Source organism: Nelusetta ayraudi, unplaced genomic scaffold, assembly GCF_046127955.1.
Source record: "Nelusetta ayraudi isolate G7.1 ecotype Tasmania unplaced genomic scaffold, CSIRO-AGI_Nayr_v1 ptg000122l, whole genome shotgun sequence".
Classification (NCBI taxonomy): Eukaryota; Metazoa; Chordata; class Actinopteri; order Tetraodontiformes; family Monacanthidae; genus Nelusetta; species Nelusetta ayraudi.
Genome location: NW_027466172.1, coordinates 4,578 through 282,659, shown reverse-complemented (window position 1 = coordinate 282,659; position 278,082 = coordinate 4,578). Strand labels below are relative to the sequence as shown.

Genomic DNA, 278,082 nt, shown 5'->3' with positions numbered 1-278,082 from the left:
TGAGCCTGAGGATTTGAGGGGAAAGAAAAATAAGCAACGGACGGATTCTAATTGAAGGTGACCCGTGCCATTCGGGACGAATGACCTGCGTACTGCATTTTGGAGAGAGGGCGGACAGCTACTGGGGTGCGCGCGTGCGTCCTCCTCCACAGGTGGCAGAAGAATGAGAGGAGGGGAGGAGAAAGACAGGGAGGCAGGGAGCCATCTGCTTCAACCTGCCACCACGTACCCGTCCTCCCCACGCTGTCTGCCCTGTGACAGTCAGGCAGTCAGGCAGGGAGACAGAATGGGATTCGTCTGCCTTTGTCTGGCGAATGTATATACACAGCTCTCTCTCCAGTATGCCTATGACAGTCTGTATTCTGCATTCATCTCTGTTTAAAAGCGACAATACAACCACCTCAAATGGAAAGTGAAAGTGCTGAGTGATGATGAAACAACATAAAAACTATGTATGAAACTATATGATGCCACAAGTGTATGCACGTTGAGTGAAGAAGGCAACTCTCTCCAGATTTAGTTATATTCAGCATGATTTCAATGAATGTTGCCATTCATTTGCTGTTTTGAAACCATCCATGTGTCCTTCCATGAAGCAGAAGCAAGCTGGCTGTCACAACCAGGCGCTGCACTTAGCTTTTCTAATGCAGATCATTGGTCCAGTCTAATTGTGAACAGATAGCAAACTCTGAATGAATGTTCTGCAATTTTAGACCATTATCTCAACAATACAACTTCTCCAAACCATTCCCCCAAACAAGAACAGTACTTAACTTTACATTGGTATAATGATGTATCCATATGAGGTATATGACCTGGTAATTACAGTTCATGTACTTCAACATCCCTCAAGAGCTGAACAGCTGCAGTTTTTTTGCAAATGAATTTTAGCATATGGACACAAATTGCTCAAAGCTGTCAAAGAATATTATTAAAATCATTGGTGCGTTTCCATAAAATTTCAAGTGACCTCTTGAAAATTCACTAAAAAAAAGTGCTGCTTTTTCATTGAGTGATTTAATGGGAATTAATGAGGTTATGTAAAGTGCAGTTACATCATAGGACGGTGTTACATTGCTACTGGAAGCAATGGAGGTGCAAAACTAGAGAAGTTCAGGAATTACTGTCAGCTGAGCAAGTTTTCATTATTCTTGGTCAGCTGGGGACCACTGGTCTTCGACCGAAACTATTTAATATAAAGCTACTGGGCTCAAAGTTATGTTGACGTGTGCCAGTAGTTTTCGCTGCGTCAGGCTTTTGTGCAGCGAACCTGATTCGATGAAACATTTTCCACATTTGCTCTGATTTTAGTTTAACTTAATTGCGAACTCGAGGAAGTTGCATATTCAAAGGTTTAGTAGAAATGCACTAACAGGCTCTGAGCAGTGGCAAATTTAGCCTTTAATTAACTGAAGAACTGAGAATAAGCCAGTTTCCAAACTGATCAGCAGTTGTCCTTGAACAGTTCAAGGACCCTCTGCAAAGGAATTTCCACGTCCCCTCTGCGACCGCCGGATCGCCGTCTCTGCTTCTCTCCTCCTCTTGTTGTCTGGAGTCGGGTCAGCATGCTCATATTTTGAGCCATTCCTGACCTTTGCCTCTCTGGGCCAGGTGTCCGGGTCTCCCCGAGTTCCGTTACTTGCTGTCCCAGACGGAAGACTATCATATTAGTCTCATAATGAGGTAGCGCCGTTCATCCAGTGGTGCGCTGAATAGAGGGCCAACCATTTAACCTCGCCCAGTGGCCTCTAAAACCCCGTGTATTTTTAGACTACACCTCATTTCATGGTGAATAAACGCCCGTGTCTGGCCACCCTCCAGGGTCAGCGAATGCTGTCCAGACTGACTGAGATGGAGAAAGGAAAAGTGGTCACCATCAACAGCTGGTGTTAAAGTGCACGTTGACAATATGTCAGTGCAGTAATACCTTAAGCCTCTGAGGGAGAATACAGTCCCTTCAAGGGTAACGTCCGCCCAACATTTGCACGACGCTGTGAATGTTTGTTACCTTTTTTGAGGGTTACTGTTCCGCTGTTCAACACAGCTGTCGACTCCCTTTTTGCTCCTAATTTTATGTTTTTCGCAAAACAGAGCAAGAAATCTGCCAAATTACTTTGCCACGGAGAAATGGCAAGCACTTTGATTTTCCAATTGATGTGAAGCCCTATTTCATTTCCTCTCCCGCAATTGCATCATTTCTACTTTGCATGAGTCTAAAATTGCATATTGATTTTAATGAAAAGCTGCTGCAAGTTCATCTCCACTTCCTCAAGACCGAATGTCCCCACCCCCCCGAAACAAGATGCAATGAAAAGGAGGTGCTTGTCTCGTTAAAGACGTTAAAGGAAACATCTCCTTCTATTTCTTCAGGGGGTTGCGTGCAGCAGGTATAATAAAGGCGTAAGAAAGAAACAAGAAAACACATAAACCGCAACAATTGAATGGGTTAACACGGACATGCTGTCTGATAAGTGTAGAAATTAAGTTTATCACATTGGCCCTTTAGCACAAACCACACCAATGAGACTTATAGAGGGCAATAAGTGACTTTCATTATTGTCAGACATGAGATAAAATTGTTATGTGAAACTGTCGTGATGTTATTTCTTCTAGGGTGAAACGCCACTCGCCCTGCCTGTTAATTCTGAATCCTATCTTTTATTTTATTTGCAAAGCTGGACCAGCCACGGGTGGTCAGGTGCATGCTATGAATCCCCGCCCCTGCCCCCGCCCCCTCCCGCCCCCCGTCAGAACAGCTACCGCACTGTCATTAAATAGAGGTAGCGAGATGCGAACAACCCCCTACAGTGGGCAAATGTGACTTCTGAAAACACATGCAAATTGCATGAAATGCACTCTGTGTGAAGCGACATCATAGACTTACATCGTCACTGGACATTTTTCTTGCCCTTTCACTGGGTGTTCATTGCTTTGCAGACGAGGTTGGGGAGGGACTGGATGGATGGGAACGAGACGAGTGCAAGGAGGTAGCAGGGCCGATAATTCAAATACATGCAGTACTCAGCTGCGCTTCCTAGTGGTGAAAAATGATTGCCCTTTAAAGTCCTAAGTACAAAAATCAAACGCAGAGACACAATGCTAAACAACAGATACAACAATGGAGCTACAACCATCAATAGTTCAGTTCACCTTCCCATCTGGTTTTTCAGCTCAAAGCTCATTATATTTATATTGTTGTCCTCTTCCAGAGATCCCCAGTAATGAACTGACAACAATAATACCGCCTGCTACACCCGTACAGCGCCTCTGCCTTCCAGGAGACAAATAAAATAAAATTGACCCAGCTAGCCATTTAAAATCTTAGAACTCTGTGGACAATCGACATTACTAAATGATTGATCCAAGGATTACTTTTATGTTTTGCTTTTCTAGTCTTAGATGGTCGGAGCCCTCAGCGAAGGATATGGCAACATCAGACCGCTGTCCCTCCATACATATATCTAGCTTCTTCTATTTGCAAAATGACCTGCTATTTCTGCTGCTTGGCATTTTAATCAACGGTCTTCCTTCCACATTGTCATGACAAACGATGTGGAAGGAAGTTATAACAATGCATAAAAGAGACCATGGGGGACACAAAACTAAACTATATGGGCTTCTTAAAGAGTCTCAGTCAGGCAGTGCTTTCCTGGGGAACACCTTATACCATTTTTGTTTTAGTATGCAATTTTCTGAGCTGATCCATAAAAAAAAACACACCGAAAGGTCTTTTTTTGTAGCAGGACTTAAGCTTAAATCTGCTGTAATGGAGTAAGTTTAGCCGCTTACACACATAAATCCCAAATCATAATGAAGGTCCCCCAATAAGCCTGCTTTCGCTTTTACAACACACATAGCAATTATAACCAGCACATTGCCGCACCACAGTGTGACAACTCACAACAAGCAAGTATTCCAGATTCAGATCTACAGATATCTGGCGACAACAACTGTGATGTCATGTTGATGATTCATTAACTTATAACAAAGACTCTCTATGAAACATACAGCACTCAGATCATTTTGACTAGAGAGATTCAGAGAACGTCTCTGAGTAAACTAGTTAACGCTAGCTTGTTGTGCTTTGAGGTAGTGGAAAGCATTAGCTTATGCATTAGCTTAATCCTGAACAAAGTTGAATGTAACAGATCAGGCCGTCACCATGGCCCGCGTGGATTCAGTCGTAAGTGAAAATGGCGTTGTGAATCCTTGCGCATGCATCATGGATTCTGCTGTGAGATTTAAATTTTTGGACTCAATTTGAATCTAATTTCACTGGCAATCAAGTATGTGTTTTACAGGCATTTTTCATATCATAGCACAGATATGACTGTGACCCCATTCATTTAGAAACGGCCCTGGTCTCCTTGGCCTAGAAAGACTTTGGTTAAAAGAGTTCTTCTTCTTGCTTTGACTGATTATTGGCAACGTGTTTTTGCAAGAGGGTTAACCAAAGTTACATGGTTGTTTTCAACTTTTTTTTTTGTCTTACTTTCAGGTTAATTCACTGCTTGCACCTTTACCTTGCTGTGATGGTCTGACTTTGTGTTTTATCATTTTGTCTAGTTCTGTTATTTTCCCCCAAGGAAATGTTACTGTTTGGTTACAATTTCAAATACAAATGTATTCTTGCATGTTCAGTTCAATTTAATTTAAATGCATGCTATGAGGATTTGTTTGGAAATGCACCAATTGTAAAGATAAAGATAACACTCAAACTGTTTGAATGTCACACTTTAGATTAGTGCTGTTGGCCAAAAATTAAACAAACACAAAAAACCTGAAACACTTTTGAATGCCCACAGCAAACAGTAACTTTTCTTTGGTACCAAGATAATAAATTCAGTAAATTCATCACCTATATCTTGTACGAAGGTAGCTCATTGTTAGCCGCTACCTCAGACGTCTTGTAATAGAGTCATCTGGGGGTTTTCTCTTTGTTTTTTTTCCTCAAGCTCTCATTGTGTCAATCTTGATGATTACCCCTGTATAATGAATGTGAAGGAGGAGATGGATGCTATCTGTGCCTGAATCCCAAGGCATCTTTAATTTTTAGTCCAGTGCAAAATGAGAGCCTGTCCTAATTTATTTGACTTAATTTATCAACACGCGGCATTTCCGCTCACTTGGGAGCCCACTGCTGTAACACCGCTAGCTGACAGGCATATCTCTCTCTCTCTCTCTTCTCACTCCCTCTCTGCTACATCTGATCACAGAATAAACCCTGATCCCTTATCATCCATGACTTCAAAAGAGGTTCCAGGGCTCTCTGACAAGGCTACATTCATATGGAGAGATCGACAAGGGGTCAGGCACTCGCTTACAATCAATCTCCTATTAAGTCTAACTCATCCCATTATCTCCTTATTTTTCTACCTGAGTGTCTCATCTCATTGCATAGATGTGTATATATCTATATCTAGATATATATTCTATACACACACACACATATTTGGATATGTGTGTAGATGTATATACACATCATACATATACATACTGCATACATACATACATATACATACTGTGTGTGTGTGTGTGTGTATGTATGTTTATATATATATATATATTTATATATATATATATATATATATATATACATATATATGAACATAGATGTCCATACACATATATATCCTCATGTTTTTAAAATCCACCTCTCCTGTTCAGCTCTTGTCTCTTCTTCACCCACCCACGCATTATGCAATGCTGAAAATAACAACGCATCTGTCAAAGAATGGGATTAGCTGGACAACTGTGTGTATCAGAAATGACTTCATTTTTGCCTTCCACGTAGCTGTCATAATTCATCCATATGGATTTAACGGAGTCAACTCACTACAGTTGGCGTCGGGCAGGCACGCAAGGTGACAGGAATAACAAACGACCTTCCCCTTAACCCCCGACAGCGTTTGCGTACGCCGAGCACGCCAGTTGAAACAGAAAGAACTGAAAAATCAATGAGTGATGGTGTCAGTCTAGACACAGACATCATGAGAATCACCGTTAATGTTTGTCTTGCAGGATTCCCCCCCACGATTTGTTATCTGAGATCGGATTTAAAGCAAGAGTTGTTGAATTTTGTAAAGGAAAAAAATAAAACAGGATATTGAATTAAAAACCAGGACTTTGTTCTTTGAGGCAGGTCGAACTGGGAGATGTTTTGAAAATTAAAAAACACATTTGGTTTGTAAAACCGATGAAATCTACAGGAGCCCTCCTAAAAATAAAACAAACAAACAAACAAACATAAAAAATAAATATCAAGTAAAGCTGTTCTTCCAATTGCTTTTCTACATTTCATACAACCACTTATACAAAATCACTTTAAGCAAGATGCGCAAAATCTTTCTAACTAACTCACAAGGCTGCAGTGCAGTCAGTCAGGAATGCTGCTGACAGTTTCCCAGCAAACCTGATGAAAGATGAAAAGACTTTAATGTTTGCACATAAACCCTATCGATGATGAAACCTTACCAACCACAAAGCAAGAAAAGTCAAATGATGGGAATTATAGTTTAACCAAAATGGCAACCATGTTGGGCTGCTCAAATAATTGAGTTCTAATTGTGATCATCAGCATGAAGATATACGGCGGAGGGAAGACAGTGCTTTTAGTAACCCGTGGAGGGCAGCGGTTGGCTCTTACTGTGACCTCGACGCCTGGACATCTTCGAATGAGATCGCAGAGTTGCAACGTTCAGTGAGTACAAGCGAGGGCGTTAATGTGATTGTGTTGGAACATTTCGAATTTGAAGAATAGAAACACATAATCTGCAAGCTCTACCCACGACAACCAAACTACAACTGTAACTTTTAATTAGAGTCACAGAGACACCCTTCAAAAAGCTAGTGACTCCAACAAAATGCAGTTTCAGGGAAGAGAAGACAAAGTTATATAACACTGTCAAAAGCAATTTCCATATAGACCGAAAAAAAAAAAAAAAATCGTAATAATGGTTTTTCATGTAATTGAGCATCCCCACAAATTGGCATAATGTGAGCAATTGCAAAACCATGAAGGAACACTTTGAAGTCCAGATGCTTGAAGACCCTTCACTGTGTTCTTTGTGCTTTCTACATGAAAACAGCCAAGGACAGCAAGATGAATGCCGGAAGAGCAGAAAAAAAAAAAAAAAAAAAATCATGAACTCTCAGCAACACAGGAACACGGCTTCTCAACAGATGCATGTGTTTGTTTGTTTTCTTTCTCACACTTCCATCTGTCAACGCCACTTTGAGCATTGTGTCCCCTTGACTTGGGGGTGAGTTGTGGCAGAGCGGAGAAGGGGGGGGGGGGTCGGTTTCCTGCGGGCTGTACGGCAGAAGCTGCAGGAAATTCACTTTGCTTCATTTTGCTTACCGCTAAGGGCTCGGAGGACGGCGATGGCGTGGAGCACGATAGCTGCCTTAATCATATTCCTCCGCCTTGGAGAGGGATATTGCTTTTTCCTCGTCGTTTATTGTGCGGGCCAGGGGGTACGGCATGTGTTTGTTGCGCGCCCGGGGCGGGGAAGAGAGGCGCGCGTTCGTGTCGCGGCTGTCTCGGGGACATGTATCATTGATCCACCACTCAAGGCTTCCTGCACACGGGGCAGCGTTAAAAATGATTCATGGCTCGTTTTCCGAGCTAATGCCAGCGATCCTGAGATAGTAGGCCGCTGTTCCAGCCGAGCAGACACACACACGCACAAGACACAGGACAGCAGAAGACACAGGGACCAAGGTGATAATCTAATCGGGACATTTGTCTTTTCTTTTCTATTTTTCATTTTTCCTCTTCCGCTCATCCCTCACCCCAAGCTCTGAAACAAAGGGTTTACGTCCTGTGGGGCCCGCGTGGATGAGGAGGCCCGCTGCTGCTTCCGTGGCATATAAATATAACAGTCACGCGATGAGCGAAACGAGTGTAACACACGCCATCTGGCCCTCCGCTGGCGCGTCTGCCTGCCTGAGTCACGGAGATAGACGGCAGTGGTGTATAAGAAGGGGAGGAGGTGGGGATTAGATGATCAGACTGACATCTCCAGCTCACCTCCAGAGGGAGGCGTATGGCGGAAGCTGCTAAAAAAAAAAAAAAAAAGGGAAACACACACACATGCGAGCGGGCCATGTGCATAATCACTTTCAGTGATTGGGGATGTGCCCACATACAAAACTAGTGGATTTATTTTTTAGCACATCGAAGCTGCATGCAAGGGTTCCCTGTTATTTGATTTCTGATGGAACGTGGCGTTTTGAAAGAAGTGGCTTTTTTGGGGTGGGATTTTCTTGTTTCTGCCGCGTCTATACAAACTGTCTGTGTGGACCGAGCACGATGGCCCTCCGACGGCTCAGTTTAATCCAATGTATGCATGCAATCAGACTAGTTCTGAGGCCCGAGGTGAGATTTCAGCTGCCGCCTCCACTTGTGTCATGGAGCAACACCTGCCGAGCAGAATTAAATTAATCTTTCCAAATGTCCCTGCTGAATTGAAGGTATGGGGTAACATTATCTTTCATTAACTCTTGAACGCTGAAATTGGGTACTTAAGCACTTTTACTCGCTCGTTATTTATCACTTGCCCCCTTAGCACTTTTATTGTCTTCCAACTCTCGCTCTTGGTACAACACTGAGTAGACCAAGCAAGTGCACTGCTGTGATTTTCTTTTCTCTTTGTATTCCTGACCCTGTTGTTTTAATGTTTAATGCCCTGTACAGCTCCACGTAGCAATATTGTTTACCACATATTTCCTGCAAGGAACAAATACAGTTTATTCCCTATTCTTTAACTCTCTACTCGATGACAACAGTTTGCTCCGGCGAGATAGTAAACTTCCTGTTCCCCCTCTCTAGGGCACCAGAGAGCCTTCGTTGTTTGGACATGTTGATATGGTGGCTTTAACCTATTTCGGGGTCACAACTCAGTTACTGTTTAGAAAAAAAACAGCAACAACAACTATCCTGTCTGTTATTTCATAGGCTAAGCAATTGAGTTTCAATGGTTATGCTTCCTTTAATATTCCAAAATAACAGCAATAGTACCATCCATGGGCATCTCCCATGGATGACATAGTCCCAAGCTTGCTATACTGCTTACCCCCATGGGTCGGTGCTGCAGGTAATTATCTTGGAACGTTCTGTCTGCTTTCTGCTTTCTAAAGACCTGTAGTTAGACGTACCATTAAAAACTGGGTCAAGCAGTGTAACCCAAAGTTCTAGCCAGGACAGCACACAACAAAGAAGGAAACTTGGTGGATAGAGGATAAAGGTAAATACTGTATTATATTTTCTTAAGCTTTTTCCTGGATCAGCTGAATTTACTTTACCAAATCTCCATTTGGGAAAAAAAAACTAAAACTAAAAAAACTTTAAGAGTTATTGGACAAGAAAGTGATCCTGCAATATGCAGTATGGATTTTCATTTTTCCCTGGAGATGAGTCTGTGAGAATTCAGACTCGAAACCTCAGTGATTCAGCTGCCTTGCAGGATTTAGTTATCAGTACAAGAGAAAGCGGTCTGACAAAGATTGAGCAGAAACTAAACAGGAGCTCGATGGCGACAGAGGAGAATTGAATCGTTTCCTGCGGGAAGGTTCTATCGTGTATGTATGTGTGCGTGCGTGCGTGCGTGCGTGCGCGCGTGCGTGTATATGTGTGGTGAAACATCTATCCCAGCGTGAAGTACACTTGACCGGCTTGTGACTCCTGAAACTGCGCTGATTTATTTTGTTACGCTAATGCTGCATTAATGAGCCCTGATGTGTTTCCCTGTTATCAAGCGGATATCTTCTCACCATCGTTCCTGAACTCAGATCAATACTGTGAGCCTAGCATGTCCCATTACCAAGGATTACTCATCCACTGATGGCGCCGGGAAGGAATATCAGTCAGTGTAACCTTTCTGGTGAGCAGCCTTGTTATTGTGCCGAAGCCGAACCAGATGAGAATATGGCTGCGTTTGAGGCTCATTACTAACAGGGGTGGACAGCAGGCAATATGCAGCGCAGTGCTATTGATCATATGTGAAGACAGGCATACACAGTCAATACCCACAGCGGATGAAAAATGGATTTGTTGTTACAACATCATCTTGCAGAGAAATAAGGACTTTCCTTGGGATATGGGCACGGCAAGAGCTGCAGCTCTACTTTCTTTTTATTTATTTATTTATTTTAATCAGATGTACTCTCTTCTGGGAGTATTTGATCAACAAAGCACATTTATTTCAAGTCCCAACAGCATTGAAGTGGCTGCGCTTTTATACCAGCAACTTTATTCTTCTGTTCCCCATCTGATAAACACATTTGAGACTTCCCAGGAACGAACCGTAAAATGTTTTTATTAAATGTGCCTATCAAAAGTTTTTTTTTTCCCCCCTCTCTCTCCCCTGTAATGGTTGAAAGTAATTTTCATTGTGGTACAACAAGGACCCTGCTGATAAGAATAGGGTTTGATGTACACAGACTTTAGATTTCATTTGAAGCTTTTCCACCTGAGGGAGAGGGTGGGCGGGGAGACAACAACATTCTAATCTCCCGTTCCTGCGGCCGCATCACACATCTCCAGGCTCCTTGATTGCCATTTCCCTCACTCACCAGATTTCCATGTATTCTCCATATTTTAGCCCTCACATGACTGGATCACCCGTTCTCACACGGATTTCCACTTTTCTTAATCTCCTCATTTTATTCCCTCATCTGCTGCTCATTTCATGTGTCAGCCCTCTTTCTGTCCCTCATTGCACCTGCATTATTCCTCAGTTCTGTGTCCTTTTCTTCCTCCAGCCCTCTATGAACCAAAGGCTTTCCTGCTTATTCGCCTCCCCTTGACTTTCATGCCTGTGCTTACCTTTCCAGAAGCCTTAATGAAGTCAATAAATCACTAGAATTATCTTACCCCTGAATTCATCCCACCGCTTCCTAAATCTCTCTTTGGCACCCTGGTTTCTCCATTGCAAGTGGGATATAGTAATCTAATAAACAAAAAAAGGAAGGAAATTTTAAGTGTGAATTCTAATGGATTTTCTTAAATAAACGCGAGAAGTTACAGCTGCCTCCATGCCCTGGTTGGCAACAGTTCAGGAAAAGCCTGAAAACAGAGAAAATCTTTCTGAAAACGGTTGGCATTGTTATACTGCAGCACCAGGGTACTGCATGAGTGAAATACTGAGCAACACAAGCGCTTGATAGTAGCGCAAACTGCAAATATTGATATGTGGAGATCAGAAGTAGAGTAAGTCCAAATATTCATTTTATTTTAATCCACGCCTTTAAAAATAAATAAATAAATTGACTCTCTACCACTTTTTCTAAGATTGTTTTTTTTTCAAGAGGCCAAATGATCATTTTGTGGTTTTGAGAAAATCATGATGGCAAGCTGGTTTATGTGATCTCAAAGTACTGATCTGAAAGTCTGCGGCAGCTCTTAGATACTGAAAATAGCTGTCTTTAAAAAAAATAAAATAAAAGTAAGGAAAATGATCTTACAAAGTCAATAAACAATATTTAAAAAAAAAAAAAAAGTTGATCAACTCCAAAATAAATAAATAAATAATAATAATTAATGCATGTTGGCTTATGGGCTTCTGCGATGTTGTTACTAATGCCCTTCATTACCCGCCCATTATTAACGTCTTTTGACGAAACAGTTCAAAAGAAAGGCATTACCAAGCACAACGTAAACCGCATTGTAAAATCCAAAGCAGTGAAAGACCAAAGCCCACAATTCTGCAGTGTAACATTACTGATTATGAGTTATTTTATTATCCAGCTTTAAAGAAGTGGTGTTTCGCTTTTTTCACATCTATCTACGTTTCACCTTTGCTTGTAAATTTCTAAATGTACGTCTTTTTTTGGTCAAAATCTGGAATTCAGATATTCGAAATAAATCTCATTCAAGTTGAGAGTGTTGAAGTCAAAACATAAAACTAGATGTATTGAAGTTACTGTGCTCCACGACATGTTATGGTTTGTACATTGAGATCTCCAAGGATAGACCATGTGCAAAAGAGTTTGCAGTGCAACCACTTAATGACACAAAAAAGGAAAAAAGGCCCCACTTCATTCAACAAGAGTAATAAGACACTCGCAAGTGTGTTCACAAGTAGTTTAATCAGTTTACTGGCACACTGCCTACAAGCTGAGGAGATAATCCCAGTACCGACTATGTCTGCTCCATGACGCTAGGTGGTGCTGTACTCGCAATTCAACAGGTGGGTATTACAACACTTCCGGTTGACCATTTACAATAGAAGTAGTTGGGCACAAAGCGCTGTTTTATTGAAAACAGGAGATTCTGATCAAAGTAAGATCCAAAAATTTGGGTCTACAGTGCCGACTATGAGAACTCTGCTTGCCACTTCTCGATCAAACTATGGTGTTTACATGCATTTTAAAATAATTATTTGGTTATCGAGGATGTCAGCGTTCCTGAGGTTCTGATGGTGTGGTCAAGGTGTAGTCGTGATGGCTGGGCAAGAACCAACGTCACAACTCCCACAACGACAATAGTTGACAAGCTCATTTTCAGTGTCTGAGCCCTTAGCCCTCATCACTCTATGTGACTCTTTCCTATTCCATTCATCCATAGGCCTAACCATTGCTGAATGGAAACTTTGAGAGCTCTCGTGTTTTCAGCAAGAGCCGTCATGCGTCACTCAGGGAATATGTATATATGTATATGTATACATTTATATATATATATATATGTATATATATGTATATATATATATATATATATGTATATATATATATATATATATATACATATATATACATATATACATATACATATATATATCTATATCAGGTGTCTGATATAAGCTTTAATGCTGAAAATAAAAATCGCTGCCCCTTGAACTCAAATGGCCAACAGACACCACATCTCGATCCAATATAAAACCTCTAGCACGTGGTGAGAGGGGAGATCGGCATCATGAATCTAAAGCAAGCCGATACCTAGATGGAAATAGAGATCCTCCAGCAATGATATCAGTAATCCCACCAGTTGTGACAGTCATGTGAGTTATTAAATGCGGCACAGCGGGATCGCTCTTGTTGACTCGTGAGGTTAAAGATGCAGGGTTTTATTTTCCAATGGATTTTAAGCATGGGGTTACTGGGGTCCGACTCATCTGGGATCACATTCATTGAATTCCTCCGGTTGCACTTATGACTGACAAATCCTTGCTCCTCGAGTGTTAATCAAGACACACCCACGTTAATGCCGTGCGCCCTACTGACACGCATGCTTAAACATCCGGTACACTTATGAGGACAGCGGGATTGCAACGTCTCATGAATTCAGGGGCGTCGCATTAGGCAATGTTGTTTGCAAAACTGGAGATCCCACTGAGGGGAAGAGTGATGGACTGGCATTAAAACATCCTGGCGAGGTAGATAAGGAGAGGAGAGGTAGACAAGAGCGGCTCTCTCAAACCGATAATGCTCAATAAACAGTTTAAACCCAGTGAGTCAAATATTTATCCTCTACACACTTTGGCTTTTGGGTTCTCGTGTGGGTAAATATATTACCAGGGATAAGTGTGAATAAAGTCTCACAACGCGAAGGTCAAGTTGGGGGAGGATGAAATATTTATATGCTGCCTCGATAATAACAGTGCAGGATTTCCCCAAAGCATCCAAAATTAACCGAGTGCCGTTTCATGTTGTTTTTCTTGCACAGCTGGCCTGATCATCCTTTTGTCTCATTGTGTGTTCAGAGCAATTAAAGAGTTTTTTTTCTTTCTGTTAACAATCAGCTCAGTCTCACCAGTGTCTTAACCCTTGAGCTCCTTATTTGTAAACATGTAATGTTCCGCAATGTGAAAAACTGCTTCCGTAACTTCCCATTGCAGCATATTGATGTTTCCACATAAAAATATGTATATGTTTCTTCAGAGCTCTGCTCTTTTTTTTGGCTGAGGGACATTTTAAAACATTCCAAACTGTTCTCTCAAGCTCCTAGCTTGAAAAAGTAAACATTAAGAACCAAAGCCATTAAAAAGATAAGACAATTAAATAAATAAATCAAACACAAGACACATAAACTGCAGTTTCAACAATTATGTAAATTGTGTTGTACAAAGTAATACAAAAAAAGGCTCTGCCTCAAAACTGCATTAACTGATATGCACCCTACAACAATATCATAAGTCAAAATACATGCAAATTGGAGCGGAGTATTACTGTGCAACAGGCTCTTTGTTCAGCAGATGTTGTCCCGCTGACACCTACAGTGGAGTGAAAAAGTATTTGGCAGTTATTTGGCGTTTCTTGTAGGTCTTCACCAGGTTTGCACACACTGTAGCTATTATTTTTGGCCCATTCTTCCATGCAGATCTTCTCAAAAGCTGTGACGTTTTGTGTCTGTCACTGGGCAACACATACTGTCAACTCCCTCCACAGATTCTTTATTGGATTGAGGTCCAGAGACTCGCTAGGCCACTCCAGAACCTTGAAATGCTTTTTACGTAGCCACTCCTTTGTTGCTCGGCAGTGTGATTGGGATTGTTGTCATGCTGGAAGATCCAGTCACGTTTCATCCTCAATGTTCTTACTAATGAAGGAGGTGTTTGCTCAAGATCTCACGATGCATGGCCTCCAAACACAGCGAGTGGTGCTAAACCCAAAGAGTTCCATTTTGGTCTGGAGACGGCTGGTCACTGCCACCAGCCGTCTCGCCCCCTCCCTCCATGTCATTTATCCCTTGCCAGTCTATGCAAATCCAGGTGTGCCATCGCCACCCACCAAGCCAATCATGCACGCCAATCACGGGACAGAACCTTATTTAGCACTTTGCCTCCCCTTCCAAGGGTGCGACTGAACTCATTGTGACAGTACGCCTCGTAAGCTGTGCACTTGTATTAGTTTTGTAAGCAGACTATCTTTTTAAGCGGCCAAAAGCTACATTTATTTTGTCATTTGTTTTGGCTTTCGTGAGTGCTTTGTTTTGATAGAAATATTTATGTTAGGAGTTTTGGGGTGTTAGGGGTGCTGTTTGTGTATTCTTGGGTTATAGATTATACAGCATGGCTTTCTTTTCCCGTTTTTGGCATTGTTCATTCTAGACAGATAGCTCTTGTTTTTTTAAGAGTCTCTTTTGGTTATATTCCTTTATTGATTTAACAGCACCAAGTGGTCACTTTAAGTTGCAGTTCTGCCTTGGCTTTTTTGTTTATGAGATAATAAAGCATATTTAATTTCTTGTCACCCAAACTCTTTCTCTAGAGTTTTATGTTACAATTCTTCTTCCCGTTAAACAGCGAGCCGGGTTGTAATATTGGACCACATGACATTCTCCCAATCCTCCTCTGGATCATCCAGATGTTCTCAGGCAAACTTTAGACAGGCATGTGCTGGCTTAAGCAGGCTGGTCTTTTGAGCACTGCAAGATTTTAAACCATGGCGACGTTGTGTGTTACTAGTAGTAACCTTTGTTGCTGTGGCCTCAGCTCTCTTCAGATTATGGACCAGTTCCCCCAGTGTAGTTCTGGGCTGTTTCCTCACCATTCTCAAGATCATTTCTTCCCCACAAGGTGAGATCCTGCATAGAGCCCCAGGTCAAGAGAGATTGCCAGTGATCTTGTATTTATTAAATTTTCTAATAATTGCTCCAACAGTTGACCTCTTCTCACCAAGCTTCTTTCCTATTGTAGATTGGCTCATCCAAGTCTTGTGCAGGTGTACGATCTTGTCCCTGGCTTCCTTAGACAGCTCTTTGGTCTTGGCCATGGTGGAGAGGTTGCAGTCTGACTGTTTAAGGTTGTGAACAGGTGTCTTTTATACAGATAACAAGTTCAAACAGGTGCCATTAATACAGGTACCGAGTGGAGGATAGAAGAGCTTCTTAATGAAGAAGTAACAGGTCTGTGAGGGCCAGAATTCTTGCTTGTTTGTAGGTGCTAAATACTTATTTTCTGCACCATATTGCAAATAAATTCTTTACATATCATACAATGTGATTCCTTCATTTTTTGTTTACATTCTGTGTCTCACAGTTGAAGTGTCCCTTTGATGAACATTACAGACCTCTCATCTTTTTAAGTGGGACAATTGCAGAATTGGTGGCTTCCAAATACTTTTTTGCCGCACTGTACACATCTAAGATACATCGAGGTGAAGTCAGGAATTGGCTCTTGGCTCAAAAGGTGTTTCCAGTTTTTCTCCTCCTCCCCAGGGATTCGATGCTTCTCTCTCTCTTCCTACTGTCTGGAGGTGAGTTATCAGTTAGAATGATGTTTTCAACTGCCAAATACTTTCTATCTCAATAAAAGAAAAACAACTTGGATCATTGTTTCTTTTTTTTTTTTTTTTAAATCATCAATCAATTTTGTGGCCAAACATCACGTCAAGTTCATTACAGAACAAAAGTAACACATCCAACCTCAGTATGGCCAGTCACGTTAATGGCATTTGATTACCCTGAAGAAGAACCTCAGGACCCCGTGCAGAGACGATTATAAATAAACCATAAGCCGCATCGACCTCCTCAACCCTGTCCCTTGTCGCATTTATCTGATCTTGCAACTGTCCGTTATGAGTTAAATTTGTGACAGCGGCGGTGGTGCGCCAGCCGAGTGGAGTGATTACATCTCTGGATCCTCAATAGGCGTCGGGCCGCTCGCAGCACATTTGTCAGGCCTCTCCCGGGTCCGACAATAACAGCTCGAATTAAGGTGAGAAGATGGCACGTTTAAACGCGTTTCCGATAACAAGCATATGGGGTACTTTGTGCCGCGAGCGCCCGCGAGACACGCGACCTCTCAATCTGTCTTGATCAAATTCTTGTCCACAGTCGTTAGATATCCCTGAAGTCATTTCACTTCTATCGAGACCCATGTTCCGCGTAAAGTGTTAGAAGTTGGTCTACGGAAAGCTGAAAAAAAAAAAAAAGGTAATAATACAGCTTCCTAAATTCATCAACAGTTTGAGGAGCTACAGCGCTTAAATAGTAACTGGCAACCAATGCTTTTCCAATGTGGGAATTGCAGCGAATGACAAGCCGACAATAAGTCAGAGCCCAGCTGTGGTGGGGAAAGAGAGTCCGGTTCCCCTTTGTTGCAATTTGAGCAGATGGCTCACTACCGTACAGAAGGACTGATCCCCCCCCGCCCCCCCGCCCCCTCCCCGCACCCCAAAAGGAAATGACCCAGTATGTGGCAACAACATCAGAGACATCCATTTCAGCTGCTCCAGCATTTCCTCTGGTCATTTTCGCAGCACATCATAGGGGCGGACAAAGAGGACGGGGACAATAACAGGCTCAGACTCAGGACGTCCATAAATGCAACTGCCACGGTGGATTCGTATGGAAAATGCCAGGGTAATGATTACATTACTACTCTGCTGCCACTACTGAACTAATCCAGTCTGAAAAGAGCTTGTTGGAAAAGTGTAAGTCAGGGCAGTTGGCCGGCGCGGTTCCCGCAAAGTGAATACTGTTGGCAGAGGAACGGCACGGCAACAGATTTTTAGCTTGTCAATAACAGATGGAATGTCATGTGATTATTAAAATGTACTCGTCCCTATACAGACAGTAAATTGAGTTTGTTTGTTTTTATTCTAAAACCTTGGTTTCTGTTCAAAGCGAACAGCTGTTAAAATCTGTTCAATCTGTCAAATTTTTATTACATCCTGCCGAGGACACCGATTCATTCATCAAGCAGCCGTTTTGGTTCCATTAACATCCGCCTTGACTGTTGACTGTCAGCCTAATGAAAAGAACACAGCCGTGGCCAGTGCGCACATAAATCATGTCTGCATCAGCGATATGACAGGACTGTAAAAAACAAAACAACTATGGATCCTTTGTGCTTCATGTTCTGACTAATGGGACTAAAGGCCTAATAACAACCACCACCACTACAATATCAAACATTTTAACTAGCCCACCGTGTGTTGCTTGCTGTCTCAGACCTGCCTCTGAAGCACTTGGATCGGCTGCCAATCCTTATTTGTCAGACTTTAGGGGTCAAAAAAAGTTCAGAGAGTGACTTTCTTCGATATTGGCATCCATTCAAGTATCCTTGGTTCTCAGGATATCTCGAAGAAACCACAGTTGGTGCACAGACAGTGCAAAGTCTGCTATCAACAATATGCAGTTCAACAAACAGCTTCAAGCATTCTATTTAGCGATTTAAATTTCAACTTTCGGCATTAGTGAAAAAAGAAAGGAAAAGCTAAGGTCGAAGCAAGCCAGTGTAATTTTGTTCTTTGGCCAGGCAGAGCACCAGTTGGAGTGTGAGTCATTTCAGAGGGCTTTTATTAAGATCAGCTGGAAATCACAGGAAAACGTGTGTCAGTTTGTTTATTTATAAAAGTGGCGAAAAAGGGAGCTTTTCAAGTGTAACAGCTGAAATGAACTCATGGCCGCAGTGAAAGAAGAGGCTCCTCCTCCACTCTCTGCCTAATGAAGTGTGGAAAGGGCTCATGCAAATGTAATGTAAATCAAGTTCTACAGTACAGTAACGGTGGCCTTGGCTCTCTCACCCTCCGCTCCCTGGTGCCTCAACAGTGGGGCACCAAGCATTTTATCAACATTCTTCCTTTGCAAATACTGCAAATTCCCCAGTGTGCCGGGAGGAAAACAAATGAAAGAAAATGACCAAATATCTCAAACACAGTCTGCATTTCGCAGTCACTGTCCATGACCTTCCTGTGTACGGCACTGGCTGAGGTCGTCATCTGCGAACACAAGTCGTTCAACCTGCGAGAAAGTCATCTTGGTGTGGAATTATTGATAGCGCTCTGATGTAAACACCCTTTCCCGTCGGGTGTTGGGAAACTGTTTACAGGTTTTTACCGAGTGCCATTTCCTTTGTGCATTGAGCGAAATTGAGTGCAATTATTGCTGAGGCTTTCTGCATTACAAAGACTTTTGCTTTTCTTACAGCAGGAGGAATAAACAACACCGGAATTAAAGATGCATGCCGCTTGCAGTGTCTGTCTCGTGATCCCGCGCCCTGGCTCGAACACAAGTGAGCGTGGTGCGCACACACGTGCACACACGCACACAACAAAGCACTGATACCATCAGCCCGCCATCTTGTATTAGGCATTCTACTGCAGTACTGATGCAGACAAGTCTCAGGGACCTTGACTGACCAGGAATACTCCATCCACTCTGGTGCACACATCGTTAACTCTTCAAAATACATGAATTATTCACAGATGCAAACATGCATAGCAGCATGTCACTGCTATTATATGGCCCATGCATGCGCATGTGTGTATGTGTGTTTGAAAGCGCAGCTACAGATGAAAAATAGGATGTTTTTATCATAGCATGAGGAGACTGTTATAAAGAGAGATGATGGGCAGTTGCTGACTTTATATTTACTCTGCATACATTTATATTGTTTTGCTTGGAAAACAACAGAAAATACATGTTCTATAGAACAGTGGTCCTAAAGCACTGGGCCACAGAACAGTACCGCACCACCAGTTCAGTGCATCATTTGGTACCAGGTTGCACAGACAGATTGAATATAAAAAAGGTTTTATTGATTATGAGAGGCTAAAAGGTGCTTTATTTTGAATGAAATAAGACTAAATGCTATGCCATCGATCTGCATGTCAAGACACTCAGTTACGTGATATGGAACTCCAAAAATTCAGTTAAAAAAAACAAAAACTAAGTAATTCAGCATAATGGTGAGTTTTATTTTTATGTACTTTGTTTTTATGTGTTGCAATCAGGGTCTGTGAAAACATTGTTTTACATTAAATTGGTCCGTAGCACAATATATTGCTGCTATAGTATATGTTTTTACATTAAATCATGGTTAAAGCATCACAATCCAAACATCGACAAAGGGTGACCATAATACGTGTTTCTCAAACTGAGGTGATGATACCTTTCAGATGTTGGTATTGTGGTGGACAAGAAAAAGGGAAACCCGTTTTCTCAGACAGAACTACTATACTTTGTTCATAAGCCTCCTTCAAAAAAAGTAAACATGAGGGTTCCAGCGAAAACGGGAGCTTGTAAATGTGAGACATGTGCTCTTTTATTTTGTAGAACACACTTTCTAAAAAGCAGAAAAATTGTAATTTCTTTGAGGTTTACTGAGGCTTGAGAGAATTCATCTATTAGGGCATTAATCTACTGTCAATAGATAGATAGATAGGTAGATAGATAGATAGATACAGTAGATATAAACAATATCTACAATATTTATATTGGCCACAATATAAATATCGTAGCCAACATAAATGATGGGTTAAAAATCACATATCTCTTAAAACATATATTCTTATGTTTTTGATTTTGATATTTAAATATACATGTGCGTGTGCATACGATATATAAACATGAACATACATTTTCAGTTTCATATTGGATGGATCACTGCATGGATCAAATTTTTGGATGGATCAGTATTAAAACAAAGTTGTACACGTGTTGCAGAGCGAGAGAAGATATGTAACAATGAAAATCAGGCCTTCTACTGGAAACCGCATGCATCGGTGGTATTAATCCATGGTTTTATTAGATAGTGTTTCTCACTCAGGACGGTTTTCTTGGGTTTGGTTGCTCTAACAATTAATGCAAGAGTGCTCTTCACATCTCCTGCTCCCTGTTGCCAACAAGGGATAAGATAGTTGCTTAATTTTCCATGAGGTATCCATTAAAAATCAATGTACTCTACTTTAGCTGTAGTCCAGCTTTTGGCATTTGCATTGACCCGTGAAAACACTTCATGTGTCGCAGGTCTGCCAAGTGTGTGTTCGTCCAGATACGACTTATAGACCCTGCATTTTTATTTTCTTGGTGTGTTGAAGTGAGCGTCTCTACTTGCTGTGCATGAGAGGGAAATATAGCCAGTGATTGCAACAGCCCACAATGATGTCATGGTGTTGCATTATACTGTATGCAGTAAATGCCACTGCATCTTTTCATCCTCTCATATATCTTTATTAATATTTGCAGTGAACTCTATCTCCTATGATGTCCTTTGTTGTCCCCTCTTGCTGTGATAATGCTACAAATATGCACCTGATAGTATCCGAAGCCTTGATTTCTTGGAGGTTATTGCAAAATGATACCTCCATCTAATGTGCTTTGTGATATCTCTGACCTCTGTGATGGATTTTTAACCAGGGGTGGGCATTTTTTTTGACTGGTGGAGCCACAATGGGTTCAAAAATGTGACAATACCTGTATTTCATTTTTTTTTTTTTTTTTTCAGTGTCATAAAAGTCATTACAATAAAGAGCTAAATACTGTGGGGTTTCAGAGACACTGATTTTGTTGTAACTTTGCTTTATATTTATTCATATTTCATCATATATTTTTTCCTCCTATGAGGTGGGTCACGAAAACACTCCATCCATCTGTTGCTGCTCCGGCCCAATGTATATTGCTATTATAGAAAATAATATTGTAGAAAACATTTTAATGTCATTTGAAAATGAACCAAAGCAAAGTTACAACAAAATCAGTGTCTCTGTAACCCCACAGTATTTAGCTCTTTATTGAAATGACTTTTAAAACACTGAAAAAAAATGAATGAAATACAGCTATTGTATTACTTCCTTAATATTAATATCATTTCTTCAAGTTCGGTGGGCCGGAAAAGTTAAAAAGTTTAACGGGCCACATATGGCCCCCGGGCCGTAGGTTGCCCATGCCTGATTTAGACAATATGTTTCCACTGGAAGCGTAAGCTTCTCAGGTGGAAGGTGACATTCCTTCATAATTCCTTTCAAAAGAACTGAAACAAAAAAAAAAAAATCAGGTTTCACTCATTCATTCATTCATTCATTTCATTTTTTATTTCGAATAGCACATCAACTAAACAATTTATGCAAAATATCAAAAACAACAATAACAAAATAAATAGTGTCAAACACCCAAGAAATAATGATCATAATAAATAATTTTGACACACATAGCATATCCGAAAAGGAGTGAGACGAAGCATAACATTAAGTCACACACACCATTAAACACTCCTGGTTAAAATGTCTTCGGTCCCCAAAGACATCAGTGCTTTGGCTTATGGAATTTTCTTTACAGTTGGAGGTTATAACATCACAAAAGGACATTTTATTAAATTATTTATCATCCTGTCCTGTCCATCAACAGGGACAAACAAGGATGCCCTTGTAGCACCTGACAGATTTATTCAACAAAAGTGGGCATTGGTCCAGACAGGTTGGTTCAAGATCCACATGTTGCTTACATCCTATTTATGTTTGATTGATTACAAAGTCTGGAGGGAGTGGGCTGATGTGACAGGGAGTGAGACAAGAGGCAGGACAAAGTGGGAACAAAGAGAGCCAATGCGATATCAAAAAGAGTGACAGTGGCCCAAGAATATAAAACAGTATTGTTGTGGTGGTGGGACATTATTGTTAAAAATGACCCAACCCAGGAAATGGGGCACAGCCGCCAATGAACACCCACCCTGTAGTGTGCTATGTGGAGGATTTTGTATTATATAATTTTTAAACTGCCATTCTAAAAGTGTTTATGATGTAAAATGAGGCATAGATCTTATTTTCTGGAAGGGATAATTTGGCTAATTGAATGTACTGTATGTGGTGAAGACTTTAGAAGGGGTACGTACGATTTGAGGATTTCACCAACAGAGGAGTGATTTCCAACAATTGGCTGGTTATGTTTAAAATCATACCTGGCTTGGATTCTGAATTTAATATGGATGTCTTCTTTTTTTTTTTTGTCTGTTTTGTTTTGAATGTGTGGAATAAACAAGGACTTTGGGCTCTTTAGCAAAATGCCATAGTCAGGGAAGTGTTTAAATTCAGCAATTGTATACAGTGTTATCGTTTAATGGTCGTGCCAATAAATGATAGGTTTGACATTTCAATCTCCTTTTTTTCTCAATATCATTTGCTTGATGTCCAGCCTTGAGCGGTAAGGTGGCCTCTGGGGTGGATGAGGGTTCAGCAGCTCTGAAGAGCCCACCTGTTGTGTCCAGGTGAGTCTGATGATTCTGAGTTTGAGTCTGAGGTTTCTTTTCAGTCGACAATGTCCCTAGAGTGAGCTTCTGCAACCAAGGACTCCTGCCTTTTGCACCCTCTCATCACATGATTCACAACGTTAAATATCTAATCACAAGTATGGGGCAGAGAGACGGAAGACACACCAGTCTTTTTTCCCCCTTAAAAATTTTCTGTTGGAACATGAGAAAAACTGGTGATGAGTGATGCTATTTACAAAGACATGTACATTTTATTTATTTTAAGGCCACACTGAAGCAAATACATTCTCAATGAACCATCTGCTGCTTTTATTTTATAATCTATTAAACCAATACTCGGTCTTTGGTGTAGAAGAGAAACCTGCTGCTTTTCATCTGAAAATCTCTGTTGCTGCACCACGTCAATAACATCTTTTCCAGGTGGCGCATCACCAAAATGCTTCTGCTGAGGCAACGGCATTGTTCATCGTAGCTTTAGGGTTTGTGGCCTGTCAAGACCTCATAAGTCACGATGCAAACTGGGAGAGTACAGATTTGAACAAGGTTTTGCAGCTTTTATTAAAACAACCAATGTCAAACTAAACCGAACAGCAAGGACTACGCCAAGCAAACATACAAACATGACATTGAGAAGGAAGAAGAGCAGAGAGAAGGGAGGTTGTTCAACTTTGACGGACTGACCAGGTTCTTGCAGCGATAGTTTGCCCCATCCAAAGTGTACTTGCTATCAAGACAGGGTAAACCACAGACCCGGAGAAAGCACAATCACACACACACACACGCACATTCTCCTTAAGTGCCTTTAACGCTTCCCTCCGCACCACAAAACAAGGCTCCATGTCAGCCTTTTTTGTGGTGTCAGGGGGAAATAATTGTCCACAATCCATCCAAGCAAGAGCACTCAGTCTGCGATCACTTTGCATTTCACTGACAAAACACAACTCACAACAATTGAAGATTAAAATTGAACCAGCATTTATCAGACTCGGCCAATCAGCGCGAGAGGTCTGAAAACAAGCTGCTGTAGCCTTCTCTGTTATCTCAGCCAGTATTGTCTCTAAGCAACAACATTTTTTAAACCTTTAACCAGCAAGACCTCACCAAGCTGCATTTTCTGAAAACACCTGCAATAGAAAGAAAAGAGAGCGAAGGAGATGTTTAACTTGGACCCATCAAGGTTTCTCTCTGCCTGTCTCCATCTGGGAGATGATCCGAATCCAAGATTTCTTTTTTCCCCCCCTGAATAAGGACCATTAATTTTTAATGCACAACCTTCAGAAAATAATAAAAAAAAATAAAGGCGGTGGAGGGGTGGGGCGTTGGGGGGGGGGAGCAGCTTTTCCGTACCCTTTCCCCCACTGTTTTCCATGCCAGGCCACAGGAAAATAGCAGGACATGCATAAATTAGCTGTGGGATTAGGTTTTCTCAGGGCAGAGCAATAAGAAAATGCTGTTTTTTTTCCAGCTCTGAATGCACCCCATTAGTTTACAGCTTCAGGATAGGGCCAGGTGGAGGCGCTGAAGAAGAGAAAAAAAGGAGCAACTGTGTCTTTGAGAGCTCATCAAAGACACAGTTGCAGGGAGCTATACGCTAATGTAATGTTTAGGGGGAAAAAGGGGAAAAACACCTGCATATTAAAACTGAAATGAAAAAGTTGACCTTTTTGTTTTTGCTTTTAGTTCCATAGCTCCTTTTTCCGTGCGGGCTGCAGCTACAGCCAAGTGAGGACAAAATGTAAATCCAAGTTGAAAGAATTTACATAAACGGCGTGTGAGCGCAAGGGATCTAAATCAGAGCAGAGACAGTAACTCGTTGCTTCACTTTGTGCAACAAGCCGTGCTGTTTGCACTCCTCACTGATGAAATTGGTTGCAAATGTTGATGTGGATGAGCCAGAAAAGCAGCAGCGAGCCTCTCTTGAGCCTCAGACACTCACTAATTTGCTGAGTTCGCCTTGGCTTTGAGTCGGATACTGGCAAAGACTGTGCACTTGTTACGGCGCCTGTTCATGTCGCCTGGCAGTCATTGAGAACCTTTCCCCCCCCTCCTGCCCATTTCAGACCTGTACAGTATTCACCCCTGCCAGTGTCCTAAATTTTAAAAATTTAGCAACTAAGAATTCGATTCTTCAGGAGGTTTACAGCTATGGACTGTGTCTCAAAGACTTAGGTGCTGAAGGGCGGAAAGAAAATTCATCTCCGGGTTGCAAAGGGGCTGTTCAATTTTACTGCTGAAACAAGCACTGACTTTATCGCCAAACAATTCGGCTCAGTCACTTCGGGACTGCAGTACTTGAGCATATACTGCGCATTTTAAATAAAAAAAAAAAAAAAACATTTGAGACTCCAGAAATACTATAGAAAAATTTTTAATGGTAAAAATGCTGCTTTGTTACTGCAACTTATTTTGAAAAGGTAGCACAAAGGAAATCACTCAGCCTGCCTCATCTGACCCAAGCAGAAGAAGACCCATTCATTTCAATGGAAAAATTTATTTCTGCTTATAGAGCATGGCATGCACAGTTGTGTCACTTCCCATCATCAGAACGAGCCAAGATGGAGCACATAGGAAGTTTTGACGTTGCGCTCGGAATAAACTCTTTTGGGGATTTTCTCATCTTTTTTTGAAGATTGAAAGTCCATGAAAATTTGTTGTGAACCAATTTTCAGGTCGGAGATATTCCGTCAACCGCTTTACAGGCATTCTATTTTTGTATTGCGGTCTATGGGAAAAATGGTACCTTTATAATACTATGGGTAGCCACTGGCAGAGCAGCAATTCGTGTCATCATGTTTAAATGCAATTCTAATAAATTAAAAAAAATTGACAGGTCTTTACCAATTGATCTACAAACTTTTTCATCTATAGACCACTAATTCACATCCACATGTGTTTCAGAGCGTTTTCACAGTCTAAAGAGGAACCAACACGCTGTTGCAGCAGTTTGCAGGAGTGAGATGAAGAACGGCACAAAAAACACAACGCACACTTTATTGACTTTGTTGTTTTTTGGGATTATTTGGCAAAATAGTACAAGCCCTCGTACAAGATTTACTGACTGTGCAAGGTGGTGGTTCGCTGTTAATCTGCTGCAATCACTTCTTTGAATCATCATAGAGGGCAGGGGGTGTTTTTTTGAAATAGTGTGAGACTATAAAATGTGATCAAGCTGGACTGATTTTTGAAAAGTTTGGCTTGAGGATGCAGCAAAGAAAAGAATTGTTGCCCCTCACAGGATTTTCAGTTTCTCTCCACCTCAAGCATGATCATCTCACGACACATGACCACCCATAAACGCCTGAGCACAAAGTCAGAATGACACAAAGATTTATGTGCAGCCAAAAAAGTTCAAACTGAAAAGTGAAAACAGTGGACCTTGTTTATACCAACCGATGGGTCCCCTGGGAATGTTTTGAAATAGATGAGCTCATATATTGTAAGAGGGTAGTAAAAAAAAAAAAAAACAACCACTGATCAAGTTTTTGATTGAAACTGAAATGCCAAAAAAGTGTTCCCTGTGTGATTGAGGCTGTCACATTTCAGAGTCAAGCTGCTTTTGTAGAAAACGAACGCATACATGCTATAACCAAAACCCTGTCATTTACACTTCCACAGACATGAATAATGTATTTGGTTTGACATCGTTTTTAGAACGACTTCTCCTGTGTCTGGCACTGCAAAAACAATGATCTGTGTACACGTCTTAGTCGACTTAGAGAGAAAATCAGTCCCTCTAGGCAAAGCATTATTGCGAGTGTTTCCATAGACACCCAGTGTATTTGCATATATATATTTCCTGATGAAACGTATGAATTCAAAAAAAAAAAAGCTGACATCAATATGATAAGAAAAAATGTAAATGACACTGTAAATTTAGTCTAGCAAGCAGAGCATGAAGGCTGATGTTGCAGTACATATTAATAGAATGAAGCACATGCATCATGCACACATTATGACATTGCTGGAGGTCAGATTTGGTCTTTAGGGTCTCCGGTGCTAAATAATGCATATGGCATGCCTGTTTGATGATGATCAGCAATAGTTCTTTAATTTCTTGCTGCCAGCCAGGAACAGATTTTCCACCTTAAAGTGAAAAAAATAAAATGAAAATAAGAGGTGTGTGCAAGACTCAGCAATACAGATCTTGACCCACTGAGAAAAACACCCCTTTTATAGAACAAATATGAGTAATAGATATATCCACTCACCAAAAAGAATCACATTTCCGAGTCATTTTAGTAACCGAGTTAGTCACCCAGAGTGAGTGTGCAAAATTCAAAAAGTGCACACAAGATCCACGCACTCCCTGAGCAACTGAGCGATTCGTTCATTCACAACTCAGCCTCAGCTCCTGCAGAATAGTGACATCATTTAAGATCTCTTCTTTTCTGTTTGCTAGCCAGAGTTAGCAGGTAGCATGTGGGAGTGAACGAGTCAATAAAGACAACGAATCACGACACACAAGGCAATGAATTGAGACAAGTTTTGAACGGTTCATCCCATGTTTCGTACAGTTCAGCCTGCGCCTGCGCTGGTGATGGTGATGGTTAGCGCTGCCGCCTCACAGCAAGAAGGTCGTGGGTTCGATTACGGGGCCCGGACCTGAGACCTTTCTGTGTGGAGTTTGCATGTTCTCCCTGTGTCTGCGTGGGTTCTCTCCGGGTTCTCCGGCTTCCTCTCACACTCCAAAAACATGCATGTGAGGTCAATTGAACACTCTAACTTGTCTTAGGTGTGCATGTGAGTGTGAATGGTTGTTTGTCTCTATGTGGCCCTGCGATGAACTGGCGACTTGTCCAGGGTGTCACCCTGCCTTCGCCCTAAGACAGCTGGGATAGGCTCCAGCAGGCCCCCGTGACCCTGAGCTCAGGACTAAGCGGGTATGGAAAATGGATGGATGGATGGGTTCTCAGTCATCCAGGTGATTATAGTACTGCATGCCGCAGACTAATTTCCTTTTGTGACTTTACATTGACATGTCCATTCATTTTGCCATTGGGAATTGTTCAACAGCCATACGTATAGGCAGCTGTGTAAAATGGGCAGATGCGCCACAGAGACGATTAACTATGACACATTATTCTTCATGGTCAGTACAAAATGTCTTTTCTTTGCTCCAGAGGTGTTAACCTATTTATTTATTTAAGATCTGTGTTTGAATCATTGAACTAAAAGAGAATAATTGTGGTCATCAACATTGGGAATTAACATCAACTAACATCCATGTCATTGTCTGATGTAGAGGGTGTTTCAGGTATTTGCACCAGTGAGTCATAGTTAAAGTGCAATTTTTTTATTTGTGAGATAGTCTACACAAAATAATGGAAGTTTTACAATGTAATTATTATTATTATTATTATTAGTAGTAGTAGTAGTAGTAGTATTATATATTACACTGTGAGAAGTATTTTTGCATTGCAAATGTTGCCCACCGTTGGCCTCCTGCTTGATGCTGCTTGGTGCTGCTTGACCCAACAGTTGTGCCAGATGTGTCTCACTGCCGATTTGAGTAATTTACATTCCGACAGAAATGGCTGCTTTCGAATGGCACTTTGGCTGTCTGAAAGATACAGTAGCTGTCAGTAGGTGGGCGGTGGGTGTCTCCGTTCCTTCTGCTAATTATATGTGATTCGCATTGTGATAGCGCCTCCACCCACATCCACACCAAAATAGTGTCAGAAAGTATGGAAACCACTGTCTTTGAGACAAATGTCATCATTAAGCATTCATTCATTCATTTTCCATACCCGCTTATTCCCGAGCTCAGGGTCACGGGGGTCTGCTGGAGCCTATCCCAGCTGTCTTAGGGTGAAGGCAGGGTGACACCCTGGACAAGTCGCCAGTTCATCGCAGGGCCACATAGACACAAACAACCATTCACACTCACATGCACACCTACGGACAATTTAGAATGTTCAATTGACCTGACATGCATGTTTTTGGAGTGTGGGAGGAAGCCGGAGAACCCGGAGAGAACCCACGCAGACACAGGGAGAACATGTAAACTCCACACAGAAAGGTCCCAGGCCTGGAATCGAACCCACGACCTTCTTGCTGTGAGGCGGCAGCGCTAACCACTGCGCCACCGTGTCGCCCTCATCATTAAGCAATATAAAAATAAAAAAAAATAAAGAAAATCTTATTGACTGCACAACTCTTTCAGATAAATGAAAGGGTTGTTTGTGTCAGGAAGTGCGTCCGGTGTAAAAAAAAAAAGGAAAGGAAAAAAAAGAAAAGGAAAAATAAATTACCTTAACCACAGGAAACAAGGGATACATTTGCTGTGCTGACCCCCTGAAGGGAACAGTTGGATGACTTTGCTTAGAATAGTGGCGAAAACATCAAAAGGCTGTCCAGGAAGAAGCATTGTCAGCATAAGAGGTGAAATGATGAAATGAAAGAGAAGAAAAGGATAAAATGCTGCAGAACGTGAGCGAGTGACACAAATCTGCGAATGCAACACCGCAGATGTTTGTGCATTGCAAGGATAGATGGATATTCCTGATGCCGTAGAGATGTGCTAATAGCCATCATTTAGCGGGTAAACACACAAAAAAAACCTTCTGTTAACATTAGTTGATATTTAAAGCATTCCACTAAAGTGCAGCAAACACACAACAGAGTCGACTTCTTAAGGAGTGCGATTGAAAATAGCAATTTACTCCCTCTTCAGGGAGCTTTATTTAAACAAAAAACACACACACATGGAGCAAAGTGGGTAGAGCATGTACTGCTGAGCCCCACCTCAGATCGGGCTGTGGGAATTGTTTGTTCCGGAGTGATTTATGTTAATATCAAGCTAAATGGGCTGTGCGATTCCAGCATTCCCACCTAACTGTGGCTCATTGGAAGATCGATGTGTGAGACCGCTTAAGCCTGCAGATGGCCCAGGCTGATCAGGCCCCTCGTTGCTTGTCAGCGGGTAAAGCCCACCGCCTAATTGCCGTCCACATTGTTCCTACTTGGTCAAGCGTGCATTTGCAATCTCGGCGAAGAGCGTCTCTCTCAACGAACGTGTTGTAATTCAAAAAGCGTAAAGAGCGGGAGCACTTTATGTCTGGGTGATGTATCCTCAGTGGAGATGGAGCTGACTGTGATTATAGTGGGCCGCGGAGTTATATGTCAACGAGCATTTAAATCTTTGGATAATTGTTCATTTAATGCATCAGTAATGTCTTCTTTGACCCTCCCCCACCCCCCTTTTTCCCATCCCTTTGCCTAGCACCATTATCCTTGTCTTATCGCCTCTGGGGGATAATGCAAATATTTATAATAATCTATTTGTCAGAGGTTCCATTTGCTCTGCATTTGTCGTGTGGCACTCGAGCGCTATAGCTGTGTGAATATGTAAATCGTGAAATGTGGTTACAATGTGATAGCTGCATTCTAGCATCACAAATCAGACCAATACATTTTGACAATTGACAATCACAAGTGAAGTGATATTATTACACAATTTTTGTAGATGAAACAATCTTGCCTTTTTATCTAGCTATTTATATACATATATACACACACATATATGTATATAGATATATCTATATCTATATCTATATCTATCTATATATATATATATATATATATAAAAAAAATATATATAGGACAAGTTTCTTGGGTTTTCGTCTTTATATTCATACATATCGATATGAAGTGAAAGTACAATACAAAAACAGGATAGCTGGTAGTTAATTTTGTTGCCAAAAGTTGGTATATTTAAAAGAAAAAAAATGCAATACAAATTCTAGAAAAGAAAAAAACAATGCACCAACACTGCTTCAAAAATACTTTGACTTTTGAGAGACACAAAGACGAGTTGGGAACTTGTGAGAAGATTAATGATTGCTTAAGTAACTCTGCCCACAAGTCCAAATTCAAAAACTTGATGTGAGTTTAGAAAGTTTGACTGGAGGATTATTGCACGGCCGACATGGCACTGCGGGCTGGTCAGAATACAGCGCAGTTAGCCAATGGAGCGCTCAAGTTTTTGCTGACATGGAAATCCGTGGCTAATGCTGGCTATAAAGTTGCTTTGCGAGCAAACACAAAAACATTACGACGATGTACTGTGTATATACACACACACATGAAGCATGCACGACAACATTTTTGCCACGTTTCTTTCATCCACGTTCTGTTCTGATGCCAAATGGCTGCTTTGTGCATCGCTCTTGTTTATCTCCGGGACTTCAGAGCAAATGTTCTTGAATACAACACAGCAGCGTGGAAATAGACAAAGGAAAGGGTTGGGTGGAAGTTTACAGTTCACAGTCGTCATGTATCCTCCCATTCACGCAGCGTGAGCAAACTGTATGTCTCTTGGCAGGCGTGCGCGGCTCCTGAAATATTCATGGGAGCTTACGAATAAATGCGTACGCCGTGTACAATTTTTCGCGCACACTTTTGTCTCAACTCATTGGTGTAGCGGGCTTCGGTCGAGTGTAATGTAGCTCATTAACATACAGAAACATGTGAGGGGCAGATCTGTTACGCAATCCGCGCACGGTGACCAAGTTTTTTTTTCCCCCCTCACTCTTGCCCTCCAGAGACACGAGAGATGCGCACTGGGCTGAGAGCGAGTGCATCTCCGACAGGCTCGGAGACTGTTTAGCCTGGTTCGGCTGGCAGCTCACAAATTATTCAGGGATGGATGCTGAGGTGCATTCAGCGCATCGGTGTCATGGAGAGTTCAAGACCTAGCCATTCCACGCAGGTGGAATCTGAACCTCCCCCTCCGGTCCCAGAAAGCCCGAGGAGCTATTGGCACCCGGTAATTTGAAGGAGACGATACGGGCGTCTTGGCGTCTGACCCCAAAGCCCAGGCACTCTAAAATACCTCCCTTTAAAATATCATCCACTTCTATATTAAACTACACAACAACAGAGTTCAGAACCAGTCCCAGAGACCCAGAGACACATTGTTGATGATCTTCTTGCCATGAGTACAGACTCAAACATAGATGTAACCCCCAGCATGAGAAAAGATCCAAGGCTCTTAACCACAATGCACTATTAAAAGGTTTAAGTCCCTCTGATTGTCACATCCCGAAGGATGCAAAACTTGCCCTCCGTATTTGACCCATCCGTGGTGGGCAGCAGTGGTGTGCCACCCAGGAATCATTGGATGACCCCAAGTCCAACCCCAAATAGTGATTGCCAAGCAGGGAGGCAATGGGTACCATTTTTACAGTCTTTTGTATGACCCAGCTGGGGATTGAACCCCCAACCTACCAGTCTCAGGGCAGACACTCTACCACTAGACTGTCGTAGAGTGTAGAATGTAGCCCCAACTGTGTAGAAGCTTGCCCTTTCAGAGGGTTGATTGAGACTTTATAGCTATTTTCATTTCTTTCCTTTCAAGGATTGGTTACAAAGTCCCCAATTATCTCCCACTGACACGTGCCCACAGCACAGGTGAGACATGATGTCGCCATGGCGACACACTTACATCAAATTTACATAACTTTTCTATCACATCTTTCATTTACAATTACTCAGATTTATCATATGCGTAATATTTCATGAACATAGGACATGATTCGTATGTTGAGCGAATGTGCGTTGAGTTTAATGATCCATGTCATGGGGGGACATGAAGAGAGACGGGGGCAGCGGGGCAGCAGGGCAGGCAGAGAAAATATACGTCTTTTTCAATAGGTGCCTGTTATTGGCTACATTCCAAGGGCGGATAACAATAATGAGTAAAGATTCTTTTTCTTTAGAACTAGACAGTCTCTGATAATGAGAACGCACCAGCTGAATCGCCTGTATTTTGAAATCTCCTCAAGACCTTTACACCAGAAACCAAACCAAGACCAAGACCAAGGGAGCGCCAACTCCTAATAAAAGCCTAGGACGCTGGATTTGCAAGTCTTTGATGAAGCCGGTCCTTGAGAATCACCCTTGGCAGTGACGATTTCCAAAATCTAGCATAAATTGATGGAATCTGCCTTTAAATCTGGTCACGTGTGATTAAAAGAGAATTAGACCAGTTTAAAGTGGTCTTAATTGTTATTTTAACAACACGTAACTTCACCCTTTTCTTTGGTGTTTAATAAGACTTCTTTACTGATAATGAAACAAGGTCGTGGCAAGGAGTTGTTTCAAACACTTTCAAATGTTTAACGCGACCAAAATCATTCACTAAACTATATGCAGAAATAAAGTTTGCTGATCAGAAACTTCTCACATCACGGATGACTCCACTGACACAAATATTAATAAGAAAAGATTGTAGACACAAATGTGATAGAATAAACCTGTGTTGTAAATTCGGCAATCTTGTCCGAGGGGCTGCAAAGCAGCTGTGCACGTTGCTGTTGCTGTTGCAGACTCGCAGTGGCCTGAGCTGTGGACAAACAGCCGGGATTGGCTCCAGTGCCCTACACGACCCTGAGTGCAGGAGAAGGATTTCAGGCAGTTAAGACATTATCAATGTCAAACAGCGTTCACGCGCGGCTATTCATTGGTTACAGGTCAGGTTCTTGAAACAAGTGTCCGGGTAGAAAATGTAAACACCACGATGACCCAGCAGGCGAAGCAAATGACTGCCACCAAGAGGCCATGTGACCCTCTATTCTTCACGTTGCAGGCCCAGGAGAGTCTCAAGCCTTAAGATGATGCAGGGATTATTTACACTGTTTGACTCATTCATAATAGTGTAATGTTTGGAAATGTATTATAGTAAGAAAGTTTATAGAAATATCTTGCAGTTAGATAGACTTCAGTTAACATGATCCTCTAATGTGGATTTTAGCTCTTGAAAGAGGCAGAAAAGGGCAAGAGATGACTCGGTTTGGCCGGGATCCACTTTGCTAGATGTTAATTGAGCAAATTTAGTTTTGTTTTTTTGTTTTTTATTTTTATTTTTTACTAATACCAAATTGAATTACTTAGTTCCTTCTTTGCTGGATTGATGGCAGCTCACATCAACACATGCAACAGTTAGGGACAAATCAGTCAATTCTGTGCTGTGCCCATGATTTGTTTTTGTCATAGTAATGGATCATTACAAAACAAATCTGACTGCTGAATTGACCACATCAGATTTTGCTAGTTTGACCGAATGGTTAGCGCGCATGACTATTACCCGGGAGTCTGGGTCTCCTCATGTGTGGCAGCCTGTGCGGAGCACAAGGACGTACTTGTGAAAAGAGGTTGAGAGATGTGACAGTTGATGGTCCTGCCACTATGCCTTCAATTGATCATGCTATGTAACAAACATACATTTGCTGACAAAAAAAACACTGCACATTGCAAATTTAGTTTGTGTGGCAAACGTGTTTAAAAATGTTCATAGCGGCATACAGAGAAACAGAAATACGGTCTCACTGCAGAGCACGCCAGCACAAAAAACAATTAAAAACTGGTGAAGTTACATGAAAAATAACTTTACAGTGCAAATCACTGGATAAATTAACTATTTTATTTTTTTATTTTACATTTTTTTCTTTCCAAGATTGTCAGGTGAGGCACGACATCATCCACATCCTCTGATAGTAGTAGTAGTTTTTGTATCTTAAACAGTCAAAATCAATCGCAGTGTTTTATAAAAAAGCCAGTAGTGGAATTCATGAGCGCTAACGTTGGTCAAGGTATGGTCAGTGTTGGGCAAGTTACATCCAAAATGTAATACATTATATATTTTTAGTTACTGTCATTTGAAAGTAACTAGTTACATTAGAATATTACCATTGCCAAATTGTAATGAGTTTTCCTTCTCTCTGAGGAACTGAAAAAAATGGGCGGATGTCCATCGCGAAAAATCAGTTGTCATCTCAACTCTCAGCTTCTGCAGTGTATGCCAGCACCGGAAATAGCTCTTACTCGCTGCATTGTACCCCGTGTTGTCGGGACGTCTCCTGTCCTCTCGCAAGCTCGCGAGTCGCGGTGTTGGTGGGAAAAAAACAACAACACATCGTTAGCAGAGCGGAGTAGTAAAGTCTATTTATATAGCTAATTATGTTAAAATGCCCTGTAACACGCCTAACCTAGACTGTACCGGGTATAATATTAGCGAAAATTCATCAGTAATGCGTTATATTACTGCGTTACCGCAAATACTACTATATTACTGTAATTCCGTTACTATTATAATGCATTATACGCATACATTTATTTCCACCACCAATCACCGCCAACTTTAAAGTAGACACAAATGTAACTGGAACTCTTAAGCAAGTTTGAATCAAATGAAGAACACATCTTCAGTTATCAAAGGTGAAGGATTTCCACGGCTTTGTGAAGCAAGTCATACAATGTTCTTTATTCTACGATCAAAAGGTAGCCTTGAATGCCAAACATCCAATAGGTGTATCAGCTCCTAAAGGTACTATATGGTAGTGTGCAAACGTATTTAAAAGGAATGCATCGGAATGGATCTGAAGTGGCTGTATTGTCCACACATAATCAATTCAATTTCATGGGAAATAATGACAGTGTAATGCAAATACCAGGATCACCAGCGAGTTAATATGCATCAAGAACAGCATCAAGCTGTGATTCATTTTAAAGGTGCTGTTGTGTCTTGAGGGGAGAAAATATCTCTTACTGGCCTTGAGGTAAAGATCATCTCCCTCACAGCCAAAACCACCAAACTGCAAACTACAATAACTGTATTTACTTTTCAGTAATGCCACATCTTTGAATTTGTTTTTGCACATTTCATCAACTTGCAACTTGTCTCATAGCTGCTTGTTTTCTTTTGTATATTTCCAGAGATTTATTAGTGGTATTCTTGTGGAATTGTCTTGCAGTTGTGCATGTTTTACTGTTTTGTGTTTTTGCTGGCATACCCTGTACAATATGAAGGGATATGACTATAACAGGTGCTGCAGAAGCATTAAAGAGTTCTGAAGTGTAGGCTGTGTCCCCAGCATGCTGTGCGGCTGTCTTCGCTATTGGCAGAGAACGCCTTCATTAAAAGAACATTTGCACCGTGTGGGTTTGTTGTCTTTTTTTTTTTTTTTCCTTGACACAGAAAGCAAAGGTGAGAAAAAAAAAAAAAAAACCCACTGACGCACTAAATCACTGAGAGACGAGAGTTCACACCTGATGCGACGGTGCCAGTTCAAATAGGCCGCGTGACTGCAAGACTGCAGAGGACAACATGAGCCATGTTTTCATTACAAAAAGGAAAATTGCTGTAATTGCCAGAATTTTCACATTTTGCCCAACCTGCAAGTGCTTTTTTTTTGGAATTCTGCATTTGCACTTGGGTTCATTTTTTGCACGAGAGAAACTTGTGTGACGCCTGTGCAGGACGAGGCAAAACAGGAAATGATGCAAATGGCAGAATGTTATTTTGTGTTCACACTGTATTTTTGTCACCATTGAGTGATACGGAAGCTCGGCCTTCAGTTAATACTGCTTATCTCGACATTTCAAATGTGCCTTTTCTTTTCTGCAAACAAATGCATTTGTCAAATAACGCAAGTCATGCAGAAAAATCATCCGAATCGGACAGAATTCTCCAGGCATTTTCTCTCAACTGAAATTTCTTCAACCGTGCAACGAGGGGGGGGGGGGAGATTTGAAATACCTGTACTCTACCTGTTCTGTTTTGTTTAAATTTGGATTTTAGAATGGATTGTTGTCTTAACTTGGCTGGAGGACAGGATGCACCATGAGTCTGATGCGCTTTGCTTGAGTTGGAATGCTAAAAGTAAAAAAAACAAAACAAAACAGATGACGACAAGCCGCTGCCTGCTTCTCCATGCACTCATGGCCACGGGGGTGCTGGAACACCAGGTACACCCTGGACAACCAACCCAACATGGTGGCGCAGTGGTTAGCACTGCAGCACACACAGCAAGAAGGTCGTGTGTTCGATTCCGGGGCCCGGGCCTGGGACCTTTCTGTGTGGAGTTTGCACGTTCTCTCCGTGTGTCTGCGTGGGTTCTCTCCGGGTTCTCCGGCTTCCTCCCACACTCCAAAAACATGCATGTGAGGTCAATTGAACACTCTAAATTGTCCGTAGGTGTGCATGTGAGTGTAAATGGTTGTTTGTTTCTATGTGGCCCTGCGATGAACTGGCGACTTGTCCAGGGTGTCACCCTGCCTTCGCCCTGAGACAGCTGGGATAGGCTCCAGCAGACCCCCGTGACCCTGAATAGGAATAAGCGGGTATAGAAGATGAATGAATGAATGAACCTTACCAGGACTTCTGTTGTGTTATAAGTACTTAAATGCAGTTTAGGTATGTGGACACGTGCATTGAAAAGTTTAGTGAAGTTCAATTGTAAAATTTATTTCCATTTCAAAAGTCACCCTGCTGCTAATGTGAGAATAAAATAATATTTGAAAAACTTATTTGAAATTATATTCATAAAAAAACAAAAACTTCTGCTCCTGTCTTTCTTGGGTGCTCTGGATTGAATTGTGCCTTCTTACAGATGGTATTAATCGTGAGTGCATACATTGGAGTTGTGAGGAGTGTGGATGTTCCACTGTGTCTCTCCAGGATCTCTGCATCCAACAACAAAATGTCACGTCTCCTGCTGCTAACAGAAGCTGTTGTTTCTAACTTTCACTTTAAAAAAAAATAAAATAAAAAACAGCTCTCTTTCTTTTCACGGCCTCTCTCGGCGCGTTGACGCTCCCATTTTGATCTTGCGCTAGCACGAACCTCGAGACCCTAGCAAAGTGCACTCTGTACACAAACAAGCCGTAACTCCCGCAGGCTCAGCCGCCATCAGCGCGTCTAAAATATGCCACGCTGCATAAAGGAGACGGAAAGAAAAAAAACAAAGGCGAGAGAAAGTGAAGACGTGAAACAAAACAAGAGCTAAATCTTGCGGAGAAACACAAAAGCGATCACGCCCGGCGCGTGTGCCTTGCCTTAGGATCTAAATAACTTCAAAGATCTGTCAAGGAAAAAGCAAAGATATAAGGGGAGAAAGTGCAAGCCTACCTTGTTTTGCTGCCGCTTTCATTTCCAGAGATGAGGGCAGGGCAGAACACCAGCCCGAGCTATCAAATCATAGAGGTGCCACCTCCATCAGCGTCATTATATTGGGGATTATCATTAGTTCAGACAGCATTCAGCGCCAAAAGACCTGATTGCAAGACACACCACAAAGTTGGAATTCTGCTGCAGGGTCATCAACACAAAGGTGGCTTTGCATTTCCCTCGGAATAATTATTGTGCTAATGATGCATGCATATTTTAACGCAAATCCATGGCAGCCCCACATGCAGTGTCTGCAATTGCATTATGCGCCCTGCATTGTGTTATTCTTCCTGTCATTCCCATTTTTTTTTTTTTTTTTTTTCAAATTATGGACTTGAAAATGAGGTATGGTCCTGGCGAAATGAGTGACAAACGTACAAACAGTCCATTTGCAAGAAATCCCAAGCCTTCCTGATAAACACGACTGTATAGAGGCCCCCCCCCCCCAACCACCACCACCACCACCACCACCCCTTCCGGGCACCAACGCAACTGTTCCCCAAGCCTAAGAAGCATTTAAATATGCAAATGAAACCACAGAAAAGAAAGCCTTTACATTGTATTAAATATTTAGACGCTCTGCACAAAATGATTACACACAGTGTAAACAGCTCCTCATGAATATTTACCGTCACGGTAACTTCCATTTTGTCCATTATTATAACTATTCAAACGAATAAAGACAAAAAAATAAATTAATTAATTTAAAAAAATCATACTTCCCATTCAGTCTTGACAATCTTGACCACCACTGTGGTTCCAAACCAGCAGTGAAACAAAGGAGTAAGACGATGCTGTCGTCGCTATCGCACCGAGGCAGTGCCTGCTGTATGAGTTCTCCTTAATGAATGTAAGACGTCCATAGCGTGTGAATACATTACTCGTTGCTGGCTTGACCCTTTATTTATATATCTGGTTCATTTGCGCTAATTTGCATTTTCCGGTCCTCCCGATTGCAGTGCTGGTGCCTTCAGTGTCACCATGTAGCCTACGGCAGTCAGTAGTAAGTTTTTTTTTTTTTTTTTTTTGGCTCTTCCACAGAAAATGGTGGGTGGATGGGCAACAATGGTGGGAAATAATGGGGGTCCTTTTTTTGAACACTTTCTAACTGGATTCAGAAAACAAAAACAGATATTAATTTGCATAGTTAATTATCAGAAGATTTACTAATTCAAATAAGAGACAGACTAACTCATGCAGGAGAAGAATAAGATAAATACACACACACACACACCAAAAAGATAACCATAAATAAGTCACACAATGAACAATGTGAATGTGTGTGTGCACATGAGTGTACAGATGTGCGTGTATGGGTGTGCAGGTGTTGTTGTTTGTCTATGCATGTGTACCTGTGTGTATACCTATGTGTGTATAAGTCTCTGTGTGTGTGTGTGTGTGTGTGTGTGTGGGTGTGGGGTCTATGGGTGTGTGTACTTGAATGTGTGTGCGGGTGTGTATGAGTGCGCCACTGGAAGTAAGCTGCTGGTTAGTGCAGCCGCCGAGGCCGCACCGCATCAAGCTAGGCAACGGCCCGGCGGGAAGGGGGGTGGGGGGGCTAAGTGCAGCGCACCCCCCGCAAAGCCGGTCGGGAAGAGGCCCAGAGCAGTGAGCCCCCCGGCCAGAGGGCACGCGCCCCGGGAAGAGCCAGGGTAAGACGGCAGGGAGGCAGACACCCCAGGAAGCAGGGACACCACCCGGGGCAGACAGGCAGCAGAACCCAGCCCACGGATGGGGACCCCAAGGGTGAGCGAGTGCCAGAACCATGCCCAGGACCAGGACCCACTGGGCTGAAATCAGACTGATTAAAATGATTCAAAGGTTCATTGTCGTTCTTGTCGCACAATCAACCACACTTGTCTTAATATTGTAGCATTCCTGACGTGTGTTCAGCTTTGTGTGCGTTCCACTGTTTATTAATGTTCACGTTGCATGTTTGACATGTTATACCGCCCCCTTAAGAGGACAACAGAGACCCCAGAAAGGTGTGTGTGCTGTACGCAGGGTTGTGGGAATGTTTGGAGAGAAACGTGTGCGTTCTATCGCGTGAATTGTGGTCAGGTTGCTCGAGAGCAATTTGCGCTTCTGACACCGCAGGTAGCGCGATTGTGTGTGTTTTCGTGCCTGCATCATTAGTGGAAAAAAAAAAAAACGGAGATTACGACTGCATTGCTGCAAAAAGCGTGGCAATTTTAATTTTGCGCAAAAAATGCCGATACATCGATATTTTTGACAACACTACTACTAAGAAAAAATATGAAATATAAAACCTTGAATGAGTTGTTTTTGTCTTTGATGACAACAAGTGGGGTTTCAGGGGAACAAAAAGGAATTGCCGTTTCAAAAACGCAATTAAATCATGACTTTCAATTATATGTACAATATGAATCTGTTAGCAAACACAGGCTTTCAGCCACAAACCCCCTCAGATTCCCACTAATGACTAAAAAGCCATAAAATGTGTTACAACAGTTTACATACCTGTACAATAATCTTTTGTTGTAATTGCTCGGTAAATTAGCCCAAAAGAGGACCTGCGGTAAATAGACTTGTCGACATGTTATGACGAATTGCTGGATAAATAGTGTCTTAACACTTGAGGCAGGTCCTTTCTTCTACCGCCACTGTCAAAAAAACCATGCAACATCGCTCACCACCGTTTTATTCCCCTTTCCTTATTGCTCTTGTTGATACTGTTAGTGCACATCACACCTCACACTTCTCTGTTTCTTCATGTCTTTTCCACACTCTTTGACCCCAAGTCCTTGAAATCCTCTGTAACATCAACATTCCACTTGGATACCTCCCATTCTCACGCAAGCAAATAAATATATTTAAAAAAACAACTAAAAACAAATCCACCCTTTGATGCTTTAATTCCAAGTGCACACTGAGATCACATTGAAACACATGTGTATTTTAACCTTCTGTTATTTCACTTGTTCTAAGCTGGAGGCTTGAATGCATTTATTTTTTATTTCAACTTCATCCGTCCTCCTTTGATTGACCTACTTTTCCGGATGCTAATAAGTCGGCACGGTGTTGTTTGGTGTAGGCCTGCTGGAGGCTCTCGCTGTGAGCTTGCTTCAAATCCCTGCCATCCTCTTAATTGTTGATGATCGTTTTATTTATTTTTTTTAATTGTTGTTATCACTATTTAAATGCGCGAGGCGAGGCGAGGCGGCACGGTGTGGCGACGCCGTGTCAACCAGTGGCAGCTGCTACCTTTTTTTCTTTAGTCATTTAGAAAGCATGGGAAATTAGTGAAATAAATAAATTGGTTGTTGAAACATAAATAGATACAATTATTGGACGAAAACATCACTGCAAGGGCTCGAGATCAGATAATTATCACAAGGCCATTTATTCTTAAGAAGTAACGCTATTTTTCTAACTGCGTGCCTAAAAATACCCCCAAACATCACACACTTGGTAAAGATTGTGCCGTCACCTGGTTCACAGCCTTCGTGGGGGAGGTTTGAGTTCGTGTGAGTTGGGGTCCCGCAATCTGCTCCAACCTGTAAGTCAAATATTGCACGAGGCCAACAGCACAAACACAAAGCCAAGCGTCTTTATTAATCCAATAAATTTCACTCATCTCCACAGATACAGAACGCTCTGGCTCAAAACTCTCTCACGAGCTGATTTGCAAAACGAACTGCGAAGTCACACCGGTGGCAAAATGTCGAACACAAGTCGTGCGCCAGAAACCACATGGCGAGGACCAGGCAGCACATTATCCTCGCTGGGTGGCAGGTGGCGCCGTGTCACCTGTGAACGTGTGAACAAAAGCACAATTATAACTTTCCCACATCACCTGCTGGAAATTACCGGGGGCCGATCCACGGACAGCGGCACACGGGGGGGGCAGCGACAGCTTGGAAATAACCTCCTGCCACGCACAAAGTGGGCCTTTTGACGTGGGACGTTTCCTCTTTGCATACGTGTGCCAGTGTGCTTGAGTCTCGAGACCACAGAGAAAAAAAAAGCTGAAAACTTCCAAAAAAAATACTTTTTTGATTTGTTCGCACATTGGTATATCGCTGTGAACCCGCTGCATTAAGCGGAAACCCTGTTGGCTTAGTTCAGTAAAAAAAAGGAACACCCTGTACCTCAGGCGTCCCGTGAGATTCCGTCATCCCACGGCAGCACAGTGCCGCACAAACTATTTTCAGCTGCACGAGTTTTACTTTTCTGCATCATAAATATCTGTCATATTTATAGCATTTTCCCGACGTATAGCATTTTCAGTCTACCGGTGCTCCCATGTTTATATCTTTGCACATTCTCCTCTTTTACAAATATCATGCACACAATGTGACACACGGAAAAAAAAAATTACAACCCCACATATTAACAGCCCATCTGGTTTAAAAATGGTTAGAAAATGTAATTCATCATTTGTTCAAGGTCTATGGAAGATTGTGGTGGGTATGTGTTCACAAACTCATCATCTGCAACACAGACAGCGGTGAGAACAGCTCCTCTCGGCTCATGCCAACACATTCAGATGGCAATCAAACGGGCTAAAAAAAGACTCCCTCTTTAGTACACAAGTGCCTCCACTCTTCTTTGCATAAAGGAAATGTGTACTTTGGGCTTCTCTAATCTTCTCATTTAGCTTTCAGAGGGGAGAAAAAGAAGTGGATCCACGCAATTCCCATCAGGCTCGGGGAGAAGAAAAAAAAAACGTGCCAGGCACTTATGACCGAATATCCACTCGCGCTGACAGCTCTTTCATCTGTCGCCGCTTCCTTCGCTCCTCCGGAGTGGGAATACGACGCGGCCTCAGACATCTCATAGGTCAACACTCGACTCCTCCGTGATTTGGCTTTGTTCAACGGGATAATGAGAGCCCTCCGCAGCAGGAGAGCAGCGGGCCCGGGGGCTCTCAATCAAACCGTTCAGGGAAAATAAAGAATTCCATTCCCCATGCAAGGAATTGAAGGGACCATCTCTTGTGTCACGGCGTTAATTGAGTCACCCCCGTTGCCCGCTTCCTTTTTTTTTTTTTTTTTTGTACCCAGTGAAAAGCAGTGAGTTACAATTACGACTGGTGACCTGGCACGCTGGTTTTGACCTGCTACAAAAATCATTTTAGAACTCCAATCCATGATTGTACCACATAGGTTTGATTTGCTGTCTGAGAAATTGTAAGGATTTTACAAGCTTGGTGGGGGGGGTGGGGGGTCGGGGGGGATCATGAATTTTTACGGTCAAATCACTACTCTTTTGTGACTTTATGAGAAAGTATTGTGTGGGCAAATAGACAAAGTCAAGATCTTGTTCCTGGTTGCTTTATTAATACATTTATTAATTAACTTATTTATTTATTTATTATTTTTAACTCCCTAAAAGTCTACTTGAAGTTTGAATGTTTCATCTAGAGAAAATCTGTCCAACCTCATGAACCCTGCCCAATGGCAACTGGGAGTGGTGCCTTGGTGCTTGTTTATTTCTATGTATTTGTGTGAAATTCAGTATTTAGCAGAACTGATTTCAGCTTCTGTTTAACTGTTCATATCTTTGCTCTTGTTGTCTGTTTTAAGATTAACTTTTAAGATTTTTGATTTTCTCTTGATTTTCAGACTTGGCTTCTAGACTGGACATGAAAACTAATTTCATACCATAACTGTGAAAGTGAGCTGGTATGAAAATAACGTTCTTTGAAGTACTAGACTATTAATATTTGTATAGAGGCTTGAAAAAGGTGCGCTATTAAGAAAAAAACATGTAAAGCTTTGAATAAATGGTTTTTGTCCTTGATGACAGCATGCGGGATTTCAGGGGATCCAAAAGCCATTTTTGTTTCAAAACAAGCAATTAAATAATAATAATAATAATAATAAACTTTTATTTGTACAGCGCTAAATCACAGCCAAAGGCGTCTCAAAGCGCTTTATACAATCAGAGAGAACCAACCGGGCCCCCGGAGCAAGCAAGATGCGACAGTGGCTGGGAAAAACTCCCCTGTGGGAAGAAACCTAGGGCAGAACCAGACTCCAGAGGGCGATCATCTGCCTATGAGTAGTTGGGGTGAAGTAGAAAGATAGAGGAGAGACAGAGAAAGAGAGAAAGGAGCAGAGTGAGCCAGGGTGGCAGACAGGACAGAGTGAAAAACAGATACACCAACCAGGCAAAACGGATATAAACACAAAGAATAGGAACTAATTCAAGGCTGCTGTCCATGTGGAGTGTAAGTGTCCATGCTTTGGAAGGCAAGAGCCTAGCTCGATGGACAATCTGCCGATAGGACTAGTCCAGGTCTTAAGCGTGGCGGTGGGATGAAGCGATGACAGCAAGACCCCCAGGACAGCACAATCCAGCTCCTGGCGCAGTGGTCATCACCTGCCGGGGACACAGAGACTGCGGCAGTATCATGCATATCGAGCATACTGTACAAAGCATAATGAGAGCTTGGACAGAGTGGATAGAGTAAAAGATTGGATAGAGTAAAAGATTGATTGGGTGAGGAGAGTGATAAAGGTTCCGCCTGCACAGAGCAACGATCCCTGTAACGGGAGCGAAAGATCTCCCTCCACGGCGTAAGCCTACAGCAGCTTAACTGACAGTGGATGGAGTCTAACTATAAGCTTTAAGAAAAAGGAAAGTCTTAAGTCTACTCCTAAATAAACTAACTGTGTCTGCCCCCCTCACCGAGGCTGGAAGATGGTTCCAAAATAGAGGTGCCAGGAAACTGAAACACCTACCTCCTGATCTAACTCTAGAAATTTTTGGGATAACTAAAAGACCTGAATCCTCAGAGCGAAGGGCTCTTGGAGGATGATAAAGTTCAATGAGTTCCCTAATATAAGAAGGAGCCTGAGAATGAAGAGCTTTGTAAGTTAAAACTAGAATCTTAAATTCAATTCTAAATTTGACAGGCAGCCAATGCAAGGAAGCTAAAATTGGAGTAATATGCTGCCTCCTTCTAGTTCCGGTTAACAATCGTGCCGCGGAGTTTTGGATTAACTGTAATGTCCTAAGGGATGAATTTGGGCATCCTGCTAGTACCGAGTTACAGTAATCTAGCCTAGACGTAACAAAAGCATGGATTATTTTTTCCGCATCTTTGAAGGACAAAAAACTTCGAATTTTGGCAATGTTTCTTAAGTGGAAGAAAGCTGACCTCCCTACATTCTGTATATGAGAATTAAAGGTCAGGTCCTGATCAAATGTGACTCCTAGGTTCCGCACGGTAGAACTGGGTGTAGTACCAAATAGACCACTTTGTCCATCAAAAACTCTGTCCCTACTCTCTCGCGATCCAAATATAATGACCTCAGTTTTGTCGGAATTAAGCAACAGGAAATTCTGTGTCATCCAAGTTCTGACATCACGAAGACAAGATTCCAATTTGGCCAACTGATGAGCCTCGTTTGCCTTAAAAGAAAAGTACAACTGTGTGTCATCTGCGTAAGAATGGAAACTGATGCTATGCTTTCTGATGATGTCACCAAGAGGTGACATGTAGATGTTGAAGAGGAGTGGCCCAAGTACAGATCCTTGCGGGACACCATGACTAACCCTCCTACGTTCTGACGAATGATTATGAACATGAACAAACTGAAAACGGTCAGACAAGTAAGATCCAAACCAGTCCAAGGCGCGATCCTTGATGCCGATAGTATCTTCTAATCTCCTAAGAAGAATGCTGTGGTCAACTGTATCAAATGCTGCACTGAGATCTAGGAGGACCAGAACAGAGAGAAGACCTTTGTCAGATGCACACAAGAGGTCATTACTTACCTTAAGCAATGCAGTTTCAGTGCTGTGACCAACTCTGAAGCCAGACTGAAAAGCCTCAAGTAGATTGTTGTCGTTCAAGAAGTCCACAAGCTGCCTAGCAACAACTTTTTCTAAGATCTTGGAGAGAAACGGAAGGTTCGAGATTGGCCTATAATTTGAAAGCACACTCGAGTCCAAATTGGGTTTTTTGATCAGAGGCTTGATTACAGCCACCTTGAAAGCATGAGGGACAAAACCTGTTGATAGAGAGTGATTAATAATTCTAAGAATGACACAATGAAGCAATGGGGAAACCTCCTTGAGAAGCCTGGTTGGAATTGGGTCCAGAAGACTGGTGGTCGACTTAGCAGAGGAGACAAGAGAATCAAGTTCCGAGAGTCCAACTTGCTGAAAACTCCCGAAATACACACTGGGGTTGCCATGTTGAGAAAGATCTGCCATGTGACCTGTGGAAGACAAAGAAGACAAAGAAGACGAGGAATTCCCAATCTCAGTTCTGATACCTTCTACTTTTTGCTGGAAGAAGTTCAGGAAATCGTTGCTTGACAGGCCAGTAGGGACGCATGGCTCAACACACTGATGGCTCCTCGTCAGCTTAGCAACTGTACTAAATAAAAACTTTGGGTTGTTCTTGTTAGAGTCAATAAGAGCAGAAAAGTAGGAAGTTCTACTGATACGCAGGGCCTTTTTATAGGACCTAAAGCAATCCTGCCAAGTCTTGAAGGATGAAGCTGTTTTTGACGAACGCCAAGTTCTCTCAAGCCTTCGCAAATTTTGTTTTAATTTGCGAGTAGAGGAAGTAAACCAAGGGGCTGATCGATCCTGCCTTTTCATACTTACCTTATAAGGGGCAAGATCATCCAATGTTGATTTCAGAATACAAGAAAAGCGATCTGTCAAGGAGTCCAGATCAAGATCAGTCAAGTGGGTGGGGGGAGAGGCCGGAAGCATGTCAAGAGGTACAAGGGCATCAAGCAGATCAGGAAATCTGAAATCACGACATTCTATTATATGTACAATATACAAATGTATGCGTGATGGGAAACACAGGCTTTCAACCACAAACCACCTCTGCTTCCCACTAATGTCTAAATGACCATGAAACATGTGTTGCAACAGTTAATTTACATTCTTGCAAAACACTCTTGTAGTAATTGCTTGATAAATCAGTGGGGTGGGGGGGACTTGCTGTAAATACGCTCCAAATGTTATGGCGAATTGCTGGATTCATTGCTGTTGCTCTCCTTCCTGAATGACAATCTAAAGCATCCTGTTTAGAGGAGGGTGACAATGGGGTGACTTACAGACTTTTCAAATCAGTCAACCCACAAGCCTGTCATGTTACATTGTTACTAAAAATACAATGTTTTGTCCCTCAATAGCCAGCCTTTCTCCTTGTTTGAGAAGCAGAGTTCAGGCTAGTATGTGTAATGCCAACAACGTGTGCTTGCCTGGCCTTGAGACTCGTCTATGGTTTTTAAGGGTGCAGTCAGTCACATCTGTCCATGTTGAATTTAAATATGTAGAAAAGGGTTCAGTCAGAAAACCTTTTGCCTTTGTCTTTTCTTTGTAAAAACAAAGAAACAAAAAAAAATATTTTGATCTTTATATTTTCTTATATTTTCTTTTTTAAGTTCAGTATTTTTTGTGTATTTTCCAGAAAATGCCAGAACTGCTTTGGGAATTCTTCCAAAGTTGGTCCTTCATTCGCTTCAAAGTGTTGTATTGACAGTTAAGGGAGGGTGAATTGCTGTCACGCAAGCACACAAAAATGTGTCACAATGGCCCTGTTTGCACTTGGTCATTTCAAGCGTTTTTTGTATTCCGATCGGCAAAAATCACACGAAGTAACCAAGTGCAAACAGTCCAAATCCGTATTGTCATCTCATCACTCGAACCACCTCGGGGAGGTGGTTTCGACGCTTCGCATAGCATAGCATAGCATTCCTCGCGGACGTGTGAACAGAATGCGAGCTCAGTCCACATTAACAACCTCCTACTCACCTCTCCCGTGTACCCACTTGGTCGGCGCCCCACCTCCCGGCGTCGTCATTATAAAGTTACAAACAAGAAGCCAAAACAAATAATTTTTGTTGGACTCTTTTATTAGGATGCTAATAAATTCCATTCAGCATTAGCGTGTTTTGTCAGCGGAGCAGCGGTCGCAGTTTCCCCACATATGACATTAAATGTGCGACGTTGCATCTGAAAATTTGCCAGCCACTGTTGATCCGAAAATAAAGTCGTCACCACTCTGTCCCACCAGTCGTTACTCCTCGTTCCTATCCATACGCACGAGCTGCAGCAGAATTAAAACGAGTGACTTGATATAGTCCGCAAACAGGAAGTTGATTCTTATTCGTTTTCAGGTGAAACTAGCCGCAGTTTTGCGCTTTACTGCCCCCTAGTGGTTAAAAATGCGCTAACGCGATCCCAAGTGGCACGCTCGAGACGCATGTTAATGCCATGTGCGAACAGATTGTGCAACAGATTCAAGATGCGCACTCCGTGATACGATCCCCAAAAACAGTGGCAAGTGACCAAGTGCAAACAGGGCCAATGGTACAAAACAGCCTTTAAATCCAGGTGCACGCACGGCCGATCTACCGCTAACGCCTCCGGAAGTGTGATCCGGCGGTGAGGATAAGTCCCCTCCCCTATCAAGACATCACGCACCCTCTTAGTGGATCTTGATAGAAGCGATATCAGTACAAGCTGATGCAGCCCGCTGGGGGAATTACGAAACATCGGCGAGCTTCATCTGCTCGATGAAAGTTTCATCAGCGGGAGTCTTTTTCCAGGCTGTGGCGGGACGGCTGCGCCGCGGCGCCGCTGAAGCCCTGCACGCTCACACTGCGGCAAAAGCACAGTCAGATGACGGCCCTCTGGAGTCTGGATCTGCTCTGGGTTTCTTCCCACAGGGGAGTTTTTCCTTGGCCACTGTCGCACCTTGCTAGCTCTGGGGGCCCAGTTGGTTTTTCTCTGATGTGATTTAGCGCTGTACAAATAAAAGTTGATTGATTCATTGATTGAGTTGAAATACGCAGGCTTTCACAACACTGAGGTGCATATTTTAAGGGCCGGGAGCTCAAATTGCAAGCAAGGGTGAATGTTTCGAGTCAACGTGAGTGAGGAAATCCCTCTTGCAACACGTTAACATTTCGTTCTTCTGCCCTTTAACTGTTACGCCATTTTGGATACATTTTTCAAAAGAAAAACTTGCATATCCATCAATGTATCACAGAGTCAGCATGAAAAGTTCATTTTTTGCGCATGGCGCCCGGTGACTCAAGGAGTCTTGCTGACTGCGGGTTGTAGGTTATTGCTGCCACTTGGAGACCAGCCGTCTGATGAATTATCAAATACATCATCGCGGTGCAAAAGTACAGCCTGCAACTTTTCCATCCCTCACACACTGACACTCCTCAAAGCAGGGGTCAGGAACCCTCGGGGTGGCTGGATTTCCCATTCCTCAACATTTTTTCATATCTAGCACAGCAATATATTTTATTAAAAGGACACAGTTTTAGTTCCAGCTCCCCAGACTGTTAGCCCCGTCACTTGAAAGAATATTTTAAACCGAAATAAAAGGCCAAAATTAACTTCCTGCCTGCTGCTCCTCACGAGTCTCCGACTTCTTCCCTGTCCCAATTTTCAAAGCATCAGGATCTGCATACGGCAGTCTTTCCTTGGTTAAACAAACCCTATTCATTTTGAACCAATCAATAAGATTGTCGTCCCCCTCGCCCCTCGCAAAAAAAAAACAAAACAAACAAAAAAAAAAAAAACACAGGCCATGGCCGCTGAAATATAAATGTGCCCTTCCTTTCCCCCGTCTTTGGCTCTCATTTCAGGTATTCAGCTGCCAGTGCCAGGAGTCCCATCGGAGGTTGTAAGTGCAGTCAGTGGGGGATGTCAGGATTGTAGATTCAAGTCGCTCGTAGGCATGTTTGTCAGTGCGGATCTTTTTGAGCAGAGAGTCGTCTTTTTAGGCATTTTGTCCCAACCGACTCCACAGAGCTGTTCTGACACAAAGAAACTCAAACAAGTGAATGTCAGTGGAGCAGAAGCGTCTTCTCTGTGTTTTTTGTCAATCGGGACAGATTAACAGATTTAAGTGATCCAAGTTTTTTTTTTTTACAATGAAAATGTTGATGATCTCTATTTGTTGGGCTATTAGGAAACCGTAAGAAACAAACAGACAAACAAACTAGTACTTTTCTCATGTATATATATATATGTATGTATATGCATACAGTATATGCTATCTGTATAATATGGAACTCCACAGTCCAACATCTAGGTGTTATGAGAAAATATGAAAAAACTATAAAGAAAAAGAAGGCAGAAAATCAATAAAATTGCAATGTACCACACCGCTTTTAAAAACCATGAAAATGATATGCTGCTATGGTATATGCAGCCTGCCCATAGTGTAATGACTACAAGATGGTTATAGATGTAGATGTAGACAACTAGAATCATACAATTGTGGCGAAGGGGAATTTGCTGAGACACACAGCCGTGTTTCTTTGTCTCACACCTCGATGCTGGAATTGCAGTTACGAAACTGGCAGAAATAAAAGGTGATCAGAGTATTAATAGAAAATGCAAAAATCATTTTGTTCCTGCCTTCATATGTGTTGCACAAACAATGAGTCCAGCAAAGGGTGGTGGTGTTTTTTATTTATTTATTTTTTTTGGGGGGGGGCAAACTTTTAGATTGCAGTTTTCCTCGTGACTTTTCACATGAACGGCCAAACGAAATGCGATTGCAGAGGCACGTTACCAAATGTGCATCACCACCTCCGTATTGAAACGATACCGCAGCCCTCCTCCCAGCGCAGGTGCTTTACTTCTCCCCCAGGATGCATCCGCAGCCCCCGACATGACATCCGTTTTATCTCTTACGTTTCAGCGGGACCACTGGGAGCAGCGGTGGGACTACTTGTCATAAAGCAAGGAACCGTGGCCATCTGAATTTATTAAGTGCCACTGTAAGTGGCTTAAAGTTGCATTTTCACTGTAAAAATAAATTGCTTTCCGACCTCATGCATATTCCAAAGGCCTGCCTTGCCGTTGTTTTCCTCCTCAGCTTCATACATGGTGGAAGATAAGGGCTCCTCATCTGACACCTGACTGCTTGCGACAGCCTCGTAAACCAGTTACCACTGGGGAAAAAAAAATCTGTTTCCCTGTTGGTTTTCCTGTTTTTAATCTGTGTTTTTATTGCCTGTTGCCTTCATTTCTGCTGTTATCGTTGCTAGTTCCCTCTTTGCGTTTTAATGTGTTTGCTTTTATTGTTTTTTTCCTTTTCCCCTGTGCATTTTGCTTTAATTGTTTCCTCATGCTTTCACCTGTGCAATTTGTAAGGTACTTTATGTGGCTTTCAGAGATTTAATGTGCTGCATAAATACATTTGCATTGTTTTTTTCCCCCACTTCTGCCACTTCATTACATTCTCTTAAGAGCTTTCATCCATCTGTTGTGACTTCATGTTAAAAATGCCAAGAAGGTTGCCCTAAAGATGCTAAACTGCAGAGGGCTGATTTTAATGGTTTGAATAAACTGTAAATGGTTATTCATAATTTCCAGTAGTTGGTCATTTCTTCTTTCAAATCTGTGACTAAGGTCTTTTTATTTATTTTTTTTTTATTTTTTATTTTCTTCATGATGCCTTGAACAACAAACGCAGAGGCTTAGAATCTAGAATTCTGTTTTATGGCACCCTAGATGTGAATCAAAATAAGGTCAAAAATGAAGAAAAATTCCCTGCACAGGAATATAATGACTCTGTTGTACCCACGGTAGTTTATGGTCTTCCCCTAGCTCAGAAACTTGACAGAATGGTTTAATAATTTACTACTGAAAAAAATCCTGCTACATATATGATAAACATAAAATCCACTAATCGCTGCATGTTAGACTGCTGACATTATGTACAATACAATGTGGATGTTTCACTATTTACTTTAAAAAAGTTTTGGACTTGATCAAATTCAGCCAGGCTCACACCACTGGAGAATCCGGCCGATCTGAAGGCCGATTCCTCACTCTCAGAAATTGTGGGGGCGCTCCCGAATCAAGGCTGCTCAAACCCGATTCTCCGCTCATGTTATCTTGTAGTGTGACTTGCGGTCTGTTAGACATCCAGGATTGCAAATCCCAACTATAACGTCACCAAAGCAGGGGAAGGCAGAAGTCGGGCATGAGAGAGGAAACCATTGATCAACGGCAAAGCGTTAACACCGAGTATGAATAAAACTTTGACTGAAACTTGCTAAACAGATCACAAAGTGAGACTGTGAGAATGTCTCCAAGATCATACAGTACTTTGCCAAACAATGCAGAGTTTTCCTGCAGACTGCAGAGATTTATGCTTCGTGCTAGACAAAGGTAGGTTTTAACACCGAGGGTTAATGCTGCTGGATCAATCAATCTATCCAGTTTCTATCAATGCTTCTCCTGCGCTCAGGGTAGCAGGGGTGCTGGAGCATATGCCAGCTGGCTTGGGAAGAAGGACGAGTTACACCGTGGACAAACTTCCAGTTCATTGCAGGGCCACTTTGCAACTAAGTACCAGACGTCACTTTTTTGAATAGTTTGGACACTTTTTGCCAATGCGAAAGCGAAATATAGGACCAACCAAGCGACTATGGCCACAAGTGTGCACCCTGGTGTGGTTCGCGTCAATGCGAATGCAAATAAACTATCGAGCGGACTGAACGAGTAAGTGAACCCAAGAGCGCAGTGCATTTTGGGTAAAAACAACAACAATGTAATCCAAAAAAAATAAAAAATCAAACAGTGTCCTTCAGTAGAAAAACAACAACACAAAGACAAATGTTTGGTGGGCAGACTAGAGTACTGAGTAGGTGCGAGTTCAGCATCCAAACTATTGACTATTTAGAGTCGCCAATTAGTTTACCGCGCTTGACTGCTGGCGGAAGCTGCATTGTGTTGAAGAGATGCCTACAGGCAAAGACAGAACACGCACAAGAAAGTGTTAATGTTGGGTGTACAGCACTGCACTAATTGAAATATCCACTGAAATCCAACAACCATTAAAAAAAATATGAGTAGAATGACAAAGGTACGACTAAATAATGAATCCCCTGGTCGCAGCTCCAAACTGTGGAGGAAAACGCAGCCACAGGAGGGAAGACTAAAAGTGACAGTGTTAAGGAGGCTTTTCGGCTAAAGGCAGGCGATAAAATGGGGATTATTGCGTTTAAGTGTGTGTGTGTGTGTGTGTGTGTGTTTGGGGGGGTAAAGGGGGGGGGGGGGGGGGGGGGGCAGAGCTGCGTGAGGCAGCCGAGCAAGCAGCCAGCCAGCCAGCCAGCCAGCCGGGCGATTGCAGAGCATCAGTTGAGGAGAGAGCACCTTGCCCTCATCATCTGACGGCAGACGGCTCCTGCCCGCTCCCCCGACACCCCTCCCTCCTCCAACCCTCCAACCCTGGCGCTGCTGCACGCGCAGCAGCCCCGTCCAGACACAACTCTCTCCGCGTTCCCCCACCGCACGGACTCCCCCGCGCGACACGGAGAGCACTCTCTTGGAAGGAGCGAGGACTCCGGTCGCACTCATCCCGAATCCCGAGCCGAGCCGAGCCGAGCCGACTGCCCTGCGGCTTCTCCTCCACCAGCACGATGAGCCCGTGATGAGAGTGGCCGAGGAGGCACGCGGACGCATCCCGTGGAGCGACAGCGCGCCAACGCGCGCCCCGTGCTCCGCCGCCAGCACCGTCATCCGCCTCCTCCACCTCCGCTCCTGAGATCGACCCGAGAGGCGCCTCCGAGACCCTCCTGCGAGGTAAATAAATAAATAAATAAATAAATAAATAAATAAAAAATAAAATCCACTCGGGTGTCTCGCCGGCATCGCGCTATTTCCGCGATCCGTGCGAGAATTCCCGTGTGCGACTTATCAAAACAAAGATAAACACATCGTCGCCCGCGTGCGCAAAGAACGGGATCCGGTGACATTTTTTTATAAACGCGGCCGTTCATCCGTGCGGTGCGAGCGTTTCCCATGCAGTCCACGTTTTATTTAAATCCCCCCCCAGTAATAGACTATTGATCAAACTAATTACAACGCTACACCCTGTAAATTAGCTTCATGAGCTCTCAGAAGAAATGGCCCTTTGTGTCCTGTAAGCCTGCTGTGCCAATTAACTCCGCATCGCCGCTTTCGACCAGTTGAAAGTTCCGGTGTTGGCGGCTCGCCTGATATAAGTTATAAGGGGCAAAGGCGAGGGAGAAGAAGAAGAATTAGAAGAAGAAGAAAAAGAAAAAGAAAAAGAAAAAAAACGTGTGTGTGTGTGTGTGTGTGTGTGTGTTGGGGGGGGGGGGGGGGGGGGGGGGGGGGGCTGCACAGCTGAGAACACGCGCGTTGGATTATTCAAAAGGATGGTCAACCCCTGTACCCTGACCTGCAAGTGAGGGCTTGGAGTCAAGGCTGATGGTCACTGACGCCCCCCCGAGGACGAGGCAAACGCAGCCCCTCTACTGTAAAGCTCCGCGTGCCATGTGTTCGCGTCGCGGGATGCAAATTGCCGCACAGACTGTTAGTCTTTAATTGCGTGCGAGCGCGCGAGCGCGCGCGGGCACCGACGCTTCATAACTGCGGGGTGTCTCTCGGGGAGGCACGCGGCAGCCTCGTTTGACCGGAAGACGGTCTGTGATGAAATTCAAATGTGATTTATTTATTTTTTTTAATCCCCCCCCCCCCCAGCGGGCAAGCGGCACTTGCGACAGCCGGCTGATGTTGCCACAATTAGGCTACTGTATGGGCGAGGAGAGGCAGCTTAATAATCAGCAATCAGGAAGCTGCAGGCCACGTTGTTTGATTTTCCCCTGGTGCAGGTGTAGGTAATTAATCTTGGCCAAATAATTTGTTAAACAAAAAAAAAACAAAAACAAAAAAAAACAAGCCTTGTAATGAACAACTAAAAAAAAGTGTGTGATAAAAAAAAAAGGTGTTTAAAGGTCAGCCCGTGTTATTTTCATATCCGGGTATAGCTGACACGAACACCCCCCCCCCCCAACCCCCCACCCCCCCTGCTGTTTATCCGCAGAGAAACTGGGACATACACTCTCTCTGTTCGCTTTTTGCTCCTCCTGGAAACAAAATGTGTGAGTAATGGGGAAGGTAAGATGAAAGCAGCGGGCCGCGTAGTCTGAGGGATTTCCCTGACAGGAGGGCTTTACGATTCTCATTGGAAAGTGAATGGCGGTCCAGGGGAGGTGTTACAATTTCTAAACCCCCCCCCCACCACCACCACCACCAACACCACCAACACCACCAACACCACCAACACCACCCCTCCACCCCAAGGAGAAGCCGAGGTGTCTCTGTGATGTACGGCGGCACTAATGAACAGGCTCAGTGGAAATCCTGCTTGGCGTCGTCAGGAGTTTTCGTGTGGGAAGGAGGTGAAGGGGGAAGAGGTGGGGCTGGTGCTGGTGCTGGTGGTGGGGGTGTAAAGCGGGACCGCGTCTTGTGTACAATTTCCTGTGATTATATTTTGTTTGATGGAGTTTACCCAGTTGGCTCTGCTCGAGCTGAAAACTCCATGCGGGGGCAAGACGAGACAAGCACGCAGTTTTTCTCCTCTCTCCTCCGCGGCGGTTTTTCTTAATCAGAAGTGAGAGACGCAAGCAAAGAGAGTGCAATCAATATTTGATGAAGTTGTGTTTTTTTTGTTTTTTTTTTCTTTAGGGGCTGACGGGTAAAGGGGGTCGATTTAAAGGGCGGAAGCGAGCGGCCCGAGACAAGCAAGGACGCCTGTTAAAACTGCAAATGAATCTCGGGGTTTTCTTCTTGCGCTCGCTTTCCTTGGCCGTCTTATTCTTTATCAGGAGATCAGAGAGCTTTTTTTTGTGAAAACGCCAGAGATTAATCTTGTAAAATGTGCCCGATGTTATCATGAGCTTTAATTTTCCCTGAATATCTCAGTCCGAGTCGAGCTGACTTTTGTTTGAGTCCCTCCGGTGTGACTCTTCGCTCCCTACTTTCACTGGAACAGTCACCGGCGTAACGCGATTATTGTGAATGTGTGTGTGTGTGTGTGTGTGTGTGTGCGCGCGTGTGTGTTTGTGTGCGTGTGTGAGTGTTACCATCATTGCTATTCGGGCACATCATAACAAGTACAGGACTTCCTGTTACTGTGAATTTGCAAAGTCTGTGCACTTGGGCGCCAGCGCAACTGAACAACACGCAGCTAAAAGGCTAATACGGCTGAGAAAGACCATGCTCTCATGTTATTGGCTTTGCTTTGTAAATTTTCTAATGAACCCGGGCCATTACAAGTAATTGGTCCGATTAACCCCACGGTGTGTATGGAACTCACAGATGAAGTCATCAAATTGAGCTGAAAGCACTGTCACTGTCTTTTTTTTCTTCTCTTCCCCCCGGACTCACTTACTGGGTTTTATTAGTTCAAAACCTGTAAAGCTCTCAGGAGTTTCAGCCTTATGATGCAGTAAATCGGAAAGTTCTCACGTGAGTGGATTTTGTGCAATTAAATGAATGACATCATCGCAACCTGTTTTCATCAATACTAAGGCCAGATATCTGAGCCATATGTAATAAGTTCCTCTCTAACCAACACGTTTTCATGCACAAGCTGTTGATCAGCGACTTCAACCCGAATCGACAGGGCCGTTCTCAAAGAGCACGTATCATCACCATGTTTGTTTCCTCCTCTAAATAAACCCTGTTAGAGCTTCTTGTTGTTGAGCGCGTTGCTGAGCCCTCCGTGATTGACTCGGGATCCCAGTTGATGTCTGCCATGTTCGTTCCATCGTCCGAGCCACCGATATGTTGAGCGCTGGGTCCAAAAAACGAGACCCCACTTGACTTGGACTGACTCTCAGGTTCCGCTTTGCCTTTTTTTTTTTTTTTTGTGATTTCAGTCAGTCACGGCTCCGCGATTAGCGCCGCGGGTCCAATCCGTCATCCGGCCATTGTGATGTTAATGTTACACCGAGCCTCATTTTTCCTCTTTTGGCGCGTCTACCCCGACTCACCTAGATCTTCTCTGCCTCCCCTGTGGACTGATTACTGATCAGACTAGAATTTCACGTCAGTCTCGCGAGGGGAAATTAGAGGATTAGCAACAACTTCATGCTCACCCCCCCCCCCACTCGTGTGTATCTCCCAGGCATCCAAATCCTGCGGATGCCATTGTTATTTTAAGTAGCTCGGGCAAAATCGAGTGCGGAAGGCACGGGTGGGGGTGCCGCTCTCCAAAGTCTGCACAGATTTGGGACCAAGAGAGTATGAGTGTTTTGGGAGCTCCCTCCCCTGTTACTCCTGCCCTTTTATGATGTGGTGGTGGTGGTGGTGTTGCGGAACAGAGCAAGAGCATCCTCGCCACAAAGCTTGGGCTGCCAGGAGCGGCTCGCTCCTGTCCTGGCTTCATACATAATAGATAAGTCGTCACTGTAACCTACAGTACGGGGTGGAACTAGGCTAACGCCCAGATTTACATATTGGAGGCGAAACTCCATAATACATGATCGCGCAGGAAGCACAAGCTTCTTTGGTCCACACTAGAGGGTGACAAGGGAGTGGACTCTTCACTCCTGTCCTGTCCTGATCCCACAGAAAAAAAAAAAAAAAAAAATCTTGTCCCATCTCAATCCTAGTCCAAGGTTGATAAAAAAAAAAAAAAAACCTCCTGGCTACTCCGGGTAAAATGACCCCCAGTCCGATCCCGCTGCCAGAATGGCTCCCACCACTGTACCACCCCCATTTTTATTTTGTTCTAGTCCAGACATGGCCAAACTACGGCCCGCGGGCCAGATGTCTCTGTCCGGGCCGCGTGAAGGCAGTCAAAAATGCAGACACGATAGCCTGCTTCCGCCCCCCGGTCAACGAATAAAATGCCAGGACGTTAGTGCTATTCCCAACCAGCGTTATACACTGTCCCCTGAGAGGGATGCGATGCAGGTGAACGGATTTGGCAGGGTCACCTTTTTAATAATAAAAAAAAAAAAAAGAATCAAGAGGTTCAAGAGGACCGCCACCATTACGGAGCTCTCAGAATTGAATGTGACGGCAGTGGATTGAGAGCATCCTTGTCTTATTTCACGCCCCGCCCATGTCTTGCGATGCCTGTCAGATTAATGCTCTCTGCCTTCAGAGATCACGATCCCGTCACTCAGTCGGAGATTTGTTTAGATCTGGACGCCTCAGCCAAACCATTTGTATCTGTTTGTTTTTTTTTTTGTTTTTTTTTCACGTGGGCGGGAAGAGTTTTTAGAGGCAGAGGGGAAATAGAGGGTTAGTGCCGGGAGATTTGCACTTGCTTCAGTGACTGAAATATGTTCCTCACTCCTGCCTGGGAGCGCCGTCTAATGAAAAGACTTCACTGGAACAAGGCCCTTTCCCATTAGCGGGGAGATTTTAAGATTATCAAGGATGAGGAGGGACGTCATTAAGCGGAATGATGAGTGTTTCACATATTGAAAGGAGCCTGATCAACTGCTGGGGCCTCATTAAAAAGAAAGAAAGACAGAAAAAACATCAAGTGTTTTGTCAGGTACTTGGGTCCTGCCAGCTTGAAGGTTGAGCTTTTGCTCTTCTATTGTCTGCTCCGCTTCTAATTCCGTAGGAGCAGATGAATACTCATGAGAACAAAATGTCAAGCTCTGGCCCCTGCCTCCACCCCCCAGAATATAAGTAAATATAGCTACCAAGTCCTCGGTGACAACAAAACAAAGTGCAAAAAAGTTTTTGAAACACTAAAAGTTACATCCTATTCAAAATTCCATTTCCCGACCTTATCTATCAACAATGTAGCCTGTCAACAAACTCTTCAGAAGTTAAAAAGAATCCATTGTTTCACCTTTCAAGCATGAATATACACCAAAGCGCCTGTTTTAGCAGGAAGCACTGAACCCCTGTGTCTTTTTTTAACAGCATCACCACAAGTGCCAAATCAATGCCCAGACAATTACACATGATGTCATGCGAGGTGACACAGGTGCCTCATGACTTGAAGTTGATAGAAAGGGAACATTGCGGCCGACATTGCGTATAAAAGATCCTAAAAACTGGTTCATTCATATTGTAAAGTATTTTGCAACCTACGTGGCACACATGGTCACGCGCATAAGAGGTTTGGTCTGTGCGTCAGTATCAGTAAAAGTATCATGAGCACAAAATAATTTCCCAGCAAAACTGCTCATCTCTGCACGCCACAGCTAAAGATGAAATAGTGTGGGTAGAGGTTTACAACGTTTCATTTCCCCAGAACCGCAGCACCTTGGGTGAGGTAATGACCGAGCTGTAATTTGACAGGTAAAAATCTAATAAATGAGGACAATTTCAGACCGGCCTTTGTTCTTCAGGCTTAGTATGCGAGCCGCCTCTCCTACACAGACTTGTAAAAATTGTCAATCAGTGTGCTTTGCTCTGTTCTCTCAGCTTGTATGACAGCGCTCAGCGCAAGCCCAGTGCTGCTTTTTATTGATTTTTATGAAGGGAGGTTTGCTCTTTTTTATTTTCTGCAGGGAATTAGCAGCCTCGGGGCTACACGCTGCTCACGTACGATTTGTCATGTGTGTTGCGACAGTTGATATTTCCAGACACAATCCAGTGGACCTCTGCCAGTCAGCGCGCTGGAACTGACGAGTGTATTCAAACATGTGAAATGGCTCCAGTTTCTTTAATTTTGGAGGGGGTTGTGTTTGTGTTGTCTTTTTTTATTTCTAATCATATTTTACATTTCGCAAAACCACTTTGTATTATTTAGACAGGTTCACGAAATTAATTTAGAAAATGTGGAACAATTGAGATGATCCTCTGATTCACTGGTGCCGCATCCTGTCACGTAATTTGCTTGATTCACTGCATTTGAAAGAAACGATAAAACATTGTCACACTTGTGTCATCACGTGCGTTGCCCCCTTGAAGCTCCGCTGTGTGCGTGGCCATGCCTGAGTGTGAACATTGCCGTGGCTGTAGTGCAGGTTGGTGGTGAGATTTTTACTAAACAACTAAAAATCACCAAATCCTGTCAGCGTCATGACGACCACAGTGATTTTTCTTTTCTATCTCTTGGCTGAGAGCGCTGTCCAGGAACGTAATCTAAGGCGCTGTTGATCTGACCTTGATTTTTCAGTCACACTGACGCGTCTGCCGAAGTGTACCAAGGGAGCTGTCCGTGGTGCTGGTGTTCCTCCTGATTTCCTGAAAGGAGAATAGCCAGTGTTACGAACCACTTAGTCTAGGGGGAAATGGTTAGTAACGAAATTGGGACCACCAAACAAGTTCCACGAGCGGGTTTCAAAATTAAGATGTTTTTAGTGATTTAACAAAAAATAATCACAACAAACAACAACAACAGACGAAGGGCAGCGGGTGGCGCCAAATCAATAACTTAATATAAACAAATTATACCTATTGAGACTGACACAACCGTCCCGAAAAAGGGACGCCACCCATAAACCTAAACAGAAAAAGCTACAGAAAACTGTAAAATGTCCTTCCTTTTATTTATATAAAAAAGGCATGGTTTCATCTTTTTAGACTCACAAACACTCTGTGTTTTATGTCCTATTACACTTAATCGTATTTGTTAATCTGAAAACACACCGAGAAAACAGAGATTACACAACATTCCTCTGCATCAACAATACAAACTAAGACATGCAGTCTTGTGCACAAGCATCATCTTGCTGGCAAGAACATAAACCTACACAAGGTCACAAAGTTTGCCCTTGAGGAAACAAAAAGTAAAAGAAAACAATGCTTAAAAACAGTATAATTATTGTTGCAGCTATGTACTGGACTACAACATGCTGCGTGCAGCCTGGAGACAATTTAGCAAGCCTGGCATAAAAAAAAGGAACATTAAAAATATGAACAATATGCAACATGTAATAATATGTAACAATATCTTCTTTTGCTAAGGTTGGGTTGTGTTGCAAAAAAAATAAAAAATAATGATGTGTCTGTGATTTCGTAATATGAGATTTCCGTAACTGTCTCAGAGGGATTTGATTCACTCAGCAACCTTGAAATGTGTGCAGTCCTGAGCAAAGACGAGCTTGCACCTTCACAAGCATAACATATTTGTTGCCGAAAGACAAAAAAAGTATTAATTTTTATCTAAATCACACGTACGTGTTGGTATGTGTGACAGCAGGATGCTGCACATTGACATTTATGAATAAGATAAGGAAGGGGAGCGTCTTCTGGGCAAATGATGTAGGACTGAAGACGGAACCCTGAGGCACAACCAAGAACAGAGCTTTTCAGATGAGCAGCTGCAGTGTTTGACACCTGAGAGTCCCAGCAACTGCCTCCGCATCTCTGTCCAGATGCTCTAGCTACTATATTAATGCTCTGAATCACAGTATATAACGATGCAGTGCAAAAACAGAACATTCATCCACAAGTAAGAAAAAAAAAAAAAAAAAAAAAAAGAGAGGCGCTGAAAAAACTGGCTGCTTTCTTTTATTGCAGCGTTCACTCCTGAGGTGTAGTTTCCTGTGAGTTTATGAGCAATGAGCAAAAAAACGCTGTAGCCTTTTTAAGCTCCAAGCAACAAACAAAGGTAACATAATTGATGCAACGGGACTGTGAATATTTTTTTGACCTCAACGCAATACTGGTTAACATTCTAAACCCTCGACGTCCATTCAACCAAAAATAGGAACTAAAATTATAAAATTGCTATAGTGATAACACGAAGATCAAGTGAAAGACTGTACATGTAGCTGAAGGCAACTAGGAAACCTTGCATTAAGAGGTCAAGCAACACCACATTTAAACATACATTACTGTGTTAAACAATAAGTCACATTCTTAGAATAAGCATTCAAAGTGGCATAAATATTTGCCAGGTCTTGGTCCAGGACTTCATGGTGTGTTCACACCAAATAAACAAATGTGATATAATTGCTGGAAAACGCAGGTGTTGTGTCGCTTGGTCATGAGTGGATCATGTTTTGGGTGCGATGTGATGTCATTGATCACCAAGGTGGCACGACGGATGAAAAAAAAAAAATCGCCTGTAGGAAGCGGTATTCCATGAAACGCATGCCATAAAACACCAGCACAGAAGGAGGGAAAAAGTTATACAAAAGCGCTGTGCATTATGCTAGCAGTTCCACACGGTTCGCAGTATTAGTAGTATGCTACAGAACACAATGTCCCTACTGGCAAGGACTGCAAGGACGGGTCAGGGCGCCCCACAACTCTTCTTCAGTGAGTGAAGCCGAGCTGCAGATTTTCACGACGTCCATAGAGCTTGCCGCAAGCATCCTGCCATATAGAATATCGCTTCATAGTTTCACCAGGTTGTGAACGGGTTGTGATCACTCGTAGCTGTTTTTTTCTTCAGTTTTATTTCACTAACAGGCTGTGATTTGAACAAATCTATGTACGTAATTTACATTTTCTGACTTACTTTTTTCTCTCTGAATATTGCTTCAATGCCAAACTTGAAGGGTCATTACAGCTCACTTATCACTGTTAATAAGTTCCAACACAGTTAAGCGACGCCAATGTCATTTTTTTCTATCCTTTAGTATTAAACCTATGTTACAGCTATGTGTAAGCATATTTCATTTTACCTTGCTTAAAGATAATTCTTCTTCTGAAAATATTTTAAGATGCATCCTAAAAAAAAAAGAAAAGAAAATAATGAGTGATTTTGCCTGAGCAAAAATGTTCACACTTTTTTTTTTTTCTGTTCTCACCTTCAGATTGAGTTTTCATCACACACCTGCCTCTTTACAACATGTACCCTTTATAGGGAAAAGAAAACTGCAATAGGATTACAAGGCTGCAGGCTGCCTCAGAGGTTGGTAGCTCGCTACAGATTAGATGTAGAATTTGATGTCAGCTTCCAGAGGAAGACTAAATAAATTTCATTTTGTTGGTGCATGTGGTTGTGGAATTTATCTGCAACAGCAGAGAAGTTCAAACAGTTCTTGTAACTTCGAGCTTTTGTGAGACTTGTGAATAGAAGTGTCCCTTATTCAAGCAATAGCGCAATATTCACATGTGGAGCTGTTGGAGAAGCTGTAAAATCCAGTTATGCTACTTTTTCATTCGTTCACTCAATGTTTAATGAGGGAGAAACATGCAGAGTGCAGATGTGCTTTACCGTACAAGTAAACTGCTCCCCTCGGCACGCTCTCGATTGTGCACGCAGGTTCACTGTAAGGTTATATTTGCACATTTGTGTTGCGTTGATTTTCCAGAGCAACAGATGCAGCAGCGCTTGGGCCCGTCCTTACATGTGAGGCGCGCAACACATTGCCTGGCAAATTAAACCATTACATCCCCACTTGGAGATAGATTTGGAGAAATGACTCATTTAATGTCTGATTACTCACTAACACAGCCCTCCAAACAATGGCAAGCACTCGTCCCCGCAAGCAGGGAGCCCAGGCTGCCTGCGTTGATATGGGGGCCTGGCGATAGCTCATCGGAGTCACAATGAAGTTTTTTATTAAAAGATCCCCTCAAAGAAAGCAAAAGAAGTCATCCGTTCGGATTCATTATGGGATGGCGCTCTGGTCTCAAGATTTGTCTTCATTATCCTGCCGAGCAGCGGGCAGATAACGCCGCCTCATTTGCTCCCCGCACCTCAATTTCACCCCCCCCCCAAACGATAATACAGCTTCCTCCTTTGTGTCGCTGTGGTAAAGACAAGCAGCCTTTTTCAATGTGCGCGCAGCATTACAAAGGTTAATCATGAATTTAAAGCTAATCTTTGTTAAATACCAAAAGACGTGCGCATGCTCGAGACGGAGATAATCAGGCGCAGACCCAAAACAATCTGCCGTCTAAATGAAGCGAGAAGATACTCAAGTGGAGGATTTGCGCTAGTGTCTTGATTGCTTCTATTTCGCTGTTGTTTGCCCGTCAAACAATTTAGACATGACGCTTCACCAATTTGGTGGAGAATCCCTTCGCTTTATGGCAGGAGTGTCAAACTCAAATACACAGAGGGCCAAATTAAAATAAAATGGTACGAGCGGAGGGTCGGACTGGTTCAACGTTTATTGAAAAAACGTATTGAAATTATTGCTCATATTGAATCTGGACCTCCCCAGCCTATATAACGTTGCTATATGGCGTTGCTTGAATATGAATCATTAAACTAACTAAATGAATAAACAAATAAAATATTTTCTTATGGCTCTAACAATAATTTCAAGAAAAAACGTTTTTCAGCTGGCAAACAACAGCAAAGAAAATGATTTCTTCAAAGAAAAATCAAATCCGTCTTTTCTATAGCAAGAGAAAATAGTGCAACATTGAAACCGCATCGAACTCAGTTTGTTGCTTTGTGATCCTCACCGATCACTGCTTTTAAAGATGTTGAAAATTGCATGCATTTCTTATGGCTCTATCTCTGCAACCTCTCCAGTGTCCATTCAACTCAGAAGATATCCTTAAAAGAAAAATCAAATGGTCTGCAGTAGCAAGAAATGCAAAAAAAAAAAACTAAAAATGGGTCAGTCTGCTGCTGCATGGTGCCCACTTGTCTGAGCCAGCCACTTTGTATCTCGTCTCGTGTACGAGTTCATCAATGTTTGGGGTCAGGCTCTGAGTTGAGGAAATCCTCAGGAGTGAAGGTGCTGATCAGTAAGACAAGATCTGTGTGATGTTTTGTTTATTTTCATCAAAGTCAGTCATCAGTCGTTGACATAGGGGCCATTCACACAAAGACGGCATTTTTTTGAAACCCTTATTTAAAAAAACAAAAAACAACCCCCCCCCCCCCCCCCAAAAAAAAAGCCATCTTCAAAATGTTTCCTCTTTACACGGAGACGCTCGAAACTACTGAAAATGATGTAGTATTTATGCCAAGCCTGGCGTGGCTCTGCAAGTTTACTAACTGAAAGCGGGAGAAGGAGAAAAACACCTGGAGCATGCCGTGTTTGAAGAAGTAGCAGCTCGCTAACATTAGCACCACTGAGAACAGAAAGAAAGATCGCTCGTGGATAAAGGACAGAGTTGAACTTCTGCTTCGAGTTCAATAAATGAAATACTAATAAAGTAAAACAGGAGGTTTGCAAATCGTTTTCGTTTTGTTTATTTTCACTTTGCACACAATCCACGATGGCTCTACGAGCACCGTGTGTTCTTGTCCACTATTGTTTGCGGTTTGTTGCAGTGGAGGTTAATGGGAAGACTGCAGGCTGATCATTAGCAAGGGGGAGGGGGAGGGAGGGGGGTTTAGAACTGTGACAAATGATCGGTTTCGGCATTTACACAAAGCCGGGCAAGGCAGCGTTTTCAAACGTATCCACCCTGGAGAGTGTTTTTGGAAATGTGCAGTTTCAGTGAAAGCGCCGGCCTTGTGTAAATACAAGGCAGAATAGACAAAATATTTTAGCGTTTTCAGAAAAACATTTTTTCACCCAAGTGTGTGAGCAGCTTAGGTGCGCGCCCTGACCCCAGTTTGAAAACTCCTGCTTTCAGAGCCCACCTTTCGTTTGACTTCAGCCATTTTGAGGGAGAGGGCTAGGCTAGCTGAAAATTCTCGCTGTTGATGAGTGCATGTGCAGTCTCACGCCCGCGGACCCGCAGGATTATGTTCCAAGACTCGCAGTGCATTGTGGTACCTGTAGTATTATGGTGGTGTACGCAATATACCGGCGGGCCAACTGTAATACTAATTAAATATCAGCACGTGGGCCAAAGATAATTGATTCACAGGCCAGATCTGGCCCGCAGGCCTTGAGTTTGACACATGGGCTTTATGGATTTAAATTCGAGGGGGGCTTCGCAAATCTCGCTATTTTCCTCGCCCGTTCTTTTGGCTCTGCACGTTAAGGAGTCGGGATAATTACGCAGCATTACAATATCCAAACATGGACAAAATCCGTCCCTCCTCTGCAAGGAAAATAAGTAGAAAATTTCCCCTCCTTTATTTCTTGGTTGATGTGCAGGTTGCGGCTGGGGATGCTGTGTCCCAGTCATTATTGGATCTGCTCTGGCGACGCACGTCTGCCGAGTCGAATAATTAAAATACGAGACGCCCAATCCCGCTAATGTCGGTCGACCGAAGCGGCATCGCGCGTTGGCAAAGCTGTACTATCTACAAGTTCATAATTTGCAACTGGAGACGAGTGTGGTCGCCTTTTCTCCACGGTACGGTACGTTCAGTGAAAAAAAATCCATTACTTCCATTGCTAAAAAAAACTTTTTTGGTAGGGAGAAATAGAAGCGGCTCACCTTCAATGGCTGAGCTGGTAATTCCGTTGACAACATAGACTCCTTTAAAGGTCACCTATTATACAAATGTTTGGGCTTTTGTATTTGATGTCTGGCTCCACTTACCATCGTGAAGGCTTCACCCTTTAGCAGCTGTTTACCTGCTAATCCAGCTTCGTACAGACCCAGCGCGGGCTGAGTTACGGCCGCAAGGCGGACCGAAGGTCCCTGGACATTTTTGTGCCTTCCGTGTCCCCGGAAATATATTTTACTTTGTGTACTGACCGTGCTTTTGTTTTGTATTTTTGCCAGACATTTTAATAGGGCTTAGAATGATTTGGTTTCATACTGTTGACTTGTATCAAAACACTGTCCTAGCAGAGACAATATGTACGCTGAAACGATCACTTCAGTCACAGAGTCGTTTATTATGAGACAAGAATATCTGCACAACTTAAGTCCACACCAAGCACAAAGCAGGAGGAGCTCTACACAACCCATGTTACCATGCTGGCAGCGTGAACATCGCTATAAGGAGTGAAACTCGCCAGTCAAAATCGCTGCCTCTTCAGTTTCGCTGCCAGCGAACACAACACACATAACAAGCAGAGCACGGAGTTAGCGGTGGTGGCTAACAGTTCATCAACACCATTCAGCGGTTGTAGGTTGCAAGTAGTCTTAACTAGTCTTCACTCCCGTTGCCCACCGGAGCGGTGTTCCATCGCATCTGCATTAGGCTGAACAAAGCTCCAACATTTTCTCTGTTCGTTCCACTCCGACGGTTGTGGTCCTTGGTGCTTCGGTAGTCGGTATTTTTTATTTTATATTTTTTAATTTCCCTGACACAGAAAAAAAACATTTTCTTGGAGCAGCGCATTGCGACATCACTTCTGGGGCAGAGCGGGGGAGGGCGGAACCAGTCCGAGAGTGTGCCGGAGCAATGACGTCATTGCGTGCCCAGTGTTGAAAAAATCTCCGTGAACAGAGCGGTTAGAACCATGCCCAACAATTTGCAGGGCTCACGTCCAAACGAATGAACCTCATTATTTAACGATTTCCAGATCGTTTGACGATAGGGTTCAACATTGTAACAGTTTTTAATGCTCAGAAAAGCGGAAAAGCATCATAGGTGCCCTTTAATAATGATAAGCCCCCCCCCACCGTGCACCAAGAAAATCAATAGCTTGCTAACTAATTTCAAAAAAGGAACCCTGGTCTTGTCTAGACAAACACGCCGTCCGCGTCTTTTTCAGAACGGCATTTCTGACATTTCTTGCGAGAGCTGAGCGAAGAATGTTCTCGTCTCCGCTCGGCCAGATGCGGCAACAAAGAGCGACCAAATGGCGGCCCCGCGGATGCCCTTTTCCGAGATTCCTTTTTATCACTCCCTCAACCCTCACCCTCCGGTCCCACAAATCAGGGGCTCTGACACTGTTGGTCGGCAAACTTCTCTAATTAAGAATTCACATTTTAACAAATTCCACCGTAAAAAAATAAATAAATAAACGGCCGTGGCCGCAGAATGGGAGGTGATAAAAGGAGTTATTGGGCCCGGCGACCTCCTTTGGCTCTTACCACCCATAAACACTTGGGTTGATTTTACAGTGCAGCAGAGTAAGCGATAAGCCAAAGGGGAATAGTCTGGGTGGGAAGGGTTGGGGGGGGGGTTGTTAATGACTTATTCACGATGAGCTGTACAAAACGCCACATACGAAAATGACAGCGAGGAATCTTCCGTCCTCAGCCTGAGCTTCGTTTTGTTTCTTTAATTTTTGTTTATTCTCCCGAAACGCAACACACAGCGCTCAAGAGATAAATTTCATTCTCACCGGCGCCGCGACATTAACTCTCGAGTTAAACGTCAAACCCCGGCTTGGCTCGGCTCGGCTGTGAAAGTCACCCCCCACCATGGAAATGACACGATGTTCTATTCCCTCTATCCTCTTAACCTGATTCTGTCACGGGCGCCGAGCGGTAACACGCGCAGGTTCTTCCCCCACCCTGTTACATCGCGGATAAAGTCTCCCGGAACAGGCCTGAATTCCCTCCGTGGGCCTTTCGACTTGCCGTAGGTGACGAAACAAAAAAAAAAAAAAAAAAACCCAATCTGGCAGCTCCCGCCTCCCGAGCGCAGGAACTGTCATGTCGACCCCTCGCAGTTGGGCTTTGAAAACATCGAGATGTTCCAGACAGGGCAATCACAAAAAAATCGAATAGTTGTCGGAGTTCTTAGTCTCTTCGTCTGTTCCATTTTTAAGACTTACAAAAAAAAAACCTAGCGGGGACGAAGGGGGGGAGGTTTTTTCGTTGGTCGGAGGTCAGCGCGACCCTGTGGAATTCATTTCTGAGCTTTAAAAAAAAAAAAAAAAAATCATGCGGCAACGTGAGGAATCCATAGTCAAATGACAGTGAAAATGTAAAAATGCAAAACTGCTGACCTTCGTACAGTAACTATTATTCAGCTCACACCATCACTTGCTGCAAAATCTCTGAGTTGATCAGATCTGCTGTTCAAGCGTGGATGACACAATCTTAGCGACTTTTGAAACCAAGCCAGTGAACAAAAATAGCTTCTATCAGTTTTCACGTGCACTCAGTCCCTGTCCACACGAACGCGGGCATTTTGGAAACCATACTTTTTTACAACAAAAAAAAAAATCCCCCATCCACACCAACGGTGCGATTAAAAAAAAACTATATCCGTCCTCATGAAACCACAAAATCTGCCTCAAGCAATGTAAAGGCACGTGCCAAAGCAGTAGGTGGCGGTATCACTCCTAGCAGGAAGACCACTTCTGCCAATCAATGTCCAAAGATTCACAGCCGGAAATGAGTATGACAATAAAGCTGCTTCACCTTTTACCTTCATCAGCCTTCAATACTCTGAAGAGTCTGACTGGAAATTATGCTCCGACCTCATATTAATGTCGGTATTATTCCCGTCTTCAATCAGCTCAATCAATCACTTTTATTTGTAAACGCTAAACCGCATTCTAAGGTGTCTCGCTTTGGACAATCAGAATGAAAACCAGCCAACCCCTGATGTTATCGTTGAAGAGTTTACTTCTCTGATGACGTGAGACAAGAGGGAGCGTGGTTCGTCCACCGAAACCAGGTCACTAAAAGAATTATAAGCCACACAAAAGTAAATTCTGCAAAACAAGAGAGTGGAAGAGCTGAAGCTGTGACGGTTGGTCGACCCCTAACCCCACCTCTCCGTCTCAACGCTCTCCCTGTGGCAGCAACAGCCACGAGGCAACAGAGCTGGAGATTTTTATTATAGATGAACACTTCCCACACCATCTAGTTGGCCCCGCGAGTGGGAAATAACAAGTATGCTGCTCATAGCATGAGCATGCGAGCGACTGATATTGTTCCCCCTTTCGAGGTGCAAAAGTATTGTTTGGACAGCTGGTTTGTTAAGCTGTGTAATAAGAATGAAATATATGATTTAAAAGAATACAGTTTTCAATATGAAATCAATAATAAATCAGTGACAGAGTTTTAATTAGGTAAGAAATGTGAGCACAGTTTGCAGAGATTATTCCACTTTATAGGCACACCTTGCTTGTTGTGAGTAGGTAAAGTGGTCGTGCATGCATAGAGTTGGTTGAATTTGGAGATGCCATCCTGCGGACAATTAAAGCAGCCAGTGATTGTTTGACTCGCTGTTGCTTTTGGTCTTTAGTCTTGAACCAGTCTACGCATTCTGACCTCCGACTGCTTTTATCAACAGAGTTTTCCTCTGGACAGCTACCACTCACTAGTTATTTTCTCTCTCTGGGACAGGAAGTAAACAATACAAATGGTTTCTTTTGGTTTCTTTATTTCCCGTTCTGATGCACAATTTGAATTTCACTCACCATGACTTAATGCTTTGAGTTGCTGCCAAGTGATTGGCTGAACTGCTTTTTGTGTTACACAGCAATTTAAATTTTACCTGATGAAGTGTGTGTTAGCACTCCCTTCTCTGATGAAACTGCAACATTTTCTCTTCATTTTTTCATTCATCACTGGCCCAAGCCTGTGAGTGTTTCTGATACAAGTGATGAGATTAAAGTCTCCATCCTCTTTGAGTTGTATTCTAAACCCGAACTACTGTGAATTTACTGTAATGTAAATGTAATGTAAATTTTTTCCTCTTTCTTTCACCTTGATTCTGGACCATGGTACCGAAATGAAAATTTAATTTTGGATATATATAAATATATATATAATATATGATAAATTACCTATACGTTTTGATCTTTTTTTTTTTATAAATCTTTTTTGAAAATTGTTTGTCCTCTTTAGTCATTTGCTTTTTTGCTTCCGTCATCACCTCCTCTCTACCCCTCAGTGTTATCCATCTGCTGCCAATTTGAGTTGCTGGGTTACGCTGCATGCCATCATTCTTGCCTTCTTGTCTCTTTTTGTTCCTCTGTTTGTTTTTTGCTTCTTTTGCCCATTTCAGACCTTGTTTATCCAGGGAGAACATTTCCTGCCTTTTCCTGCCCCATAGACACTGAGCTTTTGTGTATTAATATTTTTTTATACGCTGAACCTGATCTGCCTGCAGCATATGCACATGGGTCCAAAATCCCCTTCTCAACTGATTCAGGTAAACAATCTTGACACCCTATCACTTATAATAAACCAGAAAGGCAGTCAGCAGAACGTATACTGCTGCCAAAGGCCCGCGGCTCTCTGTTTTATAGCACTGTTTGTTACAGTACCACAGCACAATGGACTAACTCCAATTTGGTAAATCCTATTTATTCTGATTAATTATCCTACTAAATATGATCTTATTTTTTTCCTGATTTCCAATTGACTGAAGACCAAAGAATTAATAGTGGGGGAAATATAATTATCCTTTTATTTATTGAAAAGAGAATCAAATCTATCTATCTATCTATCTATGTCCCTATTTTGAGAACAGCAACCAAATACAGATGATTGCACAAGTGCATAAGATGTCATGAAGCGCCATCAATCACATTTTATGCAAATGAAATGTTTCCGACAAGCAAAACCTGGCAAAACTTAGTCTGTGTCATGCTCCCCATTGACAGACTCGGAAACAACACATTGGGGATTTCTCACAAACCCAGCTTACCAAGAGGGCAACAGATTCCTGGGATTGTGTTGTAATCAATAACCAGCATGTCAGGCGACAACTTGAATTACATATGCAGATGAGGCGCTGGCTCAGTGCTGCTGGACTTCCCTGCCAAGGTCACTGGCTGTGGTTTAAAGTGACACCCGAGCTATGTGTTGCCCTCCGCGTTGGCCTTGTGCGCCGCCTGACTGCAACCAGCACGTGTCATTCACTTGCACAGCGCAAACAACGGAAGCCAACACTGCCACTGCTCCTAACATCATGGTAAAGTTAGGACTAATGGCAGCTTTTTGATACCTCTGAAAATGATTCAACCAAACCAAATCAGCTCCGATCTCTATCAGGACACGTTTCCTTGAGACAGAAGGTTCACGAATTACACCAAAGTCATGCTCACTCTGTAATGTTTTAAATCACGTCTGACCATCATCTGTGTCGAATTTGACCGTATTGTCGACAGTTGATGGAGAAGGCAAAGTGCCCTTATTGGCATATTTAGCAGGAAAAAGCCGGTAGAAAGGCAGAATGTGGAGCAATTAAAGCGTCCATTAGACTGTCATTCAAGCGATCATTACTATCGGTTTTATTGGTGTTTAAAAACCTCTCATTGGTCCACTCGACTGAATAGCATCTTTATTTCAGCTTCCCTCCACTGCAGGCTCCTCATATTCAGTGTGTGGCCACGTAGAGGGCCGATCTCTGTTTGTTCGCCACGCGCGCGCCACTAATATCCCGCTGCTGCCGCGTGCGGCGCACAATAACCACTACTGACACATCCAGCTGTGTAATGCCTCGACCTCAGACGCAGGCAAACGCAGACTCCCTCAGCGGGGGAGCGGCTTTAGGTTGAATGCATTATCTTCAGCTCACTAACTACACGCCTCGTCGCCGAATTGCCTTGGCACTTGGCAGCGAGCGACAAATCACAGAAGGTCCAATCCGCGCATTTGCGCGTCACAAAAAAAAACAAAAATACACATTTGAGATGGCAGGGAAAACGCTGGCAGAGCGGCGCCGCGTGACTAGCGATCAGACTCTTCTGTGCCAGAACGAGGGAGGCTTTCCAGACAGAGCTGCACGCGCCAGCTGTGGTCGTGAGGTGTAAACAAGAGGGATAGCAGCTGACCTCTGAAGAGGAAATACCAAGCCCCAAGTGAACAATGAATGGGTTCCTACGCTCCCTGATGATGTCATTTCTTGTGGTTTTGTGCTTTAAAACATAAGGACTGAAACAAAGGGTGGTCAGGGATACACTCCACTTGTATCCAGTCCACATTTGATAACTCAGGGGGCAGGATTAGTAAGCAAGGAAGTAAAGAAAGCTGGACACGTGAAGGGATAGCCGTCAAGGAGGGAGAAGCAAGAAATATTCACCACCACAACCGCATAGCAAGAAAAACAACTAGAATGATAGGCAAGTGTGTACTTGCATAGACAGTTCCCCTTAAATCTGTTTGTTCTCATGAATACATCCAGGTGAAATACTTGACATGGATAATCACCGACCTGATAGCTGTGACACACCGGAAGCGGAAAAATCATGTTACTGATGTAACACAATTTTATGGTAATCAATCCGACAAACACATTTTAATGCCAGGTGCAAAGTGAGGAGTCTGTGTTGCGCTACTTTTTTTTTTTTTACCCTGTAGCGCTCAATGCACAGATCTGGCTAATGTGGGGGAACGCTTCACATATCATACACGCTCTATGTGAAATTTGACACAGCATCACAAACAACACAATGAGAATTCCTCGTTTAAAATGCAGCGTCTCTGTCAGTGCCCAGAAGGCCTTCTCCAATATTTCTTTTTTTTTTTTTTTTACTCATTAAACTTTTTATCAGACAGGCCACATCAAAGATTGAGAGTATCCCCGCAGTTCATTACAAGATGCCCTACTCTTTTTTTGATGAAGTCACTCATCCATAATGTATGCATGCATATTGCCGTATTTGCAGGATGCCAGCGAGACTTGGGAGCATCGTCGGCTTACCGCAGGGGTCGGAAGCAAAGTTGCCGCATTTGTTTTGATTAAGTCTGTATTTCGGAGCGCGCCCCTGCACGATGATCTTGCCGAGCAATTATATAACGCGGGGAAGATTAGGCTCATTGCGAGAAGTTGCGCAGGGCTTGATTGGAAAAGCGCGATAAGGAATACAGTAGCAGTAAAGCAGGGAAGCACAATTAGCCCCGGTCTTTGAGTAGGCGCTGAGGAGGTTATTGCATTGGGGAGCGCCCAGGCGCAGTGCAGAGCACAGGTGCTTTATCAGAAGTGGCAGCCTGAATTAGGATCATCAGGCGACTCTCTGATTGAATTCCATCTCGCAGTCTATCGCTGTTGCAGAGTGACCACAGGAACACTTCCCAGGGTGAGTCACTGTCCCGGGGATTGGTCGCCTCCACTCGTCCAAGGGGTGACGAGCGAGTCGGCCCACTTAATCTGAGAAAAAGAAAATGTCTCCTGGGAATCCGGACAACGTCATCCGATGCTCCGAATTGAATCTCGGGAGCGTCCGTAAATGCCAAAGCTAAAACTGGGAGAAGCGAGTGCACGGGGCGACACTCATGGCAGCGGTCTTGCGTCGAGGCGGCCAGACGATCAAAGTCTGGTCTCAGCTTCGTTTCCAACCAGTCGTTTCTACCAATATTGGTGAAAAAAATGGACAATTTGTGATTCGGCGTTGTGTGTTGTTGACGTGTCTCTCTCTAAAAAGAGATTGCCAATGTGGCATGATCATATATTTGTTTAGGAGGCGATTCGGGAGGCTCATGTTTAACTCGTGTGCAGATGGCAGTGGGCAGAGGGATTGGTAATTGGAAGGGAATGCATCGCGCACTGAGCGGCGCTGCCAGAAAAAATAAAGCCAGAAGGCTCGGCGCTCTGTAAAGCCTTACCTCATTGTTCAGAGGATGGCGGTTAAAACATTGTAATTAGTGCCAGGGGCCACGTGTGTCTGGCAGTGTTCTCAGATGACAGAGTCCTCCTCTCTGAGCCGTGTAATGAATGCCTCTGCTGAGATGTGGGTGTAGATTAGGTCATTGTCCTACTCAATCCCCAAAATAGAAAATTATTGCCTGCCGCCAAAACATCAGTAAAAATGGTCTCTCAAACAAGGAGTCTCTCAAACATGAATTGCTACCAAGGCATTAAAGAGATCTTGGTCTGTTCAAATTAGAGTGCAGATCTTCAATTGAGCTGGGAACCAAGGTTGAAGGTTGTATGTCTGTCATTTACTTGATAATTGATTTGAATGTTATGTGCGAGACAACAAAACTTCTTTTGCTGCAATTGACGAAACGCCTATTAATAAATATTTGAAACTACGCATTTAATAAGGATTAGACATTCTTCACAGACAGGAAACACTCACCAAACATTAATCAAAGACTTTTTTTTCAGTGTTGCGAACTTGGCGATTTTCTCGCTAAGTCTGGCAACTTTTCAACTCCCCATGGCAACTTAATTTTTTTTTTTTTTTTTTTGTCAAAAGCGACAAATCTACTTTTCCTGGTATTTTGGAGACCGACATAAAAGCACCTATCGTTCTACGGCTGTTCCTGTTGTCAGTGAACAGTGGGTGCTGCTGCAGTCAGGAGAGGAGCAGAGACCCTCACCACTCTGCGTTCAGGCAGCAAATGAACCCACCCTTCCTTACAGAGCGGGATGAAAATGTAAAGGTTTATTCATTGTCACACTATAATTAATCACGACATTTGACTCACACAGCCTCAGTCACTTACTCACCCTTAATTCCAAGAACTTGTAGTCCAACAATAATCATCTTAAATAAGGTGGTTAAAACTAAAAGCTAAAGATATGTGACACTCATAAAAGCAGCTGTGAGGCTCCGACGAGCTAAACCTCTTCACTAATTAAAGAGCCAATGATACTGCGCATTGAAACACAACTGAACCTCTTTTAGACACAATTCCAGAAAATGCAATCGTATGTTTATAAAAAAATATTGAGTAGATTGTCATAAATATATTAAAATAAATATAATATAAATATAATACATTTATATAATATAAAAAACAACCTAAAACATATTTAGGCCGTTTCTTACACTCTTTTTTGTCTCTCCCAAGACGTTATTCTTCTCCTACAGCATCTATTGCGATCAAGTGCAAATTGTCAATAATGCAAATTAGATGATGACATCATTTGGCGACTTCTAGCCACTTTTAGGACAGCCAAAAGCAACTTTCTGTACTGAGGAAAAGCTTATATTTTCTTCTTTTTTCCCATTTATATAGTATACTGTATACACACACACACACATATATATATATATATATATGGGTATATATAAAAGGTATATATATATATATATATATACATATATATATATACATGCTCTATATGTAACTTTTACAAGATATCTATAGTGTTTCTTATACTCTAGGAAAAATTAAAGATGACCATAATAATTCCATTGTGGAAATTCTTTTTTTATTTTCTTTGGAACATTCCAAAACGATTACATACTTATACTGTCGAGATACTATCCAAAAAAAAAAAAACTCCTTAAAACTTGAGGTATTATGAAGCCAAGATCGCATTTGTCAATCGCGGTATTCTATTTTGAAAATGAACCGGATTCTCTCGTGTTTCTTTGAGTGACTTCCTATGCGCACAAAATAGACCAGGCGCCGAAATGATCACTGTATGCGCAAGCCGGCCGTGGAGTTGCGCGCCGCTTCGAGTTCGGCGTGAACGATGCCATTGATTACAAAGGGCGCTGAAAGGAAGAAGGCGCCGTTCCACGGCTATTTGCAGTGCTTCGCGGCGTGTGCACCCGGCCTGAACCGGAGGGCTCGAGCACAATCTTTGCGGTGCTTTATTATATATAGCACCCTCATCTCCTTCTCTAAGTGTAGCTTAACTACTGTGGAATAGCTTGACTATTGTGGAGGCTTGTAAACAGGAGGTCATGTCAGCAGTGTGGGAGTCCATTACTTTGTCCAAGGATGAAGCACAAATTGCAAAGTGTCGCACTTGCAAAAGCAAAGTTATGAGGGGAGGATGCCCATCATAACTTAGGGCGGGGCCCCACAGCACCGCCTCGCCTCGCCTCGCCATGGTACGGTTGTAGAGCGGCCCCACTGGCCGCTACACGGTTGTAGGGGGCGCCGTTTTGGTACCTCAAGTGCTCAGGGTCCAAGCGAGACGAGGCGAGTTGAGTGCTGACGAGCAGGGCACTGGATTGGCTCAGTGTTTTAGTCGATTTTCCCTTTCGGAGCGGACAACGACGCCAACTCTTTCGACACGGAACATCCGTGTTCGCGAGTGTGTTCAACCATATTCGCGAAAACGACGAGCAGCAAACGGCGAAGCGCTCGGAAAAAATCGAGTTGCTCCTGCGTGAGGCGCGTTAAGTTAGGGAATCCCAGGAGTCTTTAGACGAGAGGAAATACGGATTTGTCGAGAGGACGTGGCTCTTCCCCGCGAGGAAGCCTCGAACACCGCGGCATAAAGTCGTCCTTGGCTCGCTACGGCAGCTATTTCAAATAAGGAGTCGTTTTTACTGTCTGTTTGTTTTTAAATAAATGCTATTTCCCGTTGTATCTGTCTCGTGTTTACTTTTGGTGAAGATATAAAGGTTGAACTACACCAAATGTTGCCTGCATAAATGATCAACTGTGATTTCAGTGAGGGAAACTGTTCTTTCTTTAACAGAAAAGCAACCACAGACCGAGCAGCAGCTATGAAACAACTTCTACTTTGTCCATCGCTGCGCTGTCGTGTATCGCACAGAAATAATGCCTTCGAAAACATTGTCCCGCTTTACCGCGTCGACTCCGCCCATGGTCTCGTGGACCCGGGGCTGTGGGGACACAATCGAATCGCGGCGAGGCGAGGCGAGGCGAGGCGCGGCGCGGCGCGGCGGTGCTATGGGGACGCGCCCTTAGTACCTTTGTGTGTAAATTCATAACCAAAAACAGCCACCCATGCTCGCAAGTACAGTGCCAAGGGTGAGCGTTAGCAACTGGCTCTCAAGCTGCCAATAAAAAAGCTCAAGCTACCAACAGTTGGGCCGGATAATTCAATATAACAAGAGCTTAACGAATCACAGAAATTTGGATTGGGGACAGGTCTCTCACTGCGATTTCAGTCTATGGCCTGAATAGCAGTGCAGAGTACCCGGCCTTCTTGTAGTCCTTGAAAGGGATACTGGATGGTGCTCTGACTGGGGAATCTGTTGTCCTGCTGGGGCACTTCAACGCACATGTGGGTAACGACAGTGAGACCTGGAAAGGCGTGATTGAGAGGAACAGCGTCCCTGATCTGAACCCTGCTAGTCACAGTTTGTTCATAACGAAGACCATGTTTGAGCACAGGGGTATCCACCAGTGCACATGATGATCGACTTTGTTGTCGTATCATCTGACTTCCGTCCATGTGTCTTGGACACTCGGGTGAAGAGAGTGGCTGAGTAGTCAACTGATCACTACCTGGTGGTGAGTTCGATCTGCTGGTAGGGGAGGAGACTGCAGAGACTCGGCACGCCCAAGCGCATTGTGAGGTTCTGTTGGGAACATCTCGCTGAGCCCTCTGTCATGTTGGCTTCAATGTTTGCAGCCACTGGGAGGAGAATCAGCACCTCCAAATCTGCGGCCGTGGTTCTCGACCGGGTTCTCCTGTGTGGAGAAGTTCAAGTATCTTGCGGTCTTGTTCACGAGTGAGGCAAAGATGGAAGGCGAGACCGACAGGCGGATCGGTGCGACGTCGGCAGTGATGCAGTCGCTGTACCAATCTGTCGTGGTGAAGAGGAAGCCAAAAGGCGAAGCTCTCGATTTACCGGTCGATCTAAGTTCCTACCTTCACCTAGGGTCGTGAGCTATAGGTAATGAGCAAAAGAACAACATTGCGGATAAAAGCGGCCAAAAGGAGTTTGCTCTGTAGGGTGGCTGAGTGCACCCTTACGGACAGGGTGTGGAGCTCAGTTGCCCAGGAGAAGCTCGGAGTAGAGCCGCTGCTCCTCCGCATCGAGAGGAGCCAGTTGAGGTGGCTGGGGCATCTGTTTCGGATGCCTCCTGGACGGCTCCCTGGAGAGGTGTTCCGGGCATGTCCCACCGGGAGGAGACCCTGAGGAAGACCCAGGGCACACTGGAGGGACTACGTCTCTTGGCTGGTCTGGGAACGCCTCGGTGTCCCGCCAGATGAGCTGGAGGAGGTGGCTGGGGCCAGGGAAGTCTGGACATCTCTTCTGAGACTGTTGCCCCTGTGACCCGACTCAGATAAGCAGCAGAAGATGTATTGATGGATGGCATAATGTTCGCAGAACATTTAAGATCATTATTTCATAAAACTGGTTAAAATGGAGTTTCATAATGAAATGAGCAGGTGACCCCAAACCAATGAGTTGCAGTGTATGCATCAGTATTGGCCAGGAATTTCAAAACTTTATTTTGACTGGTAGTGCATGGCTGTTTACTTATATCACTGAAACTGCACAGTAAACCTGAGGGTGGAAAGCACCTCTCTGAAAGCAAAGTTTAACAGAAAGCAGAAGGAAATCTTTCACTGTACATATCCTTTAATTTTTACCTGAGTGTCTTCTATACTTTAATTGCTGTTTTGAGACCAGGCACAGTTGTTTAAAGTGCTGTCAGTTATTAAGAAGAAGAAGGAGAAGACAGAACAGAAGCATAAGTTCTTCTAACTGTGAATGCTGATACATCTGTAGCCAAGATTTGCTGACAAATGGTCCAATAACCCCCCTCTCCCCCACCCCTGTCTTGAATGAGCCACCAACTGACTCCGCAGAGACTTTGAGAGTGAAAACATTGCAGGAAGGGTTTTCAGTCAAGGATGCATCAGTAGTTCTTTTGCTTTGACTGTTTTCTGGTTTTCTGAGCAGCCTGGACGTGGCAACTACAAATACCAAAAAGACTGTATGTTTAAATCCCAGTGCTGGAGAAAGCAGCGCTCCAGCTGTTGATGACAGTGGGCATTGGAGTCCATGTGTCAGACTCTAATGGTATGGTTAGAAATATATATTCTAAAAACAATTAAACCATTTTGAAAATAATGTTTATATCCCTTTTTGTGTTGAAAAAGATGTAAGCGTTAAGAACACAGTACCTCCTTCCTCCGTGACTGGAGCTGTTGTATTGTTGCAAAAGAAATTAATGAATTGAGCCTGGGAGTCCTGCTGCGAACCAAAAGGCATCCATAATTTAAAAAGGCATCTTCCATGTGGGAGTGGAGCTCCAGAGCAACAATTGGACGTGTGTGGGCAGAAAATATATTGTACTGATTTTTGATGCCTCTTTACGAAAGAGTGGCTAAAAAAAAAAGGTGCAAAAGGGGGGATGTGAGTGCATTTCTGTGTCCTCGGTGAGCACTTTTTTATGTTGCGGTGCAGTGGTCAAGCCACTTGTGAAGACAGTCAAGGGTAGAGTCAAAAGAGGCAATAAAAGATCAACAATGATTGATGATATTTTTAACTTCCTCACCTTAAATCCATCACATTAACTGCACAAAAGCAGCGCTTTTGCAATCAAGCTTTGTTGCAGCGATAATTGTTTACACTAATGTCTCTAATGCTCGGCAGTTAAAGGGGGAGGGAGGGTTTAAAGGCAAAGCCTGTTGAATGTTAATGAAGGGGTTTTTTTCTGTAGATGTGTTGAGGTTGTTGGTGTTACTTAGCGACAGTTTTTTCTTTCCTGTGGCACAAAGAAATAGTGCTGCCTTTCTGCTGGCATGGGGCTTAACGCCCATTAGTGGCAACGCATGGGCCTGCCCAGTACTGGAGATATTCAAGGGCCTGTGTAATACCTGGTGAGAGCAGCGTTCAGTTGTCCCGTCTCAACATGGATTGAAGTGGCAAAGCTGCGCAATTTGATTTTCTGAGCACGTGTGCCGATGGTTTCAGTCTGCGACATTGGGGTCAAGACGGGGGGGCTGCAACGTGCTGCCATATGCAAAAACCCCAATAAACATTCTGCTCATCATCTTCCTGCCTGGCGCTAGTCTGACCGCGTGCATACCCTCACCTGTGATGGAGTTTAATTCAAGTACGATAACTTTCCAACTGAGAGCTAACCTCAGCTCACCCCCACTTTTTCCACTCTTGAAGGTTAAGTTAAGGCAACTGGACTGAATATGGTCACTCGAAAACATTTCACCCCTCATCTGAAAGGCTTTGTCAATTCAGACTCCCACACCAGTTGGAGGGTGGTCCAGAGTGAGAACTGAAGAGGCCTTTCAGATGAGAGGCCTCAGATGAGAGCCCTGACTAGCTGGAGCAACAAGATCAAAAGATCTCAGATGAACTCTGTCCCTATCATGCAACAACATCCCTGGATGAAGTGGTATTGTGAAGTAATAAGTTTGGCCCTCTTTGCAACATTTGAAGTGTTTTTTGTGTTCCGATCGGCAAAAATCACAACAAGTAACCAAGTGAAAACAGTCCAAATCCGTATTTTCATCCGATCACTCAAACCACCTCAGGGAGGTGGTTTCGACACTTCGGATCGCATTCCTGACGGACGTGCGAACAGAATGCGATCTTTGTCCACATTAAGGACCGCCTACTCCGCTCACCTCTCCCGTGTAAGAGGAAGTACGTACTTGGTCGGCGCCCCACCTCCCGGCGTCGTCATGATAAAGTTACAAACAAGAAGCGAAAAAAAATCATTTTTGTTGGACTCTTTAATTAGGATGCTCATAAATTTTATTACGCATTGGCGTATTTTGTCAGTGGAGCAGCGGTCGCAGTTTCCCACATACGAGATTAAATCTGCGACGTTGCGTCCGAAAATTTGCCAGCCACTGTTGATCCGAAAATGAAGTCGTCACCACTCTGTCCCACCAGTCGTTACTCCTCGTTCGGATCCATATGCATCTTTCTGGTTTCGCGGCTATCAGAGCAGAGACAAATGCTGCAGCCCTCTTTCTTCTCCATGCTGCTCTTCTCTTTAGTCGGCGCTCTAAGAGCAATAACCGGCTTTGTCCACGACTTCCGATAATACAGACGAGCTGCAGTAGAATTAAAACGAGTGACTTATACATGTTGATCCACTTTTGGGTTGCCCGAAACAGTGAGAATCGTCTTGATATAGTCCGCAGGGAAAACCATGGTGTTGCGCTTTACCGCCCCCAGTGGTTAAAAAAAAAAACAAGTAATGTGATCACAGGTGGCACAAGTGGCACGCTCAAGACGCATGTTAATGCTAAGTGCGAACAGATGCTTCGAGATGCGTTCTTCGTGATCCGATCCCCAAAAACAATTGCAAGTGACCAAGTGGAAACAGGGCCTTTGATTTTAGGTAGCTATGGTGTTTACAGGTGAACGGGTTTGTACACTGTGCAAAGTTGTTTGGGTCAATTGGGTCGGCTTTTCAGTGGAATTTGTAGATTGGAACTTGACTATGGGCATTTAATTGCATTTAATCTTGTACAATCTGATATACATGGATTGACCGAGTGCAGATGAGGTGATGAAAGGGGAGCTTCTGGGAAATGCGACAACTGACCAAGACTGAAATTTGCTGGTTCATTGCAGATGCACATAAGTGCAGACTTTTGGACTCCGAGTCCAAAAGTCCAACGATTCTTCTTGGCCAACCAAGTATTCTATGACACCCCATTGGCCTCACGGCGTTCTGTGAAAATGCTCTTTTCTCAGAGTGCAGGTGCAAAGTGAAAATACGTGAGAGCAGAATGAAGACAACAGGCCCCGTTTGAAATGTGAAATAGTGCCTCCGACCAGGTGGCTGTGTGCAGTGAAACCGGTGAGGCAATAGGATGAGACAGAAGGCTCGTCTGGCTCCCTCGCCGTTAGCATCGGACTTGGCAGCTCTCTGCCGGGGAAAAGCTGACAGGCAGGCGTGCCTGTCACTGCACATAAGCGCTTCCTCACTCGACCACGGGCCCTGTCGGGCAGGTCGACTCGCCCGAGTTCAGCTCTCAGGGCCGGTGGCACACTCTGGCCACGGATAGCGGCGAGAGGCCGGAGCTTGTGTCACAACCTTTTTATGGTTGGACAACCGTGTAAGGTGAGAGAAAGGCCACCGGTGACGATGTGCAAAGGTGTCGTTCAGATAGCTCGGCATGCCGTTACGACCTGCATTTTCTTGTTTTGATACATCAAGCTGTCGCGCAAATTAATGAATGCTTTGAAAAATATTTTGTTTGTGTTGCTGTCCATCTGTTGTCGTCTCCAATTAATTTATTCTGTGCACAAACACTGATTTTATTTTAAACAAACTGTTTAAAAACCCCATAAGTAAAATACCTGAGTTGTGAAGTTTCCCAGTCATATAGGAAAAATAGTCAAATAGGAAAAAAAAAATCACCCCATGTTCTCTATTCTTACAAAAATGTTGAATAAATACCGTATAGAAACATGGACAAAACATATGTACTCAACTCCTTGTGTATGTTGTGTGTGCGTGTGTGCGTGCGTGCGTGCGTGCGTGCATGTGAGTGAGTGAGTGAGTGAGTGTGGGTTTGACAAGCAGGGATTATCTTTGTTTTGTTTGAATTACCTGACCGTAGCCGACACTGCTGAAGCTGAATGTTTGCATAGCCTGGCTCTGTTGTTTTGACTAGCACACTGTGCACGGGCACTCTGTGTGGTTGTTTTCCTCGAGAACAAATGTGCAGACGTTCTTATTCTTAATTGAATACCCTGAAACTTTGAAGGGGACATTGTGGGCGGACTGCTGTCACAACTCTCTTTTTGCCACAGAGGGCTGGAAAACAGTTTGAGTTTACTCTGTCAAGCCGAAGCTAAATTGTTATGTAATACAATATTCCCTTTGATTAAAAAAGGGTACTTAAAACAAGTAAAACGACATATTCCACATCTTCATGAAGCTAAATCCATTCCCTGAACAATTATAGTTTTGTTTGTCAAATTTCATTTTCTTGCACTTGCGACACAAGCAAGCCAAGTTGTGCAATTTGAACAATTCCCTGAAACAAATAGTGGCTGACTGACTGAATGAATGAGCGAGCGCAGTGCTGAATTTGGCCTGGTAAAGGCAGACAAAGAACTCTGGCCTTGTCAGCTGGCTTTCAGTCACACTTGTCTGTCTCAGACACATTTTCTGAAAAGCTGTCTGGCTGAATGTTTTTCAGCCGGAGGAATTACAGTACCATCGAAAGTGATTACAGAGTGAGAGGAAGAAAAGCAGATGGGATGAGGGTAGATGAAAAGATATTCAGAGGAGGACGAATTGAGACGATCTTTTTGAGATGATAGACTGACGGGGGACGTGTATTGTATTTATGACTCAATAGCTTTTTGAGAGCAAAGTGCCATTTCAGGAGAATATGGACGTCTCTTTCTGCTTTATATGCCTGAGATCTATAAAGGCTCTTTTGTTTCCTTCTTGTCTTTGTTTCTCCCTGCAGATGTGCTGTGGGCTGCCGATGATATTGCTTCCTCCTCCTCCAGGTCATACTCAATGGCAGGGAACGGCTGCACTTCTCACTGAGCCCACAAAGACTGATCTTCTCTATTGCTGAGCCACTCGAGCCTCTCATCGTCTCCTCCGTCCATCCCTCCCTCAGGCTCGTTTTGACCCCCCTGGGCCAATCACAGCATGGCCTGCTTCTTGGCATCCGCCTTCCTCCTGGTCCTTCAGACGTATGCGGCCCCTCCCGAGCTCATCCAGGCAGAATTCGACATCGTATTGGACCCGACGGAGCTCGATGCCGGGCTGACGGCCAACGTCTCCGGGGAGGAGCCATCGTCGCCGCCCCCGGGGACGAGCAAAAGAGCCCCACACAGCATTATCATCGGGGTGCGGAAGGGCGGCACAAGGGCGCTGCTGGAGATGCTGGACATCCACCCCGAGGTCGCTGCCGCCGCCACCGAGGTGCACTTCTTCGACTGGGACGAGAACTACGCCAAAGGCTTCGAGTGGTATCGGGATCTCATGCCCTACTCGTACCCCCACCAGATCACGTTGGAGAAGACGCCAGGCTACTTCACGTCGGCCCTGGCACCGGAGCGTATACATGCCATGAACTCATCCATAAAGCTACTCCTGATCCTGCGCGACCCGGCCGAACGGGTCGTTTCCGATTACACTCAGGTGTACTTCAACCGACTGGAGAACCACAAGCCAGTGCAGGCCATCGAGAACCTGTTAGTGCGCAACGGCGCCCTAAACATGCGCTACAAGGCCATCCAGAGGAGCCTGTACGACGTGCACATGCGCAACTGGTTGCGCCACTTCCCCCTGGAGCAGATCCACATCGTGGACGGCGACGCCTTGATCCGCGACCCCCTGCCAGAGCTCCAGAGGGTGGAGCGCTTTCTGAACCTGCCACCGAGGATAGTCTCCTCCAACTTCTACTTCAACCAAACCAAGGGGTTCTACTGCATCCGGAGCGACGGCAGAGAGCGTTGCCTACACGAATCCAAGGGTCGCCCCCACCCGGCCGTCAATGGCACCATCCTGCAGCAGCTGCGCTCCTACCTGCAGGAGCACAACCGCACGTTCTTCAGGCTGGTGAAGCGCACCTTCAACTGGCAATAAGGAAAGCCCCCGGATCTTCACTGAGACTCTATTTTCGCTATTTTGAGGACAAGAAAGGGTTAGGCACTTCAAAGAATAAAACTTTTTTGAAAAAAAAAAAAAAAAAATCCCTCCTTCTATTGCCTCCGACTCGCTCACGTTGTGATCGCAGGACTCAAACTCAGAGTGTTCAATTTTCGCGCAATAGGCACAAAAATAAACATATGGACAAGTGTAACTAGAGGCACAAGATTAAATGGAAGAATCTCCAAGCTTAATAATAAGTCATTCCCTCTGTGCGACAAAAGACAAGTTTGTGAAACCAATGAACTGTTTTTCCCCTCCCCTGTTTGATATTTTTTGTTCTTGATAATAAACTGTTCAGCCATTAAATGGAAAAGAATAGTGGCATGTGTTGGTCTCTCTCACTCTGGGCACGAGAGCCCCCCTGAGGGCAAAATGTTTTTGTTTTGTTTTTCTATAAAAGAAAAAGATAAAGACAAAGGCAGTCTGAGACATCACAAAGAATAATAATAATTAAAAAAAAAAAAAACGTTGATTTACTATTGTAAAATGTATAATGCAAAGAAATGTGTACCACGAAGCAGCACTTTAGTAGTACAAGAATCATTTATAGATTTGGACATTGAAGTTAGCCAGCGCCTGCAGCTAAATCAGTCAAGTTTCCACAGTAAGCAAGCTCCTACCCATGCTGCTGCTGCTGCTGCTGCTGCTGCTGCTGCTGCATTCCATTGGTGCCACGGCTCTACGGCTTGCGCGTGTTGAATGGGATCTTAAAAGCCACGTGGCAAAACACTCCCATACGTTTCTGTAAAATGTCATTTTTCAAACGCCGTCCCTTCCGCGAATCATCATCTTTGGCCCGCGCTCTTTTCCCAGAAACATTTTGTCGCTCGGCGGGCGCAGACGCGGCTCATGTTTCTTTCATTGATTGGGCTTTCGACAGCGGCCAACGCTACAGCTCCGCTGGGATCTAACAGACATGTGATACGATCCGCTCCGTCTGCCAGAATACGAGCGATTACTCTCCGGAGGCGAGCGGCCGCTGGCGCAACATTGGGTCCACACCCCGAGAACACAGAAGGGCGGAGGAATGGCTTTGAGCAGTAAGAAAAAAAAAAAAAGCGCTGAATATTTATAGGAAAACCGTTTTGGCTGATTGGCGATTTGAAATTCTAATTAGGATGTTGGGGAACTGGGTCATCCGTGTGTAAACAAGTTCTGTTTGATGACAAAAGCGCCGTTAAATCCCCGCGTGGCTCGTCCCGCACAGGTACGTTTCTCTGCTTTCCTCACAAGAGGGCACCTGGACCTCAGGGTATCTCGTGGAGGAGTGGCGCGAGGAAGGGGGGGGAGGGGGGGGGGGGGGGGGGGCGCACACGTCCAGCTTTCATTTGAGGAAATGACATCTTGATCCAAGCCGGCGCTCATCTGCACCGACGTTTAGCGCGCTTGTAAGGAGGAAGAGGGGGGAGGGGGGGGATTGCATCATCGGTGGCTCTTGTCAGCAAATCCGTGCCCATACAATCACGTGGACGCCTTGCGGCTCACTCAATAAAAAAGCTTGCACGGACGTAATGCGATGTTTCCATGAGGCACGTACGCAGGAAGGCCAAGGGGGCATGTTTTTGCCAGTAAAAAGGCAGACAACAATTTTCCTTTCATAGCTGTGGTTCTTTTGTTCTATCTACAGCAGAGCTTCTCAATTATTTTCTGTTATGCCCCCCCCCCCTTAGGAGGAAGAAAATACCCCCCCACACACACACACACACACACTCTCTCTCTCTCTCTCTCTCTCTCTCTCTGCTGCGACTATAAATAGTACAATTACAGAAAAGATTTTAAGTGCATAATTTTGCCTGAAATTAAAAAAAAAAAAAGAAATCTTTATTTAAACTACAAACATTTTTTTAATACCGACTAATTGAACTATTTAAATCTGAAAAAATATAATCAACCAATAATACATTCAAATTGATCAGCAGCATTAACTCAGGAGCACAATATATAAAACGCGCCACCTTATATGATACCAACAGTACTCTGCGTCAGGGGTCTCTGGTTTACTGAAGTAGCATTCACAAAGCCGGGTGATTGTTGACAATATTCGCCACGTTTCTGCTGAAAACAAAACTCAAGCAGCTCCTCAGCGTGATTGGGGTGTACTCTCTGTAAGTGGCACCTTAATTTATTTAGCGTCACGCTGTCCGCTGCCGATATTTTTAGACAGGGTAAACACGGTCCACATTTACTCGGTAAGGAGACGTCTTTCCTCGTCTCTTACCGTGGTCAGTGAAGCCAGGCGCTTCATGCGCTTCGTCATGTTTCCTGGTCTGGCTTTCGGGAGACTTTCGTTTGTCTCATTATGTCCGTCTATATCTGCCTTTCTTTTCATCACCGTGAGATATTTCTCCATGTTGTCTCGAGGGTTTGTTCACTGCACTCGATATCTCCTGCTCTACGCTGTGTGCGCGCATGCTCGGTGCACAAAGACCCTACACGTGGAGCGAATAGCTACTCCCTGCGCATACTCTGACAATAAGAGCGCCACTGCCATCTATTGTCGTGGATGTCCAATTACACGTTATTCTAGTAAGGCAAGAAAAAAAAAAAATGAACAATATGAATCTACAACAGTCAGTTAACCTTTTTACTTTGTTGATACTAATATATGTATGTATATATATATACACACATTATTGTGTGTATATATAGCAATGTTGCAAATATAAAAATCTGAGAAATACAAATAAAACTAATGTTGGAGTTACGAGCTGTTATCAAATGTTACCCATTGGCATTTAATAAATTCTATATACAGTATATGCACCATGCAATGTGACAGTTGTAGTTTTCAAGTTGGATAACTTGAAAAACAGATAATAACAGTAATCTAATAATGTGGCAAGGTTACAGTGGTAGCACACCTCTGAAAGCTTGGAAAGTAGGTTCAAGACAAATGTGCCACATAAACACAAATAAAAAAGCATTATTTACATTTACAAATGCCTCTTAAAGGTTTTGTTTGTTTGTTTGTTTGTTTGTTTTTGGATTAGATAAATAACAAAGACAAAGATTAGGTGAGTAAAGGGTAGAACTTTGCCATTCTAGATCAATCCACAGCATGGCAGAAACACAGGTGCAACAGAGTCTGGCTAGGACTGAAAGCAAAGACAAAAAGGCATCTGTTGTGTTTTGTACAAAGAAGCTGAATTGGAAAAACTGTATCGTGTAAGTTTTTAAAGCCTACCAAAAAAAAAAAAAAAAAAAAAAAATCAACAAAAGACTTTAATGGATGCCAGCAGAAAACTGAATGAAGCCGCAAAATTCCCCCCAGGGAGAGAAATCCTCAATCTGCTGTGGCTGCATTAGAGGGCCATATGGACAGCGACAGATGAGGGGAGAAGTGCTCAGAGCACACGTCTTGCAGAATTCCGGTGTAATTCCAGTCATACATACGATTATTAGGTCTGATAAAAAAACAAAACAAAAAAAAACAGCGTTCAACGAAATAAAATGGCAGGCGTCTCGATGGTGCATCCAGGAACGTCAATAAACACTTAATGGCTCTGCATCGAGTCCTCTGGCCCATTAACCACTTTGTTCACTCAAAAAGCTCACTTCAAAATGTTCTGGATTTAGTGCTCGGCAGCTGGTGGAGACAATTTCCTTTCCAAATGGTGCGAGCAATCTCATCCTTGCAGAAGAGAAGCAGAAAATATCTCAGTTTAGTACAAAGTGTTTCGTGGCTGCCCCAAAAGACATTGTGACAGCATTCTTTTTTTTTTTTTCCTTTTCTCGGGCCTATAATTAAAATTGATTGGATTTGACTATTGAGTCATTTAAAGCCCTTGACGCTAGCAAGTTGCTCAGAATAATGGCTACGGCTGAGCGTGCCACTTATCGCCGCATGCCATTGATAACTGCCAACCCTGGGCATCATGAAAGGTTTTTTTTTAGGTGGGGTGGGAGGGTGGAGGAAGTGTGTGTGTGTGTGTGTGTGTGTGGGGCGGGGGGGGTCTGCGGTAGATGTTTTTGGCTGGTCCCGTCACCCTGTAAGCCTCTAATGATCTACGTGGGATTGTGATTGATGAAGCACTTAGCCAGTGATCAAAGCGCAAGGAAGGTTTTGCTGCTTGCGAAGCCTTTTGCACGCCGGCGGCCGTAACCTCCCTGCCTGTGCGTCTATTATTGAGGGTGTATAGTTGAATTTGATGTGAATAAATGATTAGGAGACAACTGGCAGAGTTCAGCAGGAATATTTCAGCTGAAAACCAAAAAAAAAAAAAAGAAAAAGGAACAGGTCGGGCCGCTAACTCCGACTTGGGCTCGATGGAACGCTGGACCGGCTTGGTTCACGTCGTCTCCGCGAGCTGTTAATTACACGCTAAATGGCTCCCTCTTTAAATGGTGACGCAGTCCTTTTTATAGGATTTGAAAGACACCCTTATTGCTGACTGAATGAATGTCTTTGTGTTTATTTCTCCCTTCCATCCGGCAGCTGTGCGCACAGGTGCGACCATCTGGACGCCGTGGCGGAGGCGTGATGGCGACAGAGCTATTTCTAAAGCTGCGAGCTACGAAGCGCCACGCGATTCTCAGGGTGGTTTGAAGAGACTCAGAGAACACAATGACCTACAGCAGATTTTTTTTTTTTTCCCCCAGAACTGTGAATCAGACATTTTTCCAACTGCGCCAGATGATGGATCACAGACAGCGACTGCTATTTGTCAAACCAACTGAACGCACCCAACTCTTGTGAGTGCAACAGTTTAAGGAGCACATGAACAATCCGCTGTTGCTATTCCAGTTTCTCCTGGGCCGCCAGGGAGTGGGCGAGCGTATCCTAGCTATCTGCTGGCAAAGGCAGGGATACAGCCTGGACGAGGGCCACACAGGAAGACAAATATCCTTTGCACTCGCACCTACAGACGGTCTAGAGTTTCCAATATGCTCTCACGTGCATGTTTTCTGGATTGTGGGGTTAAGCTGGAGAACCTGGAGAGAAGCCACATAGACACAGGTAGAACATGCAAAACTGCCTGTGAGAAATCCATTTAAAAGGGAAAAAAAGAGGTATCAAGATGTCTACGTGCACACACGTGTTTTCATATTGCCACTTTTTACCATCACCTTTGTCCTCCGCCTACCTCCTCTTCTTCATTAGCTGTTGGAGACGTGTTTACAGTCAGGTGTATAAAAGTCAGACATGTTTTGATTGCACAGTTGCACACATTCATCACACAGGCAACAGGTTTGCGAGTCAACTTGCCATGCCAGCAATCTCAAGCTGTGTGAGTGTGTGTGTGTGTGTGTGTGTGTGTGTGTGTGTGCGTGTGTGCGTGTGCGCGTGTGTGTGTGTGTGTTTTTGTGGTGTTTGTAATGTGTCTTCAGCACCGGCTAAATAAAAAAAGTTCCAACTCAAATCTCGCAACCGAATCACGCACTTTAAATTCCACATCCGTGGCCCTGCAGGGAGCGATGCAAACGATAGCAAACCCTAACAAAGCTGTACACAATAAAAAACACCTCTGCCATGCCTGCCTGTTCATGCTGATCAGAAAACAAACGCTGAATATACATTGCATGAGATCAGGGACCTGGAACCTGGCGTTTCTCTCAAAATGCTTGCCGGATTATCACGAAAAAGTTCAAAGACACTTGACGTGTGCAGATAAGAACCACACCACACTCCTACCACCACCACCCGCCCCCAAATTTAAAGACTCTTTGTTTTTCTTCCCTTTAGCGCTGACTTATTCATTTGTCTGTTGATTTATTTTTCATTGCATGGGGTGCAGAGGGCATGCGTTTGATGTGCTCTCCTGGCGCTCCACTAAAGGGAAGGGGGGAGGCTGCCTCCGCATTCAGGTCAAAGGGAGGAGAAGGAGACGCGGCTGCTGATTTGCGACTCTATCATAAATGTCTCTGATTAATCCTGTGAGGCGATGAAAGAGAAGCGCGGGGGCCACCGAGGTGAGATGGGAGAGGGCTGCGGGGGGACGAGGGGGGCAGAGGGGGCGGTTGTCTGTGCCCAGAGGTCGCCGTAAAAGCTGTCGGCGAACCGGAGCTCTGCTTTCACCTGCCAGTGACGGACCTTCAGTCGGAACTTCCGTTTTTCTTTTTTTCTTTTTTTTTTATAGTCATCAAATGTGAGCAGATGTGTCAGGACTTCTAAGAAGGCAGCAAGAAATATTATCTCAGTAATTGAGAGAAGTTGAAAAAAGGAGAGATGATAGCTACGCAGTTACATTTACCCATGTCCTCTTCTTCTTTTAATTAAAATGAAAAAAGCTGATTTGACTGTTTTGGGGTTGACTTTCCAGATAAGGAGTTCAGTCAGCAGCCAGGTCTGCATGCGTGGAGGAGGTATTGGCTAAAGAAGCTAAGTATATTTTATTGTAGTTTTATAGGCACAGTGTCTAAGATATGATGGCACCTACAGGTTTAAAAGTCAACTGCGAACAAAAGATTGAATCTTTACTGTGTAAGACCTTCTGTGCATTCTCCACTTAATTCACTAAAGTTGTGTTGCCGTGGTAAAGTCACGAAACACTGAGCACACCCACATTCAGGGTTGCTTTGGAAACACAGTTCGACAGACCTTCATTGTGACGCATTAGCAAATGATGTTGTTTTTTGTGACTTTTCAGGCAAAGTGCTGATTATGATGAAATTTAGAATTTCGGTTTGTTCTGTTCTGTTATTTTTGTCGATGTAGCTGTTGTCGTTTCTCCCGTTTGATGCACTTCCTGGTACTTACACATGCTGACCTGAAGAACTCTCGGGGGAAAAAAGAGCGACCGAGCTCGACGCTTTACTCTCCACCAGAAACAATGCGGTGTTTTGACTTTGACTGTGGCCTGGCTGCACTTCCCCATCAGGGATTTATGTCAATGCTAAGAAGATCTACAAAAAGTGAATGGCGCATAGGAAGAAAACATGTAGGAGCCACTGTGCTTTGCAGCCTTATCTATATAAAGTGTAGCAAGTGTAAGAGAAACTAGGCCCTCCGAGAGCCACTCTCTGGTGCTTTTCAACTGAGACTGAGCTCCAACTTGTTTCCTCTTTTTGTGGCATTACCTCACTCTTTCCATACATCTGGGTTTGCCGAAGCAGAATGCAGAGTTTGCATCTGTTTCTAGCGGAGGCTCCAGTCGCTTCTCTCCTGCAGACTGTTTTTTTTTCTTCTTTTTTTATCCCTCAATCCTCCACAGCAGCTCGTGTCTATTCAAATCAAGGCGCTGGCAGAAGACTGCCAGAAGGCGTTTTCACTATCAAATATGAAATCCGCTGTCCTCTGGGTGTGGTAGAGTCCCAGCTCTGATTCCTGTGCAACAAAAAAAACAAAAACAACAACAACAACAACAACAACAACAGCAGAGTGTACAGCCGCAGATGCAAAAAAAAAAAAAAAATCAAAAAAATTGAATTACATGTCATTGCTCGTCTGTAGCAGCCGGTGCCCACTGGAGCCAAACGTCATGTCACACGAGTCCTATTTGCTCCGTTGAGAGCAAAAGGGCGGCGGGATGAAAGTGAGAATGTCTCTCTCAGCTCCCTTGAAGTCTGTCAGTCTCTTTGCTTTGCTTCCTCCATCAGCTGGGACACGGCACAATGCTGGCTGCCTGCCTGGCTGCCTGCCTGACTGCCTGCCTTCCTGATTCTCTCTGTTTCTCAGCTTTCATTAATGGTTGCTGGGCTTTTCCTATGTCTTCTTCAGCCCTTTGTCCCTCTGTTAATTCAAGGCATGCTGCGTGAGGCTCTAATTGTTTTTTTTATTATCTTTATCTTTATTTTCTTATTTGATTTGTTTTGTTTTTTTATTTTATTCTGTTTACCTTCTTATTTTATTTCATTGATGATTTTATTTTTGGTCTTTTTATTCATTCATTGATTTAGTCATGTCAACATATTTTATTTTCCTACTTTCTTCTTTTTTATTTTCAGCCTGTATTTGTGGCAACCGAATCGGGCACCTTCCTTTTCGCCAGTTGATTTCAAAGATGCAAAGATGGGAAGATAAAGTGTGTTCAAAGAGATAGCACGGACTTTAGAGGAGAAGGATAACATCAACAGGGTCAACCACCTCCCCTCCAGTCCTTAATAAAAGTAGACTGGCCAAACCCCTGGGGGTGGCTGCAGAAATCCAAGTTATTTATTTTATTTATTTATTTATTTTTTTAGGGGGGGGGGGGGGGTCTCGAGCAGATAAATGAGCCAACAAGAGGACAGAAGGAGGGGAAAAGAGGAAGCAGAGGAGCACCTCTGTGAAAATGTCTTCAACGGTCCAACATAATGCATTTTATTTGATGACTGAACAATTACAACACCTCTAAGTCTGTGTCCATGTCAGTGAAGAAAAAAAAAAATATATGATTCTCCACAGAGAGGGGCACCCAGGTACTTTGGAAGTTTTATAGCAACGCTTCGAATCACATGAATTGTTCAGCAGTAAGTGAACAGATTTTCCCGCCACACACCTGGAGCGCTCAGCAGCAGGAGAAGATATAAATTTATCCTTTCAATGAAATAAGTTTAGCGTCAGCCTGCAGTTCTCAGGATTCAGTATGCCGGCTGCTGCACCATGGAACCTGCTTGAGGCAAAAGGAAAAAAATAAAGTCAGTCCTGTCTTAGTAGACTACATCACATTGTGGAGGGCTGCCAGAAAACCTCCCATCACCTTTTATCATCTGAGATATTAGCAAGCATGAAATAAAAAGAAAAAGAAGAAAATTAGAATTTCTGTTTTCAAGCATGGTGACTGGAGTGGAATTTAACCTCTACCTGCAGAAACCGGTGCATGAAAATACGAAACATCAAGCAGCAAAAGCGCTGTCCATGAAGGGGTGGGCTAGACCAGGGCTTCCCAAACTTTTCCACACCATGGCCCCCATATAGCATTGGCATCTCGTTGGGGACCCCCTTAGAAAAATAACACAAAAAGCTCCTAGTACAAAACCTAGAGTTAGGCAATCCCAAAGAAACCCCCCATGCCAAAAAAGAAAAAGAAAAAAGGATTAAGTAACTCTGTCTCTCTGATTTTAGGGTTAGGGTTGGTATTAGGTTTGGGGTTGGGGATTGAGGTTAGAGTTGGGGTTAGGGTAAGGGTTAGCGTTAGGTTTGGGGTAGGATTAGGGTAAATGTTGGACTTGTGGGTTAGGCCTTGACTTCAGAATTAGGATTGACGTTAGGATTAAATTTGGGGTTAGGGTTGGTGTGCGTAGGGATTAGGATTAGATTGGGTCAGCGCCACTTCCGACCTGCAAGAACACGCACTTTCACCTTCACCTTTGTATCTACTCCCTGTAACCTCACCAGCACTGCAGCACAGTGGCAGGTGCCGCTGTGTAATGAGTGATGAGAAACTCATGAAGGCTCTGCTGTCGGTTGCTGCTTTATGAGCAGATAAGCCGACCAGTCAATGTCACACATCAAAAAAACCTTGAAGTTGTGTCTGCCTGATTCGTCAGCAGCGTGCTGTGAGTTGTCATTGCTGCTGTCAATCCAAACTTTAAACTTGAGAGTGATCATTTTTGAGCAAATTAAAAGTTAAAGTTTTTTCTTTCTTTTTTTTTTTTTTAAAAAAAAGGGTGTCAAAGGTGTCAGGTATTCCATTTTCTTTAGTCACAACAATATTTAAAATGCATGTTAAATGTCCACGTCACTGGAACAAAAACCAAGGTGCTTTGAAGTGAAATTACGATCTCGGTCCGTTTTCCGTTGTTATTTTCATGAAATAAATGTGTAGAAAACACTTTACAAAGTTAATTCTGTCACACGGCTTAAAATGCTTGACTTGAAATCCACTCAAGGCTCTTTTTTCTTTCTTTCTTTTTTATTTTTTTATAAATCTCTGACCTCCTCTGACTGAGAGCCAGTGTTGGGCATCATCATGCATACAAACCAAACATATTGTTCATTTATGCTGCTCACCTCATAGCTCATTGATTCAGAAATTGGGAGTTGTTTGCACGCCCGTCCCCCATTCTCTCTCTCTCTCTCTCTCACACACACACTCACACACACACACACGCGCACACACACACACACACACACACACACACACACACACACACACACACACACACTTTTAATGAGTTTTCTCAACTCGGCCAAACACAGAGGTTGCGCGTGTGTTGCTGTGCATGATTAGCGCGTGTGAATGGTGTTGGAAGCGAAGGGGTATTGCTGGTCAAACAGGGCCTTGTTAAAAAGTCAATTAAGAAGAAACACGGAGAGAAAGTCAGAAAAAGAATTGTATCTCCTCGCAGCTGTTTTTCGCCTGAAAAGTTGCAAGGGAAACCTTTGCAAATGATTATTTGTGGGCTGGAGACGAGGCTCTTGGAACATGAGGGAATCCAAGATATGACATCCCATTCTGCGTCACTCCGCATCAGACTCAGTCGACACAGTTTACAATTTCACACTTGATCCCTGTCTCCTCCAACCCTCGTCATAACAGAAGAGTTTCAGAGAGTCAGTTCTGAGACGCAGCGGAGATTAAGATAACTGTGTCTGTGCAACCAACCAGTGATGTTACGTGACAAAGGCTTCAATCGTGAAATCCTACTCGTTTACCTTCTCAAAGTTTAATAGAGAGCACATTCAGTGAGTCTTGGGATTTCCATGAAATCCACTTGGCATTCCAACACCAAAAGGCCGTTTCAGCAGAGTTTGTAACTTCAGAAAGAATTTAGAAAGAACATCAGTGAAGGTTTTTTTTTTTAATTGTTCTTTTCTTTTCAAAGATTTTCACTTTATTTTTTTTTTAGTAGGCTCCAAGAAAATCAGGTTTTGCTCTTCACTGAAGCGTTGGCAAGACAATTGTAGCCAAAGGTGATGTCAGACAGTCACACGTGCCATGTCACGCTGTTTTCCTCTTTGCTTTACAGTTTACAATTACAATTACAATTACAATTTTGATTTCTTTTAGTACAGTCAGCCACAACGCACACGACCCCTTCTGCACGTGCACCGTTCTGTCCAGGATGCTCTGGCAAGAAAATGCACCTCACCACACATCCAGTGTTTTTTTTTTTCCTGCTAACAATAAACAAGAGGAAGACGAATATTTCTTGATAGTATTTCTGATTGTTAAAACAGTCAGAAGACTCTTTCCCACTACTGCATTACCCCTTTGTGGAGACAGGGTTTGATTCTCTCGTACAAGTGGAATAAATTTCAGGAATTTTAAGACGCCCCATCAAGCCGGGTCAAAATGAAAAAATGATGAACAACTCAAATAAGGCTAAATGCTTTATCAATACAGCTTGCAGCAGATGGAGCGGCATCCACTAAATAAGTGTTTTAAGGAAAAGCCCAGGGGTGTGACGTTTGGAAAATCTGTATTGGGATTTTTAAAAAAACTGCAAGTCACCAAAATCAATTGCGGTGCAGGAAAAGGTCTCTGCCGTGGTGCACTTTCAAATATCCCCGCCGCATCATGCACATAACTCATGCGGCCACTTGTTAAGAAGACAGACGGGCCCAATATGTTGGAAAAGGGCAACTTGGATAGAGCAAACAAACAGGCCATAAATCTTTCACAGGACAAAGAAAGAGAGTGTTTTTTATCACTTACTTTATCACTTTGCGTAATCTTGTAAACACACATCTCCGCTGCGGTTGTAATTTCCCAAATTGTTTCTCTATCAGCTGGATTGCACAACAGTCATTTCTGGACCGGAAGAAATCAATATTTGAACAGTGCGGAAAAAAATCTTATTCAGCCCAGACCTCCGCCTCTGTCAGCACGCCGCAACGTTTGTTTTTCTTATCGTCAGCGTTGTTGCACTACAGCGGCAGCACGTTGATGGAGCACATCGCTTGCTGAAAAACTACAGTGATTTTAAACGCACTTAATTTCACAGAGTTTACTCTGCATTTCTCAAAGATCCTTCATCTTTCTCGGGTTTCTTGGGTTGGGACTGTGTTGTGGAACTCATTTCTAGATTTAGTGCCCACTCTGCCCTCCACGCCCCCACCCTCCACTCCCACTGAGGACATCATCTGTCTTGCTCTCTGTTTCCAGCACAGACACTTAGAAAATCAACTAAACCCACTAAGCTGCCAAAAATAATAAGTGACATTATGTCCCTCGCCTCACTCACGCAGCCCATTATGTCGGCCACTCCTCACTACTGGAGCCAGTGAATTCCATCCGACAGAGCACACTGTCAACTCGGCGATATATGGGCACAGCGGTGATGACTGGGCTGAGTTGGAACGATTTCCAAGGAAAGCACCAAGTTTAAACCTTCTCTTTTTTTGGCTCCTGCCAAAAGCAGCAGACAGCTCAGGGCTGACTAAAAACAATTTCTTCCCACGATCTACTTAATTGAGACGAAATAAGTTCCCCTCCATTAAAACAAAGATGTTACATAATAAAATAGTTGCATAGAAGGGAAAAAAAAGAATCCTGCATATAACTGATTGTGTTGCTACAACAAAGAATTGTTGTAATGAGGAATATACAATTGACGATGAAGGGTTGAAATTGGAGTGCAGTCTTTAAATTCTTTCAGTTTGATTTTTTTTTTTTTTTTTTTTTTTTTTCCCCCCCACACCTCTGCAGTAAATCACTGTTGATATTTGGAGATTGACTCGCAGGTCACATTGAATGTGGACCTGCAGCCACTCAGCAGGTTGCCAGCTGATCACATTGAACCTCCCGTCCATTCCTTCACCAAATGAATGAGTAAACAAATGCAGGACACCTCATTTAGGTGTTCATGCGCCAGAACCATAAATAATTGTCCAATAACTATGCATTCCTCCTTGACACGTGATCACGGGACTGCCATCATCTGCTTTAGTGAATGTTGTTGCTGTTGTTGTTGTTTGTTTTTGTTTTTGTTTGTTTTGTTTTTTTATCTCTCATGAGATTCAAGGCAATTCAACTCAGGGAGGTTGTGCATCCCATCATCAGCTTGTGTCCCCACAATATCAGCATGGGTTGATCATTTCTTGTTTATCGTACAAAGTACCAACAGGCTTGTGTGAAATCTCTTCAGGCACCTGCCGAACAGCAAGGAGAACAAGCTTCCTCCTTCCTGCTTTTCCTGCGTCACATGGAACGATAATCCAGATCTGATTGGCAGAAAACGGTGACAGCTGCACAACTGTGCTGGCAGAGGCCAGTTGCAGTTCGGCACCTGTCCACCAGTTGGCGGCAAAGAGCCCAACCTGAACTTTGCCCACGTCACCACACTTTTGCTGTGTCTCAATTCAAGGTCTGCATCCTTGAAGTACGCATTTTGAAAGGAGGTTGCGTCATAGCACTGCGCGAAGGCTCGTCCCAATTCCCAAGGGTGCTTAGGACGCTCAAAATGCGCACTCGGAAATACGCACTCGTTTTAGCCGATTGCAAGGATGCACCGCTACTATCCTTCGCGTACTTGTGTATCCCATGATGCTTTGCGTGCTGCTGCAAATCATCGTAGGATCCTGGAAAGTCAGCTGAAATTAGCGGCATGTACTGGCTAAGACACAACATAGAAATTTAAATATTGAAGTCTCACATAAAGTATCCAGTTTTTAACGTAGGATTTAACTTATTTGATCATCCAGTGGCATCGTTAGATGGCGAACCAATGGTTAGCTTGATACTATAAAAACGTCACTTCCGGGGTTGGCCAGCCGGAGGGAACGGCGGTGACGAAACGAGGAAATACGCCGAAGGCTAGACCGTACCAAGTGGTTACCAGGGAGGCGGGGTTTGGTCCGTCCTTCTAGTTCCGGGTACTCGAAGAACGCTTCCTTCAGACGGAGGACACTCGGTCTGAAGGGTGCAGACCCTGAATTGAGACACAGCATTTGTACACAGCACTACACCTGTACCAGATCACAATCAACCACCAGTACAAAAGTGACTCACTCCACACAGAACACAGGACTTCAGAGACACTGCTGGTAACCTGGCTTTCAGTTATTGTAATTATGTTGGTTGTATGTGGAGATGTTTGATGTTCTAATGTGTTTAGACCCTTGTTTAGGTTTTCAACCCGGTGATACCTGCTGCAAAAACTCCTGCCATAAGAGCTAAAAATAAATAAATAAATAATATATGTATATATATATTCAACATAAAAACAGTAAGAATTGATCCTGAGTTTTTCCGAAGTCTCTTTCTGAAGTTCTGAGGCCTTTCAAGTTGGATCAAGATTATTACAAACGTCAAACCAAAAATAATTTGTTAACAACAAATGTCTCTGCTACAGCCAGGACATCAGACTCGGTCAAAATAATTATGATAAAATATTTTTGTTCAGTCTTCAAGTTTCCACTATGCATGTGTTTATGCCAACAAAACCAACTCAGCTACTATGGCAAAGCCTTATCTGGAGCTTTGCAATAGTGTCATCACAAAATTGTATGGTAAATGTGTCAGACATTGATGAGAAATACATGAATGAACAAAGCTGTGAACATAGTTTCTTGAAAACAATAAGTGCTAGTCAGGGATGAAGACAACTGTTCAAATACACTTGGCTTTAAGATGTCAATGTAATAAAGACCACCTTTTGCAAATTGACTTATTCCAAATTCAGCTTCATTCCAATTGTGGATTTGTTTCTTTAAACATTTAAATTGGTTTTGGGCCCTGCGATGAACTGGCGACTTGTCCAGGGTGTCCCCTTGCCTTCGCCCTATGACAGCTGGGAGAGGCTCCAGCAGACCCCCGTGACCCTGAGCTCGGGACTAAGCGGGTATGGAAAATGAATGAATGAATGAATGAATTAGTTTTGTGCTGATTTGAAAGATATTTTGTGATTTGCCAAATTTAAACATTGATTTGAAGGCGAGACGAAGCCAAAACTCTTTTTAAGGACCTAAAAGATATTTAAATATTAAATGATGAAAAGGCTTTGTACCTTGAGGAAGCTGTGCCTTTCAAGTCTGTTAATGAATGAGAGAGATCAAGATCAAGAGATAATTACAGCCAAATAATAATAATTTGAAATTCTGAATTCTTGGCCAACACTTTCAATTAATGTAATAGATTAGGAATATAACATTACCCTTGGGGGGAATTGCGTCAAAGAAAATAATAATACAAAGAATCAGGAAGAAAAACCGAGAAGTGTTTTTAATGGAGTGAAGCAGGTGAAATATGCACATTTTTAATTCACATCCTGATAAAGACACCAGGAGCCTCTTCGCTGGGAAGATGTCAGGCCTCCTCTGCCTTTGCTGGTGTAAGCTGTTTACTCTCCGCTGGGACAACTGGCGCTTTTTGAACTCATCCCTGTTGTAAAGGGTTTGGAATAAATTGTGTGAGATCTTCTACTTTTTGCACATTGTTTATTAGGAACATTTTTTTTTTTTAATTCTCTTGTGCTGCTGCTATTTAGATAACGATGTAAAGCATCAAATTCATCCACGATGAAATCAAAGTAAACACTGTCCCACAGCATTTTGGTTATGTAACAATTTGCTTGCTCCTGGGATCTTTTGAAACAAATTTACGAGGCCCATGAAATATCTGTTTAAGCTCTGTCGTCGAAAATATAGATACAAGGACATTTAGAAGTGACAATGATCCTTCTAAATTTGCTCTTTTATTTCCTCCAGGGAATAGCTTGACAGTAACATGTATCACCTCACTAAAACGGTTTGGCCGTTATCTGCAGAACTATTCTGGTTCACAGCACGACTGCAAATTATTGTGCAGCAAACACTACCCAATCACTAGATGCTCAATTGTGTTTGAGAGGCTTGTTGAAGTTTGTTTGATATTTTTGTGTAATGTATCATCTAACCTTGCAATGTAGCTTGATTGCTGATATTATAAGATTGGAATGTGACCATTTCAGCCTCAGCATCAAGGAATGAGTCACTGTCCTTCGAGGATAAAGAGGCAGGAGACAGAAGAGCGGCCAGTCACAGCCTGAGCATGAAGCAACAGGAAGGGTTAAGAGAGAAGCAAAAGTGAGTTTTAAACAGCGTTGCCAGTGTTGGCCTATTGTCTTTTTCCAGAACCCTGTGGGGTTATTGTCAAAAAGCGACAAGGAACAAATTGAACAACTTTTTTTCCCCATTTTTGTTTTGAAACTGGGGAATTCCAGCAACAAAGCAATAAAACTACTTCCCCAGTCCCGAGGCAATGTGGTGGCCAGTCTCTCTGCAGTAGCGCAGCGGTAGCAGCTCAAAGGCTGTGAAATCTGATGATCAAGAATTATTTTGGCATTTAAAAAATCTTCAATTTTTACCGCCCTTTTTATTAAATGATCAACAAGTTTTGCGCTAAAATCTTATTTAAATAATTGTGGCTTAAACAATCAGATTAGTCACAATAAGTCAGACTGGAGTAGTTATTTGCACTCAGGCTTAAATCTGAGTGAGTTTTCTCCCCCGCGTTTGCCGAACCTCACTCTTAAAGGAGCAGCAGCCCGCTGAGCAAGTACACAAGTATTTACTTGAAAAAAACTGGATGAAGAGAGGATGAGTTAGTGGGACAATGGCCCTGTTTGCACTTGGTCATTTCAAGCATTTTTCGTATTCCGGTCGGCAAAAATCACACTAAGTAACCAAGTGCAAACAGTCCAAATCCGTATTGTCATCCGATCACTCGAACCACCTCGGGGAGGTGGTTTCGATGCTTCGCATAGCATCGAATAGCATTCGTCACGGACGTGTGAACAGAATGCGATCTCAGTCCACATTAACGACCGCCTACTCCACTCACCTCTCCCGTGTACCTACTCGGTCGGCGCCCCACCTCCCGGCGTCGTCATTATAAAGTTACAAACAAGAGGTAGGTGGGGCAGGAGGGGAGCGCAGTGGGTACGGGGGGCGGTGCCATTGCCCCACCCTGCCTATGCCGAGAACCGGCCCTGTTGCTGAGAATGAATGGTTTCTGCCGTTCTGAGATTGGCACAGTGGCTGCATTGCCAGTTGTGTTGCCAGACCTAGACAGGATTTGTGATTTAAAAGAACAAAGGCAGTGGAGGATATTCTGTGTGAAGAGACTTTTTTTTTCCCTACCACCGCCTGGATTTGCCAAGACTTTAGTCATGCACCAAAGAACAGCGGGGCTTGACTCGGAGCCATGACACATCTCTTGCACCAGGATGAGAATTTCTTTCAAGCAGGAAAAAAAAGAAGAAATATATAAATATATATATATATTAAAATATATATGTGTGTGTGTGTGTGTGTGTGTGTGTGTGTGTGTGTGTGTGTATACACATATATATATATGTGTGTGTGTGTGTGTGTGTGTGTGTGTGTGTGTGTGTACACATATATATAAACATATATATGTTTGTGTGTGTGTGTATACACATATATAAATATATATATATATATATATATATATTTATATATATATATATATATATATAAATATATATATATATATATATATATAAATATGTGTGTGTGTGTGTGTGAGTATATATATATATATATATATATACACATATATATAAACATGTGTTTGACCACTTTGGAATTGAAATGATGTGCCAAGCCATCTCTCACGAAAAGGTATTTTTTTTCCCTCATCCATACATTCATGATGAGTTTCTTTTTCAAGACCTGTAAAATAAATTCAGTGTAATGGGGAAGTGTGAACTATCATGTCATGCTTGGACTTTATCTTTGTTTCCATGTGATTTTTTTTTTTTTTTTCAGTCTGAATATGTTCACACAAGAAAAAAAGCAACAACTTTCCGACCTTGTCCGGCCTACCACCTCATCACCTCCCCTTTGTTCCTGCAGACTGATAAAAACGCTTCAACTGAGTGCCTCGGCTGTTGTTTTCAGAGGTATTGCAAAGTAAAAGTTAGGACTACCTGTTCTTGCATCATTATCTGCTTCCTTGGGGAAAAAAATAAACGTATAGAAATTCCAACGTTGACAAAGACAGTGACTGCTGGTAGATAGTGCGAAATACAATGTATTCAGTGTACCAGTGTCATGATCACCATGGCCACATGGTCCAAGACCTTTAAAAATGTGTTCAGAATAGGCACAGCAGTGATGTTTGTGTGTTATCTGCAGTTGTCAATGAGACTGAATGAAAGACTGAATAAAACAACACCATTTCCTGAAAAAATAATGAAAAAATTAAAACCTTTTGGGTCCTGCAGGAGAAAGTCGTAGATTCAAGCATGACGCACTCTGCCATCACTCATAACAAGCACACACGACTCAAGGGCGCAATCACAGGTGTCTGTGCAAACAATGTGCAGCCAGCCGAGTGATTGCCGGAACCCTCCACGGCAGCAGAGTGAGAGCACAGCTCGACTGGGGCGGGGGGGGGCCCGCCATGGAAGAGGAGGTCGGCAGAGATGTTGAGTCACACACCAGCAGCACACAAGGTCCCGAAGTCAAGCGCGGAGAGGTCGATTCCAGTCCTTGACGACGGCGCCACACCATGGCGCATTGAGAGGAGAACGCGTCGGGCTGCCTGTCGGCACTCGTTGATCCTTCCGTTATCGATCCCACACCATCTGGGAAAGACAATCCCAGTGATGCATTCATGTGTCGGCCGGCTAGGGAGGTTGTCCCCCCACCCCCCCCCCACCCCCCATCGTCATTAGTCAATCAAAGGGTAAGTCTGCAGCTCAGCAACTGCCTTCATGAATAGCCTCCCAGGAAAGACATGAGGTGACCACAAATCGATGGGCCTACAAAAGGTGGAGGAAGAAAACAGGAGGTGACTGTGCGGCCTAAACGCCCCGCTAATGAAAGCAGCTGTGGTAAAATCAACGAATAAGACTAAAATGCCAAAGTTGGCAGGTGATGATGGCCAATAAACGAGTTGTCTCGACCAGTTTCCATGAACGAGAGATGTTCTTGTGATAAAGTACAAGAGAATTAGATATGCTGGAAAGCACTGAACACGTAATTCTCTCACATTGACCAAAAGGAAATCAAAGCATCTTGTGATCACTCCTGTGTCCCAAAAGGAAATTGCCTTTGTTGACAAACTATTTAATGATTTGGAGAACCTGACAATGAATTAAGCATGATAATATACAAGATGTTTCCATTATGGCAGCAGCTAACCCATCTTTTTCTACATGTGTGGTTATCTGTCAGTAGATCAGACTGATTTCAAAGACTTTGCAAAATTTTTTAAGTGATTGTAGTCATTGCAATGGTATTAGTGGGTTTTAATAGTGGTGTTTTGAATCTAAAATAGACACTAGGCAGACAGCTTCCTCCGGCATTGCGTCTAATCTATCTTCCCAATTACTGGTGATGCTGCCGATGAGCTTGACACTGGGTTAAAAAGAAAGTTTGGACGGGTCGGGTGAAAAGAGTGAAGACAGGCGTGTGTGTGTGTGTGTGTCTAGGCATGTGTCAAAAGTTGGAGGTAAAGTAGTTTCTGGAATGCATCACAATTAAACATATCACAGCTCTAATGAAAGGGCCCCCTTTTGTGGACATTTTCACATTTAATTGATTCATCTTGGTGGTCCAATTCCAACAAGGTTTGTTTGGTGAAAACATTCCTGCAGTCCTTACCGAACAGGAGTCTCTCTCACTCAGCCTGAGGAGGCTGTTTTGGGTCGATCCCTCCCTCCCCTACTTGCTTCACCCATAGCGCTGCATTGGAATAGCCCACTCTATTGTGATTGGTCAGGCGCTCGCCTCTAGCGCAAGCTAGCAGCGAACTGCTAGCTCTCATTCAGTTGTGTGTCGCCCACATTAGAAAAAGTCTGCAGTGAAGTTGCTCTGATCATCAGCTGCACTTATGATGGAGAGAGTGGAGCAAAACAATTCAAACAGCTTGTTTTAGCCCAGTAACAGCAATCCATCTAGAAATGCTCAATTTGTCTGCGTTCCTATTTGGTGTGCTTGTTGGCACACCAGTAATGCAAAACCACATGTTGTTAACCCTCCTGTTATGTTCGTTTGTCAGGAACAGCAATGATGTTCCCGGGTCAGTTTGACCCAATGCGATTTTAAGTCTCCTGAAGATTTCAGAAACAAAAAAAATCCTAACAAGCATTGTTGATATTTTATTACTAACTCCATTACTAACTATTGTGTCAATATTTAGTGCAATGGTGTTCCTTACCCCTAACAGGTAATGGTTCAATTAGGAAAACTTAATCGTTTTTCATTTAAAAGAAATGCATTTTTGCACTTTTTCTCATGTTTCACCACTTTATTACTTTTGAAAGACCAACATATAAAACACAATAGTTCTACAGAACAATAAAACATAACACTTACATTTTGTTTTACATACATGCAGTGTTTGTGAACCAAAAATGAACAAAATAACAAGCAAAATGCAATCGCAATATGAACAAGGTGTGTGTGTGTCTGTCTGTCTGTCTGTCTGTCTGTGTGTCTGTCTGTGTGTCTGTGTGTCTGTCCATCTACACAGCACATGAGTGACATGTTATCACAAATGAATTGTTTGTATTTGGCACAGGTCATGTTTGTCTTGCCCTCGTCAGATGGCCTGCAGACCTGGCACCTCTTTCTCTTTCTTTTCACCTCAGAAGCAACCTAGAAACAAGAGGACCATGATTACTTCACTATGGTGTATCCCAAGACACACATAACACACTCCCAAACACTTATACACACACAAACTAACTTACTTACTTACCTCACACACTGGTGTGCTTGGTGTAGTCCTCTTCTGGATCTCCCTCACTGCGTCCTTGGCAGGTGCATTTTGTAAAGGTCTGCCTGGCAGACTAATATTGGTAGCACTCCCATGCAGATAATCTTTTGTTTTTCCCCTCCCCTAATGAATGGGGAGCATGGCATTGGTCCAATCTCCCATTAGTCCGACAAATTGCCCATTGGTCCAACCTCTCCTAACCCTAACCAAAAGTGTAACCCTAACCCTGATGGGAGGTTAGACCAAAGGGCAATTCGTCGAACTAATGGGAGGTCGGACTAATGGGCAGGTCCCATTGAGTCTCTACTGAATGCAGGTGAAGTTTTATCACGAGAACATAAATGATTCACGTCAAAAGTCATAACACCTGTGTGTGTGTGTGTGTGTGTGTGTGTGTGTGTGTGTGTGAGGGGGAGAGATTAAGGTGAAATTTGTCTTACAGTTGAAAAGAAAGAACAAATAGTCTGACATTTCTGACACCCTTTTACCTCCATTTTGACTGCCGGGACCCGAACAGTATCTATGTAATATAAACATTGGGGCATTGGGGGGCATTGGGGGTAAACAACGCAGGGGCAGAAGGGACGCAATTATATTTCCCGTCATGCTGAATAGGTGGCAGCAGCAGCTCATGCCGGGGAGACGAGGGAAGCAGTGCAAATGCGCCTGATAGTTTATCTTTTTTGGTGGTTGCAAATATGTGAGAAAAAACATTTTCATTTTATATATCGTTTACACTAATTAAGGCAAGCAGAAGAAGTTTCATACTGAAAAAATATTTTCAACTGTATTTCCTAGATCCTCAAACTTTAAAACGGGTCAAGTTGACCCGCAACATAACAGGAGGGTTAAAGAGCTGGAAAGTCTATCTTTCATAATACAGCCCCTTTGTTAGAAAAAGAAATGCAGATGGAACCACCAAGGTACAGGCAGAAGCATCTGGGCTTGAGAAAAAAGAAAAATATGTCGGACTAATCTCCAGAGAGCCCGCGCGTGACTGTGAGACTGCGGCTGCCAGAAAAACCTGGCGAGCGTTACCATTAGAGAGGCACAGGGGAGCAGGGGATTTGTGCCAAAAACACTGAGACCTGGGAGACACGAGGGCATTAGGTGCTAAAGGCGAAAGATGCTAAAGGCCGTGTGTGTTTACAGAGAGCAGAGCAGCGAAGGCAGGCAGTCATGGAGTGCTATATAGTTGTAGTTTTCATGCTGAGTAAGTTGTGCTCGTCTTCATAGTGTGCACAGGATTTTAGTTCCCTTGTTCCACCTTTTCAGAGCGTGTCCTAAAACCCACACTTGTACCGATCTGCTCGTGATGTCACAAAGGGCACTGGCACCTATCAAACACCAATGAGAAGACCCTGAGCCATGTGACTGTGATCACATCCAAGTGAATGTCAGTGAAGATATGGTCAAGTATTATCTTTATGCTCCCTGTTGTCAATTTACCATTGGCTTTCCGTAGTGAGGTATCAGTGAGAGGCTCATTCATTTGCTTTCCAAAACGCTTGGTGTAGTCATTCATTTAGCAGCAAGGAAAAAGCCTGAGCGAGAAGACGTTACTGGCCGTGTGCCTGGTGCTCCAGTGGCGCCAGTCAAATTCTTCCAACTTGCGACTGAGGTTCACGCGATTGAATACTAAGCGCTCCGAAACTTTTTTTGTTGGACAGCAGATGGCGCTCCTGCGCGTTTTAGTGTCCTGCATTCAGGACCGGAGGACCATGGAGAGGGCGACCTTCACGTTCCCCCCTCGCCCTGCTCAGCTTGTTAGCACCCTTTACGATCTCCCGCCTTTTACACCTTCTCTCATCATCTCTGACATTTCACACACACACACACACACACACACGCGCACACGCACACACTCACACACACCGGACGACCAATTTTCCCTGCTGAAAGTTTAGCTTCTGAACACCTCCCACGCGGAGGTACTTATGAGCCGATAAGTAAAATTATCTCCCTCCCCTGGGCCCCCTAGCGATTGCGTTCGTGTTACCCATACGTGCACGTAGGACAGCACATGAGGAAGGAACACCTGGCCCACTCAGTGGGCCGCCGCATGCCCACTAATGAGAGGAATCGTCGGGGACTCTTTAAGCACTCGCAGGCTCAGCATCCCTCCCATCAAACAACTGACACACACGCGGTCCACCGCTGTAAACAACGCAGGGGCAGAAGGGACGCAATTATATTTCCCGTCATGCTGAATAGGTGGCAGCAGCAGCTCGTGCCGGGGAGACGAGGGAAGCAGTGCAAATGCGCCTGACAGTTTATCTTTTTTTTTTTCCGTCTCTCCTCTTCCTCCTCTCGTGGCTGCGGGCTCAGCTTCCCGTGGGAGACGCCGACTCGGAGGCCCGTCCTGTCAGGAAAGCCACAAAATCAAACTCAGAGTACATGGTCAGAGCTAATGGACATGGGTTTGCTTTGAGGCGGGTCAGCCGAGCCCAGCGGCAAAGCAGATCTCTATGTGTTGGCGCGGTAGCTTAGATTTTTTTTATTTTTTTTTTTAATAACGGCAAAAGCGATAAGATCAACAAGCCTCCGAGCTATTTTTAGCATCAGGTCTGTAAAAAGCGATCGCCATCAACTTTTTTCCGCTGCTGCCATCAGCAGCCGCTTAATTAGGAATTATCTCTCGTCCCAATGTCAGTAATTAACTCGACTGCTCCTGGACTAGGGAGGGGTGGCGGGGAAAAGAAAAATGCGTCAGGAGACAGAAGTCAAGGCCGGGGGTTGCGGCTTAATCTTCAAGAAGGGGGCGCCTTGACCCCCGTTTTTCCGGTTCACCTCCACCAATTTGAGCTGTTGACGAGACGCACAGATTAAAGATAAATAAAAATTAAATCTAAAAAAAAGAAAATTCTCAAGGGCCCTCCGAACAATTTCGGGGACGTATTTTGGGAGCCGCGCATTTGTTGAAAGAAAATAACGGCGCGTATGAAAATAAGGTTTACACTCCAGGGCGCGAGCAGGCTCTAAATCAAGAACACGAGTGCGTGCACGCACACACACACACACACACACGCACGCGTGCGCTGGTACGCAGACAGCAACCTTCATCGCACCATCTGCAAAGAGTATCAGAGGAGTCTGGGAACTCCCTGTTCCCTTCGGAGATCGCCCTCCCCAGGGCCACATCTTATCTCTGAATTCCCAGCGCCGGCGCGCCAACAACGAGGCCTCTCACACGGCTTTTATCGCTGGAAGGAGGTGGGGGGGGGGTGTTTTGGGGGGTTGCTGCGAGGTGAGAGCCCCCGCCGTGTAAGGCTGCGGCCGATGCTTTTTCCGCCGCGCCGGCGTCTGTTCATCTGTCGCGCCAGGTGCACAAAAGCACAGAACGGGGGGGGGGGGGGGGGGGGAGAGAGGACGTGGAGTGAGACATCCGCAGGGAGGGAGCGAGAGGTGAAAACAGGAGAAATGTCAAGACCTGGAAGCTGCTCGCTGACCCATTGCAAGAGAGAGAGAGAGAGAGAGAGTAAAAAGGCCACTGGCAGCGCCACCAGCACTGCACAAAGTCCTAGATGAGGTTGCGCACATGCACACGTACACGCACGCACATGCTGAGGCCGAGATCAGTCTTCAAGCTTTCCTTTTTCATGAGGCTTAATATAGTCAGGGCTGGCACAGGCCACTCCATTAGACTGCATGACGACTTCCCATGATGCACCGGGCCCCTAAATATTTCACCATCTCGTCTAATTACCGCCACTCCCACCTTCCTCCCCCCCGCCCCCTCCCCCCCCCCGGCTGCAGCAAGGCACTGCCAGGCATTCTGTAGAATTCTGCAGAATCATCTCATCATCAAAATCATCTTCCGAATGCAATTGTCGCCTGTCGTCCAGCACAGACGCAGCCTCATCATTAAGCATCTGGTTCCTACACCTGCCTCTGGATAGGCTGAAGACCGCTGGCTCTTGCTGTGATCCGGCCCCTCACCTCGTTACCCTCACACCTCCAAACTCGGACACGGTTTGCGACATACAGACTACGTTCCCCACGAGCAATATTCTTCGCTCAGTACGTTTACATGCAAAGCTTAATTGGACTAAGCTCATACTGGAAGTCGTTTTTTTCCCTCTCCTTGTCCCTGAACGGTTGCACGTTCATTGAAGGATATTATTATTATTATTCATTAGACTTGGTAGATTTAGAAGATTAGAAGATTTTGGCTGCATTGTGTGTTTGAGTTTGACACCTGTGCACTAATGAGTAAATATCACAAAAAGAAAAACGTAAAATTACTTAAAATGAGTTTTTAGGAACGGCATAAAAACATATCGTAATCAGAAATAAATTATTTCGAGAATATCGGCACATTGGTGATCGCAAAAAGTCAACATGGAACTTCCCTATTTTTTTTTGCATGAAAACCCTCTCGTCCATCGGTTGCTGTCTGCCTTCAGGCTGACAGCACGGCACACGTTAAATGCGCGATGCTAAGCTGGCACTGAGCAGACAGATTGATTGAGGAGTCAATATTTTTGTCCCAGTTGTATTTTGAGCTTACAGCCACATAATGTTTATACCAATAACCGGACACAGCATTATACACCCTGCGGGGCAATCAGTGTCCGCACAATCCAATTAATTGCAACCGCTACGTGCCATCTCATCGCCTGAGACTGAGCTTTAATTACAGCGTAATGGCTCCTGCCATGAAACCGAATAGAGAGTCAGTGGCGATGAGACGATTTTGTTTCTGCGTCCAGACGTAATGTCTCGATTTATGCTTCCGCCGACGATAGGTTTTTGCTGGAGTCAGGAGGAAGGACAGTTTGTGTGTTTTTGTTTGTTTGTTTGTGAAGATCCAAATTAGCTTCTGTGAGGCAGCAGCTATGCATCCCGGGCTCTTCATGTTTTCATCGTCGACAGGAACACGAGTGCGGGAGGTGCAGAAACGACACCCGAGGTGCACCTCCTCCAAAAAGAGACGCTTTCACACCCTTGGGACTCGTTGAATCTCATCAGCCCAAAATGTTTGTCTGAGTGTTGCTTATTGGCTTCAGCGACGATGGAGGGCAACTTGGAACCTGAGATTGTGCTGAATCAGTGTTTTTGCGGATCAATTTGCAGACCAACAGTTAGAGTGCTGTGCATTCAAAGAAGCCATTTCACACACCACATGGTAGTTATTTAAATCACTGTGGCCTTATTATGGTCTGTAACATTTATGCTCATTGTGACCTTTGACCCCTGACTTTGACAAGGCATTTTACTCCACGTGGCCAATCACTGAATATTTTTGCTTCTAAGAACTATGTTATGAAAGCAGATCAAAAGATACAGAAATATTCAATGCCAATGTTCAGTCTCGAAAGCTACTTTGTAGTATCTAACTAATAGCCTAATTGAGTGGGCTTTGAAAGGCCTTTCAGGTCACAGCCAGGCTTTCAGGTAAAGCAATTTTTTTCCAGATTTTCTTTTTTTTCAGATGTAAACAGATATCACAGCAAACACAAAAAGCTTGGGTTAAAAACTGCAACAAAAAAAAAATAGCATCCAACTAGCAGCAACTAGCAGCTAAAGGGCCTCCTGAGCGCAATGCTTTACCAATATGGTTCAACTTCACTGTAAAAATGAGCAGTGATAGATAATCCTCCCCCTTGATGAACTCTGTTGTCCCAGAGACATTACCCCCAGTGCTATGTCATCACTGCTCCTCACACCAGTACAGCTACTTCCCCGTCCTTTCTTATCACATGGCTAGAATAGCACAAACAGCACTGCTTATAGCACTGAGTACCGCAACAGACCCAGGCTTTTATGTAATCACCATATAATTGCAATGCCAATACTACCTTCCTTAAAACATGACATCTACTGGAGAATGACTAAAACATTGTTTGAGAACATACTACTGAAAACAGCGAAAACAAATTACAGATGAGTCCTTTTTTTGAACTGCATTCAATGGCAATAAACATATTAAACTGTCAAATTTATTCATAAACATCAATTGGCGAAACAAACAACAACAAAAAAGCAAAACAAGCAAACTTACTTGGGTGGCCGCTTGGTTCCAGAAAGTTAAATAAAAAAAAATAAGCCACCCCCCCCCCCCCCTTTAAATGACCCACTTCCTCTTCCTGATGGCTGATATGTCCACCTGATGTCTTCCACTGAGAAAAATTGGTGGATCTAACAACACAATAAAATAGAAGGAAAGAGAAGAAGGGGAAAGAGGGAAGAAGGGAAGAAGAATCGGTGGTGGTGGTGGGGCACAAATATTATGTTCCTATTTTTTATTTGGGTCCCAACCATCATCATAAACTCATTCATCTTCTATACCCGCTTATTCCTATTCAGGGTCACGGGGGTCTGCTGGAGCCTATCCCAGCTGTCTTAGGGCGAAGGCAGGGTGACACCCTGGACAAGTCGCCAGTTCATCGCAGGGCCACATAGAAACAGACAATCATTCACACTCACATGCACACCTACGGACCATTTAGAGTGTTCAATTGACCTCACATGCACGTTTTTGGAGTGTGGGAGGAAGCCGGAGAACCCGGAGAGAACCCACGCAGACACACGGAGAACATGCAAACTCCACACAGAAAGGTCCCTGGGCCGGAATCGAAGCCACGACCTTCTTGCTGTGAGGCGCCAGCGCTAACCACTGCGCCACCGTGTCGCCCTCATCATAAACTACTCACCCAAATCCACCGACCGTCCCTAACTGTCTCGTCTGTCACTTTGTTCAGTCTCTTCCTCAAACTCTGTCTTCTCTGCTCCACCAGGAGAAAATGTGTCTGAGCTACAGTTTAATTCTCTCAAACTTTGGATTTAGGGATTTTCTGCAGAACTGTGATGTTTTTAAGAAGAGTCTAAAGAAGTCAAAAGCAAATGCTGTTAATTTGTAATTAGTTTTTTTGTGAAAAATTATGGATTTTTGCTAGCTGTGAGTCTCTGTATATTTGCTGTGACAGATGATGTGGGCTTCGACAGTAAAATTGCCAGTAATATTTTGTGTACGTTCGTAAATTTCTGACCAATCCGCTGACCGTGGCGCAGCACATCTGTCGCTGTTCAGTGAGGAAACTCGTTAAGTTGAAGACCAGTACAAACATCGGTGTTGTACCACACTCCATTTGTTTCGTTGTTGTGCAACAAAAGCGGTTAACCGGAAGTTAACACACATCGGAAAAGACTCATAACGCCCCCTAGCGTGGGAGAGGTGGACGCGTCCCCGCCAATAATTTGATTTTCTCAGCTGCATGTATACTGGCACAAGAAGAGAAGTCTGATTAGACGAGAAAACCGAATTATAAGCTTAGCCCGATTAAGCTCTGCATGTAGCTTCACACTTGCCCTGGAACGATCTGTTGGTTTTCTCTTTCGATTGTGCAAAGCGCTTTGAGACGACTGGTTGTGATTTGGCGCTCAGTCAAAGGTTGATTTAGTCGACTCGATTGAGAAAAAAAGACACGCAAGCGTCCTGAAACTTCAAAGTCGCATTTCTCTCATAAACCTCCCCCAAACAACGATTGAAACGTCTCCTCAATGGCATTTCCATCTGACTGTGCCGTTTTCACACAAATCAAGACGTAACCCTGCTAATGCGGAATAACGAGAGACGGCGCCCTCTTCTCTCCCGCAAAGAGTTTTGTTCAGTATGGAGGTACACGGCTGTTCAATGAGGAGCCCGGTGGTCTGATCAGCATTGCTAAGCAGTTTGGTGAGGCAGCAGACGACGGCGGAGAGAGCGCGCCACCGGGACCGACCTGAGGAGTCCCATCCTTTTGAAGTGGTAATTTGCCCCAACCTGAGGGAGGGTCACCAAATTGAAATGTCTTCCAACGGTGACAGGCTGCCGAGCCATCGAGGAGGGGCTGGGGCCTGGGGGGCAGAGACCAGAGAACAAAGATGGATGCTTGATTTCATTGGAGTCACTGTTAGTGGAAAAAACGGAGGTTGGGGGCATTATTTCTGCTCCCAAATCCAGTGTTAATGTGAGTTTTATAAGCTCTCTTTTACGTACTTCATTGATTTAACACCCCCCCCCTCCCACACCCCAATCATTATAATTCAGTTTTCATCTAGAATGTATTTGAATATGTCTCAGAGAAATGGTTAGCATTTATCTATTGCTGCTGTGGAATGGGGAAAAATAGTAATAAAAATAACGCATAGTGGTGGAAAACATGTTTTTTTTTTTGTTTTTTTGTTTTTTTTGAAAGGGGATATGTGGTTACAGGCAGCCTTGAATTATGTGAGCAAATGAATGGCGATAAAGCTTCAGGTCAAACACTGACCTGGCCTCCAATACAGCAGGCTCTCCACTAATAGATTCCTGCACACGGCGGAGAGACGAGAAAGACAATCCAGAGACAGGCCCCTCATCTTCTTGCAGGCAGAAAGATAAAGAAGCAGAAGAACAAGACGTCCTTCTATGTGAGGAAGAAAAAAAAAGTGAAGGGTTCAGGCGATACGTTTTAGAAAAGCCGGCGCCTCTGCACCTTTGTTCTCCGGCGAACACTCAGCTTTTTATTTCGCAGAGCTTGAAGCAGAGGCCTTTGCGTCCGACCTCTCAGATCTGCGTTTTATTCAAGTGGTTTTTTATCCGGCTCCTCCATTGAAATAGCCATCATAACACACAAGGGTGAGCACACACACACACGGGCGTGTACAGATGAAAGGAGTTATAATCGTGGCAGCATGGAGACCTGGCTCTCCAGAGGGACCCTGTCGAGGTGCTTGTCCCACCTCTACCCCCCCCCCCCCCCCCCCCAGGTGAGGTGGGATGGTGAGGACCCTCCCCACCCCTCCCCGGTCCCCGCCCAACCCTACAAGAGGGATCCAGGGAGTCTCCCTGCAACGCTGCAATGTCTCCATCTGTTCTTCAACTGCAAGCCAAAGGAAGAGGAAAATTCAGCAGTGCTAAAAGGATGTGATGACGTTTAAGTGTGTCATGTTTGGAGATTTTCAAGAAGAAACAGTGACGTCAAGTAGTTACGTTTTAGATAGCCGTGGTCTCTCACTTAAGTCCCCTTAGGGACTCCCCTGCCTTACCTCTCCTGAGCTTGCCAGTGAACTACGGACGGCCTGCGAGCACTGTGCTGGATTGTCCATCCACAGAATCCTTAGAAATAGGGCGGTGCAAGATGGCAGCTAACTGGGTGCAAGACCCATGGCTCTATGTATATTCCTATATGTATATAACAATTGTACCAAAGGTAGGAAAACCTAAATTACTTTTATTGTACTGTGAGTATATTCTTATACGTACGTACGTACGTATTTGTGGACTTAATAGTGAAGCTTATTTGTGAAGCTTTTACCACTATAAAAATCAAAGATTAAGGCAAATTGTATACACTGGACCATTAAGTGACACATTCTGACCAACACTGTTGAATTTCTACATCAGAATTCATGATAAAAGTGACAACATTTCTGATGAAGGTCTCATTGAGGAATCATTGCTTGCCGTGGTGCTTTGGTTTTTTTGCTGCAAAAGGTCATCTTTTACTTTTGCCTCCTCCACTTTCTCAGAAAGTGCATGACACAGAGCTTTTGACCACAAGTTGGGTTTTTTTTTGTCTTTGTATGGCTTCTTTAAATGATATTAATAAGAAGACATTGAGCCATGGTAGCCACATACGGTAGCAACTATTTCATTTTCTGAGGCATTTCGGCTTTTCATACATTTTTAATCCGTTGTGGTTCACCTGTTGAAATTTTTATTTTGCACTGTGTTCAACATGCAGGGCAACCTGATCAAAAAACAAGGTCAAGCGTCCACAACCCCCACAGCAACTTTAATGCAGGCACATTAGAGGTACAAATATATAAATTTCCAATATGGCATCGTTTTTTCATTTTTCAGGAGTCAATTTTTCACTTTCCTACCATTTCAGAGCATTGATTTACTCAGAATTGTCAGACAGATCAAACAAGTGAACATTTTCTCTTAGTCCAAAAATAAATAAATAAAAAATACAGAAAGCTTTTGCTGCAAGTTAGGAGTGTCCTTTGGGAGCAGAAGTGTCACTCTTAAAACTTTCCATAGCGACTGCATTGGGTGCTGACAGGTGAATACAGAATGAGTGGAGCACACTTCACACACATACACATTCCACAACATGTCGCTAGCTGTTAGCGCTTGCACTTGGAAATTTGTTATGCTAGTGGCCGTGTTCATACCTACGCATTTATTTCAGGCAGAAAACTTTGACAGGGAGAAATAATGCTGTCTTATTGAATTGCCCTGAGCTGATCCGTAGTTTATGTTGCATAACATGGTAGTTTTTGCAATAAACACATACGCCATTGGGAAATGCAAAATAGTTTTACTGTCTTCAAAGTCGATCTTTCTACCTCCACTGTCTACATTCTGATGGGATACAAAAGTCTCTCTCCCAGGGTTTGATTGGTGTGCTGTCAAAAAATGTTGTTTCAACTTTTTTCATGGTTAAAAGCATCGCTTGACCAACATTTCAGCCATTCCTATGGAGCAGACCGTCTCTATTCCATAGGAATGTGATGTTGGCCACATGTTCTCTCAAAGTTATCTAATTATTTCCTAATTCACTCTCTGATTTTTTTTTTTTAAAAAAGCCCTAATATTTTTGCTGTCCTTCAAAAGAGAAGGCAGTTCCAAAATAATTCCCTGTGTCTGTCCTCTGTATATCATGACAAAACATTAGACTCTCACAATCAAATTGCCGGCGCGTCAGACTGTATTTACACAGTCTACCAGAACTTAATAGCGGTCGGTAATTGCAGACTATGCCGGCTGAAAGGAAAGGGAATGAAAATGGAGGATAATTTTCAATCTAAAAACATGGTAAAATGTTTTTAGATTGCGGGGAAATATATTGCACGCCCCTCCTCCTCCAAAATAAAATATAAATAAATGTTGCTGACACCCTTGAAATGTACCCCTCAAGACATTTTAATTGGTTCATAGCAGCAATTTATCAATCCATCCACTTTACACTTATCAAGGTATGAGATATGTTATTCGAGCTATCGTAGGGTGAAGGCAGTCCATACCCTGGACAAGTCTCCAGTTCATCAAAAGCACTTTGAGCAACAAACAACCAACCACAAACAATTTAGAGTTGCCAGTTACTGTTATGTTCACTTTGGTCTGTGGGAGAAAACAAAATGCCCAAGAAGAAGAGAGAGTTGCTGTGAAGAGACTGTGTCAACCATGGCACGACTGTTGTCGACAAATGTCTCTTAATCTTGTGATTGGATCTGGTTAAAGGGTTATTTAATGGAAAGGAGTTCAAAGGTCATTCCAAATATGAAAACTAATCTACGTTGGCTGATTCAGCTGCAAGTTTGGACTCCAGGTAGCGTCAAGTGGGATAATAACATTAATAATAATCACTTCATTTGCAATGCATCTTTCAAAAGCAATGTAACCTGTGTAACATTGATTTTAACATAGAATGATAAAAGGTGACCCATCTAAAAGATCCAAACATCAATGAACATAACAAAATACACAAGAACAAAAAGAAAAAAACTGTGTGTCCCCTCAACTGAACAAAGTTTTTGGACAAGCCTCTGATTTCAGCTGCTGCAGATCAAGCATCGACCGGATGCACAATGACCATCATCTACATAACAGTGAAAATTAACACCAATCTAGATCTAGGATTTGTTCTTGGGAAAGCATGTGAACAGTGCACAACAGTGGACCCAGGATAGACTTCAAACTGCAAAAAACAGCTGCACTGAAGGAGTAAGCATCTGCAAGCCTTACAGAAAATGACAAATAGGATGTGAACCAGTCCAGTAACACATAAGAGGTTTACGTTTTATTTCTCAGAGGAAAAAGAAGAAGACGTTGTGGTCTACTGTGCCACAGACAGAATTAAGGTCATGGTGGATTTGGAAAAAAAAAAAAAAAAAGAAGAAGCCCAGAGTCCTCTGAAAGTAGCAAATTACCTGAGACCTGGACCATGGCAATCTCAGTGCTTTGGAGAGCTCTTAAACAAGATTGAAATATCTCAAAGAAACAGACATTTGAAAAATAAAATCTTATACATTAATGGCTAAGCAATAGTTTGGCTTATTGCTTGGAGATGGAGGTAGGAAGACTGGGATGAAATTGCTGGAAACACTGGGATCAAGATGTGTCTTCCTTAAAAGGGGTTGAACAAATTGGAAAGACCTAGAACACAGGAACAACTAATAATCTGCTAAAAAATATTGATACACTGGACACACAGCTTTTAAAAACTGTGGGGATTGATGTCAATCTAAAGGCAGGTGGACCGTTTGCAAAGTGTGCGAGTGCATTTCACAGTTAATAGAAAGAACTAATTAAAATGATTAATGATATTATCACCCTCTGGGTTCTGCGTTAAAATGTTAATGGATCTCACTGGCTTCATTGGTGAAGTCATTTAGAAATAAATGTTGACTCTAATTCAAATGATTCAGTTTTCCTGCCAAATTTGGATCATCTTATCACAGAGATTCATTCTGAATGGTGACAGATGACCTTGCTTTTGGACTCCTGCTGGATTACTGCCCCACGAATGATCAATACTGTCGTCGTTAGCTCTCCAATGTGAACTTTTACAATCACTTAAATAACTACAGTTATCAGTAAAAAAAACAAACAAAAAAAAAAACCAACCTTAAATCCAGCTAAGGCTACGCACTAGAAACACAGCTAGCAACATTCTCCAACACTGGCACTCTCTGACATTTAACAGCCACTTGTTCATGCAGTAAAACTGCACATTCTGTTTTTTGGGGTTTTTTTTTTTTTCTTTAGTCAAATGTGGTGTTAAAAGAGCCTCACTGAATCTCGGGTTGGTGTCAATGAGCGTAACACATCACTATAGCTTCGTGTGCTGCAAATCTTTGGAGATATTGCATCCTCGATCCTCGGTCAAATTTCATAAAGCACGGTGTGTCTCCACGGCTCCATGCTGAGTGAATTTGCTTGCACGTATCAGACGAACACGCGTGTATTCTGGCCCTTTTTTTTTTTTTATTATTCTTTTGAATGCGATGTTTCTGCTTAACCCTGCATATTTAAACAGCCCAAAGAACAACAACAACAGAAAATACTCTGCCCAAAGAGGAAAAGGATTGTATTATAAAAGCTGCGCGTTAAAGTGTAAGCAATTAAATCCAGTCCCTTGTGGTGTGGGGCGAACTGCTCTGACAGATTACGCTTGCTGAGTGTGTTGAATTTATTCTGTTATTGTGCAGCGATTAAAACACAGACACACACACACACACCAGATGGAAGTGTGCTCACTGAGGCTCAGACATAACTATCGCGCTGTCAGCGGTGCGCGAGTGTGTGACTGCTCGGCGGACCTTGATCAAAGAGCTCTGTTTATCTGACCCAAAGGCCTCGGCTCACAGCTTTGCCTCGCGCTTCCGCCGAGCAGGTCGGACTCAGGCGCAGCGGGCAGCCTGCACTTCACGTGTTGCCGACACGGAGAGCCAACCCTTCACCCCCCGGTCTTTTCCCACGGCATTAAAACAATTACGGTGCTGCAATACAAAAAGCTTGCATGCGGTTTGCTGCCTAATCCCAAAGCTGCTGGTGGCGGAAATGGAGATGGATTTGTATTTGTGCGTTCAGAAGTCAGACTGAGAGACACTTGATGTATGATATATAGTATGATATATTCAGTATAGACTTTCCTACTGTCTAAATAGGTATCCATGCATGCACAATAAAATAAATAATTACAGAATGTGTGTATTTAAATAGAGGGTTCTATTTGATAAAGTTTTCATTCCAGAGATTTGTGTTGTGAGCAGTGTGCAGATGACCTCATCTGGACCAGCACTTGTCATGTAAACACGTCTTTCCTTAGCAGTCCCAGCTCAGAGAGGCTCAAACACACTCAAAAACAAAACAAAACAAACAAACAAAAACAAAAAAAAAAGCAGCAAAATAAAGAGAGTGCGGTTTCGTCTTCGGCTGGTTGCGCTGGCCTTGACATGCCATTGCACTCACTCCCTCCAACAAGCATCTCACCGCTGTCTCACATCCGCACGCACGCACACACAGACACATGCACGCGGGCCTGATGACTCCTCGTCGGAGGACCTTGAGTGCTAAAAAGCATGTGGGCCCCTCTTGTGGGAGAGAGAGAGAGAGAGCGAAATGGGAGTAAATAAAAGAAACCCTGAACAGATAAGGAACGTCTCGGCAGGCCGGAACGAGGCGTCCTGGACATTTTGCTTCTTCCGCGGACTGACGTGCGCAGCAGCGTGTGCCAGATTGTAGATTATCACTGTAACAAATTTCACTGCTCAACCGGAGGGACCCAGTTGGCAGCCACAGGTGCTGAACTCGTCGGATCACTCGGGGCTTATCAGCAACTGTGGGGTTGTTTGTTTTGGTTTTTTTTTTCCTTTTCTCTTTCTTTTCCCCCCCCCTCCCTCCTCTTCCCAGCAATGGCGTCCGCAGGTGCGTCCGCCTACGCCAAGAGGGAATGCTGACAATGAGCTACTTTGTCTATCCCAAACATCTCCAAGGTCCCCGCCGAGGGGATAAAAACGGTGGGGAGGAGGTGTCAGCCCGTGGTACACTCGTCGGTAGGCGCTGGAGGTAAGTCCTCTTCCACACTTGCCTTTGCCTTTGTGTAAGAAAAAGCTGTTGGTAAAGAGACTGAAGCCTCTTTTAAATGTTTCCAGGTCACGTTTTATTTGTTGCTGAAGATTATCCTGACAAATTTTGCAGTTTTGTGCTTCATTTTTTTTTTTTTTTTTTTTTTTTATAGCTTCCACGTCGAGCCTCTTGCTGTAGGTGTCAAGAGGTTTCCCAAAATGAGGCAGTGTAATATCACGTTCCTTGTGCTGATGATTCCATGTAACGCTGATTTTTTTTCTCTTTTTTATCTTTTCCTTCCTATGGCTGTACTTGCAGGTCCCGAAGCAACAGGAACCCAGAGCTCTTTACACTCGCTGTTCCTTTTTCCTATGCATATACCTTTTTCAGATATAACTTTAAAGAGGCATAGGGCATGGGAAAATGGGGCTGCAGAGGTATTCCATCAGACTGTCTGCGGTTTCATCATCCTCTCCACACTGGCAGACGAACTCAGAGCACACACGCACTCTCTCTCTCTCTCTCTCTCTCTCTCTCTCTCTCTCGCACACGCACGCACCACACACACGCACACACACACACACACAAACACACTGTACTACAACATGCTGTGTTCAGAGGAAGTTCGAGAAAAGGGGGAATTTCTGACACACTGACCGGGGGGTGACTTTTTGTGCAATTCTGTTCTGTGCAATTGTGAGGTTGTATGTCTTCACTTGAATTTCATCATTCTGAGTTTGTGACGACTGGATTTTTGTTTTTTTCTTCTTTACAGTTCACATTTTAATGCTGAACCATTTTACGCTTGTTTGAAATAAAGGAGATTGTTTTGACAAGCATCTGTCTGGGTTTGTGTCACAGTGTCTTTCATCTGAAAAGCGTTCATCAATAGATATTGTATACACATTAATGTTAGTACACTAGCCGATTCAGATTATCTCATATGAGCAATGCTGTCAAAAAAAGAACATTGAAGTTGCTGCTTGAACCTATAATAACTTGTCTGCTGCTTTAACTTAAAACTAAAAACATATTTCCCTGAGAGAGATAAGTGTGAGACTGTCACAATATTCAGAATTGATGACAATGGCACAAATAAATGCAGTGGTGGATTAGGAGGTAAAGAAAAATACTTTTTAGCTGTCACTATTTCCATGTTCAATGAAACTGCTGTTCAATATGATGACATCCAACTTAAAGTTGATATAAACAATGTGTGGAAAGCTCTATATTACAGCTACTGCCTCGTTAACGAAAAATAACAATCATTAGCAGCTTAATGTGACTCCTGATGGTCTGAAAAAACATTGTTTCTGTTTTTAAGTACACGTTGGCCATAATAATCAAGTTAATGCGTGTCTTTGAGAAGGTTTTTTTTTTTTGTTTTTGTTTTTTTAGCATTGTGTGTGGATGTGCATGTCCAGAGGACATATGGATTTTCTTCGGGAGCAAGAGAGAATTACATTTAGATTAAGGAAACAAAAAAGATCACTAAACTTGCTGCATGAATGTGTGCGTGTGTGACAGTAAGTTCGTGCAAGCTAACCATGAATAGAAGATTTTACACACTGAGCGTAAATGTGTTCACATCCCCACGCTCTTCTCATTCCTGGATGTGAAACAGAAAACACATTTGATTTCATTATGTGCTTCATCAATCAATAAATCAATCAGTGCTGCTTTACTCTTTGTATTGCGCCGCTCTGGGTTATTTAAAAACATTCTCCAATATTTATGAGTTGAAAATAACCAGCTAATAAAATGTCTCACACTGTTCAAAATTCACGACCAACAGTGACTCTGACCTGACACTAAAGTCCCCAGTAACTGACACAAGGCCGTCAGCCTCATTCTGGAAATCAGCCTCATTCTGGAAATCATCCTTTGTGATGTCATCAAGTGCTGTGACTTCATTTATACCTGTCATGTCTGTGACGACCCCCCCGCCCCCCGCCTTGCCCCCCCACCTGAGTGGTCGTCTCCTAATCCCTCTGATGGCTACTTGCTTTTGTCCCAGTTAAACAGTTTGAGCAGGCGGTAACAACCAAGCATCAGTCTGACCATTAGCACCTCTTCCCTCCAACTTAATGAAAGGGGGATCAACTCTGACTAACACTTTCTCCTCACACAATAGATCCTTTATAAACGTCTATGTAGCCATTAAGTGATGGAAACAACCTTGGATTGCTGCTGCTGCTGCTGCTGCTGCAGTAGCTTGTATGAAACACTTCCTTGAATAATTTCTTCCCAAGGTGGTTGATGTTGATGGATTCCAAACACTTCCTTTCATAGCTGTGCCCCCTTGTGGGAGGTACCAGTACTTTTCTTTGACTTGAGCACGGACCTGAGCTGATTAATCAAACAATCATGCTGCTAAACCTGCTCAAGTTCTTCCAGGGCAGTTACTTATATGGCTGTCTATCAAGCAACAGAATGGAATAGCCGAGAAGAGACAGGGCGTTTGTTTATGACATGATTACCTATTTAGCTGGGGCCACCTAATGACTTTAACGTGAGGCAATATACACCTCTGGCAGACTTTTGGGCGCCGCTCTTGTGAGTATCTCGAGAAAGTGCCAAGTGTTGCGTCAGCAGACAAAGGCGCTCAATGGATCTCAATGATCTCGCAGATACCGCTTAGTCACCGCTTTGATGTTCCTTTTGAAGATTCGGATCTACAGTGCAAGCCCGGAGTGAATCACAGCTTGGAGCCACGCCACCGGACGCCAAATGAAAATATTTGCCCGTCATCCGTCTGGTTCGTTCACTTAAGGATTGGGGCGCACAGGCGTGAGAAACGGGAGGGAAAAGTCCTACGGGGACGCTCGGCTCTTCCCTTGAAGTGGATGAGAAACAGCAAAACAAGACAGCACCATTTGCTCGCAGCAGATGATTTAAATAATAATAGTTAAATCATTTTTTTTTTTTTAAATCACCATGGGCTTATTTTATTTTATGTTTTTGTTTCATTCCAAACAACAAGTAAACCATTGTAGTTATTATCAAATGAATACACCACGTTAATATTTTATGTTCAAACTCAAGTGTTGGATTTAAAAAAAACAAAAACAAAACATCAATATAAAACACTTTCTAACGTATTTTGGCTAATTTTGACTGTGTAGGAGTTGTGTTTTTTGTTGTTTTTTTTTATAGATAACACATTTATAAACAGCGAAGGCCAACTTATTGAAAAACAGACACATTTATTGGTGAACATCAACAATATGCAACAAACACAGCGTACTTATTATAATTCAACAATAATTAAATATATTTCCACAGTGCTTCATGCATCATATTCAAACAACTCTCTCTTAGAGAGACGGGAGGGCATCTAGATTCTAGACAGGACATAGCATCGTTGTGTGTGAGCGGCGGAGCTCAGTGGAGGTACGCGGGCAGGATGACAGGGTGCCGAGGACCCGGCGGGGCCGCGCAGTGGAGCGGCGGGATTGGCTGGCAGAAGCCGCCGCTGACTGCGGGGAGCTGTCCGCCCGGGTAGTGGTGCTGAAACAGGGCGGGCTGCAGCAGGGCTGTGGCGGGGAGCCATTTGAACTCGGAGCGCAGATCCTGGACCTCTCGTTTCAGCTTCATTCTCCGGTTCTGGAACCAAGTTTTCACCTGTGCGACACAGTTACACGTGAGACAAACCGGAAGCTGCAACGCCACTATTATTCGGTTTTTATTAAAAGCCAACCGGGCGTCTCGGTTCTCGGTCGTTTGCCTCTCAGCCGAAAGTCCTTTGTAGCGCTTCCACTTTTGCACCAACCTGAGTTTCTGAAAGGCTCAGCCTCTCGGCTATCTTCCGTCTTTGCAGAGCACCCAGGTATCTGTGCTTGCTGAACGTGCTCTCCAGTTTTCTGATCTGCTCAGAGGTGAACTTGGTCCTCATCCTGCGCTGATGCTGGCTCACCCCGTCACCTTCTTCCCCCATCTCGGCGTCAGAAAGCGAACCGTCACTACCTGTAAATTAAAGAACCGACCGTCCGCTTAACACAAAGGACGTCCACATGCACAGTGCACAGGCCACGTGATCTGAGGACAAAGAGACTCACTGTTTGGCGAGTTCGGTCCCTTGGTAAATCCTACGAATTCTTTGCGCGCTTCTAGATTTAGAGTGGCACCTTCGTAGCAGCTTCTGGAGAGCCATTCCACAGAGAAGTTCGCCATGATGTGTCCACACAATTTTGGTCGGCATCTGCAAATCTTGCCCCTTGAAAGCCCAAGTCTCATATAAAAGGAACACACCTCCTTTATTTTTGCATATGCAAAGGGATCTCAACGGAACGATAGAAACTTGATGGCCTTTGTAATCGAGGCTGGCCTGAGCGTTTTCTCACCTCCGTGGCAGTCTGCGACGCCGCGGCGCCACTGAGTCTGGTCTTCAGATACCTGGTATCGCAGGACTAACTGATCGCCACATGGAATAAGGGCAATATGCGCTGGTGAATACAGAGCAGTCACGGTGTATCCATGAGAACTCTAATGTAACTAAAAACGAATGAATGAATTAAAGTAACGCAGTTGCAGAAATTTAAATTGCGCGTGTCTGTTGTGTTCGGCTTTTGCTCTGAACAGATGCGTCCAGATGTCTGAGCAGCAGCCCTTGTTTCTGTTGCCCTGGGACTCGGTTCATTGTAAGACCGTCGTGTTTGATCTCTCTCGACTTTCTCGAATGAGATCATTTACTCGCCCACGACAGGTTACGATCTTGGTTCACTCGGATTTCCAGTCACTTTTATCCACTGAAACAATACTGTACAAACCTCTGCCATAAACACATGAATTGTCCAGGGCTGGACAGATGTGAATTTCGCTCAACAGAAAATGGATTGATGAAAACCGCAGCTTCTGCCTACAGAGGAATCGGTTTAGCGATCTACAAATCTCATCACATGACAGATGTGCCTCTTGTTTTTAACCACAGGGCTGCAAGACTTCAAACCAAGCCCAATTTGATGACCATACAAAACCCCAGACTCACTGGAGCCAGGCAGGTAGACTCCTGCTGTAAGTGTAAACTCATCAATGGGCGACGTAATTAGAACTAATTGTCGACCATGATCGCCCAGTTAGCTGTCGTTTGAAGTGCGCTGGGTTGGGTGGGGGATTTGGGGAGGAGGGGCTCATGGGTCGGTGGCGCTCTGCATATGAAAGCGTGGCATTTGAGCTGTTCTGATGACAGGTTAAGGAACATTTTGGCCCAGGAATGCGGCCGCGCTGTCAATGCAGTTAAACCTAACCTATTGAGTTAGGCGTTATTACGTTAGCTTGCTATTATTAGAGGAAAACGACATTTCACGATTGACACCCCCCGCCCCTTAGTTATCTTGAACTATTTTTGTTGTGAGATTGTGTGTGTGTGTGTGTGTGTGTGTGTGTGTGTGTGTGTGTGTGTGTGTGTGTGTGTGTGTGTGTGTGTGTGTGTGTGTGTGTGTGTGTGTGTTGTGTGTTGTGTGTGTTTGCTTGTTCCTCCCAGCTCTGCCTGAGATCCTGTGTGTTTAATACAATGCTTGCTAAAGTGAATTTCTGTGATGTAATGTCATGAAGCTTATTCTTTTTTTTCCAAATGAAAGACTGAACGATCCTTCATGAGGCACTGAAGTTAATGTGATCAATTTTATCTCGATCTTATCGGATAAGCCAAGACACAACAGACTCCAGTTTTACACAACTGTCGAAGATAAAGATTTTATTTATTTATTTATTTATCATATATAATTCTATTTAAATTATATTAATATCTCTTTACAAAATTTAACAACGGCACAGAGGAATACAAGTAAGTGTTTCAGTCATAAAGTCACACGTTAACATTAGGCTCAGTGGAAATGCTGGTTGCGCATTATGTGTTGAGAGGGCTGCTGGAAGACCATCTGCTGGACGGGAAGCGCATAAAAGGCCGAGGCTGGAGCAGGGTAGTGCGGCCGAAGTGGGCCAATGTCCCGATGGTAGTGAACCGCCGGGGGCTGGAACATGAGCGGCGTCGCTTGAGGGGCAAAGTAGTCCTGCAGATCCCGCTTCAGTTTCATCCTTCTGTTCTGGAACCAAGTCCTCACCTGAGAGAAAATGATACATCAGAACACGCTCAGCACCACGGCAGCTCGTCATGCAGACGTGGACTCCTCGGGGTGGTGGGTGCGCGTGGAATCTGCGTTTACCTGAGTTTCTGTGAGGTTGAGCTTCTGCGCCGTCTTCACTCGTTCTCCCGCCTCCAAGTACTTGTGCTTGCTGAAGATCTTCTCCAGCCTGTTGATCTGCTCAGGGGTGAACTTCGTGCGCACGCGGCGCTGCAGCCCGTCCGTCTCTGCCTCGCATCCACTCTCATCCACGGAGAGGCAATCAGACGATGCCGCCTCACTCTCATATCCGGAGGAGTATCCGCTTGTGTCAGAAACTGCAAACAAAATGGGGAGAAATAAGTTCGTTGTGGGTGGAGGAGGGGGGTGGGGGGGCTCGTGTCTTAAAAACAGAGTGAAAGAGAGAGAGAGAGAGAAATAGATGGATATCGGTTGTCGGCTTTTCACTATTTACCGGGTGATGCGCAGGTCGTTGGTCGTTCGCTCTCTGTGTGGTGGACGGGCCTGGACGCTTTGGGTTTTGGCTGCAGATAACACTCTCCGTAAGCCGGCGGCCGCGGCTGAACCATGCATGGAACATGGGGCCGACAAGACAGTGGAGAAGCAGCCTCCTGCTCCGCCGCCTTGGAAGTGCTGTGATGGCTCTGAGCCAGCCAGTCCACAGAAAAGTATCTCACCATGTTCGCAGTGCGGCGAAGAGATCTGTATCCAGTGAGTGAGTGGGAGTGAGTGAGACTGCGCGACGGCTGGCCAGGGCCCCCCCAACTTTTATAGTGGATTGGCCCCGGCTCGGATTTGCATATGTTAAGGCTTTTTTAACGCCTGATCGATCCTGGTGATTAGGGGTTAATGGCTCGTTATTGAAGTCTTTACATATCCTGTGAATGTGTGAAGTCCTGGCGCCGCCGAGTCTGTGAGAAATGTCCTGAGCTCATACATTTGTCCGGCGCGACTGAAACCGGGGGTCCCCGCAGAAATAACTTTACGTCTCATGCGGAGGTCGAGACTTTCATGTGGCAACCGCTGCATACAGTGGGGGCAGAGCATTCATTGTAATCACGCGATTTCCTCATGTTGGGTCGACTGACTTCAGATCAAGATCAATTGCATTTAAAAACTCTTTTGCTAATTTGCTTTTTTCCATTCCTAAATATATTGTAAGTGACTTACATGTTTATATATCTATTAGTTTATTTTTGTTTTTCTGTATTGTTATCTTTTTACCCTTTCTTGTACTTTATATATAGCTGTAGCCAAACCTTCCCCAGTGTGAGATTCATTCAGTATTATTCTTAATATATATATAAATAAATAAATAAATAATAATAATAAGAATAATTTATTTTATAAGCCTGTCACACCGGACCGCAAGACAAATGACCCAGATAATAATTATAACTGCCATAATGTAAAGATACATTTTTAAACTGCAACATTTTTATTTTTATTTTTTTTAAATTAAATAACTGGTCACTGGTACCACATGCAATCGCAGATTTCAAATTATTCGGTTTATCTTAGCCGTTTAGAAACACTAACAATAAAAAGAAAAAAATCTCTAACATTACAAACTGCCCATCAAAGAGCTCCTCCAGTAGTTTCTGTCGCCCGTCTGCAAGTCCCGTTGCAGTTGCGTGTCTAGACTCTCGTGTGTGTGTGTGTGTGCGTGTGTGTGTGTGTGTGTGTGTGTGTGTGTGTGTGTGTGTGTGTGTGTGTGTGTTGGGGAGGTGGGAGGGGGGGCTAAGAGCGGTGGTTCTCCCGGTGTTGACATGTCATTGATACCCCGGTGAGCGCTGGCGCCAGCGTTTGGCGCAGAGGCTTCAAACAATGCGGATCAAAGGTATTACAGTAGCGACACGATTACCGCCGATCGCTGCTCCGTTCAAATGGAAATGTGCTAAAACAAGCTGTGAGAAAGCTGGAAGGGAGCGGGAGGTGAGGGGGGGGGGAGGCGGGGGGGGGGGGGGGGGGGGGGGGGCTTCGCGGCCAAACGCGCAAGTGGCTCAAACACTGGCTGGTGATACGCAGTCAACAAGTAAATAAATAAATAAATAAATAAATAAATAAAAGCCGCAAAGTCCAACTTTAGATGTCCGGCCCTTTTACTGTCGCTCTGTGGCGTTCCAGCAGGCCGGGCCGTGTGTGTCGCCCCTCCCACTGAAAGATCTCCTCGCGCAACAGTTCGGGAACAATGGCACTAAACTGATCGTTTAGTTACATGACAAGGGAGATAAGAGGACGAGTCTGCTCGTCTCTTTTATCGGTGATCTGTCGCTGCGGAGGCAGGAGTCCATCAGCCTTTCTGGAGCTCCTTCTTTGTTTCATCTGGCTTCTTCTTTGAAGCTACGGCCTGATCCCCGCCGGATAACAATCAGAAGAGAGGTCGGGACTTCGCCTTCACACTGTGACTGTTTCCTCCGCGAGAGGAAGGGGTCCGCGAAAACTCAGTGGGCTGTCACAGAATCGCCGGACAGGATTACAGGAAAAAACACAAAAACAAAAACAAAAACAAAAAAACATTATTTATGTTGTGACAAATCACGTTGAAAATATGGTGCAAGCCCTTTTGGACTTTGTTGTAAAATGCCATCAAGATTTGGAGACTATAGTGGTGCACGCATGTCCCATCATCAACCAAACTGAGTCGAGTAAAAACCCCTGTTTGAATACTAAAGCTCATTGCAGGAGTCATTCAGTTGTAGGTGTTGCTTTTACTGATGCCGGAGTTGCATCATGTGTGTATGCAGTTTCTCAGAACCAAGTTAAATGTTTTTTTTTTTTTTTCCTCTGTCAGTTTGCTCATGTTTTTGCCTGAAGAAATGACCACAAATGCATAGATTGTAATGCAATTCCTGGCCATACGACTGCCAGCATATTCATAAAAACATGTCCCCACTTTTCAAAAGGACCAAAAGGTTCTGAAAATTTTAATCAATTTTATGAGGCAATTTCAATTTTAATACCACTTTTTATGGCTGTGCAAGCCCAGTTTGAAGAAGAGGTCAAAAGCACGGTGGCGAATTGTTCACATTATTGGTTAAAACATGCAAAAATCTGTAAATTCTGTGACAATTGCAGCTAAATACGAGTTACATTTGCCTGGATGACATCCATACTTGGATATCCTAGGTCCTTGTGGTCAAATTGAGTGGCCAATTATTTGAACTATTGTAGTCTCTGTCTTATGCAATTTGAAAATCTCCTGGAGAAATGTAAAGCCACGCATGGATAGACGCGCGCACGCACACACACACTTCCAGACAGATGTCACCGTGCTGCAACCTGTCTCGCAGCCAATCTATCACAGATATTGTCTGACAATAACAGGCTCTGGCAAGAACTGTGCTTGGAAAACCTCATTTATTTGGAAAACCTCATTTATTTGGAAAACCTCATTTATTTGGCAAAAATTAAGCAAATCGTGTACGGTGCGTCACATTCCATCTCCGCGGTCACGGCGGAAGACCGCGGATGAGAGGGAGCAGGCAGGAAAATAGAAAAACAGTCAGCGGCTGAATACCATCTCCCTACAACCCCACAAATTACGCACTGACATCTCATTATGATTTACCATTTTCTATAAAATGGGAAGATGTCACGCGGACAGTCAGCCCGTCGAGCTTTTTCGCCCTTCACGGCGCCTTGTTTAACAATGAATGAAATTGTTTCGCATTCGTGCCGCTCAAAATCGGATTATTAGAAGTTAATTTAGCCAAGGCTCGTCTAATGAAGCTGATTCAATGCTCTTCGGATTTGTAAACAAACAAAATTAACAGGTCACAATGTATGACAAACAAGCGATCGGCCAATACACCACAGCGCAGATTTGACTTTTCACAAAGACACGTCAAATAGGCATTGTCTGAGATGTTTGACACGTGTTATGTCTCTTCTTTCAGCCAGGATGATTCTTCTTTGCTTTTCTTCGGGAATGTTTCTCATCACTGTCTCCTTTTTTCATGAGTGCGGTATCAGATAAAAAGCTCCTATGAAGAATGAACAAACAACCTCTGTGGATGTGATCTTTTTTTATATGATCTAAATGGCAAAATGCAACATTCTGAAAGAGTGAAAATAAGCTTTTCAAAATGTTTTTTTAGCGTTTGGCAGCATTCTTAAATATCCAGAGGTGAAAAGTCATGCTAAGATATCTCAAAAATATAAATTCAATCATTCTTTATGGCATGTTTAATAGGATTAATAGTGTCCTCTCAAGTGATGTCAGACCAAAATAACGTTATGTAAAATTGCACTGGGTTTCTGCAGTTGCTAGAAATATCCAACATTTGCAACTTCAATTCTGTATGTGTTACACATATTGCGGGATTTGACGATAAAGCTACCGAGAACGTTGAACGTTTTGTCAGTCGGAACCAAACGTTTTTAAAGTTAAAGTTAAAGTCCCAGTGATTGTCACATCCCGAAGGATGCGAAATTTGTCCTCCGCATTTGACCCATCATCCCCTGAGGGGAGCGGTGGGCAGCTGCAGTGCTGCGCCCGGGAATCATTGGGTGATCTGACCCCCCAATTCCAACCCCGGATACTGAGTGCCAAGAAGGGAGGCAATGGGTACCATTTTTACAGTCTTTGGTATGACTCCACAATTTTTTTGTTGCCCTAAACAAACCCTAAACCCTAAACTGAACAGAGCACTGGGCAGCCCCTAGTAAACTGCACAATGACCTGTGCTTTGTGCTGGGAACCACCTGGACTTTTGGTCCCTTTGGCAGTAGTTCCCCAAGTTGCCACTGGGAGCTAATCTCAGCTTTCACTCTGTAACATGCATTCTGGCAGGTACATTAAATGGGTAAAAAGTCAAAAAAGATGTACCGCACAAAAATTTGTTCCGTTGGTTTAAGGCGAAGCAGCTCGAGTACAAAGTGTGTGTGGGGGGGGGGAAATGATAAACGCTTTGCTTCAAAAAGAAAAAGTCAACGGTGATGTCTTTTTGACTTAAGCTGAGGGGCCTCAATAGAACAAACGTGCGGCGGCTGAAAGCTTTTCATAGATAAGCACGGGGGGGGGGGGTCCTGTACATCGACTTGGAGGTGATGACCTACTGGGGGGGGGGTCACGGTGACCAGGGCGGGGGCTCACTGGAAAGAGGCCTTGACCCTCTTCAGTTTTTCCTGGATCTTCCGACTTTGCCTCTCGCTGGACTGCTGGACGCCGGCATCGGCGGCCAGAAGATGCGCGTCAGAGGTGGCGAGCCAGGCGATGCGGTGCCGAAGGTAGTCCTGCAGCTCTCGGTCGGGGCTGTGCGGGCACACTGCCCCCTGGAAGGCATGGACCTGGCTCACGACCTTCGCGATACTCCTGAATCAAGGACAGACGAGACAAGAGTGAAATGTCAGACAGATATGAGGTGAACCAGTTTAGTTAGTTGCCTGCGAGTCCTATGGTGTGTTGCAGGCGATGAAGGAGTATGGTATGGTCAACTGTATCGAAGGCAGCCGGATGAGGAGAGATGGGGAACCAGAATCTGCTGCCATCAAGAGGTCATTTGTGACCCTGACCAAAGCTGTCTCTGTGCTATGCGAAAACCAGATTGGACCCTGTCAAAGAGGTTATTGTTTTTGAGCGGATCATGGAGTTCTGCTGCAACTATTTTTTCCAGTGCGTTTGACAGAAATGGGAGATTGGAAATGGGCCTGTAGTTGGCGAGAGACTTTCTGGGTATGGGATTTTTTTTTTCAGTCGTGGTCTGATGACAGCAGATTTCAGTACAGATGGAATATGGCCGGACAGGAAGGATTGGCTTATGATTTTGGTAATGAGAGGGGAGACGGCAGAAATGTTCGCCTTCAGCAGCATTGAGGGAAAAGATTCCAGGGCACAAGTGGTGGGTTTTATTTTTTTGAGGACGTCCTCCACCTCTCTTTGTGTGGTGTCAGTGAAGGAGCAGAGGGGATGGACATTTTCTAATGATGATGATCCAGTGGCTTGGTGCTTGGCTTTTGTTTATATATTATTCAGCACATTTTAACAGCATTGTCTGAGTTACTTCATCACTTTCAAAACGTGAAAGGCTGTCATAGTTTGCAGTGTTGTGTAGACTGTAATGTGACGCTGGACATGTTTGTTGACTCGAGGAAAACAAGAAACATCGACACATAAGTTTTGGTTATTTTCAAGGCAAACTGATGGTGGCCAGTTGTCTCAGGCAGCCCAAATCAAAATGTTACCTGGTGCCAACGTCACTTACTAATGCCTGAGGAAAGGCGAGGAAATACTTAGGTAGACAGGTGATATATGTTGTGTGATCATATATATGTGAGATTTTTGTTTGAGTGAGGTCGAGTCCAACTCGAACTCAAATTGTTTATTTCAAATTCTCTTTATTTGCATTTTTTAACGTCCCTGGTACGTAGCGCTCACTTACAGAAGCATAATCGCTGGTAATACGTTGTGCATGTTTGTGAACTTGTGTCGATTCTGCTGACAGCGGTGCAGCACATCTGCAGCTATTCGCCAAGGAGACCAGTTCAATCGGAAACCAGTAGGGCCACAAAACCCAACGTGGCTGTTGTTGTGGTGAGTGGTCGTCTGCACCTCACGGCCACTCAGGTTGCAGTGCGGAGGGAGGGATTTAGGGCTGTGACATCAGCGTTTCCAAAAAAGATCGTTTTCGGACTTATCCACCCTGAGGAGCGTTTTTGAAAAAGTGCGGTTTCAGTGAAACCGCCGGCTTCCTGTAAATGCAAGGTGGAACCACATAAATATGTGTGCGTTTTCAGAGAAACCCCTATTTGTGTAAACAGGGCCTGAGACAGTTTTGTTGTCTGGAGGACCGCTTCAGGAAATCCTTTGTGCCTTGAGGCATTACCCCTGTAACTGTTTCCCGCTGTGTAACAGATATTATTCTGGACTTTTTCTGTACTCAAAGGCTCAATGCTTATCCATGCCTCTACACAATTGACTGCCTTTTTCACACCTACTCTTGTTTAGTTGTTGTATATATAGATTCACTTGACTGTTTCTTGTAATTACTGTATAGATTTTATTTGTATTGTTTTTAGTGCTGCAACAGCGTAGTTTCCCAATTTGGCATCAATAAAGTACATCTATTCTGTTATTATATTTTTCCGTCTGTGACCTAATTACGACAGAGTGGGGTTAGCCCCCCTCGGCCCACGGCGTCCAGCTGTGCCTGCTGGAACCCCTAACCTCAGCATCTGGATACAGCCGGTGGCCTCTCAGCATCTGGCCGGGAATCTCCTCGCTTCCAATCAAACGGCAACCCACGGGCGCCATCTGGCGCAACAGTGGCACACCTACCGACAACCCCGAATCCAACAGCTGTCCCATTACCATCCGAGCATCGCTCGTTGTGACCCCCAGCATCTGCTCGGCCGTGTTGGAGTGAAGAAGAAGGACGCCAGGAAAAAAAAAAAGAAAAGTGTCTTCACAACGATTTGGATGACTCTATCACAGACGGGGTAATTTGGGATAATTATCGCCCGTCACTTAATTGTGTCACCGTACGGACGTGGCCCGGCTTCCGAAACAGGCTAATTCCAACAAACAGAATTAAGGCAGATGATGGTTTTCCAACAAAGGCGGGAAATACATCCATTATTTAGCTCTCATTCTTTTTAAGGCGTCTCTCGCTTCCACCCCTCTCACCAATTTCCCCAACCGAAATGTAGCATCTTCAAGCTGCTCCTCTCGACCGCCTCGTAATAAATAATTCAGAGAAAGCAGAAAGTCTTGAATCCTAAAGAGCATAACAAAGCAGTTTTTTTTTAAATCTACCTCTGCTAATTAATTATTCGAGACAATCAAGAAAAGGGCCGTATTTTAGGCTATGGTATGAATTGATGGTCTGCAATCACAAAGTACAAAAGCAACAGAACAAAGCAACCAAATCAATCATTGTTCAATCTGAATAAGCACAAAGCTTTGTTTATGGTTCACCACTCGAGGAGACAAATTATTTTTTTTTTTGGAATATTCTGTCTTTAAAGCTCACATGATTTCAAAAATACATTAAAACTGAGGGTAAATGCTGAGGGAAATATTTTTGCACTACAACGTAACATTTTTTCAATTGCATGGAAATATTATGGCAAAAATGTGATTATGTTTTAAAGAACAGTATAACATTTTTCATACACTTTTTCAAAGGTGGAACAAAAATTGTTTATAAGAATAGTAGATAAATAAAAAAAAGACAAAACAATACGATTTGTGTGTTGACGGTTGTTTGCAAGAGCTCACTAATTTTCCAACTCAGATATGTGAAATTGTTAGAAACAACGTAGAAATGAGGAACGTAATTGCAACAAATTAATAATTAATTCATTAAAAGTTAGAAGTTAAGTAATTAAAAGTTAAGTTAAAAGTTGTTGCTCTAAAATCTAAAGTTTAGCATTCATATATATATATATATATATATATATATATATATACATATGTATATATATATATATATATGTATATATAAATATATATATATATATATATATATATATATACATATATATATATATATATATATATATATATATAAATATATATATATATATATACATATGTATATATATATACATATGTATATATATATATATATACATATGTATATATATATATATATATATATATACATATATATATATATATATATATATATATATATATATATATATATATATACATATATACATATATATATATATGTATATATATATATATATATATATATATGTATGTATAGCCAACATGGTCACCTGAGTTTGGTCCACTTGTAAGCTCCACTGGTGAGTGTGAAGGCTCCGATTTCCAGTTGCTGGACGTGCATGGCCAGGATGTGCGCCGACGGCAGCGTCATCCTTGGGCTTGTGTGTTCGCCCTTCATCAGGCACAAGTCGTCGCTCTTCAGAAACACCTGAGAAGACAGCGATTCAATCAATTGGGGGCTCAGAAACTGTCACCGCCCTGTTGGTTTGTCTGTATGTTGCACCTTTAGGTCAGGGCAAGATTCATTTTTATCTTTAGAATAGAAAATAATACTCAGAACTAGAGGTGGCTTGACTGGAGTAGTGCCCTGACTTGTGACTGCTGTGCGCAGGCTTCTTATAATATAATATTATAATATTAACGCTTGCTAATGTTCTCTTTCTTCTGTTTTAAGCCTTAAACCCCCTATAACTCCGGGACATACAGTATATCAATAAACAGCAAATATTAATAGTAAACAAACATTACTCTATGCTAATAATGGCACATAATGCTAGCAGAGCTACACCAGAGGCCTCGAGGAAGGGCAGGGAGACGGTTTGTTTTGTTTTGTGCACATGCGGTGTGAAAACATGACACCTCGTGGCGAAAATGACAACACATGACAACTCTCGGCAGCCAAGTTGGCTCTTTGAGATTCCTGTGTCTGTCACCGTAAGTCGGGCCAGCTGAACGGCATCAACAAACAGGCTCCTCGCTCCGAGCTGTTTTTCTATTGATTTGTTTGCCCCGAAGCCCAGTTTCACAGTATGTGCCTGGGTTCATATTCAGCTGCAAACAACATACGCGCGCTTGCTCAAATATGCCTGAGCAGACGCACAGACACACATGCACGCATGCACGCACGCACACCTGCACAGCTCGCAGCTCCTCCAGGATCTCACACACCTTGGAGGACAGATGTTTCCAAGCCTGTTGGAAAACAAGGATGAGGAGAACTTTTATTCTGTAACTTACAAAATGCACTGCCTTCAATGCACCACTAAAGTCACTGAAAGTTTCTTTTAACTGTGACTTTTTGAAGACTCACCAGTCTGCATTCCTGGTTACAGTGCTCCCATTTTTTACATTTCCGATGAATGTATGAATGATAATGTTTCATTGCGAAACTAATTAAACACTCAAAAATCTACGGCACCCGGGGAAACATCGGGCTGGGGGGCTTGGGGCTCCACTTATTGCCAAAGTTGAAAATTTGCATGAGACGCAGCCTTACTGGTAATTGCCTGACAATCACGCTCTCCAGAGCACTGAGGACCTGCATGGCCGTGGCGAAGTTCCTCAACTCGTAGCAGTGCTTCCCAACCCAAAGATACTTGGTCAGCAAAGCGACCTGCGTCTGCATGGGAAGAGAGGGGTTTTCATGGGAAGAAGAAGAAAAAAATGCTGAACGAGGCAGAATGGAAATGCTGGGGCGGTGCAATTTTTGTCCAAGGGGCTAAAAAAAAAAAAAAAAAAGAGGCTGCATAATAAAGCATGTCCAGCGGAAAAATAAGAAAAAGAGACAAATTCAACTTAAAACTTCATTGTAGACTCACTTAAAAAAAAAAATATATATATATATATATATCATAAATTGCTTTGAATGATGAAGTCATTTTTCCAGATGTCATTTCATTGTCCTCTGGTTTGGCAACAATGCTAATCTTTGTTAGCTCACATGTTTCGCTAACTAGAGCGGAAGATGTGCAGTCTTCTGAGTCACATGTAACTACACAGGACTACTTCCTAGACGCAAATATTGTAATCTATTAGACAAAAAAACAAAAAAACATAAAAAAAAACCCAAACCCACAGGCATTAGAGGGCCATGTTTTAAATGTGAGTGAGTCCAAGGTGGAATTTGAAAGATTCACAATATCTAAACAATAAATCAGGCAATCACATAAGCCCGAGTAGACACGAAAAATAGTGAAAAAAATAAGCTTTTTTTTTTTTTTAGTGAAAGATTCCTTTAAATTGTCACGTTAAAGTGTGGGATCTCATGTTGCGTTCACACAATCGCGCTAGAAGCCCATAGGGGTTGTGCTGCACCAGTATCACTGAAAGAACACACCGCCATGGTCATATCTACAGAGGGGGGAATAAACGGTGCTGCAGAAGTTTGCATTTTGTTCTGACACCCTTTGAAGGAAAACTGCCATGGAAAAAAAGTGCAGTCCACAAAGCGCTACAAAAGGACTGCTGCTGCATATGGTGGCTGTTCTGTCGAGGTCTGCTGACCTTGAAATCGCATGGTCTTGAATGACCGTCTTCTTTCCCTCCCTTCCTCTCATCTTTGCACGTGGCAGCGCTCGTCTTCCTCTTCTTGAAGTCTCACGTGCTTGCTGCATTGCACTGTATTCTATCTCACTTTACAGCAATGTAGTGTGCTGCCTTTTTTTTTTCTTCTATCTGTTTCCATCAACCTGCCTCGTGACAACGAATGGAAGTCAGCCACGTAAATAAATCATAATAAAATAATAAAAAATAATAAATTCAAAAAAATAATGTTCAAACTCTCAGTGCTACTTTATCCGATTTGAAACAAAACAACTGAATTCTGACAGTGCGATAATAAAAGACATACTGCCACTTAGACTAATAATAATAATACCCATCAAGAATACTTCCTAATTGGATACCCGGAGAAGAAAAAGAGTTTTCATTGATCTGAACATTTATGGTATACATGTGCGATGCAAAGTCATTGATTACTTTGATATGCCAGAGTATATAAAACACTCCAAAAACGAAAAAAGTAATATTTCTGCACAAATCATCTGTTACATTCAAAATTGGAACAAATCACATTTCTTCGGTTGAGCCAGCCAGTGAGCAATGAAATGCCTTTTATGAAGCACCTGTAGCTCCTGCCCATGTCTCCTCAGTTGGTAACCGGACTGCCGAAATCAGATTGTAACTCACCGAAGACAGAGTTGACATCTCAACAATCTAAATGCCTCGCGATATACAGGGTTGAGCACGCGCATATCGGGAACACATATTGATTCGCTAAGTAAAGAGAACCGTCACGCACGACCTGTTGGTCGAATGACAGACCACCGACACTTGACGGGTTTAATACCGGGCCGTGCGCATCTGCTGTGTCATGTTTTGATTTTCTCAGGCTCTTAAATACCGTTCAATGAAGAAGGGGCTCACGGCGAAAACCAAATACATTCCCAACTGTCTCGCAAAGCACCCGGCCGTGAGATGGAGAAGGAGCAGAGGACGCATGGAGGGAGTGTGCGTGCGCGTGCGTGCGTGCGTGTGTGTGTGTGTGCGCGTGCGCCTGACACGAGGGTCGCTACCCACTGACAAATCAAAGCTCCGGCTGTGACACTAATGACTTTTCTTTCAGGTGACCCCGCTGCTTCCGTGACTTATGTGTCCCCCTCACCTTGACAGAGTCACACATGACTATTTCGGCGGAGATCCAGTTAGAAACGCTGTCGGCGTAAGTGAGCAGCTTTTGGAGGCAGCCTTCGGTCTGGGCGGCATCGCACACAAGGAGGCTGCTGCCCTCTGCTGGCTGGATGTGCTGGGAAGCGTTCCTGGCGGCAGGAAATAGAGGAAATGCTTTTTGAGGAACGGAGGGGGGGAAACGATTACAGAATGCGAGCGTGGACAGTGTGGACACCTCACGGATTTGTGGTGGACTGTATTGCGCTAAGAACCAGTGTCAAGGCTCCAAGTACGGTTTCAGTGCAGTGTCACCAACATTGAATTTGACCCACACACACGTGCGCTGTTCCAACCAGAATTGGATGTTTCGGTAAGATGGCGTCCCGTGCTACACGTCTAGAGCACGAGAACTACAAGAATTTAGAGAGTTTTCTTATTTTGTCTTATTAACAATAAACCACAAAATAATTGCAATTTGTTTGTGTGTTTCTCTGGTGCAGCCAAACATTTTGAAAATACATTCTCTGTCCAATGTACGATGCTCAATGATTGGGATTGTGTAAAGTTTCAAGTGTGTCAAACACCTTTCCCCACTACTTTCCATTTAAGTTCAAAACGTGTGTGAGGAGTCCAAACAATTGCATGAGAACTCAGTTCTTCCCATATATAGCAGCATTACAAACACATTTCGGTGACATTTTCATTTTTCATTTCAACTAGTCATAGGCAGATGATGCCCCTCTGGAGTCTGGTTCTGCCCTAGGTTTCTTCCCACAGGGGAGTTTTTCCCAGCCACTGTCGCATCTTGCTTGCTCCGGGGGCCGGGTTGGTTCTCTCTGATTGTATAAAGCGCTTTGAGACGCCATTGGTTGTGATTTAGCGCTGTACAAATAAAGTTTTATTATTATTATTATTTTTAGAAAAACTAAAACTAAACTGTTTAAGCTGTATGTTAAAAACCGTTAATATTTTAAGGTTTCATTGACCCTTTCAAAGTACAGAACATTTTTTTGTTATATATTTCTAGTCATTTTCCATATATCATCAACTGTTATTAATACCCACTGTGATTCAGAACATGTATTAAAATATACACCCTTTTTCATCCTTTATTTCAGGGCACTATAGACTGTGTGTGTGCTTCTGTCAATGTAATTCATACTGACGGCCATTACTCCTTTGACTTTGTCAAGCGCTACATCATGAACACTGTCCACATAACATTCATAATTTTACCCAGAAAACAACTTTAAAAATTGGTTATTCTGTATTCTGTTGTCAATTTCCCTTTACAATAGCAAAATAAATAATTCATAATAAAGCATATCTGGAAAGTGACACTCACTTGCTTTGGGGAGACGCTTTGTCCCCAATTCCTTTTATCCTGGACTTGAGAAAATGAACAGGATGACATCCTTGAAATACTTCCTGTATCAAAAAAAAAAAAATGCACGCACAAATTTTAATGTCGGGCTGGGGGGTCACACAGATGCCCAGTCATGCACGTCTCCCTCTAGAGGTTCCCGGGAGAAAGGCAACAAGCGACTGTGGCAGTGCGCGCGAGCACCTGCTCGAGAAGGGTGAGCTGCTGGGCGATGTGTTGCGCGCTGTGCTCATTTTTGCTGAAGGGGATCCACTCTTCGCCCTGCAGGCCAGCGTTGGGGAGGTTGTAGCAAGGCACGGGCAGCACGGCGGCAATGGAGAAGGCCTTCTCCTTAGGCAGGGAGGCAGACGACTCCACGGCCCTTGGGAATCTCCACTGAAGCCACCAGCAGGTGAAGATGATGATGATGATGATGATGATGCCACGAGAAATATAGGAAGACATGAGCAAAACAAATAAGTCGTTTGGACATATCAATCAAATCGTTTCAAATGTATTATACTGCAAGTTATTAATAATGATAATAATAATAATAATAATAATAATAATAATAATAATAATAATAATAATAATAATAATAATAATAAATACTATTATAATAATATATAATATAATAATATTATTATTATTATTATTATACTGCAAGTTAAGCCTGCTGTCGTTAAAGGTTCTATATTGCACCAATACCGCCCTTTTTAAATCTCAAACCACGTGACATTTCCCACAGTCCAAAAACATGCATGTGAGGTCAATTGAACACTCTAAATTGTCCGTTGGTGTGCATGTGAGTCTGAATGTTTGTTTGTTTCTTTGTGGCCCTGCGATGAACTGGCGACCCCCGTGACCCTGAATGGGAATAAGTGGGTATGGAAGATGAATGAATATTAAGGAATACGTGATTATATTTTATTATATGGCTAACGTTAAGCTACATTTCTTAAATAGGGTTAATTATGAATTAACAGGAAGTTTAAATTTAACAGCTGACTCGAGAAATGCTCTCTTGATTCACAAGGGTTGATTGAAAAGGCATTCCCATGTAAAAAAAAAAAAAAAAGCCTTTTTATTTTTACTATTATTTATCTCTTGAAGGAAAGCATGCTAACAGGGACAGAAAAAAATGAACCCCGAAACTGTGTTCCAACATAGCTGAGCTACCATGCAGGATCTTTGCCACATGGCAGCTCAGCAGCCAAAGTTTGCTAATTACTGTTGTACTAATTCAGAAAAACAGATTGGAGCTTTTTGTGTGTGCATTGCTGCCAGAAAACAAATATCACTTTGGAAAACGCTCCAAAAAAGCCTGATGGGGCACTTTGCAAATCTTTTGGCGACTGACTGAAAAACACGGGCTGACCCTCCTGACACCGCGCTGCATCCGAGAGGAAAACTATTCTCGTTTTTTGCAAACCGTAGTTTAGTATAACAACCTTTCTGCCAAGATCATCGGTAGACGAGTACATGAGTGAAGAGTCATCTTCTTCCTCAGAGACGAGCAGGCTTTCTCTGCTGTGGCTCCAGCTTGCGGACGGTGGGTGGCGGAGAGCTTCAAGTAGGGCCTCACCACGGCCGTCCAGAGGAATCACCTGCAGGAGAGTTTAGGAGACAACGGCTCAATGACGGCCGCAATTCGAATTCTTGGAGAGAATTCCAGGAGCTCTTGAGCCCTTCAACACACATTGTAAGTGCAATGCTATGACCGATAAAGATTTATTTCTGCTATTTTAAATACTCATCTGGCCTCTTTCGCAAATCGTGCAAGCTTGATGTTCCAAAGAATAATCAAGAGATTATCAATAAGATTATCAACAATTCATTTTAGGAAGGAAAATGACCTAAATGCAGAACAGTCTGATGTTTCCAGCTATGGGACGGGCCAGTGCAATAAATATGAATAAAAATGACTAAGTGCTCACAAAGTGCCACAAAAAAAATTGTCAGTGTTAAATCGTGAAACATTCCATTAAAATACCGCAAATACAATATAAGCGATTGTGAGCTGTTACCTCAGCACTAAGAAACTTTTCCAGCTTTTCCACAAGGCTGGACTCGGGTGTGAAGTCCACCTGCTTACAGTCTCGTATCCAGAAGTGAAGGATGTCCAAACTGCGATGGAGGACCTTCTCACTCTCTCCGGTCATGTTGGGACCTTGCCTGATAAAAGAAAAAAAGAAAGTAGTTACTGTATTTGGATGTCAAGTTTCTCATGCTTGTATGCTTTTGGGACTTAAATAATTGTTAAAGAAAAAAAAAAAAGTGGCTTCTGCGTGACTGCTGCCAATTAGCTGTGTTGCTCTGTTTTTTTCCCCAGGTATTCATACTCACTGTGATCGTTCAATACCTTGCAGCACTGATGAACTTCTCCGTTATAAACTGCAGCAACTGCTCGGGAGTGCAGAGGAAGCGGTAGGTGTACAGGAACTGGTGGATGTAGCCTTCCACAGCGGCATTTCTGCGATGAAAAGTGTAGAACTGAGGCTCGTGTGAAATTGTGGAAGAAAGTTGAAAGAGCACACAACACTAGGAAAAGCAAACATGATGCGTATACGTTTTATAGTGTTATAGTGATCTCATGCTCTGTTAGACAGTCTTATAGCAATTCCTTGTTTCAGTTTAACATAACTATCTCTCGTCTTCCCGCTGTTTGGGTTAAATAACGCCTTGTCATTTTGTTCTTTCGTTCATGGTGTCACCGTTTGCAACGTCAGAGGAGGGGAAAAAATGGACACGTTTCACGATGTTGGCAGACCGGTCGCCAGCCCTGATAGACTGATGCGCAAATCGTTTTCGAATCCAACTGTAGAGGCATTTCTAAGTTCCCTGAAGGCACGTTTACACATGTTGTCATGGGTTCATACTAACAAAGGTTCAGCTGGAGGCAGAGGCAACTAAGTGTGGAAAACAGGCTGTTTGGCCTCACTGTTGATTCAGTTCACATGGTAACGTACAAAGGTCAAGCGCGTTGTGCTTGTCATCAGAGTGGGATTAAAGAGGGATTTTTTTTTTACTTCTTTTTATGTAGAAGAACTTGAAAGGGCCCCAACCAATCTTAAGATAATTAGGTCACAAGGAGGAAGGCTGCAGAAGAGACATGAGCAATAACACTGAATGATTTTAGTGATTTAGTGAGAGGAAACACAAGTTTTTGAGTCTTTTGATTTACTGAGTGTCACACAGTGAGGGGAAAACCCCACTTTGCGTGCACGAGCTAAACACACACCTAGGCTACTAGATTTTATGAGTGGGGCACAGTGATTTGTTGGTTCACAGCTCAAAAAGGAAACCAGAAGTGTTTTCCCCCACAGGGCTAAATACAGCAAATAACGCCATGTAATGAAGTTAGAAAAGCTAGAAAAAGAAATGACTACACATTATCTGGTCTCTTCTTACCCTGTCAGTAATTAGCACTGAATTGCAGGCATTGAGTTACTAACTGAATTACAACACGCGGCACCTTTGTTACTTGTTTGTGCCACAAATCCTACATACTGTGTCTTCTCCCTTGTGACGTTTCAAAGAGAAGCGTTCAAAGGAGTAAAAGACAGATGTGTGTTTCTAATTAGAGAAGCTTGTTAAAAAATAATGGCTATTAGCATTTACATTTGCGCAGAGAGCAGTTCCTTTTATGCCACAATATGGGACTGAAACTGTTTACATACAAATGTAAATGCACATATGTAAAAATACAAAAGTTCAAATGGTGAAAAAAAAAAGTCAGGTTTTTTTTTTTAAGCTATGCTCTTCAGCTCCTGAACTAGAAACATCTGGCAAGCAGACAGAAGCCACCGGCAAGGAAAAAAATAAGAGAGACTGACTTGTTGTTTCCCTTCACATGGCCTCCTCCATGACCATGCTGACGTACATGGCGTGCCTGAATGTCAGCCATGTCCACCAGCTTCATTTGCTTATCAGCAGTGAACATATAACAGGGAATGACAGACTTGTGTTTGGGTAACATATGGCCAATTTTGATCAGAAAAGCGTGTAGTGCCTGGAGTCTGGAAAGGTGACGTGTGTTTCTTGTTTGCCTGTTAATTTGTGTTCTTGCTTGTAATTTGTCCCCCCAAGCATTATCGTGGAAGGGTGGAGACAAGCATAGCAGAGAGTGAGAGAGAAGAGAGGGGAGAGTGAAAAAGCAGGGAAGCCAAAGAGTTAAGGCGAGGACAAGACAAGGGAACTTCAGGAGAAGCGGGGGAGCTGAGGACAAGAGGAGAAGCACAACTGACTGAAGAGTCACTACCAGACAATCAGATAACAACACAGACACTACGCAGTCAAGACGCTGAGAGGTTGGCTTGAAATGTCAATTTGACCCTTTTAACATGCACGGAAACGCGTTTATTTTCGCACGCAGATCAGAACTGGCAAAGATTTTAATCTATTGAAAAACTGTGTCAATCCGATCAATAGCGCCCCCTACATAGACACAAAAAATAAAATCGTCATAGCACCATCTAGGAAGCTTGTAGAGACATTGGACAAAGACCCACGTGTTCGTTCGATCAAGACTTCATTTTCATTAATGCTGACCTTTGACCCCTGACAAACCGGAAGAGAGCTATTTTCACTTGTTTGAAAAAAAATCTCAAAACGTAACGCTCAAAAACCATAAGTCAGCGGTCCCCAAACCCCTGGGCCGCGGACTGCTACCGGTCCGTGGGTCATTTGGTGCTGGGCCACACAGAAAGAATAATTCACTTCTGTTAAATTAATTCCGTTTTATTTATTATCCGAGTCTGAATATTTTTATTTTGAAAAATTACCAGATTCTCTACTCTTGCTACAAAATAAATCTACCAAAGAGGACCTACAAGCGCGTAACAAGCGCCTACAGAGATAAAAAAAAAAAAATAAAAAAAATAGCTGTCCTGCGCAAACCTGTTCCCATTGTGTTTTTAAACCCTCCCACTCCGAAGCTGTACATAAGATTCTTCAAACTACAGTATATGGCAGGAAACACTTATAGTAAAAAAAAAAGTCTCCCTTGGCTCATTTCACGAAAACACAACATTTTCGTTTTTACAGCTCTTCAAAGAGCAGACAGCAAGACTCCAGCCCCCTAACATGAACAACCTGTAATAGACTCTGCATGACTGATAGACTCCGTTCATTCACTTGCAACGCCTATACTGTTATTCTGACTCCATCATATGTTACAGCGTCACATTCCTCAAGGCCTAAGCTAAAAGATGATACCTATACCCTTTTTTTTTTAACGCAGAAATGGCCCCGTTAGTTTGTTTCCCAGGTTTTAAAATGGAGCTAACTGCTAGCCTCTTAGCCTCTGAGGCTAAGTTTGGGAGGCGTCAGAAGGGGTCGGCAGGTGACTACTACTACGACTACTATTACTACTCCTACTACTACTCTTTTACCAATGTTATTCTTATTACTACTGTATGACTGTTATTCTTATAATATATTATTACGGTACTGTTTCATATTTTGCATTCCATTGTTTATTCCTCATGAAGCAAAATCACGCCAGCTTCTGTCACACCAACATTTCACTGCCATGTAACGTGACAACCTCTTAAACTGTATCCCTTCACTGTGTGGCTCATAGAGTTCTAATATTAAGTCAATTGTTGTCACACAGGGCTTCTCACACACCTGGCGTAGAGGTAAGCCATGAGGCCCTGGACAGAGCCGGCTTGCAGGACGCTTTTCCCTTTGCTGCTGCCAAAGCACAGGACCGATGGGTCCTGGGAGGACTGCAGATCCAGACAGCCGGTGCCACAGACGACCAGTGATGGCAGGACAGAAGTCTCTAAACCCCACTGGTCCACGCTCAGGATCTGAGGGGAAGATGGGGGAGTTGTTCAAACAGGCAGTGGATTGAAAGGAGAAGATGTGAGTTGAGAGAATTTGGGGGTTTTACCTCAAGATATTTCTTGACCCAGTCCAAGAACACCACTTTGGACTTTAGTTCCTCAAACTGGGACTTGAGTTTGATCAACATTGGTTTGCACTCTGTTCCTTTTTTCGGAAGACATGCACTGTTTCAGGAACAGCGGCTGTATACATCTACAATTTGTGTTTTTAGTCCCAGAAAGGCCGGCCTACCTTTGTTTTTTCTCTCCTGTTGCATCAGCTTCTGATAGAAATTCCTTGTTTTCTTCAGATTTCTCGTTTCAATTATCAGCTGCTGCTGCAGCTCCTGATCAAAGGAAGTGGCACCAAAAATCAGAAGGTCTTTAAAAATAACAGCTCACACCTTTCACAGGGAGAAGCCTTTAGGTGCTTCCAGCATGCACGTTATTTTTTTCCACCCTCGCTCCTTCCCCCTCCACCTCCACAGCAGAGCGCGGCAGCCCCTTTGAAGTTAAATGAGAGCGAAGTGGCGGTGGCGGCGCGACTCACCGTGTGTTATTTTCTGCCGAACGAACCCTCTGAAGGAGCGGTGGCGCATCAAAGTGTGCCAAAAACACAAAGGCGATTCATTAATATTCTTTTGCAAATTATAATTACTTACTCTGCCGAGAGGCAAGTTCAACGTATTAATATTCACGCGCAGTTTGGAGAGAATAATGCGGGCAATTATCCTTAAGTCTTCACTCATGTTCTCATTCTGAACCCCGGCTGTGCCCCAATTTTTGAACGGAAAAGAAAAAAAAAAAAGGAACAATTCCTGCACTTGCGCGTAGAATCAAACTAGGAGAACGGACATGGAGGTGGATGGCTTGGCAGCACTTAGAGAAGGTATCAACACTGGGAAGGAGGAGAGGGAAACTCATGTTATAATTAATATAATAATTGTAATTTTTAAATGTCTATCCTTTACTTCCGTTGCATGCACAGCAGAACAAAAGTAGGCCATGAAGTGGGGAATGAGCCCTTTGTGATGTTACGGAGAACTTAGGGACCTCTCCTGGGGTTTAGTGACAAACACTTCAATGTTTTTTTTTTTTACAGGAGGCTGTAAACAGAGGGCTAAAAATGCTGGAACGCTGAATGTAAATCTAATAGAGCTTCTGAGTGACGTAATGTCTGGAGGCCGTCACTCTGAAATGAAAAGTGACGATCTGAACTCACACTCAACTCTTTCTACTTAAAATCTTTTCTGGTGGATATCTTCAAAAGTGTCAGCGCCACTGGAGAGTGAAGCGTAAAGTGTGGAAAAAAAAAAAAATTAAGCACTTCTTCGTGTGTTCTTTTCAGTCAAGTGACCTTGACATCGAAATTGGCATGAGGTCACTAACCTGCGTTTTCACCTCCAGGCCAGCCGAGCCCGTGTGCTGCCCCAGACTCATGGCGTACTCGACCACCTCTGAGCTGAAACAATCCTCGCCGAAGAAGGACAGGGCCCAGCCGGGGCTGCAACCCGGGCCCTGCCCTGGTGTTCGAGTCCCGGGCAGGAGGGTTCGCTCTGTCACCGCCGCGTCGCTTTCCTCCACGTCCTCGGAGCAGTCGGGGCCTCCGGGCCCAAAGTGAGCTGGCGGGAACAACACATCGGGAGGGCTCTCGTCGCTGACCCCTCCCGGACGCTCTCCGACCTCCATGACACCTGTGTCCCCACGATCGCCGCTCGCGCCTCCGCCAGCGAACAGCACGCAGCAGTCAGGAGGGATGGTGGCGGGAGCGGACGTGGGAAGGGAGAGAGCGCATCACATGGATGGGGAAAGAAAAAAAAAAAATCAAGGAAACTAAGTAAGTTGATTTGGAAAAAAGAAAAAAAAGAGACCAATGGTGGCATTGTGGGTACTAGTTCGGGTTGGACCAGCTGCACAATGCATCGACTGTTTGACAGAGTTGCTTAAAGGCAAGAGAGAAAAAAAAACCTAAGCGTCATGTCCTTTTTTTTTTCTGTGCTTTTCATCTCTGGGTACCTTGCATGAGCATGAGCATGTGTGTGTGCATAAATGAACGAGCATGAAACGTGTCATGAAGTCTCTTCCCGCAACTCAACTTAAACATTCATCCACTTCGGTCCCCTCAAGCCATTTTGGCCAAGCAATGAGACAAGCATGATTGAAATACGTACAGGACACGACGGGAACGAATGGAAATGCAGACATTACTCCAGTATTCAGGTAGATAAAGCTGCACAAAACAGTGTGCATAGAGCCTGTGAATGTGTGCCAGGGTTTATAGACTTTTATATTAATAATTTAGAGACAAGCTACATATTTTTTCCAGGAACCTTTCTCATAGGGGCTCGATGTATTTTATGCTTATTTGTGATGAATGGCTCCTGGGATGCCGTCTTTCTTTTATAAAGCCATTTGGAGTCAATCTACCAATCAAATGACGTATAAACTTTGATAAACTTTATTTTTCCTTCCTTTGCATTGTTAAGGAAAAAAAGGTCTACGTTTAGAAAATTAGCCAAAAATGCCACAAATTGTTAGAGAGAAAAAAAAAAAAACAGTGGAAGAAGTTCTTCAGATCATTCTAGAACACAAGGATGGAAACTGGTTTGTTTAGATTTTTACCTTAGCATCAATCAGAAATGTATTTGACTGCATAGTTTACTCTGTACATATGACAACATTTCTCAGCAGTATCAAAACAGACAACCAAAGTTGGTCTTGGTGTGAAGACAAAACACAAAATCAGTCTGTGTTAATAATCAGTGTGTGGAAATCTGCCTACCTTGACTGATCAGCTGTTGATTCTCCTGCAAACTCAATTCAAAATCTTCCGGCCCAGACTCATTTTGGAAGACAGGAGCAGACGGGGCCTCGTTGCCCTCCTGAGAATCCCCGGCAGCATCAGCCGGCATGGGGACGTTCCCGTTGAGGTCGAGGCAACGGCCCAGGGGTCCTGCCTCCTCCTCCTCGTCCTCTCGATCTTCTTCCTCTTTTCTCAAAAGAGTTTTGGCTGAGGGCTGGACCGAGGCTGCACTTCTTGCTGCCTTTGATGAGGGCTGCAGGCTGGTGACGCTGCAGGAGGCACGTTAGGAAGGAGAAAACACAGTGGGCGGAGAGTCAGCAAGCAAGCAAGTCCAAATACTTGAAATCAAACACATCTTTTTTTCCTTAAAAACGGAAGACAAAAAACAAAAACAAAAAATGAGCCAGGACCAAGACAAGACGGATCAGTCTCAGTTATCTTCCTCTGACATCCTCTGGCTGGATATACCAATCTGTGAGAGCCAAAGGGCTCACGGCCGAAATTGAAAGAAGGAAGGGGAGCGTGCAGCGCCTTATCCGTCGCCTTCATTCATTCATGAACTTCAGACACCTCGGATCCACTTCACCATGCTGGTAACAATGGCGGAGATGCTTCACGTGCACGTATAGATCCACTGAACATTATGCAAGCCCATTACCATGGGGACGATTCTGACAAGCCTGAGGGGCGCGTAGTGGTGATGCTAATGACAGTTTGAGTCTTTTGTCCGTGGATGTAGATGCAATTTTCAGTCACTAAAGACACCACTCCGCTGCACTACCACTTCGGCGTCAGCCTCATCAGGATGTACCACAGAACCCTCAAAAATCAATGAATAAGTGTAATTTCGACCGCAAGCATAGGACACAATGCTTATCTGTTGTATTCAGATTCTTCTTGGCTCGAAAAAACACTAAATGAGCCTATCAGATCAGACAGTTGAGCCAATCACAACCCTTGACGAGAAAGAGGCACTGGCTCAAGGCAAGGTTTACTGACTTACTTAATTACCAACTTGATTTATGAATCATTAAAATCCGATTTGATTTGTTACCGTTTCAACAATTTGATAAAAACAGCTCCATTTCAGGTAATGTCTCTGTTCAAAGTAATTCACACTCAGGCACTTTCGACTCGAGTAACATAATAAATAATAATGATGATGGCTTGGACAATGGAACCATTACTCAATCACACTGGTGGAGGTGCAGCCACTCCCACCACCACCAAACATTCACTGACACTCATACAAAAGATCACATTGCACAAATTCACAGCGACTGACTTCATATTCTAAAATGTCCTCTTGAAAAGGATGTGGAAGTTTCTCACACAACTTGTTGAAAGAAGGGCTGACAGCAGTGGTGGGTAAACCATAACAAAAAATGTCAACGTTTGAATGAACTGTTATGTGACCTTTTCCTTAGGCGTCTCGTTGTAAACCAGCTTGTTAGCAAACAGAACCAGAGCGTTTCACATAGTTTAAGTTGGATTGCAAAGTTTACAGATGGTCAAATTAAATTTGCCTGGAAATGTTTTATCACACTTCAGTTGCATGCTAAGTGGCTCCAGCCCTTGATAGAGAAATGTACAACACATCTGAGGTCGCCGGTGTCACTGATGACACTGAAAAGACGCATTATGAGCCAACTTGTTTGCTTTATAGCTTTGAGTCATACAGATTTTATGTGACTCAAGAGGGAACTAGCGTGAGCACCTGGATAGCCCAGCATATCTCAGCATTACATGCTAAAAGGAGAGCATTTACAGAAGCAGAATGCTCTGAGAGGATCCGAAGAGCCCTTCGTAAACAACTGCGACCCACTGATGACTGATATGAAACAGGGGATAAGGTATACTACAAGCCGGTGGATTCCAAAGGGTGGGAAGGTCCAGGTGTGGTCATTGGCCAGGATGGTGTGGTGATATTTGTTCGCCGCGTGGGCACTTATGTCCGGGTTCATCAATCCAGGCTTCAAAGGGTTGATAACTCACAAGCTATGCTGAAGGAAAGCGATGATCCGCTGGTGGGAACTGAAAGTGCCACACCAGAAATTCAATGAAAATAACTACAACACTGAGAGTGAAAGTGAGGAAGAGGCTCCCCCAAATGATGAAGATGCAGAGGCTAACAATGACCCCCCTCACAGACCAACACAGCCTGGAGGGAGTAATCATTGTCAACCGGACAGACCACAGACACAATCCACCGCTGCTTGTGAAGGACTCAAGCTGAAAACTAGACAAGTAGTCACATACATGAACAGTGAGAGTGGCCAAGCACACAATGGAAAAATCATCGGCTGAGCAGGGAAAAGCCAGCGGAACCTACAAAAACTGGTACCATTTACAGTACACAGAGCCTGAAGAAATTGCTGGCACAACAGGATCAGTGCACTTAGGACAAGTAAACAATCTTCAAGTGGTTCCGTCTGAGGATGCTGATATATGTGTGGATGGCCAGGAAGATGACATACTGATTTTGGATGATGATGCCTTCATACCTGTTAAACACACTGAACTCAGAAACTGGAAAAGGAACAATGTGTTTGAAGAGGTGAAAGATGAAGGTCAGAAATGCATCTCTACAAGGTGGGTGTGCACACTCAAGAAGACACCAGAGGGTGTTGCACCTAAACCTAGACTCGTTGCTAGAGGCTTTGAGGAAATGAGCACTCAGCAACTCCCTAAAGACTCGCCTACATGTGCCTCGGAATCTCTAAAAATGATCATGGCTGTTATATGTCAGAAGAAATGGCAGCTGAACTCTATGGTCATTAAAGCAGCCTTTTTACAAGGAAAAGGGTTAACCCGAAATGTCTATTTCTGGCCTCCACAAGATGCTCAGAGCAAAGAAAATCGGTGGAAGTTGAAGAAATATGTTTATAGACTAGCACATAGGTTGGCAACCTGCGGCTCCGGAGCTGCATGTGGCTCTTTCCTCCCTCTACTGTGGCTCCCGTGGTTTTGAGAGAGGGAGAGGGAGAGGGAGAGAGAGAGAGAGAGAGAGAGAGAGAGAGAGAGAGAGAGAGAGAGAGAGAGAGAGAGGGAGAGAGAGAGAGAGAGAGGGAGAGAGAGATCATTTTGGGAAGAAAAAAATAAAGATAATTAAAGGCCATTCAGTTTTTTTCATTGCCATAGTTATTTCTTTGGAGATTGGGGTGCTCATGTGACATTTAAATAAAACTGATCAGAAAACATAAATCAGAGGAGGTGACTTTGAGGCTTCAGTGCTTGAGAAAAGATAGCTCCCTAAAACTGGTGGTGTTCAGTGATTCCTCCACGGAAAATCTCCCAGACGGAGGCACCCAAGGTGGAAGTTCATCATGCTTATGGGAGAGAATGACAGATTCTCATCTATATGCTTGCGCTCAAAGAGGATCAGGAGAGCTGTTCCAAGCACCTTAACAGGAGAGACTTTGGCACTTGGAGATGGCATCGACAGTGCAGTTTTCTTAGGCTGTGTTCAGACTGCAGGCAAATCTGATTCCAATCACATTTCTTCTCAAATCTTCAGGGCTGGCTGTCCAAATGGGATCCGACTCTGTTCAGACCGGGCCACACCTGACAGGTTGCTGTAGCAACAATGTCGGAGCGGAGGCGTCGTCCAGCGTGTGAAGTGTGTGACGCCATATAATTGCGACAGCAGCAGTTGTTGCGTTCGTGTTACGTGCCCTGGAGCCTGGCTTGAATGGAGCTATCTCCCCACAGACTGATGAGGCAATGAGTTTCCTCCTCTGTCAAGGGACTGCTGTTTTCTTCTGTCTGCTCCATTACGTCAGAGCTCCGCACCTCCAATGGCGCTCTCTGGTCTGGCGCATTGGGTCTTGCGCCGCGTAGAGTGACGTCACGGACAGTCAAAACCGGTGTGTTTGGAGCTGTTCAGACTGAGACGCATCTGTCCAAATGCAATTTGAAAACTACCTCCCGAATGTGCTTTCAATCCGTCTTGCAAAAATCCGATTTCATGTGGTTTGTGACTGTTCAGACTACAAAAGAGCCATCCATTCAATCTGGATGGGCTAAAAATTGGATTTTGGGCTGGCAGTCTGAAGAAAGCCTAAGCTATGCTCTTGTCAGAGCTCTCCACAGTTGACTGCAAACTCAACCATTTACCCATTGTGTGTGTAACAGACAACCGTTCTCTTTTTGATGTTGTGAAGTCCACTAAATCAGTCATAGAGAAGAGACTCCACCTCGAAATCAGCAGCGTCAAGGAAACCATCCACCATGGGACTATTCAATAGATCATGTGATCTGCTACCAAGGAGCAGCTTGCTGACTGCTTACAAGGGGGCATCTGCACTAACTGCTGAGGGTTCTCAGCGAAGGTGTATGGCAGCTTAAAGGCTAAATCGACTAAATAACAAAGGCTTTTCTACTGTTCAGCTCTAGTCGTTAAAGCTATAGGATTAAACCTGTTTATCTGTTGAAGCCTCGAAAAAGAAAGAGGAAAAAAATGAAATGTTTTTCTACATTGCTAAAAATGTTTTGCACTGTTTTTTCTTTTTTAAAGAAAGAAGGGGTGTTTGTTATGTGCTATGTTCCTGACTGCGCAATCGCAAAGATGTTACATATTTTCCTGTGTAAGAGTCGCTGTTTGGTAGTCGTTGCTATGTGATGAAGAAGCTTCGGTAAAGCTCTAAAAAGTACGGTTGTCGTTGCCATTGTTCAAGTTAACATTAAAAACTGTATTTTCTTTTGTACATGGTGCAAGTAATTGTAATTGTTAGTTTTTTTTTTCCGAATATTTATTTGTTACCCCTTGGTAAAATAAGACTCAAAACAGTTCCAGTTCCAGTTCAGTTAAGAGTCGAAACAAAAATTCAAATACATTCGGCGAGGGTCTGAGTAAAGTTCTTCGCGTTCATGCAACATTAGTCGACTGATAGGCCCAGGAAAAAACAGATTGTTGTGACTCGACTGTGCATAACAGCATTTTTCACAGAAGAAGACCAGGTGAGGCGAGAATTCATAAAAAGGATGCATTTAAGGCACATCTCTTAAAACTCCAAAGAAACTCCAAACATTTTTTAGACAATGCTATACTTTGTCCATACTTTGTCTAGTTGTGCTCTTAGGACTGAGCCCACGAGCTGTGCCGCTGGCGATGGCAACAGTGTTTCCACTGTGTGCTACAAATTTAGACAATATTCCTGCCAACTTTCAGCAAAATGCCACAATCAACAACAGCACTTTGGAATCCTACTCACAGTGTGGTCGGGCTGTAGTTGACCAGACAGTGCAACACGGCCAGCAGGTCGTCTTCCCAGTACAGATTAGCAAACCTCTCCTTCACAACACTGGCAAACGTCTGGTACTGGAGCTCCTTCAGTGAGAAGATGAACTCACCTTGGAGAGAAGAAAAGTTGAAAAGTTGTGTTTGAAAAAAAGAAAAACTAAACGAAACTGTGAATTATTTAAGAAAAAAAAATATATATATATATATTTTTTTTTTTACTTTGGAGGTTAATGGAGCCAACTATTTCTCAATCTTACCACAGGATTAAAAACCATTTGATTACAACCTTTCTTATTTTCTTTCATTTTTTTTTTTCAAAGTTACAAGGCATCTTTAAGCATCTTTGATACAGCGAAGGCATTCTGAAGTTTTTTTCTTTCATTACACAAAGGCCTGTTTGTTCTGTAACACTGAAACTGTGGATAGCATCTGAGATTCTGACATCAATGGAAACTAGGGAATTTTGCATGAGGAAAAGCGTGATATTGCTTTTTTCCCGTCGGGCATCGAGTTCGGCTGTTGGAAAGAAGTAAGAGTCTCGATGTAGAAAACAAAAATACACAGCGAACCAGAGCGCATGGGTTTAACGCGTCAAGCAAAACCGGCAACACATCACTTTCTTGGAAATTTCAAAGAACCTTGGATGATCTTAAAATAAAATGCTGTATAATATCAGTAATGCTGATAACCAGACAATAATCAGACAAGCTCTCTTTTGGGGTTGGATAAACCTAATTATAGATATAATTTAATTATTTCTAAAAGGAAAACAAAGACTGTGTCCATCCAAGCCACATATAGCCACATCTTTTACAACTCACAAAAAGTTAATTAATTCATCTTCTATTCCACGGCCGTGTAATCCAAAAACTTTGTTTTTACCCCTGTTTTAATACTGTACAAAATACCTATTTTGGTAGTTGGCAAGATACATTTCAATATTAAGATGCTGCCGCTGAGGTTGTGACATACATAGTTAAGAAAGTGCAGCTTTCCCAAGATGTGTGTCTTCCTCATGGTACCTTCTTATGAATTTACATACCCATGGCAATGTCTTCACATCCTTTCTCCCAGGTGGTCTGAAGCAAAAACTCGCCCTTGAGAAGGTCGATAACTTCTTTCAGGGCAGGATGGACTTCAGGGGAGGCCGCCTCGGGAGGAGGCTGGTTTCCAGTCTGAACAGCGCAACGTGTAGGTGCGTCGAGCTCCATGCGACTGTCCGAAACAATAGAGGTGCCACTAATGAACGACAATGGCGTCAGATAATCCTGGGCTCTGGGTCTCACTGGGACATTCAGACCATTTGTATGAGGAGCATAAGGATTGTCTGGTGCTGTGACTAGTCTCTGAAAATGCTGCTGCACCGTGGAGAGATTTATGTCCAACCCAAGGAGAGACTGTGGCGCCCTGAGCTGAACAGGCAATAGGGAGATATGTCCCGTCCTGGGATCCTGGTGGAAGAGGTAATTGTTGAAAACAGCGCAGCTGTTGAAGCTAGTTGGTAACTGCTGAAGAACTCGGACATCAGAGGGGGCAGAAGGGGAATCGTCAATCATCAAGTTGCAGGATGTTGGGCTGTCGCTCCTTTGGTTGACCTGCTTTAGACTGTTGTCAGTGTGTAAAGTGTCAATGTGTGTGTGAAAATCAGGGTTTGAAGCAAAATGGAGGCCAATATCTGCAACGTCTTCACAGCTTGTTGTCAAATCATCCAGAATCCTGTTACAAAACAAAAAAAAACATAAAGGATGTTTTTTACAAGGATGTGCAGTGTTTTGTGCTTTCTTGCTTTTCTTGTTATTTTCTTGTTTGCACAAAACTTTACAATCAAAGCTTTACTTGCATTGCTATCGACCAAAACAGTTGGCTTTTGTTGGTGGGTAAATAGATTTTTGAATCAATGTTTTTATACGTATAATTTTGGTGTAGCTCCAGATGAAGGGATCTAGCACACTAGCAATTTGGCAAAATAAAAAAATATCTACAAATATACAATTAAAATTCTGAGTTGGTCAATCATTCGGTAGAACATGATCATGACAAGAATCTAAATCACAAAATTTGACAATTCCATCCTATCATGGTAGCTCTGTTGATACCAAGATCCCCGTTTCTGAAATCTGATGCATTCTGTTTTTAGGCTTGGAGAATGGTGTTTGCAAAACCTTGATACCTATACAAATAAAAAAAAAATTAAAAAATTAAAAAAATGTATGCCTCACCGAACATATCTGCAAATCTCTCCTTGCTGTGTGAATGTAGCTCAGGTCAACTGAGGATCAAATTTGAGGATCAACTTTTTGTTGAACCACAATTTGATCTCTCGGCCACTGATTCACGGTTATTCCTCTAATAAAGTGCTAATGAAAAATACGTGACTGCCAGACGATACGGCATCTCCAGTAGACAACTAAGTCGATCACCAACAGAGTATTGTATGTAAGTATTTGTAACTATTTTGCAACAGTGAAAGCAAGTATGTGTGTATCTGCTCAATTGCTCAACCCTTCAACAGCTGTTCCGAGGTGCTGGCTTGACTCCTCAGAGTCCACTTCACTGGTCAGGATGATGGGGGTGAAGTGTGTGGCAGTGGAAGTGAAGGCTTCTGGGAGCTGAACTTCCCCGCTGCCTGTATAGCTGTGGGGAACAGGGCCAGGCACAGGGGCCAGACGGCTCTCAGTGGCCATGGGAACAAAGCCTACACACAGTTACAACAACGCCAGATACAATATCAGTGATACTGTCTCATCCAAAATACGCTAACTCACATTGGGGAGGTTTTTTATTATTATTATTTTATTTGTTTTAATTTTTTTTTACATGTACAATGTTTTAAAAGGGCAATACGTGATTTTTCACCACTGGAGAGCGCAGTTGAGCACAGCATGTAAACCAAAACAAAAAGGCTTTGTGCTCCTCTAATCTCCAGCCTTGTACACGTAGCAACAAACACAAACTGAGCAAGGAAAATGTCCAGTGATGATGTAAGAATATAATGCTGAAAGTGTGTGAATGTCAAGTGGACGAGCTATACATGCTGACGTTCGCTAAAACAATGCTGGATATGACCCTAAATCCAGAGGGTTGTCTTTCCAATGGGACCACTATCAGTGACAGACCTGCATTGTAGTGCCACATCTGGACCTAATGTTTTTCACCAGGACAATTGGAATTTATTGCAGCATGGCCTTCCGGTGAACCACGTTTGGAGGAACTAAAGGTGATACGTGATTGGCTGTGGTGCTACTTTCTCTGTGACTATCTCTACTTAAAATCTTAAAGCCGTAAAACACCCGCTAACACTTTCACCCACAAATCACAGTTGGGTGTCCACTCCGAAGCTCTCAGACGACCCGGTTCCAGGCAGGGACTGGTACCACTGGCGGCCAGCGCTAGTTTTACGACCGTTATCTCTCTGCAGAAGATTCCATGGGCCATCCTCAACACAGATGTTCCTGAACATCTCAATATCAGACAATGTTAAAAAAAAAAACCTCTATTTTCCCTTTTTTAGAGACATCTGGAAGTCACATTTCTGTGACCACCATCAAAAATAAAGCATTAATGGACTTTGAATCGCTCTTCTAACCTCAAAATTAACGGATTTAGGATTTCCTCCTAAAGGAAGCCTGGAGGCTTTCAAGCTTCAGATGGAGCAAGAGTGTCCCCTAGGGGGGGGGGTTACGAAAGTGATTCCTAAGTGATCGATTAAAAGTTGAGTAAACTTTGCACCTCGGTTTCCCTCATATCAATGTTACATGCTTTGCCATAATCTCTATCATTACCATCACCAGTTTTCCACGTTACACTTAGGCGACTGTTACCTTACCCCACTACAGCATCTAACACGGAACTCTTCAAAATTGCATATGTGGTTTAGTTCTCCTCTCAACGGCTTGTGCAGCTTTGCAAACAATAGGATAGATAGGAGCCAAAATCAACAGGCAGAGAGACCGTGTGGTGTAACGCTCTGCCCACAAAGAGAAATCACCTCCAGAGCTCCACATACAGTGCCAATTTGTTATTACCTTTTATCTGATAATAAGGAAAAATTGCATATTGCCCCTTTAAATTGTTCTTTAAACATATCTGTGTGTGTCTCAGTGGATTCACTGATTGAAGAACCTCTGGGTAGGGATCTTTTAAATGATTAAAATGCAGCTGAAGTTACAGGGAAGTAATTTGCTAAACTCCAAACTACCTTCTTTCAGTATTCTGTATAGCTTTCATGGAAATCAGGTTCAACCACATGTTTTTCCCCTCTTGAATGATCATGTAGGGGAGAAACACTTTTACTAAGAATCTGATATTACAGGTGGATATTACAGGGACAGTATTGCATGAGGGTCGGCAACTTTCAAGTGAAGTCTTAGTTACCACTGTTGTTTTCCTCCAATTCTGTACATGCATTCTGATGGGTTTCACCTGAAGTCAGATGATCTGCATTGCTGTCCGGTGGCTGAAGGAAAACTAAATTAGTTCATGACAAGCAACACATCCAGCGAGACAAAACAGGACAAACAATGAGAGGATAAGCACAAATCAACAAACTGACTCGACTGCAGTCAATTATACTTCATGCAAAACAATAATATTAATAATAATAATAATAATAATCCATACAGGACTGTGGTACAAAACATGAGATGTTTACCGGGTGAACCCTGCTGATGAGGTTGCTCCACACTGTTTCGGCATTTGTCCCTTGGCATGATAAATAGTCATGACAGCTCTAAAAAACACCAACCGGGGGGGGGAGATTAATTAATTTCGCTAGGAAATCATTGACAGAAAGTACAATATGAACAATATAGAAAATAGCATACACCAAAAATGATTGACAGCTTCATAATGAAGTCAAATTATGGAATTTCATTCCTTAACAAAATGACAAATTCATTTCCAGCCCAAAACCATCCTTTGCAAATTGACTGACAAAGAGGATTGTTTTTCTCTGAAAGGATTTGTCAGCTCGGGAGAGTGCAACACTGTCATATTTTTACATTAATATAAAAAAGTCGAAGTAATGGAAAACCTTTTCCTTTCAAACCATAAAGTGTTTTTTCATCAAATACAACACATCTGCATTTACAAGAAGCAGATAAGCACCAGGAAAACAAACACACAATTAAAAGCAGCCTCTTTTCACGTTTTAATCCGCACAAAAATAATCCATCCTAGAGCAATCAAGTCTCTGTTGGTGCAGGAAAGTTGTGCTGTAGTTTTACGTTTAAGCCAACAAAGGCCAAAGGAGATGTTTAGAAAATTTACTACAGGGATGAAGCGAAGTTTCTTGACGCCATACATGCATTTTTTTTAAGTTTTTTTTTAATACACTGCATTGAGAATATCTCTCACCCAGTCCCACAGAGACACACAGAATTTACCACCACCGGATCCTTTTTCCGACCTGTTTTTGTTTGAACTGTCAGAGTCAAGGATTTCTGCAAAAACCAACATTGGCGGCAAAAATGACGGCAATACCTTTTTGGCCATGGCCATTGTGGGTCTCTCAATGGGCGTCCTCCTCGCCATCTCGAGCAGCAGTCTCTTTAGCTTGCGAGGCATTGCCAGCTTTTGGTGCGGCGACAAACTGAACTTTGCTGCGGCCCAGAGAATGGCGGCAACGCCGTAGACGCAAACCTGAGGTGGTGTGCAGTAGAAAAGAGATGAGAACTAAAAAAAAAGCATTATCTCACGATAATGACAGTGACATTCTTTTTTTTTTTTTTAAACTGGTAAGATGCAATTATCACAGATTCACACGGGACTCTACTCAGACGCGTAAGTAGTTTAGTGAAGCGTGCCAGCGGAATTCTGTGTTGGATGATTAAACATTGAAATATATTTAAAAGGTTCGTACACACGCACCTTCTCAGTAACAATTCCATGTTCTTGATATTCAGGAGCGAGGTAAAATTCATTTCGGGATCCTGCAAAATAAATAAAATAGATAACTCCAGCCATAATAAAACAGTCCTGGCCTTTACTCTTTAAAGCAGTAGCAAGGTAGCACAAAGCATTTGCATAGCGTACCTCTGGTTTTGGGTTTCAAGAAAAGTACCTCTCTGTCACAGCCGACATGCACTGTGTCCAGACAGAAATGAGCTAGAGGACAAGAAAAAGTTAGATGTGTGCATCAAACAATAAATTCATTCATTCATCTTCTTTTCCCGCTTATTCCTATTCAGGGTCACGGGGGTCTGCTGGAGCCTATCCCAGCTGTCTTAGGGCGAAGGCAGGGTGACACCCTGGACAAGTCGCCAGTTCATCGCAGGGCCAAACAATAAATTGATAAGTTAAAAAAAAGAAAAAAAAGAAAGAAAATTCAAAGGACACTTCAAACATGTGGACAGTTGGAGCTGGGATTTGAACTGCCAACCCTTCAATCATCAATTTACAGGCTGCTCTACCAACTGAGCCACAGCTGCCCCAGTTGTAAGAAAGAAGAAAGGAAAAAGAATCTTTGGCCACCTTAAAGCGGTCGTTTAATTTCCCAGATAATAATAATATAGCTATATGTACACACACACATGTGTTTTCTGGAGTTTTCCTTTGTCCTTGAACTTTCACTTTTCATAGTGTCCAAAAATAAAAGTCTCTCATGGAAAAGGTTCCTCTGTATTTTTTGTGGAAATTTCCTGATTCACACCCTTAACGGCATTTCAGTGGACTGCCATGTTTGACTGATTTGGTTCTTCCATAGCACAAAAAATAATTCATTTTAAGTGCACCGACTAAATCAACAATACTCTGTGTCTTTCAATGTTATCCAAACTGAAATACTTTCAAGCTTAACCGCCCGAATACTTTGATCAGCAGTGATTTGGTTACTATTACCTGGATAGTCAATGTAGGTTTGTAGCGACGACAAGCAGGTGTAGCACAGAGCCCACAGCTCATTCACTGTCAGCCTCCGTCCACACCTAGAGAGCAGCTCTCTCAGAGAGATCCACTGGTTGGAGGAGTAAAGAACAAATCAGTTGAAAAGAGGAAATGAACCTGGATTTGGAGTTAAAGCCTCAGGTGGCCCAATTAAGTCTTTCAGCCTTCACTCATAGTTTTCCTTCAGGAGGAGCTCCGTCTTCCAGCTCGCTTTTAGCTTACGAAATGTTCTCCGTGACCACATACTTCATGAGATAACACAGAGGATTCAAGCGAGAACACAAAACGGGGCTCCAAGCTGCACAGATGAGTTAAAAACAAGTACAGCACCCCAAAAGGAATAAAGGAACAGTGTGTAAAATTGCCATCTAATATTTGAAAACATGTATGAGGACTGTGAGTGTATTGTGACCTCACGCAACTTTAGTTTTAAGACTACTTGCAACGTACAACCGCTGAATCGTGTTGATGAACTGTTAGCCACCACCGCTAACTCCGTGCTCTGAAGAGGCAGCGATTTTGACTGGCAAGTTTCACTCCTTATAGCGATGTTCACGCTGCCAGCATGGTAACATCGGTTGTATAGAGCTCTTCCTGCTTTGTGCTTGGTGTGGACTTAAGTTGTGCAGATATTCTTGTCTAATAATAAACGACTCTATGACTGAAGTGATCGTTTCAGCGTCCATATTTTCTCTGCTAGGACAGTGTTTTGATACAAGTCAACAGTATGAAACCAAATCATTCTAAGCCCTATTAAAATGTCTCGCAAAAATACAAAACAAAAACACGGTCAGTACACAAAGTAAAATATACTTCCGGGGACACGGAAGGCACAAAAAACGTCCAGGGACCTTCGGACCGCCTTGCGGCCGTAACTCAGCCCGCGCTGGGTCCGTATGAAGCTGGATTAGCAGGTAAACAGCTGCTAAAGAGTGAAGCCTTCACGACGGTAAGTGTTTAAATTGTGCCTGTGCCTGAGTGTGACCAATCACAGCGGAGTGGGCGGGGCGAGGGCGTACACCGGCAAGGCCGGGAGTGGAGTGAAGTGAAACTGAGCGTTTTCGAGGGACACAAACACGGGACACAAACATGGGACGTAAATACGAGGAAACAAGCCGCGAGATACACAGATCTAAAAAGCTTTCAGCGCGGAAAATTGTGCGTTGCTGCTCTGGAGGAGCCAGACATTAAATTGTATAATAGGTGACCTTTAAATAAGCTTTTACCAATAAACCATGGCACATTTTACACTCTGAACCTTTAAGTATAAGTGAGCAACATGTCTTTAATGGGGCTGACAAACATTGTTTTTACTTGCAACAGTTTGAATCAACTTGCAGCCCAATTGTCTACAGTGGTGGAAAAACACCTCAGGCATTTATGATGCACTGTATTCCCCTAAGAATCAGTCTCAGGTTCCCAAGTGCAGTTTATTTTAGCGCAATCGCCAACATTTGTCCACATACTGCACGTGCACTGTTCCGTCCGGCACAAGTCACCCGCATCCTTTCACACATCCAGCGTACCCCAGGATAAGAATACAAGAATTTACTTTTCTTATTTTGTCTTCTTCACAATAAAGAACAAAAATCATTTCCATTTGTTTGTGTGCCTCTGATGCAGCCAAACCTTTTGAAAAAAAAAAAAAAAAATCTCTGGCAAATATTTATTGACAATAATTGGGCTTGAGTAAAATTTTAAAGGTGTCCAGATCAGGGTTATAATCGTTAACGAAAACGAACGAAATAACGAAAATTGAAAAAACTGTTTCGTTAACTGAAATAGATAAAAACTGTTATGTGTGTTTAGAAAACTTACTAAAACGAACTTAAATTGAAGTCATATTTCCCTTGTTGGAATCAGACATTTAACATCATGCATCATAGCATATTGTGTTATTATATCGGTAACATTACATTTATATGTTGGAATTATTATATTGAGTTGAATGTATAAATGGATTGAATGTATGTAGTGCTTTGGTGTATATTTGCTGATCATGACCAGTGCCCTGGGGGTGTTGAAAACCTTGTGACCAAAGACTGTGTAACTCATTAAGTCTCATTAACAGTGACCCTGGGTGACCAGAGAGTGGTCAGCTAAAGGAACTGCCTTTGCCACCCACATAAAGTTTGTGACCCATCCAGTCACAGGGATGGGAACTTGTGACCTGAGCTTGTCTTGCTGCAAAATGGTTTCAACAGGTCACACCGGAAGGAAGGACGGACCATTTGGCTCACGGCCAAATAAGGACCTGCTTCCTGATTCACAAACAACGACAGTAACACCCAGGAACTGAAGGGAGAAGAATGGACAGCCAATCAAAGGACGACGCTTGAGAAGACATTCAAATCAGGAGTCAGCTTGTTTGTCTTTGTACTATTCTTTCTTTCTTGGGAGAAAGGAGTCAGTCAGTCTGACTCCGGCGACGGCCAGGACTCCACTCCAGAGATCTCTCCATCAGATCTCTGTACCAAATGTCTTGTTCTCCTTTTCACTAAAACTTATTAAGATTTTACTTGTCTCCTCTTCTTCATTAAACCAACACGCGCTTTGGTAGCAGGATATTAGCTAAAGGAACCAAACCAACACCCTGCGTTTTCGTCTCTGTCAAATGAATATTTGCCAAGGGAAATTTTAGTTTTAGTTTTGCGCAGAAGCAGCTAAATGCAACTCGTGTTCTGTGGCGTCAACCCTCTTTCATAGCAGTAGGTTAATGAACCACGCAGTTTCCGATATAAGTCCGATATGGGACTTGTTCGAATAGGACGAGGAGAGTGATAAAAGCAAATGTGTTGTTGTGGAAAAAGACAAAATATGTGACTTGCTTCTAGAGGGGAAAAACCTAACAAACTTCCATCTAAGAAGCTAACACAAGGCGGTTAATCTTGAGTACCTAAAGAAGCTCGCCTCTGTCGGTCCCCTCCCCTGCCGCCGCCCTCCAAAAGAGAAGCAACATGTCGGCCTAGGTAGCACGGGGAAGGAGACACCTGCAATGGACAGCTTTCACCGACGACCAAGCTGACGGTCAGTTAATACACGGGAACACCACAAGCGGGAAGATGCAGTGGTGAACATGTTTATTGAGACTGGGATGTCGACACGACTGTGTGACTCAATTGCCTTTAAAAGGTTCTGCGCTTTAATCGAACCAAAATTCAAATGCCCCGGTGCTGCAAGAGTGACTCACCTTTTTGGAGCTAAGATGGAAAAGGCTTTGCTGGCTATTTTTGATTTTTTTTTTTTTGGGTTTGACCAGATGTGTCTCACAGTGCCACACAAAGTGTTCATCAGTAATGCACTTTGTATGTATCCCTTGATGTCGTAGTTCACCCAAAAATATAAAGTCAGTTATAATTAACTGACTTTAATTATCGTTTTTTTTTTAAACCTCTGTCTCTTGTTGAGTTTTATCGTACAATAGTCACTCTGACCTTTTTGAATCTTGCGCCAGACAAATAACCCAAAGTATGAAACAACTAAAACTGTAACTAAAACTAATAAAAACTACACTAAGCTTCTCTGAAATATAAAAACTAATGACAACTAGCAAACCCACGCTAAAGATTAATTAAAACTAACTCAATTGTAGGGAAATAAGTCAAAACGAAATAAAACTAAACCAAATGGAAATATCCAAAACTATTATAACTCTGGTCCAGATAGTTTTCCAGTACTGTACCAAAAAAAAAAAAAAAAAAGGTGTAAAAAAGAAAAAATGTATGCTCGTAATTTTCATGCAAGTACCAAAAGTAATGAAATGCGTAAAGACCGACAAATGAACATGAATTAGGAATAATATGATCTCCCTTTATAATGTTTGATCAAATATACCAAACCGATGCAAATAAACTTATTGCACCAGCACCATGAAGGGATTTCTTCAGATCAACTGGCAACAGTTGCTTTTCTAAACTCACATTCCTTCCCATCAACCGAAAGACCTTTCAGTGGAAACTCTCCCTACATACCAGCACCAGACGCCACTGCCAGGAACAATCTGCGAAAAGGAACAACCAAAAAAAAAAACATATCCCTGGAATCACGTTACAAAGACTCACCTCATCCTGAGATTCTTCATTTAGGCACAACATGCTTTTGGTCATGTGGTTATTAGGAACGTCGAGGCCGCGGTGTGTGGGTGAGCCCTGCTCCGCCTCCTGGCAGGAAACGGAAGTGGAATCCTGGAGCGTCCGGTTCCCCTGAACCTCACGCTCCTCAAGGCAGAAAAACATCGTCGACCTTTCCATCTGGTTGTCCGGTGACCCCGCGGCCTCCTCGGAGCGGCGGTGTGGGTAGGACTCGCAAGATTTTCCCCGGTTGAGCCTCTGAGGTCTGTCGCCCCACGGGGGTCCCTCAGCTCCAATCTCAGTGAGGTCGGACACGGGCACGCTGATGTCCCCGTGGGTCGGAAGCAGAAAGCAAGGCGGGTTGTTTGAGTCTGGAACGGAGCACGAGCGGTTCAGGGGCCCCCTCCCCCTGTTGAGCCTCTGCTGGGGTCTTCTCTTCACTGGGGAGTTGTTGTAGGACCTGCAGTCCAAGTCGTCTGCTAGGATCATGATGTCTCCGTCACTACTCTCCAGGTCCTCGGCCCACAGGGACAAATCCCAACCCCGGCACACCTGCATGATGTTATTGGACAAAAATTACGCCCGGTCTTTTTTGTCTCAACCAAAGCGAATTTGATGGGATTCTTGATGGATACCTGCTGCCTGGACAGACCGTTGCCAGTGAAAGAACTGTCCAAATGCAGGTCTTTGCAATTGTCTTCTGAGCTCAGTCTGCTGAGCGGACATCGAGGTTTGGGATGCTGCCACCTCGCTTCCCACGAGCCTTCCGGTCCGTCTGTGGAGGGAAAAAAACGTCTGACATCAAACAGAAACACACGTAAACTAAAAAGGCGAAAGAAAAAAAAATGCACCTTGGAAGGTGCAGACCGACTCAATGGAGAGCACCCGTCGGCCCACCGAGGACAGTCTCCGGCACACGGCTGCAGAGGAGGTGGCAGACAGCCTGGACTGGGCCACAGACAGGATGTGCTGTTTGGGATTTCACACATTTCATATTTGTATATAAAAACATAGGTGTGTGAGACAGTGCACATCTGAATTGTGATACTTCCACGATGATTAGTTTGGTAAAGGCGAAGTCATTTTCGCAGCACATTTGAAAAACAACATTGTCAGAGGCAAAACAGAATGGACAAATTAAATATTCTATATATTAAGAACGTTCCCTGCATATTTGTTTTGAATAGAGAGAAGAAAAACTGTTTCCCCGTTGGTTGCGTACCGATGGCCGCCAATTTATCACTCGTGCATTTTCATTTTAAGTACTGTTGGATGCGTTCCACTGACAAAAGTATATCATCATGTTATCTGTCAAACTGACCTTCGACTGCTGATTATGGTGCACTGTTAACTGTAGGCTTGTTTTGACTTCACATTTAGCTCGAACAGCTGGGATGTTTGCTATTCGAAACAATTTCAAATGCTGAAATTAACATAAGAACTTAAAGGATGTAAAGGATCAGGTCTACACGGTGGCGCAGTGGTTCGCGCTGCCGCCTCACAGCAAGAAGGTCGTGGGTTCGATTACGGGGCCCAGACCTGGGACCTTTCTGTGTGGAGTTTGCATGTTCTCCCTGTGTCTGCGTGGGTTCTCTCCGGGTTCTCCGGCTTCCTCCCGCACTCCAAAAACATGCATGTGAGGTCAATTGAACACTCTAAATTGTCCGTAGGTGTGCATGTGAGTATGAATGGTTGGTTGTCTCTATGTGGCCCTGCGATGAACTGGCGACTTGTCCAGGGTGTCTCCCTGCCTTCGCCCTAAGACAGCTGGGATAGGCTCCAGCAGACCCCTGTGACCCTGAATAGGAATAAGCGGGTATAGAAGATGAATGAATAATGGCTTTATATTGTTACAGCTTAATATTGATATTAAAAAGACTTCTGTTTCAGTCATAGTGCGTCACAGTTTTTTTTTTTTAAAGGGTCACAGGTTCAATTCCCAGGAAAGGATGAAAATGCTGGAAAAGGGATTGATAGTTGTGTAAAGGAGTGTGGCACTCGTTCTTGCAAATACACCAGTAATGGCACATAATTTACACTTGATGGTGCTGAAGAGCACTTGTTCAGCAGAGAGGAGATGAGAGAGTAAATACTTGGTGAACGCTACGTTCACAATTGCTCTCAGCACAACGACCTCTTGTGAAGTCTCTTCATAGCTCCGCTGGTGAAGTCATCTTCAAGCCGCTCTGTGCAGGCAATGATTGATGGCCAGTATTTATTAACCCAACGTGTCCTGCTGCACATTATTCCTCACAACCATGTTCGATCGTGCCGGTCCCGGTTATCACAAGTTAAACCCTGGACAAGTTGCGAGTTCATCACAGGGCTGAGAGAGGAGCCCTGTGATACGCACACATTATCACCGAGGGCCGATTTAGGAGTTGCCACTTCACCTGACCCGCATGCGGTTGGACTTGAAGAGAACCCCGTGCAGGCATTTCATAACTGTGTCATCTGTAAATATATATATATATTTTTTTTTAACGTAAAAATGTTTTGTCATCGTTTTTCATCTCCCTTTTGATTGTGAGTAAAGTGTAAATTCATTTGCACCTCTTTCAATGGCTGTGCAGTGCCCAAGGCACTTCCATCCCTTTATCTAAACAGTTCCAGGGGGATGTTTCATTTTTCCGCAGCTGCTTTGTAGCGCTTGAGACCAGAAGCGCTCTTTATGATTTTTTTTTTTTCTGCAGTGGTCAAAGTGTATGTAAAAAAAAAAAAAAAAAAGAGACAATAACAGGGGTTGCTCAGCCACCTGCAGAAGCGGCCTGTCCTCCGGCTTCTCCTCTTGCATCTGTTCCAGCAGCTTCTGCAGTTCCTCTCCCAGCTCGACCCCCAGCTCCGGCTCAGTGACGAAGCTCAGCGCGGCGGAGAGCGTGGAGCCCAGAGAGAACACGTGGCCCTGCGCGGCACGGGGAGGGGGAGGGGTAAGGGGTGAGGGGTTGGGGGGAGACAAGAGCACAACACACAGCCGTCTGGAGGCGCTTGATGCAGCGAGGGAGAGTGCAGAGTGCAGTGTTGTTAAAATGACCAGAGAGAATTCCCTCTCATGTCGAATCTGCGTTTGAGCTTTTTTTTTTTGTTGCTTTGCTTTGCTTTGCTTTGCTTTGTCCCTGTGGAATAACGGTCAGCAGTGGTTTTTCGAACCGCACACTTCTGGGACTCGCGCATTGCGCCAAACCACCACTTATGAAACAACTGACTCTGCCTGTACTTATGCGGCGAGCGCGTGCGAGGCGGATCCCAGAGCGGGTCAACCAAAATAGAAGAAAGAAAAACACTGAAGGCCTCTCATCCTGGTTTGTTTTACTCTTTCTTTAGAGGGCGTGCGTTAACTATCCGCCTTTAGCAAAACAAGCCTGAGAAAAAGACTGAGAGACAAAGACAAATGTTTGCATCAGAAATGTTTTCTCCTTACTTCCAATTAGCTTTAAAGTAGAAAGCTCAAATTTAGGTAGTCAGACCTAGATCAGACTGGATTAACCCAGAACAATGCACTATTGGCTGCTTTATAGCACAGGCTCTCCAAAATAATGCTAAAGAATGCTTGAAGCAGTTCAATAATTGATCTTCATGTTTATTAATGAATGTGAACCAACAACACGGGAAGGGGATAGCTTATGTTTAGGTCTATGTGATGGTACATGTATGTATTGTTGTACCTACCTGTGCACATATACATTGTCATTTATTTTTAATATAATATATATTATTTACGGTACAATATTAGATTACAGAAAAAGGGGGCGGCTTGCATCGTGTACTTAAAATGTTGAATTTTGTTTGTTTTGTTTCTTGAAGGCATCTTAAGTTAGCTAAACTAAAATAAAGCACAACAACCACAAGTGTGAAACACAGGATAAAGTCCCGCTGACAGTGGATATATTCAGATTGGTCATTGTTCAGCAGCTGAATGCTAGAAATGTAAATTTCAAGTAAGTAGATTTGCAGCTTTGTGAACTTTTAGAAACTTAAATTAATTTGTCCAAATTTACTTAGCGATGGCTGAGACAACAATTTAAGAGAGAGAAAAAAAACACCCAGAGAAGTTTTAGGAAAGCACAGAATTAATGACTGAATTAAATTCTCTCTCTCTGTTCTTGCGATTACTTCTCATTGGTCCCCCCGCCTTCATCAGAGTGTTACATGATGTTGGTGTGTGACTCGTCTTATTGGCTGACGTTTCTTGAAGGCGTGAACCCGTCTGTCCGTTCGCGCCCTCCAGTATGCTGCTCATGGTGGGCGAGAGCATGAATGCTCCCTCGTCCCTGTCGATGGTCCGCAGGCCCCGCGTCCTGACCTCTATGGCCTCCCTGACCCAGCGCTGATGTTTGTTTTCTTGGGTGCGGAGGACTCCGGCCTTCTCCCAGTCCATAGTGCCGTTTTCTCTATTGCAGCGATCGGTCATGTGGTGGGCATGACTCACCTGTCAAATCTGACAAGTGGGTCACGCCATCAAGAACCATCAGCTGATGAGACGAGTCACACGGCAACATCACTGATAAAGGCGGAATAATACGCCAAAACATGTCAGGTAAATAAAAACCTTAAAAATCGACTATATGTCTGAGATAAAAAGAACCAACGAGAAGCAAGCACAGAGTAACTTTTTCTGAAAACCCCCCCAAAAAAACTAATTATTAGGTCCTAAATGTTAATAAAGCTTAAATGTAAACTTTTTGGCTGCTAAACTTAAAGGGTGTTTTAAGCCGACAGCTTAACCACGTTTCTCTATCATGACCAACTAACTTCAGAAGTTGCTTGGTTTCGGCTTAACTGGAGAACTGGCTGAGAAGTGTGCAGGTTCAATTCACTACCGTCTCAAATACTGCAGCAACACAGGAGCCTGACTTGGCTCAATATGTGTTCAGCATTTCCGACGTCTGTCTAAGCTGAGGGAAAGGGAGACGGCTAAATAGCGGCACACCAATTTTCTGCTCGACTTGCAATCCAATGTAGAATGACATCATATTTATTGTCACTGACATGGCACGATTCAGCCCGTCGAAACAAACTGCACAACAGTTCACGGCTGCCGTGACAGCAAGTGGTCACCAAAATAATAGTTTTAGGTAACTGCGTTCACTCCCGGGTAAGCTACGCTAGCTAGCTATTACTTGTGACAGTCAATCTCGCAACGTCCCACTGATTGACACATCCCAAAGGATGAGAAATCGGTCCTCCGCATTTGACCCATCCCAGCAGAGCAGTGGGCAGCAGAGTGAGCATGACACGTTTTAACTGGGAGGTTAAAAAAAAATAAATGTTGTCTTTATCTCATCGAAGCAAATCCAAGGCACAAAAATGAAATACTTAAAGGGGCAAAAAACTTTTTTTTTTTTTTTTTTTTTTTAAGTTTGGATTTCTCCAAATGAATGCTAACGTTGCCTACAGTACATTATGCTGAATATAACCCTAAATCCAGAGTCACTTTGCCTTGCATTTTTTTTTCTTTTTTTTTTCATTAAGAAGAACTAATGAAAGCTGGGAAAAAAAATGTCAGCTTTGGCTAATCTTTGATGCATAATTATGAAGCGTCTCAGCGGTAAACATTACCGAGTTCTTTGTGTGGTGCACTGAGGAACTGTGACCTGATTCGTGTCTTCGAAGTGGATCGCCAGTTCTCACCTCAAATGTGCTGCCTGTGCTGTCAAACTCGGGCGGAACAAAGGAGCCTTCTGGGTCATCTAAAGCAGAGAAAACAACAGTTATCCGCGTCATTTATGATCTCTGAAAGGCACAAAGTAAAATCAAAAGGAAAGCAAGCACTGCGTGTCACTTGACTCGGCTGGCGGCGGCTCCGCTTCCATACTGGCATAACAGGATGTGAAGCAGAACACCTGGTCCTGCTGGCTGAATCAAGCTGCCACCATCCTTTATCTCTCTGTGCCCTGTTGCACGTGAGGAAGGTATCGCAGCACGAAAGCAGGTGCTTCTATCTGCAGATCTTGAAGTTGAAGTGGTGCTAAAATAGGCCACCGCTGATGATGGGCCAGAATGAGGATGGCACGTCGACTTCGCTGAGACATCCGGGACGAGCAAGAGCTCCCCCCGCTGGACGAGGAACAAACAAAAACAAAACAAACAAAAAAAAACAACAACAACAAAAAACAGGTTGTGGCAGAAGTCGGAGGGCAAAAAAGAAGGATGAGGAGGACGCAGGGCCATGAACCCCAATGACCCATCGTCCCCTCGCTTTGTGTTAGTTTGGATAGAACCTCATCTTTTCCTTCCTTGATGGATCCCATTTCTTATTTTTCATCCCCAACCTCGTATTGCCACGTTCATTTTTCTCCCTCATGGGACGGGACAGGGGGGGAGGGGATATGCAACAAATTGACTGACGACCAGAAAGTGAAACCGTGTGGAGAGAGCCAAGGGTGAACCCCTGCAAAGGCTTTCCCTCCTTGCACCATTCTTTGAGGTAAAACAAATTTCCCTTGAATCCATATTCCTTTATTTTGTTGAGGTTCTTCTCGCCAGATGTGTCTTCTTTTCACCCCTTTCATGTCCTTTTCTCTCCACTTTTAAATGCCTCCCCTTTCAGCCTCCCTCACGCCTCGAGGAGGTCAGTAGTTCAAATCAACAAGCACAAGAGGTTAGCTGGAGAAGGAGGCCGAGGCATTGAAACCCCCCGAAATAGCCACGGAGGAGAAGTAAGAAATGAAATGAAAGGCTGAGTGAGTCACGGACGTTATCTGGCATCCAACAGGTCGCACGAGCTGAGTCAACACTCTTCCCCAGCAAACTAATCAGATTTACAGCAGCCTTTCAAGAGAAATTAGCCTCGCCGCACCGCCATCCTCATGTGAACATTCCGCTGCCGTGCAGTGAACAACACTGTGTGCGGCGGCCGGCGCATTTAATTAGCTGAAAAGAACCGCATTGATGAATTGATGTTGCAACAGCAATCCTGACTGAGATTTATCAGGCCGGCCCTCAAGGTCACTCTGTTGCAGGGCCACTCACAGAGAGGAGGGGGCGGTGCGCTGACATATGACCGACTGCAGATAGTTTGCGTAAGGTTCCTTGAAACCATTATCAAGCACATTTGTCCATCTTTAGTTTTCATTCCTAAAAGCAGTGTAGTAGCTTTGCACCATGAATCACATGCAAAAGATGTATAAATCTCCAGAAGCAGTCATCACTAATCTACTAGCTTCCTCCTATTTTCACTTCTCGCTGAAAATGATGGTCCGTCAGCGAGCTCACAACACACGTTGTGACATCACAGAGGGCTCATTTCCAGAGATGACACTTTTCTCATTTCCGTGGAGTTCACTGGCAGGCAGGTTACAGACTCGTCATCACAAAATAAAAAGGTATTGTCAAAAGGGATACTTTAACATTTTGGCTATTTTGCCAATTGTCATAGTCCCTATAGTCACATGAGTGGGTGCATTCCATTTAAATATCAGTGTGTGTTGTTTTGAGACCTGGGGCGGGGAGAGATGTCAGCTGCTGGAGGTGAATGGCACAGGTGTTCCTCCCTACAAACTCAAATACGCAACCAAAAATCTCCTCTGCACATTTGCCCCACTGTGAAATAATGAGATATGAGATAGAGCGACTGTGACCTGTTGAGTGGAGTGATTTCAAAGTTTCATACAGCGGCCCAAAACAAGAAGTTGTCTTGGGTGCAATGTTTGAAACATTACTGAGAAAAAAAGCGTATTAAATGACATTCAACTAATTCAGTTATTCTAAGAATAACTTTATGTTTGCGTGAATTGTGACTTGCAAACATTCATGAAGTAACCTGGAAATGTAAATATACATTCCACAATATTATCATTGCGAACATAAAAATCCTTCATTTCAAGGATGAAGACTTTCGGTTATTGTCAATGATAATGTTCTAAATATTGATCAAATATTCTTGTAATATTCCTCTGAGCAAAAGCATGTAAAGATTAAACTCTGTGTGTGTGTGTGAGAGAGAGAGAGAGAGAGAGAGGGAGAGAGAGAGAGAGAGAGAGAGAGAGAGAGAGAGAGAGAGAGAGAGAGAGAGCCTGAATGCCGGCAGGCGAACAAAGACGTTGCAAACAACGCTTCCACCAGCAACTCTATCGCTGCTGATCTAATTAATGCTTATCAATTCCTGATGTCTGCTGCCAGGCCAGTGAATGTGCAAGAGCCGGTGTGCAAGTTTGTGCAAAAAAAAAAAAAAAAAGGACCACGCAAGCGATAAGACGGCCAACGGTAAATAACAGGAAGGCAGGCAGAAGTGAAAGAGTTATGGGGAAGGATGAATGCTGTTAAGGAGGTTCCTGATAAACACGTCGTATTGAAGACCTGTAGACCTCGGTGCCGTCTGGGAGACCCACTGACACGCCAGTAGCGATGAGAAAGGAATAGAACAGATACAGATCAGAGCAACGGAATACGAAAGTGAAAAATGTGTCTTTTCTCTGCCGCCATCTGATTTGAACTGCTGCCGATGTGACGTTCAAACCCTCCTGCAAAGCTTTTTCTGGGTGGGCTCGGGAATACTATACGGGTTATAGTCCAGTGCGGCTTGTTGATGTACACATTTGTTTTCCCCTCTAAATTTAGCTGCTGCGGCTTATATTCAGGTGCGCTTTATAGTCCAGAAATGACGGTAATACAGGGCATTTTTAAAGGGGTGGTTGAAAATTGTGGACATGTTCCCTCATTTCCAAGTGTTCTAGTCGACACCATTTCAACACACCAGTCCTAATTTAGCAGAGTTAGCTGGTGCTAGGCTAGCGTAAGTGCCTAGCCAGCCAATGAAATCAATCTTACCTACTCCAGTGTGCACCTGAGGTGAATAAATTATGACGCAAGACTATGGATGTAAACGTCTGTGTCGATGGAATTATGTTAGAAATAAAACTACCCTTGTATCGCAATGACCGCGTTACATTGAGTATTTTCATGGGCAAACAACAGCCTGGGGCCAAATGTGGCTCATTAAGCTTTTTTAATCCGGCCCGCTGAACTTGAGGAAATGATGTTATTAGTAAGCAAGTAATAAAACAGCTGTATTTCATCCATTTTTTTAAGAGCCATTTCAATAAGGAGCTAAAGACTGTGGGGCTTCAAAGAAAAATATTGTGCTGTAATGCTTTTGTTCATTTTCAGTCGACATTCATGTCCCATGAAATATTTTTGTCTCCTATGAGATGGGTCACTAAACACTCCATCCATCTGCGCCCACCGGTCAAAAAGATTGCCCTGTCCTGGGCTAGTTTCTCTGGAGCGGCAGAATGTAACCGTGCTCCAGTTCTAGTCTGCTTCAAAAGCAGCGACAAAAACATGCAGGTAAACGAAAGAGTCAGTAGTCTGGGCAATATCAGTCCGCTGCTACCACAGCCTGATACCAACAAAAAGAAGTATAACTACGTCGCTGCTGAGACACTTTTTTTTCCTCGAAATGCAATGAGATGCAAAGGCGGTTTTATTTGTGTTTTTACATTATTCTATCAACACCTCCTCTAATCCAGAACGACTGGATTGAAACGGCCCCCGCTGATACACAGCACTCTGGACAAGCTAAGAAATGAGGACCTAGGTCCAAAATTCTAAACAACCCCATTAAATATTAAAACGTCTGTACGCTTATCATTTATGTGAAAGAAAGTCTGTCTGCGTTGTGGACTCACCACTCAGCTGCTCCATGAAGCACACATTCCCATGCGCGTTGAAGGCCAGAGTGTCCGGCGTAATGCACAGTGTGTGGAACAAGTGGGAGGGTCTGATGCTCTGTAGTGCCTGGACGCACTCTGCGCACACCGCCCACACCTCCTCCTCCGACAGGCAGCTGTCCCGTAGCGAGAGGATGTCGGCCAGCGAGACGTTCTCCTGTGGACAGGCAGGCAGTTCAGATCAGACCGATTGGCCCTCATCGGTGGTAAAAGTGCGACAGGGCAGTGCCAAGCTGCGTTTTGGCATCGTTTCCGGGGGGGCGTTCAATACAGAGTGACGTAGCCCCCGCAGGTTTGCGTGCCGCCATCATAATGGCGTCACTAAAGAGGCCAATGAATTATTCTGCAAACCTTGCTTGCTGGGACCAGGTAACTAATAAAAGTGGCCAGTGACTGTGTGTGTAAGTGCACACACGCTGTGCGTTCAAAGAAGCTATTACGCAAGTGTTGGTCGCAAATCTCCGCTCTCCAATCAGTCCGACCTGTGACATCGACAAGGCATTTTCCTCATCACAACGCTGGCTATTTTCTCTTTTTTTTTGACCATTCCCCGTGAAACAGGGATGCATGCGGCAGTGGGAGATCCCAGTAGTAGACTGGCAGCTTGAAAAACACTAAGAACAGCCTGAATCCCACATGCAAACAGGAAATGTAACATTTTAAATACTTAAGTGGTCAGCTAGAGTGGAACTCTATTTGCTCTTGCTTAGAAATGTCACCTTCTACCAACTTCAAAGTAGTGTTCTATCTCCACTCGGTGCTGATACAATGAAATGACTGGGAGTTGATTAAAAATGTTTAAAACATTTGCTGAACGAGACTTTGCCATCAACAACTTCCATTCAATTACATTTTGGAATCATAACAGGAAGGAGCAGAGGAACATTAATGTAAAAAGATGGCACTTGAGTGTTTTTTTTTGTTTGTTTTTTTAATGATCACTTATTCATTTTGGTGGATAATTAGAATGCCTCATGCAAAGCCGGAAAGGTGGTGTATGCTCAGCTCAGGGCATTACAGAAGTCCCAACTCGTGCTGGTGTATCCTCCCGCTCAGTCGTCAATTCTGGCTTCCTCCCAAAAACATGCAGACCCAGAAGTGTGAATGTGTGAGTGTGCGTCTGACTGTGTCCGGTCTGTAAGTGTGTAAGCCCGGTGCTGGGCTGGTGACTTGTCCAGGGTGCAGCCCACTTCTCGCCTGCAACAAATGAAATGCGGCGTAGGGAAAGAAATCTATAACTTGCTTTTAATTGAAGGCTTTGTGTGTGGACACAGCGATGCGGACCTCAAGGGTTGTGAACAAAACAGACAGAGGAATGTTGGCGTCAAAGGACAAACACACACACACACACAAACCTGCTCCAGACCTGCTTTTAAAGACACTTAGCACTTCAAAACACCTATACAATGCATGTAGTAACTGACCTAATTAAAAATCTCATGATGCTGTTTCAAAACCAAATGCATGCATTTGTCTACAGTGCTGCTGTAATGGGTGCTACCGGGATGGATGGAGCCAAGGGATGGATTTTTCCCTTGACTTTAAATGTGAATTTTGCCTTTGAACTCTGTTTTAAATTGGTTTAAGCCTCTCAAATGTTTACATTGATATCCACTGGATAATCACGAGGTCGCACTTGTCTCACTCCCATGGGTCCTGCAAACACATCCGGACACGTGTACGGCTTTTTATACACAAAAAACTCTGGAAAACCCAGAGTTCAACTTTATTTCCAACGGTTCAGAGAGCTTTTTGACACGACGTGCATTTACACAGAGTCTGTGTTTTCGATACCGTAAAGTGACACCACACATTAAATCATCTGCGATCCACTATCATTACCAACTGGCTCCATTTATTTTGGTGAACCCGGTGATCTCAGAGATTCCAATCCGCTGCATGACGCACACGTCTGACAATTACACAGGCTTCTGTTCTGGCTGCAAGTGAGCATAAAAGCTGCCCTTTCAGTCAGATAGGAGGCTGAAAAAGCAGGAGTGTAGGGCATCACAAAGACACAACTGTCACTTATCCACTAGTGCAGACACCCCCTTAATAGAGACCTATTTTAATTGCCTCTACAAGTGTTGATGGTGACAGCTGAGCTGTGGCCCGAAGCAAAATTTCGTCAGGAAGCCTTGTAAACTGTCAGAACTATCACTCTGAATCAGTTGTACCATTAATTCAAAAATCTAATTTAATCACGAAAAAGGGTCAATTTGGGTGGCTCAAACACACTTTGCTGTTCTGAAAGCGAGTTGTAGTGAAACATCTTCTGATGCATAGCTGGGGCACAACAATCTGAATGCGAGACCTTCATTCGCATTGAAGAAGTCTTTTTCTCAGAGTTGCCAGTAGTCATACTCAGCCAATTTAGCTGAATACACTTCCACACTAGAAGAATCAATTATTCTAAAATGTCATATGCCTCGGTTAGTCCACAGAAGCTCAAGAGTGCTTTACTACATTTACTACATTGTTAACTCACAGGCGAAAACTCGAAAAGAGTTGCAAGAAAGTGTGATTGACTCACTCTGCAAGACAAGACGGCATTTAAACAGCTTTGTTAAAGTTAACATTGCTGTTAAAAGGCAGTTTTAAAAGACCACTGTGGCATCATCGCTGCTCCGAGTACGAACAACTAGCAATAAGACAACGTGTTGTTCAGTGTCAAGAGGTAACTTAAGAAGCTGGTTTTACGTTATTTAAACTGCTCATTGCACACTTAGATGAACAGCACAGGTTGTTTTCTTTTGTTAAGCAAATTCACTGCAGTTCACTACTCACACTGCTGTTGTTGTTGTTTATTTTCTTTTTCTCTCTTTTTAATAGCCAGGTGGATACAAAGCCCCACACCAGCCAACTGCATAGTGCAGTTTGCATAGAGAAGACCTGTGTTCTTCTCCTCTACTTGTTGTCCCTATTGGGTGCAGGGTGTTGCAGCAAACTGTTAACAAAGCATATATTGGGAAGAGCATTGCAGCATCCGGCACGATTCCAGAGCAGAAAAATGCCACCTCAAGCAGCCGCACTGGCCCCATAAATAGAAAGCTTCCCGGGAGAACAGTGCAGAGGGAGGCTTGAAGTCCCCACCATCCCCTTCGAGTTACAGTTAACACGCTGTCCTACATAAGTTTAGTCTGCTGAAGGTGGCAGGGTGCTTCCTGTCTGGGTCGCAGAGAAGGAGCGGCACAGTACATAGAAGATCCAGGATGGTTAATCAACAATCCTAACACTTTCCACCATGCTCCATCACTTTTCTCAGACATGTATGAAGAGGGGAGGGGTTGCTGAAACTCATAACAGCAGATTTCTTTTTAGAAAGAGGTGGTATACACACAATACTGGGTTTTTATTCATATTTGGATTCAAGCTTCAAGTTCAAAGAAATAAAATAAAGAAAGAAACAAACTGAACAACTCTCCCAACAGTGGTTCAATATAATATTTGGACTGATTAGCATTCAGACACACCCAAAACTTGTACGCAGGACCAAATATAGCATTTTTAAAGCAAAATGGGTGTCAGAAATGTCTGTCGTCTGTCCACACAGAGACAGGCAAACATATTTTAATAGATAATATGTTAATAATAATAATCTGTTCACACACACACACACACACACACACACACACACACACACACACACACACACACACACACACACACATATATAGTTTTAGGATACTTCTCCTACTCCTACTCTTTCAAACCAAGACGTGGCGACCAAGAACGTAAGACGACATCCCCAGTGGCTTATTATGTAATAATGTGATCCAATCGGTGACACCCTTCCCTTCCCTTCCCATCCCGTCTCTACGAACCCGCCGCCACTCACCTCATCTTCCAGAAGCGGAGGCAGATGCCCCAGATCGTAGTCCTTCTCCTCCGCCCCGCAAGAGTAGGGCACTTGCTCGTCGCTCTCCGACCTCTCCATTGCGCAGACTTTGACTCACTCAACTGCGGACCGGGGTGCGCGCCACGAAAACGGCGCTGGCCGTGTGCGATCACATGCCCGCCCGGCGGACGCGGCTACTTGCTGCAGCCCGGCAGCGGGTCGATGCTCGCAGCGGGACGCCGGCGTCCGAAAGCGGCGCTACAGGAAAGTGGGGCGGCGCAGGGGCGTTGAGTCGACTGTCTCCAGCGTACCGGTGGGAGATGCGGACGTGTCGGTGGTGGAGGGTGATGCCGGCCAGCGTGTGAGGCTGTCATGGCTACTACACCTCCGCTGATCGTGAGCTGTAGTCTGTGTGCAGTCTGTCCCCTCCCAGTGTTTGGCAGAGAGGAGCCGAGCTGCTGCCTTGCATGCCACAGTTGGCTGCACGCCTCCGTACACAGTGACTCATGCATTCATCACTTGGTCGTCTCCATCTCTTTTCGTGTCATCTGGAGGTGTTATGCAACTCGGAGATGGCGAGGAAGATGGGGCTGTTGCATATCAATTCCGTGCAAGAGTCTCGCGTCGCATCGACACGAGTTTAAAGGCCATCTAAAGGGGTGGTTCCGAATTTTGGACGTGGGACCGAGTTTCCGAGTTCGCTGGTGCAAGGGCGTAACTTTGAGTTGAACATGCAACGTTTAGGTTTGCACCTGTGAAGCAGGTTTGAGGATACTGAGACCCCTGTCAGATACGCTGCTCTTTTAATACTGTTTGTGTTGTGATCAACTGTATCAATACTGGTACTCTTACCATTAGTCCCTATGGATGCAGTTCTCAACAGTAATCTTTTTAATATATATATATATATATATATATATATATATATATATATATATATATATATATATATATATATATATATATATATATATATATGTACAGCAACACACTTTTACAAAATAAAAGCACGTATTGCGGCTAACTGGCGATCAATAAAATAAATAAGCTGCAGTGTGTTAAACAATAAAAAATAATTCCAGTCTTGCTTCGAGGTTCTTTTTTTATTTACTTTATTCTTTATCACAATGACCTCCGACGCTCACCCCACCACGCCAAGCCATCCGAGGCGCACAGGTGAATGTCATTAAATAGTGTTGTGGCTACAACCCACAGTGACACACACACACACACACACACACACACACACACACACACACACACACACACACACACACACACACACACACCCCACCCAGGTGTCAAAGAAGTGCACTCACAAATATGAACAGTAGAAAGTCACGGCTAGGGATGGGCGATATGGGCTAAAAGTTTTATCACAATAATTTCTGGCATTTATTGCGATAAACCGCACGAGAAAAAACGCGTTTACACGAAGTTGTATTTAAAATAAATAAATAAATAAATATATACGCAGGAAACGACTGAAAACGATGTAGTACCTATGCCAGGCCTGGTGTGGCGCTGCAGGTTTATTCCTCGAAGGCGTAAGAAGACGAAGGAGAACGCCTGAAGCGCTGTGATCGCTCTTGAAAACACGGTGTGGATAAACGACAGAGTTCAACGTCTACTCCGAGTAACTTTAGAACACAAAGCCTGAAAAGGTCCATGCTAAAATTGACTCGGAGTTGTGTCAGTAAAAGTTCGCTAACATTTTTGCGTTTCCTGCGTCAACATCCCGGCCCGCCGACCCAAAGTAAAACAGGATGTTTGCAAATCGTTTCCGTGGTGTTTATTTTCACTTTGCACACAATCCACCATCGATTCTCGAGCTGAACTGAGTAGTTTGTGACAACGGATATGTTGTTAGCACACCTCCGCTGGAACCAACGTCATTACCAAACAGCTCTGAGACTGCTAATAAAGTACATACAGTGTTTTTTTTTTTTTCAATTACTTCCTAATGTGATCATAGAGTGGTATTTTAATCTTACAACAACAACAACAACACAATTTTAATTTCTTTCTAAATCCACATCTTCACGTTTTATATAGGAAAAGAATAAAAATTACAAAACAACAGAAAAATAGAAAATGTTAAACAAAATGAATTGCCTTTCAGCACCCTCTAGTGGTTAATAGAAAATACAATCAGCGAAGCACGTTGCCTCGCACATAATGGCGGCCAGTACGACACATGGGTGTGACTTCATACATAGAACGCTTGGTTCAACACATTTACCTGAAATGAGTATGTAGCCCAGGCTTTATAAATCGAAAAAAAAGAAGAAAATAAATACAACAAACAAACAAACAAAAGGAGTTTGTTATTTTTAGCTTTGTTTATGAGAGAAAGTAAGCAGGCATCTCTCCCATTAATGGAGCCACCGGAACTAGCGTAGGACTGTGTCATGACGTCATGGCCAATCGCGTTACGGTATGCACGAAAACACACTCAATTCATAGGCTAACTGTTTTTATATGACTGTGCATCTTGTAATCATTCCTGTGTTAGCTTAATAGTGCAGAATTTATATGTTTGCAGAGAAGCACCGGACCGTGACTTACCCTTACCAGACAGCTCTGAGACTGCTAATAAAGTCCAGTTCCGGTTTCCAGTTGTATTTAGATATCTGTCAGTTATCAGTAGATGGCGCCAGCTAACTACTCATGACAAAATAACAAAATAACTAAAAACTCATAACAAAAGGACAAACTACATATTTCAGCAGGAATTTCAACAATAGAACACATAGTTTTCGTCAACCTGTTACACATAAACATCAGCTAGATTGGGTGCAAATCTTGCCAGGTAGTTGACCATGCCTAGCACGGTTTTGAGCTCTGCCTCACTTTTTGGTGGTGACATGTCTCTGATGGCTTTCACCTGAAGTGGGTCTGGTTTCAAACCGTGGGCTGTGAGTCAGCTTATGATCAAAATAGTTCACCTCAGGAACACAAATCTGGATTCTCTGGTGCGGTTGAGCTTGGCTCGGAGGTTGCTGTTGTGCTCCTGCGGTTTATTTTTCCGAACACGACACTGTCGTCCCTGATGCCAGCTACTCCTCTCAGGCCTTGATATGTCTCATCCACCCTCCTATGGAATTCATCCTGGGCGGACACAATGCCAAAGGGCAGCCTGAGGAAAAGGTATCTTTCGAATAATGTGTTAAATGTAGTGAGCAGTAAGGACTCCTCACTCAGCCTGATTGCCCAATACCCTGATCTTGCATCCAGGGTGCAGAAATACTTTGTCCCTGCTAACTTGGATGTCCCATCCTCCAGTGTGGGTAGGGGGTAATATGGCCTCATTATTGCCTTGTTTTGGGGGCTTTGGTCAAGGGACACTACTAAGGCATTAACCCACTATGTAGGCTCTGCCACTTTGCATATTATTCTGTCCCTCTCAGACAAGACATTCTTTGCAGTTCACTATGTAGATTTTTTCTGTGGTTGACTTGGCTATTTATGTGCCTGCTATTTTGCAGTAGCCATTCACTTCCAGCACATGTCCGCCGTAGCCTGTTAACTTACGGTCAGCGGCCATCAATTGTGTGCTGGGCATGAGCATATTAAAATCCTTGGCTGGTATTACACTTGCTTGTACCCCAGTGTCTAGGAAGTCAATTTTCTGTTCTGTGGCTCCAATCCAATGGCTGCATATGCACTTTCCTCATTTTCATTGCACTTTCCTCATTTTCCCTCTCCGTAGTAACCACACAGTGTCCACAAATACCTATACAATACCAATACAGGCATTTTCATGTTTCTTTAGGCTGTCATTGTGCCTGCTAACACAAGGTTTGCGGTGGAATGCATATACTTTGTGGCTGCCATTAGCCGTAGCCTTTAACTGCTCTTATGGGAGCGGGCTATATTGATCGCTTTTTCGAGCGGGAGCTCTTGCCCCTGGCTGAGTAACTTTCCGCTCACTCCTGGTTAGATAGTAGCAAAAATTATACAGCCCCTGACCATCATTTGCTTTCAGAGTGAGGTACAGTATTCTGAGAATTTATCGTAGTATGTTTTTAGCAACTTAGCCTCAGCTCCAGTCAGTGTCCATGTTTTGCTGATGCCCTGTCCTTTGCAGCCGATCCACAGCAGAAGGAAACTGCATTTTTCCTCTTCTACCTTTATTTTTGAGTGGTCCTGTGAGAAAAAAAACATATTTATCATAAAGGGAGCAGAAGAGCAGGGAGCAGAGGAGCAGGGAGGTGGCTCAGCTGTTCAGGAGACAGAATCCCCAGAAGGCGGCCGGACCAGACTCCATTTCCCCTCCCGTCCTGAGGTAATGTGCTTACCAGTTAGCTCCCACATTTATCAAGATCTGTAACATCTCGCTAACCCTGCATCGTTATTCCTGTCCCAAAGAAGGTCAATGTTACGGGCCTAAATGACTACAGACCCATCGCTTTGACTTCTGTGGTCAGGAAGGTCCTGGAGCACTGTGTTCTAGCTCACCTGAAGACCATCACAGATCCCACTTCCCTTATATATACGCAGGTGCAATCCCTGGTCTCCTCCCGTTTTCTGGGAGTAACCATCACCACGGATTTGAAGTGGGAGCTGAACACCACAACCCTCCTGGGAAAAGCCCAAAAGAGGCTTGTTTTCCTCCGGGAGTTAAAGAAATTCAAGCTGCCGAGGGCCATGATGGCTCAGTTTCACACAGCCATCATTGAGTCCACACTTGCCCACTCTATCATCACCTGGTTCTCCGCCACTGCGGCTAGAGATCTCCGCATGCTGCAGTGGGTGATTCGCTCCACGGAAAGGGTGATTGGCTGCCTATTGCCTTCCCTGGAGTCCCTGTACATCTCCAGGGCGCTGAGGAGGGTTAGGCGGATCATGGCCGATCCTTCACACCCTGGCTATGGCCTCTTCTTACACCTTTGTTCTGGCAGGAGGCTTTAGGCCCTTTCCAACTAAAATTAGGGGGTTGACACTGAATGCAGGACGACTCTCAATCAATCGGCATTTAGTTCTTTTCCCACGGACCAAAACCAGCGGGGTCTTACCCCTGCGGGCAAGCTGCACCCCCTCCGCTTTCACCGCTGCATGTCTGCTGATGTCATCACGCTGATATCGTGCAGATGAAGTGCGACAGAATTCAGGGAAGTAAACAATGGAAAGCAACATGGAAGCGAGTCCGGCGGTGGCCAGTGTTCTTTGTTGTTGGGCACTTTTGACTGTAGAATCGTTCCGCCAATAGCCACGGAACAAAGGTGTCATTCATGCCAGACTTGATGCGGCGCGCACCTCCGCTGTGCAGCTATCATTTTGGCATCTGGTGTATATATTGTGCGTGAGCCGTGAGCAAAAAAGTCAGTGGACAATGAACAATTTTTGAGCGCTGATCGAACATAAGCGAACAGCTTTGCATCAGTATGTAATATATATATATGCTGCCACTGGCGTGATATTATGATTTAGCGCACATAACCCTCAATGTCATCCCATGCGACAGGTAAAAGATGTGATGTCGTCGCGGGTCTCCCTTTCCCACTGCAAGCCGATCAGAGCCGAGCCGATCAGAGCCGATTTCAACCCGGTTCCCTTGCCGAGTTGTTTGACGCCTTTCGGCACAGTTCGATGAGCCGTTCCCACTGCCACCAAATGCCGATTAATAGCGGGACTACATTACATTTTTTGGCACTGAATAAATCTATGAAAAGAATTCTCACAGCACTGCTTTCCCTGTCGAGGTGTGTGAGGGCACGATGCAGGAGATACAGCACAGCGTCCTCAACTCCCACATTATGCCAGCTGCACCTGAGGTGTTATGATGTGCAGAATCAACCCCTCCAGTGTCTTCATAAGATGGGAGGTGAGGACCACCGGTCTGTAGTCATTGAGGTCGCTGGGTCGACCTTTTTTCGATACTAGGATGATGCAGGATGTTTTCCAGAGAGTTGTGACCCTCCCCAGGTGAATTTTCAACCTTAAAATGTGCCGTAGGGACCCAGCCAACTCTGCAGCACAGGCCTTTAGCAGCCTTGGGCACGGTCTATCTGGGCCAGCTGCCTTCCTGGGGCGGAGTCTTCCCAGCTCCTGTCGGACCTGGTCTGTGGTGATGGAAATGGGGGGTAAAGGAGGATCAGAGGAGGGCAAAGAAGATGGAGCAGACAGGGCAGGATGGGAGAGCTGGTGCAGTGAGGTGAGTGGGAGAGGAGGCAGTTGTACAGTCAAACCGCTTGAAGAAGGTGTTAAGTTCGCTCTCACCCTGCTCCCCTTGACAGCAGCGCTGCCTGACATGCAGCCATGCAGCCGGTGATGGTCCTCATCCCCTTCCAGACCTCCCGCATATCACTGGCCTGCAGCTTCCTCTCCAGCTTCCTCCTGTGGGAGTCCTTGACCTTCTTTTCAGCTCCCTCTGTGCTCTCCTCATCCCCTCAGGATCTTTCATTTTGAACGCCATTTTATTTCTGTTGAGTACAGCTTTCACTTCACTGGTTACCCAGGGTTTGTTATTCTCAAAGCATCTCACTGTTTTAACAGGAACCACTGCATCCAGACAAAAGTTCAGGTAGTCTCTGATGTAGTGCGTAGAGCCCTCTATGTCCTCCCCAAAAGAGTCCAACATGACGCTCCAGTCTGTGAAATCAAAATGGTCCCTGAGAATCTCCTCATCCCCATTTTACCACTTCTTGAAGGAGCACGTTGTTATGGGCTGTTTTTTTTTCCACCATAGGTGTGTGCAGGGGTGACAGCCGGATCAGGTTGTGGTCGGACTTTCCCAAAGGTGGTAGATGGGATGCTGTGTATGCACCTTTAATGTTGGTATACAGCAGGGATGTTCCGATCACATTTTTTTGGTCCCGATCCGATCCAAATTTTTTTTTTAATGATGAGTAATTGCTGATGATTGTTTTTCTTTTTTCTTACCTTGAAGGATTCAGTTTATTCAATCAATCCATGCTTTGCTTTTCCTCACCGTTTGGTTTATTTTACAAATTGAAGAACACAGTGAGCATACTATATAAAACATATAAATGAAATGAAAATAGTTATGTGAAATTGTGTTTAATAAGTAAGGACATTCATTTTCAAAGTGAATTCGGAGCTTGGAAACCACTGAGATAAAATACATTTGGAAACAATGTAGCAGCTCAAGTTTAACACTCTAGTCTTTTTTTTTTTTTTAATGAGCAGAGACATATATAAATAAAATTAAAAAAAATATATGTAAATGTAACTTATGATGTACAGTAAGTACCTTAATTGTGAATAAGTGCCTTCACAGCTTGGTGATGACTGCACTCTTTGCTCAGGAAATAAAATGAATCTGTAACTTCAGTTACAGTAAACCGTCAAAGCAAAAATAAGCTTAAATCAGTGTAGCAGCTCAATGTAGCAGCTCATGGCTAATACAGCTAACATGTCTTTTCTTAAACTAGCGAGCAGCGGCTTCGAACCAGCTTTTGATTTGGTAGCAGCGCTGTATTCCTTGTAGTCTGCTTTGTGATTCTTTAAGATACTGAATTAAATTAGTTGTGTTATAGGCAGCTCTGTTGCTGCCACCATTAGCTTGCAGCCTTTGCATTTTGCTGCGGGTCTGCATTCGTCTTCTATCTTTTAGAATCGCCACATGGCCAACATAGTTGTTTTGTTTACAAATGTGGAAAACCTACATATCTCAATACCATCACTGCCGCGCTCCGAACAGCAGTGATGGTATTGGGGGCAGAAATGCGCCTCTTATTTATACATTGCGAACTATAAATGTATCACGTTATTGATAAATAACGGATTTGGGATTTTGAACGTAGATCAGCCAATCTAAGAAAATACGCTAAATCGGCATGCCGATCCGATCCAAATGATCGGATCAGGACATCCCTACTATTCACTTTCTTGAGCGTTTTGCCTAATCCTTGCTTCCATTTCACTAATACAGCCTGGAACTTGAACACTTGATCTCTATCAATACCATTAGTAAACACATTGATCTCTTAAAATTGTTCGCTCTGTGTGAATGTCATCCTGTGCTTCATGCCTGTGATAATGGAAAGCCCGGCTGTTTGCCAGCTGAGCCCCAGTGGCAGGTGACAGGGTTGTTATTCTGCCCTGTGGCTGCTGAGCCAAGATACAAAAGGCCTCTCTGGTAACACAGAGGGGAACCACCCCTGGATTTGTTGACTGCTCCACACGCTGGCATGTGGACATAGGGAGTGGTGGACTTTGATTTTGGCAGCCAGGCAATTAGCATGATCATACGTACCCTGACATATCCCCTCAACGAGTTATTACTGGAGAACAAGCAAGTCTGTTTGATCCTCATTGGCATTGTGTAGTCGGCCAACGAGAACTGCACTGTGAGGCGTTTTATCTTCAGAGAGATTGTGCAAATACTTCGCAATCTCACTGCTGCACAGCAGAATCATTTGTAGCGCGGCAACAGGGATGAATGAGCCTGATGAAAGAAGTGGATGTCAGTTCTGTCTATTCTTATCTTTCAGACACAAACGTACTCCCTTTCTTCACCCATAACTCCAATATATGCATTGTCATTCTGCTACATTCTTTAATTCCCCGTCCTAAATGTGACAAGTGGAGACAGAACCATCAAGTGAAAACCGACTGAAAGAATGGCTGTTTAGCACACTGGGTTTAAGACACAGAGACTCTTCACCTCTAAATGTGTCTGCATGTTGTTCACTATGAAACTGTCAAAGTTTGATAAGTCAGTCCCAATCAGGCATTTTAATTGGAGCTGTGCATTGTTTTTGTTGGTTTCTGATCCCCATTGTATGGGTTTGTACAGTAGTAGCAGACAAGACCCATAAAAGGCATCGGCGGTCTTAACTTGAGCAAAGTTACGCGATTTCCATCATTGTCCAATGTCATGAAAAAAGTGGTATATGAAAATAATGCATGAATAATGCATGGTATATGAAAACATTGGTATGCCGCAATGTGTGTGAACTGAAAGAAACATTTTTTATTTTTATTTTTTTCTAAACAATTTAAAATTGTGTAGGCGTTATATTTAGCCAGCTGAGTGACTAAAAATTTAGGCACATGTGAGATGGACCTGTGCCCTGCGCTATCTCATCAGGCAAACTAATCAGCTGCCACCTCCTTCATGTCTGACAGTTTGTGTGTCAAATGATCATCTTTTTATGTGATGCGAGCCTGAAGCCACAGTCCCATCGACTAATTTAATGTGAGCACTGCATGCCAAAATTGATGAGATAGCTACGGCTGTGCAAATAGAAATGATGTATTTTGCCTTCTTGCTATATGAAATGAAGAAAAAAAAAAAAAAAAACCTCTTGTAAATCTTGATCTTGAAGGCACGCACTTCCTGACTATGCAAAAATGTGTTATCCTCTGAGCCTTTTGATCGTTGGCCAGTCTTTCTGAAAGCCTACAGCATCATTTGGATGCCAGTTGCTTGGAATGCACTTTAAAAAAAAAAACAAAAAAAACAAAAAAAAACATCCAACAGCATTTTTTTTTTTTTTATTCCCCCAAACATCTGTGACTCATGCTCAAGGCTCCAAATGCTGGTCAACCATAACAACAGATAATGTGTTTGAAATGAGCCAGTGATTGGAAAATTGGTGGTTCGATCCCCAGCCCCAGGTCTTTATTTATGGAGAGGTTTCCTTTTTGCAAGATACAAAGCTGTAGATGCTCTCAAATGCATGTGGGTGCAAGAAGGAGTTTGATTTTTATTCCCCCTAGCGAGCAGATGGTACTCTGCGGTGTAATCACTGCTGCCACTGACTACTGAGTGGTGCGAGAGACTTTGTTGCCAATCTTTGAAAAAATGCCACTAAATTATTAATTATGAGATAAAGACAATGCTTTGTGACAAGATCTAAGATTTGTGAGAATTAAGCTCATCTTTAAGTCAATGGACAGTGTAAAAAATGCAGAAAATGAGTGAGGGCTTCCTTTATGTTATGAAGTTGCCATATGAAAACAAACTAATAATTAGCCTATGTCAGTGATGGAATACAGAAGCATTATCATCTTCAAAATGTCTGCAAAGGTTGTGACGATCGAATGATGAAACCTCACTAAATCTCCGATTAGAGAAATTAAAGTGTATGTCTTTTTTGAAACACAACTTGAAAATGGAAAATGTTTAGAAGAGGATTTTATGAAGACAAAATATTTAAAAGAAATTAACGCCAAAACAGATGCACCAAGAAATGCAGCAAAACAATATTTTTAATTTGCTTATGGACACCGAGGTACACGGAGGGTCCACTCTCCTTCTCCTTCTCTGGAGAGGGGATAATTACTCACCCACACAGACATGAAAAACACACAGGAAGGAAAGGGCTAGTAGTCACAAGGGAGGGGAAATTGAGGGTAAAGAAGTAAAAATATGAAAATGTGTCCATGCTCAATAATTCAGTTGTTTAACTTTGTTGTTATTATTCTCAAATTCCTCCCTGTATTCAAGACAGTGGCAAGAGTGTGGTATTGTGTAGAGACAGCGGTACTGTGGATAAGACAGGAAGCAGAGCTGAAGGTGTCAGAATTGTAATTGTTGAACTTCTCTTTTGGAGTGACAGGGATGGACGGCATCTGGAATGGGTACGTCAGAGGGACAGTGAGAGCGTGTTTGACAGTTTGAAGAAAAAGCCAGAGAGATCAGACTGAGATGGTTTGGACATGTATAGAGGAAGGACAGTGCATATAGAATAACGTGGAAGGATGCTGAGGTTGGAAGTGTCAGGCAGGAGGCCTGGAGGAAGAGAAGAGTGGAGATGTGGATGTTGTGAAAAAGGACAGGAAGTTGGAGAGGGGTTGGGGGCGGGGGGGAGGGTTAGATGGAGGCAGACCGAGGCAGATGATGTGGTGTCGCAAACCCTGAAGGGAAACGCTGACAGGAAAAGAATAAACTTTTATTACTATGGAGCTGAAAATCACCATTGCATACTTAACATTTGCTCAGATTGAAAGTAAAAAAAAAAGAAAAAAAAAAAGGCTAACTGTGGCAGATCATAATGCTCAACTGACTGCTGGGTTTGAGCATGTTTCCGTCATTGAACCCAAACACCTTCCCAACCTAAGTTTTTACTTTACTTCTCACAGTATTCATTCACACCAGCTGTTTTTAACTGTTATTTTCCCCTCAATCATTTTTACCGCTATGAGGTAATGTTTTTTTTTTTTTATCACTATTATTTTTAAGCACATCAACGACTAATGGTTCTCTATATCAACTTTTATTCATAATATGACAAATGTTTTTATGGGTTTTGTTATCTGGCCTTTCCAGTTCACTTTTCACATTTGTTTTATTTATTTATTTTTTATTTAACTGATGCAGAATGAGACTAAAGTGTGAAGCAGAGTATCAGCTTCTATCCCTTTATGGGCAACACTCATAGAGGTATGCATGTGGTTATGAAGGCTTGGTAACATGATGACCATTGCTAAAGCACGGTGTCAGTAAAACCCAATTATCCTGCATGTGGACTGAGCAACTACCTGCCGTTTCCAAAAGCTCTAGCTGTTCTGGCTTCAAAGAAGAAAAAAAAAAGAAATATGACCTTGTTTCCAGGGCCAGCCTCCCGCCTTAAATGCAGGCTACATTCCATTGTGGTCAACTGGATTTAGGTGCATTCTGAGAAGGAAGGAGTGTATTTATTTGCCAACCACCACATCGACCACTGTCTACTGGAAGTATTTTTGGCAGGGCTCAGCTGCAACTGATCATTTTGTGCGCTAAAGGACCCATATTATACCCACTTCCAATTTTCATTTTCTTATTCCAGACTCCCCAAACTCTGCCTCCCCAGAAAGCAGCATATTTTGCCCTTTGTTTAGCTTCCTGCTATAACTAATGCCTTGTTGTACCTTCCATATGTGTGGGAGGGGACAAGCTAAAGAGGCAAAGGTGTCGTTTGTGATGTCACAAAAGACCTGAGCAAGCACAATGGGTAAAGCATTTCCCATCGCTATGAAGTTTTGCACAATATGGGAAATTCAAATAGTAACCAAAACTCTTTTTCCAACAGTTGAACACACATATATGATTTTTAATGTCACTGGAGCAATCAGAATGTCCATGCATTCGTTCACATTCTTAAAGAAGAGCAACAGTGCAGCAGGATTCCAGAATACATCACAAAGCTGACACAAAGCACGCTGATAATAACACTGGCGTTTACACACTCGCATGTGTAAATTGCTGTTGTGAAATATGTTGCGGTGCATGTGCTCGTTAGTACGAGTGCTAAGGTGCTACCGTCAGGGAGGGCAGAAATACATATTCATCATGCCTCGCAGACAAAGCAGTGAAGCAGCAGAATTTCCTCAGCGAGCTGAAGCAGGGCAAACATTTATGAACCCCTGGATTCGCAGTATGATAATTTCAGAAGGGGAAAAGTCTGAGGGCACCCCTGCATGAATATTACCAGCAGCTATAATTAAGCAGGACACCCTCCCCAACAGGATGACTTAATTACTTTAGCTTGCTGAGCTGCCACTTAATAAAAACCAATCAAATAGTCTGGGAATATGAATGCTCGTGTTGAGACGATGACTGCTTCAGCCTTCCATTTCTGGAACTCTGTTAATTTTGCTTGTTTGTTGGTTGGTTTGTTGATGTTTGAGTGCAAAACCAGGAACCCACAAATAAACAAGCAATATTTGCTGCAAGAAAGTGTGTGGTTGACATCCAGTTGTCCTTCATCACCCCGAAATACAGATTTCAACCACTAGATGGCAGTCCTGTACAGAGCACAAAGCACAAGATCAAACCGTGTAATCAGAATGCAGGACCGGTCCAAAGATGTTTCAGTTTTAGAAAGATGTTGATACTAAACGTCACTGCGGGCAACATTACATCATTCATTACAATCACTGCCAGTGTTTTTGGCTCCAACTCGCAGCTTTTCAGTGCAAGGACCCAAAGGTATGGCATCACAGGAGTGCCAGAATTTAAAATAAATAAAACAAATGAATGAATGAATGAAAATATAAAGTTAGATTATGTCTGTGTTTTCCATTTTGTCATTGTAAAAGCCATTGGCTTTTCCTTTTGCCTTATATTTTTGCCTTTGCCTTTTCCTTTTGCCTTTGCTTCTACCGTGTGATAAAAGCAAAGGCAATCAGATGGCTGTGGGTGGGGCTTTCCGACCAGGATTAGTAAACGATACCTGATCGCTCAATGACTAGCACAGTTAGCTCCTTGGGCTCAGGTGTAGGTACAGAATGTGTCCGGGGCTACAGAATGTGTCTGCGGTCCTACGGCAACTCCATTAGACCAAACTGCATTGCGTTCGCCCAAATAGAAAAGTGGATATTGTGTTGGATAAAATCATATTCACGGTGCGGCTCCACTGCAACTGTGGTTCACCGTAGCAAGGCTGACCGAAGCTCCCTTGGCGTTTGCTTTGCCTTCCGCGTCTCCGGATTAATACTTTTTACTTTTTCGTATTGACCATGTCCCCCCCCGCAGAAAATAAATATAAACATATTAGTCGGAGTTTAACTTCTTTAATACTGTTGACTTGTTTCAAATAACATTCAAATATGTCATAGATGAAAAAATGAAGTCAATGAAATGAAATGAAATGCAGCCAAGTGCTCTGTAATTTTGCAGCCAGTGAACACAAACAGAACATGGAGTTAGCGGTGGTGGCGACAATTTATCGACATGACACATTTCATTTCATTTGTCCTCTTGCACTTCGGGGCACGTAGAGCCAACCATCGCAACCAGGTCTCTCCATCCGGGTCTGTTGCGGGCTAGGTGTGGAGCTTGCGGCAAGGTCCCATTGCATGCACTGAGGTCCTGGGCTATAACATCCAGCCAGCGGGTGTGGGGGGCGCCTCTTGGACGTTTCCCGCCGGCTTACTGGGGATTGAAGTCCAGGATGGTGTGTGTAGGATGTTCCTCAGGCAGGCGCAGAACGTGGCCATACCAGCGCACTCGTCACATTGCCGCAAGGCATGATGCTGGGAGCTGTTGGGTTTGATCTCTTAAGCAGAGGTTTGTGATGTGCTTGCTCCACGTGATGCCTTCAATCCTCCTGAGGAGAATTCTGGAGTCGAAGCCATCAAACCTGGCGGCCACTGTGGGGTTAAGTAGCCAACCTTCTGAGCCATACAGGAGGACAGAGTTGACAGAGGCATTGTAGACCCTCATTTGTAGACCCTGGATGTCTTGGGATATCCAGGGCTTCTTGGGGGCATGTCTTGTTTGCCCGAAGGTTTCCATGGCAGTCTTGATGACCTCATTTTTAAAGTGGGGCCAATCTTGGGATGTCCCACTAGCGAGAGCATTAAACCGGTTTGCAATGGAGCACCTCTACAACTCCATGATGGTTGCGTCTTGCAGGCAAGAGGAGTCAAGCCTGGGGGGGACATTGGTTGATGTCCCTGCCTTAAGCGTCAGCCATAGATCGGCTATCAGCAGGCAGTGGTCTGTGTTGCCAAGCTGTGCCCCTGTGAAGACTCGGCAGTTGATGTTGGATTTCTTCCATTGACGAGAAATGAGTATGTGGTATATGGCCTTTTTTGTTATCCCATCAGGGCTATACCAGGTCCAGTGATGGATCCGCTTCCGGGGAACCCATGTGTCGGCAATGCAGAGGTTGGTGGCTGGTCGTGGTGTCTTGTAACTGGTCATAGAAAGTGTCCTTTGCTTGGTCTGGAGTGACATCCGTTGGGCTACAGGCGACAATAACTGTCATCTTCCCATGTTGGTGTAGAAGGTGGGCGGAGAGCAGTCTATCACTGACTGGTTTCGAGCTGATGATTGACTTCCTTCAGTGCAACGGGATGGCAAGGGCTACACCGCAAAGGTCTCTTAGGTCATCCGGACCACTCCAGAGAAAAAGGTGGTCACCGGCAATGGTCTGTCCAGTTCCACGGCAACGTGACTCACAAAGGCCAGCAAGGGCGACGTTGTAGTTGCATAGTTTACAGGAGAGAAGTGTTGCGTAGCCAATCCGCAGGAGTGTTTGGATATTCCAGCAGGCAAAGCGGCTTTTATGGCAGAGATCAAAAGGGCGTAAATTGGTCCATTTGCCCCCGGGTTTACAGGCTCGCCATGCACCAAGCCCAGGCAGGCACCAGGTAGGGTTAAGCCTTTCACACCTCTGCAAGGTTACAGTTCCGGTTGTCCTGGTGGGGTGAGGCCCCCAGGACAATGACAGATCGACATGACACAGCAGTTTGCAAATATCCTTAAAACAAAAGTTTCCTGATGTCACAATACAGTCACAGCTAGACGGAGCGATACGCAATGAAAGAGACTTCCCGGTGTCGGAGCTGATGACAGCAAAACAGTGTCGTCGGGGGAAATTTAAGAAAAAAAACAAAAAAAACACTGAGGGGTTACAGAAGTATAAAGGACCACAACAGCAACAACAACAAAAAAAATGTTGGAGGTTTGTTCAGCCACAAGCATGTGAAGTACCACCGGCCCTGTGGGTAACAGGAGGGAGACAGTCTCGACTTTGCCAGGTGGGCAACGGGAGAATAGTCGGTCACGGCTGTATACACTGTAGTGTCCCCTCCCGACACAGGCGCAGAGACGTTAGACCAGGGGTGTCAGATTCAATTGTCGAGCGGGCCAAAATTCAAAACACACTTTGGGTCGCCGGCCGAACAAGATAAACATTTATTTGACACACTAAAACTAAATGTTTTTTTTGTTTTTTTTATAACATAAATATGGATAAAAACATTCATTCATTCATCTTCTATACCCGCTTATTCCTATTCAGGGTCACGGGGGTCTGCTGGAGCCTATCCCAGCTGTCTTAGGGCGAAGGCAGGGTGACACCCTGGACAAGTTGCCAGTTCATCGCAGAGCCACATAGAGACAGACAACCATTCACACTCACATGCACACCTACGGACAATTTAGAATGTTCAATTGACCTCACATGCATGTTTTTGGAGTGTGGGAGGAAGCCGGAGTACCCGGAGAGAACCCACGCAGACACAGGGAGAACACGCAAACTCCACACAGAAAGGTCCCAGGCCCGGGCCCTGTGGATAAAAACAGACGGGGATATTATTCCAGAACAACAAATTTTAACTTTAAATAGCTTAAAATATTTTGCTCTCCATAAAAATATCTCCAGTAAAAATTATGCAAGTTAGAAATAGGAACATGCTGCAAAAAACACCTGAAAAAATAAATAGAAATTGTGACGGTGCTTGTGTTTTTAAATAAACGTTAAACCAACAAGAAATCAAAACATTCAAGTTTCTTTGCTCTTATGTCATTTTATAAAAAATGAACTTAAACTTAAAATATCTCAATAGATTTTGCTCTCCATAAAAAGATCTCCTGTCAAAATTATGCAAATTCAAAATATGAACAAAAAACGGAAATATAAATAAAATGTGTGCCGATCAGCAAACGTATTTCTACTTTGGCTTACATTTTCCAGCATCTGCTTTTTGTCTGGACATAAGACGTCACACACCTTGATCATGCAGCTCTTCAGAAATTCTCCCTCGGTAAATGGCCGGGCTGATTTGGCGATCTCCTCTGCGACGATAAAACCTGCTTTCACAGCAGCTTCACTTTGTGATTTTGCTCTGGCGAAAAAACGTCTGCTGAAATGTCAGATTCTTCTTTAACTCTTCGACTTTCTGTATCTTCTGCTCCGCATTCAAGTCTTTCAGGTTATCCTGGTGTTTTGTCTCATAGTGGTGTCTTAGATTAAATTATTTCATTACAGCCACATAAGCTCCACAAATGAGACACACGGGTTTACCGACAATTTCAGCAAACATGGACTCAGCCTCCCATCGGTTTTGAAAGGCTCTGTTTTCAGAATCAACTTTCCTCTTCGGCATTGTGAGGGGCCAGCTTCGCAATAACTTTACAATTGGGTTGAGCAACAGAAGCTTGACTTGATTCAGCGGGAAGCGCTCAGCACGGCTGCTGAAGCGCTGCATTATGGGATCTGTAGTTTATTGTGTTATCAGCGCTTCATATCGCCGGGCCATTAATAACAATATAATAACAATAACAACATAAAATTATCTCGCGGGCCGGATATAATTGCATGCCGGGCCGGACGTGGCCCGCGGGCCTTGAGTTTGACACAATTGCGTTGCGAACTGATACACAGGCCAGAACACACCAAAAAACTTGCCCGTTCCCTTCTTTCTATCACACGTGTGTCTCACTCACACTTCAGCACCGTCTCTCATCCACACCTGGCCCTAGCCAATTACCGCGCGTTTCCTTCACGGGGCAACGTTCACCACAACGACAAATGGACAGGTAACAGAACATAACGACATCATCAATTCACCCGACCGTTACAGTACTGTGAGTGTATTGTGACCTCAATCAACTTTCGTTTTAGGGCTATTTGCACATTACAACCGCTGTGTCATGTTGATAAATGGTTAGCTACCACCGCTAACTCCATGTTCTGTTTGTGTTTTGTGTTCACTGGCAGCGAAACCTAAGAGGCAGCGATTCCGCCTCTTAAGTTTCGCCTCGAGAGCGACTTTAACGCACGTGTGTCAACATCTGTTGAATGAAGCCGTTACTGTTTAGTGCTTTGTGTGGACTTGAGTTGTGTGGATATTCCTGTCTAAAATTAAAAGATTTTATGACTCGAGTGATCGTTTCATTGTCTTCATTTTCACAGCTAGGACAGTGATTTGAATCAAATCAACAGTATTTTTTTTTTTTTTTTTAAGAATTTTAAGCCCAGAAGTGCCAGTGGAAATGAGCCCAAGGAGCTAGCCATGGAGCGATCAGGTGTCGATTACTCATCCTGGTCGGAAAGCCCCACCCACAGCCATGTGATTGCCTTTGCTTTTACCACACGATTAAAAGAAAAATTAAAAGAGGGCGTCCGCACACTCCACTCTGTACAAAATCTGTTCCTTTATTTATGACCGAGTTAGCAGGCTTTCGGTCATGAACCTTCTTCAGGCAGTGACAATGACAGAATACAAAGGGTGTCATCACTTGATTACTTGATGTGGCACACCTGTGTCAAACATTTCAGTCAATACTCATGGGGGTTGTAGTCCCAAAAAACAAAAAAAACAATATACCGAAAGCACTACAATGCAAACGGCAGAAGACATCACAGAGCACGAGGCAAGACGGTAAAAGCAAAGGCAAAAGGAAAAAAGACAAAAGAAAAAGGCAAAAAAAAAAAATGTCATTGTTTTTTCCATTTGTCTTTTACAATGACAAAATGGAAAAGACAAAGACAAAATGTACCTTTATATTTGTATTTATTCATTTATTTATTTATTTTTAATTTTGGCACTCCTGTGATTCCGTAAAAAGGAACTCTGACAACTTTCACAATTGGCCTTCAGCAATGAAATCCTCTGTAAGCAGATGCAGATTTCCAGAACTCATCTGCCGGAAAACAATTGAAACTTATGACAGTTTGACTTTCTGGAACAGTTGGCATGAATCTTTAGTGAGGGAATATAGTCTGAAATTAATAATGTACCCAGGGCTATTAGCCTGGAATTCAGAAATGCTGAGGAGATGCTCCCGCTGCAATGCATAAATGCATAAAGCCCTTTTTTTTTTTCTTCCTATTGGTCTTCCTCTTTTTTTAGCATTTTCATTTCTCCTCAAGACCGTTCAAAGATTTCAGAAAATAAGAGAAGGCAAGAGATGACGGATAGAAAAGCAAATGATGTAACAGTGCACAATTTGTGCCTCCAGGTGCCGGATTCTCAGTCATTTTCCTACAATGTTATTCATTTTCACTGGATTGCACTTGCCAGGGTGATTTTATGAGTTTGAAATGGTCCTATAGTTGTAGAGCTAGAGCGGCTAGAACACCTCTCTTATCTGCGGTGAGATCTAAAACACACAAAAAAAATGGAAAATGATGTGATGAAATAAACATTTCTGCATATATTTTATGGCCTTAGATTGCCAAGAATACCTATTAACTTCATCTGTGTTCTAGAACTGTCACATGATGATCTCAGGGGGGTTAAAAATAACTTTAGTCATCCTCCCTACCTGCCTGTTCTGTTTTACTCCATGCCATTCTACAAATAGACTTTTGAATCAAAGCTCGTTAACTGTCACCTGTTGTTGGCTATTCTACTCTATTCCTTCCCCTCTACCATCTCCATGTTTTTTGTCTTCAGCAGAATGGAAGTACCTGATGTGATGTGACTGATTTCCTGGATGTGGAGGAGGTGCGGGTGACTTCCCCTGTCCGCTGTGCACAAATTCAAAGCAGTGGTAATCCAGCACGGCAGGGCCACCTTCTCTCGATGACCCTCTCCTGCTGCCTTACTTGCCCCCCTCATGGTTTCCATGCCTTCCCCATTTGTCCTTTTTGCTGCTGAAGGATAGGAGGAGGAAGAGGAGGAGAGGAGGAGGGGGGAGGCTGCAAAGGGGATATTGGGGGGGCCGGGGCGGGTGTATAGCAGAAGCTGGGCCAGGCTGTCATGTTCGAGCCTTGATGTCGCAGCAGCCTCTTAGGCCCCCATAATCCAAATGGATTGTTGCATTAAAACCATCACATGATTCTTTTGCTCCCTTCCAGTTGTGCCGTGTTGCATCACCATTGGACGAGGCTATAAATAACGAAGAAGGTTGCTGTGTGTGTGTGTGTGTGTGTTGTGTGTGTGTGTGTGTGTGTGTGTGTGTGTGTGTGTGGGAGAAGGAGAAGAAGAATCCCACATTGGGTAAATTTGCATACTTACAGCAACAATACAATAGAAAATAATTATTGATTAAAAGAAAATAAGGGAAAAATAAAATGAATTGAAATAAAATAGAATTGTTTATAGGCTAAAATATTTTTAGCCTAACGGAACACGGCGATCAAAAAAACAAGATATTCACAAGACATTCACATTAAGTTGGCAGTTGGATTATTTACAAATTGTGTACATAATCACATAAATGTTTGATTGCACCTTGATAAAGTGTAAGAGTGTGAGGGGATGAGAAGATTATTTTACTGAGTGCAGTTGTACAGACTGATGGCTGCAGGCAGGAATGACCTACGGTCGCGCTCCTTCTTGCACTGAGGGTGCAGCAGTCTTGAGCTGACGGAGGATGCTGAGTTTGGTGCAGGGGGTGCGAGGTGTTGTCCATATTGGATGTGAGCTCGGCCAACATCCTTCTGTCCACCACCCATCTGCTGCATTTAAGGTCCAGTTTGTAAAACACGTTGAACACGTTGAACGTCCCGGGTTCGTTGAACGTCCCGTGTTCGTTGAACGTCGCACTCTAGATCTGCCGCGTCAATATTCACCCCAGTTTCGGTTTGTTTCATTTTGAAAATTTACACGCACGCCAACAGCTGTCGTCAGCAAGTCGGGGTGGAGGAGCTTTTAGCGAATTAAAAAAAAAGAAAAAAAAAGTGCACGGTTACAAAATTAGGTGTTAATTACTGTACTGGCAACTCTGTTCTGTTCAAGTGTCCCCATGAGTGATTTCACACAGGGAACAAAGTGCAGAACATTAAAGCAAAAAAAAAAAAAAAAAAATCTGAGAATTCTCTAGCTCTATGGATTTCCCTCCACACCAACAGGGGGCAGTGATCAAATGTTGAGTGTCACTTCCTTTTACAATTTATACTCACAACCCCATTGAACCTTTGGTGCAAGCCTGTGAGTGTGTGTGTGTGTGTGTGTGTGTATGTGTTTGTGCCCTTGACATAGGGTAGTTGAGGTGTAGGGTCTTGTGCAGATAATGTAGACGGATGAACTGCAAGGGCAAAATAGATTTTACATAATGTCAACGCAATGCATTATGGTGCATCTCTTCATAAAACACACACAAGAAGTTGCTACTCTGGCTAATAACGTAAATGTAAACTAATGTCGATGTTGTTTTTTTTATATGTAAGTGCTTCGTGCAGTGTATTTCGTGCTCCATGTGACTCAAGACAAAACAACACCTGTAGCACAACACAAGCGATATGTCAGCAGCTGAGGATGGCATGCAAAAGCAATGCATGATGTTAATTGTTTGCCATATTCCCTCTGATTGAGCGTCAAGGGACATGTTCTGGGAGTAAAAATGGAGAATAGACACAATGGGCCAGATCCGCAAAGCGAACGACTGGCCTTTACGCCAGAAAGTCCATGCAAATAGCACCAAAGACAGTGCGTCCTATCCACACAGTGGATGTAAAGGTGAAAAGCAGTGGCAGGGCTGCGGCAGACTCATTTGAATATATTTAAATTTGTCATGGTAACACTTTCTATGAAGGTCTAGTCTATAATGCATTATGAGCACGTTCATAAGACATTAATAAGACATAATGTATTTATAAGGCTTTATAAAAGTTGTCATAGTTTTTTTAATCATGTATGGCAACTTATAACAAGGTTCATCAAGTATTTTTTAAGTGGTGTACATAATGCATTATAAATTCAGCATTCATAATGCTTTATACTTCAACACCCACGTGTTGAAAGAAGAATCTGAAGTCCTGAGTTACATAGCACATTATAACTTCAGCCAGTTATAAAGACTCAAAGAACTGCTCAGTTTCTGACATGGAATAATGCCTTATAAACATCAATAATATGCTATATGATGACTTTAAGAGCTTTAAGTCAACTGCCAACACTGTATAAGTGTCTGTCACACTGCGGTGAGGTTGCGTCTTGTCTTGGTGTTGTCTCGTCATTTCCTGTTTTATTTTGACATCTTTACTGACCTTCCTCTCGTTTCAGATCACTTCCCCTTCCTCATGTGCCACCTGTGCGTCTGACCCAATTACCCATTGTCTCCACCTGTGTCTCATCACCTCATGTGTTTAAATAGTCTGTGTCTCCCTTGTCTTGTGCCAGAGTGTCTTGTCACGTCACGTCTAGCTCCCTGCCACAGCCCAAGAAAAACTCACAGTAAGCCGGTTCAGCCTTGAAGACGAGTGATTTTTTTGCTCTTGATAATTTTTTGTTCTTAGTCAAAGTTTAGTTAATTGTTTCTGAGATGCTGTTATTTAGCCCCTCTTAGAGAGTGATTTTTCGTTTCTACTTTATTAGCCCTTTTGCATTCCTCCCAGTGAGCGCTTTTGGTTTCGATCGGTTTTAGTCTAGGTTTTTCCTTAGTTATGTGTAGCTTGCCCCGTTTTCCTCCTTTGGAGTGATTTTTAGTTTATCCCTTGTTTTCCCCCATCCTCGGCCCTTTATCCCTCGAGCAACTTATATCTTGCCCTTTTGTTTCATGGATTAGGTACTCTAGGATTTTCACAGCCTGGTTATTTTTGATCACTTGGTTTAGAGGTGTATCGCGTGCTGGGTTCAATAAATATCTTTGCCTCTCACTACCCTCTGCGTCTGAGTCCTGCCTTGAGTCCCAGCCTGACAGTGTCCCACTGTGGTGAGGTTTGTCCTGTTTTGGTCTCGTCATTTCCTCTTTTATTTTGAAGACCCCATTAACCGTCCTCTCGTTAAATCCTTTATTGATATTGCACAGTGATAATCAATGTTGCAGGGCTTTGTACTTTATTTTGTTGTTTACATTTTTTGTTAATGTTAATTTTACAAATCTAAAAAGCACTTTAATTTTTGATTAGTATAAACGTATGTTAACTCATTTGTGGTAATGATGTTGCTGCAGAGACCATATTGAGACCAGATTTACTTCAAGCATCAAAAGCTCCTTGCACTGATTGTAAACCTCAAAACATATCTGAATTTTTTTGTTTACATACTTTTCCTCTATGTTAAGCTATTGACTGTTGATATTGATATTACTGAACAAGTAGTGTCACGTTTGATTGTGCAGGGACTATGCATATATTTACATAAGTGTTAAAAGTGTTTCAGACTTCCGTTTGTTGTCATGTACCTGTACCTATCCCATAACCCTGGAGGGTCGTTGGGGCACCACAGACGATGTTCTGACAAGCTCTCTCTGTCCTGTGCAGCTCTCATTGCCTCACTGAGTTTCAAGTGGGTCCATTCTCCGATGTTATCTTCCCATCTTTTCTTTTGCCTCCCTCGTCTCCTGCCACCTTGTACGGTGCCTTGAAGGATGGTCTTTGCAAGGCCTGAGGATCTGGTGATGTGTCCGTACCACCTCAGTTTGGCTCAGTTTGCGCTTCATGACAGTGGAGAGCAGGTCATCATGTGGGCCGATGGCTTGGCTGATCTTTTGCCGAACTTCCTCGTTTGTGACGTGTTGAGTGTAGGAGATACCCATGAGTCTTCTGTAGCATCTCATCTCCATGCTCTGTGTTCTCTTCTGTAGCTCTGCTGTAAGGGTCCAGGTTTCACAAGCATATAGGAAGATTGATATGACCATTGAGCGCAGTTGTCTCACCTTTGATGCAAGACTGATGTTTTTGTCCTTCCATATGGGCTTGAGTTTTGCCAGTGCAGCAGTTGTTTGAGCAATCCTGGCAAGGACTTCCCGTTTGGATCCTTCGTCGGACACAATTGCTCCGAGATATTTGAAGCTGGACACCGTGTCCAGAGTCTGTCCATTGACTTTGATGTCTGAGCGGATGCCATTGTTGTTGTTGGTCATCATTTTTGTTTTCTCAGAATGTATTTCCATTCCATAGGCTCGGGAGGTGGTGTCAAGCACCTCAACTAAGCTGGAAAGTTCTTTTTCATCTCCAGCAAGCCCATCAATGTCATCCGCAAAACGGAGGTTGGTGATTGGTCTGCCTCCGATGCTGACAGTTCCTTCGTGGTCTGCCAGGGCATCCGCCATGATATGCTCCAGAAAGATGTTGAAGAGGATGGGAGAGAGAAGGCATCCTTGGCGCACTCCACTTGTTGTTCTGAACCAGTCTCCAATAGCTCCATTGCATAGAACTGCGCTGGTAGCTTTATTGTACAGGTGTTGAATGACTCTGACAAGGTTAGACACATAAATTCGTAAAAAAAAACAAAAACTCAATGTATCGTTATGCTCTCAGTATCGCAATATATCGTATTGCTGGCCCTGTATCGTGATGTGTATCGTATCGCCAGATTCTTGCCAATACACACCCCTACTTGTTACCTTGTGTGTTTAAATAGTCTGCGTCTCCCTTGTCGTGCTCACAGACACAATCCTTTAAGGATTCCGCAGCAAGAGCATGCAGTATGCAGTGCAGCCCTGTATGGAAAGACCAACACACTCCAGCTCCCATTCAGCAGCCTTGATGAGGAGTTCAGGGTCTCTCGCACAAGAGAGGCTTTGCTCTATCGGGACTCCAAGGACTCCAAGGTTGCATCAGCGGGCATCATGGTGAGAACTGGTAGGAAGTGGAGGGCCCACGATGGTTTGGAGCTAGCTGAGTCTCGGCTGAGACACAAGGCGCTGGTGGGCACGGTGGCAACGGGTCGAGCTGGGCTGGGAGCGTTCCCTCAACCTTGCTACGAGGAGGCACATGGAAAGGACAAACGACAGCTAGTCGTGCGGGCAGGGGTCGAGGAGGAACGGACCAGCAGGATGGTGGCCATGCAGCAGCAGGGAGCTTGGACAAGGTGGGAGGGTGCGCTGGAGAGGAAGGTGACCTGGTCTGAGATCTGGCAGGCAGACCCCCAAGCGCATCGGGTTCTTGGTTCGTGCTGTCCATGATGTCCTGCCCAGCCCAGCCAATCTCCATCTCTGGGGTTTGGGTGACTCTCCAGCTTGCGCCCTGTGCTCCAGGAAAGGCTCCCTGGAGCACATCCTAAGCAGCTGTTCGAAAGCCCTTGGGGAGGGCCGTTACCGCTGGCACCATGACCAGGTGCTGAAGACAGAAACAACAGCCGCAAGCTACAACTTGACAAGAGAAACATCGCCTTTGTCAGGGCTGGGGAGCAGCCACAGTCGCAGGCCAAATCAGCAACTGGCCTCCTCACCTCAGCGGTGGACTGGGATCTCCGGGTTGACCTTGGCAAGCAGCTCAAGTTTCCGGATCAGATCACAACAACTTCCCTGAGGCCAGACATCGCGCTATCGTCCGTCTCTTCAAGGCAGGTGCTCATGTTAGAACTGACAGTTCCCTGGGAGGATCGCATAGAGGAGGCAAACGAGCGGAAGTGGTCAAAGTACCAGGAGCTGGTCGAGCAATGCCAATGAGGAGGGTGGAAGGCATGGTGCAAGCCAATTGAGGTGGGGTGTAGGGGCTTTGCTGGCCGCTCATTGTGCAAGGTGTCCACACAACTTGGCATCACCGGGGCAGAGAAACGGAAAGCCATCAAGTCCTCCATGGAGGCGGCAGAGAGAGCCTCTAGGTGGCTGTGGATCAAGAGGAGCAATCTGCGGGCCATCGCTACTGGGACACAAGCCAGGGAATGATCAACCCTAGGCTGGGTCACCTGAGGGAGGACGTATGATGTTGAAAGACCCGAAACGCCCGATGAACTCAGGAACATCACTGATGATGTGTCCCTGTAAGCATCTCATGATGTATCTTTCATTCCTCGAAATCGAGTGATTCCTGATAATTTTTTGTTACTAGAAATAGTTACCTGTCGTGAATTTACGTTCTTGTTTCTTTGCCCATCTTTACGAGTGAGTTTCTGTTTGTTGCCACTTTGTTTTCCTCTGTGTGAGTGCTTTTGATTTTGTTAATTCTTGTTCGATTAAATCTAACTTTTGGTTTTATGTGCTTTAGTTCTTTTTCCTCCTAGTGAGCGATTTTCTGTTCAGTTTATTTTTCTGTGCGACTTCTTTGCTCATCTTTTCCTCTGGAGTTATTTTCAGTTTGCCTTCTTGTTCCCCCACCAATAGCTTAGATTCCCTAGGAATTTCAGAGCCGTGTTGATTTGTAACTCGGTTCTGAGGTCTTTTGCTTGTGGGATACAATAAAAGACAATTTCTTTTTAATTTTTTTTTATCCTCTGCATCTGAGTCCTGACTCAAGTCCCAGCCTGACAACAAGGTTATTAGCAATGACCTTGGGATCTTCCTAACTTTCCCCCCCCATTTACGGCATGCCAGGTAAAAACGTCATCACCAGCTGTCCCTCTGTTCTGACGGACAATATTAACAACAACTTCAACAGAACAGAGAACGGCATAAAAATGAGCGGGAGCAGTTATAAACACAAAAGTTGAGCGACAAAACGCGAAGAAAAAAAAAAGGAAGGAAAACCCAATGTTGTTCGCTCTAATCCTCTTCCTGTAAAAGATGAACCTGAAAAATGGTGCGTCCCATTTTGAATCAATACAGGACGGGGTTTGTCCCATATTTCCGAGTTGTCTTGAACATAACTTTATTTTCGACGGTACCTCACGTTCAGGATCTCTTGTTTTTTTCCACAGCAAACGAAAATGGCCGAGGCTCCTCTCGCTTACTCAGAGTTTCACTGCAATGTTTTTAATGAGAGACACCTACTCAGTGCTACAAGAAGTGAGAAGAAATACCCCTTTAAAAAGGAAGTACCGTATTTTTTTTGTTGTTTTTTACAGGGGGCGCTTTAGCAGGAGGTGCAAAAACGAGACAAGCGGCGACTCGGAGAGCAACTCTGACATAGACACAGAAAAGGTATGAGACGAAGCTCTTCTGAGGCTGTTCCACTCTGACACTGAAGAAAGTGACTTCAGCGGTTTCAGTGCGCAGGAGGAAGATGAACAGTGACAGGTGGTTTCTGGGTTCAGTGTTCATGAAGCGACTTCAATGCTTCCAGTGCGCATGAAGAAAAAGTGACAGCGGTTCGATGTGTGTTCAGTGGGTTCAGTGCGCAACTTCTCTGTTTTGGTTGATCAGCACTTTTACCGCTGTGTTACCGGCACCATTCGGAAACTAATCAGTTTCAGTTATATAAATAAACAAGTAAGAAATCTTGTGTACCGGTAAATCTATCCATCTAATCTTTATCCATCTATCTATCCAATATATATATATATATATATATATATATATATATATATATATATATATATATATATATATATTTATATATATATCTCATTTCACAACCTAGATATAGGCGGCTTATAGCCCAGAGCAGTTTATTTATTATACATTTCCGATTTTTTTTTTTTTTAAACTTAAGGGGGTGAGGCTTATATTGAGGTGCGCTCTATCGTCCGGAAAATACGGTAACACAGTGGGGGAAAAAGGACTTCAAAAAATTGACATGAAGTCATGTGGTGGCACAAGCAGCATCACTGTCCTGAGTTGTATCTATTTTTTTTTATTTTTTTTGTATTTGCTTTATTTATCTATTTCTTTTGTTAAAGCCATCCATCATGCGACTTATTTCTAATGTCTATTGGTAACAAAGCAGTTCAAACTATGTGAACCATATACTTTTTCGATCGCTATAAGTTATGATTTACCACTACTGGCGAGCCACTGGCCTGCTGTCATGGTCATGGCCCCGAGCACTGCAGGAGGCAACACTAATCATGGTCAGGGAGCCTTTGCAGCAGCGGTGATAATAGGGACACAGCAGCTGCTAGCTGCTCAGGAGGAGAGACAGACCTCATGCTTGACCAGCTGCCCCCCTCCTTACCTGCTGCACCGCAAGGTGAGGAGGATACTCCGAAGTTCGCAGAGCACAAGGCTCGCCAAGTACATCATTAGGTATTAAGCATTGAAGCTTATAATATGTTCTGCTGTGTTTTTCCCTTCTATTGTCTCAAAATGTAGTTGGGTGGTGGTGGGGGGCCCGGTCGTGCAGCTCCGCCCTCAGGCCAACAGTAATAAAAGATTATGCGTTATATAAATTACTAATGTAAAAAAAGAAACTTGGATTATATCCAATGTTTATAATATAAACACACCTTTATTTATACACTCTACAGAGTGATAAAAACTAAGATAGAAAGTGCAAAAAACAAATGTTAAACTATTTACAAATGAACTTAAATAACTATTACCAATTTTAAACTTTTAGTTTTTTACTACTAAACAAATTTAAAGTCAAACAACATAAGCTTACAGAAACTCACACAACAAAATATAAATTAAAATGTGTAAAACAAAAAGAAAAACAAAAATCAGCATTCAGATAACAGTTTTGTCCTTTAGTGAAGATTGACGTTGAGAAAAACCGAGAGCCTCATCTTTGAGCGGCTGATCCTGTTTCTTCTCTCTGTAAATATCTGCCCTGCTTTAGAGAATATCCTCTCTGAGGGGACTGATGTTGCTACAATGCACAGTCTCCATGCCATCACATGTGTAAGGCGTCGGTAAATTGAAGCCTGCAGTTTCGTGGCGGTGGAATCTGCTCACCGGGCCGCGCTGTTGCGCGACAAAACGGGTCAAACAACCCGGCAAGCGACCGGGTGATAATCGGCTCCGATCGGCTCCGCACCGATCGGCTTGCGATGGAATTGGGACACCCGGGACAACACCACCTTTTTTTACCTGCCGCACGGAATGACGTTGAGCTTAACGTGCGCTAAATCATAATATTGCGCCTGTAACAATAGGATTGTTATGTTTAACATGTTGTTCCACACGGACCGTTTTACGAGTTACTCGTGTGTGCAGTACAGCCGAGCTGACGGTGATTTGGGTACAAAGCTCCAAGAGCAAAGTTATAATAAAACTATATGCAGCTAAAGACTGCGTCCATAGTCTATTCTTTGAGAGGTAAAGACAAAGAAAGAAACATGGTGGCAGCGGAACCCACTTCGGAGTAAGACAAACGAAGGAGAGAGAGCGAACTTCTGCTGTGCAACTAACCGGCTAGCCTGTGGCTAACGAGAACAAGCGGTGCAGTGAAGAAGTCGCGCGTCACGTCAGTCGGTAATGGAAGGTCTGAAACCACCGTCAACGTTGTGTTTAGGCTCCGGCAATCTTGCGAAGTCTTGGAAATCATGGAAGGAGGAGTTCACACTTTATTTGGAACTTTCGATGCCAGAAGCAGAGGAAACCACGAAAGTGAAACTGTTTTACTATCTCATTGGCGAGACTGGCAGAGAACTGTGTGAAACTCTAATGAACGATGTGACTGCCGCCAGGAGGACGGTGAAAAACATGATTGACAAATTTGACGGACACTGCAATCCCAAGGTAAACGAAACAGTCGAGAGATATCGTTTTTTCATGAGGAACCAGGCACAAGAGGAAAACATTGAAACATATGTCACTGATCTGAGGATGTTGTCTAGCACATGCAACTTTGGTCAAATAAGAGACTCACTTATACGTGATAGAATTGTATGCGGTATTAATGATTCTGGACTAAGGGAGAGACTGCTCAGGGTGGACGACCTGACATTAGACAAGTGCCTACAAGTGTGCAGAGCTACAGAACTGTCACGAGAAAGTAGTAGAGCCTTGGCAGGAGGTCATACAGTGGAAGAAGTGCACATGATAAAACGGACAGCAAAACAGGATAGAGACAACACAGTTTCATGCAAATTCTGTGGAAATATACATGAAAGAGACAAGAACAAGTGTCCAGCCTTTGGAAAACGCTGCAAGAAGTGCGGTAAAGAAAATCACTTTGCTGTCAAATGTAAAGCAAAGCAAGATAAAGACAAAGGGAAACGAGTGCACCATGTGACTGAACAGGACGGTGAGGAGTATGAGGACATCATGAGCGTCACCACTGCAGAGATACTGACAATGACTAGTAAGGAGGTCAGTGATGACAAAACAAAGAACAGCAAGCTTTTCGCAGGGATGCTCATCGGCAAGGAGCTGGTGAAGTTTCAGATAGACTGTGGAGCCAGCTGCAATGTCATTCCAGTGAATCTATTGAGTCCTGAAACGCAGCTGGAAAGTACAAAGACAGTGCTGGTAATGTACAACCAAACCAGACTGCATCCACTTGGAAAATTGCAAGATAAAGGTGAGAAACCCAAGAAACCAAAAGTTGTACCGCCTGGAATTTGAGGTGGTGAATGAGAACTGCAGACTGCCACTGTTAGGGAAAAAAGCAAGTGAAGCCATGAAACTCATTCAAGTACAATATGAAAATATACTGGCGATTGACAGTATCGTAACCAAAGAGAATCCAGAATCCAGAGTGGTCTAAGCATGCAACAAATAAAGAAAGAGTACAGTGATGTGTTCACAGGTGACGGCTGCTTGGAGGGAGAGTACAGAATCGAGATCGACGAGAGGGTAGAGCCAGTGAAACTTCCCAAAACGACGAGTCCCGGTTGCCATGATGAATTCTCTCAAGGTAGAACTACAGGATCTTCAAAGGAGAGAGATCATCGCACCTGTAGAGAGAGCAACTGACTGGATAAGTAGTCTTGTCACAGTGCAAAAACCGAACGGCAAGCCAAGAATATGCATTGATCCAAGACCATTGAACAAGGCTTTAAAGCGAAGTCATTTCCCTCTTCCTACAATTGATGACATACTCCCAGACTTGTATAGAGCGAAAGTCTTTACAGTCTGTGATGTCAAACACGGATTTTGGCATGTGAAACTGGAGGAAGAGTCGAGCTATCTGACAACATTTGCTACACCATTTGGCAGGTTTCGGTGGCTCAGGATGCCTATGGGAATCAGCCCGGCACCAGAGGTTTTCCAGCGGATGCTGACTCAAGCGCTAGAGGGTCTGCCAGGCATCTACCTAATCGCCGATGATGTATTGATCACAGGAGATGGTGATACACAAGAGACAGCCCTCAACGACCATGATGTGAAATTGAGACAATTTCTAAGCAGATGCAGAGAGAACAATATCAAACTGAACTCAGAAAAGTTTAGGTTGAGACAACAGGAAGTGCCATACATTGGACACCTGTTGACAGCAGATGGACTAAAAATTGACCCTGAGAAGATCAGAGCAGTGAGAGACATGCCGAGACCCACTGATGTGAAGGGATTGCAAAGACTGATGGGCATGGTGAATTATCTCTCTAAATTCTACAAACACCTGTCAGATGACTGCGAGATACTGAGACAGCTCACTCACAAAGACAATATGTGGGAATGGGCAGAAATGCATGACAACGCATTCAGCAGGCTTAAAGACAATATAGCCAAAGCACCAGTACTGAAGTACTATAACCCACAAGAAGAACTGACACTACAGTGTGATGCTTCTAAACAGGTCTAGGAGCAGCGCTGACTCAGGAAGGAAAACCTGTAGCATTTGGAAGCAGAGCACTGACACCAACTGAAAGGGGTTATGCCCAAATCGAAAAAGAGTGTTTAGCTATTGTCTATGGTATGGAAAAATTCCATCAATATAAGTATGGCCCGAAAAGTGAGGGTGCAGAGTGACCATGAGCCGTTGGAGGTCATTGTCAGGAAGCCACTATTAAGCGCACCAAAGAGACTCTAACGAATGCTGCTCAGGCTTCAGAGATATAATTTTGATGTTATTTATGTCCCAGGTCGTGACATGTTACTTGCAGATACACTGAGTAGAGCGTACCTATCAGAGCGCTCATCTACTGGTACAGTTGAAGCGGAGATTGAGACAGTCAACATGGTCGCTTACTTGCCTATCTCTGAAGAGAGACTGAACACAATTCGCTCTGCGACTCAAACAGACAAAACGCTACAGACACTGAAAGACACCATTCAAAGGGGATGGCCTAAAAATAAGAAAGACACTTTGAGGGATATCATGCACTACTACTCATTCCAGGAAGAACTGAGTGTACAGGATGGCATCATCTTCAGAGGGGAGAGAGCTGTCATCCCATACTCATTACAGAAGGACATCATCCGCCGTATTCACTCTTCTCACCTGGGGGTAGAGTCCTGCCTCAGGCGTGCAACAGAATGTATCTACTGGCCCGGAATGAATGAACAGATAAAGACGTTCATACAGAAATGTGACATATGCAGAGCAGTTGACACGAAACAACCAAGAGAGACCCTACATCCACATGAAGTAGAAGGTAGACCATGGGCCAAGGTTGGTACAGATTTGTTCACCTTTGACAATAAGAACTATCTCATCACAGTTGACTACTACTCTAACTTTTGGGAAGTAGACTATTGACCCGATACGAAGTCAAGCACTGTAATAAGAAAACTGAAAGCTCACTTTGCTAGGCAAGGTGTGCCATATCGTCTTTTTTCAGACAATGGCCCACAGTACACGTCCCAAGAGTTTCGTCGTTTCAGCCAGCTGTGGGAGTTCGAGCACAAAACCTCGTCTCCGGGATACCCGCAGAGCAACGGGAAGGCCAAGTCTGCGGTGAAAGTGGCGAAAATGCTGATGCGGAAGGCTAAGGCAGCGAGACAAGACCCTTACCTGGCTATGTTAGATCACCGCAACACACCTACTCAAGGCCTGAATACAAGCCCAGCGCAGAGACTGCTAAGCAGGAGAACCAGAACTCTACTTCCAACACGGGACAGTCTTCTTAAACCTGAGGTGAGAGACACAACACAACAGCTGATCGACAGACAAGAGAAGCAAGCCAAGTACTACAACAGGACAGCTACAGACATGGTAATACTCAAACAGGGAGACCGTGTTAGAGTTCAGCCGTTTGAACCGCACACAACCTGGAGGAAAGCTACTGTGGTGCAGCCTGTTGACGACAGGTCCTACATGGTACAGCTGGACAATGGAGGTGTGCTCCGGAGGAATCGACGACCCCTCAGACGGGATCAGGGCACAGTGCCCAGTGTGACAGCCCGTGCAGAGACTATGGACACACAACACCTGACATTGCTGCGACCCCTGACATACAACAGCCTGTGACTACCAGGAGTGGCCGACCAGTGGTTAGGCCAAAGTACTTACAGGACTATACACACTGATCTTGGTCACTTAGGTGACACATGGCCTTTGGGGGGGACAGGACTGATTGAAACAGAGGACTTTGGTTGACAGAACCATATATATATATATATATATAAATATATATATTAAAAAAAAAAGTTAGAATATGACTTTTGGAGTGATTTGATTAAAAAACGTGCTCAGTTGTTTTTTTTATTTTTGAAGAAGAAGAAAAAAGAATTTGTTTTATTAGGTAATATTTGCCTAAGTATATCTCAGTTATATTTGTGTGATTTTTCATTTGAGCTATAGTGTGGTAGGATAATTTTCTATTTATTATTTTTACATTATTGTTCAGAGGTATTTACTCTCAGTATGAGGGTCCTGTGTTCTTGGGGTACAAATTCTCATTTCAAATGTTTATGTGATATTAATGCACTTTTTTCTTATGAGTAAGAGTTTACACTTGAAAACAAAAGAAAAGGGATGTAACAATAGGATTGTTATGTTTAACATGTTGTTCCACACGGACCGTTTTACGAGTTACTCGTGTGTGCAGTACAGCCGAGCTGACGGTGATTTGGGTACAAAGCTCCAAGAGCAAAGTTATAATAAAACTATATGCAGCTAAAGACTGCGTCCATAGTCTATTCTTTGAGAGGTAAAGACAAAGAAAGAAACAGCGCCAGTCGCGGTAATCAAATGCGGCATGGAGAGAGAGAGAGAGAAACAATTTTTTTTTTTTTTTTAAAGTCAGACGGGAGCCGGCTCCTTATAGCCGGCTCTTAGAGCCGTTTCGTTCGCGACCGACACATCACTACTGGAGAGGAGTAGGATGAAGTGGAGTTTTCCACCCACCCCTGCACTATGAGATCTTTCAAGTAATCTTTCACCTCTTCATAGAAGGGCTTTGGGACAGACTGATAGGTCTGCAACACTGGTGAATTATCTTTCAGTGAAATGTTCATTTGCAGGTTTTCCACACAGCCTATATCATCACCTGACCTCAAGAATGACTGTGATTCTTCTCTTAACATCTGACCAACAACTTGCTTTTGACATTCATTCAGGTGAGTCAGATTAACAGGAGGATCCCATTGCTCGTGAGTCAGTATGTCCTCGCTGGAGTTCTTAAGGTCTATACACACTGGGAGTGAATTCGCTAGGCGATTATTTGCATCTTTTTTAAAACCTATTGAAGTCAATGGATACGTAACACAACGGCAGCGAATGTTCGCGGAGCGATTACGTCACATCAACACGTCAACAATGTTCTCTCCCTCTGCAAACGCGGAGCCAGTTGACGGAGCACTCCTCCAAATGTCCAACTGACATTCTGAAGTGCTGGCCAATTTTCACTGGGTCAAATTTAAGCTCCTGCTCTTATGTCTTTTTTTTTTTTTTTTTTTTTTCTTTTTAAGCCGTGGTGTAGAAAGCGGTGTTTCGTTTTACGCATGTAAAACAAAACTTCTAGGTCACCAAAAAAAAATTCATATCTTTTATTCTTTGGTTTAAATCTGTTCCGAAAAGCTTTCTAAATGATAAAAACATCCAAAGGAAAACATTTTTTTTTTTTTATGGCAACAGGAACAGTCAAAAAACGGTTTATTACCGCCGCTTCTTCTTCATCTTCCACCTGCGCCGCTGCGCATTTACCTGACCTATATATCCACCTGACGCACACAACACACCCTCTCAAGACACAAAAAACAATTAATAATTAAACCTGCAAGCAGGGTTTGTGGGACTGAGCCTACGTGGCCGCCGCTGAACCCTGATGAATCCCGACCTCTGCCCCCGACCCCCGACCTCTGCCGACTCTGGAAGAAGTCTAAATAATCATAAGCCTGTGTATGCAAATGATGCTGATTTTTCACCTCCAGTTATTTATTTATCTATTTATTTATTTTTGGATGAGGCTGTCAAATGTAAATTTTAGGCCTTGATGAGACAAACACGTGGGTGTTCGAATGAGCTCTGCTTTTGCAAACTTGGAAACAAACGCTACCAACTCTGTCATTTCTGCGTCGACATGAAATGGGCAAATGTCCAAATTGTGACACATAAATACCCTGTCTACAGGCAGAACATGATCAAAGCAGCATTTTTATGGTAGGAAAGCCCGATTCAACATGTACACAAAGATTCACATGCCTATACAAATTAATTTAGTTCCTTAGTTGCAGTAAGGAGAATTGTGAATGCCTTACCTCACAGCAGTGGGAAAAGGGAGTGCGCTGAGCTGCAGTTATACGGTCTGTCGTTGTGGGGCGTTGTCCAATCACGAGCCAGCATTTATGATTGTCGTGTTTAAATAGCCAATAGTATGTCCTACATTGCTGCTGTGATCATGTTCTGCCTGTAGGTACCCGATGAAAAAAATAAATAAATAAACGTTATGCAGTCAGTGTTCTGCCTTGAGGATCTTTCATGCTCAAACCCGATCCAATGTTCTAATTTTATCCATAAATATGAACAATTAACACAATGATTTAGATACTGGTAAACATTGTTCATTGTCTTATACTTTTTTTCAGTGCATAAAATTGTAAAATTGGAGACATCAGAAAACAAAGTGCCTGTGATATATTCATATTCAGTTCAAAAAAACGGACAGTACATTTTTGGATGATTTTAAACAACTTGAAATATCTCACTACCCGTTTGTCGTATCAAATAAATTAGAGTATACGCGACATAGAGCTTGATGAGACGAACGCGTGGGTTTTTGTTGCATGAATTGTTGAAGTTCCTAGGGGGCGCTACGGCCATTAAAGTTTTTTTCTCATGTCTCTGTTTTTGAAACCTGGAAAACAAATGCTTCCAACTTGGCCATTTCTGCATCTACAGGAAATATATTGGCATCATCGTTTACTTGTTAACTATGTAACTTTTATCCAAGTGTGAATAATGCTCTGGAGGAGCTCTTGCCCTGATTTTGTCATCACAGGAAGGTTTTCGCAGCCTCGACAAGTGTGTGATGTGATTTTTTTTTCTCAAGAAATCAAAATTTGGGGCAGGTCCGACCTGCATGCAAAATTTGGTGAGTTTTGAAATATGGCAAAGGGGTGAAAATGGGGTTCAAATTTTTTTGGGAAAAAGACCTTTACTTTGAAGGGCCATAAAATAAAAACTAAAGCCTAAATTACAAAGTTTTTGATGATTGTAGGTCATGAAGGCCTGGTCTGCATCATACTCCGATTTCAAGTCTGTCTGTCTATACATTTCCAGTGACTAGAAAGAATGTCACTGAAAAATATCTTACAACTCAATCATCTGGATGAAACAAAGCTGCAGGTACAAACCCCCTGCCTTTCATTCAAATGGCCCAAGAGCTGTGAAATGAAAGCTACATGAATAATGTAGAGCTCAGAGCAAACTGGAATTGGAGGATATGAGTCGATACAGATGACAAGCCCCCCTGCGGAGTGACAAGAAGAGACCAAACAGCAGATAGAGGGAGCTGATGTCGGGAGGGGAGAGATGAAAGGCAAAAGCAAGAAAAGGAGCTTTGAGAAACAATAACTCAACCCAACAATTACAGCTTTGTCAGAATCCCCATTATCTTTCACCAAAAGGAGACTTTTCTCATTGTTACGTCCACCTGGTGAACAAACACGAGACAATCAGGAAATCAAACCAGTCTCAATGAAAGTGAACAAAGGATTTATTGTTATAAATGAACACAAGGTGGGGGAGGATAGGGCAGGGTGACTGTGCCTAAATAAATGAAATCAATATAACAAAAGTAGGCCTGCCTGGCTGAACTCTAAAGAAAAACAAATAAACAAGATGCCTCACTGGCTTATCTAAAAAAAGGTCTCTAAAAACGTACATTGTGTGGCACAACCAATAAACCTAGTGGGATAACAACAAATCAACTACGTGCGTGCAAAGTGTATAGGGTACCCCAATTTACCTACTCCCTCAAACCTCCCACCACGAATCAGACAAAGAAAAAGCATGTGTCTGAGCAAACAAATCAAACAGCAGGAGCAAGAGAACTGGAAGGCCGCAGACCTCCATTTTATCAGGTAGCCTCCGTCCTGATAGGCCAGCTCGAAAGACAGGAGGCCAACAGGAGGCGTGGCCTGCTGCCGCAGGCAAGCACCTGAAAGGAAAAACACAAAGGGGCGGGGGGAGGGAAGACAAAAACGCACGCTGTCTGCTTGACACATAACACTCATCTTATTAGAACTCATGATCGCAAATACATCTGGCTGCATGTTTTTAACAAAGCTGTTTACCTGAATTTCACCTAGAATCGCACAGTTGGGATTTTTTTCCATTATTGGGAGCAGAAATGATTAATTAATTAATTGCTAATTAATTGCCCCGATCCAGTCAAATGGCCATTGCGTCAAACATAATGTCTTTGAGCTGGTGCTAAGATAATTGTAGATGTTGAAAGGATTTGAGGGCGACACGGTGGCGCAGTGGTTAGCGCTGCCGTCTCACAGCAAGAAGGTCGTGGGTTCGATTCTGGGGCCCGGACCTGGGACCTTTCTGTGTGGAGTTTGCATGTTCTCCCTGTGTCTGCGTGGGTTCTCTCCGGGTTCTCCGGCTTCCTCCCACACTCCAAAAACATGCATCTGAGGTCAATTGAACATTCTAAATTGTCCGTAGGTTTGCATGTGAGTGTGAATGGTTGTCTGTGTCTATGTGGCCCTGTGATGAACTGGCGACATGTCCAGGGTGTCACCCTGCCTTCGCCCTAAGACAGCTGGGATAGGCTCTGGCAGACCCCCGTGACCCTGAGCTCAGGACTAAGCGGGTATGGAAAATGAATGAATGAATGAATGAATGAATGAACAAAAGGATTTGACCTTTAGCTTTCCTGCCGAAGAAAAAGCCAAAGAGGCCAGGCTGAGTCAGCTCAAACAAAAAGAAAAACATGTCCACAATATTTGAACAATATTATCACTTTAGTAACTAATACGGTTGAAGGAACAATTCGCATGGGGTGATGAAATGCTGCCATGCTGCTTGTGTAAGAGGTTGGTGGTTGAATTCTCCAATGACAATTGTGATTTTTAAAGTCAATTAAAGAGAAATGCTCAACAATATTAAAAGAAACCCATCAGGACATGCAGCAGCAGTGTGTGTGTGGTGTTTTTGTCCTAGAGACATGGGGCCACTTGCTGCTACACCAAAACCACCCACGCAAAATTTGGAGCTTCTTGCCCACGAGGAACCCTGAAACCCTAACTCTAATTCCAGCCTTATCGCTAACCCTAATGCGATACAAGTCTATGAGGGTCAAAGGTCAACTTGGTCCTTGGTCCATTATAACACTTGTATTCAGTCAGCACGGACTCAGTCTTCTGTTTTGCATGCAAACCTTTTGGAAAACAGGACAATTCACTTGCCAAAGGAGGATTTAGGAATTGGAAAAACCTCATTCAGTCATTTGAAGGAACATGAGCATTCAAAGACACACCATACCAATATGACGAGTTGGCAGGAACTCAAGACAAGGCTCAAAACTAAAACAGCCATTGATCAGATGAACCAGGATTTGATGCATCTGAAGGCAGAGCACTGGAGAGGTGTAATACACAGAGTGATTGCCATTATATGCCACTTAGCTGAAAGAAACAACGCTTTAAGAGGGCACACAGAGGCTCTATATGACCCACATAATGGCAATTTCCTATAACAGGTGGAATTAATGGCACAATTTGATCCGATCATGAATGAACATTTGAGGAGGATTCAAACCAAACAGACCAAGGTGCGCTACCTCAGCAAGGAAATTCAAAACAAAATCCTATCATTGGTGGGAGACAAAATAATTGAGGAGATAGTCCAGCAGGTGAAAAAAGCAAATTACTTTTCTGCCATAATAGATTGTTCTCCCGACATTAACCACACCGAACAACTTTCTATTGTCTTGAGAGTGGTGAAATGCGAGCCATCTCAGTTGGTACATCTGTCTCTGAACATTTCATTGGATTTGTTGATGTTCAAGACACCACTGGAAGAGGTTTATGTGAGACACTTTTGGAGACGTTGGATAAGCTCAACTTGGACATCAGAGACTGCCGTGGACAGTCTTACGATGATGGGAGCAACATGATGGGACATAAACAAGGTGCTCAAGCAAAATTATTGCAACTGAATAAGAAGGCATTGTATGTCCCATGCAGCAGTCACACTCTTAATCTGGTTGTAGCAGATGCTGCCAAATCTTCAATAGTGTCCGTCTCCTTCTTTGGCGTTCTTCAAAGATTGTACAATCTTTTCAGCTCCTCTGTGCAACGCTGGGCAGTTTTACAGGAACGTGTTAAGCACGAGACAGTAAAATCGTTGTCAGTGACCAGATGGGAAGCCAGGATCGACAGTGTGAAAGTTGTCCGTTACCACTTGCCAGAGCTCATACAAGCACTGTCTGGCCTCCGAAACCTCTCAGTGAAGAAGAAGGACTCTGAGACAATGTCCACAGCAACCACCATAAAGGCTGAACTCATGACCTGGAGGTTTGTACTGGGCACTGTGATCTAGTATAATATTTTGTATCAGATCAACCGAGTGAGCAAGATTCTACAGAGTCCAAGTGTTTCTCTTGAAACACTTAAAGCAGAAACAAGCGCAGTGAGAGCCTATCTGGAGAATTTAAGGGAAAATGGACTTGCTTCCACTCAAACTGATGCTAGAGATAGCAGAGATCCTTGAGGTCGACAGGACTTTTCCCGAAAAAAGACAGCAAAAAACAACCCACTGTTACTGTATGAGGGCAGAGAAGAAACCCAATCCACTCCAGATGAGCAGTTTAGGAGAGAGTTTTAACTGCCCCTTGTGGACACAGCCTTGAATGATAGATTTTTTTAAAATGGAAGAGGTTTACGGATTGTTTGGTTTTCTGTTCTCAAAAGAAAACATGAAAGAAAGTAATCAGACTGGCAAACTCACAGAAAACTGCAAGAACCTGGAAAAAAGACTCCATGATGATGAGAGTGAGGATTTGGTTCTGGAGATAAGAGCTGCAATCCATACATTTCCTGATGCTGTAGCTTCCTGTCCAGGAATGATGCTGGATTACATCTACAAGGAGCAGCTTTTGGATCTTTATGGAAATCTTAGCGTTGCTCTTAGACTTCTTCTTACTCTACCTGTCACTGTTGCCTCTGGAGAGAGAAGTTTCTCAGCTTTGAAACTAATGAAAACTGATTTTCAGTTTACTATTATTGCACTAGCATTCCATTGAGAATTTTGCCAAGACTAACTTATTTATTTCCACTATTTAATTGTTTTATATATTGTGGCAATTTTATTTTTCTTTTGATTTGGCCTTAATTGTTGTTCAATTTACTCAGGTTCGTATTTCTTTTTATTTAAAGTTCAGATGACTTGTATTGCACTTTTAATAAAGAAAAGTTAATATTTTATATATCTTTGTTGGTTTACTCAGGTTATCTATTTACTCAGGTTCGTATTTTTTTATTTAAAGTTCAGATGACTTGTATTGCACTTTTAATAAAGAAAAGTTAATATGTTATATATCTTTGTTGGTTTACTCAGGTTATCTATTTACTCAGGTTCGTATTTTTTTATTTAAAGTTCAGATGACTTGTATTGCACTTTTAATAAAGAAAAGTTAATATGTTATATATCTTTGTTGATTTACTCAGGTTATCTATTTACTCAGGTCCATATTTTTTTTATTTAAAGTTCAGATAATTTGTACTGCACTTCAAATAAAGAAAAGTAAATATTTTATATCTCTCTGTTGGTTTACTCAGGTTTGTATTTTTTTTATTTAAAGTTCAGATGACTTGTATTGCACACTAATAAAGAAAAGTTAATATGTTATATATCTTTGTGGTGTCAGATTATTTACATCAACAATTGTTAATAGGCATAGGCTTTTGAGCTTTCAGTGACCTCTGGGTGGTCCTTGGACCTCACTTGAAGAACTACTTTTTTTTAGTATTTATTTCAAATTTCCCAGAAATTGTGCGTTTGTGTGCAAAAATCTTTTTTTTTTCGGCGTGCACTGGTAAGGTGGGGGCCCCAAGTAACTTCTTGCTTGGAGCCCCAAGAGACCCTAGCATCGCCACTGCTCACAAAGACAGAGCGCATAAAGGCAAGAGAACATACAGACGAGCTCAGAAACATTATTTGATTGACTTGTTCTGTGTTCACCCTTTTCTTGTGATATAGAAATGATCAGTATTTCTCTATTTCCTTCTTTAAAAGCTGCATCATATGCAATTCTTCATTTCTTTTCCACAATGAGGGTTTGTGCATGAAAACTTCCTTTGCGCAAACTGTCTTGCTCTCGTTCTGTCTCTCGTACTGCATTTGGTTCCACTCTTGCTCTCGTTGTTCGCGCGAACTGCCTGTCTCACTCTTTCCCGAGCCCACCCAAAAATCCATAGTTGAGAAGGTCCCCTAGTGGCCGTTAGCTGTAAAAAAAAAAAAAAAACATAGATTAGCCGCACCGTTGTATAAACCGCAGGGTTCAAAACATGGGAAAAGTAGTGGTAGCAGTGGCTTATAGTCCGGAAATTACGGTACACAACATGGAAAATCTGACAATCATCAGTATTGCCTGGTGAAAGGTTCTTTTTAAAAATCAAAGTAATTTGCAAGCCGCTAAAAATACTTTTACACTCAAGTAAAACATCATCCAAACACCTTGGTTAGTTACTGTCCCTGGTGAGACAGGCTCCTTCTCAGCTGTCAGATATGCAGCGAAGACCGCTGAACGCCCTCCTGAGTAGATAGTAATTAGCTTCAGTGGATTAAGGGGTTGAAGATGTGAGGTCATTAAAAGAAAATCAAACTTGCACTTTTCTTTTCTTCCTTTGGCCTCAAACCAGTGCTGAAGACTCAGATGCCCATTAGATCATGGACGTGCCCGCACACAAGGAGACAATTTTTTTTCAGAAATAATCATGGGCGTTACCACCTCCCCCCTTCAGAAGTGCAGCTTCCAAGAAACCGAGGGATATCTAATCAGAAGTTTTGCCCACCTCTGTCTTTCTCTCGTCTCTTCCTCTTTGATCTTCCCTCCAACCTCACTGCTTCTGTTCCCCTTACGAGTCTTAAACTGTCCTCCAACCTTCCTTCCCTCCCTTCATCCCCATGCCTCCCTCCAGCCAGCCAGTCAGTCTGGAGCCTCATATTTAAGTCAAGGGCGGCATTAGCATGGCGATCGCGCTGCTCCATCGCAAGCCGCCTCCCCTTGCGATGGAGGGGGGGGTGGAAGAGGAGGGAGTGGGGGGGCACTAAACACGGGGGGAGAAAGGGAGGGGCTGGGGGGATTACATGGTCTGCAGGAAATTGAGTATGACTCCTGATTACATGAGATGAAACGTACATGTGTCCGCATTAAGGCGAAACGTCTGCTTTTCCCTCCTCCGCCGTGCAATTGATGTATCGGGGGGAAGAGACGCTGTGCCTCACTGACACAGGGGAGTTGGGGAGAGAAAAAACAAGACATTTTTCAAAACTGCAGAGGGAGAGAGAGTGAGAGAGAGAGAGCTACAAAGGAACTGAACAAAACGTGTAGCCCCCCCTCCCCCCCCCCCTCCCATTGTCATATGAAATCCTCACTGGAAGCACATCAGACGGCCTGCTCTTTATTCCAGATCTGATTACTCAACAAACATTCATGACATGCAGTGTGTCCTCTGCACTATCTGCTGCTCTATAGTCTCTATTTGCAAACCCATTTATGACTACAGCAAGACATTTAAAACACAAGCCTAATTGTATCCTAAACACACATCTGTGTTTCTTGGAATTAATCTTTAATGGAACAGATGCCGGCCCAGACCAATTTCTCACTTCGCCGAGCACTGCCGTCCAACCTTGGAAACCTGCTTGTCGTAGCCTCCCTTTTGTGTTTATGGACACCATGAGCTGAGCTCAAAGCAACGGCACATCTTTGGGAAAGAGAGGCGTGATTGAGGCTGTCTTTAGCTGATGCTCTAGTTGTCTGTGTAATCACCACTGCATCCATTCATGATCGACTTTTGTAAACATTGATTAAGAGTATTCATTTTGAAATGTATGGTTTGAAACAAGTGTTGATCTTGGTCAAGCTGACTCTCTTGATGTTTAGCGTTTGGTGTTCTTGCTCTGTTTTGGAGCATTTGGAGGGGAGATGATTTGTTGTGTTGTTTATTGGCATTTGATGGTTTAATCCTTTAATTAATTATGCAAATGTGTGATTTAAACACATAAATAACAATGCTTGTGCACTTGAATGTTTGCCCTTTATATGATTTATTGTAGAGATTGTATTGCGTTTTGTCATTGCAGTTTCATGCTCACATATTCATGCAACTAGTCTGCATAAAAGGAGCTTCAACGCTATATCCTGACTCTCGTCTTTGTGGATGGAGTTTGACTAGCTGTCAAATTGTGGTTGCTCCACCTCAAGGAGGACAGTATACATGGCACTAGCTCGCGAAAAGGGGTGTTTCTGTCTGCTGCCAGAGGTGAGCCACGCGTTCACCTCTCATGAATTGTTCCTTTGTTTTCACTGCGGGTGAAGATGGAGCAATAGGGTCTGGCATTTCAAATGGCATTTGGTCTCAGGACTCCCTGATGGCCGTGTGGCTTTGGAGAAAAATTAACAAACAAATAAACTGACTGTGTCCAAAATTGCCCACTCTTCGCCTTCTCCTAATATAGGGAGTAGTTAAATTGGCTGGCTCTATGTAACCAAATGGGGAAAAAAAAAAAAAAAAAACCTTCAGCACAGATACCAACGTCGCATTATTAAAAGGTTCCATAGACAGGTGGTAATAAATAAATGAATATATTCATTCATCTTTTATACCCACTTATTCCTATTCAGGGTCACGGGGCTCTGCTGGAGCCTATCGCAGCTGTCTTAGGGCGAAGGCAGGGTGACACCCTGGACAAGTCGCCAGTTCATCGCAGGGCCACATAGAGACAAACAACCATTCACACTCACATGCAAACTTACGGACAATTTAGAATGTTCAATTGACCTCACGTGCATGTTTTTGGGGTGTGGGAGGAAGCCGGAGAACCCGGAGAGAACCCACGCAGACACAGGGAGAACATGCAAACTCCACACAGAAAGGTCCCAGCTCCGGGCCCCGGAATTGAACCCACAACCTTCTTGCTGTGAGGCGGCAGCGCTTAAAGATTCATTATGAACTTTTTTCAGGTCAGAGCAGAGGTGTCCCATCGGCTGTTTTACAGGCAGCTGCAGTACCTCAAGTGGCCACTTGAAAAATCGCCACGTCACCTTATTGCCAGCCTGGTATCAAGTTATTAAAATACATCCATGTTGGCTCCTCTCACCTCTTGAACCTTTTTGGGTCGGCGTGAGCACAATGCATGATGGGATATATTGCTGTGTTAATGACCATCGGTTGTAAACTAATTTCATTTAATGCATCGTGGGATCGCATTGAGTGGACAGTATAGTGAGTACCGATGTTCACTCTGAACTCGGATACCACGACAAAATGGTGTAGTGCCTATGAAGACAGTGAGTAGGGGGCAATTTCGGACGCAGCCACTGTCTCATTTTTGTGGTTTGAGTCCCGTATGTTTTAATGTCTGCGCAGGCATATGTCCAAGATCTGGGCATGCCTTACTCTCTCTCTCTCTCTCTCCCTCTCTCTCTCTCTCTCTCTCTCTCTCTCTCTCTCTCTCACACACACACACACACACACATACGCACACCTATCACTTTTGGACTCCTCTCGGCGAAGCTGCGAGGCGCCTTAGCTTCCATCACTACTGTCAGACGGGGCGAACACATTAAGGGCAAAGTGAGAAATCAAAGCAGATTTTTCCTGTCATTGGCACAAATTAACACCCTCTTCTTCCTCCCATGGAAAGCAACACAACTAACAAACAAACAAACAAACAGCAAGCCAATGATGCTCTCGTTCAATGCATGGTGAAAAAATACATTTATTGGAATCTGTGTCAATGTAGAAAAAATTGGAAAACTGGCTTCAGGTTTTGTCACAGTACCACAGGTGAAGCGCTCCAGCGGCCGACAGCGAGCTGAGGCCCGAGTCAGTGAGCTTATCAGGGGCAGTACATCTGCTACTGAGGGCGAAACTAGACATGTCAGGTGCCTGATGATACCAAAAAAAACACATTGTCTCACAGGTACTGACAAAAGAAAACCCTTGGGCTGCACCTGGGAAACTAGCAGATACACACTGTACAGAATATTAACATGTTTTAATGCAGTTTTGGCTGGATGTGTTGCTTTTAGAATGCTTTGCGATACTGTAACAAACCCTTTTTTTCAAACAAGCAAACAAACAAACAAACAAAAAAAAACTACAAAACCAGAGTTTCTGGCCAACACAGTATTGAAGGGATGGATCAGAATTTTGGTAAGAATTTGTCATAATTAATACTTCCAAATGAGGACATACATTCCCTTTAATTATCAGTGCCAACAACTCCTAGGGACAAGTTATGACCTGCACAATCACCACACTATGAAATAATGATGTGGGAGAGGCATTATAAGGCAAATCTATTGCCAAAACTACATTTGAGACATTCCAGCAGGGCGGAGTGATTTCAAAAGTGCATGCTTAAATTATGTAAACATGAGCACCCTTGTTGAAAAGAAGCCAACATTTGATCATGCTGGCACTATGGTGGACAGCCGCGGCGATTTCTCTAGTAACCAACACCCCCGGACCTTATTCACAAGCTGAAACAAGTAACTACAGCATTGTCTGAGGTGTATAATTGCATCCAGTGGTTTTGCTCGGAAAGTAGTTTGCAGTATTTGCTTCACGTGTCCTAATGTTACAATTATACATCACTATTTCATAGCGTAGTGAATGTTCAGATCAAATCTTAAGAGTTGTTGGATTGTGTATTTGATGAGTTTTGAGAAAGAGAGACCTGTACTGTTCACCTCTGGCCTCTCATATCACAAAACAACAACCAATGGTCATTTGAGGGGATGTACCTACGCATATGACTAAAGGGACCATGGCAATAGGCAAATTTGCCAACATGTTGAACTATCCCTGTCTGTAAGTCTGTAAGGTGTCATCCGTTGTGGGTCTCTGTTAAATAATTCACAAGCAGACTCCATGACACTCAATTTTGACCAAAGACTCTGAAGTATCCTGGTTGGCCCTGCGCAAAACGATGAGGTTCATGCATCATCTTTGATGTGTACCAGGGCCTCCTCGCGCCATTTAGAAGCTGCCATCCAAATAAAGGGAGGATCGCGGCAACGTTTTCTCTCTTCTCCGCTCACAGGAGTCAACGGCTCTGTAGCAAAACACACTCTGAGTGACAAATTCTTTCTGGCAGGCTGAACTGTTTTTTTTTTTTTTCCCCCCGTTGTTGTTATGTGTTAGTTTTTTTTTTCATGGGTGGTGCATTTCTATTTCTGACTCTGACAAGATAAGTCTCACGACACACAGGCAGATTGCAGTCAACTTTATAACGTCAACTAAAAAAGAAATGCAGCCAGAAAAAAAGACATTGAAAATAAAAGACATTTTCTTAAACTCAGATACTGAGCATTAAAATTAAGTTAATTTTCTTTTAAGTTTTTTCTTTTACCATACAACTTTCTTTACAGATAGACTCATTTTTATTCTTAAATATTTCAAATCTCATATAAAATAATTTAGCAGAAATTGACTATATACACAGACAAAAGAGCACACGATGGATAGAGACATGATGTGCTGCCTTGGTTCATTTTTTAGGTAGGTTATTTGGGGTCCTACTGAACAAATGACTAGTGCGTTGTAGTAAATACCATCAATAATCAATAAAAATAAAAACCAAAGAAGTGCTTCTGAGTCAATATCCCTCTATCCCTTCCCTAAAGAGACGGCAACCTTCATAATCACAAATAAAAAAAAAAATAAAAAACACACTTCAAGCTTTCCTTTTTATGACACAAGTTACCTACCAAAGCAGAACCAAGAGCATTACGATTTTCAGGATTCAGGGATAAATCAGAGCCTTAAGTCTTGTCAAAAGTAAGATTACAAGTTGGAAATAATGCAGTGTTTGTTGGGAATGAGGCTTAATCCAAGTATGTGACAGAAATGACACGTGGCATGCTGCAGCAGTCGCATCAAGTCGGGGGAAATATTAAGTTGATGGGTGACTTTGCATAAAGAAAACAACAAAAAAACAAAACATAAACCTCTATAAAGACTGGCGCACACACACACGAGGTGTGGGGATGAGGAGGAGGAGGGGGAGGGGGGAGAGGCAGGAAAAGGAGGAGGAATTCTAAACTTCATGTTGACGTTTTGCTCGCTAACTTCTGCCATGTGTAATTCGTTTCGGTGTTCTTCTCCCTGTGGATGGTGTCTGCAAGAAAGGTTTCATCGGTTCCATGGGAAGGGAAAAATAATTGGACGAGTCACAGGCATAGTTTGTCAAAGCAGCTCATTGTTTCTTTAATTACCACATTTACCCTCGCACTCCTTTGTCCTAAAAACGCTTGTTTTGACTTGACAAGAGAAGAGAAAGAGTGATATTTGATGCCTGACAGCATGTGTGACGGGAATAATAATTAAAAAAAAAAAAAAAAAAACCCTGCAAGTTAGTTTGGCGATGAAGACCTGGCTCTCCATGACACTGTTTGTGTGAGTGCATACATATTTATAAATAAAAAAAAAACATTGAAAACTTGACATCAAAACTCTCCGTTCACAAGCTGCCAATGCTGCTGTTATTAACTTCTTTGAGGTGGAAAAAACAAACAAAAAAAAAAACACAGAAGAGAAAAAAACAAACAAACAGAACGAAAGAAAACACAACAGTGAGGACATCATACGGCAGAACAGCACGATCAATACCATCCCAGAAGGAGGCTTAGTTTGACTTTTTTTTTTTCAGCTGCTTTCACAATCAACCGGCATCGACACTCACCCTCACCCACATCCACGAACTCACACGCACCCAAACATCCACGCGCACACACACACACACGCCCACGTCTGGCAAGCGACAGTTTTGTTGCAGGTTGTTTAGAAAAAATTCTTGTAGATATTCACAGTTGCTTGACCGAGAGGCAAAAAATACCAATGGAGTCTAAAATTGCTGGTTTAGTCGTCTAAAATGCAGGTGTCAAGAGTTCCTTAAAGTACTGTGACGGCGGAGGATCTGATGAACTATCGATTGAAAGAAACAAAAACATGGGGCGTGTTGCCATCTTAAGACACACACAAACGTACTCTCTCTCTCTCACACACACACACACACACACTTGCATGTGCAGGTACGTAAGTAGGTGCAGCCATACGAACAGTGGAATACCTCCAGTTGCATCCGACGGCAGGAAGTGACGCATGTTCCTCTTGATTCATAAAGACGCGTTAGTGACGCTGGCGGCTTAGCGTCTACATGGGTATCTGATGTCTGTACAGTAAAACAGGACACATGAAAACAGGACAAGGACATTGAAATAAAAAATATTCCCACACTGATTGTGATCCATATATATAAATATATATATGTGTGTGTGTGTATATATATATATATATATATATATGTATATATATATATATGTATATATACCTACATATATATTTAATTTTTTTTAGAAAGGGAAGTGAAGGTTCATTGTTTGACAGGATGTTGTATGATATGATGTCGTGTCGTGTGTGTGTGTGTGTGTGTGTGTGTGCGTTTGTGTGTGTTTATTTATTTATGATTTTCTTTTCCACATTCCCGCACTACACAGTAGTTTCATTCTTCCAGGGCCCAGTGCGTATATTCCCCGTGCTGTCCGAGGCAAACAGGAGTCCTTCGTGCAGCCCCCCTTTCAGGATCCCATTCTGATTGGGTAGGTTCTGAGGGTAGGATTGTCTGCGCGAAGCGTGCATCTCCATGTGGTGGTGATGCTGCGCTGCTGCCACCGCTGCTGCCGCTGCTGCGGCTGCGGCAGCCGGCTCCTGCTCGGCCACCTTGCCGCAGCCGCACAGAAACAGGCCGGCGTCGGCGCCCTCAGCCGGGCACAGCGAGGGGAAGATGTCCACCTTGGCGCAACAGACGTGCCTGTGGCAGGGGTTGTGGCACGCCGGGGTCTCGTGGCACGCGTGGTGTGCCTCGCAGCGGTGCGCCAGGTGCGGACACATGTGCACATGACGCTCGTGGGTGCTGTGGGGGCTCTCCGTGTGCGAGCTGTGCACGCTGCCCCCGTCGCCGCTGCCGCCGCCAGCCGGGATGTGGTAGGCGAACTCCCTCTCGCCTCCCCCGGCCCTGGACTGCCGGCCTTTAGTCCTGGTGCTGCTCTTGAGGCAGGGGTGGAGCTGGATTCCCGGGCGGTAACCCTCGGGGTCGGCGTGCAGCAGCACATGTGTCGCTCCCGGCTCCTCCTCCTCCATCAGCTGCTGACTGTGCAGGGAGGCGCAGCACGGCGTCACCGCCGGCGCCAGGCAGGTCACATGGTTCTGTGCCGACGGCAGAGCGCCGTGCTTGCAGTGGGCCATTGAGTCGTGGTGGCAGTGGCAGTGGCCGTGGGTGAGGGCGTGGGCGTGGGCGTGCCCCGGGGTGTCCCCATTCACGTTGACCTTGGGACCTGGCGGTCGAGCCGGGCAGCCATCGGCAGCCCGCTGCCCACCTCCCGGGCAGCAGGAGCACCAGCAGTGCCAGACGTCATCCCGCTTGGCGCAGTGGTGGATGAGGACGAAGAGGCCGAGGGTCACCGAGAAGGCACCGTACAGGCAGCTGAAGATCATGTCCAGGAAGTCGTCCTGTGACACCGCCAGCGCCCCGAAAGTCCAGGTGGCCAGGAAGAGGAAGAGGGTGAAAGCCGCCGTCCGGAGCTGGGCCCTGAAGGAGTGCTCGTTGGCCAGCAGTGCCGGGTTGATGGGGACACCGGGGCAGCCGGCGGGGCAGTGGCTCCCGGGGGGCAGAGCTGTCGGGGCGCCGGGCTCTGCCCCCTGGTGGCAGTGGGTGGGGACATCGACGGTGGCGGCGGCGACCCTCTGCTGCTCCTCCGTCAGCCGCTTGAGCTCGTATTTCCTCTCGGGGTGCCGCCGCAATTGGACGAACGTGCACAGGAAGTAGACGCACGTGACCAGGACGATGAAGGTCACAGGGCCGAAGAAGGCGCCCAGGCTGGGCTCCCAGGCCATCCAGCAGCTGCAAGACATGAGTGGTATTCAATGCTCGGATTTATCAATTAAAATCAAATCAAACGTTATTTATAATTGAGTACTCTAGTTGTACTCATAAAATACGTGCCAATACCTCAACACCGATACCAGCTGTATGTGTATGCATGTGACATTTTATTTTTTAGCTAAATTTGTGTTTGTCCTGCAATGAAACTTGTGACAGTTGCCGATGTTCTAGAAAGACATGTTAAGGAACGTTCTTCAAATAACAGAACGTCTGTGGAAAAATAATGATAAAAAAAAAACCCTAAGTAATTCTATAATGTGTAATTGCCCAATCAAGTACTCAGCATCAGTATTGGTGAGTACTCAAATGCAAGTACTCATACTCTACTCTTTCTGTAAAAAAGTGGTATTGCTGCATCCCTAATAAAAACCCACCCACTCCTCCCAAAGACCAGAGATCCTAGCCACCCATTCACCCACCCACACCACAGAAACAGCTAATGTCATGACATGACAGGGCATTGAGGAACCATAAGAGGAAACAACCACCTACGGTGGGGTCATCCACAATGAGAGTGAAACTGGAGTGGTTTGGACCCAAAGGCAACACACACAAGACAAAGCTCAATTGATAAAATTAAAACTTTATTTCAGGAGGAAGGAAAAAGGTGCAGTCCAAATTAGAAGTAAATCTTCTCCAAAAAATGGTGAGATCCTCTTCTCACACAAAAAATAATTCCTTTTTTTAGGCAGGGAAAAAAGAGCAAAAATCCAAAGGAAAGAGACTCACTCAGGCTTGCTTTTACAAGGAAGGGGCTGGAGGCAGAAACAGGAACAGGCAGGGTCAGCAACAGGTAAATCAGTCTGGAGTAGTGTGCTGTAGTGTGTGGGGGGGAGCAGGGCAGCTAAATAGCCTGGCAAGGTGACCAGATGTGAGGAGTTGGTGTTGATTGTCTTAAAGAGTGTGAGTAGAGTGGTGGTGCCTTCAAGGAAAAACGGACAATCCCCCACCCTCACTAAAGGATGGCTCCTGACGTCTCAGAACAGGTACATGTGGAAGCAGGTAGGGAACTAATAATCAAGTGAGCCGGCCCATTCCATATCACATATGCGCATAGACCTAGGGAGCTTGAGTCTCACTGCAACTGGGTTGATTATCCTCTCAATGGGGAATGGACCAATAACCCTGGGTGCCAAATTGTTGCTTTCAACACGGAGAGGAAGGTCCTGAGTGGGCAGCCAAACCTTCCGTCCCACCTGATACCCTCAGCTTTGAGAGCGATGAAGGTTAGCAGACCTGGCATAACGATCAGTGGGAGCGTTGGAGAGAATTGCAGGCTTTTTTCCAGGTGCGCTGGCGTTGCATGAAGGCCTGCACCGATGGGCAGGAGGCTTCCTTTTAGAGGGCAGAGAACAGTGGAGGCTGATACCCGTAGGTACACTGGAAGGGGGAAAGGCCTGTGGCTGAGCTGATAAAAATGTTATGGGCATATTCCACCCAAACCAGCTGTTGGGACGGGGACAGGGGGTTGGATGACACCAAACAACAGAGGGAGGTCTCCATTTGTTGATTCTTCCTTTTACTCTGACCATTTGACTAGGGGTGGAAACCTAAGGACAGGCTAACAGGGGCTCCCAACAGAATGCAGAACTCCTGCCAGAAAATGTACGTGAAGTGGGGACCTCGATCTGAGACAATGTCAACTGGGATGCTGTGGTGCTGGACAACATGTAAGAGGACCAGTTCAGCAGTCTCCTTCGCAGATAGGGAGTTTCTGGAGTGGAACAAAGTGTGTCATCTTGCTAAGCCTGTCAACTATGGTCAGGATAGCAGAGTTTCCTGCAGAGGGGGGAAGATCAGTGACAAAATCCAGGGATATGTGGGACCAGAGGCGACGGTATGGGAAGCGGATGAAGATGACCAATAGGAGCTTGATGAAACGGTTTGTGTTGGTTGCAGGTTGGGCAGGATTTGACAAATCTTCCTCTAAGATGGACCACCAAAACTGTAGTTGCAAAAACTCCCTGGTTCTGCGTGCGCCTGGATGACCGGTGAGTTTGGAGGAATGTGACCATTGCAACACTTCTGACCTAAGTGGGGCGGGTACAAACAATCGGTTGGCCGGGCATGCACTGGGTCCTGGCTGATCAGCAGAAGCAGCTTTAACCCTCTCCTCAATGCCCCAAAAGAGGGGAGCCACAAGACAAAAGGGAGACCGAATGGGAGCAGGCACCAAAGGGGAACTGTCTTTGACAAACTGGCGCAATAGGGCATCAGGTTTGACATTTTGGGATCCTGGGTGATAGGAAAGCAAAAAATTTAATCTAGTAAAAAAACAGAGACCAGCGAGCTTGACAGAAGCTAGAGAAATGGAATTTTCGTACCTTCCTCCAAGGCCAGTTTGACTGCCAGTAATTCACGATTACTGATGTCGTAATTTTGTGCTGCTCAGGGACAGGCCAAGTGGACACAGCTGAGACCTTGGCAGGATGCATATGAAGGCTCCCCTGAGCGACCCAGGATGGAAACCGTGTTCCTCGACGCATCTTGTAGGGGGTGCTCCAGGAATATGGGGTCTGGGGCCCTCTGTTAAGGGCCATTCAGTCCCTGTATGATCGGAGTAGGAGTCTGGTTCGCATTGCCGGCAGTATGTCAGATTTGTTCCGAGGGGAAGTTGGACTCCGGCAAGGCTGCCCTATGTCACAGGTTTGGCTCGTTACTTTCATGGATAGAATTTCTAGGCGCAGCCAGGGGCCAGAGGGGGTCCGGTTCTGGAACCAGATGTTTACGTCTCTGCTTTTCGCAGACGACCGGAAAAAGGTGTCTTGCCCTCTCTGGGTCGGTGGAGAGACCCTGCCTCAGGTGGAGGAATTCAAGTATCTCAGGTCTTGTTCACGAGTGAGCGAAAGATGGAGCGTGAGATCGACAGGCGGATTGGTGCAGCGTCTGCAGTGATCGCTGTAACGATCTGTCGTGGTGAAGAAGGAGCTGGTCTGGGTGTCTTTGCTGAGACTGCTGCCCCAGCAACCCGACTCCGGATAATGCGGCAGAAGAAGAAGAAGGAAACCAATGAGACATGGAACTCAGATCTCTCAGTCTTGACAAAAAGTGAGTTTTCCAGAAGTCATTGCAGGACAGCCTTGACATGGTGAATGTGCTCCTCCATAGGCCTGGAGAATATCAGTATGTCGTCCAGACAGATAAAAACAGAATGGTTCAACATGTCTCGAAGGACGTCGTTAACCAAAGTCTGAAAAACTGCAGGGTCATTGGTCAAGCCAACCTACATTACCAGGTACTTGTAATGGCCTGTTGGTTGGTTGGTTGGTTGGTTGGTTGGTGTTGCACACTGTTGCAAACCAAGTAATAAGTGTTTCAGAGATCAGGCTTGGTAAAAACACTGGCCCCTTGGAGTAGCTCAAAGGCGGTAACCATGAGGGGCAATGGGTACCGGTTCTTTACCGTTATGTCGTTGAGGCCTCAGTTTATGCAAGGTCTGAGGGTCTTGTCCTTCTTTTCCACAAAAAAGAAGCCGGCACCAGCAGGGGAAGATGAAGGTCATACGATGCCTTCTGCCAAGGAGTCATTGATGTAAGTCTCTCGAGGTCTGAAATGGAAAAGAGGCGCCCCTTGGGGGGAGAGGTGCCAGGAAGGAGGTCTACTGCACAATCATATGACCGGGGAAGAGGCAGGGATGTAGCCTTGGTCTTACAAAAAACTTCACCCCGGTCATGGTACCTGGCTGGGAACCTGGAAAGGTCAGGCAGGTCGCGGGAAGGTGCTAAGTGCTTTGGTGCGCCTGCCTGCTTGAGTCAGACTTTATGACAAAAAGTTCAGGATCAGAGGGATGCGGGGTGAAGGAAGGACATGAAACTAAATGGTTTCATGATGATTTCCAGACATCAGTAAGTTCAACGGCTCTGTCTGGTGAGTGACCACTCCCAACAGATGACCGTCTAGAGCATGGGCAGGCACAGGTTTAGGCAGAAGCAACCTATCAGTACCCAATTGACAAGCTAACCCTTCATGAGGTTTTCAACAGCACCAGAATCAATTAATGAAGACAGAACTTGGGAATTTTCAGGCAGAAGGAGCTTGGCTAGAAACAGTGGGCAGTCAAAAACAGAGGAGGCCTTGAAAGAAGATGGGCTCACCAGTGGCTTCTCTCCTACTGATGAGCTCCGACTTTTACTGAACAATTTGAGATGAAACAGTCAGACCGACCAGAGTACAGGCAGAAATTTGTCTTGCGTCGCCGATCCCATTCCTCAGGGGACAGACTTGTGCGGCCCACCTGCATGGGTTCCACGATGTTGGACAAGGGTTCTGCACAGGCTGCGGCTTGGGTCAACCCCGGGGCATGGCTTCATTGGAAGAGGAGCTGAGAACCGAGTGGTGAGCGTTGGCGGTCTCTCTCTCTCTGGCGAGTCTGGATGTGACGGTCAATGTGTGTTGCGAGGGTGATGACATCGTCAAGAGCGGATGGGAGCGCATGAGACACACCAGTTCAACCTTAATATAATCAGATAGCCCACAAAGAAAAGCGTCGCAAAGAGCACCCTCGTTCCAGCTGCTTAAGCGGGCCTTGGTAAGGAAATCAATAGAGAAGTCACAGACAGACCAATTTCCGTGATGCGACCTAAAAAGGCCACCAGCGTCAGTAGAGTGGGCACCATGTACAAAGAAAATACCTCGAAAGATGCACAAGCAGGGGTCTTCTTATCCCACTCAGCTGTCCTTTACAGTCTAGCTCTACCTGCTAGCTGATTTACAGTGAAGGACCCCTTCGCTTCCTCTGTGGCAAAGGTGATGGGTTGTAAGCGAAAAAAAAAAAAATGGAACAGTTGGTCAGAAATGAGTTACACCCCTCAGGCTCACCCACATATCGTTCAGGGGCTCCGATGCGTGATTCTGAAACCGATCTTGGGAGAAGAAGGGAAATTGTGACCTGGGCAGGCTCTGGGGAAGTGCTAACAGGAGCTAACTGGGCTATGGCGACCGCTAATTGCTGCACCTGGCTGATTAAACAAGAGAGATTCTTTTCTTGAGTGGCTACTGCTTGTTTTGCCTCAGCTGCGACGGAAGACATTACAGCCTTGTGCAGCTGGAGGACCTCTTCAATGCGCTCAAAGCTGCTCTTGGGTGTGTGTGCTGGGTCCATGTTTGGCCAGATTGTACTGAAACCAGAGTGGTTTGGAACCCAAAAGATGAAGCTCGCTTAAAAAAATAACAACAAAAGGGGCAGTCCAAATCTTTTCCGAAAAATGGCAAAATCCTCTTCTTACACAAAAAAAGAGTTCCTCTTTTTAGGCATGGGAAAAGGGGCAAAAATCAAAAGGGGAAATCCCATTCTGGCAAAAAAATCCCAATGAAAGAGAATCACTCAGGCTTGCTTTTCCAATGGAGAGGCTGGAGGCAGAAACAGGAACAGGCAGGGTCGGCAACAAGTAAGTCAGTCCAGAGTGGCGTGCTGGAGCGGAACAATCTGGGAAGGAGGAGGGGGAGCAGGGCAGCTAAATAGCCTGGCAAGGTGAGCAAGTGTGAGGAGTTGGTGCTGATTGTGCTGAGAATGGGAGTGGAGTGGTGATGCCTTCAAGGAAAAATGGACAGTGTGGAGGTCCCCCATTAAGGAAACACTCGAGCTAAAAACTAAAAAAAAACTAAAAAAAAAAAACTCAGCTAAAAGGCAATAGAATAAAAATTATGTTAAATTTATAGGAGAATGGAATAAAAATACTTCAAAAACAAAAATAAGACAACAGGATTTTAAAGCTAAGAGACAATATTTATTGGTAAGGGTTAAAAGAAACTAGTTCAAGGCCAAACTAAAAAGGTGTGTCTTGAGTCTCCTCTTAAAGCTTCCTCGTTGTTTTGGTCTGAACCCCTGGAATGATTAGAAGGCCGGTGCCAGAGGACCTCAAGAGTTGAATGTTAAAAGCAGATCAATAAAAATAAGATGGCCCAAGACCGTTAAGACACTTAAAAACTATTAAAAGTACTTCAAAATCCATTTTTTGATTTGAGCCTGTACCAGTGTCAGACTTCCAGTGAGAGGGAAAACATTCTGTTGAGGTGCGTAGAACTGATGTGAAATAGGAAAACAAAAACTTCAGACTTACTACTGTGCTTGCTCTCCGCTGCCGTAGTTTTCTATGTTGACTGCTGCCGTGACCCCGCAGATGATAAGGGGCACCCCGCCGCTGATCAAATAAAACCTGTTGGGGGTTCAGACAAAGGCACAGTTGATTTGACAGCATTTGAAGAACGCGTAAAGACGCGCTCGCGAATCTCGATCTGGATTACAATGTTGACGGCCCTGCCAAAACACGTTTTTTTTAAAAGACGGAAGATAGAAGCCAGACAAGTGAGACAAAAGTGACAAATGCGATTGTTGAACTGATTGTTGGCTTCCCTGCTGATCACGGCGACGGCCCAAAAAGCGACAGCTATTGGACCTTTGGCTCATTTGCTTTGCTGCGCGACAAAATTGTAAATTTGATCGAGCACTACGAACTCCTTTAGCTCTCTCTCCCACAAACAATGCTGTTCCTCCAAAAAATACATAATAATAATAATAAATAAATAATTGACTAGAGCAGGGCCCCATCTGGACTAAGTTCTGTTTTCAGAAGCTACAAAAATGATATATATGGATAGCGATCAACTAACATGGGTGAAAATGAACAACCCTTTTTTTATGCAATCATTAGTGCACAGCCAAAACAGCCTTTTCAGGGCGAGTGAGAGAAATGTTTTGTAAGGCTTCAAACCTGGAGCCTTTCAACTAATCAAACCTTGTTCATTTTTTTTTTTTAGAAATAAAGCACAAAAATGAACTGTTGCTGAAGAAGAGCTTTATTGATCCCACGGTGGGGAAATTTGCCAATTTGCAAATTTGCTGCTGTTGCTGTCAATGGCCTGACTTTGGAAATGGCCATGATATGGCACCAGAAAGAGTTACTACAGGAAGGACAACAGGAAGGCTCCCTTTCGGTAGGGGAAATGGGACGCTATCTATTGGATAGTATTTTCAGTTGAATGTTTCCGTGTGTGGGAGCTCCTCCATCACGTAAAAGTCACCAAATTGCATTAAAATGAATCATCTTGAGGGGCTTCAAACGGAAGGCATAGTGGACCGCTGCGGCGCTTGATTTAGAATGCAGATTTCTGTGTGTACTACCACTGCTCGGTGTGTTATACATTCCCTCACAGCAGGGGTCCCCAAACTACGGCCCGCGGGCCACGTCCGGCCCGCTGCGATATAGCGCGCTCCCGCTCCCGTTCCCCCGTTCAACAAAGACGTTAGCGCTGCATTTCCAACGCGAGCAAAAAGTTTGGAGACCACTGCCCCACAGGGTCAGTTAAAAAAGGTCAGAGTGCCTCATACAGAAACCAGTTCGCCGCTGTTTTTTCTCCTCTGCCATTTTATGAACAGCAACGCAGGCCTTGTGGGTTCAACCATTTTAAGTTATGCTAATGCAAGTCTAAAATTGGACATTCTCAAGGAGAGGCGTTCTGATGTGAGACTGGGGATATTTTTTGCCCTCGTCTGCGGCTGAGTGGAATTCACTTTTCAATTGCTCAGGTGAGGGCTGCGAGCGCTCAGACGAGAAGAGAGACGAGAATCTCCTGCAGACACGGAGCTGCTCCCACGGCTGCTCCCTCTCCGTGCCCTGTCCTTGTCCCCTCTCATCACACCCTCATCCACTTTCCCCTCATAACGCTGCGCCGTTTCCTCTTCCTTCCCTTTCCACCTCGACCCCCCCGTCGGAGGTCTGACCTTTCCGCCACTCCGTCTTCCTCCGTCCCCTTCCTCGCGCCCCTCCCCTCTCCTCCGCTCCCCTCCATTCCCTTCCCTTCCAATCTATTTTGAGTCCCACGCAGGGCCCGTCCCCCAAAACCTAAAACCACGTGCGAGCGGTTTAGTAGTCGAAGCAGGCGGAGAGGGTGGAGGGGAGGGAGGACAGAGGGGACATTACCAGGATGTCACTGTCTGAGTGGAAACGGTTCCCCTGGGGGACGTACCTCCAACAGAAAGCCATTTACGCACCTGTCAGCCAGATAAACATAAATGAGTGGAACTAGTGGATGCTAAAGCACCACAAGGCATCAAAGCCCTTGTTCCATTTTAGCCTCTCTTGAAAAAAAAACGCTGCGCGTGTTTCTTGAAAATCCAATTTCTGAGAAGAAGGTCTGCAACTTGAACGCAGATTTTGCCGACAAATGACAAAAGTTTGGCAGGCGCATTGAAATAAGTTGCTATAGGCAGGATGTACCATATCCCCGGATGTAGGATCCAGGTTAAACAAAGCATGATCAGGGACGACTGATGGTGAGACTAAACAGTATGTACATACATTATCCAATATATTATGTGTATATTATCTAATATATCCAATATAAAATGATATTTCAAAATTTGAGGACACATGACATTTATGCCGTATCCATACTCCATAAATGAATATGCCGTATGAATGGGGCCGCTGTGCCTCTGTCTGGGGACTGTGTTTTTATCTTATTTATCATTATTTAAATTAGTTCATTATTGGATAATTAACTATGCAAATTAATATCTGCTTCTTTTTTTTTTGCACAATACTTGTACATGGATGCCAATTACTCTCTCTATCCCTCTCTTCCACTCATCTGGTAGTTCCTGAACCGAGCCCTGTGATTCACACCCTCAAGTCACAAGCTTTACCTTTGAGGATAAAGTCTGTCAGCCACCATAAGACATTCACACACACTTCCTGCCAGTCAGGACAGGGAAAACAACAACAACAACAACAAAAAAAAAACATTAAGATGTTACATAGTGGAAACTGTTGGGCAAAAGTCAACCCACTGTTTCGGCCCTCCAACCAGCCTCTCAGCTCCTGCTGACTAACCAGCTGTAGCTGAAGCCATATATTAGATGGACAGGTATCTATGAGGTGTCAGTCCCCCTATCTGATTTAACGGGGGAAGTGTATCTAAATGCCCAGCCACTGCCTCGAAGCTACATCATGCCGCAGCAGACAGCTCTATAAGTCACTGTCAGCCCTTGAAGCAGTGATGAGTGACTTTATGATTTTCACAAGCTTTTCTCCTTCGCCGGAACATTTTGTTTTGATCAGACAACTCTTCCCGTCCATACATCACCGCATGCTAAGACGTTCACTCCCATCAAAGGCTTAGAAATATATGTATATGTATGTATGTATATATATATATATATATATATATATATATATATATATATATATATATATATATATATATATATATATATATATATATATATATATAAATATATATATATACATATACATATATATCTTTTTTCATTTTATATATATATATATATATATATATATATACATATTATTGTTCAAGTTTGAGGTCACTGACTTATTTCTGCATTGAACTCCATTATAACCAGCTTTATGAATGAATCGACTGGAACATTACTAGTGCAGTAAGGATGTGCTGAACACATATGGGATGGCTTTGACAGTTGTTGCCTTGAATGTCCATTCGAATGTGATTTTATACAATGAATATCAAGAGTGCAATATGCTGCCATCACTCTTTAACATTGCTAAAAAATGTAAACATTTCTAAGCTTTGTATTATGAGCTTTGTGTACGATCACATTTGGTTGTGCTAAACCACAGGAGAGTAACCACCGCGTCAAGGTTTGTACTTTTTACACACTCGGAATTCTCTCAATCACTCGCAAGTAGATGTTGAAAATGGTTTTCCTGAAAACTAAAATGTTCACATACTTGTTAAGCACATCTTGACTGATTTCCATGCAGTCATAATGGTCACTGGTCACAGAGCATTCAAGATCATAATCAGTCCCCTCAATTTTCCTTTTCTATCACACTCCAGGTCAGGACTAGCACTGCAGATTCCGAGGTGACGTGCTCTCAAAGCGAAAACGCTGCTTTCGGTGAGGAAAACAACTGGCCTGGTTAATGGCGCCATCTAGGGTGTTTAAGGTGCGTGGAACAGGCGTTGCCGTGACTGATTTTCTCACAAAAGGTCAGCGAGACGGCCCGCCGGATGTGCCATCAGGCGCTGTCAAGGGGTAGCGGCGGCAGTGGCGGTGGCAAAGAGTTAGATGAGGACAAATGGGGTGGTGGTGGAGGGTTGGTGGTGGTGCTGGTGGTGGTGGTGGTAGGGGGGAGGGGGGTTGGTGTGGGCAGGGCGCTGCTCAGAGAAGAAATTGATTTGTCTCCAGCTGCTGACTCTCATTGCGCGCGCCTGTCTGACAGGCAGCATTACAGTCAATCACCGCGGATCAACTCGACCGCTGTGCCACACCATACCCATCCCACCACTACTCCCCCCCCCCACCCCCCCCGGACAAATGATCTCGTTCACACAAAGTGCCGCATGATGGGGATGGAAAAAAAAGAGCCTTCAGCGGCGGCCTCTGCGGATTTGTCTTTTATTTTATTTATTTTTTTGGCCAAGGAAGCAGCGCTCAGGCATTGGAGATCCCAATCTGGGCTCCTCCTCATTGTCAGTGGAAAATCTGTTGGAATGCGTTGTCGAGCCTGCAGGTTTGCATATTAAGGAAAAGCAGATACGTGATCCAACTGACTTTTTTTTTTTTTTTTTTTAAAACATTATTATCATTATTATGAAACACCAGGTGATAAATACTCAGGCATGCTGCATATGCGTGAGATAATCCTCTAAAGTCGAAGAAGCAAAAAAAAAAAAAAAAGATTCTGCAAGGCATTCTGGGAGGGGTTCAAATCGAGTGCAGCTCCCTGTTAGAACGTCGAAATGTTTGACGACGGTCTCCTGGAGGTGTATTTTTCCAGCCGCTTTTCATAAAACATGCTATAGCCGAATGTAACATGAAACAAAAATTTGCGGACGCCCCTTACAAATGACTTCCCAGGGACCGCGGGCCGGGGAAGCGCCCCCCCGCGTCCAACGGTCGGTGATTTCTCAAAACGCACAAAATGTTGCAAGTTAGGGCGGGAGGGGGAGAGAAATGGAGAACGCATGGAAGGAAAAGTAGCAAAAAACACAGGCAGCGGACCCATCTGGCTGAGTGACTGAGTGACTGAGGTCTTTTCAAAAAAGGTGGCAGGGCAACGCCGCAGTAACAGGTTAAATCAAGTGTCTCCCCATTCCGACCCCCCCCCCCCCCCCCCCCACTCCCACACTCCTACCCCCAGTCCCTCTTCCTGACATTCAACTGTCCTCCACTCTGTTTTCATCTTGCAGGGACGCGCGACTGAAACAGGGCAACCGAGGCCAAGTGTTCATTCAGTTCAGCTCATACAGAATGCAGCTGCCGCAACAACCTGAGGTATTAAAATAACTCTATCCACACATTAATCATTCCCTACAATGAATAGAAGCAGCAACAAGAAAAGAAAAATGTAATTAACGCTAAGCGCTAAATCCTTCTAATCTTTGATCTTGGCGCATTGTCTGATGTACATGTGGACCTGGCATGGACATCGTCGCGAGGCCTGTCATAGATCCAGAATTTTTCAGTAGAGGAAAAAAAAAAGAAAAAACTGTTGGGCTCTCAACTTTTTTAATGAGGGAACTCTTGTTAAATAAAATATCAGATATTCAAGAAAGTGCTTTGAAACAGCAGTGGTGGAGAGTTTTTCTTCCCTCTATTTTTTTTTAAACTACCTTCTATTTTTGTTATGCATGCGAGTGGTGATTTCCATGATGCAGGGAGGTGAGCACTTTTTTTTTTTTTAGCCTTACCTTAACTGTCTAAAAATAGAATTTTGCCCACACTCTGATGCACAAACAAATTAAAAAAGAAGGATAATATAGTTCTTGCCACAGGGGACTATTTCTTTGTAATTCTTAATTTAAAAACCTCACAATTGAGCACAGTTACATAAGATAGTTTTTTTTTTCAGCACAGTCTTCGCACTTGAAGGTTCTGGCCTCTGTGGCTTCCCATAATTTTCTCATAATGGGCACCTTGAAGAAACATTAATCCTTTTTTAGTATTATTACTCAGGAGTAATCTCGAGAGACAGGCCAAAACTCATCTATGGTAACACATTAGGACTAGAAATAGCCCTGGAATTATCATGACTGTCTGAAAATGATATTTTAATATGTGCTCACCCTGACCTCCAACCCCAACGCCCACTGGGTGGATTAGTGTTTGCTGTTTCTTCAATTAAACAAGTCAGAAAGGTTAGCACTGAAATTGAATTTGTATCCAGTCATCTTTTGCTCATGTGTGACCATTTTATTAAAATGGGTTACCTGAAAAGCTAAGGAACCTCACATTATCTATCACCAATAGACAGACAGGCAGACAGTTTGCCTGTAGCCAATTCAGGCGTGTCACATGACATATAAATGGCCCTTTTTGAATGTCAAAAACAAAATAAAATACAAAAAAAATGTTTTTTTAAAAAATGTTTTGAATGATTATTGTGTAATGTTTACAATTATGACTTGTCCATTATAACAAAATAGTGGATATCCCCCATCCAATCAATTCAATGCCCAATATAATCCATATGAATGTGGGATTTGCTTTTTAAATATGTATATTCTAAATGAAGACAAACAAAGATGACATGATTGGACAATTGACACAAAATTTTCTTCACAGATGTCCAACAGAGTCATTAGGCCTAAACCAAAAATCTTGCCAAAGCCTTAATAACTAGTTGAAAAAAGGCCTCTTATTCCCTCTTGCATTTAGCATTAACTGCACGTCCGTGACTTCTCTCTTTATTTACAACCAACCCCAGCCTTTTCCCTCCAAAAGTAAAGCTGATTGGTGCGTCACACTGACGGGTACACACTTCACACTGAAAACAATTTGGATAGAAGTTTCATTTGAAGTGCATCTGCAAGACTCCCTCAGCCTGGGATTTGTGGCCTTGTGACAAAAATAGCAAATACTTGTTCAGAGGAGCGAACATAGCAGCGCAGTGAAGGGAGGGGGGGGGGGGGGGATCTGTTACACACACACACACACACACACACACACACACACTCATAGCAATGTTATGTGCAAAGAACTTTCTGGTGAAGTTTGTGCTTACTTCAACAGCGGCTGTTTAGGCGGCAGAGGCGGGTCTCCATCTTGGCTCTGCGGAGGTTTCTTGGTCACCTGCTTGTAAATGTTCCTGGCAGTCACGCCTAGCCACAGCATGGTCGACAGAGACGAGTAGTGCAGCACGACCCCAACCTGCCGAGAAACGGGGAGAAGAAAAAAAAAGCGGAGGAAGGAGTTGTGAGTCGTGACTTCGCTGGATTCCGCCTCACAGTGCAGCTCTCTGGGAACACCAGTCGGTCCCGATTATACTTCTTCAGTTTGAGGGAGCTCGCTGATGTCGGTCCAAGGACGCCTGCGACGGACCTCCTTCCCTCAACGACTGGCTGACTTTGTCTCGTCCCGCTCCGAGAGACCGCGCGGGCGTTGAGAGACGCGACTTAAAGTGCGACTGACTCATCAAGGTTGCCCGGGATGAGAGCATCACGACGAGGTCGTACCTGTGGATGCTGCATGCCTCTTCATCAGTTAACTTGGAGGACGGCAGGTGTACACCGCGAATAACAACTCCAGATATGAAATGACAGTCACGCTGACGTCTGCGATGGCGTGAGCGTTTTTTCAAAGCGGCCCAAACGCCTGTGTCTTAATATTCATGAATAATATCTACACTGAGGGTGGATTGATCTGACGTTTGTTTTTTCAAAGCTTCGCCAATCCCAGCGGAACGCAGCGTTGCAGAAAGAGGGGTGGAGGGAGAACGTGAAATGAGGTGAGCCATTCCTGTTCCTGAGTCATGATGTGAGTTCATGAAATAGCTTTGTTGTGCTTGACAGGGCAACTGACTGAGGTTGGTGAACTGGAGTCCAGACGCTGACTGGAAGCTGACCTTGAGCTGGTCGGCAACTGGCTTTGAGCAACTCTGACAAATAATCTCAAGGATTCAGGACCCAAACCAGTTGATGCAGGTCGGAGGCCATTTCATAAAAGTAGCAGTTTTACGTGTGTTATATGATACATGTCTCCGCTAGTTGAAAGATTTGAATTTTACTTCATGGAGTCACATGGGTCTCTTGACTCGCCAAATAAAAAGTATTGAGTAACAAACATTGGTAACTTCAATTGAATATAGTCTAATAAAATAAAATGTGATTTTCCGAAAGTAAGGGAGGATTATTAATGACCAAAAAAAGGTAAATCCAGGACAGAAGCAAAAGGTCCAAAAATAAAAGAGGCAATTTCATGGGGGTAATGTAATGACAATGCTGGAACACCAATAGAGCCACTTTGACGGCGCAGGGGGGGGGGGAATTAACACAACGGCTAAACATACAGAGGGAGTTGAAATAACGAGGTAGAGGCGCAACACGCTAAGGCAGAGCAGATGAGGACCAAGGCAAATTATTGCTTCCTAAACAAAAGCAACAGTGATCAGCGAGGCAAGTTGGATTAGTCAGTGGCATAAACACAAACAAGGAACAAAGTCATGCTGACCATCTGGCAGACTGTGTTTTATAAATGATTCATGTAATTACACAAAGCGGTTTGCACATTTATCTCCGGGCTGTATTTGTGAGTAATTAACCCAGGTAGTCATGGTTTTGCTTCCATTGAAACGCGTCTTTTATTCGGCTTTTCAAATGTTGAATATCTTCCGTTCAGATGCAGTAGTGAGAGAAATCTGCATATAGGAAATAAACCTAAATAATAAGTCTCAAGAGAAAATCGGATTTCTTTTCAGGGCCATGGATCACGTTCACTCATCACCGCATCCCTCACTTTAGGAGGAGCGTTTTAGATGTACCAACAATACTGGAGATTATATGATAACAGAAAAATACAATAACAACAAAATCAAGTCAAATCAATTTGAGCAGACTAAGCAGGTCTGGCCGCTGTGCTTGCGATGGACTTCCACAGCATTTGCTGTATTTTGACGTTGTTCTTTTATACATCCATTAAATGCCAAAGTCAATAAAAGGTAAATAACAATATTTCCAATGCAGCTCAACTCACGGTGCATGCAAACAACTGGATCATGTAATTCCGCAGCCAGTCGCGCTGTCCCCAGCGACGCGTCGTCAGGCAGACGTCAGGAGCTCGCAGACATGTAACTTCCAAACCAGTATTGCGTCTTCTCGCATCCTCTATTGGCAGCGATTACTGCTCAGGAAATGCTGAGAGAAATCAATGATCAACCTGGTTTCCCTATTAGTCACATCCCATTTCACACACATTCCATTTATTTTGCCAAGTAATTATATAAAGTTAGATGATAAACTGCCGAGGGAGAGGGATCAAAGAGGAAAGAAAACGATACGGCTCCCAATTAGTAAAATACGTTTTTTTTTCTTTTTGTTTTTACAAAAAAACCCACGACAAAACAAAAGCCAACAATTATTTCATATAAAAACGTTGAGAAAATGTGCCAAGCACAACTCTGGTGTGAAATTTTACCCTTCAAAGTCACCGTGTGCCTTTATCTGCTTTTGTCGAAAACTGTGGGTAAATACATCATTTCAGCCAGTGATCGGATCAGTGAGCAGCACAATGATTTGCACACAGAACAAAGCAGGAGCTGGAAATGGCCCCAGAAAACCTAATCAATGTGTCCCCATTAAAAAGCCCGATCGAGCAACCCCCCAACCCCCACCGTCACTTTCTGGGGGAGTCGGCCTCGCACCGGTTTATGAATGCGGCCGTAATTGAGGGACTGTTTGTACAGAGATAATAAAGAATTGTCGAGCGTATTGAGTCTCGGATTGAAGCCACGCAGGCGAAATGAAGCTCAGATTACCACGCCGAGACATAATTGTCCACACTCCGCGCACACGTACAGCCTTTAATCCAGTAACAATGTGCATTTAAAAAAAAAAAAAAAAAAAAACGTTGGAAGCATTTTAACGCTCATTTTGTACTGTTGCGAGCAATACAATGGGAGAGCCGACGCACAACAATCTTATTTGACTGAAAGTCCGCAGAGGCGAATGAGATGAGTGAACATATTAAGGACGAGCAACAAGCTTCATCCGCTCGCTTTTAATCCTCCGCGCATTATGAGGCGCACTGTCCTGCTGTGCTAGTGTGTGAGAAGCCACTCTTACTCATGCGAAGCCGGCGCTAAAATGCACTTTGGCCATGTGACATCCTCCATCACAGAGCCATAGTCCACGCGGATTAATTGGGGGTGGGTGGGGGCGGGGTGGGGGTAGTTTCCCAAGACTGTCGACGAGTCACTCAACAAAACAAATGAAAACACAACACCCACTTAAATATTTAACAAAAACGAAATAGAGCCCTTGTAACAACCGAAAGCAGGAACTTCAACTATCACATCAATAAGTCATATGCGAGGCTAGCGCCGAGGAGGGCAACACACTGGGTGCGAGAGGGAGGGCAGCCGGCAGCTGCAACCGAAGGTGCGAGCGAGGCTACGAAGAGGCAGCTGCAAGCAAAGGCGCGAGCGAGGCTACGAAGAGGATGCGGGCATCCCGGTTTCAGCATTAATCATCTGTGACAGTTTGCTAGTGCACCGGAGGATACGCATTATTTTGCCCTTCAGTCTCGAGCAAAGTCTGTGGACTTGTGATCTGAGTCCCACGCGAGGCCAAATTCAAAGTCAGCTCAAGAACTCACATAACCTTTTGATTTTTATTAAAGGACTTTTTTTTTCAGCCCGGATCTTTTTAGTTTCATCATTTTTTCATCTTTATTGAAAAAAGGAAGGCCCCTGAGGTTGAAGATACCCTTTCCTGTTCAAGACCGTAACCTGCTCAATATAGTATATCAGTCACAATGAGGAAGAAGAGGTACAAAGAACAACAAACATGACATTTATTCTTTTCTCAGTTAAATGGTCTGCTAACCGAGCTTTTAAAAGACCTGCCAGGATTGGACTTGGTGATGAGGGGTTGGCCGTAATTTGTTCCAAGACTATAGAGCAAACCCTGCTGGAACTCCTGAAACATGGTAACAAATCCTCCTTGGGGGGGGGGGGGGGGGGGGTGTTAGAAACAATCATTATGAAATGCAATAAACTGGCTCCCTGACTCCCTCTGCCTGTCTCACCTCTATGTTATGATAAGGTGGCATCCCTGACCTACGTGATCAACTGGACCTCCTCCTCACCTAAACTGATGCATCTCAGCTCTATGGACATATGCTGCCTGTGTCACATTAGGTGTGCTGGACTCAGCTCAAAACGAGACACACAAGTTATTCTCATGAAGGAGCGTGAAGGGGAGCTAAAGGGTAACATGCAGTCTCACTGCCGCAGCGAAATATTTCTCTCTCAGCCTGGGAATCACATTGGATTGTCTCCATCACATTGTGACTCAGTAATGATTACAGTTAAACAGCGGCCTCTCCGAATAGTTTCTTTGGTTGAAAACCCCCTTTGTTACATCAGCTAAAACCTTGGGCCTCGCCTCTCGCACTTGCAATCTCTGTGGATTTGTTAAAGGCCAGCCATCCTTTCCCACAATCACTAACATCCAGGATCAACTCGCTTTCATGCCTTGTACACCATGTTTCTTTTTCTTTTTTTCTGTTTTTTTTTTTTTTGAAAAAAAAAAAAGTTTTCCCAAGCACAAAACCAGTGTATCTGTTGTAGTACATATGAAAGGCCTGTAAGTGGTGCTGTAACACTCCTACAGAAGCAAAAGAAGAAGACTCTAAAAACGCAACATCGGTATGGGCCGACAACACAGAAGGAAAGAGAAAAGACAGAAAAGAAATGTGAAGGATTAGTAGCACAGAAACGCAGAGGTGACGTTCAGCGATTTGATCACTCTGGGACCAAAGTTTAGGAATAATTTGCATATTCAGTCTCCCAAAACACTGTCTCTGTGTGAAATGATACTATTTAAAAAAAAAACAAAACAAAACAAAACAAAAAACTCTCCTAGCCTTGGTAGGATTCACATTGAAAGCTCATTCAAATGTTCAGGCTTTCCAGGTCTTCACACGACCAGACAGTTAGACAGACGTCAAGCCGATGGAAGGTGTGGAAGTATAAACGCAGGGGAGGAAAGATGTCCCTCATCTGTACGGAAACATTGTTTTCTCGGCCCTCCATTATTTTCCCCAAGACGAAGAGATAAAAAAAAAAACCAAGATCTCGAGAAAACTGTTTTGGTTATTTGTTACTTATATCATTACCTGGGTGGACACATACACATACGCGCGCACACAACCGAATTCTTTATTATTTTCGCTGTGCGTGTACTTTGCTTTTATTTTTTGGGAGCGTATATACAAAGGCATTTTTTTTTTTTTTGCTTCAGGTTTTATGTTTGTTTTTCTTTTTTTGGAAAAAAAAAAAAAAAAGCGAAAAATTTCCCAACGTTTTTTTTTTGTGTGCATATGCTAACAGTGGCAAATTAAAAAGTCCCTCTGAGCTGTCTTCCACTGACATATTCATTATAAAGACTGCCTACTGTTTGTGATGCATAAATAACCAGTCTCGCCCTCACATGTTGGGGAAATGAGCTCAGGAACAGTCAAATTGGACCCACTGCAAAACACAAAGTGAATCACTGCAGCTACGGCATGCTGCCTTGAGTTCTCTCTCTCTCTCCCTCCCTCTCTCTCTCTCTCTCTCCACCCCCCTCTCTTTTTCTTAAAACAACATTTGCCATCGCAAACTAATTTCTCAGCGGCGAGCTAATGAGAAAATCCTCTGTATAGCATCTTCAAGCTGACAGCTGGACGTAACATCAGATCAAGGTCGCGTCCTTAGATGAGTTTCTTTGTGAAATTAATAGGTTATTTAACTGCTGGTCACTCGTGGAAAAGAAAACACATTTTTTTTGTTGTTTTTTTTACCCCTCTTTTCCGACGGTCTGAGGCGAGGCGAGGCAGAGGGGAGGATAAACCGCTCGCCTGCGGGCGGGCGGCGAGCGAGCGCAACGTGCACAGCGTCGGAGGTGTCGCTCAGACCAATGACAAAACGAGGCCGCCTTGAGGAAAGAGATAGAAATAGGGATCGGAGATGACTTTGAGGCCTGCAAAGGCATCGCAATGCCGCATAGCGGCAGTGCCATGGCGGGCTGCGCGAGGCACAGCTGATGCGCGTGGATAGAGAGAGGGTGGTGCAGGTGTGGACAGGAAGGGGGGGGGGGGGGGGTTGATATTAGACATCCACCAAGCTCGTTTAGGGCAGCGGTTCTCAACTGGTGGAGCCTCAGGACCCCCTTTTTTTTTTTTTTTTTTCCTTATAATGAAGTCGAGACCCAAATTTATTCCGATGCAACTCAAATTTATTCCACCGAAATAAAAATGCTAGCCCACTTTCTATCATGTCTAGTAAATAAATTATTGAAGTCACTGAACTGAATTATGTGTCCTGCAAAATAGATGCCAAGCGCTTTCTCTATGAATTTTATTTTAAAATCCCTTCTTTTACAGAAAAGGGACACCGACCACGAGGCCGCGACCCAATCAACACAGCTCCGCGACCCGCCTTTGGACCGCGATTAACCAGTTGAGAAACGCCGAGTTAGGGGTTTCCGTTCCGTCAGGGTGAAGGCATTACATGCACACCCTCCTCTCCCCGCCCCTCCTTCCCAGGAGGAGGGGGTTGGGCCATCCAGACGAGAGGCGGGGTGATTAAAGCGAGGGACGGCGGCACTCCTTTAATTATCCCAAACTCTGTCCGCTGGGGCCTCTTTCGGATGTCGGCAGAACAGAACTCAATCTGGGCTCCGGCCCAAACCAACAAACAGACGCCCTGTTCGCGGTGATTGGCTGAAGGAGGAGCAGCTGGAAGCTTCGGCCCCAGGGTGAGCTGGATGAATAAAACGGGGGGGATTCTGAATGAGATGAACAGCCGCAGGAGGAGCAAATAACACGACTTTGCAGAGACCTGCGGTACGGGCAAAGTTGGGACTGACGTGTTCACTGGCCTAATCATTTGATTGCATTTCTAATAAGGCGCTCGGCAAAGACTGTAAGTTGTCGTTCGTAAATGTGTGCTCGGTTAATGACCCGAGTTTTAATGCAATCCAAATGAGTGTAATAATTAAAAGCAAATAACTTCTGCATGTGAGACGGAGAAACATTAGCGCCTGTGATTAATGGCAATTCCACTTACTGATCAGTATCAGTAAAAGTTAGGCAGTTAATGAAATGGAGCTACTCAACAAAGGCTAAATCAGAAACGGGCCCTTACAAATGTGTATTCCTGTCAAGCATCTACGCAGCAACAGTGCTATAATTTGTGGCTCGCGGTTCCAAAACGTCATTGACAGGAAGGCTCAGGAACCGGGTGGGTTTTCTGAAAAGTCAGGAGGAGCTCCATATAAACCTTTGAACTGTCTTTGCATTCAAATATTTTAAACCCAATGGAGGAAACTCCATATTCTAACCTGGGTCTGGAGTATGTGTACAATAAGCCCCAGTTAGACATAGAGTAGAGATTATTTTAAAACGAGCATTGTCTGCTTTGAGAGAATGCATATTTATTTAGTAATTAATTCAATACATCACAGACAGTTAAAATGCAGCTAAACAAGGTGGCTTTTTCCTGAATGCTCATCTCACATTTCATAATGTCATCTCCATCATGCCTACTAGAATACAGACGGATCAATAAACTTCTGACTTCCTAAATATAATCATTATCATTTTTTCCTTCAATTTTAATGAGGTTTTGTTCAAGGAAAACTTTGCCATGGGAGCCTGCTTCTCAAAACAGGACCCGGTCAGTATTACATGGGGATGTGTGTTGGATGTGTTCAAATTCAAGCCACTTGGTCCAGGTGCAATTAAAACCTTACCAAAGAATCGCTGATTAGGATGATGGGGATGATTCAAATCAATAGTCAATTGGGTGCAAATTGGATCTCGTTCCCATACATTGCTGAGCCGGGTTTTGGCACAGAGGAGGGGTTAATTGCGGCGCGCGATAAAGCTATTAGCGCGGTGATGCTAAGCTGCAGCCAGCAGGTGAGTAAGGGGAATTGCATTTTCTGACAACGCCAGCTGCTTTGTGTCAGTTACACAAGTGATGGCTTCCCACAAACGTGCTGCACTGTTTTTTTTTTTTTTTTTTTTTCCCCCCTCCACCCAGCGCTGATAAAGCCAGTCTTTACAGTCTCTACACTTTCCAATAAGGGCCCTCTCGTAGTGCTTGGGACAGCTGAAGAGGCGCTTTAGTCCCTAGTGCACAAAAGTAAAGAAATCTGTGTTTGGTCGATTATTTCTTTGTTGTAACAATGCTTTATTCATTTTGTTTATTCCATTTTTAAATGGTGCCACACTTGTAAGGAACATTTGTGGGGTGAACAGCAGAGCTCAGTATCTGGGTTGCGGCCATGAAAAATGTGACAAACCTTTGCCAAACGGTCCAACAGCTTATTCTGCCATTGACTCTTGTTTGGTGGATTGGATGATTGAAATTTGAGGAAACAGAGCATATTGGCAATCGAACAATTTATTCATTTAACAAACAGGAGCCTCAGTAGCGTGTGGAAGAACCATACGCGGTCATAACAGCCTGGCATCTCCTCCTCGTGCTGGTCGCCAGCCTGGTCACACACCGCTGTGAAATGGCATCCCATTCATCAACCAGCATTTGTCGCTACATGGTTGTGTCGGTCACTCTGGCATGAACAGCACGCCAAAGCTGATCCCACAAGCGTTCGATGGGGTTGAGGTCAGGACTGCTGCCAGGCCACTCCATCCTCCCCACTCCCACATTTTGGAGGTAGACTCTGACAAACCTCGCTCTGTGGGGGCGAGCATTGCCATCTTGGGGGAGGGAGTTTGGTCCCCAGACTGTGGAGATATGGGACGGCCACTGGTTGCAGAATCTCAGCTCGATATCTCTCTGCTTTGAGATGACCTCCAATGATGACAAGCCTTGTTTTTCTCGTGAGGGAGATGCCATCCCACACCATCCCGCTGCCTCCACCGAAAGATGTTACTCCGTCAGTGCAGCAATCAGCATAGCGTTCTCCACGTCTTCTCCCCACTTTGACCCTATGATCCAACTGCCAAAAGGCAAAACCTGGACTCATCACCGAACATGACGTTCCTCTACATGTTCAGGCAACTGATTGGCAGCACCTGCGGGTACCAGAAGCTCAAAAGGAAGAGTCAAGAGCAACAGCAGACTAAACTGTTTGACTCGGCAGAGAAGATTTGTCACATTTTTCGGGGTTGCAACCCAGATACTGAGCTCTGCTGCTCACCCCCCCACAAATGCATGTTCCTTGCAAGTGTGGCACCATTTAAAAGGGGAATAAGCAGGTTTTCCAACAATATAAGATGTATTTCCAAGAAGCATTGTTACAACAAAAGAAATAATCGACCAAACACAAATTTCTTTACTTTTTTTCCCTCTACTTTACTTTATGTTTAGATAAAACATGAGTAACTGAAGGCACTAAGAGCTGTGGTAGCCCCTGGAATGTCCCTGATTTGATATAGAATCACATGAGCCAGCAGGTTTTATTCTACCAGAAGTATTCTACCACTCAGTGTGCTGTTCCAGAGTGGATGGAGCCACGGGAGCATCATTCATAGACCTTCACAGGTTGATGTGCCACCTGATCTCGATATCAGCTTTCGATTGGATGTAGTAGCAGGAGCTGACAAATACAGAAGTGCAAGAAGTGCAAGAATGACTGAACACGTTTTCTCTTGGCAGCTTGGCATGACGGATAATTATTGATTAGAACAACAGCTATCAAGCACAGGCCCAGATTTGAAAAGGCATAAACTGTTATTTTATAAAAAAAAAAAAATCTATTTTTAGCAGTGTCCAGGAAAAAGCTCCACTAAACCACCATCAAAACTCTGCTTTAGCAGCGAATACTGACAAGCAAACAAAACAAAAACAAACAGAAAACCTACACAGACAGTGGATTCGGTCATGATGAACTGCCAGGTATCATGGTGTCAGCGTGGCAGTAAACAAGGGACCAGATTATGTACATCCGGCCCTCACACACTGCAGTCGCGACCGACACCTGAGCAGACACTCGTAATCAATTTTCAGTGAGGCTTTGCGAGCTGGATGAATGAAAAGGGAATGCACTTACTGCTTGACAGATGATGGGGTATTTGATTCGATTGATGCCCCCGGCAAACACAGCAAAGGTCAGAGCCGTGTGGAAACAGAAGTTGAGAAGCATGTGCCATCCCTTCCGACTGATGCGGATTGCGCTGCCAAAAAAGATCAAGAATCAAATTAGAAGGCGCCCAAGCTAACATTGCACGATGATGTTAAATCCCATTGAAATCGAGGTTTCCGAGTTAGCTGCCCGTCATTTCAAGCACAATTGGCGCCACATTTGCACAAGGACCATAGTGGTTGCCCTCTTGGTTTGCTCTTCTGCTGCAAAATGAGATTGAAAAAAACAGACAAGGCCCACAGAAAAATGCACATTGAATTCAAAAAGGTTTGAACAAGCCAGCGTGTTTTTGTAAATGCAGTGGTGAAAAAAAAAAAAATTTTTTTTGGACACCTCATGCATTTGTGATGTACTGAATTGTGGTAAGAACCAGCCCTGAGTCTCCAAGTGGAGTTTATTTAAAGCTGCACGTGCACTGTTCCATCCAGCTCAGAACCGGGTGTTCCAACACGTCCCTGGCAACACAGAGAGCAAGAGTGCAATAACTTTAAGAATTTTGTTTTCATATTTTATCCTATTAACAATAAACAACAAAATAATTTCCATTTGTTAGTGTACTGCTGTCAAACCTTTAAAATTACCCCCACCCCAAAAAAAAAAAAAGTTTTTCCACCTCCTGTATAGCAGTTAGATCAGCATCATTCTTTAGAGAAGTGAAAGGTCTTTTTCGAGTTGCAAGGACACATTTAATTTCATCAAGCTGCGAATGGACTTTCCCCTTTTGCTCATACCAGCCCGGTCAATACAAAAAAAACGTAATCTTGCGAGAGGTAAGCAGAAAATGTGTGCACAGGAATTCACCAACAGCGACACGCAACCCTTCAACACCGACCTCACAACCCGGTTGTGCACATACGCTCGCATGATGCTCATGTATGCACACAAACGTAACCCGCTCGGCCGATGTGATCAGATAGCTTCCAGCTGGCTAAGCCAATTCAAGCTGTCACAATGTAAAACTATGCGCTTATACCCATTCTGTGAAATATTGCATTAGCGTTTTCGCACAGCCCCGGGGCAGAGCACTTAACCCACATCGCCACATCTCCGTCCAGCTGTTGGAAAACAAGCTAAGTAGGTCAGATCATATAAGGGACATTTTTTTTTATCCATTGTGAGGTATCAGAGCGTTGGACATCTCCCTCCTTTCATATGTACATATGTACAGACATATATATGTAAATGACATTTTACTGTAAGTATTTGATCAATTATTTGTGATATCTATACATTTTTTTCCCCGTTTGAAATTACATAACCCATAGCTGGAAATATCCGTCCCCCAAAATGGAGGAGTGGCGCCCCGGCTGCACGTGAGACAACTGTAGATTAAGCAGAGGGCAGGCAGTGAGCTATGAGGCGTGTCTTGGGTGGGCTGTGGAGGGAAGTGGGTGGGCTTTACTGCTCTGGCTAGAGGGGGGTTAAACCTGCTGCTGTCGATGCCTCGGCCGTGGCCCCCGGCAACTGAACTCCATCCAGAAAAGAGACCATAAATCAGGCCAACTCCTGGACTAGCTGGAAGCAGGTTAATGCACTTGATTGGGTCAAGTGTATTAACCTGGCAACTCCTCCTCCCGTGACATGGAAGGACAGTGGCGGGGTTAAAACTGCCCCCACGATCCTCCTCTGCTCCCTCGCCTGCATCCCCTATGAGGTCAAACGCATGGGGACAATAACGCTAGAGCGCAATACGAGAAAAAAAATAGAAATAATAAAAGAAAAGGTGGCCTATCATCCAGTGATCAGTTTCAGCAAAGCCAATTCACTGCCACGTATCTATATGTTGGTTAATCTCGTAAGCCACCGGCAGGATGGCCATTAAACTTGAAAATGGGGGGGTTGCAGTGGCAATATGATTGATTGATTGATTGATTGATTTTATTCAATTCATGCTTGCAGTGGAGCCTAAGCTCCACTGAAAAACTGCAAGAATTTTACAAAGCAATAATAATAATAATAATAATAATAATAATAATAATAATAATAATAATGATAATAATAATAATAATAAGAAACAGACATTCTGTATCAATCGCAAATATGAAACAATAACACTGTGGCGATATTGATTGGGTTTTTTTTCCAGCAAACCAGCACTCTGAAAAAGTAAGATGCCCTCCTTGGAACAATTTGAGGAAGGCACTGAGCTCAAAAAAGTGAGCTTAGCTTTTGGTTTTATAGCTGCGCTCACTGATACAGCATCACAGCATTCAACTGATGTCCCTGTGCTAAACACTAAAGGAGAGGGTCAGTGCCAGTTGAGCGTTGTGGTTGTGTTTGGAGCTAGCATTTAGTGTAATTTAGTGAGAAATTTAGAAAAAAAAAGACGAACAAGGCAAATTGAATGATCTGGCAAAGGTCAATAGGAAAAGGAAAATTCGCTAAGCTTTAACTGACAACGATTACGTAGACTTTAAATTGCAAGGAAAAAAAATCCAAGGAGGGACAATTTCTTGCTATTTTAGTTTGCATTTAAAGGAAAAGTTGCATGTAACAGCTATACGGGAATGAGGCTTTTATCAGGCACTTAGAGAAGAGAATGCATTTAAGTCTGAATTCTTAGTGTAAACTTTACATATGACGACATGTTTGCAGCTGACTTTGTGTAGGTGATTTGTGGATGCAATGTGACGTGATGGAGAAGGCACTGGTCCATAAAACCTATCCTATCCTAGCACACTGAGCCACATTGATTCACACTGTATGGATGGAATCCATACAGTGTGAATCAGACGCTCTCCAAGGGCCTGAATCTAGAATCATCTGTGCGTATGAAGCAACGTGATCAATGGTCTCGACAGAGTTTTTCCAAGCAGCACCTACACTCTGATCACACGCAGATGTATGACCATCAATATCGTCGTGTTTGTCCATTGCCTTGTGCTTCAGCTCGTGCTTATTCCAAACTGGTGTGGTTTCATTCACAGACTGTTTCGCAATCTGTTCAGTCATAACACTGATAGTTACTGGTTTTATATGAATGGAGGCAGTTTTGATATCCAATTTAATCATTTAATCTGCGCAAAGCATTTTGCATTCTAAAGCCATTTATTGATGCGTCTCGAACCTCCTTTTTGTGAATTCATTCTGAAAATTCTGAATATTCCTGAGTTTTCCTTCCTGCGCGTTGTCTAAGAGTGGCCGATTGTTTATATCAATATCATTGATTGGTGCTTTTCCAAACACAGTTTGTTTCTTGTTAATCACTACATTCAAATGACACACCGTGTTTCCACCACAGCTAATAACTAAAGAACTGTATGAACGGCGCCTTCCGGGGTTTGCAACCCTAATTTTCAGCATGTGCACGTACACACACATCAGTAAAAAAAAAAACTTAAATTATTCACATTCGAAGCTCATTATTTAGATTCCCGAGAAGGTGGTATAGTTTTGATGTGAAACAGTTTTGCTGAAATTGTCTGTCACCATGACAAATGCCCAGTAGTCGTTACTCCATTATTTCTTCTAAATGATTCTAGAATAGAGACAAGTTTACGCGTAATAGTTTTGTAGTTATTATGATGTTGAGTTAAATATTTTTACAATGGCAATGTACCATTTCCGTTATTGTCAGATGGAAGGTAATGCAATTGATGTTGCCCTACCAACCAGAAATAGCCGAAAGCAAAAACTACCTTTTTCTGTTGGCAAACGCACCTCGTTTTCAGAAAAAAAAAACAACAACTTTCAAGTAGCATGAAACACGCTGCGCCAAATGAATGCTAATGTTAGCTAAAACGATGCTGGATGTAATCCTTATCCGGAGGGTCGCCTTTTGTTAACCTTAATAGTTGCAATATCCCTGTTTATAATTGGGCAGCTATAAGTGACAGATCCCACATCTGACACAGAGCATTGCTAAAATATGCAGTTTGTGTATTTTTTTTTTCAACTGGCTTTGGATGAATAAATGAAGTCAAACAAAAGGAGGACGAGCCTGGGGGGGGGGGGGGGCCCTGGGGCTGTTTACATGGTGTGCTGTGCTCTCAACTCTGCTCTCTGGCAGTGCAGAAAAAAAACAGAAAATAACGGCGTTTTGCTAATTCAAACAGGTATTCGGACGTGCGTTGATGGAAAGACGCGTGCTCCCGGGAAGACGATCCTCGTCCGTCCTCGCGAGCGGGAGCATGCTGTTCCATTTGGACTGAGTAATAGATGCGACATTGCTCTTGATGCCAGTCGCGCCAAGTGGGCTCAAATGACTTCACACTTCAAACACCGCTACACCAAAAATCACAGATGCACTCTTGGCTTATCTTGCCAGCAGAGTGAGAGGAAGAGGAGGGAGAACCGACGGCACACACACACACACACACACACACTTCACTTCACTTCACATAATATTTGTTAATCGCAATTCGCGCTGGTGGGTTGACAAAATTCCAATGCACGCAATCCACTGTAAGCAGCCTTAAAGAGCCGCCCCCTTCACATTTTTTTCCCCCCTGCCCCATTCAACGCGGCGCCCCTGCGCCTTGCAGCTTGCAACGCCGTCAGTCAGCTGGAGTGATACTACATGAGTGGAGTGTTACTAAACAGAGACGTGCTTTAGTCGCGAGTAGTGCCTGCAGGGAGGTGCGGAGGATGATGAGAAGTTTGTTAATGTGAGCTCAGTTGAAAGCCCTCGTGTGACAGACAAAAGCTTTGGCTATTTTAAACATAGGCCCGTTTCTCGCTCCACTTTCTACCGACATTAATTTTTTTGCTTTTCACTCCGAGAAGCGGTTCTTTGATGAATGAATGCATTAGCAGGAGTATTCCAGTCATGCTTGATCCACAAAAGGCAATTTTACTCAACTTGCTTTGAGAATGCCGTCTAAGCACTTTTGCCAGACTCTATGAAAACAAATCAGCCAGACGAGGTGGTGGAAAACCTTCACGTGCAAAAAACCACCTTCAGGTGTTTGGAGCGCTTTTTGCCGAGTGAATGGGCAGGTCATCAACTGAGGTGTCTCAAAAGAGAGGAGATGTGATGATTTTTTTTGACACACTAAATGAGAGGCAAGCAAGCCGGAGTTATCTTCACATATATCAGGAGACGTGAACAACGGAATGAAATCAGGCTCCGAAATGTTCCAAACAAAGGCAAGACACCAGTAATTCAGAACAGGCATCTCTGAAGGTGCCAGCTAATGACTCAGCTCATTCCATTCTGTGCGCACATCTGATAAATCTAGGCAGGACTCTGCCGGAGCGACCAGAAACAACACAAAGTAGTTGGAACACTTTCCGCTGTTTGTCTTTTTTTTCTCCCCCCCCCCCCCCCCACCCCCCAACGATTCTCCTCAAAAGAGCTGCGAAAAGTCCTGCGGTGGGGGCCGACATTTCCTTTGACTGACTGATCCCTCTCGGTCTGCAATTACAGAAATACCCATTTCTGTTCTGTTCCATCTGTCTCTCCCTCTCAATCTTTTTTTTTTTCTCTCCCGCCATCGATACCGCAGTGCGAGACGGCCGTCTGCCATGCTGCTGTTGGGATGCTGTCATCATCGTCTGACTGCAGAGGGACGCACCCTGTCTCCGTCCCCGGGTGACACAGACGGATGCAAACTGCAGATCTGCTGCAGTGCGCTCGCACGGTTTCACGCTTTCGCCGGCGATTCTAAAAATGAAAGTGATCATTCACGAAAGCAAGACATGTGATGTATGGCCTCAAGCCACGGCGCAGGGTCACGGTGGCGTGACGTCACTGTCCGAGCGGGTGAACGCGTGCACTGCAATGGCTGCGGATTTCAACAAAGTTGAGTGAGCACACAGCCGTTATCAGCGTGTCACTGGACATAACAAGACACCCCCCATTCATATTGAAATGGATGGAGCGCTATTAAAATTCTAACTCAATGAGGTGACTAACGCTCCAATGGAGCAACATATGATTAATGGGTTTTTTTCCCCCTGAGTTAATAATGGCCTCTCTGCTAAAGGTAAACCTTAACCTTAACAAATTGCCTTCCGTCTCTATCTCTGAATGGTCTGAGGAACATTTGGAAAAAAATCCATCAGAGTTCTTTGTTTATTTTAACGCCTTGTTAAAGGCACGCATTTACACACAGACACTGCTTCTCGTGGGCCCCGAAGCCTGAAGCTGCTCATTTTCAGCATAGCATCTCAGACGGACGAAACCCCAGTGTAACCGGAGAAAGCGCCAAAGAGTCAGAGACAAAGACGTTACATAATCGTCCAGATTAGGGCTGCACAACGCAAGCGGCCCAGTCGCTGTACCCGTCTGCTGCTGCTCGTGTTTGCAATGCCACGTATGGCCGATTGACTTGGCCATGGCGAAAACTCTCGCAGCTCGGTACACGATGCGAGGGTCCCCCGCTGTTGGTGTTTCCAGTGCTAATCCAGATGCGGGAATGAAGCTAACGCCTGCGGCCTCGAAATCATTTCTGACTCGCCGGCAAGGCTTCAAAGAGATAGTTCGCCCAGAATTTAAATTTCACCCATTCGTTGCTCAGATGTAGGCTTTTGGTGACGTTTGCTAATCCGCCAGACTGTTGTGGATTTGAACAGATTGAAAGAGGTTCATGCAATGGCTGCATGAAATGACATTGGAGGAAAAACACAAGAGGGCACCGGGCTGCTGGGGTGATGTTGAGTCAGGTTGCCAGAAGACGCGGTCGTCCAGTTTGACTAAAAAAAGCAACAAACAAATTTTGGCAAAAAATACCCCCCCCCCCCCCCAGCCAGGAGTGCGCTCACGACACTGACTATATTTAAACATGTACGGAGAATCCCGTTTTGATAAAAACAAAGCAAATGCGGAAGTGCCAAACACCTGCATTCCATAATTTGGCCAGCATGGACCACTAGCCAAAAATATACACACAGCACAAAATTCATAATGTTACAAACTGGTTAAAACTTTAAATTTTGTTGGTCTAAATTGCTATTTAAAAAAAATAAATAAACAGGCCCTAATGTCCATTTTATTCAATTTGGTCTTAGATTTAAAAAATGGCCTTCTAGTTGTGGCCGTGTCTGCAGTTAAGACACCAAATATAGTTGGCTTCCCAGCAGGTGGGCAAGTGCTGAAGCACGTCACGCTCCAATAACTGCTGACCTCCAGTTCCACTCGCACGTTCAAATACGGAATCTTACGCTTCACAAACAAAACTCCAGACTTGCGCTGATCCAAACGAGGTTTCCCGCACACCAGCGGGTGACGTCACAATGACTACGCCCCCATCGTTATGTACAGCCAATAACAGAGACAAGGCATTAACTCACTGATCTAATTCTTCTGGGCACTTGGATGACATCCCAGCAGCACGGTTGGGACACATTTTGATTTTCCTTTTGTTGTTGTTGTTGGTAAATCCAATTGCACTTGTTAAGCGTCCACTGGGTCTTTTTTTTTTTCATGTACGTGAAACACTACAACAACAGCGTGGGTCATAATGTGTCACCGGAAGCTCCAGCGACACAATGGCAACTGAACTCTGGCTTCCGTAGTTCGAAAGCTGCAGTTGAGTGTGAAGTCTCCTCTTACCTGTGGTGCACAATGTAGGTAATGATGGAGGCGAAGAGGCAGAGCAACATGACCGCGGTGCAGGCATACACGACAGGGTGCAGGAACTCCCCGGGGTAAGGGGGGAAAGACAGCACCTTCTTCAGATCCTAAGGCATAAAAACAGAGAGGAGAAAAAGTCTTTATAAATACAGCATCATAAAATCAGTGTGCGGCAGCAGCAGTGCATGCAGGGAAGGAGGATGAGCAACCCATTAAAAGATAACGCACTGTGTAGGCATTTCTTCACGTTACATTTCTTTACATTTAAAATTCAAGATTTGTCCTCAGTAACCTCAAGATTGCATCAATTACCCCTCACATTTACCTGTGTATGTACCACTTGGTCTTACCTACCATGAACCCACTGTTCAACACATATTATTCATTTACTTATTTTGGAATCGAATGCATAGAGAGGGCCTGTCCTGCAGCAGCAGCTTTAGAGAGTAAAAAAAAAAAATGTCTGTGTTTCTGGCACAATATGTCACCGATATGGAAAAGTAAAAAAAATAAATAATTGTTGGTAAAAAAAAAAAAAAGGTCTGCGAGTCAGAGCCATAAAATAGCAACAACCAAATATGAAATGCGTTCAGATTTTATTGTTCAGCAATTTGTCTGATGTCCCTGAATGAGTTTCCATTAGTCTGCCAAAATGCAAGGCAAAATAAAACATTAAAAGCACAAAAGAAAAAAATGACAACAAAGTTTAGCCTGGGCGACAACAGTTGCTCATTAAGCCTGTGCCGACATCACAGTCTATTTGCAAAGTAATTCATCCTGACAGATGAACTTCTTGAAAGCTGCCTTAGGAATTAATTTGTCACTGTGTTTGCGAGCCTGTTTCGTGAAGAGACGGGACAAGCTGTTGCAGGATCTGCGCACAAACGACGGCTGTGCCCGCGCAGAGTCGGGAATGACGTTGCAGTTTTAGTCTCTGACAATGCTAAAAAAAAAAAAAAAAAAAGGAGCCCATCTCCATAACCCCGTCAGCCCCATGCGAGTTTGTGTCGGGGAGAGCGATCCGCATCCACGCTGTCTGACTCCATCATCGTCTCGGTGGGGAGCCGAGTGGGGAAGTCTCGCTCTCGCTGTGTTTACCCAGAGGCAGTCGTGCCCACAGGGGCCGGCGAGGGGTCGCGACCTTTAGCTGAGCATCTACAAATCCAGCTGCGGTAGCACACTGTGATGGGACCAAAGGTTTTGTTGGACGCAACGCTGGGGGTTTGGGGTGTAAAATAGGAAGCCGCGCTCAGACAGTCTAACACTCATCATTCAGTGTAATTTATTTATTTATGTGTTTTTAAAGGATGTTGAGAAGTAAAGCTGCCCCTGCGAGGCACTTTGGCTTGGATTGATCCGAAGAATTCCGTCTTGTTGACACATATCGGGTCATTTAAAAAACATTTACTTGCATGTTCACGCATCAATAAATCAATCAATTAATCAATTAACATTTGTTTTGAACGCGCTAAATCACATCCAAGGCGTCTGAAAGCATTTCGCACAATCGAATCGAAAGACCAACAGATCCCTCTACAACAAACATGAAGCAACAATGTCAGTGAAAAACTCCCCAGTGGGAAGAAACCTTGGGCAGACCCCGACTCTGGAGGGCGGTCGTCTGCTTTGACCGGTTGGGGTGAAAATGAAAAAAATGCAAGGCAAACAAAGGCACAGACAGAGTGGCAGACAGGGCTTGGATGAAAATGACACTCTGGGGCCACTTCTGTCGGTCGACTATCGGTGCCACCAGTACCCAATAGGTCAACTGCGTGACAGCGACTAGATGCATTTGGCTTGTGGATGTGGTAAAACATACATTGAGGAAATTGAGGGGGAGGTGGGGGGGGTGGGGGGTGGGGGGTGCTTTAAGCGACTTTGAATGTCAGTAGTTGTTCGGTGTTTCAGAAATTGCACTGATTCTAGGTCTGATTTTGCATTCTTTTTTGAAACCACCGTCTCTGGGCTTCTCTAGTAATGAATGACACAGTGGTGAATGTGACTTAAACCTGCATTTGAAACCTTGAGGCAGTTGAGCTCCAACCTTCACTGGGTGCAGCTCTAGTCAGCTAAGAGCAGGACACTGGGCAGACACTTCACACAGGCTCACTCAAGCGGACAATGGAAGATTAGGAAAACTGCTGCCTGGTATGACTTCGCCAACACGTGCAGTGGTGTGAGCGGCCGTATTTGATTTTCTCTTCACACCGTTAAACTGATATCTTGAACATAACAGCGTGTTTGCCGTACGTACTCCAACAAGAATCCGTGGAACGGGAGCTTTGCATCAGAGATCATTTGATATAATCTATGTGCAAAAAATATTACCAAAAATACAAAAGAAATCAACCCCACAGTTGTTAGGCAGTTGGAAATCTTAGCGCTGTCCTTTGCCACTATGTGTTCATTTGGCTTAAAGTGGGAAAGTGGAGCAGCAGCTTGGGATATACGGAGGCAGCTGCAGATAAATGGCTACTGAGACTGACACACAATGGCCCCAGCCAGGTGATAAAACCCACAGCGACTCATCGGGTCAAATCATTTATCACATTTGGACACGGAGCTGGACTTGCGCCTGTGTCCATCTATATTATGGAGCAATGTTAACTGTCTATTAAAAAAAACATCAAATAAAACAAAAATCTACTGATTTCCATCTCCGTTGCATCTCCTTGGCTAAAGATATGAAGGTTTTCTGTTGTGCAATAAGAAGAAATTGGTTGCGGTTTGACGCAAGCCATCAACTATTTCCTCACACTGTGTGCAGAAGTGCACACAGTGACGCAAAGGCATAAGGAAAACAGTGTGGACCTTCTGGGGAAAAGAGCAAATCCAAAAACAACTTCACAGGGATGTTTGGTTACAGGTTTACAGAGAATTATGCTCAGATTTGTTCCGTGAAGCAATGCCACGCTGGGGCAGTAAAAGCGGGTGTTAATTACAACTCAGTGAACTGATGTTGGTGAGGAAATAAAACAAATATGTACAAAAATCCTGTTCAGATGTAAATTCAAAGTCAGTAAGCCAATTTGTGTAATTTTGCAAATAAAAGCACCACTTAAAAACAAGATAGTGCATCAACCTTAACGAAAAGGTCAAAGGCCGAACGTCCACACGTAATCAGTTATGGAATCTATTAAAAAAAAAAAAAAAAAAAAAAAAAACGCACTCAGACATGCTACGCAGCTCAATGGGATGCTAATATGGTGAGTAACAGGAGCGATTAGCTTGAGGGGCGAGGAAACCAGTCAAACATTCTCACGGGACATATTCTAATCATGTTAAAGACAGCTCCGGAGTGTTTAACACAGCTTAGCGCTGAGCTGTATTTCTCAAAATCCATAAACCTTCATGCATCTTTTACTTCCCAATCCATATGTATGCCCAAGTGGCTAGTTGCTGTAAGTCCTACACCGACTTCTCCTTTTTCCTTCATATTTTGAAATCATCAATCTTCTATCAGTTTTTCACCGTGTCAAAATGGTGTCTTTTTTTTGGAAGAACACTGTTTTTGCACCACTCCGATTTTGTCAAACCCTGCACTGTGGGTGAGGTGAATCCATTAACAGTATTGTCAGATTTCAACACAGACATTTTTTTTTTTCCCTAAGTGTGTATGCACTGCACACTTGAAACCCATTAAAAGCCTAAAAGCTTTGCCAACAGCGTAATGCGCTGATCCCAGAATTCACTCACCTCACCGTCCAAGTGCAGCTTTTGATAGTGAGGCTAAAAAAAAATTGGTTGAGATCAGGGCAGACCGTGCTGTGATCTGGATAGCAGGAAACCCTATGTGAGGACTACCCCTCAATTTACATTCTTTGGAAGAACCTAATCCAAACCCTTCACCTAAAATGAACAGCAAAATGCCTAATCCTTCACTTAACCTGACCTCGATTCGACCCAAAGTGAACCTTTTACCCTATAATTTACGGAGAAAGTTTGTGCATCACACAGTGATAGAAAGATGAATAAACAGCTGGAGATCTGGATCCATGGCTATTTATTGGAGATAATCTTCTGCCACTCCAATACTTTGTCAGCATAAGCGTTATCAGCTTTCTCTAACCCCCTCTCTCCAAGTTTTTTCATTCTATTGAGTGTTTGAACAAACCAACCTCAAAATATGAGGCGGCATCTTGAGTAGGCCAGAGTGGCTGATCATTTCTGACACTGACGCCACAAAGCGACTCGGACAAACGTCTTCAGAAACCGAAGAGCAGTGCAACCCCAAGGGCAGGACAGTGGAGGGAAAGTTTTAGAGAGTCGAGAGTGAATGGCAGCAGACCCTCCCAAATGGACACCACAATGGTACCGTTGTGCACAGTGCTGAACAGCTGTACAGGGTCGCAGAGCGAAGGGTCTGGAGGTTTTACGCGGCGGGATGTAGAGAATGAAATGGGAGAGGGTTAAAACTGAAGGTGTGCATGCTCAGCATTGCATGCACCCCCCCCCCCCCCCCCCCCCAAAGAAAAAGACCTTCTTACAGCAGGATGAGCTGGGAAAAAGAAGAGGGAGGGGAAAAAAAGGTCCCCTTCAGTAGATGCATAAGAGGTTTTTGGAAGCCTGTCCAGCCCATGGATGCTTAGAGCAGTGTTTATTAAGTGAGGTGCTCAAAATGGGATGAACACCCGATATTTTCGCTCTACATGGGATTATGGTACACAGAGCCCCAAATCCAGACAGACAACCTGGATTCCTCCAGATCCGTCTTGAAGTGCAGAGTCGTTTTCAGCCCAAACTGAGCGTTACTTGACAAAAATCAACCTTCTTTCACCTAAAAAAAGAGGGGCAGGAAGCTACTGCAATGGCTGTAGACTGTTCAACATTTAGAGAGATGGATAGATCGATAGATAAGCTGTCTGTCCAAAATGGTGACAAAAAGTCTTTGAGTTCTTTGACAGCGCTTACAAAACACATTCGTACAGATCCCATCGAGGCACAAGACACAACACACACTGCCTTGGTGAAAGAAAAGCAGGAATGGCTCCTGGCCTTGGTGAGGGTGAAGTGCGAGGTGGCCTACTTTGAAAATGACAAACACAATTTTGCCTTCAATCATTCACCAGGCATACGTGGGTAAAAAATTCATCAAAAAAAAACAGAATTTACTGTCAAATCTGTGGAAATTTCTGACATCGCACACACAGCTTCATGCAAGTGTGCCGATTCCACCGTCCCGCACGGCAGACAGACGGTAAAGTTCCAATTTTGCTGCTGACCTGGCTGCCAGCGCTGACTGATGTCCCGCTGTTGTGGCTTGCGGCGTACATTAAACGAGTCCCCCACCTCTCCCTCCCCCGTTCTTCCCCTCTGCCTAAGCCTAGTATACGGCAGCAGTCAGACTGTCAGATGGAGATGAGAGCGGCCAACTTCCAGCGCGATCGCTGCTGTTGGATTACCTCGCGGCGCACTGGCCACTTCAGAACAGCGCTGGCTGGGGCCTCTGACAGAGAAAATTCATTACGGAGAGGCAACTATATTACCATGCAGGGCAGCTTAGCCATAGCCTATTCTGGATTACCAGCGCCATGTTAGGTCTAAACACGTCTCCATTGTCCTCCAGCCTCTGCAGCCGCCACCCCCCGGCAACTCCCCCACCCCCGCCCCTCCCACTGATCCCCTGTTTGTGTTGTCGCTACAACTTTAATCCAGGATCCTCTCTCCCCGTGCCAAAATCAGATTACGAGAGTCAATTAAACTTGTTCCATAATCTGAGACACGGGTTCAGGGTTATCAGGGTCTCCCCGTGAAGCAAAATGAGAATAACGTAGAGCGGATCTGAGAGGACTTAGAGGTGGGGGCTTAGAGGAGGGGACTCAGATCGGCTACAGCGATAGGCACAATCTGCGTGCGCGTTCTGATTCTGGTTCTTAGGGCCCATAAATTATATGCATCGCTTCCGATCAGCAATCGTAGAAAATGTGCCCCTTTCATGTTGGCAATCACACTGCCGCACGCAAGGACGCGCAAACACTGCAGGAACGATAGAAGAGAGAAGGAGGGAGATGAAGGATAGAAGGGTAAAGTTGAGGCAACTGGGCTGCTTTTGCCCTGTTGAAGGCTGCTTCGCCTCTCACCTGAAAGGCTTCTTCCGTTCTTGCCTTTTGGATGGGAAAACTGGTCTTCAAGAGAGCAAAACCAGCAGACTTGCCACTTTACCCTTCCACACTAGCATGGCCTGGACGACCAAGAACCTTCACAGACACAAGGGAGAGAAAGGAAAGAAAAAAAAAAATCCTAATAGCCTTCAGGCTCACCATGCGCCCCCCCCCCCACCCCCCAACTCTCAGCTGGCACTGAGTTTTATCATCCTAATTCAGTGCGGCCATTAACACAAGTCATTGGCACGAGTGCGCCTTCGAAAACACGGTTACGGGTCACAATTGCCCTCGCCCTGCCCCGCCCAGTGCCGATGTTTGACGCCTGGAGCGAAGAAGAAGGTCCCAGCACGATTCATCAAATCGTGCGAGAATCAAGCATACATGCGTGCAAATCAGCTCCATTATGAGCCAGAGAGGGCCAATCGTTCGGCACAAGAGTTGGAGCTCTTCCAAGGTAGGCCGCCGCTGTTTGCTTTGCAGCTCAGGCGAATCAGCCACAGCGTATCTCCATGAGCATCGGGGTGTTGGGGGGTGAAAGGGGAGGGGCTTAATTAACATTAATTTCTCTGGAGCTTTGGTTATCTTGCTTTGGGCCATTTGAGTTTCTATACAGATATTTTAATCGCTGTACTTTTGAGATATGTAAAGCGTGTCTATCCCAAAAAAACAAAAAGGAAAAAAGGAGCCCCGTGCAAGACTCAATCTTGCAAACAGAGCACAGGCTCATAATTCACTGCAGGCAAACCTCCCGCCCCAACAACTGGGACAGAGAGACAAGAATGCTCAAGTCTGCGAAGAGCAGAATAAATCAATAGGAGAAAAACGTGAAAGCGGGGAGAAGATTGTTTTTTTAATATGGGTTTGAAAGTGGCAATTTGATTGTTGCAAACACACATATTAAATGATTTTCACTGCAGAAAGGGTTGAGTTCATACTTGTTTTTATGCTGTTTTTTTTTTTGTTTAAATCCATCTATCCATCTTCTACACCCTCTTTCTCCAGCCCTGAGGGTCACAAGGTTTGCTGGAGCCTATCCCTGCTTTCCGTTGGCAAAATCACTTTGGACAAAACTTCAAAAATTTCAAGATACAAGCAAACAGGTCACAGTGTAAAACCTCTGTGCAACCTTGTGAAAAGAATCAAAAAACCCAGGGCACCGGGCTTCATGCTTGTCAGTGAGAACACAGCCAATGCGGGTGACATGGGAGTGGCTTCACAGGGTAGTGAGCCAGTTCAATCTGGCGCATGTATGATTTCTACCATGCAGTAGTGGGGAAAAAAAAAAATAAATAAAAAGGACACTTTTAAAATTTGACTCAATCACAATTATTGTCATTAAATATTTGAAAGACAATTTGTTGTATGCTTGTTTCAAAAGGTTTGGCTGTATCAGAGGCAAACAAACAAATAGAAACAATGTTCTGTTAATTGTTAATATGACAAAATAAGAAATCTAAATTGTTGCAGTTCTTGTACTCTGAACGTGATGCAAATCCAGTCATCATGCAGAAACATCCAGTTCTGAACTGGACAGAGCAGAGCATGTGCAACATGTGGGTCACTGTTGGTGACTGCACTAAAATAAACTGCACTTGGAGACTCAAGAATGATTCTTAGTACAATACACAACAGCACAAGTCCTTGAGTTGTCCGAATACTTTTTTCCACCACTGCATATTGGGAAAGATTCAAAGAGAGTCCAGATCCAAATAGATTCATGGGTTAAGTGATGGGGATATGAAACAAGACCAGGGTAAAACTTCAGCAGTTGGGAAATCAACCAGTTTCAACCAGTCTGCCCATCCTCCTCCGCCATCTACAGAGCGTTGTCCTCCGCACAACTGCCGCAAAATGATCTTTCTCACATGCCTTACAGGCCTAAATCATTGAGTCACTGCCATGTGATTGGCCGATTACCTATTTGTGTTCACAGACAGACATTTTACAAGTGCATGTACATGTATAGTTTCAAGTGTAAAAAACTGCGAGATAATTGGCATTGGTTGGTGTAATGTAATTTCTTGCCTACACTGCCCAGAGACTCACAGTGCAAACAGTGTAATGGCTGTAATAAGTAGGGCTGCAGGATATTAGGAAAACATGTGATGTGATAATGCTGTTGTGTGTTGCGATAACGATATGACCTGCGATAAATAAAAAGCAAATATTTAAGGGCACAGTGTCCAAAGTTTTTCCGCTTTGGATTTGCTGGTAACATAGACTGCAGACAATGAGGTGACTATGTAGACACTGGAAAAAAAAAACTATATCCAATGTTTACTTTGCAACAAGATGTTTTTATTGAAAGAACTGCACCTGGCGGCAGATGCTATATTGACACTCAACCAACGTAGTGCACAGCAACACAATTTATTGATAACTTAAACAGAGCATTTTAATATAAAACATTTACTCAAAAACATGGATGGCAGAGACATCCCCACTACCTGTGTTGTCGAAAGGAAAATTAAGCAAGTCAAATAAGTCAAATAACTTCAATCCTAAACCTTAAACTGTGAAAGCTGTTGAGTTCAGCTTTTACAGTTTGTGCCAGTTGCACAGAAGATGAAGAAGGGCCTGCGGCAGGGACATTCTTAAAGAACTGCCCAGGGTACTCCCCACGCTGCAGTGTGCCTCGGAACCAAAAACATTCAAAACACGACAAGCTCCTTCAACCAGAGGACACCACTTTTACTGAAGCTCCATGCACTACAATTAACGAACTTTCTCCCACCAGTCTGTTCTCTCCGAACCCGTATGCACCAAGAACGAAGGGTCCTGGTCAGTCGCGGCGGCGACGGCACAAAGTGGACAATCAAAGACATTATTTTGTTGGTTTCCAAATAATGATAGCCAAGGGAAACCAGTTGTCTCGGGCAGCTCAAATCAAAATGTTACCTGGACTTCATTTCCTAGTACACAAAGGAAGCCGTGCTAGCTGTGAATCTCGGTAGCTCACAGAGGTAGACAGCTGATAGATATTTTACTGAGTTTTTTTTTTTTTTATTTGGGTGAAATGAAGTGTCAGTGAATGGAGGTGATAAATAAGTGTGGGAACCCATCGGCTTTAAGTGTGCTCTGGCACGCCACATACCGGCTTAGGTAAGAAAAAAGCAAACAAACAAACAACCCCTGTTTTAATTCCAATATTTGTCACCTCATACATTCTATTTAAAGACACAAATCCTGCCCCTCCAACTATAACGGAAACTTCAATCTCCTGAGCCCGACACTGGAACTCATTAAAAATAAATCTGTAAGAAGATTACCGTAAAATGTCACACAAATCGGTTTGCCCCCCCCCCAACAAACAACACGCCCGTCACCACACATCCTTGAGGAAAGGATATTGAGAAAGAAAGAGACGGTAAGACGTCGGAGTCGGTCGGAGAGGAGGTGACTCATCTCTCCTGATCACCACAAAATGCTCAGTGGCTGAGCACCTGCGCGAGTGTGTGTGTGTTTGTGTGCATGAGCTCCCAACCAGGCACGGCGTGCAAGGGGGCAAAAACCGGCACCGCGGGCAAATGTGTCAGAAACACGTTGGCCCTCCGCGCCATTGTGAGATCACTCATTACTTGGGCCTGCAGCCTGTCTCCCCCCCCTCACAGGTCAGCGTCCCGTCACCTCACTCGCTGTCCTTTCCAGTGAACAATGGACGAGGGAGCACTTGAAATTTAACACTGCCAAGCTTCACTCTGAGAAAGGTCTCGGCGGGTAAACGTGCTTATGTTTGCCCAGCGCCGGGCAGAGCACTCTCGCACACCCAGCTGACATTTTCACATGATCTGTTTGTTTTAAATCTCAGCTGAAGAAAACAAGAGCGTTACAACATGGCACTCTTCGCACTTTTCACCTTTATTCAGTTTGAACTTGGGACAGTCTCGCGACCTTCTGCTGCGAGATTGAAATTAAAACCAAACGCCTTCGAGCAGCATGTAAAGATCCAATGCGCAGAGAAAGTGTTGGGCAGCGATCGAAATATATAATGCTGCGAGTGAACAAGCTGAACATGCTAAAGTTAGCTAAAATGATGCTGGATACAACCCCGAAACCTTCTGTTACCATAAGACTGACCCAGTTCAAGTGGTTTAGTCCGGTGGTGTCAAACTAAACCACTTGGGTATTTCAGCAGAGTTCTGTGTCGGATGCAGGTCCGTCACTGATTGCTTTCCCCCTGGAAACATCACATTTCAACAGTTCTAAAACGTTTATTTCAACTAATATTAGCATTCATTCTGCGCACGTTTCACACTATTGGCATGCATTTTTGGTCATTGTACTGGTGGCTGCTCCTCGCTGTTTGCAACAGCTGTGAGGGGCGGCCGCTCTGATGTATCTTGAGGAGCCAGAGATTCGCATGCGCTAACAAACACAAGCAGCCGGTTAGGATGGAGGATAGACAGGGCTGGATATCAGCTGGCAGAGAGGGCGCGTGATGTGACGCTCTGCACCGAGAGGAAATAACACCACTGGAGCTTCACATATCGACTTTTTCATCACCTTCTATCCGACAATGACGAGTAACGAGAAAATGGTGTAAACAAAAATTTAAAGATAACGGCTTGTAGGAGAGACAATATGAAGAGCGTCGGTGGAGGGGGAGGGGGAAGGTTGTATGGGGTTTGAGGGGGGCGGGTGGGGGGGGGGGGGGGCTTTTATAGACACAAATCTCTTCGCACCACGAGGACTGCGGACAGCGGCCAAGCGGGGGAGAGCAGAGATAAATCATTTCACCTCCAGCCCGGGTGCACCATACGTCAACCGCGGCGGCGGCCCTCCTTCCCCCCTGCCGCACTGCAATTTTCCCTCCATTTTTGATTACACATTGCTTGCCGCTGCCATTGCGGCCCAGTTCCATTTCGCCATGTGACAGCCAAGCCGTCGCTACCATTTAGGCCTCGACGCCACTGCGGCTCCGCCGGCAATTTACATGTCAGCATCTTATTAAGTGCCACTTACCAGCAAAAGGGGGTGAATATCGCTGCGGCCTGATTAGGAAGCCAGTGTACTCACTGTTTACCAGTGGAATTCATGTTATCTTTCGTTTGTTTTTGCTTTTAGCGCAGATTTAAAAGAGGGACGTTCTGGAGTTTCATTCACTGATTCAGCAACACCAATTTCTCTTTCTTTCTTGTCTACTGTCATATTGGGGCCACTGTGGCTCAGGGGGTAGAGCGGGTTGTCCTTGGGCGAGACACTTAACCTTAAATTGCTCCCAATAGGGCTCGGCAGAGCCTTGCATGGCAGCAGCCACCCATTGGTGTGTGAATGGGTGAATGAGAGGTCGTGAAGGTGGTAGTAAAGCGCGATATAAGTGCAGTCCACTTTGCCATGTTATCAAAAATACATGACAACAGCAACATTAGCCTTCAAAGGGGAAGATGCAGAAAAACATTGCCTGCAGCTCGAAACAGAAAATGACGTTCATTTGTAAAAGATTGATTTAAATTTTGATAACAATGATTTGCTCTATGTATATATATATATATATAAAAATGTGGAACTTACTAACTAGTGCAACTCTAAGTGGCTATGATCACTCTGAGGCAGCATCAAAGCCTAAGCCAAAGGCTTATCCTATATGTATATATATACATATATATATATATATATATATATATATATATATATATATATATATATATATATATATATATATATATATATATATACATATATATATATACATACATATATATATACATATATATATATATATACATATATATATATAAAAAATAAAAAAAAAATAAAAAAAATATATATATATATACATATATATATATATACATATATATATATATATATATATATATATATATATATATATATATATTTTTTTTTTTTTTTTTTTTTTTTTTTTCTATTCATTCTCAGAAGAATGTGTTTTACCCACAGTGAAGAGACTCGACTGAAGTTTGAACACTTTTCTTTTGTTGCTGACCTGGACTACATTTACATGCAGAGCTTAATCAGACTAAGGTCATAATTCAGTTTTCCCGTCATCATCAGACTTCTCTCCTTGTCCCCGTACACATGCAGTTGAGAACATCGAATTACTGACAGGGACGCTGTCCTCCTCTCCCACACACTAGGGGGCGATGTGAGCGATCTCTTTCATCACACAATAACAAAACAACTGCAGTGCGATACAACACCGGTGTAATGTCCGTACTGGTCTTCAATTCAAGGAGTTTCCTCACCAAACAGCTGCAGGTGTTCTGTGCCATGGCGTCGGCGGATTGGTCAGACGTTCACAAACATACACAACACACTACTGGTGATTTTACAGCGGAGGCCCACATCATCTACCACTTACTCTTGTAAATTAGTGCTATCTATCAGCTGTCTACCTCTGTGAGCTACCGAGAGTCACAGCAAACATCATGTTTTCTTTACTTTCATTAAAATGCATGCTATGTACATGCAATAACATGTTGTGTGTGTGTGTGCGGGGGGGGGGGGGGGGTTGACGATCCGCTGGCCGCGGTGCAGCAGCCGTTCGGTGAGGAAAGTGACTTGGAGATGCAGACAATAACACCGTGCGCTGTTGGAGGACTACAACAAAACCATGTCTTCGATTCTACACTTTGTGCCGTCACCGTGGCGAGAGATCCGGACCCTATGTTCTTGGTGCATACAGGTTCGGAATACGGATTGCGGGAGAGGGTTTGGAATTGCAGTCTGCGGTTCTTTAGTAAAGGCAATGAAACGTATGTACCGACTCCTGTTATTGTGTTGATAAATGAAGTAGAAAGCATGACGGTAATGAAAGAGTTTTGAATTGCAATCACATTATCTCGGCCTCAATCGGAGTTCTCCGATTCCAATCGGAGTTCTCAAACTCCAATCATAGCTGGACTAAGGCAATAATTTGGTTTGTTTTGGGTTCTGGAAGGACTGAAGGAAGTTCGACAGGTTTCCCCGAACTTGTCCACTCGCTCCAGTGAAGGGCACATTCCTGCTCGCATTTCTGTTTTTTGCTGAGCTGCATAGACTCCTGTGCTCGCGGTGGCCAGTTGTTCTCAGGTTTTGTTATGTAAGTTATTGTGTGCTGTTATGAGAAACCCAGACAAAACAACTCTTACTGATTTTATGAATACTAATCACTCCTGGATAGTCCGCACAGAACATTTTTTGGAATAACTTTAATATTTCACATGAGATTTCTATCTTGGTTAAAACACTTGAATGTCCCGACAATCAATCTCATGTTCTGAAAATGGGGAGCGTCTGCAAGCTTTGAGCGCTTGGGAAAAACATTAGAAAAGACCAACTGCTTCCCCCCCCCCCCCCCCCTATCAGTCTTTTTCTCTCCCTCCCGCTGTGTTTGTGTGAAAGCGCAAGACATTTTCTTTGAGATCCCTCGGCCCTGCTGTATCACCACAGGCCACCTTTATAGTTTAGAACCTAAAGTGAAAAGTGTGACTGTGAAAACTGTGAAACGGGAAAAAGAAAAAAAGAACGATTTGGCATTGAGAGTATTTTGACTCCTTAAGATTTGACCGCCACTGTGGAAACAATATTGCATCACACGGTTCACCCCTTGGTGTGGTGTGATGGCTCAGTGACCTGGAGAGCTACTGTATGCCAGCGGGAAACATATGCTCCTGGTAGGAACACCCATGCTGGTCAGGTCATAGGACGGAGGTCAGACAGATGTGGATCACCTCACCCCCGGGTTGAATGGGTTGGCGTAGGGTTAACACCACTGCCTGTAAAGAGACCAAGCTACGAGAGCATCGATGACAACCAACCAAAACATTCCATTGCTCTGGCAAAGGGTTGTCAATGGCCTGTGCTCCTCATGGAGCGATGAGCTTAAGTAGTAGTAGTAGCAGCAGTAGTACGTTTGACTCCTGTAAAATAAGGAAGTAATGTGAGAACGATTTGGCCTTGAGAGTATTTTGACTCCTTAGATTCGGCTCCCGTAAAATAAGGAAGTAACGGGGTTAGGGTTTCTGAAAACGGGAAAGGCTCCAACTAAAATCTAAATATCTATTAATAGACCAGCAAACCCCACCCCACCCCACCCCCAAACCCCCACCACCCCCACCACCACCCGGCCATCTCACTGCTACCCTTCGAATGACTGAAGTCTCATTTTCTGCTCTTCTTATCTTCCTCCCAGGAGTGTGTGGCGGTGGTGGGGAGGGTGTGTGTGTGTGTGTGTGTGTGTTGGGGGGGGGGGGGGGGGGGGGCACCTTGCATCAATAGCTCCTCCGTAATTACAAGCGCGGCATCCTGCAGCACACCAGCTCCACACCCCTTCACAGCAGATTAAACAAAGAATTGAAGCGGCGCCTGGACTGTGGACGTTGCGATTGTGATCGGCCGCGGCCATAAAAAAAGATAAACTCCAAAAGATAAAGATAAAGATAAACGATAAACTCCTGGCCAAAGATTGTCCTTCTTTTCTTTTTCTTTTCTTAATTTCCACTATTAAAACGACTGGAGCAATTTTTTTTAACCATCTCCCTTTTCCTCAGCCATGTGCTCCTTGCTAATCAGGCAAATTATGAAAAGTCAGATGCGGACAGCTGGAGGTGTGTGTGAGAGTGAGTGTTTGCCGGGGGGTGGGGGGGTGGGGGGGGGGAGTAGTGGCAGTTTAAACAGCATGCCCTCGTTTCAACCAGACCGTCTCTGGGGTTGAGAGGCGGCCACACCGTCGACCAGGGAACAGCTGTGTTGTTGTTGTTTTTTTGTTTTTTTGTTTTTTTTTTAGAAGAGCATTTGGCTGGGCTGCAGTTCGGTCTAGACGCAGCAGATCACCCTGCGCACCTGCAAGCTGGTCCTCGTTTGATTTTAGTCATGTGCAGGGGCGGAGCTACGTGGTAGCCAGTGGTGGCCCGGGGGCGGGATAATTAGACAAAAGGCCTTACGCCTCCACATGACAGCATCGCAAGCCATGTCTTTGTTGATTGATGAACAGTATATTTTTTGTATGCATGCATTCAATATGTAGAATGTGTTTCTGACTGTTCTTGGTGGAAAAAAAAAGAAGTAAATAGAGAAAATAATAGATTTAATGTAGCACTAACCTTGAGCCTAGCACAGTAGGAACAAACTGATATCAATATTAACATTGGTGAAGATTTAAATGAGGTGGATACCTTATCACCACCTCCCATGTGATGCATGATCACATGGGAGGGGTGGGGTGGCCACCCCAAAGAAAGATTGCTGTCTCCGCCTCTGCGGACAGTCGCTTCTTTGAAAACAAAGTTATAAAAAAGAAAAAACAAAGGGCTGACTAGCTAGCGAGGGCTACGGGCTAATTGCTGGAGGAAACGCACGCTGGCTGCGGTGCTCGACTTGGGGATAAAAACCAAAACTCTGCGTCTCTGACAGAGGCTGCCTGCATGAGAGCGACATTAGATTGCAAGAAGGTCCTCCTTCCTCTCTGAAAGAAAACACACACACACACACGCACACACACACACACACACACACACACACACACACACACACACAATAATAATAATAATGCAGCGCAGCTTCGGCTGTCGGTGAATCAGACCCTGCATGCAAACAACATCAGGAACCGTGAGATCGTCGGATTGCCTATTAGCTTTCTTTACACACACACACACACACACACACACACCCACACACACACACACACAGACAGACATACACACACACGGGCGTATTAAGTGCGGCGATCCCTTCTGCTGCGAGCAGCACTATTATAATATTTTTATACAGTCTCCTGACGTGCGTGCATAATCTGAATAACAATGGGCACAAGCGATGCAATTTGTATTCGGGCTGAGGAGTAACAGACGGAGGCCAAAACAGAGTCACCGCCGCCGCCAGCCAGGTAGATGGTGAATATCAAGCAGCGGCTTAGCAGAACTGCTGCCGTCTGACTTCAGCGTGTAGAAGTCAGGGGGGTGAGGCTGGGGTGTGGGTGTGGGACACGCACACACACACGCACACACACACACACACACACACACACACACACACACACCCTCCCTCATGTACAGAGAGAGAGAGAGAGAGAGAGAGAGAGAGAGAGAGAGAGAGAGAGAGAGAGTGAGGGGGAGAGCATTTCCCACGAGTTAAAGTAACCATGCGTGGCATCCAATTCAAGTTGTTAACGCTTACAAGTGGAAAATGAGCGCTGCTCATTAAATATTCAATCCTCAATTTTTTGGCCAATAAAGTTTTGCCGCAGCGGAGCAACAAAGAGTTGAAGCACCCCATTGGCCGAGGCGAGGAGGAGGGGAAAGAAGAGGAAGAGGGGGACGAGGATGAGGAGCTGGAGGAGGAGGAGGAGGAATAAGGAAGAGGAGGAGGAGGAGGTGGAAGAGGAGAAAGATGAGGGAGAGGAGTGGGGGAGGAGGAGGAAGATGGAGGAGGGAGAGGGGGAAGAGGGGAGGTGATGGAGGAGGAGGAGGAATTAGAAAGAGGAGGAGGGGGAGGAGGAAGAGTTGGTGGAGAGGGAAGAGGAATTAGGAAGAGGAGGAAGGGGAGGAGGAGGAATCAGGAAGAGGGAGGGGGAGTAGGATCAAGAGGAGGAGGAAGAAGAGGAGGGTGGTCAGGAAGGAGGAGGGAGAGGAGGGCAGGGGGAGGAAGAGGACGAGGAGGGGTAGAAAGAGGAGGAGGAAGAGGAGTCCACCCCCGCCGCTTAGCCGCAGACGGCGATAGATGAAGTGCTCTTCTCTTCTCTTTTTTTTGCGCTCTTCTCTTCTGTCAGCTGCCGCACTCAGAGGCAGGCGGAGCAGAGAGCCGGGGGCGGGGGGTGAAAAGGTAGCCGGTACTAACTGAGCGGGCTGCGAGCAATTAGCTTTAACCTGAGTTTAAGCAGCATAATCCCCGACAACGCTCAACACAGACAGGCATGCACACACAAAGACAGGCATCATGGATCGATGAGACTCTAAATACGCACAGAAGCACAACTCCTCAAGATTTGTGTGTGAACGCTCGCCGTGTGGGAATTATTTATTTATCTATTTTTTATTTATTTATCTATTTATTTATTTGAACCCCCCCCCCAAGAGACTCATAAAGACTTTCAGGAAGTAAGCAAAGCGCTCGCAAATACGCCCATTTGTTAAGGCAATTTGGAGCACTTTGGAACAGAAACTTGTTGTCTGGGCACATTTTGCCTTCCCACTCCCGCTTAACATGACAAATGCTGAAAAATGGCTGAAAAAAAGGGCAAGCGCTTTGTTGAATAAAAAAATCAAAAAAGCAAATAAAATGTTCGTCCCATGGGTTTCAGTGAGGCCCAGCGCCAGGTGTTTTTTTTTTTTTCCCGCCTTATTCTGTTATTGCTTGCTTTATTTCTTTCCCTCAATGCGCACGCTTGGCTGAGAAACTGCCGCTTGAGGAACAGGCTCTTCAAAAAAAAAAAAAAAAAAAAGAACAAGAAGAACGGCAACAGTTTCGGCATATCAAACAGCTGAAGCCCCTCCGTCCGACCGAAATGGTCCCCATTGGAGTCCATTTGAATCGCAGCACGCATTCGTTGCAGTCAATCATTTGAGATTCATTAACATAATGTTGCTTTCCATTGATTTTTTTTTCTCCTCTCCTCCCACCCGGGATTGTTTTATCTCTCCACGGGGACGTTGCCCGATGCATCGAGAACGGCCAGTTCGCGCTCGAAGGCTGCTCCCTGCGCACGAGCACGCCACGTCCACGGAAAATCCAACTTCTAAACGCTTCTTTTAATTCTTCTCCTGTTCTAATTCTTCTCTTCTTTTAATGCTTCTATTTACACTACAGCACTGCTGTTGTACCCAAACATGGGATAAATAAAGTCCTTCTTCTTCTACTACCGAACCCATCAACCTGACCAGACCAAGTCCTCGTGTCCCCCCCCCCGCCCCCGGAGGTCCGTCGCGTCAACGCACTCGGTTTCTGAAGAAGCTCAGCGCAATAGCAAAGTGTCACTTTGGTGTAGCAGCTGGATACAATATTGCACAAAAATGTCTTTCTTTTCTTGCGATGAAAAATCAAATCCCGCTTTCATGTCTGTTTCGGTAAATGGAGAGCTTTATATAGATTACTGTCTCTCCGTTTCATCTGCAGCGAGCGAGCGAGGAGGAGGAGGAGGAGGAGGAGGAGGAGGAGGAGAAAAGTGAGGCGTGAAAAAAGGAAAAGGTGAAGTGCTGTGGATTTTTTTAATTTTCTTTGCAGGGGCCTTATATTGTGTGTGGCAGTGTTTACATGCTGTCGAGACCAGCTGGCCTTGAGAACCCCCCCCCCCCCGCCCCCCCCAAGTCCCCGCTAAATCAAAGATGCTCTCCATGTATGTGCAGTGCGATGCTCTCCTCTTACCAGCGCATAACATCTTTACTTCATCCGCTATCAGACAACACGCAAGAGTGAGGCAGCCGCCCCCCCAGCCCTGTTGATATCGCACCCTTTCATCACCCTTTCCTCGCACCCCCCCCCCCCCCCCCCCCGCACCCCCCAACATATCAACACAGTGCCGCGAGACACGATAAGCGCTAAGCGATAATGATGTAGCCGTCATCAGGGTCTTGGAGATGCGAAGGTCCAGCGCAGTCTGTAGGCGGTGGCAGCGGAAGCGAACCCCGCGCTTGTCGGCTCGTTACGTGAAATCTACTGAGTTAGACGCGGCTTTTCAAAGCGATTTGTGCTGGCAAATGGACGGAGGGAAAAAAAAAAAGAGAGGCGTAAACAAGGGGAAGAGTTTCCCAAGCTACAAAAGTTTGCCCTGCAGAGTTGCTTTATGCCCACCACCACCGTGGGCAACACGCGCTGCCGAGCTCACGGCGTCCGCTGTAATTGCCGAACAAGAATACACAGGCTGGGCGTGCGTGTGTGTGCGTGAGCGTGTGAGTATGTGTGTTTTTTCTTGTGATGTGCGGGTAAACAATTTCTTCTTTTAAGGATGTTTTCACAATGTAATCACTCCCACCCGCATCCATTATCCCTCATTTCCCTGCAGCTCTGTACCGCAGCGTCGACGGCAAAGGTTCTTTCAGAAGGATAAACAGTGCGGAGGATGAAAAGACAAGCTAAAGCGGATATATTATTTGCAAAGTGTGGCCAAGATTATTTTCTTGCTCTTTGAAGTCTTAATCAGTTCAGAGGGAACGGACCGGCGGACTCCTTCCACAGTCAGTCAGTCTGCTGTGTTTTGTCACTTAGCGGAGGAGACGGCGGGGGCCCAGAGGCGACCTGGCCAATGGGAGATCACGTGTCAAGCGGGCCTGCTGTCCTGCTTGGTTTGGTTCATGATGGAGGTGCAGCAGCAGCAGCAGCAGCAGCAGCAGCAGAAGCAGCACCGGAGACAAGTGGTCAATAGGGTGGAGATCAGGGACCACCAACCTTAGATGTATAACCTTTAGTTATACATCACTATTAATGATACTCATCTATGTGAAGACACTGATCAAAGCAATGAGTTATCATAATAATTATCAACACAATCACAAAGTGCAAGAAAGTTTTACTCAGATGACACGTTTGAGGAATTTTCCTTGATACTGTCGTAACAACGTAACAACACATTCTGCTGATCGGACAGAAAAACATGATAACGCGTCCAATGGATGGACAAAACAAGTAAGTAACAAGAAACGGAGCTGCACAGTCCAAACCGGAGGACACATCCTGTAAATTACGTCAAAGCACACACAGACTCACAATTTCCGTGAGCTGACTGCAACACCAGCAGCGAGAACTCATGCTGGGGGAGTGGAAATACAAGTGGATGAGAGCGACTCTGACAAAAACAAAGCAGAACACAAACAATGTTCAGCAAAACAGTCTAAAAGGGAGGGGCCAAATCTGCCACTCACAGCACAAGCGACTTGATGAAACATTTGAAATCCCGGCACAATGCAGAATGTTAGGGGCCAGATCCACAAAGCAATCGCTCAGCTTTTACGGCAGAAATCCATGCAAATGGCACCAAAAGCAGTGAGTCCTACCCAGAGAGTGGACGTGAAGGTAAAAAGGGCGGAAAACGAGGCGCAGGTGGCGGTAGGACTATTGGGATATATTTAAATTAGTCATTTCACGAAAATGACACCCCCTTTTGTGCCTCACTCGAAACAGCGCTGGATCCACAAAGGGTTTGCGCTCATGTCCACACGCAATTTGACAGACGTAAACGCCACCATCCAAGACCAGGGGCAGTGTCGTCCATGAAAGAGTTCCTGGCGTCAGAGCAACTCTGTCCTCCCTGAAGAGCCGATGATGATGATGTGTGTATATATAGAAAATTATCATACACACACACACACACACACTTTTAACAGCACTATTTATTTTTTTTTA

The 278,082-nt window shown here is 43.9% G+C and overlaps 5 protein-coding genes and 2 long non-coding RNA genes across 7 annotated transcripts; 2 read left to right on the top strand and 5 right to left on the bottom strand.

Moving 5' to 3' along the window:
• Window positions 1–52,988: 52,988 nt before the first annotated feature.
• Window positions 52,989–84,693, top strand: hs3st1l1 (heparan sulfate (glucosamine) 3-O-sulfotransferase 1-like1). Its single transcript, XM_076050052.1, has 2 exons — window positions 52,989–53,436; window positions 83,288–84,693. The coding sequence occupies exon 2, from the start codon at window positions 83,479–83,481 to the stop codon at window positions 84,418–84,420; it is 942 nt and encodes a 313-aa protein (XP_075906167.1). The 5' UTR covers window positions 52,989–53,436; window positions 83,288–83,478; the 3' UTR covers window positions 84,421–84,693.
• A 19,694-nt stretch (window positions 84,694–104,387) lies between these two features.
• LOC142904135 (uncharacterized) lies at window positions 104,388–105,056 on the bottom strand. The gene is made up of 2 exons (XR_012929345.1): window positions 105,003–105,056; window positions 104,388–104,899 (listed from the first exon to the last, which is right to left on the bottom strand). It is a non-coding gene; the product is annotated as an uncharacterized LOC142904135 (long non-coding RNA).
• Window positions 105,057–119,188: 14,132 nt separating this feature from the next.
• Window positions 119,189–120,400, top strand: LOC142904149 (uncharacterized). Its single transcript, XR_012929349.1, has 2 exons — window positions 119,189–119,565; window positions 119,884–120,400. It is a non-coding gene; the product is annotated as an uncharacterized LOC142904149 (long non-coding RNA).
• A 2,351-nt stretch (window positions 120,401–122,751) lies between these two features.
• On the bottom strand, window positions 122,752–123,801 carry vent (ventral expressed homeobox). Its single transcript, XM_076050050.1, has 3 exons — window positions 123,624–123,801; window positions 123,338–123,531; window positions 122,752–123,189 (listed from the first exon to the last, which is right to left on the bottom strand). The coding sequence occupies exons 1-3, from the start codon at window positions 123,799–123,801 to the stop codon at window positions 122,950–122,952; spliced, it is 612 nt and encodes a 203-aa protein (XP_075906165.1). The 3' UTR covers window positions 122,752–122,949.
• A 1,446-nt stretch (window positions 123,802–125,247) lies between these two features.
• vox (ventral homeobox) lies at window positions 125,248–126,398 on the bottom strand. Its single transcript, XM_076050049.1, has 3 exons — window positions 126,103–126,398; window positions 125,730–125,965; window positions 125,248–125,627 (listed from the first exon to the last, which is right to left on the bottom strand). The coding sequence occupies exons 1-3, from the start codon at window positions 126,326–126,328 to the stop codon at window positions 125,391–125,393; spliced, it is 699 nt and encodes a 232-aa protein (XP_075906164.1). The 5' UTR covers window positions 126,329–126,398; the 3' UTR covers window positions 125,248–125,390.
• Window positions 126,399–129,036: 2,638 nt separating this feature from the next.
• kndc1 (kinase non-catalytic C-lobe domain containing 1) lies at window positions 129,037–177,925 on the bottom strand. Its single transcript, XM_076050078.1, has 31 exons — window positions 177,473–177,925; window positions 173,593–173,791; window positions 169,595–169,653; window positions 166,722–166,868; window positions 164,818–164,935; window positions 164,602–164,741; window positions 163,958–164,518; window positions 159,852–159,966; window positions 159,048–159,119; window positions 158,883–158,944; window positions 158,496–158,654; window positions 157,666–157,743; window positions 157,389–157,470; window positions 155,517–155,709; window positions 154,057–154,730; window positions 152,986–153,124; window positions 147,752–148,041; window positions 146,359–146,690; window positions 145,223–145,316; window positions 145,038–145,135; window positions 144,770–144,954; window positions 141,501–141,611; window positions 141,166–141,313; window positions 140,590–140,745; window positions 139,343–139,534; window positions 139,121–139,203; window positions 137,771–137,924; window positions 135,605–135,727; window positions 135,241–135,300; window positions 134,379–134,536; window positions 129,037–130,965 (listed from the first exon to the last, which is right to left on the bottom strand). Exons 1-31 carry the CDS (start codon window positions 177,569–177,571, stop codon window positions 130,743–130,745), a joined length of 5,304 nt encoding a protein of 1,767 aa, XP_075906193.1. The 5' UTR covers window positions 177,572–177,925; the 3' UTR covers window positions 129,037–130,742.
• Window positions 177,926–222,231: 44,306 nt separating this feature from the next.
• On the bottom strand, window positions 222,232–257,818 carry LOC142904152 (adhesion G protein-coupled receptor A1-like). The gene is made up of 5 exons (XM_076050082.1): window positions 257,684–257,818; window positions 250,096–250,219; window positions 240,099–240,244; window positions 233,169–233,264; window positions 222,232–227,067 (listed from the first exon to the last, which is right to left on the bottom strand). Exons 1-5 carry the CDS (start codon window positions 257,731–257,733, stop codon window positions 225,657–225,659), a joined length of 1,827 nt encoding a protein of 608 aa, XP_075906197.1. The 5' UTR covers window positions 257,734–257,818; the 3' UTR covers window positions 222,232–225,656.
• Between the last annotated feature and the right edge of the window lie 20,264 nt (window positions 257,819–278,082).

Bases quoted from the DNA above. Each gene is read 5' to 3' on its own strand.
- hs3st1l1 (XM_076050052.1), top strand. From the start codon at position 83,479: ATGGCCTGCTTCTTGGCATCCGCCTTCCTCCTGGTCCTTCAGACGTAT.
- vent (XM_076050050.1), bottom strand. From the start codon at position 123,801: ATGAGACTTGGGCTTTCAAGGGGCAAGATTTGCAGATGCCGACCAAAA. The intron at 123,532-123,623 runs GTGAGTCTCTTT...TTTAATTTACAG, and splicing joins GGGACCGAACTCGCCAAACA to GTAGTGACGGTTCGCTTTCT. The intron at 123,190-123,337 runs GTTGGTGCAAAA...TGTGTCGCACAG, and splicing joins TGAGCCTTTCAGAAACTCAG to GTGAAAACTTGGTTCCAGAA.
- vox (XM_076050049.1), bottom strand. From the start codon at position 126,328: ATGGTGAGATACTTTTCTGTGGACTGGCTGGCTCAGAGCCATCACAGC. The intron at 125,966-126,102 runs GTAAATAGTGAA...TTTTGTTTGCAG, and splicing joins AACGACCTGCGCATCACCCG to TTTCTGACACAAGCGGATAC. The intron at 125,628-125,729 runs GTAAACGCAGAT...ATTTTCTCTCAG, and splicing joins TCAACCTCACAGAAACTCAG to GTGAGGACTTGGTTCCAGAA.
- kndc1 (XM_076050078.1), bottom strand. From the start codon at position 177,571: ATGGAGAGGTCGGAGAGCGACGAGCAAGTGCCCTACTCTTGCGGGGCG. The intron at 135,728-137,770 runs GTGAGGGGGACA...CTTCCCATGCAG, and splicing joins TCATGTGTGACTCTGTCAAG to ACGCAGGTCGCTTTGCTGAC. The intron at 130,966-134,378 runs GTGACCATGTTG...TCCTTGATTCAG, and splicing joins TACAAGTGGACCAAACTCAG to GAGTATCGCGAAGGTCGTGA.
- LOC142904152 (XM_076050082.1), bottom strand. From the start codon at position 257,733: ATGTTGCTCTGCCTCTTCGCCTCCATCATTACCTACATTGTGCACCAC. The intron at 240,245-250,095 runs GTAAGTGCATTC...GTTTCTCGGCAG, and splicing joins ACCCCATCATCTGTCAAGCA to GTTGGGGTCGTGCTGCACTA. The intron at 227,068-233,168 runs GTAAGTCTGAAG...CATGTCTTGCAG, and splicing joins AGCGGAGAGCAAGCACAGTA to CTGCTGGATGGCCTGGGAGC.